This window comes from Schistocerca serialis, chromosome 2 (genome assembly GCF_023864345.2).
Source record: "Schistocerca serialis cubense isolate TAMUIC-IGC-003099 chromosome 2, iqSchSeri2.2, whole genome shotgun sequence".
Taxonomy (NCBI): Eukaryota; Metazoa; Arthropoda; class Insecta; order Orthoptera; family Acrididae; genus Schistocerca; species Schistocerca serialis.
The window spans coordinates 494,759,079-495,047,436 of NC_064639.1; the positions used below are offsets into that span (position 1 = coordinate 494,759,079).

Sequence of the window (288,358 nt, forward strand, 5' to 3'; positions counted from 1 at the left end):
ATTGCTCCTGGGAGAAGCTGATGGCAAATTGTGCCACAAATTGTTGAAGAATTTACTGTTGTCATGACTAAGAATGCTGGACGCAGTGTGGGATCTTCAAGCACTGCATGAGCTGTGTCATGACAGCTGAACATTCCATAGTCCACGGTTTGTTGTTTCTCTTCCCCATGTCCTTGTATGTGTTTCCACAAAGTATCATTTTGCTATTGTCACTGATCATTCGTGAGGGGCCTGTCAGGTAGCAAAGGTTTAGTTTTAACCACCTATTTATTTCTCTGTATTTGTGTAGTGTTTTCTCCTCTGATAAGATTATAGCAATTTTGCTTGCTTTTGGCATACAGAACAATATTTTGTAATTGGATAGATAAAAAAATCTATTCACCAAGCGGCGGCAGGCAAACGCAAACATGTAAAAAAAAAGGTTTTACATATGCAAGGTTTTTAAGTCTGTGGCTCCTTCTTCTGGCAGAAGGGGTGAAGAAAAAGACCGGAGAGGTTTAGGGAAAAGACAAGAGTTAGGAAAAGTCACCCAGAACCCTGGGTCAGGGGAGTTTACCGGACGGGATGAGAGGGAAAGACACTCAGAGACTGGTCGTGTGTGTGGGGGGGGGGAGGTCTATTTTTTATGAATGCCTTGTTGGCTGAAAGCTTATTTTGTGACAGTCTTTTTGTTGCACCGATCTGCAATTCAGCATCTCTGCTATATGGTGAGTAGCAACCTTTTTTGTGTGTTTTCTCTTGCTGTCATTTGGTGAGTAGATTTTTTTATCTATCCAGTTACATTATAGTGTGAAAAATTGATTACGTTCATCACTATATTAAAACAGTATTTTGTTTTGATGCATCACAATCCTTTGTGTTTGTGGGAAGCAATTTTATTGCATTATGAAGTTGCACAGGACAGTATAGAACACCCTCCAAAACAATGAGATATGACAGAACCAGTCATGTTATTAATTATTCACACCAGGTGCTCTCATCTTCTAATAGAAAATTGCAATAATTACCATTAAATATGAAAATTCCAATCTTGCCTCTGGTCACAACTGACAGTATCAGTTCATTATCAGTGGTGCCACAGCAAACGTGTCCTATTTCATACTACATCAAAATATAAAATAATAAATGTTTTGTGTATCATACATAATGCTGCTGAAATATATTTTTGATGAAAATTAGTTTAGGAAAATAATTTAACAGCATTATAACCTTTTTAAACAATAATGAAATGTTTCATAATTGTTTTAGGAACACCCAGTGTCAAAATGTATTCCAGATCTCAACATGTTGTAAATGCTGAAGGGAAAGGGTGCACTTTGACTAATGCTTCAGCTGGTGCCAGCAGTGAAGAAACAGAAAGCCCCAATCCCATGGGAACTCAGAGTACAAATAAAGAGTCATTTGTCCCTTCTGATCCCTGTAAGGAAGAAGCTTCCTCTGCATTCCATGATAATTTATCCAGGTGGATGTACTGTTTATTTATTTACATTATTACTTTTAAAATACTAATTTATTTCTGATTCAAGTAATTGTTTAATTATGTAATGTTTACTAAACCTGGTATTTTTGTGAACTCCTCTTTGCATGAGAATAGTTTTACTATATATTTATTATCACAGCTCTCACTTAAGATATTCTGATGTTAGTTTACCACAAACAGCCTCTGACCTTTTGCCTACATCTGCACACAACAATTTTCTTCATAAGGCCATTGTGAACTGTAATAGAGGTAGAGTAGAGCAACAGACACTTTTCAAGATAGCACACCTGATAGATCAGTTGAGTAGTACAGGGTCTGTACAGTTGTGGAACCTGGTCGCAAGTGGGCACTGCAAGTCTGTGAGCTGCCGCATCCATGGCAGCATCCGTGATGTCATCACCAACTATGGCTCAGCTGAGTGGGGTCACTGATTGGAGTACTGGATCTAGTAAATAATCAAAGATCATAGCAACAGTATATTCGTCAGGACTGTCTTTCCAATACAGTTCACACCTATGGCAATTTTAACAACACGAAGGTGTCCAAAGGGTTTAGTGTTGTATTGTCTGCAGTATTGTCACATGCCTGATCTAGCAGTGGCCTGGGCAAACTCTATGACATTACATTTCACCAGCCATATTTCTGGGTAAGGTATTCCATCACATTTGCTGAATTTGGGCTGTGTCACAAATTGTACGAACCGTAAATCCTTGTACTGCACATGCTTCTATTCTGCACTTCTTGCAGTGGCATTCCAGCTTACAAGGGGACTATACAGCAATATGAGTTACATAATTCTTTGTATTTGTGGTACATGAAGTTCAGAACTCAAATATAGCTCTCCCACAGCAATTAAATGCAACTCTCAAAAATACTTCAGAAAATCAACGTTGAAATTTTCTCACCATATTAAATATGCTAAACTAAAATGGTGTTCTTTGGACAAGCAGTGTGGCTGTGTGCTAGAGAGGTTGCCTGATGACACGTCAGTAGCCGGCATCAAATCCTGGCAAAATCAAATTTTTAACCAAAGGTCCATGGTCTATGATCATTTTACATGACATGTGAAATGCAAAAAGACAGGAGAAAAGCAATTGGTAATTTTTTAATTGAACAGTCTTTGTTAAGGATCTTTTATTAAAGATCAATAATTAAGAATTGCAGTTGTCATTAAAAATGACAATTTACTATGTTATTAGCATATATTTAATGAATTTTATATTTAAATGGCATAGGTATTGGAACTGAATTTTAAAAAAAATATTGAAATGAGACTTGATTTAGTAATCACTAGTCCACATGCTTCGTATATCCTATGCTTCACAGAAATGTTCATAGGACAAGCACTTTTGTTAAAAAATGTGGTTACATGTGGAGCTGAACCAAGACCACCCACGCAGTGAGCGATCACTCTACCAGAGAACCACACAACTTGCTGAAAAGTATGTACTTTGTTTTTGCATATTAAACATAGCTGGAAAAACTTCAAAAATCAATTTTCTTGAGCATTTTTGGGAGTTGAGTTGAACTACATTGTGACAAGTGTATTTCATTTCCGAACTTCATGTACCATAAATATTAAAAAAATTACAGAAATCAGACTGCCATGTGGTCCCCTTGCTAGACCATGGAAAGCATATGGTAAGAGTAGCTGGTCTATGCTCCACATCAGTCAAACAAATTGTTGTGCAATGTTGATCTTGAGACCCTACTCATTCCCTCTCAGAGTTAGTCATCACACATGACCAAACACTCAGTTATTATTCAGACTAAAAATTATTACATCTAGACAGACCATACATTGTCAGTGTTGGAGTCCTCGCGACACACCAGCAAGTAAATGCTGAAATGTGGATGGTGAACTTTTTTAAACTGGAGGGCATATGGCAATGGCAATGTTAATATTGCTCTGTGAGAATTATAATTATTATATATGCCTTTATTCTATGTCACTACTAGTTGGTGTATCCATTCCATTGATGTATGGTACTGAAATGCTTGTACTCCTTGTCACACACTGTAAGTTATCTTGGGATGTATAGATGTACTGCAGCCAGTGTCTGTCAAATAATCAATGGTCTTCTTCTCTGAAAACCGCTGTTAGCTGTTACAGGAACTGAATGTTCGATGCTGCGTAGGTTGTTAAAAGTCTCTTTTTTTGGTTTTGTAAGCTGTGATGACCATTTATTGCTTGTATATTTATTTACAGTCCCTTCTGGTTTTTTCCATCATATTATCTGATGAAATGAAATCATAAATCGATGGAAAAATCCAAAAGGGGGAGGGGGGGGGGGGAATCTGTGATAGGTTAACCTACAAAAAGTAGTGACTTCAGTTTGAATTGATGGTTGCATATTTAAGGCTTCTATGGAAGCCATATAAATTTAAATAACCCACTTAGGATGACATCATTAATTTTAACTATTGTAAATTGTGCTTTTTTACCCCCAGTATCACGAGTGTCAGCTCAAAACATTCATCTCGGAGATTAATGACAAATGTATCATCAGCAGAAGGAATGACTCAGGGAGATAGTCATTCTGCATTGAAGTGTCTGTTACCTCATCTGTCAGAATGGCAGCTAGTGCCAGACTCACTATACACTGAAAAGCCTGTTATGCCTTCACTTATCTATGGTGCTGTCCATTTAGCACGATTGTTAGGTAAGATGCATGTAACTATTTAATAATTCTTGTAAATAATATTGCTAGAAATTATCATTTTTTATTACTAAACAGTAAGTATTTCAAATTATTTCTAAAAAGGTAATTTGTTTCCTATTTTCCAGTGATACTTCCAAGTCATCTTCTGAACACAAATATTCCAGCAAAGAAACATAAAATAGTATTGCAGCATTTACAAATGATTCTGAGGTATGCTTATACTTCTTAACATCTCTGATAATTAAATTACACAAACATTTTGTGTGTTGTTTGTTACTTAAATTATAAAAAAATCTATTAAGAATTACTTAATCTGACACCACGTAAAAAATATTACTGCATACAAAAATCAAACAATGGGAAGTCTAGGATGGAATGTAACAATACTATGAAAAGGAAAGTTACTACTCGCCGTATAGCGGAGATGCTGAGTTGCAGATACGGACAACGAAAAGACTGTCACAAATAAAGTTTTTGGCCAATAAGGCGCACGCGCGCGCGCGCACACACACACACACACACACACACACACACACACACACACACACACACACACACGAGACTGCAGTCTCAGGCAGCTGAAACAACACTGCGAGCAGTAGCACCAGTGCGTGATGGGTGTGGCGACTGGGTGGGGGTTGCTGAGCACACTGCCCGACATGACACCCTTCATTTCAATGACTGCTTCACAGCCTGTGCCATATGGATCCTTCCCACCAACACCAGCTTTTCTGAATTGCACAGATGGGAACTTCTGCTGCAGTACATCCTACATTCCCGAATCATCCTGGCCTCAGCCTTTGTTAGTCACTGTCCTCACCCATCCAGCCCCTTCCCTAGTCCCATTTGAGTACTACACAGCCCTCATTCCACCATCACACCCAGTCTTTTTACTGCTCTCCTTTTCCGCTACCCTCCCCCCCCCCCCCCCCCTCTCTTCTCCCCTCCGTTTAACCTGGAGCACTTCACTGCCAGCCACCCCTATCCTACTATCCCTCCCCCTCCCTGCCGCAGCCTCCTCCTTACCCCTACTCAGTTGCCACTCCCATCATGCACTGGTGCTACTGCTCACAGTGTGGTTTCAGTTCCCTGAGACTGCAGTTGTGTGTGTGTGAGCTGCATTTGCGTGTGTGTGAATGTGTGTTGTCTATTTTTGCCAAAGGTCTTACTGGCTGAAAGCTTTATTTGTGACAGTCTTTTTGTTGCGCCTATCTGTGACTCAGCATCTCTGCTGTATGGTGAGTAGCAACTTTGCTTTTCATAATATTGTTACTGCCAACAAAGTTTGATTATTTGCAGTTGTTAATCTTCATTGCCATAGGAGAGTATGCCTAATCATTGTAAAGCTTCAGAGCTTCCTGAATAAAATTGTTTGTTGGCTTTGTTTCTTCATTTAATTCTTTCATCTGCAATGCACAATGGGCACTTTGAATGTTTTAAGATTTACTAGGCTTTGGTCCATTATCTAATCTGTTCTAACAAATTTCATCAGTGAGGCACTATTAAAAGTGTTGAGTCGCTCTGTTGTTTTCCTCCATTGTAACCAAAGGAGTTGAAACAGAAAAACTGTCGTGTGATTGTATTTAATAATTTTAAAATGGGTTTGAATCCATTGACTCTTTGTATATGCCATTTGGAAAGTAGTCTTCTTTGTTGGGTTAATAAATATTAATAAGAAATAAATTTGAAGCCTGCACCAATCTTACTCTCATGTGACTTGTGGACCTGGTATTTAAATATAAAAAAGGAGAACATAGTAATGTGACATGAAGTAAATTAGAAAGATTAGATATTATGTACATTAAATAGTGATACGATTACAATGGCGGAAGTTTTACATTTAATGATATTGACAGATTGAGCTGGCCTGTCAAAATATTTGTGTGGAAAAGAGAAAATTATAGTGAAAATATTTAAGAAAAAAATTATAGACACAGCTATGTGGTTAACAGCGACTGGCACCAAAAATGAATATAATTTTGGATGGTTTCATAAAATGCTCATATGGACAATGTGTTTATAACAGGGTTCTGAAAGGTATACTTTCTATACATAAAAAACTTCCTTGAAAGAACTCTTTCCCAGTATGTGTTTGGGAAAGCAGTGTTTAAGTAGAGTATACAGGTACATTGTCATATTGTTAAAGTAAATAACAGAGTATACTTAAAAGCAGGAGAAAAATTTCTGTAATTAGAATCCAGTAGTAAGATGGCCATACTGAGTGAGCAACAATTTTTGTTATTTTCAGTCTTTATTTTTTAGACAAAGCACTACATCATCTTAATCTACATGCTTTGTCAGTTTGCAACATAGTCTCAAATTCTTTGCACACTTTTTCATTCTGCGAGTTTGAAAATATCCTCACAATAGAACTCTTTTTCTCCATCTTCCCAAATATGAGGGTGAGTCAAATGAAAACCTTCAATATTTTTTTAAATATTATTTATTGTGCAGAATTGGTACAGAGCTGTATCTCTTTTGAACATAATCTCCCCCATGCTCAATGCAAGATCTCCAGCACTTACAAAGTGCATAAAGTCCTTTAGTAAAAAATTCTTTTGGTAGTCAGTGCAACCGCTCATGCACCGCATGGCATACCTCTTTATCAGAACGGAACTTCTTTCCTAACGGAACTTCTTTCCTCCCATTGCGTCTTTGAGTGGTCCAAACATCTGGAAATCACTTGGGGCAAGGTCTGGTGAGTATGGTGGATGAAGAAGACATTCAAAATGCACGTATGTGATTTTTCCAACTGTTGTATGGGCAGTATGGGGCCTTGCATTGTCATGTTGCAAAAGGACACCTGCTGACAGCAATCCACGTCGCTTTGATTTGATTGCAGGCCACAGATGATTTTTTTTAGGAGATCTGTGTATGATGCACTAGTGACAGTGGTTCTTCTAGGCATGTAATGCTCCAAATTGACGCCTTTTTCATCCCAAAACTTCTTTGGTTTTGGTGATGAATGGCATCATTCCTTGCTCGCTCTCTTCGTTTCCGGTTGGTGGAAGTGAACCCTGGTTTCATCCCCAGTAACGATTCTTGCAAGGAAGCCATCACCTTCTCATTCAAAGCTCCAAAGAAGTTCTTCAGAAGCATCAACACGTTGTTCTCTCATTTCAGGAGTCAGCTGTCGTGGCACCCATCTTGCAGACACTTCGTGAAACTGGAGCACATCATGCACAATGTGGTGTGCTGACCCATGACTAATCTGTAAATATGATGGCGATTTTCCTTCACTATGGCTTCAACTGCTACAATGTTCTGTGGAGTCACAACTCATTGTGCCTGACCTGGACGAGGAGCATCTTCCACCGAAGTCACACCATTTGCGAACTTCCTACTCCATTCATAGACTTGCTGCTGTGACAAACATGCATCACCCTACTGAACCTTCATTTGTCGATGAATTTCAATAGGTTTCACACCTTCACTACGCAAAAACCAAATAACAGAATGCTGTTCTTCCTTGGTGTAAGTCGCAGGTGGGGCGGCCATCTTTATACTGATACTGAGACAGTATGCGTGCATCTGCACTATGCTGCCACCTACAGGCCATTCTGCACGCTGTTTGTAGAATGCTTACAACTTGCAGGATAATGGCGCGAAATTTCGATTTGTTATTACAAATTTAAGGTTTTCATGTTACTCACCCTCGTACCAAGATGCACTATTTGCTGAAAATCCTCCACCATCACATAGCATTGGTCTCACATCAGTTTCATAACAGAACTGAAAAGATGGTTGTCAGAGGTTGCCTAGTAGGGTCTATGGGGAGCCTTTGGGTGATGGTTTCCCTCTGAAGTTTGTGATCTTCACCCCTTCAATCAATAAACTTGAGATCCAATGGGCATAAAATTTTTAATAAGACGTGTTTTGAATCATATCTTGCACTGCTCTGTACCATAATGCACTGTGCTATGGCTGTTTCCTCTAATGAACTCAATACTTCCCTTCTTGGTTTCCACAGAGGCAGTTAGAAGGCCACCTGTATTTGGCTTATCTCAGTTACTCGTGTTCCATCTTTGAAATGTTTCACCCTTCTCCTAACACTGCTGGCACCCGTGCAGACATGTACATAGGCCCTTTATGGATGAGGTGAATTTCAATAGCAAAAAGAAACATTGCTAGTGCCCATTTTGAAAGTACCATCTGTGGTTATGTAATAGACAGTAGTGACATCAAAATATGTCAACGTGTGTTGTAAATTCTGCAGTTTCCAATCCTGGAGTGGTTTCTGTTATGTTGTTGGAATTGTAATTTTAACAATAAGTCACTCAAGACTTTTAAGTACGGCTCTTGTAATATAATATACCTTGGAGATAAACTGACACTAGTGTTAATCCTTGGCATTCCTGTGTGAAAGTTGTCACAGAATCGGCTAATTAAAAAATCAATGCAATTGGCATGTTTGTTTATATGTGAACCTGAATACAGAATTTTCAGAGATTGCATTTGCCAGATTCATATGCCGATGTGAGATTCTAGATTTGCATATTTTACTGTTCATGTTGCTTCTGTGCATAACTTTTCATTGATTGCATCAGTACTCATTTGTATTGTGAGACATTGTGATGTTTTGAACATTTGTGAGTGCCACAACAAAGTCGTACTGTCGTAAAATTTTCAGACCAAAAGTATAAATTAGAAAATTTTTGGAAGTTAGGTGTGTTGTAGTAACTCAGTGTTGGTGATTCATATTTACTGCCAAAAAATAGATCACTCTGAATTTCAGTGTATATCAGTGCAAGTAAATGGAATTTTTTTAGAAGTTATCCGGGAGAAAACTGGGAATATTTTAGAATTCCGGGAATCTGTTATTTTAGTTTTCAGTTAAATTTTTGTGATTTTGACTGGTAAGAATCAATACTCCAACAAAGGATATTACTGCATCCCGCTTCTGCAGAATAATACTGCAGCAACAAAACACGAACGAGGGGAAAAAGTGAACGAAAATAAAACTTAAGACTCAAAGGAAATGCGCCATATACAACAGCAAAACATGGTGCTCATACAAGCATCTGCCAACAGCTAAGTGTGTCAAATGCTTCAGGAAGACTATGCATTGCTTCCTAACAACAAAGTGTCTCCGATGAGCGTGCCGTCACAGCTGTTTACATTAGATTCGTTTGAGCAGTTGCGGGCGCGTTCTTGCGCATACGCAGTTGAGTCGCGTATGAGTAATACCTTCTCCCGCTTCTGCCTACGGATGTGTGTCTGGGCGCCACTACCTAATATTGCCCCGGTTCGGAAACGTCGTAGATCCGGGGCTGATGCTCAGAGCAGTTTGAGCTGTAGTGGGGAGGTTCGAATCCTGCCTTCCCATAGTGCTCAGAGCCTTTTTTTTTGGGTGGGGGGGGGGGGGGGGGGGGGAGGTGGGTAGTCTCCACGTGACCCGTGTTTACGTTTAGTGATTTTGCTGTTTCCTCTTCATTTATTGCTCTCACATTAAATGAAAACGAAACGGATTTCTGTGGCCGGGAGCTATCAAATGAATTAAAATACGTTCGCATGTTTACGGAACGCTAAAATTTTTTCCACTTTTCTGACAGTCAAGCATTAATCGCCTAATGAAGTTATTTTTGTGGGTTTGCTAAAGAGATTTGACTTTTATTAATCTTTAGCAATGAGGCAGTCAATTTATTTGAAACGAAGTGTTTAATTTCGCACTTTTGGTTAGTTTCAACTGTTCGCTGCATTTCAAGTGCACGTTTTCCATTTTCTAGCTCGCATGGCATTATGCCATAATAAAGAACCAAACATGAGACAATACAGTAGTGGTACTCAGGAAAATTTACATCCGAATCTGGACATACGAATGTGCACTTTAAGCCGAATTATGCATTTTAGTATGGTTCACGAAATTCCGATACTCTTGAAGTATCCTCTGATGTCTTGATTCTTTTGTGACATAGCGCAAAATCTTTTAATGTTTTACACGTACGAACATACAAGCTTCCTGCGTCGTAGCTGCGCAAGAGCAGGGGCGCCTGTTATCTGGCGCTCTCTGACAACTGCTGAAACAAATCAATTTCTCACACATCACGGGAAAATATTGCAAATGGTGGTTTGAAAAACGTTCCTTTTTAAAAGTAAATTTCCTTTTACACAAGATGAACTATGTGCGAGAATGTATGATGAGTCCGCAGCTCGTGGTCGTGCGGTAGCGTTCTCGCTTCCCGCGCCCGGATTCCCGGGTTCGATTCCCGGCGGGGTCAGGGATGTTACCTGCCTCGTGATGACTGAGTGTTGTGTAATGTCCTTAGGTTAGTTAGGTTTAAGTAGTTCTAAGTTCTAGGGGACTGATGACCATAGATGTTAAGTCCCATAGTGCTCAGAGCCATGTACGATGAATTTCTTAAATCACAGAGCGTTTGACTCTCAATTAAAAATCAACTCTTTGAGGACAATCATCTAGAAGAATTTCGAGCCCAGAAGATCAGAAATTTACGTCGTTATTAAACATTTTACTGGCACATTTGTGTGATACATCTCAAAGTGTAACAGCGCTAAAAAGATCAACATTATATGTGGAAGCTTAGCTTCTGTTGCAGCTTATTAATCTTAGAGACCACGATTATATGTGAAAGCTTTGTTTTTCTTGTAGCAACACTATGTATATTAATTTAAACCATTAACTTTTCCTATTTGTATTTTCGCACTACTTATGAGTGATCTTGCTATAGGCTGACTACATCACGTGTTCTATGCTGTCTTCAGCTGGCGAGATCACGTGACATGAGCTATGATACTGGCTTACAAAAGCGCGTCGCAGTCTCGATTTCAATGCTTTGGAAAGTAACATGCGGTGTTTGGTGGAATTCGAAGTTACACCTTCACAACACGAAACTATGCAGCGTACATGTTGCTGCTGCACATCCAAGATCTTTCCAAAACGTGTTCCCCCCCACCCCCCCTTAGTTTAGTTTTCTAAAGTGCCGGGAAATTCTACGTCGCCGTATAAAACCATAAACATTCAAAGTACTGATAGATTTTACAGTGGCAAGGAAAAGTGTATTTTCAACCGGGAAATTTTTTTCCTTGTCCATGTATACACCCTGAATATGTAGCTAGTTGGTGTTTGCGATTTAAAAACAGTAGCATATATTTTACTAACATATGTGTTACATCTAGTTTTCCATTTCAAGGGGATATACTATCTAGTTATCATAAATTTATTTTATTTTAGAGTTCGTTAGTGAATGTAATAACAAAAAAATTTAGGAAATTATTAATTTTTACCACAGATTTTTCTGTTGCCTGACTGTGTTACACTGATCTCCCTCACCAAAATGTATGAAGTACTGTCTTCACTGAAACTAAAACTGAGCCAGTGTGAGGATTTCTGGCAGCAAGTATCGTGGATGGAGAGTCATAGACAGATATAGAAGTAAATTCGGGTGTGCCCCAGGGAAGTGTGTTGGGACCTTTACTATTTATGTTGAATATTAATTACTTTGCGTGCAGTGTTAATAGTGACCTCAGACTTTCAATCATTTGTAGTGAAGCTCTGTGTGAAAGAAGTGGAATAAATATTCGTTCAGATGACAGCAGTTTGGAGGCAGTCTGGCTGTGGGCTTGTAGACAGGTGTGAATGCACACCAATGCAATCGTGATGGATAATGGTGACACCTGGAAGGTGATAATCCAGTTAAATGAACTGGGTGTCGGCTCTCGCTGCTTCTCCTTATTTTGAGCTGAATTATTTCTACAGGCTCTGCAGATGACACTGCTTCTTCCATTATAAAGCTAGTACTGCTTCATGCTCTATTGGGTGATAAGCCCTTGGAAGCTTTTCGTAGAAAATATCATCTAGTTTTGCAGGAAGTGTAGAATCATGTTTCGCAAGGAAACACCACTAACTTGACCTCATATTTTCAGGGGGAAAAAACGTATATGTAAGACACCAGCCTCAGCATTTGATACCGTGTGAAAATCTGGGCCACAATTCTGACAGTGCACAGCTATGATCCTGTGAAATTACAGATTTTAAACGTTCATATGCAGTGGTTGTTTGTAACTTGATCTACTCCACTGCAGTCACATAATGCCCAAGCACAAAGTACTGTACAGCAGAGGGACAACCATCCTATTCATGGGATAGTAAAGATGAGGGGCAAGGTGAAAACATCTGCCCAACATGTTTCAAAATCATATTCTGCAGCACATGTTATTAAACATGATTTATAGTAAGAAATACATGTATTTAATATGTCAAACTCGCACGTGTATCTTCAGTATCGTTTTAACAATATTCTCTTATTGGTATTCTGCAGCTATATGTGTGCCTCAGAGTCAAAATTAATAAACCTAAGCAACTGAAAATTGTTAGCTCTGAAGTATTGGAAGTAACTATTCTTTGAAACAGGACATTTGCAATAGCTATCACCACACCTTCTGCTTGTGTTGCCCAGCAAACATTACGTTACCGTCTTAGCAAAAATAATAGTAATCGTCATTAGAAGTCCCTGGAACCCAACATGACCCAGGAGCATTAGGAAGACATACCACAACCCCAAGGAGGGTCAATGTTAACATGTCTGTAACACAAGTACATAAAATGAATGGAAAAAATAGGTTTTTATAGTTGGATAAATATCAATCACAACGTCTCAGTTTCACTAGGTTGAACTGGTCTGCAGTGTCACACTTATCTTCAAAGAGAGGTGAATTGGAAATAATTTAAACTGACCAGTCTTCCCTATTCTGATGTAAGGTGGTGGTGGTTTTCTATATGCTCTTCATGGTCTAACCATAAATAAAAAAACAAAGATGATGTAACTTACCAAACGAAAGCGTTGGTATGTTGATAGACACACACACACACACACACACACACACACACACACACACACACAAAATTCAAGCTTTCGCAACAAACGGTTGCTTCATCAGGAAAGAGGGAAAGACGAAAAGATGTGGGTTTTAAGGGAGAGGGTAAGGAGTCATTCCAATCCCAGGAGTGGAAAGACTTACCTTAGGGGGAAAAGTATACACTCGCGCACGCACACACACACACACACACACACACACACACACACACACACACACACATATCCATCCGCACATACACAGACACGAGCAGACATTACATTTAAGGGAGAGGGTAAGGAGTCATTCCAATCCCAGGAGCGGAAAGACTTACCTTAGGGGGGAAAAAAAGGACTGCTTGTGTCTGTGTATGTGCGGATGGATATGTGTGTGTGTGTGAGTGTATACCTGTCCTTTTTTTCCCCCCTAAGGTAAGTCTTTCCGCTCCCGGGATTGGAATGACTCCTTACCCTCTCCCTTAAAACCCACATTCTTTTGTCTTTCCCTCTCCTTCCCTATTTCCTTGCCGGCCGCGGTGGTCTAGCGGTTCTGGCGCTGCAGTCCGGAACCGCGGGACTGCTACGGTCGCAGGTTCGAATCCTGCCTCGGGCATGGGTGTGTGTGATGTCCTTAGGTTAGTTAGGTTTAAGTAGTTCTAAGTTCTAGGGGACTTATGACCTAAGATGTTGAGTCCCATAGTGCTCAGAGCCATTTGAACCATTTGAACCCTATTTCCTGATGAAGCAACCGTTTGTTGCGAAAGCTTGAATTTTGTGTGTATGTTTGTGTTTGTGTGTCTATCGACCTGCCAGCACTTTCGTTTGGTAAGTCACATCATCTTTGTTTTTAGATATATTTTTCCCACGTGGAATGTTTCCCTCGTGGGTGAGGAAAAAACTGAAATTTCTTCTAGCAAATACAAAACTAAACTGCTGCTGCCTACATCAGATAATGTAAATGAACATGGTCAGTACAAGTGTCATGCTATTCATTATAAGATTGAGACTGAGGCAGGCTTTTATTTTATCCATCATTTAACCAACGTTTCTCATATTTACTCTTGGCTCCTTTTTCTTTGCATTTCCTATTTGGTTTGAATAAAGAATCCGGTTTGGTTTTATTTCCTAGTGGTAACATAAGGAGTATGTAATTTTGCAGTTACTAATCATACTAACAGTAAAGGAAGACACATAACAAAACCTCGTCGTTTCTAGCAATTCGCTCTGTAAACTACTAACATCCATTCTTCATAATCAGTATGGCTAAGTGTTAACCATATGAAGTAAACATATTTTCGTGTTATAGTTGCCTGACCAAAACTAGAACACAAAATATGAACAGTCCTGTACCAGGAATTATAAACTTTTAACAACTTGAACACAAAATATGAACACTCATGTACCAGGAATAATAAACTTTTAACACACAAAAGTACGACAATATTATGAAAAGAACAGATTGCTACTCACCATTGGTGTGCATTTATGTTTTCAGTCAAAATGCCTTCTTCTGATGTAGGAACACACACACACACACACACACACACACACACACACACACACACACACACACAGAAACCTAGCAGCACAGCAGCCGTATCCTGTCCACACTGCATTCCTGCTTGTGCCCAGAAGCAGCACTACTCCTTCCCCCGTCCCTGCCCTCTCATGCCTCTCCCTTCTTGCCCCATGCCACCTCCTTACCCATGCCAGATTTCAGCTCCCATCAAGTGCAATTGGTATCCACAGTCTGGCTGCACTGTGTCAAGAGTTCGTGCTCGTCTTTTGATTAATGAATATGGGCTGATGTATAGCAATGATTGGACACTGTTTGTAACATAACATGCAAGTGAGTTTGCAAGTCGTAATGCTCACAGGTAGGTGCCATTCCATGCCTTGATGCTTGACGAGGGTGAATGCATGTGATATTTTCCATCAGGTGATGATTGACGTCTGATTGGTCGTGGTCAGGTAATTGCATGGAACTGGAGTCAATGAACTTGCCAGTCATTCGAAGTGCCTTGCAATACACAAGCTCTGTGAGCAATGATTCAAAGTCCAGGTCGTCTGTGGTGCAAAGTCAAAGCAAAATCATGGGTAGGGCAGTTGTCCAGCTAGTATCATGACACATCAGTGCAGCCTTTCAAGAATGGTGCCAATATTCTATCATGCCATTGCTCACTATGATTGAGAGTGTAACAATATTTACTAAGTTGTGTAAATAACTCAGACCCAAATTGCCAGCTGTGGTCTTTGATGATGTGCAGCAGCAGACTACCAAATCATGAAATCCTGTTTGACACAAAGGCAAAGGCCAGCATTTCTATCAATATGTTCTCGACTGACATAATTTCTGGCCAAAGAGGAATCAATGAATTGCAGTTAATAAATAATGCTGACCATTTTATGGAGAGAGTGGCCTACTATGTCGATCTGTATGTGTGCAAAGCATGCTATTGCATCTGGAAAATCTCCAACTGGTTCATGCATCTGACAGAATACCATACTGCACTGACACTGAAGGCAAACACATGCAAGCCCACTTGTGACAATCCTTTTGCATAATTTTCTGTTAATTTGGTGGGAAGAAATAAAACAAATTGTCACTAGAAATGACAAAATTCCATTCACCAACTCTGAAACATTGGAAAGATTTCAGGATCCACGAGGCTATTATGAAGAAGTGACATCGAGAACATTACAACCAAGGACATTGGCATTGCAAGGAATGAAATAAAATAATGAAGAAAAAAAAAAAGAAAACCACAGTAGCAGCTCGGATCAAACCAGAGTTATCAAGTCAAGAGTCAGTGGGCTTAATCTCTGTGCCATGCCACAGACAAGACAGTTGTTGCTCAAAACTTACTCATGTCTACATGTAAATGCTTAGAGAGCGTTTTCTCTTTACTTATAGACCACTCAGGCAAGATATTCAAGGAACTTAAAAGGGTCATATCTACCTGCTTCTGGTCGCGCAGTTGAGCCCAATCAGTGAGACCCTTTCCGCGCACTGCCCTTGTTAATTGTAGGTCCCAAGAAGTGCTCCAGTCAACAGTTCTTGCAAGTCAGCACTCTCAAGAAACAGCATAAGTCTTTGCTGGTGTCTGGCTGTGGAATTTTCATAACGGCTTCTACTGTCTAGTGGCAATCCCCCTTCTGATAAAATTAAGTGACAGAAGGAAATATTTGTTGACTGTGAAAAACCTTTTGACAATGTTGACAGGAAAAATTTCTTTCAAATTCTAAAGGTGGCAGGGGTAAAAGACAGGGAGTGAAAGGCTATTTACAATTTCTACAGAAACCAAATGGCAGTTATAAGAGTTGAGGGTCATGAAAGGGAAGCAGTGATTGAGAGAGAGCAAGACAGGGTTATAGTCTATACCTGATGTAATTCAGTCTGCATATTGAGCAAGCAATAGAGGAAACAAAAAAAATTGGAGTAAGGATTAAAGTCCAAAAAACTTTGAAGTTTGCTGATGATGTAATTCTCTCAGAGACAGCAAAGGACTTGGAAAATCAGTTGAATAGAATGGACAGTGTCTTAGAAAGGAAAATATAAGATGAACATCAACAAAAGCAAAATGATGATAATAGAATGTAGTAGAGATAAATCAGGTGACGCTGAGGGAATTAGACTGGCAATGGCAAGAAAAGCTTTTGTGAAGAGAATTTGGTTAACATTGAGTATAGATTTAAGTGTACGGAAGTCTTTTCTGAAAGTATTTGTGTGGAGTGCAGCCACACATGGAAGTGAAACAAGGGCAGTAAACAGTTTACACAAGGAGAGAATAGAAGCTTTTGAAATGTGCTGCTATAGAAGAATGCTGAAGATTAGATGGGTAGATCACATAACTAATGAGGAGGTACTGAATATAATTGGGGAGAACATGAAATAGTGGTATAACCTGACTAGAGGAAGGGATAAATTAATAGAACACATTCTGGGGCATCAAGGGATCACCAGTTTAGTATTGAAGGGAAGCATGGGGGATAAAAATCAGATAGGGAGACCAAAAGATGAATACAGTAAGCAGATTCAGAAGGATGTACGTTGCAGTAGTTGCTCGGAGATGAAGAAGCTTGCACAGGATAGAGTAGCATAGGATGGAGAGCTGCATCAAACCAGTCTTTGGACTCAAGACGATGAAAACAACAACAACAACAACAACAACAAAGTAATCTGTGGCTTACCAAAAACACACAAGCTGTTCTGTTACAAGCGTTTAAAAATTTTGATCAAATGTTGCTGGTACTGTACTGCAATGGCTGAAAAAATGAAGATGTCATGCAAGTATGCAAAACAGAATGACAGCCCTTGCAGCCTGGAGTCAGCATTGGACTGCACTATGGAATTTCAGAGTCCATCTCAATACATTGTGTACCATAAGTCGCTATAGGTGAATTATCTGTGGCAGAAAGACAGAACAAAGTTGATGGCCAACAGTTGTAATGTCCATGGATACATGCAAAAGCCTGAGCCAGTGCCTACAAGAAATTTTCGTAGTCTTCTGATCACTGAAAAAGAGATGCTGAGAGCTTGACCAGCAATCGGAGGCAAATGTCAGAGTTCCGCTGTCATTTGGATAAGTGGAAATTGAGGTGCACTTGTGAGCCTTATCTCCAAATTTCTGGTGATACTGACATACAGTAGGTAGCTGCTCTGCACCACTAGAGGACTGACGAGTTCATTGTTCTCGACATGGCACAGAACACAGCAACCTCCTCTTGCACACTGTCCTTCCCCCTCGCCCCACTTCGGGACGCCAATGGATACAATGTAATGAGTAGTAGACAACATAGAATACATCACACTCTAATACTAAATCTAAGGCTGTCTCATTGAGATAAAGTTAGCAACATACGGGGCACTGTCCATAAAAACCTCTTTGCGCTTAAATCTACATTTGTGCAATTTCTTTCCATTGCTTGGCTTGCACTTTGTTTTCCCTCCCTTCTGTTTATTTTTATGTCTCTTTTCCTCTTCAAGCTCAGTATTTTCTTTTTTGTTGTTGTTGTTTATTCATTTGCTTCATTGTGAAGTGGAGGCAGACACATCCTTTGCTAGTGTGTTGATTTCATTCTTAACATTCTCTACCCTAGAGTTCCTATTCCAGTATCATTCTGACTTCAGATGTTGGATGTGCACTCTTTCTCATATGTTGGATATACGCCTGAATTGAAGAAAACATCTTAACTTGTGATATTGATCTGAAGTTGAACAACACAAAGAAAAAGAATTGCATCCAAGCATGTCAGACAATTTAAATTTATGTTAAACTGAACTCAGAATATCTATTCAGAGAAGGCACCTTCAATGACGTACTGACCCTCTTATCAGCAGCAGAAAAAAGTTCCATTAAACATTACCTATGGAGCTGACTTTTGTTGTTTGTTCTGAGCTGCCATCATCCACTTCAATGTACTCAACACTGAAGAATAATGTAACACTTTTACTCAAATAAAACCGCTATAAAGCAAATGAAGGATACAAGGGAAAAACAATTGTAGTCCAGTTTCTAATATTTTGCAGTAATTTAATTTGAAGTTAAAAAACTGCGCAGATAAAATGTATCAGACATACAGAAAACCTATTTAGAATAATTCTCAAGGTGTTTCTCTAATAGACCCTTAAATTAGTGTCATGTGGTATAGGGATTTGTTTATTAACAATGAAAAGTGAAGGTACACATCTTTACAATCAAAAACAATCATAGACCACTTACTTTCTAGAATGGGTTGCATTATATGTAACTGTTTGTCTTAAAAAAAATGTAAACAATTAATACTTATAAAACATCAATGAAATTAATTTTTCAATGTTTGCACCAAATTAGTCATTGTTGACTGGGTAATCTTGGGGAAAAAAGCGCATTTTCAAACAGAATTTCTTCAGGTATTGCAGGTTGGAGAGTGGAATTAAACTTAAATATGAAGGTTTTGGCTTGTTTTGAATTTGTGCATGGCAACAACACAGGACTCATTGGACGTCATTGGACATTTATTTCTGTGTTCTTTACTGAGAAATGAAGAACACGATTAGAACTTTTCTTGGCCACACTTGATGACGTTGAAGGGAATAGTTTCTGTGGCATCTTGTGACGTGCTCATTCCAATCGCTGATTGTTTCAGTGTGGGCTTTTTGATTTAATAAATATGTAACTTTGTCACATTCTATGTAACTGCCCTGTAATAGGAAAGGTTACTTTGATTGATTCAAATCTGTTGCATGGATAGCTGAATAATGACATATGGAAAATCCAGGATGGAATGTCCCCAGGGCAAGAATCACAAAAAAGTGCAAATAAAGTACTGAAGAATGATAAAAGCAAAGGTGTAATAACTTTGTTCCAACGTCATCAACTCCTTTTTGGCTGTGGTCCTGTTGTAGGTATGAAAGTATCCTTCTCCTGAAGTAAAAACATATGCAGTAAACATGTAAAAGGACAGCTGTCACTTGTAGTATACATCATTAGCGCTAACATTAGGCGCTGTAAGATTTTTCATGTATCTATGCCTATTGCCCTATGTTCATGACTTCACGTAACTTTAATTTTTGCTCCACATTTTCACTGACAGATGACTTCAGCATCCTTCTTACATAGTAAATTAAGAGTTTCTAGCTGCTTAATTTCTTTATCTACTTCTTCTGCTCTACTGCTATCATTTAATTTTGCTGCAAGAAGAGAGAACTTTTTGCTTTAGATTCATTGCTTGCAGAGCAAGTATCTGACATTGGGTACCCAAAAGTAGTACTAAATTTCATCTGAATTATGTTCCAATAACATTCATAAGAAACGGGAGAACTCTAGAAATGTCTCTGTATACATCTGATGCAATATTTTAAGGTTTAATTTTTCAGGTAGATAAATCTTAAATGTACCTTGAAGGCTATAGTGAGAAGAACAGTCTTGAAGGGAATTTGTATGTTTCATTAAATTAGCAACAGCCTTGGCTGTCTTTTTCATGGGTCTAGTAGAATGAGTACCTCAGCTGTTAGTAAGAGCAAGAGCAGTGGTGCAAAGAGATTATTGATTGTTAACATATTCTGGCTTGTTATACCATGCAAACTCATAACGGCCTTGTAACAAACAGGAATTTCAATAAATTTTCTGTCCCTGTGTACACGTACCTCATAGCAGTAATAGTGGTCTCTTAGATTGCCATTTTCTTGTGGTTTCCATGGTCTTCTTTTCTCACAGGCAAAACTGAAATTAGTGAAAACGAGCATGCAAGTGTGCACTCTGTAAATTCTTGTTTTCAAGTAAATTGAACTCCCAGACTAGTATATCATGTTCATGTTTTGAAATTTTCATGAAATGCTGTTTCCTGCATTCGCTATATTCACAAGGAACATGGCTTGTCACACTTTTGTTCATTCGCAACTCGTCACACTTATGTTCACTCACATCTAGAAGTATACCATGTTTAGGTCTTTCCTTTGCTCTTCTCTGATGAACAGCTGTAATATTCTCATTGCTTGATTTTCTGCCGAAATGCAAACTGCCTTTCTGCACATCAGAAAATTAGATGCCATTCAACAACAGTATAGTAGCTGACCAGCTTTTAAAACAATAAACTCTGGTAATATTTTCATTTAAAATGTACATGGACTCTGATTCTCCCTCATCTCCCTCCATTTCACAGGGGACTTCATTTTTCCCTGGGGCACTTTTCTTCTATACTGACTTTTTATGGACTGTGAATGGTTTTCTCTGTGTATGAAGCTGTTAGACTGTAGTGCAACAAACAGAATCCATTAGTACTAGAATCTCAATTTTCACCAAAAGTGAGCTTTGAATCTCTTTTTCCCTGTACCCTTCAGATGTTAGTGACTAATTCTTTAACAGTGGGTTTTGAATAAAACTGAATACTTCTTTGACCTAATAGCAATGCATTGTTAATTATGTAGCCATGTGACTGTGTGGAATTTAGTGGGTAGTAAAAACTAAAATTAAGCCAACATGACAGTAACAGACTGTGGAACTGTGTGCCATCTCAGTATACACAGAACGGTGTACGCAGAGAGAGCCTTCTGCCCATAATGTAGGAGATGGATTGACAAAAGCACGTGTTACATACATCCCACAACCTACAGATTACTTATATTTATCCATTTTAACCCCAAGTGTACAAAATTATCAAGGATAAAATATTGAATATAAACTACCATCTTTTGCTCAAATATAGAAGTTAACATTCCTTGTAAGAAAGCGATAATGTCTCATTTTTTACCCGTTTGTGGACGTCTACTTTTCTGTTCAAAGAAAAAAGTATTGTGACATGGCTGACATTTCTATGTTCAATTCATTCTTCTCTGTTTTAATTAAAATTGTTTTCTCATTTTGTAGATACTTGGAGAAAAATAGAGACTGGTTTGAAGAAAATGTGTACGAAGATAATTGCTCTCCACTTAAACAAAATGACTGATTTGCTGTATTTATGCATAGCTTCATATTTTATATTCTGTAAATAGTTTATAGAAATTGCTATTTTTAAAAACATTTGTTGAATGTTAAGTTATAAAAATGCATGTCACTGTAGATTTTGATCTGGTGTTTCCAGTTCAGTTGGTATTTTTCATGTTATCTCCTGTACCCTACAAAATATTGTCTCTGTTATCATCAGCCATGTATTTGATAAAAATGGTTAGTGCAAACTTCACTATTTGCCATTTATATAGTATGCTTCTGGGACCAAAGATGTGTAGATAACAAAATACGCAGACATGAATATTGGAGAGTGATTAATTCTCTGCTTCTTTGATAATTATGACTTGCTTCTCAGTGGAAGTAACCAGATCCTTTAACTATGAAAGCTCAGGTTACTTTAGTTTAAGTTCCTAAGTTATTTTATTCAAGAACTATTGTGCTGTTACCGATACCTCAGACTTGCTGATTGTCAATAATAACTGTAATGTTTTTCCTTTCTGAAGCTGGAAGATTTTGACACAGTGTTTTGTGTCTTATAAGTTTGTGACAGCTGATTGTATGTACAAAAAGCCAAATTATCAGTAGCGTGCTATGTTGCTGGTGAAAGTGGATGAATCAGTAAAATACAGAATTTTACGTAAAACTGGTACTCTGAATTTCTTTTTCATACAATTTCAATGGCAGTACTACTATTATAGTGACAAAAACTGGATACAGGTATCCAGCTGTTAAGAAAGTTTACGTAAGTGGTGCCTGTCAGTCACTTATTCAGCACAAAGATTTAATCTGTTACGGCTGGAACACACACTGAATGCACGTTGGAGAGATCACATACCCACCTTTGTTTCAATCTTCATGTCTTTCATAGATGTAAAAGACTGCAGTGGGAAGATACTGTTAACTGGTCATAAAAATGTATTTTCCCTTATTGTTAAGCCATTCTTCTACAATAAATGATATTCCAAGAATGTGATTTTCTAAAAGGACTGCCTTTAATATGGTGGTTTTTTTTTTACTGTTGCTCCACTTGCAGTGACAAAAAATGTATTGAGTGTTTTTCAATTTTTTCTGTTTTGATTTAAGTGGTGGACTAGTTGCTGTACAGTCACCACTGAGATACAGCTGCTGTTTGTGTATGTATGAATATCGATATAGCACATAATTTGCCAAAAGAAAATTTTGAATTTTAGTGACTGCTATACTTCCAGAGGAGATAGTCATTTCAACTCTGGCAGTACCTCCTATGTACCAAAACTGCAAAACTTCACCATATTTCCAGCATTCTACAATTGTAATGATCCTGAAGAATAGTCGAACTGCATGTTCTTAAATTGAGATAGGGGAACAGTTACACCTGTGTCCATGCCGAGGCATCATTATGCATGGGTGTCGTTTGCAGAACCATCTTCCAGCATATTACAGGAGCAGGTACTGAGAATATTATTTTAACACATATAAAAATCAGTTATCAGCTGCACAAAAATTCATTGGATTCACTTTTAACAGATTAAGCTGTCATCTTCAGAAGTTTGAAATAGATAAGCCAGTGTCAAATTAGAATCAGATGGTAGCATCCTTTGTCACATCACAGATGAATATGTAATATATGCAATGTGTAGCAAGCAACAGACATATAAATCATACATAAACTGACTAGCCAGAACATTGTAATCTCTCATTCACTATCAATATAAACCCGTACAGACGATAGCAGCGTCACCTGATGAGGAATGACTGCCCCAACTGGACAACTTGCCAGGTTTTTGAGGAATGCTGTAAAACACATCCAGGCATCATGGGGTTGGGCAGCCACCCGTCATTACAGGTGTCGGACATCGTAGGCTAGGCAGACTGGTAAAACAGGACAGGTGGTGAACTGCGGTGAAACAAATATGAGACTTCAGTGCTGGGTAGAGTACAAGTGTATCTGAACACACAGTGCACCGAACACTCCTAACAATGGGCCTCCACAGCCAACGGTCCATGCATGCACCAGTGTTAAAATCATGACACTGGTGGCTATGACTGAAATGGGCACATGACCACCAGCACTGGACATTGGCACAGAGCACTGCATGGTCTGATGAATTCTGATACCTTTTCATAATGCCGATAGGAGGGCACCAATCAGTCGTCTTCAAGGAACAGCTCCTTGACACCTGTGTTGCATGACGGAGACAAGCTAGCGACAACTCCATTATGCTATGGGGAACATTAACGTGGGCATCCATGGGTCCAGTGGAAGTTGTGCAATTCACCATGATGGCCAAGGAGTATCATACACTGGTTGCGGACCACATGCGTCCCTTCATGACAATCATATTTACTGATGGCAGTGGCAGGATTTATGGCTGTCTGATCTTGTCTCTCCATTTCCATTTTCAAAACTATTCCAAACGAAATTCGCTAGATAAAGAAACAATGAACACTACGCATATAACACTGCCTACAGTGAAATATCTCTTGTAAAAAATGTCGCATAATGGGTGACAATCTGCTAGAAACAATCTCATAAAGCTATATATTCTAAGAGCTCCACACCGTTTTATCTTTACCATTATATCCAGTGCTGAAGTTCACATGTCATAATGAATTTTGAACTGAAACATTCTGACTATTATCTATACATGAAATTTTGAAATGCTATTACTCTGTGCAGAAACAAAGCTCATAATAAAAGAAACTATCTGACTTGTAACTTTTCTGCCAGTGGAAGTTACGTTTGTCATGTCCAGGATTAGATTTTTTCTTTTTAGCACATCCTCAGCTTGCTTCCTTCCTCTTTTTTCAACCATTTTGTTGTAATTATGTGTTTCCATTGTGCATGAAAAAGAAAACAATACATGTATTAAAGATACAATAAATTTTACAAAGAATTTTCTACAGAGTTTGTTATGAAATTATTTTTACTTCATTAAGATGTCGGCTGAAGCTTCCTATAAAAATCCATGCATATTATAAAAATGGATGTAAGTGTTTATGTATGTCCCACATTTCCTCTTAAACCACTGGACCTATTTCAACCAAACTTGATACATATATCACTTACTGTATGAAAATAATCGCTTTGGAAATAAGACACATGCACCTATCAAAGGTGTGGAGGTGGGGATGGAAAGGAAGTATAGGCCATGACATGCGAATTGTCAGAATTAATTCATGTAGTATTTGAGAATGAGAACACTTGTTGTTGTTGTTGTTGTTGTTGTTGTTGTTGTTGTTGTTGTCTTCAGTCCTGAGACTGGTTTGATGCAGCTCTCCATGGTACTCTATCCTGTGCAAGCTTCTTCATCTCCCAGTACCTACTGCAACCTACATCCTTCTGAATCTGCTTAGTGTATTCATCTCTTGGTCTCCCTCTAAGATTTTTACCCTCCACGCTGCCCTCCAATGCTAAATTTGTGATCTCTTGATGCCTCAAAACATGTCCTACCAACCGATCCCTTCTTCTAGTCAAGTTGTGCCACAAACTTCTCTTCTCCCCAATCCTATTCAATACCTCCTCATTAGTTACGTGATCTACCCACCTTATCTTCAGCATTCTTCTGTAGCACCACATTTCGAAAGCTTCTATTCTCTTCTTGTCCAAACTGGTTATCGTCCATGTTTCACTTCCATACATGGCTACACTCCATACAAATACTTTCAGAAACGACTTCCTGACACTTAAATCTATACTCGATGTTAACAAATTTATCTTCTTCAGAAACGATTTCCTTGCCATTGCCAGTCTACATTTTATATCCTCTCTACTTCGACCATCATCAGTTATTTTACTCCCTAAATAGCAAAACTCCTTTACTACTTTAAGTGTCTCATTTCCTAATCTAATCCCCTCAGCATCACCCGATTTAATTTGACTACATTCCATTATCCTCGTTTTGCTTTTGTTGATGTTCATCTTATATCCTCCTTTCAAGACACTGTCCATTCCGTTCAACTGCTCTTCCAAGTCCTTTCCTGTCTCTGACAGAATTACAATGTCATCAGCGAACCTCAAAGTTTTTACTTCTTCTCCATGAATTTTAATACCTACTCTGAATTTTTCTTTGGTTTCCTTTACTGCTTGCTCAATATACAGATTGAATAACATCGGGGAGAGGCTACAACCCTGTCTCACTCCTTTCCCAACCACTGCTTCCCTTTCATGCCCCTCGACTCTTATAACTGCCATCTGGTTTCTGTACAAATTGTAAATAGCCTTTCGCTCCCTGTATTTTACCCCTGCCACCTTCAGAATTTGAAAGAGAGTATTCCAGTTAATGTTGTCAAAAGCTTTCTCTAAGTCTACAAATGCTAGAAACATAGGTTTGCCTTTCCTTAATCTTTCTTCTAAGATAAGTCATAAGGTTAGTATTGCCTCACGTGTTCCAACATTTCTACGGAATCCAAACTGATCTTCCCCGAGGTCCGCTTCTACCAGTTTTTCCATTCGTCTGTAAATAATTCGTGTTAGTATTTTGCAGCTGTGACTTATTAAACTGATAGTTCGGTAATTTTCACATCTGTCAACACCTGCTTTCTTTGGGATTGGAATTATTATATTCTTCTTGAAGTCTGTGGGTATTTCGCCTGTCTCATACATCTTGCTCACCAGATGGTAGAGTTTTGTCATGACTGGCTCTCCCAAGGCCATCAGTAGTTCTAATGGAATGTTGTCTTCTCCCGGGGCCTTGTTTCGACTCAGGTCTTTCAGTGCTCTGTCAAACTCTTCACGCAGTATCTTATCTCCCATTTCATCTTCATCTACATCCTCTTCCATTTCCATAATATTGTCCTCAAGTACATCGCCCTTGTATAGACCCTCTATATACTCCTTCCACCTTTCTGCCTTCCCTTCTTTGCTTAGAACTGGGTTGCCATCTGAGCTCTTGATATTCATACAAGTGGTTCTCTTCTCTCCAAAGGTCTCTTTAATTTTCCTGTAGGCAGTATCTATCTTACCCCTAGTGAGACAAGCCTCTACATCCTTACATTTGTCCTCTAGCCATCCCTGCTTAGCCGTTTTGCACTTCCTGTCAATCACATTTTTGAGACGTTTGTATTCCTTTTTGCCTGCTTCATTTACTGCATTTTTATATTTTCTCCTTTCATCAATTAAATTCAATATTTCTTCTGTTACCCAAGGATTTCTATTAGCCCTCGTCTTTTTACCTACTTGATCCTCTGCTGCCTTCACTACTTCATCCCTCAGAGCTACCCATTCTTCTTCTAGTGTATTTCTTTCCCCCATTCCTGTCAATTGTTCCCTTATGCTCTCCATGAAACTCTGTACAACCTCTGGTTCTTTCAGTTTATCCAGGTCCCATCTCCTTAAATTCCCGTCTTTTTGCAGTTTCTTCAGTTTCAATCTGCAGTTCATAACCAATAGATTGTGGTCAGAATCCACATCTGCCCCTGGAAATGTCTTACAACTTAAAACCTGGTTCCTCTGATTCTTGAACCAAGTGTTAGCTATGATTAAGTTTTGCTCTGTGCAAAATTCTACAAGGCGGCTTCCTCTTTCATTTCTTCCGCCCAATCCATATTCACCTACTATGTTTCCTTCTCTCCCTTTTCCTACTGACGAATTCCAGTCACCCATGACTATTAAATTTTCGTCTCCCTTCACTACCTGAATAATTTCTTTTATCTCGTCTTACATTTCATCAATTTCTTCATCATCTGCAGAGCTAGTTGGCATATAAACTTGTACTACTGTAGTAGGCATGGGCTTTGTGTCTAACTTGGCCACAATAATGCGTTCACTATGCTGTTTGTAGTAGCTAACCCGCACTCCTATTTCTTTATTCATTATTAAACCTACTCCTGCATTACCCCTATTTGATTTTGTATTTACAACCCTGTAATCACCTGACCAAAAGTCTTGTTCCTCCTGCCACCGAACTTCACTAATTCCCACTATATCTAACTTCAACCTATCCATTTCCCTTTTTAAATTTTCTAACCTACCTGCCCGATTAAGGGATCTGACATTCCACGCTCCGATCCGTAGACTGCCAGTTTTCTTTCTCCTGATAACGACGTACTCTTGAGTAGTCCCCGCCCGGAGATCCGAATGGGGGACTATTTTACCTCCGGAATATTTTACCCAAGAGGACGCCATCATCATTTAATCATACAGTAAAGCTGCATGTCCTCAGGAGAAATTACAGCTGTAGTTTCCCCTTGTTTTCAGCCGTTTGCAGTACCAGCACAGCAAGACCGTTTTGGTTAATGTTACAAGGCCAGATCAGTCAATCATCCAGACTGTTGCCCCTGCAACTACTGAAAAGGCTGCTGCCCCTCTTCAGGAACCACATGTTTGTCTGGCCTCTCAACAGATACCCCTCCGTTGTGGTTGCACCTACGGTACGGCCATCTGTATCGCTGAGGCACGCAAGCCTCCCCACCAACGGCAAGGTCCATGGTTCATGGGGGGGGATGAGAACACTTAGAGACTTTCAAAAAACTGTACATTTAATTTTGAACCTTTATTAAAAATATTTATTACTGACAGCTGCCACAACATGGCGAAAGGAAAAGTTTTATGCTTACTATTACGGAAGATCGAAAAGTAATATGCAATCATTTTACTATCAAAAAGTTTAATAGGTAACAAAACAAAAAAATCTCAAATGAACTTCATCTTTTATCCAATTTTTTACGTAGTCACCAAAGTTCTCAATATATTTCTCCCATTGCGGTACCAGTTTCTGTATGCCCTGTTTGTAGAAGTCCATTTTATTGGAGTATGACCATCTGCAGACTGCTGATTTCACTTCTGCATCTGTCACAAAGAAGTAGCCAGCCAGGAATTTCTTCATGGAAACAGACAAAAGTCCAACAGTACAAGATCCAGCTGTATGGTGAATGCTGGAGCACCTCCCACCTAAATTTGAGGATTTTCTCACCAACAGGAGCAGTGACATCGGGGTGAACATTGTCTTTAAGTCTGACACTGTCAGTATTAGTGTTGTAACATCAGTCACAAAGGGCACAACCCTGCTTGACCAAAGTTTTAATGTAGGCTGCACCATTCACAGTTGTCCCGTGTTCAGCCAAGTTCATCAATAACACACCCCATATATCCCAGAACACTGTCGCAAGCACTTTCTGGCAGACTGAGTCATTTGAATATTTTTCGTACTGGGGAACCAGCATGTTTCCACTCCATAGAGGCTTGCTTGCTTTTGGTGTGCAGTGATATGCACACAACTCACCACCAGCGATAACTCCTTTCAGAAAGTCATGCCCTTCTGTGGTGTAACACATTAAGTTATGCAAGCTTGTTCTCATTTGCAGACCCTTGTGGTTGTCTGTCAGGTTCTTAGGCATCCATTGAGAACTAACCTTACGAAATTTCAACATATCATGAACAGTATTGTAGACTGCACCACAGGAAATGTTGAACTGCTGTGAAAATGTTTGAAGTAGTGCATGCCAGTCATTCATAATTGCTGCTTCAGTGGCTCCTGCATTCTACGGTGTTGCAGCTGTTACCAGCTGCCTGGAGGGTGCCAAATCACTAAGGTTCACACGGCCTTCTTCAAAGAATGCGCACCACTTATGCCCTTTGGCCCAAAATTGCACTTCGCTGTTCTTCACAGGTTGACAACAGTAACATGCTGCACATTTTTGTTTCATAGTTCAGGCTTCTATCACTATAGCTGCACATGAAAACAAAATACCCTCTTTAATGCAAACTTCAATCTATATCATCATGAAAATTCAACATTCCAGCTGCAGTACTAGGGGTGAAAAAAAAAATTGTGCATTACTTTCTAATCCTTCCTTGTATATTTTCACTTTTCATGTAGTAAAGCTGTTGCTTCAAGCATGACGTTTTAATGTATTCCTTGTTGACTACTAACTACACTCACAACACTGTAAAACGTCTCTTGCAACAGCATAGGACATCAGTGGTAAGGGACGGCATGTAAAATTTGTTTCCTGTTATAAAGACTTGAAAGATACTTATTAAGAATAATGAGTTATCTGTGAATCTCTACAAATAAGTAAATTATGGATTATATTTCACCTTAGATGTATTGTATGGATATTGTTCACTATGGGTAAGACAAGTTCCTCAAATCAGCAGGCCAACAGAATATAAATGCATTAATGTGTGCGACTATGGTAGTGGCCAAAATTTGCATTCAGCTCACTAACACATCCAGACAAGATGACGACTTTTGGAAGAGAGAGAAAATCAAAGTGGATATACCAAACACTGTGTGGCAGATTTACACCAGAGATTTAACATCACTTTTTAAAAGTAGAAAACTTTTTTCAACAGAAATCGATTGATCAAGCTAAAATTATACAAATTTATTTTGAAATAGTGATGGATACTACTACACTATGGAGGAATGGTAGCCCATTCCTCCTCAAGAGCAAAAACAAGAGAAGTTACTGATATTGCACACAGGTGTCTAGAACGAAGTCAGTGTTCTAACTCATTCCAAAAGTCTTTCATTGGGTTCAAATCAAGACTCTGGATAGGCCATTCCATTTCAGGAATATTATCCACAAACCATTGCTTTACAGATGTTGTTTTATGATAGGGTGCATTGTCATGCTAATATAATCAGTCATCATCTTCAAACTGTTCATCTACTGTAAGCAGTATACATGCTACAAAATGTGTTCGTATCCTTCCGCATTTAGCATTTCCTTAAGAGCAGTAAGGGGATCGCACCTTAATCATGAAAAACACCTCTGTACTATAACACCATGTGGTCCATGCTTCACTGTTGGCACTACACATGATGGCAGGTAACATTCTTCAGGAACTCAACAAACCAACACCCTGCCATTTGGCTGCCATAGGGTAAAGTGTGATCCTTCACTCCAAATCATTCATTTGCAGTCATCCACAGTCCAGTGGTGTTGCAAATTACACCGCCTCAAACGTATTTTACCACTGACTACAGAAATGTTTGGCTTATGAGGAGCTGCTCAACCATGGAAACCCATTCTTTTTAACTCACTGTGCATCATCATTGGTCTAGCTAGACTGCAGGTAGCACTTTTAACTCTCAAATGATTGCATCCACTGATTTTGTGCAATTTTTTACAACAGCCCTCTGCAAAGCTCAACGGTTCCTATTCGTCAGTTCATGAGTTTTGACTGGTCTTGCTCTAGCTGTGGTCGCTCCTTTGCATTTCCACTTCACAGTCACATTACTAACAGTCCGCTTGGGCAGCTTTAGAAGAGTTGAAATGCACTTGCTGCATTTGTTACTCAGGTGTCATCCAACGACTAGTACTCATTCAATGTCACCGAGCACTCCTGCCCGGCCCATTCTAATGTTACTGCTTCTCCACTGACAACACAATACTCCCAGGCTCCTATATACTGACAGGTCTGGCTCTCATGACAGCTAGTGGTCATTCCACATTACATAGGGGTGTACAGAAACTTTTGATCAGCTAGGGTCTGTGTCTCGTATAAAATTGTAGTCTTATTTCTATTATATACTGTCCAGTCACATTAATGTGATCAACAGCCAAAAGGTTGAATAACCACCTTTTGCAGCACAAACCATTGTGAGACATACAGGAAGAGAATCAATGAGGTTCTGGGAGATACTGACAGGGTTATGGAGCCATGCCTACTCCCTACCATGACCAACTGCATTAGGGTTCTTGGTTGAGGACCCATGGTGATCAAGGTGGTCCCATAGATTCTCGATTTGGTTTAAATCTGAGGACTTTGGTGGTCCAGGGAGTAAAGTAATCTTGTCCTGGTGTTCCTTGGCCCACACATGTGCACTGCGAGCTGTGTGACACATTGTGTTGTCTTACTGGTTGATGCCATCGTGCGGATAAAAAACAAACTGCATGTAGGGGTGGACATGGCACCATGACTAGACACATACTTATATTGAACCATTAGGCCTTCCAGAATGACAAGATCACCCAGGGAATGCAAAGAAAACAGTCTCCAGACCATATCGCCCTTTCCTCCATCCTGGACTACTACAACAATTGTTGCAGAGGCCCATATACAGCATAATTCCCTGAAAATTTATTGAGGAGACACTGCTGGTAGTGCCTTGTTCCATTTGGCTGATCATTTGCTCATTAGTTGCATGTCTGTTCACTCATACACATCTCCACAGTCGTCATTCCATGCTGTCACTATGGGTCATGTGCAACACTGTTGCCTCAGCACAAGCTTTTGGTATTACCATTTTGCCATGCATGGTATACTTTAACCATGGTGACACATGAACAGTTTACAAACTTAGCTGTTCTGGAAATGCTTCCACTCTTTGCCCAAAAGCCAATGATCGTCCCTTTAGGACATCAGATAAATCGCTCTGTTTCCACATTACGACAATGACTACTCTGTTTCTTGCGTCCCCTCTACGCACTTTATATACTGTCTACTGCAAGTCTTTCCATGTGCTGTCTGTGAGTGGTTATTGCATGTTGATGTTGAACAAAGGCGGTGGTCATATTAATCTGACTGGACTGTGTATACAGTTCGTTATTTGATATAGTGAAAATCAGAGAAACATACATTACAAGTTTTTATAATTGCATTAAACCATTTCACAAGAGAAGTCAAAGAGTATCTAAGTAACATGCAAACACAGTGCATTTAATTATAGCCGCAGTTAAACTGATTCTGTAGTATATCACACTGACAAGTCACGTAAATAGTGCAGTAGTGACTTTTGACTTATTTGCTTGCCTTCAGTTATTCTTGCTTTCAAATTTTCAGTGACAGAAAGCAGGCATGATGATTCACTTACTGCTGATATTTCATTGTGTGAGATGGCTTTGGCCAAATTAATTTCATCCGGTGCCAAGTTTTAGTAAAACAGGTGTATGGTGTATTTAATGTATTAATTTTGTTATGAGTATTTATCACAATACTTCAGAAGTTTTTAATAAATTATGAACTTATGATTACATGAGTCTCTTTGGACTTTATGACTGACTGACCAATCCTCAAATCTGACAGTAAGGTTCTTGTCAAACCCGAAATTGTGATAAAGTGACTGAATCTGCCAGCACAAATGTATATTGAAAGAAATGGAGAGATGCTACAGTGTGTGGAAATTTTTCATAAATATTGCTGCAAATGAATTGTGAGGTATCACAAGTATTTTGATAGTTATAACATTGCACAATGTGTGCTTATAGAAATTAAATTTAATGTCAACAGGGATGCTGAGAAGATGGAGAGGCTTTTTGTCAGGATAGTTTGGCTACATAATGAGCAACAGAGAAACTGGCATGAGAAGAGCTTAGGTCACAACAGCAGCACATGATGCATGTGTCACAACGCATGAGCCTGTATAAGCAGCATGACCAGCATTGTTCTATGGTATAAATGGAATAGCATATGAGTGGTTTAAGTCATACCTACATAACAGGAAGCAAAAAGTTTCTTTTTATGGGTCAAGTAATTTAAATAAGTTTGCCACTTCATCTAACTGGGGTGAAATTACATTAGGTGTTCCATAGGGTTCAATCATGGGTCCCCTCCTGTTCTTGGTACACTCCTGGAAATTGAAATAAGAACACCGTGAATTCATTGTCCCAGGAAGGGGAAACTTTATTGACACATTCCTGGGGTCAGATACATCACATGATCACACTGACAGAACCACAGGCACATAGACACAGGCAACAGAGCATGCACAATGTCGGCACTAGTACAGTGTATATCCACCTTTCGCAGCAATGCAGGCTGCTATTCTCCCATGGAGACGATCGTAGAGATGCTGGATGTAGTCCTGTGGAACAGCTTGCCATGCCATTTCCACCTGGCGCCTCAGTTGGACCAGCGTTCGTGCTGGACGTGCAGACCGCGTGAGACGACGCTTCATCCAGTCCCAAACATGCTCAATGGGGGACAGATCCGGAGATCTTGCTGGCCAGGGTAGTTGACTTACACCTTCTAGAGCACGTTGGGTGGCACGGGATACATGCGGACGTGCATTGTCCTGTTGGAACAGCAAGTTCCCTTGCCGGTCTAGGAATGGTAGAACGATGGGTTCGATGACGGTTTGGATGTACCGTGCACTATTCAGTGTCCCCTCGACGATCACCAGTGGTGTACGGCCAGTGTAGGAGATCGCTCCCCACACCATGATGCCGGGTGTTGGCCCTGTGTGCCTCGGTCGTATGCAGTCCTGATTGTGGCGCTCACCTGCACGGCGCCAAACATGCATACGACCATCATTGGCACCAAGGCAGAAGCGACTCTCATCGCTGAAGACGACACGTCTCCATTCGTCCCTCCATTCACGCCTGTCGCGACACCACTGGAGGCGGGCTGCACGATGTTGGGGCGTGAGCGGAAGACGGCCTAACGGTGTGCGGGACCGTAGCCCAGCTTCATGGAGACGGTTGCGAATGGTCCTCGCCGATACCCCAGGAGCAACAGTGTCCCTAATTTGCTGGGAAGTGGCGGTGCGGTCCCCTACGGCACTGCGTAGGATCCTACAGTCTTGGCGTGCATCCGTGCGTCGCTGCGGTCCGGTCCCAGGTCGACGGGCACGTGCACCTTCCGCCGACCACTGGCGACAACATCGATGTACTGTGGAGACCTCACGCCCCACGTGTTGAGCAATTCGGCGGTACGTCCACCCGGCCTCCCGCATGCCCACTATACGCCCTCGCTCAAAGTCCGTCAACTGCACATACGGTTCACGTCCACGCTGTCGCGGCATGCTACCAGTGTTAAAGACTGCGATGGAGCTCCGTATGCCACGGCAAACTGGCTGACACTGACGGCGGCGGTGCACAAATGCTGCGCAGCTAGCGCCATTCGACGGCCAACACCGCGGTTCCTGGTGTGTCCGCTGTGCCGTGCGTGTGATCATTGCTTGTACAGCCCTCTCGCAGTGTCCGGAGCAAGTATGGTGGGTCTGACACACCGGTGTCAATGTGTTCTTTTTTCCATTTCCAGGAGTATATATGAGAATGACCTCCCTTTCTATCTGAAACAGGAAACTGAACTGACACTGTGTGCTGATGATAAAAGCATCATTATTAATCTGGTGAAAGAAAATCCAATTGAAAATGATACAAATAAGGTCTTTGGTAAAGTCATTAATTTGTTTTCTGCAAATGGGCTTGCTCTAAACCTTGAAAAAACACAGTACATCCAATTTTGTGCTGCAAAAAGTACAGTTCCTTCAACAAATATAACACATCAACAGAAGTCAGTAGACAGGGTAGAGCATACTAAGTTTTTGGGTGTACACGTAGATGAGAAGCTTAATTGGAAAATTCGTATTTTGGATCTTCTAAAGGGACTAGTTTCAGCAACTTTTGCAGTCAGAATAATTGCCAATTTTGAGGATATAGAAATTAGTAAGCTAACATACTTTGCATACTTTCACTCTCTGATCCCATACGGAATAATATTTTGGGGTAAATCAACAGTTAGACAAAAAGTATTCACTGCTCAAAAGAAAGTAGTTAGAATAATGTGTGGGGTTCATAGTCACACATCTTGCAGGCATCTTTTTAAAAGATTGGGAAATCTTATAACAGCCTCACAGTACATTTACCCACTAATGAAATTTGTTCTCAACAACATGGACCATTTAAAAGCAACAGTGACATTCATGATTATAATACTAGAAAAAAGAAAGATGTACACTATCCTTTACTCACCTATCTTTGGCACAGAAAGGGGTAAAATATGCTGCTATAAAAATTTTCAACAAATTACCAGATGAAATAAAATGTCTGACAGACAGCAGTAATAGCTTCAAAAGTAAACTGAAATCATATCTCCTTGACAACTCCTTCTATACCATAGATGAATTCTTGAATAGGAATAAATAAATCTATAAATATAGTATATGCATTTTGTGCCATTTAAGGGAATTGGGTAAATAATAGAAATTTAAAAAATCTTGTTTCGTATGTGCATTTCTTGTGCACTTGACATGTTCCACATCATAACGGCTACTGTACCATGCGATTGATCAATGGAACACGCAACCAACTTATGATTCTGATAATAGCTTGCCTGAGACACTGGACCTGGATTATTCTGACTTCAGGGTGTGACTTAGTTTCATGTAGCACCTAGGTGCACAGGGTAGAGGAACAATTGCACTAAATGCATAGTGAGTGTATTAGTGCCTCATGAGCTTCAGTATCAGTTTTTTATGCTACCTAGTTGTAACATCTCTGTCATTTGTCGAAATTTCTTCTTCCTTATTACCAAATATTCCAGCTTGTAATTTCAGGCATCTGGATGATGATCAAGATGAGTACACTTCACAACTCACAGTGCCAGAGTATGAAGCACTCCTAAAAGACAATGAAGCTGACATAATACAATAATAGGAACAGAAAGCTGGTTAAAACCGGGAGACGGCAGTAGTGAGATTTTTGGAAAAAATTTAAATGCTACCACTGTTGCGAAATGGAGATGATGCATTCGTCACAGCAGACAAGAATCTCAAATCCACTGAGATAGAAATTGAAGCTGCATGCTAGATTGTTTGGGCAAGACTCAGTATCAAGGGTGGGCATAAAATTATAACTGGATCCTCTTATTGACCACCAGACTTACCTCCTGATGCAACTGCAAACTTTAGAGAAAACCTCAGTTCGCTTGTACCTAAGTTTCCTAATTGTACTGTAATCATTGCAGGAGACTTTTAACTATCGAACAGTCAATTGGTATATTTATAGTTTTTGTCAGTGATGGGCATGACAGAACATCCTGTGAAACATTACTAAATGCTATCCATGAAAACTGCCTTGAACAGATAGTTCAGCACTCCACTTATGACTGAAATATATTACATTATTGGCCATTCTGACCTCTTTGAGGATGCCTTCGTCGAAACGGTATCACTGACTGTGAGGTAGTTAGAGCAACAATGAATATGTGAGCACTAAAGCAAGTAGAAAGATCTGTATGTTCAGCAAACCAAACAAAGATTCAATAGTATCAAATCTTAATGAGTAACTTAAAACTCTTAGCTCAGGACAAGGGTATGTAGGAGAACTATAGCTTAAGTTAAAAAGAACAGTTGACCATGCACTGGATAAGTATGTACCTAGTAGAACAGTTTGCAATGAGAGGGCCCTTCATGGTATACAGTCACTGTAAAGAAGCTTGTAGAGAAACAGAGGCTATTGCATAAGCATAGGGCTATAGACAGAGAGATGCTGAATGAACTGCATTTGGCTGCCAAGAGAGCAATTTGTGAAGGCTTCAATGACTACTGCAACAAAGTTAGTGTCTAATCATTCACTGAAAAGGCAGGAACTGAAACTGGGCTTAGCATAGCAAAAGTGGATTGTTTAAGTCTGTTTGTAAATGCTCCTTTACAAATGAAAACCCAGGAGTATTGCCCCAGTTTAATTCTTGTACCACTGAAAAGATGAGTGAAATAGATATTAGTGTCAGTGGCTTTGAGAAACAGCTGAAATCATTAAAACTGAACAAAGTACAGGACCAAATGGAATCCCTATCATTATACAGGGTGATCCATTGATAGTGACCGCGCCAAATATCTCATGAAATAAGCATCAAATGAAGAAACTACAAAGAACGAAACTCATCTAGCTTGAAGGGGAAAACCAGATGGCACTATGGTTGTCCCACTAGATGGCGCTGCCATAGGTCAAACAGATATCAACTGCGTATTTTTAAATAGGAACCCCCATTTTTTATTACATATTCATGTAGTATGTAATGAAATATGAATGTTTTAGTGGGACCACTTTTTTCGCTTTGTGATAGATGGCACTGTAATAGTCACAAACGTATAAGTACATGGTATCACGTAACATTCCGCCAGTGCGGAGGGTATTTGCTTCGTGATACATTACCTGTGTTAAAATGGACCGTTTACTAATTGTGGAAAAGGTCGATATCTTGTTGATGTATGGCTATTGTGATCAAAATGCCCAACGGGCGTGTGCTATGTATGCTGCTCGGTATCCTGGACGACATCATCCAAGTGTCTGGACCATTCGCCAGACAGTTACGTTATTTAAGGAAACAGGAAGTGTTCAGCTACATGTGAAACATCAACCATGACTTGCAACAAATGATGATGCCCAAGTAGGTAGGTGTTTTAGCTGTTGTCGTGGCTAATCCGCACATCAGTAGCAGACAAACTGCGCGAGAATCAGGAATCTCAAAAATGTCAGTGTTGAGAATGCTACATCAACATCGATTGCACCCGTACCATATTTCTATGCACCAGGAATTGCATGGTGATGACTTTGAACGTCATGTACAGTTCTGCCACTGGGCACAAGAGAAATTACAGGACGATGACAGATTTTCTGCACATGTTCTATTTAGCGACAAAGCGTCATTCACCAGCAATGGTAACATAAACCAGCATAATATGCACTATTGGGCAACGCAAAATCCATGATGGCTGCAACAAGTGGAACATCATCGACCTTGGTGCGTTAATGTATGATGCGGCATTATGGGACGAAGGATAATTGGCCCCCATTTTATTGATGGCAATCTAAATGGTGCAATGTATGCTGATTTCCTACGTAATGTTCTACCGATGTTACTACAAGATGTTTCACTGCATGACAGAATGGCGATGTACTTCCAACATGATGGATGTCCGGCACATAGCTCGCTTGCGGTTGAAGCAGTATTGAATAGCACATTTCATGACAAGTGGATTGGTCATCGAAGCACCAAACCATGGCCCACACGTTCACCAGATCTGACATCCCCGGATTTCTTTCTGTGAGGAAAGTTGAAGAATATTTGCTATCGTGATCCACCAACAACACCTGACAACATGCGTCAGCACATTGTCAGTGCATGTGCGAGCAATACGGAAGGCGAACTACTCACTGTTCAGAGGAATGCCATTACGTATTGCCAAATGCATTGACATTGACGGACATCATTTTGAGGATTCATTGCATTAATGTTGTATTTACAGGTAAACAAGCTGTAACAGCATGCGTTCTCAGAAATGACAAGTTCATAAAGGTACATGTATCACATTGGAACAACCGAAATAAAATGTTCAAACTTACCTACGTTCTGTATTTTAATTTAAAAAACCTACCTGTTACCAACTGTTTGTCTAAAATTGTGAGCCATATGTTTGTGACTATTACAGCACCATCTACCACAAAGCGAAAAAAGTGGTCCAACTAAAACATTCATATTTCTTTACATACTACATGAATATGTAATAAAAAATGCTGGTTCCTATTTTTTTTTTTAAACACAGTTGATATCCGTTTGACCTACGGCAGTGCCATCTAGTGGGCCAACCACAGCGCCATCTAGTTTCCCCCTTTCAGCTAGACAAGTTTAGTTTTTTGTAGTTTTTTCGTTTGACACTTATTTCGTGAGATATTTGGCCCTGTCACGATCAGTGGACCACCCTGTATACCCAACTCTGTTAGCCCCTCTGTTAACCACAAACCATCTTGAATTCCTCAGACAAAACATCATGCCCAGTTGTTGGACAAACCTAGGGTCACATTTGTGTATAAGAAGGGTAGCAGAAGAAATCCAAAAAACTACTGTCCAGTGTACTGGACATCTGTTTATCGTAGATTCTTAGAATGTGTTCTGAGCTCAAACATACTTCAGTATCTCAAACATAATGGCCTTCTCCATGCCAAACAGCACAGATTTTGAAAACATCACTCATGTGAAACGCAACTCACACTTTTCGGTATCTCAGACTTTTTGCAGATGATGCAGTGTACTACACTGAAATATAGTCAGAAAGAAGTGGTAAAAATATTCAGTGAGATCTTGATAACATTTCAAAGTGGTTCAAAGATTGTAAACCTGCTTCAAATGTTCAGAAATGTGAAACTGTGCACTTCACAAAATGAAAAAATGTAATATTCTATGACTATAATGCCAGTGAGATACAAATGAATCTGTAAACTCAGTCAAATAACTGGGTGCATCACTGTGCATGGACATGAAATGGAACGATTACATAGGTTCAGTCATGGTTAAGCAGATAGAAGACTGTTTGTTGGTAGAATATTAGCAAAAGGCAGTTAGCCAAAAAAGGAGATTGCTTACAAATCATTTATGTGACTCATCCTACAATATTTCGGAAGTGTTTGAAACTCATATCAGATGGGGCTAATTGTGTATATTGAACACGTGCAGAGAAAATCAGCATGAATGGTCACAGGTTTTTTGGTATGCAATAAAGTGTCACAGAGATGTTGAAATAATTGGATTGGCAGACCCTTGAAGATAGATGTAAACTATCCTGAGAAAGTCTACCTACAATTTTTCTTGGACCAGCATTGAATTATGATTCTAAAAAAAAAATACCACAACCCACTGCATGTTGCTCCCATAGGGATCCTGAGGACAAGCATGCACAGAGGCATTTAAACGGTCATTCTTCCCACACTCTGTATGTGAATGGAATGGGAGAAAGTCCTAATAACTGGTACAATGGGACTTACCCTCTACCATGCACTTCACAGTGGTTTGCAGAGTATGGATGTAGATGTTGATAAATGTGAATTTTTGAATAAAGAAGTTACATTTGATCCAAAGAGGGTTGAGGCATTGAGACAGTATCCCCAGTAGAAGACACTATGCGATTTAAAGTGGCTTTGGCTTAAATAGATACTATCATCTTTTTGAAACTACAGTCAAGTTGTGAAACACCTTTATGAATTGCTATGAAGGATAGTCATACAAATGTACAATGGAAGAGGATGATGCATTACAGCAGTTAAAGGAAAATCGGCTAAACCCTCAAATACAACAGTATCCAGACTTTAGCCAAGAGTTTATTGTCACAGCAGGTGTGAGTCGGAGGTCAATAGGAGCTGTGCTGAGTCAGAGGAAAATTGGCAGGGCCTTACCTGTCAAATACACACTGAGAATGTTAAATAAAAATAGAGCACTCATACAGCACATTCAAAAGGGAAATACTGGCCATATGCTGGGAAGTAAAACATTTCCAGCCATATCTGTTCAGATGAAAATGCACATTGTGCATGGATCACAAACCACTAACTTCGAGTAATAGTATTTCAGATATACCACTGAGATTGCTAAAATTTAGTTTAATGCTGGAATAATATGATTACCAAATTTTATATAAAAGCAGTTAAAGAAATCATTTGCAGATGGCCTCTCTACAATACAAAAACCTAGGTATAGCTGATAGTGAACCAGAAAACAATAGAATGGACATGAAGGACAGAGACTCAAGTGAAATGAGTGGACGGAGTGGAAGTTTGGAGACCCTCCAGAGGTCATAGGTGATGGTGACAATGAGCGAACTGAAAAGAAGGAAATAAACAGAGTGAGTCCCCCCTCCCAGACTATGTGGATGATAATAACATACAAGCCATGAAAGAAGGCAAAGCTGTGTGAGGATCAACTGCCAACTTGTAACTTGAGTTCAGAAGATCTCTAGAGCAGTTTACGATTCACCAATTGGTTTCCATCAAGTAATAAGAAGAGCATATAATCGAATAAAGAGATATTATGCATGGGAAGGTGTGAAAGAAGGCATAAAACAGTACATTTGACATTGCAAAATCTGTCAGAAAAATAAAATTGCTCAGTATAAAATTAAGATACCAACAGAGTTAACAAAGATCTCAGAACATTTTTTCGAAAGATGTGTTGTTGACATCATGGGTCCTCTTAGCCAAACAGAAAATGATAATAAGTATACTGTTAACTTTCAAGATGCATGAATGAGTTTTCTAATTGTAGACTCTATTGAGAAGCAAACTAGAGCAACAGACACTAGCAAGAGTGCTGGTGCAAAAGATTGTTTTAAATCATTGCATATAGAGAAAATTCAAATCACTAGCTATCATCTGCAGACTAGTGGAGCACTAGCAAGAATGCATTGAACTTTAACTGAAATGCTCAGGCACTATACAGGGTGAGTCACTTAGACGTAACACCCCTTCTGTTTCATGACTATTTACACATACTGAAACACAGTTTTCAGCAAATGTAAAGAGTGTCAAGCAACACATATGTTTTTTATTGGTTAATGTTTTTGGCGCTCGTATCAATGGAGATATTGAAGTAAATATGCTTTTTTTTTTTTTTTTTTTTTTTTTTAAATGGAACCATATACTTTTTATAACTGCATTCGATTTCTCTTGAGAATAAATTACAATGATATAGTGTATGCTAATATTGATGTTGAAACCCGCCATAAAAGAATTCGAGAAATATCCTAGAATGTGGGAGCACGGTGGTCGGAAATGGCATTCGCAATGTGAATGCTGCCATTGCCAAGCAGGCATCTCGGACCAGGCTCCATAGTTGTATACCATAAAGTAGACCTGCCTGTGAGAATAAAACTTTATTTCCCCTTGAACACTTTATGTCCTAGATGCAGGTTCACCTACAGATACAGAATAGGACATAGGCTAGAGTCTAGCATATCACAAAGGGCTTAAGAAAACTGTTTCACATTTGTGTATCCTCCCAGCTTTATGTGAGCTGAAACAGAGAAATCAACTGTTCATTCTTCTTAAATTAAGAGGTCTCATACATTGCAAAAAGCAACTATTGTATTAAATATCTAAATGTTAGAAGGACGATTTGGCCTATCTTTTCCTGTATGTGGCAGTTTGTTTATTAGAGGTAAAATACATGCCATCAGACAACTGTCACAACCTACACTGCTGTAAATTATATCATATGGGATACATTCATTGAACTAAACATTTTTAATAAACACTTGGATGGCCATCTGCACACCACAAAAATATTCTGCTTAATGAAACGTTGCTTCATGTTGAATATAAGTGCATAATGACAGTTTTCTGAGCTACGTGCAATACACACTGTCGACTTGTTTGATATTGCAATACAATTTTGTATGCACATAAGTGAAATTTACAATTTAATAGCACTGATTTGGTAACCACCCATAACACGTAACATAAATTTTGTCTTCCAGAAAAATAATTTTATCCTTTATTTAAGCATGTATTCAAACAGTTGACCATGGACTGAGCCACATATTGGCAGTCATCATTTGAAAGAATGATTAACAGATGCAATTACAATGGATAATATGGTAGAGCATGCACTGGTGATTCAATGGCACATATTGTCTGGCATAATTGAGCCTTTGTCATAGACTGCACCTTTGAGTGCTCCACAAGAAAAGACATCAACAGGAGCCTCAAGGGCTATTTGACAACAGAATTTTGTCCTATCCAACATCAAGGAAAGTTCTCATTCAGTATTTGCGTTGCAGCACAGGATGAGTGAGCTGGACAACCATCATGTTGCAGCCATACACACTGTTGAATATACAATGGTACCTCTTCTAGAGGAATCATCAGAATGTGTGTGTTATAACGTCAAGTTGAACACTTGTATTTCAAAAGACGACACAATACATGTAAGTCACAGAGCGAGTAGATCACGTAAGCATGTGTACACAGTAACGGTCAAATCTGCACTGAGTCCAAGTCTAGTGAACGCTGGCCGGCCGGGCACTTAGGCGGCGTGGCTGCTGCATGGCTGTATGTAGAGTATGCACATAATTGCGCGACAGCACTTTGAATGATTGGCGCGTCACAACACTTCTCACCCCTTTGAAATTTTTGCACTGGTTTTGATGGAGGTGGCCTGTAGATGGCTAATGTCCGTAGGCGTTGTTTGACTGGCCATGAAGTCTCAAGGAGGAGGCTTCCCGTACAGACGGAAGTGTCCCCGATGATAACGGGTCGAGATGACAGGAGACGTAGGGGTCGAATCTGCCGGGGCCCGTGCACCAATCTGCCCGTTGCGGCAAGTCCGGTTGATATAACAGGAGACATGGGCAATGTGTCGGCATCTGTAGGAGAAGGAGGTGAGTAGAGTTGCTCCGACAGAGGATGGTCATCTGGTTCCTGCATGGGCACATCTCCTGGTGGCGTCCGTTCTTGTGCTGGCACCGAGATGACGGTGAGAGGGCTGTGTTGTGAGTAATGAGAGATGCCAAGATCCCGAACGTCAGGTAGAGCCAAAGGTGGTGTAGTGTCATCCGGAACAGGCATTGCCTACACCCGAGGCCGAAGCTGGTCCGAATGACGCTCTGCAACACCCGTGTCCGTCTGGATTTCATACAGGCGTCGGCCACGGTGTCATAAGATGCGGCCTGGGCTCCATTATGGCCGCCTGCCATATCCCCGTACCCATACAAGGTCGCCAGCGGTGAACCGGCCAAGCGAAGGCACCAGTGGCCGTGAGGTGGAAGGCCGCAGAAGATGAAGTAGTCTGCGGGGCTGTCGGCCATGTAAGAGCTCAGCCAGGCTGAGGTCGCCCATGGGGGTGAAATGGTAAGAAGCCAGAAATTGGAGAAGTGCACCATCAGCAGCAGAAGTCAGGAGTTTCCTCATCTGAGCCTTAAATGTGTAGACCAGTCGTTCAGCCTCACCGTTAGATTGCGGATAGAATGGAGGGGCCGTGACATGCATGACGCCGTGACGAGCACAAAAATCCGCAAATTCGGAAGAGGCAAATTGTGGACCATTATCAGTAACAAGAGTAGAGGGAAGGCCTTCCAAAGAAAAAATGCGGGCGAGAGCACTTGTTGTTGCCACGGTGGTAGGCGACGTGCAACAGACAATGAAAGGAAAGTTAGAGTAGGCTTCAATTATGAGTAACCAATAAGTACCTAACAAAGGTCCCGCGAAGTCAGCATGAATGTGCTCCCAGGGCTTCTCAGGCGAAGGCCACGGTGACAAAGATGACTTCGGTGCGGCGGCCTGTGACGCACAAGGGCCGCAGGCAGTGACCATGTCTGCGATTTCAGAGTCGATGCCAGGCCAGTACACATGACGGCGCGCCACAGATTTTGTGCGAGAGACACCCCAGTGCCCTTGGTGAAGGAGGCGCAAGACCAAAGCACGCAAAGACGCAGGTACCACAACATGCGGCAACGCATTGTCGGTGGAAAGGAGGATAACACCACCCCCAGCCGTGAGGCGGTAGCGCAAAGCGTAGTAGTTCTGCAACGGATCAGAAGTTTTAGCGCACAGACGATCTGGCCAACCCTTTTGAATACAGTGTAAAACCCGGGAGAGGGTAGGGTCAGAACCCGTAGCAGCTGCCAGCCGGTCCCCGGTGATGGGGAATCCGTCCACAACCCGCTGCTCAGCAACATCCAGGTGGAAACACAAAAGTTTGTCCCTATCGAATGCCAGGTCAGGACCCGTGGGAAGGTGATACAGTGCATCAGCTTTCGCATGTTGAGCCATCGGCCGGAAATGAATCTCATAATTGAAATGAGACAAGTAAAGAGCCCAACGCTGGATGTGGTGTGCAGACTTGTCGGGAAGAGACGATAGATGAAACAAGGAAACAAGTGGTTTGTGGTCCATAACAAGATGAAATTTGTATCCATAAAGAAAAACACCAAACTTATGAAGAGCATAAATAATGGCCAAAGCTTCTTTTTCAATTTGAGAATATTTTCGTTGGGCATCCGTGAGCGTTTTGGAAGCATAAGCAATGGATTGTTCAGAACCGTCAGAAAAACGGTGCGCAAGGGCTGCACCAATCCATATTGAGAGGTGTCCATGGCAAGAATGAGATGTTGGCCAGGTCTATAAATCGCTAAGCACGGGGCCTGTTTCATCATAGTCTTCACTTTCTGGAAAGCCGCATCGCATGACGTGGACCAGTGAAAAGGCACGTTTTTATGCAACAGCTGAGCCACCGAAGCCGCAGATGGTAAAAACCTGTGATAGTATGCTATTTTCCCCAAGAAGGCCTGTAGTTCCTTAACAGATGTAGGGCGAGGAAGGGCATCGATCATGGCGACAGTTTGCTGAAGTGGACAAATACCATCCCAAGAGAGTTGAAACCCCAAGTACGTGATAGATGCCTGAAAAAAATTGTGATTTCTGAAGATTACACTCAAGACCGGCGGTCTGTAAGACATGAAAAAGTGTGCGGAGATTCTGAAGATGTTCTTCAGTGGTGGAGCCAGTGACAACAATGTCATCCATGTATTTGATACACCCATGGACAGGGAGCAATAATTGTTCCAAGAAATGCTGAAAGAGAGCAGGAGCACTAGCAACCCTGAATGGCAATCGTTGGTATTGATAGAGGCCGAAAGGCGTGTTAAGGACCAGAAACTGCCGGGAAGCAGCGTCGAGAGGAAGTTGATGATAAGCTTCTGACAGGTCAATTTTAGTGAACAGTTCTTCAGGTCGGGGCATAGGGTAAGTGTCGATGAGGCATTGAGCATTTACAGTGGCTTTGAAATCGCCACAGAGACAAATATCACCATTTGGATTAGCAACGACGACGACAGGAGAGGACCACTCACTGGAAAAGCAGTGAGATGATCCAGCTCCCGTTTTACCCGATCACGAAGGGCCACAGGAATGGGCCAAGCCCAAAAAAACTTAGGGCGAGCGGTGGGTTTGAGCGTGATATGAGCTTCAAAATCGTTTGCACGGCCTAACCCAGGAGAAAAAAGGGACGAAAATGTCGTCAACAACGAATCCAATTGAGCATGAGGAATGGCATCAGAGACGATATTGACAGTGTCATCTATGGAGAACCCAAAAACGCGAAAGGCATCGAAACCAAAAAGATTTTCCGCATTACTATGGTCGACCACAAATATGGGAACAGTGCGAACGACGGGTTTGTAAGATACCTCAGCATCAAATTGTCCCAAGAGAGAAATCTTTGCCGGCCAGTGTGGCTGTGCGGTTCTAGGCGCTACAGTCTGGAGCCGAGTGACTGCTACGGTCGCAGTTTCGAATCCTGCCTCGGGTATGGATGTGTGTGATGTCCTTAGGTTAGTTAGGTTTAAGTAGTTCTAAGTTCTAGGCAACTGATGGCCTCAGACGTTAAGTCACATAGTGCTCAGATCCATTTGAACCATTTTTGAGCCAAATCTTCTGTTTATTGTACGTCCGTAATTGCCTAGTGACAGGGGTTGGAGAACCCAACTGAAGATACGTCTAAGAATTGATGATAGTGGCGGCAGAACCAGTATCCACCTGCATGCAAACATCTCGACCAAGCATTTGGACCGTGAGGAATAACTTCCCTGAAAGGGAAGAAGTACAATTGACAGACAACACAGAATCAGAATCAGCGTCATGTTCATGAGCATCATGTATGCGGTCAGATTTGCAAACGGATGACACATAACCCTTATTTTTGCAGTTGTGACACACGGCCCAACGTTGGGGACAATCCTCCCGTGAATGTTTCGTAAAACACCACGGACATGAAGGAAGTTGCCAGGGGTTTTGCTGCAGTTTCTTAGAGGTTTGTTTACAGTTAGGCCAAGGCTGCCCTTGGGAGTGTACTGCGGCCACCGGTGGGGATACGCCACACGCTTCGTCAACAGCGCACAGAGGTTGTATTTCCCCGACGTCACCCCACGCCTCTATTTGCGCTCCAGCGGCGCGAGAAATTTCAAAAGACTGCACAATGGATAGGACTTCATCAAGAGTCGGATTTGCCAACTGAAGGGCACGTTGCCTCATTTCTTTGTCGGGTACTGACCGGATAGTAGCATCCCGTACCATGGAATCGGCATAGGATTCTTTGTGAACGTCAGTAACAAATTGACACTTTCTACTGAGGCCATGAAGTTCAGCAGCCCAAGCACGATAGGATTGATTCAGTTGTTTTTGGCAACAATAAAAGGCAGCACGAGAGGCTACCACATGCATTTTCTTATGAAAATATACAGACAGAAGTGAGCACATTTCATCAAAAGACAAAGATGCTGGATCTTTCAAAGGAGCCAATTGTGACAACAATCGATACATTTGAGGTGAAATCCATGAAAGGAACAGAGACTTACATGTTTGTTCATCCGTGACATGAAATGCCTAGAAGTGCTGTCGAAGACGTTTTTCGTAATCAGACCAGTCTTCCGCCGTCTCGTCGTAAGGAGGAAAAGGAGGTATAGACAATGACGAGAAACGCCCCGCATTGGATGCCACGGCAAAATCGTGAATCGCCGATATGAGAAGCATTTGCTGTTCAATGAGACCTTGCAATAGTTGCTCTAAAGTGGCCATGAAACTTGTGGGTCAATGATGAAAAGGAAAAATCCACTACCTCGTCACCAGTTGTTATAACGTCAAGTTGAACACTTGTATTTCAAAAGACGACACAATACATGTAAGTCACAGAGCAAGTAGACCACATATGGCAGGTGTACACAGTAACGGTCAAATCTACACTGAGTCCAAGTCTAGCAAATGCTGGCCAGCTGGCGGTTTAGGTGACGCGGCTGCCGCATGGCTGGCAGACAGCGCCGCATGTAGAGGACGCGCGTAATTGCGTGGCGGCACTTTGAATGATCGGCGCGTGACAACAGTGTGTGTATGAATGTTCATTTAGAATGTGTGAGATGAAGTAAGTTCCCAAAACGTAATTTCCTATGGTCCTACACCATACATTTACACTCCATGGCCATTGATGCTGAAGCTGTTGAAGGGTGGTTAGTAAATATTACTTCAGCAGTAAAGAGCACATACTGGAAAACCCTAGTCAGCTTTCAGTTGCTGAAGGGAAAACCAACAAAATTCTGTACAACATTCAAAATCACAGTTGAGTGCCTGATGTAGTGACAGATGATAGGGATGGAAATTCTGCCAACACAGGATGTGAATGACACTTGTCTGGCTGATTCCACATTCCTTGGCAAGTTGTTCATACCACTAAGTGGATTCATTAGCATCATAGCCAGAACAGCTTCTTTGTATTCTCTGTCAGTTGTGCTCTTCTTTCTTGTCCATTTTCTGACAATCAGGCATCCTGTCTGCACTTGCACCTTCATAATTCATGCAATTACCTGGAGCATCGGGCATTGGAGATCTGGGTAAATAGCCATATAACGCTGTACTTGTTTTACAGCATTTCTTTTACGTTCACCATATAAAGGTAGTATATCCAACATCTCCTTATATGTGTACATGTCTGTACACAATGAATGTTGAAGCAGAAATGAGTGACCTGCAGTGCAGACAATCAAACAGGTAAGTATGTTGACATTCTGACATTGCGTAGCACGAGGGCTCTGCTTGGTGGTGTCTGAATCACTAATGCCGATTCCAGCCACCATGGCCTCAAATTCTAGAACATTTCTCAAATTTTTTCCTGACAGATTTCAACATCAACATTAACAAATGCTGTATCACTGTAATCGTCTTCTAAAGAGCTATTGAATGCAGTTATGAAAAGTATATGATTCCACTTAAAAACATACTTGCTTCAGTATCTCTGCTGATATGAGCACTGAAACATTAAACAAACAAAAAAACACATGTCCTTCGATGCTCTAACATTTGTTGAAAACCGTATTTTGATATGTGTAACCACTCACAAAATAAAAAGGGTCTTACGTGACTCATCCTATATAAACCAAGCAGGTAGTGTATGGAGTATTTGGGTACTGTATGTGGTATTTGTATTTAACACATACCTACATGGAACAAATGGATACACACCTTGTGAGTTATTCTTACAGAGATTGTGTAACATACCAGGAATTTTACAAAAGAAGCCAGCAGAAGTGTTTATAATTACGATGATTACATGCTCAAACTGAAGTAATGAATTAGCTATATGTAACAATGTAAAAGAACTTTTGATGCCTAATTTAAATTAAAGAATAAAAAGTATTACAAGTAGACCCAGTAAATGAAAGAGTTCCACCCAAGAAAAAAAGTACTTTTATTTGTTGCGAGTGTATCCCATGGAAGGTCAAAGAAATTATACAGTCAGTGACAAGGCCCATATATTGTGAATGCTAAAGGACCCAATGTAGTAATTCATTTAATATGGAATAAGTATCTTGCATGCCAGTCACCTGAAATAGTTTTATTACAGGATGGTGGCAGTACATCTTGTAATGGGAATCACTGTAACAGCATACAGAATTACTCCTGTCCAAACAGTGTGCATCATCTGGGCCCACAACTCATGAAACTCTAGTCATCTCCAGGATTCTATGAGAGTACTGATAAGTAATTCCTCCAATCTTTTATGTGGAAATTCTTAAGGCTTTTAAATAAAACATGTGTTATTAACATTGTATGAGTACATCTTTATTCTTCATGTCTATACATTTGCAGCCCTCTGCAGCATGTAACATGGCAGTGTTTAATGTAAATATGTCTGTGCATGAGAAACAGCATGCTATAATTGAGTTTCAAATTTGAAGAGTTTGTCCACACATGGAGCATCCTCTCCTTCAATGTGACGGTATCAGACCAAACACGACACTGCACCTTTAGCAACAATCCAGCACTCTGGAATCACTGCCATCAATTATCCTCCATACAGTCCTGACTTGGCCCCACCTGACTTTCATATGAAATGGTGCAAGCAGAGTTGAGATAGTGGCCCATCAACAAAGTGAAATATTCAACATTGATGGTACCGACAAATTGGTCTTTCATTGTGAGAAGAAATTTGTTCCTTGCCAAGGTGACTGTTTTAAGAAAGAAATATGGAGACATGAAGAATAAAGATAGAATGTTAATAAGGTTTATTTTATTTAAAAAGCTTTAAGAGTTTTCACATGAAAAATATGGAGGTGTCCCTTTTCAGGGCCTGTCTATGGTAACCCTCTTGAATATCACCTAGATGTCAGGAATCAGCTGACATCTCTAACGTTGGCCATTGTCGAACGACTGGCATATACGATGTGACAGTCACTGCATCCACTATTGTGAAGCACAGCCACCAGGAGGAGACATCAAGGTCAGCATCTGTGCATGATGGCTGTGCAGGTGCCTACCAGTACCACCTGTAAAGTGCTGTCTATGTATGCAATAGGTGCCTGACTGTCTCACTCACTCTACTCTCACTCATCTTGCTAGTGCACTAGCTAGAACTGTACTGTACTTGTCTTACCATGTTACTATAGCATATGTTGTATCTGTTGCGAACTATTGTCCTGTGAGGTTGTAAATACACTTATTCTAGAGGTGTCGTTTTGTGTTTTTTATGTTGTGAGTTACAATGATTGTAGGCATTTTTCATGTTCTTAATATAACCATGACCCTGCATAACAGGCTACCTTACTGGGTGTGTCAATGGAAGTCATGCTACAGCAATTTCCACAACAGCAATTAGACGGACAGAAACGTCAGGAAGCCTTATTATCTGTGTTGCTCTCCCAGCAGCCGGCTGCAGATCCACCATCATCCTACCTTATGATGAAATGGCAGAAGAGTGAGAAGCACTTTCCTGCATTCCAGGTAATGGATCCAGCTGTTGTAAAATCACTTTCCTGTCATGGATCTTGTCCAGTACATACCAGTTTTTGTGCAAACTAACACCCCTCATGGAACTGGCGCACTTGACCTTTGATGAAATATGTGCTCTATTAACTACATACTTTCACTGACACTGCTATGTCATTGCATCCTATGTAGAATTTCATCATACTGCCTATAAGTGGCAAAAGCTGCAGGGACCCAGTATGAAATGTAAGGGATCATATGCAGAGGTGATGATTAGGGATGCAATAATTTGGGTGGCTCTGGATATGGCGGTGCACTAGAAAGCTCTACAATTTGAGGACCCTACTTTGGGGTCCAACATTTAAAATTCTGGAGCAAGCTGAATGCTGTTGCACCTGATCTGGAAGAAGGATCCAACTTTGCCAAGACAGCAAAAGCAGCAGCAATAGAGCGCACATACCACCACACTTCAACTCCACCTTGTAAACACAGAAAGACAACTCTGCCCATCTGACTGGTGCTTGTTTTAATTGTGGTTGGGCTGTTTTCAAACAAATGTCAGAGAAGCCCACCCAGCAGATGGGCACAGTGTAAGGCATGCCGGAAAGAAGGACATCTGAAATTTGATTGCACACTCCAGACACAAAACACCCACCTCGGCAGTAACCAATGGACATTAAAGTGATTTTGTCAGAGTCTCACAATACTGTGGTGCCACCTAAGAAAGTGTTCATCATGCTTAATTTGTGCAATAAGCAAGTTCAGTATAGGTAGACACTGATACCTCTGTGGCCTTGTTGAACTCTCAAATGTATTTCCAGCTGAGAGCACTGACCCTTCAGTCCACAGCTTGGTGCTTGGTGGCATATAGCAAACAACACATTCCATTCAAAGGACAAATCACAATTGCAGCAATATCCAAAGTACTGTATGACACTTCACCTTGCTTGTGATTCACAGCACATATATGGAGAATCTATTTGGCCTTGATGCTTTTTCAGCCTTTGGCTTTGTTATCAATGACTCAGTCCACCTGGTCTTGGAGAAGTACCGTATCAGGAAATGAAAACCCTTAGTAAGAAGCACCCTTATATTTTCTCTGAGGATCCAGGAAAATCAAAGAATTTTATAGCACTCCCTCCGTTCTTCTGTAGATGGACAGTGCCCCTCACTCAGGACACCATCACAAATGAGCTATATACATTGACACCCTGGTATGTCATCAAACTTGTGACTGTAAGTGAAAAAACTGAATTCTCAGTCTGAGATTGATAAGTGTCCCATCCTGAAACCAGATGAGCCCTTTTCTTCACTTAGTGGAGGTAAGTATTTTTTGGAGGTCACCTCTCTGAAGTTTACTTACAGCTACCTCTGGATGAGGAATCACAGAAAGTCCTGGCAGTCAACATGCCACATGGGTTATGTAAGTGCAACACTTAGTCTGGCCAGTGCCCCAACAATCTTTCAGATATTCCTTGAGCAACTGCTGAAGGATGTCTCAAGCTGCATAAATTATCTACACAACATTGTGTTGGTGTAGGCCACACTGGAAGAACACTTAGGAAACATGTGGCAGCTATTCCACACTCTCCAGTCCACAGGCCGCAAATGCCATCTTGAAAAATCTCTCTTTTTTTATCTGTCAGTGGAATACCTACAAAACATCATCTGTCATGAAAGTATTAAGCCCACACAGAAGCTGATCAAAGCTGTCAGCATGCTTTCTCATCCAGAAATTTAAAGGAGTTCCAGTCCTCCTTTGGAAATGTAATGTATTACAGAAAATTAACCTTAGTGTGGCACTGGTTGTGCACCCTCTCAACAATCAGTGAAAGAAGAGCATGCCTTTTGATGGTCAGAGGCATGTGAACAGATGTTCAAGATCCTAAGGCAGGCCCTCCTATTGCCACATTTCAACCAGGCAAACAGCTAGTGGTGGTGACATATGTCTCTGAACGGGGTGTGGGGCCCATCCTGGCACTTAGAGACATGGATGGCTCTGAACATCCAAGCACATTTCTGTCAAAGACGCTCAATGCCGCACAGAAGAGGTATTTGCAAATAAAAAAAAAGGCCCTCACAATCATCTTTGCACTAAAATAATTCGATGTATTCCTATACGGCACAAAGTTTCAGCCCATTATTGGTCATAAGCTGTTGATCTCTCTCTTTGGTCCTGTACTAAAGATACCTGAGTGGAATGCTCAATGACTCCAGTGCTGGGCACTATTTCTCAGCACCAACAATCACAAAGTTCACTTCCGCAATACCACTTAACATGCCAATGGAGATGCCTTTTTCCATCCCTTATCCCTTGATGGGCCTCGACCCACAGTTTGGGAGTTCAGCCAAGATGAGATCTTGTCCTTCCAGTTGGATGAAGAGACTCAACAGGTGGTGGATGCTACCCCACCATGGAGGACCATGAGGCCGCGGCCATATTACAACAGGTACAGTGGTACATACAACAGGTCAGGCTAGACTGCATTTTCCATCGCAACTCCAACATGTTTTGGCATTACTCCCACCTGTGCCATTGGCTCATCCTGGTGGATTGTGTTATCTTAATGAATTACCATGAATTAACATACGCCCTGGGTAGTCATGCTGAAACCTCTGTGTCCAACAATTTCAAGGCTCTTGCACCAAAGTCAAGGGGTCCCATTTCATGAACTAAACTGCTCACCCAACACCAAGTGTACATCCCGGGCATCTTGTCCACAACTGTCATTAGTGACAACAGCAGCAGGCGACTCCCTGTCAAATGTTCTCACCGTGGCCAACACCCTCACACCCATGGGGGTAAGTTTATGTCGACTTCATGAGCCCTTCCCTGGATACTACTGGCTGATTGTCCTTGATACATACTCCAACTTTCCATATGTAGTAACTGTCAATCCATAAGGACAGAGCCTACAATTACAGTGTTCAGCACAATTTTCACTGTTGAAGGACTTCCCCTTACGTTGGTGTCAGACAGTGGACTACAATTATGTTTCCAGGTGTTCAGTCAGTTCTGCTGCAGAAATAGTGTTCAACACTAGTTGTCTCTGTCTTTCCACCCCCAATGAAAGGGTGAAGCCTTAAGCAGACTTTTAAAACACAGATGGAGAAATATGTGGCCAACACTTCTACAGATGAGATGCTAATACTTTTTTTTGAGTTCTTGCAGGTTGACAACAAAAGAGGAGAAGCAAGTGAACTTCTCCATTGCCGTCAGTCCTGCATGCTTGTCCATCTCATGCTGCCAATGCCTCTGGGTCCATCCGCAGTGCTGTGTCCACACTTCCAGACAGACACCTGTATGATTGCATGGTGCTTTGGAGGGCAGGACAAGTGGATTCTAGCATCGTTCAACAGCAGAGAGGATGCTGCAATTTCATTCCAGGCATGGGGAACTGGATAGTGACATACCATCAAAACCAGCTCCACCTGCACTGCATCTGGACCCTACAGCAGGCACACATCGTGGTGACACGATCTTTTGTTTCTCTTCCATTGGACCATCTACTAGCTCTCTTCCTGCTTCAAACTTGTTCCTGCCCTCTGATTCTCAGCCCTGTTTATCAATCCCAGCCACACTCTCATCTCCCTCTGTTTACAGGCTGTCCGAGACAGGCCATATGTTGGTAGAAGATCAGACTGTGTTACTTGTGCCATTTGTGCTATTCCCCACTACTGCAGCTCTTTTCCATGCCAGGAACCAATGTGGACATGGGGTGGCCTCCATTGCCTTCACTGAAGCCACCAAGACTCTGACTGTGGAGACAGGAGTGACCTTCTCGCCATACATTCCCATCTGTGCGAATCAAGAACTGGGAAAACAGAGGAGAAGTCCAGTGCTTTTGAAGATACCAGCCTGGTTCAGAGCACAGCCTGGGCACCCAGGTAGATGGGTGGTGGTCAGCTCACTAAGATGTAGTTTGCTGGTTTCTGATGGAAGGTGGAATGTGATAATCCACAAAGTTACTACCTAGATGTCGGCACAAGCCAATGTCTCCGACATCAGCTGTCACACGACTGGCACATACAATGTGACAGTCACTCCACATCCACTATTGTGAAGGGTAGCCATGAGGGGGAGACACCATGGCTGAAGGACCATGCATGACAGCTGCACAGGTGCCTCCCACTGTCACCTGCAACATTCTGTCTACGTATTTGATCAGTGCCTGCATGCAAAGTCTAACTTGACAATTAGCCTGACATGAGTGAAGGATAAGAAAATGGGGAGTACTTAATTTCATTGGGGACTTAAGTAAAATACTATTTTGAACCCTAGATGAAGATGTCATATCTTTTTTTTTTTAAAAGATTGATGTGTCAGAGATGGAACAATAACAGTTGTTGGGACTGACTAAGGAGCTGGTCCTGATATTAAAAATCACATCAGTAAGTTTCAATCAGACAGTAAGCTCTACAAACAGAAGTGAACAGATAATCACACAAGGGATGAAAAGCCCCAGTCAACATACACACATCAAAAAAGTTTTGCATCATCCTGGTTCCCAGAACTCCTGAAGACAGATGTTGACCGGATATTGTATCACAGACACAGTCCCTTTGACTGTTCAGAGATGTCACTAAACCCACCCAAACATGTAAACAACAATGCATGAGCAGTGCCTATTAGATGGAGGGGGTCCGACAGCTGATCAGTTCCAGTCATTCCACGAGGAAGGAGGAACATGGCTCGTGTTGTCTGTAGTTCAATTATGCCTAGACGGTTAACACCACGGTTTGATCATGATTGCATTGTTACTCTGCATCAGGAAGGGCTCTCAACAAGGAAAATGTCCAGGCATCTTGGAGTGAACCAAAGCGATGTTGTTCAGACATGGAGGAGATACAGAGAGACAGGAACTGTCAATGACATGCCTCACTCAGGTCACCCAAGGGCTACTACTGGATTGGAAGACCGCTACCTATGGATTATGGCTCGGAGGAACCCTGACAGCAACACCACCATGTTGAATAATGCTTTTCATGCAGACACAGGACATCATGTTATGACTCAAACTGTGCGCAATAGGCTGCATGATGCTCAACATCACTCCCTTCGTCCATGGCGAGGTTCATCTTTGCAAACATGACACTATGCACCACAGTACAGATGGCCCAAAAACATCCGAATGTACCTCTCAAGATTGGCATCACATTCTCTTCACTGATGAGTGTTGCATCTGCCTTCAATCAGACAATCGTTGGAGAAGTGTTTGGAGGCAACCTGGTCAGGCTGAATACCTTTGACACATTGTCCAGCAAGTGCAGTGAGGTAGAGGTTCCTTGCTGTTTTGGGATGGCATTATGTGGGGTCGACGTATGCCGCTGGTGGTCGTGGAAGGTGCCAAACAGCTGTATGATATGTGAATGCCATCCTCCGACTGACAGTGCAACCATATCAGCAGCATGTTGGTGAGGCATTTGTCGTTATGGACAACAATTCCTGCCCCTGTTGTGCGCATCTTGTGAATGACTTCCTTCAGGATAATGACATCGCTCGACTGGAGTGGCCAGCATGTTCTCCAGGCAAGAACACTATCAACAATGCCTGGGATAGATTGAAATGGGCTGCTTATGGACAACGTGACCCACCAACCACTCTGAGGGATCTATGCCGAATCGCTGTTGAGGAGTAGGACAATCCGGACCAACAGTAACTTGATGGACTTGTGGATAGTATGCCATGATGAATACAGACATGCATCAATGCAAGAGGATGTGCTACGGGGTATTAGAGATACTGGTGTGTACAGCAGTCTGGACCACCACCTTTGAAGGTCTCGCTGTATGGTGGTACAACATGCAATGTGTGGTTTTCATGTGTAGTAACAAAGGCAAAATTGGTGTTTATGTTGATCTCTATTCCAGTTTTCTGTACAGGTTCCAGAACTCTCGGAACCAAGGTGATGCAGAACTTTTAGGATGTGTGTATAACACAATTTGAAAATAGCTGCAGGAAGTTGTATTGATAACCATTAATGAATAACTAATTCAGCTGATATTCATCTTTAATGAACTGGAGTGTGAATATGCTTGCTAATTACAGCAATTGAAGTGCACAAGAACAAGTTTAGAACCACATTTAGTTGATGCTGTGCAAATAGTGAAATATTTGGAGTTGATAAATGATGGCAGTAAAGGCAAACAGTTCTAAATATTACTTACAGAGGACACCAGTTATCAGTTGCTTAAATTAATCAATGTTGATGCTATTATTACTGGCAGGCTTCTAAATTACATATTAAATAATTCCCTGATAGACTGCAGCGTATTAAATTTAGACAAAATTGGGCCATTTCCCATTTAAGAAGATGCTAAGACGCAGTTATCTGCATACATAACTCCAAGCGGGATTCAGGAAGGGAAGAGGCTGTATAGAACAGATATTTATCCTGAAGCAACTGATAGAACATAGGGCCTTGAAAAACAAAAAGACCGTAATAACCTTCGTGGACTTCACAAAGGCATATGACTCCATCAACAGACAGACTCTTGTTAGGATCCTGAAGAACAGAGGACTTGATGGAATTACACAAGAACTCATAAAAGAAATTCTGACAGACACAAAAGCAAGACTGCTGTTAAACAATTTCACTGACATCGATTTGTTGTAGAATAATGGAACACATTTTGTATTCAGACTCTGAGAAGCTCATCTGCAGAAACCAGCACAGTTTTAGGAAACAGCAGTCACGTGAGACACAGCTGGCCCTCTTTGCACATGATATACAACAGGCTCTAGATACTGGCTCCCAGATTGATGCCATATTCCTTGACTTTTGAACGGTGTTTGACTCAGTTCCACACTGTTGCTTGCTCCAAAAAGTGCACGCTTACAGTCTATCCGATGACAATACAGTTGGATAGAAAGTTTTCTAAAAGACAGAGAGCAGTATGTCATCCTGAATGGGGAGACTTCAACAGAAACAAGCATAACATGAGGTGTGCCCCAGGGCAGCATAATAGATCCGTTGATCTCAAATTCTTTTGACAGTGCTCCTCTAAATCTCACCAGAGAGTGCTCTCATCTGTGACGTAATCCAAGATGGCGACACCTAGTGTATCCACTATGAGGTCTGGACTCCAACTGACTTAGTACACAGCGCCACCGCTAGAGGACTCCACCGTGACGTCAGATCATGACGTAAGTATCCTTACTCAAGATGGCTGTACCCTGTGTAAGAATGTACACTTGGCTTACCTCCACTAGCCTAACCCCCTCCCCAATAAAAATCGCGCGAAGTTCAAATTCCAACATGATACGATAATGGCGGGAAAAACGGACTTCTCTTTATTATTATTTAAACAATATTATGCAGGTGTGTTCGCCACGAGGCCCGGACTCCAACTGGCTTAGTTTAAATTCTCGTCAGCAGAGGGTGCCACCCTTACCTCAGAACACGACGCATGTACCATTATTCAAGATGGCTGCACCCACTGTGTCCACCATGATCTCTAGAGCTCAAGTGGCTTAATTCATATTGTGACCACCAGAGGACACTATCGTGATGACCCAAGATCATCTGCCATCTCCCTCTCGCGCATGCATTATAACTGGACACGCGCCGTGCCGCCGGCCCATGAGTGTCCGACCCCTTACGTCACACACCCTCCGCTGCCACCTCCGTACACGAGCCGGACATTGTCTTCTGTAAATATGCTAACACCCAAATCGCACACATCTAACCTATCAGTTACCTAAGTACTTAATTGCATTTCAATTTTAAAAATATTAATTAATTCAATTTACAATTTTGTATAGGTATGAAAAGGTGTTCAACTATCTAATTTCAACTACTTTTCAAGATCCAGACCACCACTTCTTCCTAGGAACCGGCGCCGAGTTTGAATTCTGGCAGTAAAGAAAGGTCACTTGCGCTTTTGCTACCAATCTAATAAATTTGGGCAGAAAGAAAGGACACTTGTACTAACCTCATCCACCCAACCGCCACATCCTCCTAGGATCCTGTGTCAAGTGTGAAATCTGCCAGCAAACAAAGCTCACTTGCGTTTTTGCTACCAGCGCAAGAAAATTGCTGCAAACGAAGCTCACCACCACCACTAACCTAAGCCGCCAGACCGCCACCTCTTCCTAGGGGCCGGTAGTAAAATGACTCAGCCCACACTAGGCTGATGGAGGGAGGAAGGAGGGTACTTTATTTATTTGTGAGCAATTTATTTAGGGATGGATTATATGTATCACAGAACACACGCTCTGACATGTCCCACAGCATACAGACCTGCCACTACTCCTACATAACTCATGTATAAAGATCTACACACACTCTTGCTAATCGTAAATCATCAAAAATAACACATTGCACAACCTATTGACATGCCAACCACTCATAAACACTGCACTGCATTTACGTCCAGATAACCAAACAACTCATAAATTGTCAAAATAATATTCCATGTAAAATACTCTGCTTGCAAATCGTCAACTGTCCAAATCATACACCAGTCTTTATTCACAGAATTGGAGGCAGCAACACCACCAAGTGTATTCGCCACTGACGCCATAGCAGCTTAGTGGTGGGCAGGAAATCGCGTGTTAGAAATCACAGTGACTGAGAAGTCACAGATATCACAGTAGCAACTTTACAGAATCTAACTGCGATTTAAATCACAGTTAGCAGTCGCAAGTAGTATTTCACATTCAAAGACGTGAGCCATCTATTGGTCGAATTTAGCACTGCTTTCTGCGATTTCAGTGACAAGTCGCAACTAAGAGTCGCAAGTAGCAACTAAAAAGCGCGGTTAACAGTGGCATCTGTTGGCCAAAGTTCGTACTACGTCATCTCTGCGGTACGCTATGGAGTCCAACTGCGATTTCCGTGACAAGTCGCAACTAGTCGCAAGTAGCAACTAAAAAGCGCAGTTAACAGTGCCATCTGTTGGCCAAAGTTCGTACTACGTCCATCTCTGCGATTCGGTATCGAGTCTAACTGCGATTTCCGTGACAAGTCGCAACTAAGAGTCGCAAGTAGCAACTAAAAAGCGCAGTTAGCACTGCCATCTGTTGAGCAAAGTTCATACTACGCTATTCGCTATCGAGTCAAACTGCGATTTCTGTGACAAATCGCAACTAAGAGTCGCAAGTAGCAACTAAAAAGCGCAGTTAACATACTTTTCCTAGTGTCATCTGTTGACCGACGTACGTACTTCGTTATGGGAGCCTTGTGCCTCACGAGATCGGTGGGCTGTGTGTGCATATGAAGGGCTTATTTCAATAGTGGTACAAGTCCATTTTTGTTCATTTTGAGATACAGAGTCGTAAAGTTAAATGAGCGCTGAAAAATCTGCAGTTGAGATACCAGAAATATTCAAGCATATGGCTTCTTGCTAGAGATGAACCTTTATTTAAGTTTGTTTGGATCACTAATTTCAGAAGTAGTGATGGGCTAAACTGCGATTTTCCGATATCAGTGATTTCTGTGAATGCTACTTTTCAGTATCTGTTATTCTTAACTGTGATTTGTCGCAGTTAAGAGTCGCAGTTAAGGAACCTAAGTCGCGTATCCCTCCGCCACTGCTATTTCTGCTACTTCCGCGATTTCTGCGACTTCTGCTACTTCTGCGACTTCTGCGATTTCTGCTACTTCTGCGATTTCTGTGACTTCTGCTACTTCTGCGATTTCTGTGACTCCTGCGATTTCTGCGACGTACCACCGTATGAAAAAGTTACATCTGTCCACCCAGAAAATTGCATCTCAATAAACCTGTCATTGGTAAGTATGTTTTACGTTTATTCTTCCGTTGGCTTTAATTTGGTATTAAAGAAACAACAGTGAAAATATTAATAGTGTAATTAACATGTAAGTAGCCGCACAGTACCGTAATAGTTCGTGTTTAGAAAATGAATTCTAACATATTGTTATGTTCATAGGTACCTGAACTACATTCCAGTCACTCAGTAAAGTGATAATTCAAAATATCATTGTCAACAGAGCTGAAGAAATTGCCAGTCTTTAGACCGTTTTCGTCAGACGAGAGGTTAGTGTCTAAGCGTTTTGATGGACTTAATTACTTCAGTGAGATCGTTCTTGCGAATGTGATATAGCAAATATTAGCAATCTACTCTGTCAATTATATTGCTAGTAAAGTGACAGCAAAAATTGTTTAATAATCCTTGTGTTTTTGCAGACGCAGTTCTGACTGATTACTGGTTGCTGTACATATCTATCCACATCAAGGCTGTTGAGAGAGACTCGTGAAGATTCAAGACAGCTCTTAGAGGATTTGCAGTTTAAAAGTGAAATAATTATGAAATAAGTGTGTGACTGATTAAAGTGTTTTATTGAAGTTGTTGTGCGATTTTAAAGGAATAATAAATGTTAAATACATTGAGTGAATAATAAAAATCTCATTTTCCACATGTTAAGCCGTCCTATACCCGTAATTTTCCGCCACTTATTTATTGGTAAACACTTGTTGGATACCGAGGTGCCGCCCCCCCCCCCCCCTTTCTCCACAATCTTGGTGTGACACTGACCTGTAACATATCCCGTAGTCTACAATATGCATTTTGAGGCTGTTGATATGAAAGTGGGAAGTACAGATCTTCCAGTTAAATCAGGAATAGCTTAAGTGCATTACTTGAAAGTGCCACAGGAAAAGCTTACTTATGTAGGTGGTAGTAGTGTCGGCAAAAAGTTCTTGTGTGTGAAGTTGCCTTGTAGAACACCAGGTGTAAAACTTTTCTCCCGAGTCTTGAACTGTGTCGGAACAAAAGTGAGGCATTCATATGACTGTTTTCATTTCTCTACAGTCATACAGATGTCTGAGTTCTGCTGTGTTAACATTGCAAAGTCCTGTAGGCATGTGGAGTATTAACCAAAACTGTCATATTGGAAGCAAAATCAAACACATTTGTTACGTTACTTGATATTTTCAGGAGAAAAAGGCAATGTTGCTTCTTATTAATATAATACATTCAGAGTCACAGCAGTATTTGACCAACCATAACTGATGCTGAATGTGCATGTCGTCATATAATATGAAGGGCTTATTTCAATAGTGGTACAAGTCCATTACCTACACTTTTCTGTCTATAATGCTTCTGAAATTAGTGATCCAAACAAACATAAATAAAGGTTCATCTCTAGCAAGAAGCCATATGCTTTAATATTTCTGGTATCTCAATTGCAGATTTTTCAGCACTCATTTAACTTTACGACTCTATATCTCAAAATTAACAAAAATGGACTTGTACCACTATTGAAATAAGCCCTTCATATGCACACACAGCACAACGATCTCGTGAGGCACAAGGCTCTCATAACGAAGTACGTACGTCGGTCAACAGATGACACTAGGAAAAGTATGTTAACTGCGCTTTTTAGTTGCTACTTGCGACTCTTAGTTGCGATTTGTCACAGAAATCGCAGTTTGACTCGGTAGCGAATAGCGTAGTATGAACTTTGCTCAACAGATGGCAGTGCTAACTGCGCTTTTTAGTTGCTACTTGCGACTCTTAGTTGCGACTTGTCACGGAAATCGCAGTTAGACTCCATAGCGTACCGCAGAGATGGGCGTAGTACGAACTTTGACCCACAGATGGCACTGTTAACCGCGCTTTCTAGTTGCTACTTGCGACTCTTAGTTGCGACTTGTCACTGAAATCGCAGAAAGCAGTGCTAAATTCGACCAATAGATGGCTCACGTCTTTGAATGTGAAATACTACTTGCGACTGCTAACTGTGACTGAAATCGCAGTTAGATTCTGTAAAGTTGCTACTGTGATATCTGTGACTTCTCAGTCACTGCGATTTCTAACAGATACGCGATTTCCTGCCCACCACTATTCAGAAGCATTATAGACAGAAAAGTGGAGGTAATGGACTTGTACCACTATTGAAATAAGCCCTTCATATTATATGACGACATGCACATTCAGCATCAGTTATGGTTGGTCAAATACTGCTGTGACTCTGAATGTATTATATTAATAAGAAGCAACATTGCCTTTTTCTCCTGAAAATATCAAGTAACGTAACAAATGTGTTTGATTCTGCTTCCAATATGACAGTTTTGGTTAATACTCCACATGCCTACAGGACTTTGCAATGTTAACACAGCAGAACTCAGACATCTGTATAAGTGTAGAGAAATGAAAACAGTCATATGAATGCCTCACTTTTGTTCCGACACAGTTCAAGACTCGGGAGAAAAGTTTTACACCTGGTGTTCTACATGGCAACTTCACACACAAGAACTTTTTGCCGACACTACTACCACCTACATAAGTAAGCTTTTCCTGTGTTACTTTCAAGTAATGCACTTAAGCTATTCCTGATTTAACTGGAAGATCTGTACTTCCCACTTTCATATCAACAGCCTCAAAATGCATATTGTAGACTTCGGGATATGTTACAGGTCAGTGTCACACCAAGATTGTGGAGAAAGGGGGGGGGGGGGGGGGGAGCGGCATGTCACTCTCCAACAAGTGTTTACCAATAAGTAAGTGGCGGAAAATTATGGGTATAGGACGGCTTAAACATGTGGAAAATGAGATTTTTATTATTCACTCACTGTATTTGACATTTATTATTCCTTTAAAATCGCACAACAACTTCAATAAAACACAGTTTAATCATTCACACACTTATTTCACAATTATTTCACTTTTAAACTGCAAATCCTCTAAGAGCTGTCTTGAATCTTCACTAGTCTCTCTCAACAGCCTTGGTGTGGATAGATACGTACAGCAACCAGTAATCAGAGTCAGAACTGTGTCTGCAAACACACAAGGATTATTAAACAATTTTTGCTGTCATTAATTACTAGCAATATAATTGACAGAGTAGATTGCTAATATTTGCTATAGTGAATATCACATTTGCAAGAACGATCTCACTGAAGTAATTAAGTCCATCGAAACGCTTAGAAACTAACTTCTCGTCTGACGAAAACTGTCTAAAGACGCAGTGGCAATTTCTTCAGATCTGTTGACAATGATGTTTTGAGTTATCACTTTACTGAGTGACTGAAATGTAGTTCAGGTACCTGTGAACATAACAATATGTTAGAATTCATTTTCTAAATACGAACTATTACGGTACTGTACGGCTACTTACATATTAATTACACTATTAATATTTTCACAGTTGTTTCTTTAATACAAAATTAAAGCCAACGGAAGAAAAAACGTAAAACATACTTGCCAATGACAGGTTTGTTGAGATGCAATTTTCTGTGTTGACAGATGTAACTTTTTCATACGGTGGTAAGTCGCAGAAATCGCAGGAATCACAGAAATCGCAGACTCAGCAGAAGTCACAGAAATCGCAGAAGTAGCAGAAACCGTGGAAGTAGCAGAAATAGCAGTGGCGGAGGGATACACGACCTATGTTCCTTAACTGCGACAAATCACAGTTAAGAATAACAGATACTGAAAAGTAGCATTCACAGAAATCACTGATATCGGAAAATTGCAGTTTAGCCCATCACTACCATAGCTCAACTGACTTAGTTCATATTGATGCCACTAGAGGGCGCTGTAGTGACGCAAGTACCATAATCTAAGATGGCGCCACCTAGTGCGCTCACCACAAGCTCCAGACCAACTGTCTTAGTACATTTAGTCACCGCCAGAGGATGCCACCATGACACCAACTGATGACGCAAGTACAGTTATCGATGATGGCGGCAAACAGTGTGTTCTCCACGAGTTCTAGTACTCAGTACCACCAGCAGAGAACGCTGCCATCCTTATCCTGACGTATACCAAGATGGTTAGGGAAAACTACTCAGCCTGCGCTGGGCTGCTGGGGAGAATAAGGAATGACTGCTCTCTATTTTCGAACATTTTATTTAGGTATGTATTATATTTATCACACTGATACAAAACATCCACCCTCAAGTGCCTGGGGTCATGTTGCACAGTCCACAGACATGCAACCAACTCGTAAGTTCAGTACACAACAGCAAACTGCTTCTAAATAATTCAGTACAGTCGTGTGTAGACATGCTCAGTACTCGTAAACTGTCCAAATAACACGTGGCACAGCCTACAGGGCCGCTCGCAAAATAATGCAACAGACGTGTGCAACTACTCACCACCACACCCTGTCCCCCGCCAAGTCACACGTCCGACAGCCGTCAAACTGCGCATGGGTCCTTGCTCGGCTTCTGCAAACATGAAGTGGCGACAGCCTCATTCATACTCCACACTCGTGAAATTCCTATCCAAATACGTGTTCATCTAGACGCCGACGATGATGCGAGCGAAGCTGGTCCATGCGTGTCACATCCCTCGTGAAGTGAGGTGGCCGCAGCTCGGGCCTTGAGTCGCCGTCGTTGAACACCGGTGAAAGTTGCATTCCAAGCAGCGCTCACACCAGTCTCATATGCATACACACATGTTTAACCATACTTCACTACCCAGCACAGCTCTCGCCTAACCATGAAACGTCTGCAGGACGACTCGCCATCTAAAATGTTCTCAATGTTATTCTTACCTCACATCGCTCTTTAAAAAAATAACACCCAAGTCAACCTCTCATAAATTGTATATTGTACCATAAATAGTTAACACTCGCTTTCTAGATGTCTGAGGTTGTGTGCACAGAAATTCTTCCCATAACAGAACCTGTTTACGAAAATAACATCGAATCCACTCTTCCCAACGCTCCTAACTTGGTACCCTTCCAGCTCTCAACATACGCAAACGTTCCCTCGTATATCCCACCACAATCAATCGAGCATTTTGATTTGCTCATATTGCATTTACCCGCCGAATTAGTGATGCAGCCGGTATCGAAGAACAGCCCACTTTTTCTTTCCGAGGCTTTCTGTGCTTATTTGCACAGATCACTAAATTGCACTGACAGTTAAACACGCAAAATCGCCTACACATTATCAAATACATATCATATTTACAATAATGTTGGAAGAGAGGAAGGCAATTATCAGTGTAACTAACTCTGGACAATGTACAGTTAATGTCTCCACTTGACAACTGTGCCTCACTATCTACAGCGCATATAATTTTCCACATAAAAAATCTCTCACCCTTATCCATGTACTCAATCTATACGTCCCTCACGACAGGACACACAGTCATCCTCTCTAGGCATCCCATAACATAAACAATAGTAACTTTACAGTGCAGTATATACACAGTTCACATAGTGTAAGCCACACTAACTTTAAAATACAATAAATGCACATTCTACACAAACAGCGCAGTTATCTTTTATATCTGTGCAGCACCCCAAAAATTTATCTTATGTCCACACTCACACTGCCTACATGTCACGACGCTCCCCCAGTCCTAGGGAAGCACTGTCATCCTGTTCTTTCTTTCTACAGACGCTACACTCAACAGTAATAAACTATTTTACACTGATCACCATTTTACACTGACAACTAAACATCGCAATGTTGTCTACAGGTCATCAAATACATACCAGACTCGAAGGAATATTGGAACGTCAAACCGATCTCCAACCAGGGACTATATCAACGAGTACCATCTCGATCTAGTAAACATGCAATTCATATCCCTCACCATACCAAATCTACCAAATCATCCCTTTTACATCAGCGAACCAAAGTCACTCTCAGGACTGATGTGCATGGAGAGGGGTGTCTCCCCGTACCGCGTCAGGGTTTCCGCTTTCTTGCTCGCATTTCTACAGACATCTCCAGACTAGTTGATTACAAGAACACCCATATTGTCTCTAGAATATTACACCAGAATTAGCTGTACTTCTCGATATCAAGCACCAGGCACCATCCTACCGATCACTCATGCAACATAATTCTGAACGTATAGACTGGGAATTATTTCTTTGCAAACACGAAACTTCAGCTAAGTGGATCCTGCTCTAGACAGCTCAATAACTAGAAACAAACAGGCAATCCAAACTCGTGATAAAATCGCTGAATTTTGAAAGTCATTCGGCTAAGCAACGCAGTTTGTGACCGGTGTTTGCAACCCCCTCACACCGCTAGATATTTATCCAGTATGTGTAACGTATTCTGTCTAGATACCATGTCAGAGGCTCCATTATATATCCACTGAGTTAAAGGCGATGGCTGATTGAGAAGTATCACAAACAGTAGTAAATCGTATGCTTATTGAGGTCGTAGGAAACGTACACTAGCTTTTCACACCTCTAGTGTTACGCTGTCCATTAGAAACGATGTCTATGATTTGGAATGAGGTCCTCCCATTCAGTCATATACCTGCGCCTGATGATAGCCACAAGTGAATCATATCTCTGGCGCTCTCATATCTCGAAACAAGTCACCTTTCTCGAACCTATCTGCTACAGTAAAAATCCAACATGATCTTAGTCAGTCCCTACACATCTCGCAACTGCTTCCATTTCTACAGCTTTGTGCATGTGATCATGCCATTTTAAGTCGGAACTGAGCAGAAGTCGGACAAAGCCATATCCACCCACCTTCTTCAGCCCGTCTAGAAACAGAGCGCACTAAGTTACTGCGACACGACTGTGTTTTAACCATTCGGCGGAAATGCGTGCACTGTGGTGCGTTCCCAAACTACATACAAGTACTACCGATCCACGATGTCGTCACAGTGGCGCTCTCTGGTGGCGATGATATGAACTAAGCCAGTTGGGCTGTAGAGCTCATGGCAAACACACATGCTTGAAAGTGGTTACATAATAAAGACAAGTCCCTTTTTCCCATCATTTTTCTTGGTGTGACACATTATCATGTTGGAATTTGAGCTTTGTGCCATTTTTCTGGGGGACAGGGCGTGGCATTTTCCCACCAAAATTCAAACTTCCCGCCCAAATCCACCATATTGAATGACGTCACGGCCGCCGTCTTGGATGACGTCATGGCAGCTAACTTGGATTACGTCATCGCCGCCATCTTGGATAACGGTACTTTGTTCCAGAACACAGGTAGTCCCAATACTAGCGTCATTCCACACAATCCAAGTCTTACGTTGGCCACTCAGCTTCGTCTACATCTCGCTGGGTTTTCACTGGATGATGTTCTAAGTCTTAAGGGGCTTGAGCAACAGCCATCAAGAGGAGGGCCGCATTCGTGATTTCACACAGCTTCTCAGCATCTTCAAGGGATCCAAGATTATGGGCATGTGTACTAGCTATGTGCCTAGCCCAGTTTTGCTGAGCCAGCGTTCTGTCGCCCTTGCGTCGTTGCTTGGTGTGAGCTAATTGCATGGTCAGGCACTTTTCTGAGTTATCCACAGCTGCCTATGGTCGACATCATCGAGTCATTCCCTTCAGATACTGTGTCAGCGTCTCCATAAATAGAGAATGATGTTGTTAACACAGCATATCTAACCCCATAAAAGCTGAGCAGCTGATGGTACACACCCAACATCCTACACACTCTCCTGAGGCATATAATAGTGGCTGCACCCCTGGCACTTTTACATCTGAGGTCAGGAGTAAGCCAGGGGCATCGAGGACCATCATAGGTCAGTATGAAGCATCGTTGTTGCAGTATTTTGAGTGAGAACCAAATGTTTTTTACTGCTTTCCATTCGTGAGATTTGTAGTTGCAGAACATGTAGATGGGAGATTTGTTTGAAAGTTTGTGACAGTGGAGTCAGGTATTTATCTGGGCTAGTTTAGGGGTAATACGAGAGAAACATCCCGGTATGCACCCAGTTGCTGGGCCATGATGTCCCATCTGCTCAGTTCTCACAAATGATTAGCAGAACTCTTGGGCATTACGCCAGTGAACGAGTGTGCACGGTTGTCGCTCAGGCACAGTGTGCGATTTGCAGGGGGGATGGGGGGGATTTCCCCCCCCCCCCCCCCCTCTGCATCAGACCATCCCCTCCTCTGGCTTTAGTTTATACATCCCAACCTGGGATGTTTATTTCCCAGGCACTGGAGTAAAACTTTACATATAATTTAAATTTGTGAAGCCGAACACTGAAAGTTTTTAATACAGTCTTACTGTTAATATGTTTGCTTATTAATTTTGAAAAAGTGTTATGTAATAGTTAAGCATTTCAAAACACCGTTCTCATGTTGTCATTGTTGCTTTCGTCTAAGGTGCGTCATCCGTTTACTTTCGAGCTTGCGAGGGAAGTAGTGTGGCAGTCATACCGCAGAGTTGGGTGAACCGGGGGCTGAAATTCCCACCCCGGGCCCTGACACAGGGTGGTGACCGACCCGGTACCTGTGCGAACATTTATCGTTAGGTCACCTTTTGGCAACGGGATGGCGCGGTCTAACGCGCCTGGGAGGAAAGCACACATTACTAAATAACGCACTTCTGCTTCTAGTTTTCTGGATAGTATTTCGTCGACCTTCTTTAAATACTCTTTTCTTCACCCATCGTTTTCTTTTCCTTTGGTTTTCATTTCCGTTGTTGTACAAGTACCAAGTACCAATAAGGCCGCCGCTGCGATACTTTATCGTCCTTTATACTGTAAGCCCGACACACGTGTGGCACAAATTCTGTGGCTTTGGTATAAATTAACCTGCCGTATGCAACATACGCCGCAAGATGTTGCCTGTTGTAGCATGCTACAAGACGACGCACGCCACATTTCCGTAGCATGCCACAATGTTGCAAGACGTCGCCCCAGCGTAAACGAGGCTTTAGAGCCAGGTCTGTATTGTATGGTGGATGTGATGTGTTGCGTACGAAACTAAAACCTGCAATCAGATCCAAACGTCGTGGAAAACTGTGAAGAGGCGTCATCCTGCAGCAAGATAACTCTCGCCCACATTCTGCCAAACGAACAGCCGACGCAATAAAGGAGTTGAGATTCGAGGTGCTGCAACGTCCACCATACAGTCCAGACCTGGCTCCAAGCAATTTTCACATGTTTGAACCCTTAACGGAAGCACTACACGGAAGAAGATTTGAAAGTGATGAAGACGTCATTGTTGCGGTGCAAAATTGGTTACAGATGCGACCGAAAAACGTATTTTCTGATGAAATAAAAAAAACAAAAAAACTCGTAAAACGTTGGGAAAACTGCATTGAAGTCCAGGGAGGTTACGTAGAAAAATAACGCATGTTTCAGTTTTCTGTCATCAGAATAAGTGCAGCTTTTCACAAATATGCCTTTTACTTTTTGAATTCCCGTCGTATACCTGTATGTAGATGATTTTGTAAATAGGCTTTACCTATAATGTACTTTTAAAGATATAACAAGGGATGGCTTTTCTGATAGTGCATACGTGTGAATAGTGAGTTTCGGCATTAGCATCTATTTATAAATAAATGTTTAACCATGGGTAACGCCACGGTCCAAGCTAGTAACATATGTAATTATACTAACCCCCTAAGACATCCCCCCCCCCCCCCCCCACTGGTAAAAGCACAAATCGCACACTGCTCAGGCATAAGTAATAAGGAGTGTTTGTAGGCAAGAGTGTAACATGATAGCACTATTAAGTTTTTCTATAATTGTGCTATTATTATTTCACTATTGTTATAGACACAGGGCTTCCAATGAACAAACCAGTGGAATCACGGATTATCACTATAGAGGCTGTTAAATCCTTGACAGGACAAGTGGCTCAAATGAGGGTCGATAACATGGATTGCATAGGCACCTGGATGCATTAAAATAGCACAGAGCCTCATCCATTGTATCAGTACCCATTCCTGATGCTAGTGCCACTACCCTAGTTTCTCCTTTTTCAGGTAAAGTAGGAATGGATGTGTCAGCATTTGTGAACAACCTGTTACCAGGCACAAAACTAAGTTGTTGGTCAGAAGGACAGTTGTTATTACGGCTAAATTACGTTTAGTAGACCCCTCAAAAATATATGTAAGCATCATGAGGATTTAAGAAATTCTCAGACATTTGATGTGCTGAGGAAAGCCTTATTGCAGCGTTCTAGGAGGCAAAATAGTTTTGTTATCGGGGCAGTTAAATTGTGTGTAACAAAAACAGAGCAAATCGACTGAAAATTTCGTGGATAGAATAAGGAAACTCAGTGTCAGTACATACTATTTCATGCAGAGTTATGAAACAGGTAAGGTCGTTCTGCAAGAAGCAGAGTGAAGAGCATTAGATGCGTTTTTGGCGTGTCAAGGAAGGCGCAGGCAGAATTTCCTAAAGATCTGACTGAAGCTGTAAGAACAGCAACAGCTTTAGAGGATATACGAAGTGTGACTGGAAAGTTTTAAGAATGGACTTGTAATTGGTGGTGGTGGTTAGTGTTTAGCGTCCCGTCGACAACGAGGTCATTAGAGACGGAGCTCACGCTCGGGTTAGGGAAGGATTGGGAAGGAAATCGGCCGTGCCCTTTCAAAGGAACCATCCTGGCATTTGCCTGAAGCGATTTAGGGAAATCACGGAAAACCTAAATCAGGATGGCTGGAGACGGGATTGAACCGAATGCGAGTCCAGTGTGCTAACAACTGCGCCACCTCGCTCGGTGGACTTGTAATTGTACAATGGTAGAACCACAATGCTCATATCGTAGTTGCAGTGGTTTCTTACACCTGCTTTCCCGCTCTTACTTGCTGTGACGTAAATATTCCCTACTACCCTTTGCTAGATCACACATACAAGAAACAACTTTAGGAGCCAGAGCACCTCCAACTTCTCGCAGCACAGTAAATAACTTTCCAGCCAATTTACCATTCAGATTAAGAGTCGGCATAATTGTACATAAATGTGTTAAGGCATTGACTTTAGTTAATCTTGATACAACTCTCTTGGTATCTGTAATTTCCACGGTTCCTTTGACATACGTGTCCTCTTTGAATACAGAATGGTCGGAGTTGAAAAGAAATTCCTTACGTTTATTTATCCCATCTACAAATTTTCGGGTTGATTCCTCAGTTTACTGTGCATGGTCAATTTGACGCTTTGTTTGAAATTTAGCTATCTTACGTCTTCCAATTTTGTAGCACTGTTTGAGAATAAGCAGCCATCCACTGCTTCTCTTGAAATCATTATAATCTATGTCATGGCGCAATTTGATGTGCATAATGTAGTATGTCACTATCATTCTCATTCTGTAAATTGTATGGAGCATCCTTGAAAAGTGCGGTTTTTGAAATAAGTGTGCCTTGTCCTCCATTGAATAGCCATAGTTTTTTTTATGCAGTACATGGCCATATTTCTGTGGACTTATTCAAAATCTGTTCATAATTCTTTTTACTATGGTTTTCCACGTAAACAAATATGTTTAGTTTCTAGAATGAGATTTTCACTCTGCAGCGGAGTGTGCGCTGATATGAAACTTCCTGGCAGATTAAAACTGTGTGCCCGACCGAGACTCGAACTCGGGACCTTTGCCTTTCGCGGGCAAGTGCTCTACCAACTGAGCTACCGAAGCACGAGGTGAGACGAGGTACTGGCAGAAGTAAAGCTGTCAGTACCGGGCGTGAGTCGTGCTTCGGTAGCTCAGTTGGTAGAGCACTTGCCCGCGAAAGGCAAAGGTCCCGAGTTCGAGTCTCGGTCGGGCACACAGTTTTAATCTGCCAGGAAGTTTCATGTTTAGTTTCTGTTCCTTGGACAATGATTATCCATTACTACATTTCACAGGAAACTGGATTTGTGAACTCCTTGTCCGACAAAGAGGAAGAACTATGTGGTTCAACACCTGTTTCAGTGTCACTTTCACCTGTTAAGCACCTATCGCTATCATTGTACTTCTCATGTACATCGCCCACACACTCGATCGTATATGGTACCACACAGTCCACTGACTGAAACACTTTCAGAAAAACTTATATTTCATCTGCCATTTCTTTCTCACTCTGCAAAATTGCTTGGATTCCTTTGTGACGAATGTCGTCTCTGGCAATTCTTGTAGATATAATGAAATATTTTCATTGTTTATCATTGCCACTGCACTGCTTTGCATCAACACCACTAGCACTGTATCACTATTGTGAGTTACTCGTTAACTCTGTTCAACTGTGCTCTGTAGCCTCATGCTGTGCAGGTGGTTGGATACCACCATTCCATCCCCCTGTCGTCATTAGCGGCCAGTATTGTGGTTGCATAGTAGGCAATATGTGGGTTGTCATATATCATAAACATCATTGGCCTTTTGCGACCTTGCACTCAAGATGTTCCTTGTAAGGTCTTGATTTATGATGCAGACTAAGCACAAGGCACTGTTCCTCCTGATCCTCTTGAAGTTTCTGTCATGTGGCCTCTCTTTTTCTTGTCCTTTTTGTTAGGCAGTCCCATGTCCCTAAGTACCGTGAATGGTACTTTTGGAGCATGTTGGGCGTCATGTCATCTGTCTGAAGTGAACGTGGTCCCAAAGATTGTGACAAGGCTGAACGATCCGGCTTTTCTTATGAGTGTAAATCATTAAGCTTTTTCACCTATTTTTTATTTTCTGAAATAAGGCACATACAGTTTGGACATACTATTGTAAGTACCTTACATTATGTTTATACATAATCTACACATCATACCAGGCATTTCTCTAAATGCAACACTAAATTTGAGATGCCTCTGTGGTAGAATTACTCTGTCCAACTGTGGAACCGCGATCAGACTGTTGGCTTGGCATCATCATTGCAAGTGACTTACTGTCGTGCCAGGAACTTCTTCAGCGGACTCAACATTACTTTCTCAACAGACGGCTCTGAACGTAATTGAACGTAATTTATATGCAACAGGTGAACTTGTATGTTTCCACACTACTCTCTGCTGCTTCGATTCTGGCGTGAAATGCAGTATCCATGTTTCATCGCCAATAAGAGTGCGATACAGGAAACTGTCACCTTCTTTGGCATACCATTGCAGTTGATTCGGTGAAACACTCGTTCGCTTGCCTTTCATCATTCATCCAACTAATTAGGCATGTGCCAACATGGAAGTTTTTGGTACCCTAAGGTCCTTTGAACGATCTCATAAACACTCCCAGACAGAATGCGAAGCTCCTGAGAAATGTCCCTGAGGTGCACACACAACGATCCACCTTCAGCATTGCAGCCACATGGGAAATGTCGTCGTTAGTCAGAGACAAATGTGGCCTTCCTGAACGCTCATTGACATGCAAGTCCTCACAGCCTTTAGCGAACTCACTGTACCACCTCCATCTCCTCCACCTCCGCCTCCACGTCTGCCTCCTCCTCCTACTACTTGTCAAAGCAAGACACTTTTCCTCAAATGTGGGCTGCATTTACCTGTGGATTTTGCTGGGCGTTTGTCCCTTGCTCCACAGAAAACGAAACACAATCCACTGCTCATACAACATGGAATATGAAGCACAAAATCTTCCACAATTGATAGCAGCGCCGTGCTGTACAATTACTGGCATTTAAAGCCATAATTTGGCTAAAAATAGAGACAATGACTTTCTGATTCGTCCTTCTAATACAGATGCACAATCCATCTGATCCAATCTCTAAGGTTCAAGATGCCACACTCTTCACAGAGCTGCGGTATGGAGTAGTAATGAGGAAAGTGCTAATGAGCTGATTGTCGCACCCTGGTGTACGTATTTCCTACGTTTTCCCATACTACTGCAGTATTCCCTAGCACTGGTCTGATGAGAGCCGATCAGCGTGTGTTGCCACAGCATAGCGACAGAGTGAATACATGCTTCAAGATGGGGAAGAGAGCTACATTCGCATCCTGCCTCTGATATGTGTCTTCCACATGAGTCGTTTATGAATCATGACCCTATGATATTTTACCTTCCTCTTGTGTGGGATGTGACCTTCCATAACCCATACTGCTTGGAGATTTATTGGGAATTCTCTTCTAGCAAGGAAACACGACTAATTTTGATAACGCTGTATTTTAGGCGTCATTTGGTGGTCCATTTGCCAAGGACATTGCAGGCTGTCTGTGAATAGGGGCATGTCTGTCCTCATTAGCAATGTGATACTGATGAATGGGACGAACACATAGACAGAATAGACAAACATAAGATTGTGAAAATCGTAAGAAATAAGCTACCAGTTGGTGAAAGAAATACTGACCATCCAAGGAGAAGATAGAATGACAATCTCAGAATAGACTGAGCGGTACTGAAGGAAACAGTCTTCAGTCTAGGAAGAAAGGAAGAAGAATAAGTCCATTTTCAGCATATCTGGTTTAAAATAATATACAAAACATAATCATATAAAATACAATGCTAAAAACCTTTCAACTCTTGGAAATACATTGAAACGAGCTGATATCTGAAATCAATAGTTAACAGTCAACTTTACATCTCTGAAAGTATCTTGCTATATTTCATGATGATACTGTTGGACAGACAGTAATCAAATTATTACAATTTGGGATCAACTAGTTATGTACCTGGCATAAAAGTAAAAAACAACCACTTCAAATACAATACACAGAAAGGTTTCCAATAAAAATGGTGATAAGACAAAAAGTAACAAAAGACTATGTGTCAATCAGAAGCAACAAAGATATAACACATTAGATGCACTAAAAAAAATATTCTCCACCTGCACACAGACATCACAAGATAATCAGCACAACGAGCCATACTTCATAACACTCTCACTAATGTTGGCTGATTTTAAGGAACAGTATTGGTAATGATCTACAGTTAGTTTGTAGCTTTTCTTTGATAAGTGCTTTTGTAAACATAGCTGCCAACTGATGTTCTGACTTGACATCAGATACAAGAATAGACTCGTCATTTAACTTTGCATGAGTGTAATGAAACTTTATGTCCAAATGTTTAATCCTTTTGTGATGTTTATTAGTTTTTATCACTTGCATTACACTCTGATTGTCCACAAGGAGTTGAGATTGTGGTTCCATGATGATACCAAGCTCCTGCAAGAACATAAAAAGCAACTTTATTTCTGCAGTTGTAGTGGATACTGCAATGTACTCACTTCTGATGAAGATGTAGCAACACATTTTTGCCTGAAAGATGTTTAGGTAACAGGTCCACTTAGTAATATACTGACATAACCCATTATTGAGCGATGAGTATCATTATCTGCAGCCAAAACTAAAATAACAGACATTGATTTGTACCTAACAACAGGTAAAATGTTTCTCCACATTCAATTTCGTGTTTCTAGGACTATCCTTTTGCACATAATCTAGCGTTTATATCTTTATATTACCATTTAATTTATTTTTAATTTTGTAAATCACTTTACAACTGATAGCCTGAAAATTTGGAGGCAGATACACTAAGCCTCAGGTATCATTAACGAACTCTGTCCCATTGTCAGTTCTGATAACTTTAAGTCTATTCACTGTCTGCCTTTACAACAACAGTTTAAGTTCTAAGAATACAAAAGTAACATCGCTTTTGTTCTTAACAAAATTTGCAGACCTATGTGAAGTACATTCATCTTTAAAAACAAGAAAATAATTGGCTCCACCTAATGATGAGTGGCATCTTTTTACATACATCAGCATGAACTCTCCTAGATTACAGGGACAAGTTGGTAAATCTGATCTAAATCCCTTCTTATGTTGTTTACCATACTGATATTATCCACAAGAAATGGTTAAAGCATTTCATTTTAAATTTGGAATCAATCCACTATCAACAATTTTCTTCTAGTTCTCGAAGTTAATATGCTCTAGTCTTTTGTGGCACAACAGAGGTAATAGTATGAAGGCTTTCATGACCGGATGACATATCTTATGGTAAACCTTCCGGGATGTAAGGTCGTGGTCCATGAAACTCTTCAGCTTCTAACGTTTCGTCCAGAGCTGCGCTGGATATCTTCAGAGGGGTGTTTCTCCTCTGGTGAGTCTTGCTGACTGACGGGTCGGACGTCTGAGAGCGACTTATATATCGTAGAAAGTGGGCGTGACCAGAGTTATACGTGATATGTAGAGATAATCTTTGTCAGAGATAAAACTTAACTATCGATCGTAATCTCGTCACGGATAAAACCGTCTAGCAATTCTGTAGTGCTACTGTCCAAATATCACTAAGATACATCGGCTGTAGCAGAACACGCTTTTCAGTCAGGAAATCATCAAGTGAAGTTTTCCGAAACAAAAATTTTATCTACGACGACAAACTATTACCCACGGCTTTGTAGAGAAGCAATTGAAATATATAAACATAGCGATAATTTTAATCGGAAAGAAGAGATCATGAAACTTAGTGATATTTGGAAAGTAGCATACAGAATTGCTAGACAGTTTTATCCGTGACGAGATTACGATCGATAGTTAGGTTTTATCTCTGACAAAGATTATCTCTACATATCACGTGTAACTCTGGTCACGCCCACTTTCTACGATATATAAGTCGCTCTCAGACGTCCGACCCGTCAGTCGGCAAGACTCACCGGAGGAGAAACACCCCTCTGAAGATGTCCAGCGCAGCTCCGAACGAAACGTTAGGAGCTGAACAGTTTCATGGACCACGACCTTACGTCCCGGAAGGTTTACCAGAAGATACAACAGAGGTAAGTCAGATAAAGCACAATTATCTTGTATTATCTTGTTCAACAATTTCCACAGCAAACAACATTCTGTAACACTGATTAAACGTCTACAATATTAGAGAAGGAAAGTTGCTACTCACTATATAGCGGAGATGCTAAGTTGCGATAGGCGCAACAAAAAATTCACACAATTACAGTTTTCGGCTATTAAGGCCTTACCAACTTTCCTTCTCTAATATTGTTACATTCCATCCTGGATTTTCGATTGTTTGATTAAACGTCTGTATCTACACCCACATGATTACTCTGCAATTCACAATTAAGTGCCTGCAAACAGTTCACTGAACGACATTCAAGCTACTTTTCTACCATTCCGCTCACGAACAGTGTGTGGATATAACGAACACTTACATCTTTCTGTGCTAGCTCTGATCTCTCTTATTTTATTGTCATGATCATGTGGTGAGGGTATGTGCCAACAAAATATTTTCACACACTGAGGAGAAAGTTGGTGATCGAAATTTCATGAGAAAGTCCTGCCACAGTGAAAAACACCTTTGTTTTAATGACTCCCACCTCAGTTCATGTATTATATCCATGGCCCCTGTTCCAAGGTAATACAAAACGAGCTGCTCTTCTTTTAACTTTTCTGATATCTTCCGTCAATCCTTTCATCTTCAGATCCCACAGTATGCAGCAGTACTGTAGAAGAGGGCGGACAAGAGTAGTATAAGCAGTCTATTTAGTAGATTTGCTACATTTTCTAAGTGTTCCGCCAGTAAATCGTAGTCTTTTGTTTTCTTTCCCCACAATATTGTCTATGTGATCTTTTCCAATTTTACTTGTTTGTAACTGTAATTCTACATCTACATGGTTATTATGAAAATCATATTTAAGTACCTGGCAGAGGGTTCATTGAACCATCTTCACAATTCTCTATTATTTCCATCTCGTATAGCGCGCGGAAAGAATATCTTTCCGTAGGAGCTCTTATTTCCCTTATTTTATCGTGGTGATCATTCCTCCCTATGTAGGCCGGTGTGAACAAAATACATCTACATCTACATCGACATCTACATCTACATGATTACTTTGCAATTCACATTTAAGTGCTTAGCAGAGGGTTCATCTAACCACAATCATACTATCTCTCTACCATTCCACTCCCGAACAGCGTGCGGGAAAAACGAACACCTAAACCTTTCTGTTCGAGCTCTAATTTCTTTTATTTTATTTTGATGATCATTCCTACCTATGTATGTTGGGCTCAACAAAATATATTCGCATTCGGAAGAAAAACGTCTTTGCTTTAATGACTTCCATCCCAACTCGATTATCATATCTGCCACACTCTCTCCCCTATTACGTGATAATACAAAACGAGCTGCCTTTTTTGCATCCTTTCGATGTCCTCCATCAATCCCACCTGGTAAGGATCCCACACTGCACAGCAATATTCTAACAGAGGACGAACGAGTGTACTGTAAGCTGTCTCTTTAGTGGACTTGTCGCATCTTCTAAGTGTCCTGCCAATGAAACGCAACCTTTGGCTCCCCTTCCCCACAATATTATCTATGTGGTCTTTCGAACTGAAGTTGTTTATAATTTTAACACCCAGATACTTAGTTGAATTGGCAGCCTTGAGAATTGTACTATTTATCGAGTAATCTAATTCCAACGGATTTCTTTTGGAACTCATGTGGATCACCTCATACTTTTCGTTATTTAGCTGCCACACCATACAGCAATCTTTTCTAAATCGTTTGGCAACTGATACTGGTCTTCGGATGACCTTACTAGATGGTAAATTACAGCATCATCTACGAACAACCAAAGAGAACTGCTCGTATTGTCACCCAGGTCATTTATATACACTCCTGGAAATGGAAAAAAGAACACATTGACACCGGTGTGTCAGACCCACCATACTTGCTCCGGACACTGCGAGAGGGCTGTACAAGCAATGATCACAAGCACGGCACAGCGGACACACCAGGAACCGCGGTGTTGGCCGTCGAATGGCGCTAGCTGCGCAGCATTTGTGCACCGCCGCCGTCAGTGTCAGCCAGTTTGCCGTGGCATACGGAGCTCCATCGCAGTCTTTAACACTGGTAGCATGCCGCGACAGCGTGGACGTGAACCGTATGTGCAGTTGACGGACTTTGAGCGAGGGTGTATAGTGGGCATGCGGGAGGCCGGGTGGACGTACCGCCGAATTGCTCAACACGTGGGGCGTGAGGTCTCCACAGTACATCGATGTTGTCGCCAGTGGTCGGCGGAAGGTGCACGTGCCCGTCGACCTGGGACCGGACCGCAGCGACGCACGGATGCACGCCAAGACCGTAGGATCCTACGCAGTGCCGTAGGGGACCGCACCGCCACTTCCCAGCAAATTAGGGACACTGTTGCTCCTGGGGTATCGGCTAGGACCATTCGCAACCATCTCCATGAAGCTGGGCTACGGTCCCGCACACCGTTAGGCCGTCTTCCGCTCACGCCCCAACATCGTGCAGCCCGCCTCCAGTGGTGTCGCGACAGGCGTGAATGGAGGGACGAATGGAGACGTGTCGTCTTCAGCGATGAGAGTCGCTTCTGCCTTGGTGCCAATGATGGTCATATGCGTGTTTGGCGCTGTGCAGGTGAGCGCCACAATCAGGACTGCATACGACCGAGGCACACAGGGCCAACACCCGGCATCATGGTGTGGGGAGCGATCTCCTACACTGGCCGTACACCACTGGTGATCGTCGAGGGGACACTGAATAGTGCACGGTACATCCAAACCGTCATCGAACCCATCGTTCTACCATTCCTAGACCGGCAAGGGAACTTGCTGTTCCAACAGGACAATGCACGTCCGCATGTATCCCGTGCCACCCAACGTGCTCTAGAAGGTGTAAGTCAACTACCCTGGCCAGCAAGATCTCCGGATCTGTCCCCCACTGAGCATGTTTGGGACTGGATGAAGCGTCGTCTCACGCGGTCTGCACGTCCAGCACGAACGCTGGTCCAACTGAGGCGCCAGGTGGAAATGGCATGGCAAGCCGTTCCACAGGACTACATCCAGCATCTCTACGATCGTCTCCATGGGAGAATAGCAGCCTGCATTGCTGCGAAAGGTGGATATACACTGTACTAGTGCCGACATTGTGCATGCTCTGTTGCCTGTGTCTATGTGCCTGTGGTTCTGTCAGTGTGATCATGTGATGTATCTGACCCCAGGAATGTGTCAATAAAGTTTCCCCTTCCAGGGACAATGACTTCACGGTGTTCTTATTTCAATTTCCAGGAGTGTAGATCAGGAACAGCAGAGGTCCCAGGACGCTTCCCTGGGGAACACCTGATATCACTTCAGTTTTACTCGATGATTTGCCGTCTATTACTACGAACTGCGACCTTCCTGACAGGAAATCACGAATCCAGTCGCACAACTGAGACGATACCCCATAGGCCCGCAGCTTGATTAGAAGTCGCTTGTGAGGAACGGTGTCAGAAGCTTTCCGGAAATCTAGAAATACGGAATCAACTTGAGATCCCCTGTCGATAGCGGCCATTACTTCGTGCGAATAAAGAGCTAGCTGCGATGCACAAGAACGATGTTTTCTGAAACCATGCTGATTGCGTATCACTAGATCGTTCCCTTCGAGGTGATTCATAATGTTTGACTCCAGTATATGCTCCAAAACCCTACTGCAAACCGACGTAAATGATATAGGTCTGTAATTCGATGGATTACTGGTGCGACCTGCGCAATTTTCCAATCTGTAGGTACAGATCTGTCGGTGAGCGAGCGGTTGTATATGATTGCTAAGTAGGGAGCTATTGTATCAGCGTAATCTGAAAGGAACCTAATCGGTATACAATCTGGACCTGAAGACTTGCCGTATCAGCAATTTGAGTTGCTTCGCAACCCCTAAGGTATCTACTTCTAAGAAACTCATGCTAACAGCTGTTCGTGTTTCAAATTCTGTAATATTCCATTCGTCTTCCCTGGTGAAGGAATTTCGGAAAACTGCGCTCAATATCTCCGCTTTAGCGGCACAGTCGTCGGTAACGGTACCATCGGCACTGTGCAGTGAAGGTATTGACTGTATCTTGCCACTTGTGTACTTTACATACGACCAGAATTTCTTCGGATTTTCTACCAAATTTCGAGACAATGTTTCGTTGTGGAACCTATTAAAGGCATCTCGCATTGAAGTCTGTGCCAAATTTCGTGCTTCTGTAAATTTTAGCCAAGCTTCGGGATTTCGGGTTCTTCTGAACTTCGCATGCTTTTTCCGTAGCCTCTGCAACAGCGTTCGGACCTGTTTTGTGTACCATGGGGGATCAGTTCCATCTCTTATCAATTTATGAGGTATGAATCTCTCCATTGCTGTTGCTACTATATCTTTGAATCTGAGCCACAGCTCGTCTACATTTGCATAGTCAGTTGGAAAGGAATGGAGATTGTCTCTTAGGAAGGCTTCTAGTGACACTTTATCCGCTTTTTTAAATAAAATTATTTTGCGTTTGTTTCTGGTGGATTTGGAAGAAATGGTATTGAGCCTAGCTACAACGACCTTGTGATCGCTAATCCCTGTATCAGTCATGATGCTCTCTATTGGCTCTGGATTGTTTGTAGCTAAGAGGTCAAGTGTGTTTTCACAACCATTTACAATTCGCGTGGGTTTGTGGGCTAACTGCTCGAAATAATTTTCGGAGAAAACATTTAGGACAATCTCGGAAGATGTTTTCTTCCTACCACCGGTTTTGAACAAGTATTTTTGCCAACATATTGAGGGAAGGTTGAAGTCCCCACAAACTATAACCGTATGAGTAGGGTATTTATTTGTTACGAGACTCAAATTTTCTCTGAACTGTTCAGCAACTATATCATCGGAGTCTTGGGGTCGGTAGAAGGAGCCAATTATTAACTTAGTTCGGCTGTTAAGTATAACCTCCACCTATACCAATTCCCACCGAGTATCTACTTCGACTTCACTACAAGATAAACCACTACTGACAGACACAAACACTCCAGCACCAATTCTGCCTAATCCAGGTTGTTTCAGCTCGGCGGCTCCGTTGTGAGCCGCGGAGTGCTCCCTGCTCCAGGGAGCCGTGTCGCTCGCTGTGACCATTCAAGCGGGCCGGCACGCCGGCACGTGGCACGGCTGGCTGAGGCAGGCGGCACGGCAAGCGTTTTGATGTGCCAGCTGCGTCTTACAAGATCGATAACCTCATACTATTAGCTGCTAAGACGTGGTGACATGCTACACCAGGAAATACGATGTTCAGGAAATAAATGAGAAACAACTATTTTACAAGAAATTGCATACTAACTTTATTGGGTCTCTGTAGCTTGACATTTTCTTTTCATTACAAGATCGGAAATATCAGGCGTCAAAGTATTCGCAGCGTTAATGTGGAGGATGGCCTTTGTTGTTGCATCCTGAAGAAACGATCATTCCTTACTTTTTACTCTTTTCGTTACTGAGAAAAGCTGCTCACAACAATACGTAGATCCAAACATGCACATGATCTGAGCGGCATTGTTGTGAAGCTTGGGAAATGTTTTTTGCTGTAATGAACGATACCATCGTGACAAATCCAACCTCTCTTTCAACAAAGTTGAATTTTGCAAATCAATTATCTCAAATTGAAGTGACAGTGACAAGTCATCGGGGGAAACTGAAAAAGGAGTGCTGAACACCTTAAGTTCTATTTCCAAACTAGTGAGGTCTCAGAATCGTGTTTCAAACGACGTGATGAGCTGCTTTAACTTTGCTTGGTAATCACCGAAAGTAGTACCTTCAGGTAGTTTTAAAGAAGCAAGACGACTGAAGAACGTTAAATGTCCATTACTCATCTGCCTCTCAAATAAACGTAACTTTTCCATGAACCCTTTGATCTGGTCGTGCATGTCAACGATTAGCTGCCCTTTGCCCTACAGTGACAGATTTAAATTATTCAGATGCATAGTTATATCAACTAGGAACGCCAGGTCTGATATCCATTTTATATCTTTCAGACAACACATTTCTTCCCCTTTCATTTCGAGAAAGAGGGATATTTCCTCACGAATGGCAAAGAAAACATCAAGAACTTTTCACCAACTCAGCCAACGAACTGTACTGTGGTAAGGTATATCCCCATACTCCGCTTCCGTATGTTTCAGGAATCCTTTGAATTGGCTATGATTCATACCGTGACGCCGCACAAAATTCACACACTTCACGACATCTTTCATTACGCCACCTAGCTCTACTGTTTCAGCACACAGTGCCTCTTGGTGAATAAAACAATGAAGAGTCAAAATGTCTTTCCCGAATTCGTCCCTGAGTTTATTTTTCAAACGAGAAGCAAAACCTTGGTGACGCCTGATCATTTGTGGTGCGCCGTCTGTCGCTACAGAATGGAGCTTATCCCATGGCAAATTCATATTGTCCACTGATTCACAAACAGCTTCAAAAATGTCATGTCCTGTTGCGGTGTAATCGAGTGGTACTACATCCAAGAGTTCTTCAGTTACTTGCAGCTCCATGTCGACACCACGCACAAAGACTGCAAGTTGAGCACAGTCCGATATGCCGGTGCTTTCGTCAAACGCTAGCGAAAATGCAACAAAGCTCTCCGCCTTTTTCCTGAGCTGTGTCTCTAAATCCGCTGCCATGTCCATGATTCGACGAGACGTTGTTTGCTTCGACAGCCAAACCCCTTCAATTGCCTGCACCTACAATGGAAACAAACATTCTGCAACTGCTACCATGCACGATTTTACGAGTGGTCCCACCGAAATGATGTGAGTGACCCTGTAGCTTGCTCGAATTGCAGATTCAGTAGTGTTTTCTCCACTCTCATTCACCTGAAAATTATAAACGCATTACAGAACACGAACTATGTTGCATGTTTTGATATCCTCCATATTACGAAACTGTTTTTGAACTTACGTCTCCTGCTATGTCGTTCTTAAGCCTGGCTACCGGTTCTCTGCATGCTACGCCTTCTACCTGATCGTAGTGCGCTGCGTGAAGACGTGTATAATGTCGTTGTATATTGTACCTCTTCGCTGAATTGAATACTTTATGACATACAAGACATTGCGGACGACCATCCCTCTCAATGAATAGAAAGGTATCCTCCAATAGAGGTACAGGGCTCCCGCGGCTAGTCGTAGCTGTCATTTAACACGGGTAATTGCGTCAGTTGCGGCTGCATGCGGCAAGGGGGCAGTGAGTTCGCTTTCCCCCTCCACGCGGGCTCCGAGCTGCTGCAGTGAGCGCTCCGGAGTGCTCCGGCTCCCTGGAGCTCGGTTGGAACAGCTTGGCTAATCTATCTTTCCTGAACACCGCCTGAGACTTCATACAAATTTCTGCAGAACTTATTTCAGGCTTTAGCCAGCTTTCTGTACCTATAACGATTTCAGCTTATGTGCTTTCTATTAGCGCTTGAAGCTCAGGGACTTTCCCAGCACAACTACAACAATTTACAACTACAATGCCGACTGTTCCTTGATCCAAGCACGTCCTGTATTTGCCATGCACCCTTTGAGATTGCAGCCCACCCCGTACTTTCCCGAGGCCTTCTAACCTAAAAAACCGCCCAGTCCTCGCATTCGGAGGAAAAAGTTGGTGACTGGAATTTCGTGAGAAGATTCCGTCGCAACAAAAAACGCCTTTTTTTTAACGATTTCCAGCCCAAATCCTGTATCATTTCTGTGACACTCTCTCCCATATTTTGTGATAATACAAAAGGTGCTGCCTTTCTTTGAACTTTTACGATATACTCTGTCAGTCTATCTGGCAAGGATTTCACAATGCACAGCAGTATTACCGAGTGAGGTGGCGCAGTGGTTAGCACACTGGACTCGCATTCGGGAGGACGACGGTTCAATCCCGTCTCCGGCCATCCAGATTTAGGTTTTCCGTGATTTCCCTAAATCGCTTCAGGCAAATGCCGGAATGGTTCCTTTGAAAGGGCACGGCCGATTTCCTTCCCCATCCTTCCCTCACCCGAGCTTGCGCTCCGTCTCTAATGACCTCGTTGTCGACGGGATGTTAAACACTAATCTCCTCCTCCTCCACAGCAGTATTCTAAAAGAGGACGGACAAGCATAGTGTAGGCAGTCTCCTTAGTAGGTCTGTTACATTTTCTAAGTGTCCTGCCAATAAAACGCAGTCTTTGGTTAGCCTTCCCCACAACATTTTCTATGTGTTCCTTCCAATTTAAGTTGATTGTAATTGTAATATCTAGGTATTTACTTGAATTTACAGCTTTTAGATTACACAGATTTATCATGTAACCGAAATTTAATGAGTTCCTTTTAGCACTCATGTGGATGACCTCACACTTTTCGTTATTCAAGGTCAACTGCCTTTTTTGCACCATTCAGATATTTTTTCTAAATCGTTTTGCAGTTTGTTTTGATCTTCTGATGACTTTATTAGTCGATAAACGACAGCGTCATCTGCAAACAACCGAAGACTGCTGCTCAGATTGTCTCCCAAATCATTTATATAGATAAGGAACAGCAAAGGGCCTATAAAACTGCCTTGGGGAACGCCACAAATCACTTCTGTTTTACGCGATGACTTTTCGTCAACTACTACGAACTGTGACCTCTCTGACAGGAAATCACAAATCCAGTCACATAACTGAGACGATATTCCATAAGCACGGAATTTCAATACGAGCCACTTGCGTGGTACAGTGTCAAAAGCCTTCTGGAAATCCAGAAGTACGGAATCGATCTGAAATGCCTTGTCAATAGCACTCAACACTTCATGTGAATAAAGAGCTAGTTGTGTTTCACAGGAACGATGTTTTCTAAACCCATGTTGACTGTGTGTCAATACACCATTTTCTTCGAGGTAATTCATAATGTTCGAACATAACATATTTTCCACAATCCTGCTACATATCGACGTTAACGATATGGGCCTGGTATTTAGTGGATTACTCATACCACCTTTCTTGAATATTGGTGTGACCTGTGCAACTTTCCAGTCTTTGGGTACAGATTCATTTGGGTTTAGTTGAATGTACAGCCTTTAGATTTGTGTGTATATTATGTAACCGAAATTTAGGGATTACTTTTTATACTCATGTGGAAGACTTCATATTTTTCATTATTTATAGTCAATTGCCAATATTTACACCATACAGATATGTTGTTTAAGTCATTTTGCAATTCGTTTTGATCATGTGATTATAAACGACAGCATCATTTGCAAACAGCCTAGGAGATTTCCTCTCAAATCGTTTATGTAGATCAGGAACAGAAGAGGGCTTATAAGACTTCCCTTGGGAACACCAGATATTACTTCTACTTTATGCGACGACTTTCTGTCATTTACTACGGACTGTGATCGTGCTGACAGGAAATTACGAATCCAGTCACACAAATGAGACGATACCCCACAGGCATGCAATTTCATTAGAAGTCACTTGTGAGGAACAGTGCCAAAAGCCTTCTGAAAATCTAAAAATGTGGAATCAACGTGACGTCCTGTGGCGATAGCACTCGTTATTTTGTGAGAATAAAGAGCTAGCTGTACTTCACAAAAACGATATTTTCTGCAACTATTGTTGGCTAATTGTAAATAAATCGTTTTCTTTCAGGTAAGTCAGAATGTTCAAGCTCTGTATATATTCCAATAACCTGCTGCAAATAAATTTTATTGATATGAGTCTGAAATTCAGTAGATTACTCCTATTTCCTTTCTTGGGTATTAGTGCGACTTGGGCAGCTTCCCAGTATTTGCGTATGGATCTTTCTACAAGTACGCAATCGTTGTTGTTGTTGTCGTGGTCTTCAGTCCTGAGACTGGTTTGATGCAGCTCTCCATGCAACTCTATCCTGTGCAAGCTTCCTCATCTCCCTGTAACTACTGCAACCTACATCCTTCTGAATCTGCTTAGTGTATTCATCTCTCGGTCTCCCTCTACGATTTTTACCCTCCACGCTGCCCTCCAATACTAAATTGGTGATCCCTTGATGCCTCAGAACATGTCCTACCATCCGATCCCTTCTTCTGGTCAAGTTGTGCCACAAATTTCTCTTCTCCCCAATCCTATTCAATACCTCCTCATTAGTTATGTGATCTACCCATCTAACCTTCAGCATTCTTCTGTAGCACCACATTTCAAAAGCTTCTATTCTCTTCTTGCCTAAACTATTTATCGTCCATGTATCACTTCCATACATGTCTACACTCCATACAAATACTTTCAGAAATCACTTCCTGACACTTAAATCTGTACTCGATATTAGCAAATTTCTTTTCTTCAGAAACGCTTTCCTTGCCATTGCCAGTCTACATTTGATATCTTCTCTACTTCGACCATCATCAGTTATTTTGCTCTCCAAATAGCAAAACTCCTTTATTACGTTAAGTGTCTCATTTCCTAATCTAATTCCCTCAGCACTTAATTCGACTACATTCCATTATCCTCGTTTTGTTTTTGTTGATGTTCATCCAATACCCTCCTTTCAAGACACTATCCATTCCGTTCAACTGTTCTTCAAAGTCCTTTGCTGTCTCTGACAGAATTACAATGTCACCGGCGAACCTCAAAGTTTTTATTTCTTCTCCATGGATTTTAATACCTACTCCAAATTTTTCTTTTGTTTCCTTCACTGCTTGCTCAATATACAGATTGAATAACATTGTGGAGAGGCTACAACCCTGTCTCATTCCCTTCCCAACCACTGCTCCCCTTTCATGTCCCTCGACTCTTATAACTGCCATCTGGTTTCTGTACAAGTTGTAACTAGCATTTCGCTTCCTGTATTTTACCCCTGCCACCTTCAGAATTTGAAAGAGAGTATTCCAGTCAACATTGTCAAAAGCTTTCTCTAAGTCTGCAAATTCTAGAAACGTAGGCTTGCCTTTCCTTAATCTAGCTTCTAAGATAAGTCGTAGGGTCAGTATTGCCTCACGTGTTCCAATATTTCTACAGAATCCAAACTGATCTTCCCCGACGCCGGCTTCTACTAGTTTTTCCATTCGTCTGTAAAGAATTCGCGTTAGTATTTTGCAGCTGTGACTTATTAAACTGATAGTTCGGTAATTTTCACATCTGTCAACAACTGCTTTCTTTGGGATTGGAATTATTATATTCTTCTTGAAGTCTGAGGGTATTTCGCCTGTCTCATACATCTTGCTCACCAGATGGTAGAGTTTTGACAGGGCTGGCTCTCCCAAGGCTGTCAGTAGTTCTAATGGCATGTTGTCTACTCCTGGGGCCTTGTTTCGACTCAGGTCTTTCAGTGCTCTGTCAAACTCTTCACACAGTATCATACCTCCCATTTCATCTTCACCTACATCTTCTTTCATTTCCATAATATTGTCCTCAAGTACATCGCCCTTGTATAGACCCTCTATATACTCCTTCCACCTTTCTGATTTCCCTTCTTTGCTTAGAAGTGGGTTTCCATCTGAGCTCTTGATATTCAGACAAATGGTTCTCTTTTCTCCAAAGGTCTCTTTAATTTTCCTGTAGGCAGTATCTATCTTACCCCTCGTGGGATAAGACTCTACATCCTTACATTTGTCCTCTAGCCATCCCTGCTTAACTATTTTGCACTTCCTGTTGATCTCATTTTTCAGACGTTTGTATTCTTTTTTGCCTGCTTCATTTACTGCATTTTGGTATTTTCTCCTATAATCAATTAAATTCATTATCTCTTTTGTTACCCAAGGATTTCTACTAGCCCTCGTCTTTTTACCTACTTGATCCTCTGCTGCCTTCACTACTTCATCCCTCAAAGCTACCCATTCTTCTTCCACTGTATTTCTTTCCCCCAGTCCTGTCAATTGTTCCCCTATGCTCTCCTTGAAACTCTGTACAACCTCTGGTTCTTTCAGTTTATCCAGGTCCCATCTCCTTAAATTCCCACCTTCTCGCAGTTTCTTCAGTTTTAATCTACAGTTCATAACCAATAGATTGTGGTCAGAGTCCACATCTGCCACTGGAAGTGTCTTACAATTTAAAATCTGGTTCCTAAATCTCTGTCTTACTATTATATAATCTATCTGACACCTTTTAGTATCTTTGGGATTCTTCCATGTATACAACCTTCTTTTATGATTCTTGAACCAAATGTTAGCTATGATTAAGTTATGCTCTGTGCAAAATTCTACGAGACGGCTTCCTCTTTCATTTCTTACCCTAATCCATATTCACCTACTATGTTTCCTTCTCTCCCTTTTCCTACTCTCGAATTCCAATCACCCATGACTATTAAATTTTCGTCCCCCTTCACTACCTGAATAATTTCTTTTATCTCATCATACATTTCATCAATTTTCTTCATCATCTGCAGAGCTAGTTGCATATAAACTTGCACTACTGTAGTAGGCATGGGCTTCGTGTCTATCTTGGCCACAATAATGAGTTCACTATGCTGTTTGTAGTAGCTTACCTGCACTCCTATTTTTTTATTCATTATTAAACCTAGTCCTGCATTACCCCTATTTGATTTCGTATTTATAACCCTGTATTCACCTGCCCAAAAGTCTTGTTCCTCCTGCCACCGAACTTCACTAATTCCCACTATATCTAACTTTAACCTATCCATTTCCCTTTTTAAATTTTCTAACCTACCTGCCCGATTAAGGGATCTGACATTCCACGCTCCAATCCATAGAACACCAGTTTTCTTTCTCCTGATAACTACGTCCTCCTGAGTAGTCCCCACCCGGAGATCTGGATGGGGGACTATTTTACCTCTGGAATATTTTACCCAAGAGGACGCCATCATCATTTAACTAAACAGTAAAGCTACATGCCCTTGGGAAAAATTACGGCTGTAGTTTCCCCTTGCTTTCATCCGTTCGCAGTACCAGCACAGCAGGGCTGTTTTGGTTAGTGTTACAAGGCCAGATCAGTCAATCATCCAGACTGTTGCCCCTGCAACTACAGAAATGGCTGCTGGCCCTCTTCTGGAACCACACGTTTGTCTGGCCTCTCAACAGATACCCCTCCATTGTGGTTGCGCCTACGGTACGGCTATCTGTATCGCTGAGGCACGCAAGGCCCCCCACCGACGGCAAGGTCCATGGTTCATTGTGATTGGTAAGTATGGAGCTATTGTATAAGCATACTCTGGAAAGAACCTGACTGGTATACAATTTGGACAAGATCCTTTGCGTTTATTAAGTGTTTTAAACTGCTACACTACACTGAGAATATCTACTTCTAACTTACCCATGTTGGTATTTTTTCTTGATTTGAATTCTTTCTCTTCTTTTGTGAAGGAATTTCGGTAAACTGTGTTCAGTAACCCTGCTTTAGTGGCACTATCATTAATAACATCATCATCATTGTTAGTGTGCAGTGAAGGTATTGACTGCATCGTGTCACTGGTGTACTTTACATATCACCACAATCTCTTTGGGTTTTCTGCCAGGTATCAAGAGGGAATTTCGTTGTGTAAACTATTGAAAGCATCTTTCATTGAAGTTCATACTGAATTTCGACCACTGTAAAACTTTTCCAGTCTTGTGGACCTGTATTCTTTTAAATTTGGCATGCTTTTTTCGTTGCTTCTCCCACAGTATTCTGGCATGTTTTGTGTACCATGGGTTATCAGTACCAGCCATTCCTTATTAATGTATTTGGCATACAGGGTGTTTACATTAGAGTGTATAAAAATTTAACAGAATATAGAGGATGCTCCACTGAACAATTTGAGGTTGGGAACCTGGGGTCGGAAAAGCCGGCTTAAGGAGATAATGGGCATAAAATTTATTTTATTTACATTAGTTAACTGCAAATACCACCATTGACACAATGAACTTACCATTTGTACAGTATCTTACAATATGTACTGACACTGACGGCCATCAACCTCAATGAAAGCATGACATTGAGCATCAGGATTGTGATGCACCCTGACAAATATCCCTGGTGTGTTTCGAATCAGATCATAGGTAGCTACAATTCTGGAAACAAAGTCCATCTCCATATCCACTGGGGTTTCGTACACAAGTGACTTTATATCCACCTATAGGAAATAATCAAGGGTATTCATGTCAGGTGACATTAGAAGCCTTGGAACAAGACATCCCCTTTCAATCCAGAGCTCAGCAAATACTGTACTCGTACTGCTCCATCTTATTCTACTGTACATCTCTGAATATCAAGGAGTAATGAATGGATCTGTCGTTAATTCTTAGCACGTTCTGTCATGGGGCAATGTAAATATGATACAACAGAGTCGTCTTATGGACGAGTTAAGTAAATAAAACCTGCATCATGACTTCCTGGTAATCGGGATAGTCCTCCTTATTTTCTTCCAGCAAATAAAGAATGTACATGTAAATAAACACCATAGTATGCTTAAACTTGCACACATGTTAGTTGTAAATAAGGCACTTCAGTCTGGATCCGCGTGACCGCTACAGTCGCAGGTTCGAATCCTGCCTCGGGCATGGATGTGTGTGATGTCCTTAGGTTAGTTAGGTTTAAGTAGTTCTAAGTTCTAGGGGACTGATGACCACAGATGTTAAGTCCCATAGTGCTGAGGGTTATTTGAACCATTTTTTGTTGTAAATAAGCTGGAAAACAGTAGTACTAGACAAAGCGGTAAACAAGTTTACTTCCATATCTCATTAAGCTGGCTTCTTCGACCCCAGGATCCCTATCTCACATTGTTTAGTGAAGCATTATCTATGTCCTATTACATTTTTGCAAGCTCTTACGGAAACACCCTGTATGTATCTCTCAGTTACCATCAATACTGTTTCTTTGAATTTAAACCATATCTAATTTTCAGCTGTTGTACCAGTTGCTACTGGCCTCTCACTATGTACCTCAATATTATTGTTGAAGATGATTTTTAAACTTTTACTAGCTTTAGCTCCCATGGAAACAAATTTTTCTTCAAACCATGTACAGTATGGGGTTTCCATAAACTGTCTGCTGTTGCAATTAACATGACACATCTAATACTTTCATCGTAGATGACTGATTTATCTCGTATCTGGGTAGGAACTTCTCTACTAGTTCAAATGATTTGCAGGATTCAGTGAGTTTTGTCATATATTTTGATGCAGCACAATCAGCAAGCCAAATATTACCGGGATTAGTGGACAAAATGTTTCCAGCTCTTGCACTCAGAGCTTGATATTTAGCTTATAGACTATTTTAACGGTCTTTCTTTGCACTCAGCCTAGTAATTACATTCCTTGTGACAATAATAGCGCTCAATATTCTTCTTGTCCACGGAATTTTTGCTTAAATACCTTTCTGGACGATGACTTATATCATTTTGTGATAAACCTTAAGAGGGGCGAATGCAGTTGCTTTTCTTCAGTCTGTGACTATCATTGCTCTTCTTTCAATAACCTGAAAGTTAAATCATCGAAAGTCTGCCTGCTTTCAGCACAGGAGTGCCAAGCGGTAACGACGAACCATATTTCACCTGCAACCCACCTAAAATTTTAGCAACCTTGTATACGTCTCCCACTGGTCCACCAACATCTGCAAAAGACTCTCCTGATGTTTCAACTTTACTAATTGTTGCGCAATATCACGGTGCGATATTTTATAATTGAAGAATTGATGTTTCAGTGTACCTTTTTTATTGCAGATCGCAGTTCAGCAATGATCTTAACATGATTCCATACACCACATGACGTAATACTTCATAGCTGGTCAAATTCCATACTAGATGAAAAATAGAACAGTTTTCACCACAAAAGATAATTTCAATTGATATTTCCCCTGCTGAAAGTTACCTCCATCAAATTTCTGGATACGCGACTGAAATACTTTTTCGATGCGTCTTTTACCTTTTCACTTTCCAAGTGGAAATACCTTCGATGTAACTGAACCTTCCTGAGAGACTTGAGTAACATGAAGAACAAAAACAAGACGCTACCCCATATAATGAATATTTATCACCGGGCCCATAACCTGTTGGACAGACGGTAATCAGGTTATTACAGTTTGTGATGAATAAGTCTTATTAGTTGCATAAAAAGCAAAGATAGCACTTCAAACATAAGACACAGAACAGTTTCCATTAACATTGATATAAAATCATCTTGTCTACCTGCTTACAGATTTCACAAGATAAAAGCACAACAAACCATTATACGTAAACAGATGCACTAAACGTGCGAGGTTAAACTGGAAATTTGTTGTTGCTGAAAACACATTAGTAAAACTGATGTAACATCATTAAACACTACCGAGCGAGATGGCGCAGTGCTCATCATACTGGACTCACATTTTGGAGAGTGACGGTTCAAATCTGCGTCCGGCCATCCTGATCTGGGTTTTCCCTGATTTCCCTAAACCGCTTCAGGCAAATGGCGGGGTGGTTCCTTTGAAAGGGTACAGCCGATGTCCTTCTACGTCCTTCCCTAATCCAATCTTATGTCGCCTCCCCCAAATCAACCAACCATTAAAAATGTTGTTCCACTGAAAAGATTAAAATTAACAAAAAGTTGTACATACTCCTACAAGCAACACTTCTCATTAACTGAACCAGGTAATTAGGACTGAGGTCTAAAAGCAAGCGAATGTCACGCCATATGTTGCATCTAAACTTGTCGACGGCATGGGCACATTGTGACTAAATTCGTCTTTACAACTATTAAAAATGTTAATTTATTTTACCTTACGTATGTCGTTTCAGTCATGTAAAATGTCGTTATCAGTAGAATTTTCTCTTAATTTATGCTTACACCTATAAGTGTCTCAGCACAAAGATTTTTCTGGTATAACTACGTTTGGCACTGGTGTTTTCGGCCTGGTTTTATTTTGATTTGCAATACTTCACCTGGCGTGAAGCATATTGCACCACTAATATTTATGTTCCTCTCACTAAATGTTTGTCAGTCGTTCAGGTTTCCAATTTTCATCTCTCATAAGAAGAAGCTTACATTAAAAAGTTTATGAGATCAGATATAATGGTAAGAAGAAGACTGGCCTTTTGCACAAAGAAACGTTTTACTGACTGGTCTGCTTCGTACATCCATGCCTTCTTGTTGTAGATGTTGACATCGTGTTAAAGCTATGAAATAACTTTATCAACAAGCAGATTTCACACAACCTGCTTTAGCACTATGCAGAACAATTTATTTATAATTCTGAGAATTATGAACTCTCACAAGTCCGTGTGAAGCATTCTCAGGCATCAGCAATTTGCATTTAAGTTTCTTGACTTGAAGCGCTAGAAAGTAATACTCATATTGATTACAGTTTGCTATGTTTGCGTCTGTAAGATAGTTAATTCTCACAGAATTTAATTTCGGTGACAAATGTAATAGTTTATTCTTAGTTGGTACAGTGCAAAATGTAACAGCCAACAAGAAAACTAATTTTCGTTCTATCGAATTCATCTATCGACACATACAAATATCGCTGCAACAAATGCTGATCGAGAGTGTACTACTGTGAGATTGGAACAACGCTAGAAAAAGTGAAGAGTAGTAATGTCATAACATGTGTTTTAGTAAAGTCAGTGCGTGGCTGTACGTATCAGGGATCTAAAATAGCTCTCCATTTGTTGCTTCAGTTAAGCCGATGGTTTCATCTTGGCAAAGATGTTCAAATGCGAACATACGGTGGTCCCGAAAACAGTTTGAACGAGGTTATGGCGGGGTTTTTCACCTAGCGCTATTAATGCTAAAGAATGGTGCCTATGCGCGGCTCGAAGTTCAAATTTGAGGAGGGAGAAAAAGTGTTGTGCTATGAACCAGATCCAACAAAGGCGAGGGTGTTGTACGATTCCAAGGTAATTCCTACATTAAACACTAGCAGTCAACAGCAAGTTGTTGTTGACATAAAAAATGGCATTGCATTAGTTCACCAGTAAAAAGGTATGTAGATTTTCGTTAAGTGATGTCACTTTAGCTGGAATTAAAACTTTTTAGCAATTAACGCTTCGTAATGCAGAGCTTGGATGACCTTCAGAAGACCATATTTGACAGTCCTGCGAAAAGGCAAACTGTGCGGAAGAAATATGTTTTTATATGGCTTATTGAGGATATTTGTGAAGTTTTTTTACTGAAACTTGTACTTAATTTTAACCGTTTTGACAGCTACGTACATCGTTTTAAAATAAGTTGTGTTGAATCAGTTAACTGGTAAAGTAATTTTATGGTTTACCCGGAAAAGGGCTACCGTGCTTTTTATGCATCCTTTAATTTTTTTGTTAACAGCTATGAAGTTTAGTTTGTGTGACACACAGTATTTCTGAATTTATATAGATTTGTGATACGCACATCAGCGAAGATGACACGTCAATTTTGACGTACACTGACGTACTCGGCGTCATTCCGTCGATCTAGAGTAATGTATAAATTAATGTTTAATAAGCTGTAATGTAGTCGTAATGTTCATGATCAGACGGAGACAGCCGTGTGAGCGCCACTGTCGACAAGCGGACATAGCTAGGTACCTGGGAATGCGGTGGAGGTAAAGCCCCCACGGACTTCAGTGTTACGAGGATAGGCGGAAGGAATATATTTCGTCGGCGCAGTTTGGTCAGTGTTCACATTTCTCCGTGTTGTATTTTCTTGGCTTATATATATATTTATTTTTTTCTCAAGTGTGTATCGGACAATGTTGACGTAAGCGAATTATTCTTTGAAATTCTATGTGAAGTTAAATACTGGTGGTATACTAAGGCGAACTGAAGTGAATTGGGAGTGATTACCTTCGTTTTACGATAATACTTGCAGTTCTTATTACAAAGTTATGTGCGGGGGGCTGCAAAGCGGAAATGGCAGCAGCTTCAGAATTGGATTCTCGTATGACACTTCTGTCGCGAGTGATTGTAGAATGGAAGACTCAGAGTTTGGCGTTAATGATTAAGCATTAAGGATACAATTTTCACGGGAAGCATATTTCATTGTTTTTCACAATCCTTTAGGTGGCAGATGGAACTCCAGTTCGACAAAAATGTTGATGCATTTGTTTCCTGGTATCGCACCGATTTCGAGATAGAAAATAACGGGAAGTGTATCCGTGATCAGTGTTACCATGCATTCGTAAAATCGAAACTCAAAAGTTGAGAGTAATTCTCACAATCACAGTAAAGGCACAATAATTGTAATTTCATCGAAGTACCATGTGATGGACACGATGTCTATGATTAACACGATATTGCTGCGTTGGCTAAGCACAGCATCAGAATAATACGACTCTTAATTTATAGTGTTGTTTCAGTCACGGTTCTGTGTGGAAGCATATGCTGACTACTCGTTATTTCCGAAAGACTTTGGTTTTTGAAGTTGAATAATACAGTAGGTGCATTGCGATGTTTCATATATGAAATTTAGATGTCATTAAAAATAGAATTGGGGCTATTGGAAATCCTGAATATGCAAAAATTTTACGTATCATTTAACTGTGACTTGATAAGTAACAAACAAAGAATATGAAGAGAAGCAAATGTGCGACTGTAACTTGGAGCTATAGTTAGAGTAAATAAATTGATAGTGCATCATTAATACCAGATTTGCTCATGTGTGAACCCTTACATTGTGTGGGTGCTTCAAAATATAGATTCAGAAATTATTTTCTGCATGTAGGAGATGGTATTAATTTTTTTCTTTTAATTTTCATGCAATATCTTGAATTGGCCAGTAGAATTTTTTAATGTGTTTGATAAGGGTATATCTGAAGTCAATGTAGATAAAAATGGGAATTCATTTTGTAAAAGCATTCTTTGTCATTAGTGTCTAACAGATTTTTTTTCCCTCCTGGAATGTAGTTAATCATTCCACCAGTGTATCTCAATGTAGTTTCCAAACATGGTTAGTTGAGAGCCACTGTTTGTCACCACGAGCATTGATTTAGCTGCATAAATAATTGCATCAACATGTTTGTTGTTGTGGTCTTCAGTCCTGAGACTGGTTTGATGCAGCTCTCCATGCTACTCTATCCTGTGCAAGCTTCATCATCTCCCAGTACCTACTGCAGCCTACATCCTTCTCAATCTGTTTAGTGTATTCATCTCTTGGTCTCCATCTACGATTTTTACCCTCAACACTGCCCTCCAATACTAAATTGGTAATCCCTCGATGCCTCAGAACATGTCCTACCAACCAATCCCTTCTTCTGGTCAAGTCGTGCCACAAACTTCTCTTCTCCCCAATCCTATTCAATACTTCCTCATTAGTTATGTGATCTACCCATCTAACCTTCAGCATTCTTCTGTAGCACCACATTTCAAAAGCTTCTATTCTCTTCTTGCCTAAACTATTTATCGTCCATGTATCACTTCCATACATGTCTACACTCCATACAAATACTTTCAGAAATCACTTCCTGACACTTAAATCTATACTCGATATTAGCAAATTTCTTTTCTTCAGAAACGCTTTCCTTGCCATTGCCAGTCTACATTTGATATCTTCTCTACTTCGACCATCATCAGTTATTTTGCTCTCCAAATAGCAAAACTCCTTTATTACGTTAAGTGTCTCATTTCCTAATCTAATTCCCTCAGCACTTAATTCGACTACATTCCATTATCCTCGTTTTGTTTTTGTTGATGTTCATCCAATACCCTCCTTTCAAGACACTATCCATTCCGTTCAACTGTTCTTCAAAGTCCTTTGCTGTCTCTGACAGAATTACAATGTCACCGGCGAACCTCAAAGTTTTTATTTCTTCTCCATGGATTTTAATACCTACTCCAAATTTTTCTTTTGTTTCCTTCACTGCTTGCTCAATATACAGATTGAATAACATTGTGGAGAGGCTACAACCCTGTCTCATTCCCTTCCCAACCACTGCTCCCCTTTCATGTCCCTCGACTCTTATAACTGCCATCTGGTTTCTGTACAAGTTGTAACTAGCATTTCGCTTCCTGTATTTTACCCCTGCCACCTTCAGAATTTGAAAGAGAGTATTCCAGTCAACATTGTCAAAAGCTTTCTCTTAAGTCTACAAGTGCTAGAAACATAGGTTTGCCCTTCCTTAATCTAGCTTCTAAGATAAGTCGTAGGGTCAGTATTGCCTCACGTGTTCCAACATTTCTACGGAATCCAAACTGATCTTCCCCGAGGTCAGCTTCTACTAGGTTTTCCGTTCGTCTGTAAAGAATTCGCGTTAGTATTTTGCAGCTGTGACTTATTAAACTGATAGCTCAGTAATTTTCATATCTGTCAACACCTGCTTTCTTTGGGATTGGAATTATTATATTCTTCTTGAAGTCTGAGGGTATTTCGCCTGTTTCATACATATAAACACAGTTTCAGTAAGAGGTATATAAGATACCCTATAAGTGTTGACTGCAGTAACAGTTTACAGGATGATGTCCTTGCTCCCTTCGGCAATTTCTTGATTGGTCATGACATCCTGAACCCAGAAAGCACTGGTACAGAGGAAACTCTATTTTATTGGGATAACATTATTTAACATTCTGTTGTTAACACAAACACAAAATTTACTTTGTTAAATCATTAAAGTAAAACATTGATGTTCCTGTATTTCTTGCTTTCAGGTGCTTGAAGTTAATGTGAACAGGGATAAAAAAGGACGTAAAGCTGTGGAATATCTTATTCATTTTCAGGTTAGTTCGCAGTAATGTCAGCTCACACTAGTATAGAGCAAATAGAAGGTTCTTAAAGGTTAATCATTTGAGAATCAAACAGACCTTTTTTCCACTTGTACCTTGATTTCTTATATTGTGATGTGTTCAAATATCAAATGTTTCTTTCAACTACTGAAAATGCACGTGCAATTTTTTTGTGTAAAGTAATGCATAGCTGTAATCTCAGTAGTTGTTAACTTGTAAAGAGCAGCAATAAAATCATATTTGTGATTCGATCAACTTTGAAGTCCTGTCAGATGTTAATGCATATCTGGGAGTGTGATGTATGCGTATAAATTGGGTTCATACTAAGTTTTGATATTTGATGACCATGAAAAGTCACATGATGGAACGAGACCAAAGTGTAGTAAATGCAGAAAATAATGTTTGAAGGGGGCAGAGTTGTGAAGTTAGTTTTGTGGCTGTTACAGTAATATACCGACAGTAGAGTTATTTCATCTCCTATCAAATGAAACAAGCTTTTCCCAACCTATCCCTTATTCCTGGCTCAAGATGGCATTGTTATTAGTTGGCCACTGAAAGATTAGGTTGCATTTTTTTCTACATAATTTGTATGTATTAACAGAGCTAAGATATTGGCCACTTGAAGGAAAGTGCTGGATAGGCATTGTCTGCTTCCAATTTTAATTTTTTTCCATTAAAACTTCCATTCATTTAAAAGTTGTGTTAATTACATTACTCGGACACTATATGTTTTTCCTATTAGTTTTGGAATATGACTGTTCCATGAATGATTGTTTCAAAGTAATTTAATTGCTTCAGTGTAATTGTGGTAATATTCTGTAACCTCATAGCTCAAGGCCACACCTCTGCTCCTTCCCCTACCCTCCTCCTTTCCCCACTTTTCCCTTTCCTCTCCCATCCCTTCCCTGTCTTCAGTAGTGTTTTTTTTTCTTTTTTTAAAAAAGTAGAAATGGTTGTGATTTCAATTTAGTTTGCTCGTATCAGAACAAGTAAAATTTTATTTTACCTCAATTGTTGAAGTACAACCCTATGTTGTTTCTTAAGAGGCACAGAGTTGTATTAGATATGAACCACGTTGAAAAAATAAACTGCACCAAAATTAATTTTTAATTCTTCAATATTTGGAGGGCACCACACCTTTTTGGTATAGTTTGAAGCTATAAGGCAAATCGAAGGGAAAAAAAGCTTTGCCATTTAGCACTTAAGTTTTACCATTTGTATCATAAGCAGTCAGTTTCCAAATTACAGCCCAATATGGACAACAAGTGTTACACACTTAATATTCAAAGTAGGGATATGTTTTTTCGTTCAGTAGTTTTGGCTGATAGGTGTCCACAGTATTTGGCTTCTTCACAAATTTACTATGTTTATTGAGAAGAATGTCACTATGAAGATGCTGGAGGAAATTTCATTGAGAAGAAAAATTATTTATCCAGTTCGAACACCTCCAGGTGTATATATTAGAGAAAATGAACCAAAATCTCAACTGTTGCCATTTAGAATATAAATGGAAGACTGCAAAATTATACTACATATTACAGCATATTGGAACCCTGACACACTTGATCTGAAATATCATTCAGGTTGGCATATAGGAAAACAGTCTGATAATACAGGTTGTATCAAAAAGAATCATCAGATTTTAAAAATCATATCTATTATGTTATTTTAGATGTGTGTGAACAACATACTGTTGGAAAGAGCAAACTAGAGTTTTACATTGTTCCTGCTAGGTAGCAGCAGTGTGCACCCACTGGTGTCAGGACAACAGAAAGCATTTTGTGTTCTACGTTTCACACAGTTCTGGTCAGTAATAACTGTTAGTATGACATTTGTACTAGGGATGGTGTGTATCCTCCTGCAGCACAGAGCATTAGGCATTGGCATGAACAATTCCGAGAAACAGGTTGTTTGTGTAAATACAAATCCCCAGGCCGTCCCCAAATGTCCAACACAGACTTCAGAATGCCTGCACCATAGTTTCACAAGAAGTACATAGAAATCAGTTTGCCGTGCAGCTCGACAGCTCAAGGTGCTCCTCCCCCCACACCATGTCTGTGTGACGTGTGTGTCGACGTTTACAAAAGAAACCATACGAAAGTCAGCCACTGCATGCTCTTCGTGAAAGTGCAACCAGCAACGTGTGGGGTTCTGTAATTTCTTTCTTTCTTGGGAAGATGAAGGATGAAAGTTTTCTTCTACACTTAGTGTTTAGTGACGAGGCAACATTCCATTTAAATGGAAAGGTGAACTGTCATGTGAGGCTATGGGGTACAGAACGATGACATAAAGTTGTAAATCATAAAAACAAAATTCATTGTATATGTTTGTTAGTTTCAGAAATACAGATGTGCCAAATTGAAGGATTCTTTTTGATACACCCAGTATATTGTTTCTCTGTAAGTGATAATCTTATTCAATTTCTTGAAAGGGTAGGGACATTTAAAAATGTGTGTAGAATCCGTGCATATGTGTGTTTTGTTCTTAATTTTACTGAAAATCCAAAGCTAAATAAGAACCATTACTGTTATACAATGTACAGGCCTAATGATGTATCTTTTTCAAGGGCTGGAATTCCTCTTGGGATCGCTATGTTAGTGAGGATCATATTTTGAAGCACACGGAAGAGAACTGGAAGCTTCAGAAAGAACTTGCAGAGAAAGCGCAGCTAAGGCCGTAAGAATTTTCTAATAATGTAATATAGTGCTAAAGTAATTAGTCTGCAGCAAATTTCTGAATTTATGTGGAACAATTTTTGTAATTCACCAGATATTGCACAGCCATCTAGATTTACTGAAAGTGCAGACATAATATAATACAAATTTTATTGTACAGAAGTAAACTTGTCATAAATTAGTGTCGTAAAAATGTGCTGACAAAATGTACAGAAAGTTTTGCCCATGGGATCTATCACAATACCTTTTATTATGATATTCCAGATAATGCGGTGAAATGGGCCATTTATTTATGACACTGCTTTATGTACTATTGTGCTTTAATTCATAGAAAAATTTTGGCGTGATGATCTGTTCAAAATCTTCATTCCAGTATAATAGATCCTAGTGACAGTTTGTTGACTCACACTATCCAGTATATTTTGAAACATACTCTTAGAAAATTCAGCCTTTCCCAATAAGTAGTAATGTGTCTTTCGAAAACAAATGTATGAGGGTGGTTTGACAAGACTGGTAACTTTCCATGAAAAAATGAAACATTTTTGTTGTAACTTCATGGTTGGTAAGCTTGGTTATTCCAAGGATCATATAAAAAATTTCAACAATGTACAGTTCATTGTTGACAGTTGCCGGAGTTAAGTGTGTCAATGGCGTGGTGTGTGTTGTTAATAAACATTTTCATTTGAAGGGTTTGGCTGCTGCACAAATCAAAACTGAGTTGTATGAAGTTTTTGTCTGTTCATCCTTTTGACTGGAGGTTCACTTTTCTAAGAAAATGAGTCTACAGCTGTCCTTTTGGTCTTACTTATAGTGTAGCTACCAGTTTAGTTGCTTCAATGCACCATTTTCAGGCCGTAGTTGATGCTGAAGGGGTTAACACCACCTTCAGCATCAACGAAGGCTTGATGATGTCATGTGGACTCGCACCATCATTGAAAACAGTTTACCTTTGGATAAATAATTGAAACATGGTTGGACAAGCATTGAAGATGAAGTGTACTACGGCCATCCAGTTGAGGCCACCTAGAAGGAAACCATTGACAAAATCTCTCAACTGAGTTAGTGCATAATATCCTGCAACAAAAATTGCCCATGAAGTTGCTGTGTGTGATTTGGGTGCTGAGGCTGCTCAGTCAACCTAAAGCGTATCGGGCACAACATTTCAACACCATGGGTGGCAGTGTTTAAGTGCGATCTTCGACTTTTGTGCCAATTTGTGACTGTTGATGGAACCTGGGTTTGGTTTTACCTAAACACCAGTTAAAACGGCAGTCAGAACAAGTGCACCGAAGAAGGCAGAGACCATTTTTATCAGCTGGTAAGTTGATGGCCAATGTTTCTTGATTCCCAAGGAATAATCCTCATAGATTACTTTGGAAAAGGAAGTGCCGTAACTGAACCGTATTATGCTTCATTGGTGGATTGTTTGAAAATGAGAAAAGACCAAGGTTGGCATGGAAAAAAGTGCTCTTTCACCTCCCACACATCAGTGATAGCAATGCCAAAAGTGCATGAAAGGGATGTTTACTTGCTTCCTCATCTGCCCATCCACCCAAGTGACATCTTTCTGTTCCATAACTTGAAACTTTGGCTTGCTGGGAAGAACTTTTTGTCGGATCACACATGATAGTTGTGGTCACAAAGTATTTCATAGTGTTTGACAGAACCTATTTTTCTTATAGGAGATTCTAGAGATATAAGGTAAATTGTTATGGAACAAACATTTTTTCTTTGCTTTTTTACCAGACTTACCAAACCACCCTCATAGTAATGTATTGTAACTGAAGTGATGCAGTGGTAGTTAGTTGGGAGCTCCAACGTTAGGTGCGTAATGGGGCCCCTTAGGAACATGGCTACCAAGGAAGGGAAGAAGCCACACTCCATGTGGATACCAGGGAGAATCATTCCGGGTGTGGAAAGGGTGCTTCCGGATGACGTGAAGGGTACAGGGTGCAGCCAAGTGCAGGTGGTGACTCATGTCGGTACCAGTGACGTATGTCGCTTTGGATTGGAGGAGATCATCTCTGGTTTCGGATGGCAAATGGAAATGGTAAAGGCTGCCAGTCTTGCTTCAGAGATTAAGGCAGAGCTCACCAGCTGCAGCATCATCGACAGAACATCGGTGCAGAGCAGAGTCGAGGTTTCTGAATCAGAGGCTCAGGTAATCCTCAGACTGTGTAGAGTGCAGATTCCTTGACTTGCGCCATTGGGTCGTGGGTTTCCATGTTCCGCTTAATAGGTCAGGAGTCCACGGTGCACAGGAGGTGGTAAAATGGGTAGCGGGGACTGTATGGAAGGGACTGGACGGGTTTTTAGGTTAGAGGGTCTCAGGGAACCACAGAAAGAGCATCTGTCTAAAGGGGGCAGGTAAAAACACAGTAAGGTAGTTGTAGAAGTGATCAGTATTGTAGTTGTAAATTGTTGTAGCTGTTTTGGTTAGAACCAGAGCTCCAACCGTGCTCTAATAGAAAGCACTGAAGCTCAAATAGTTATAGGTACAGAAAGCTGTCTAAAGCTGGAAATAAGTTCAGCTGAAGTTTTTTCAACAGTTTTCTAACAGTGTTCAGAAAGCATAGATTAAATAGTATTCATTACTGTCAGAAGTAGTTTGCCTTGTAGTGAAATTGAAGTAGATAGTTCCTGTGAGATATTATGGGCAGAGTTTGTACCTGACAATTGGACTAAACTAGTAATTGGATCATTTTACTGCCTCCCTTGGGTCTAATTTCAAATAAGTACCCCACTCATCTAATTATAGTCAGTGGTGACTTCAGTCTACCCTTGATATGCTGGAAAAATTAAATGTTTAAAGCAGGTGTAAAACGTCATACAAAATTGTACGGAATGCTTCTGCAGAAAATTATTTTGAACAATTACAGGGTGTATTCGACCCGGGACATACGGGAGATCTGGGAAAATCCCGGGAATTTTTTCGTCCAGGAGAAAACCGGGAAAAACCTGGGAATATTTTAGAATTCCGGGAATTTTTCATTGTTTTAGTTGCCAGTTAAATTTTTGTGATATTGACTGGTAAGAACCAATACTCTAACGAAGGATATTACTGTATCCCGCTTTTACAGAATAATACTGCAGCAACAAAACGTGAACGAGAGGGAAAAAAAAGAAAATAAAACTTAAGTCCCAAAGGAAATCCGCCATATACAACAACAAAACACTGTGCTCATACAAGTGTCTGCCAACCAACGTGTGTCAAAGGTTTTAGGAAGAATATGCAGGATTCATAACAACAAATTGCCTCCGATGAGCGTGACGTGACAGCTGTTTACATTAGATTAATTTGAGCAGTTGCGGGCGGGCTCTTGCGTGTGCGCAGTTGAGTCGTGTGTGAGTAGTACCTTCGCCTGCTTCTAGCTAAATTGCTCCGGTTCGTTGGATTGTTTGGGGGAAGAGACCAACCAGCGAGGTCATCGGTCTCATCGGATTAGGGAAGGCCGGGGAAGGAAGTCGGCCATGCCCTTTCAAAGGAATCATCCCGGCATTTGCCTGGAGTCATTGAGGGGAAATCACGGAAAACCTAAATCAGGATGGCTGGACGTGGGATTGAACCGTCGTCCTCCCGAATGCGAGTCCAGTGTGCTAACCACTGGCTCCGGTTCGGAAATGTCGTAAATCCGGGGCTGATGCACAGAGCAGTCTGAGTTGCAGTGGGCAGGTGGGTAGTCTCCACGTGACCTGGGTTTATGTTCAGTGGTTTTGCTGTTTCCTCTTCGGTTATTGCTCTCACATTAAATGAAAACAAAATGGATTTCTGTGGCCGGAGCTACCAAATGAATTAAAATACGTTCGCATAGTTACGGAAACCTAAACTATCTTGTTAGTTTCAGGTTTTATTTCCACCTCTGACAGTCAAGCACTAATCATTGTGCAGAACAATGGAGTTACTTTTCTCTGTTTGCTGAAGAGATTTGGCTTTTTATTTATCTTTTGCGCTGAAGCAGTCAATTTATTTGAAACGAAGTGTTTAATTTCACACTGTTGGCTAGTTTCAACTCTTTGCCGCATTTCAAGTGCACATTTTCCATCTTTTTGCTCGTATGGCATAATGCCATAATAAAGAACCAAACATGAGATAATTTAGTACTGGTACTCAAGAAAATTTACATCCGAATCTGGACATACGATTGTGCACTTAAAGCCGAATTATGCATTTTAGTATGGTTCACGAAATTATTCTTGAAGTATCCAAAAAATGTTAAGATGTGTGTGAAATCTTATGGGACATTACTGCTAAGATCATCAGTCCCTAAGCTTACACACTACTTAACTTAAAGTATCCTGAGGACAAACACGCACACACCCATGCCCGAGGGAAGACTCGAACCTCCGCCAGGACCAGCCGCATAGTCCACGACTGCAGCGCCTTACTCGGCTAATCCCGCGCGTTTTGAAGTATCCTTTGTGTTTTGAAGTATTCTTTGTTGTAAGGTTTCTTTTATGACATAATGCAAGATCTTTTGATGTTTTACACGTACAAACATGCGGGTTTCCTGTGTCATCGTAGCTGTGCTGGCACTCTGGCAACTGCTGAAACGAACCAATTTCTAGCATCTCACGGGAAAATATTGCGAATGGTGGTTTGAAAAGTGTTACTTTCAAAGTAAATTTCCTTTTATGCAAATGAACTATGTGCGAGAATGTAAGGTGAATTTCTTAAATCACAGAGCGTTTGACTCTCATTTTAAAATCAACTCTTTGAGGACGACCATCTAGAAGAATTTCGAGCCCAGAAGATCAGACATTTACGTCGTTATTAAAAATTTTACTGCCACTTTCGTGTGATGTATTTTAAAGTGTAACACGTGCAAAAAGATCAATATTATATGTGGAAGCTTAGCTTCTCTTGCAGCGTATTAATCTGAGACCAATATTATTTGTGAAAGCTTTGTTTTTCTTGTAGCAACACTATGTATATGAATTTCAACCATTAACTTTTCCTTTTTGTGTGTTTGCACTACTTACGATTGATCTTGCAATTGGTTGACTACATCACGTGTCGTATGCTGTCATCAGCTGGCGAGATCACGCGACATGAGCTATGGCTGGCTTACAAAAGCGCGTCGCAATCTCGATTTCATTGCTTCAGAAAGTAACATGCAGTGTTCGGTGGAATTCGAATTTATACCTCCGTAACACGAAAAAATGCAGTGTACGTGTTGCTGCACATCAGATCTTTCCAAAACGTGTTCCCCCCCCCCCTTGGGTTTCATTTTCTAAAGTGCCGGCAAATTCTACGTCTGTGTAGAAAACCATAAACGTTCTAAGGATTGATAAGTTTTACAGTGTCGAGGAAAAGTATACTGTCACTTAACACGGAAAAAGTGTATTCTCACCCAGGAGAAAGTGTATTTTCAACCGGGAAATCCGGGAAAAATCCGGGAATTTTTTTTCCTTGTCCATGTATACACCCTGAATTAGTTTGAGCCCACTCGAAACGTAAATGGTTGCGAAAACATACTTGACCTCTTAGCACCAAACAATCTTGGAGAGATAATGCAATGAAAGTGTATTAAAGTCATGGTATGAGCCTAGACAAAGATGATCACCACTAGTTGATTTCAACACGGTCTTATTCAGACTTCATTGTCACTACTATCTACTCTACATCTACTTCTATACTCTGTAAACCACCGTGAGGTGCATGACAAAGGGTATGTCTCATTGTACCAGTATTTGTTTCTTCCCGCTCCATTCCCACATACGGAATGTGGGAAGAATGATTATTTGAATGCCCCCGAGCATGCAGTCATTATTCTAATCTTGTCCTAAAGATACCTATGTGAGCAATATGTAGGGGTTTGTAGTATATCCTTAGAGTAATCATTTAAAGCTGGTTCTTGAAATGTTAATAAACTTTCTCGGAATAGTTTGTCTACCTTAAAGACTCTTACAGTTCTTTTCCTTGAGTACCTCTGTGACACTTTCCCCACAGATTAAACAAACCAGTGACCATTCATACTACCATTCTCTGTATGTGTTCAATATTTGCTGTTAGTCCTATCTGGTATGGGTCCCACACACTCCAATAATATTCTAGAAACGGTCGCACAAGTGATTTGTAGGCAGTCTACTTTGCAGACTGACTGCACTTCCCCAGTATTCTACCAATAAACTGGAGTCTACCACCTGCTTTACCCATGACTAAATCTTTGTGATCATTCCATTTCATATCCCTACAAAGTGTTACACCCAGGTATTTGTATGGGTTGGCAGATTCCAACAGTGACTTATAGATATTATGGTCGTAAGATACATTTTTTCATTTTATGAACATTTATTTCTGAACATTTAGAGCAGAGTTGCCAGTCTCTGCCCCATGTTGAAATCGTATCTATATCTGAGTGTATATTTATGCAGCTTCTTTCAGATAGTACTTTATTGCAGGTAAGTGCATCATGTGCAAAAAAAGCCAGATTTCACTGTTAATACTGTCTGCAAGTTCATTAATATAAAACATGAACAGCCACGGTCCCAACACACTTCCTGGGGCACACCCTAAGTTACTTCTACATCTGATGATGACTTTCATCCAAGACAACATGCTGTGTCATCCCTGTTTGAGAGTCCTCAATCCAGTCACAAATTTCACTTCATACCCCCATATGATCATACTTTTGACAAAAAGCGTAGGTCCGGTACTGAATCAAATGCTGTTTGGAAATCAAGAAATATTGCATCTACCTGGTTGCATTGATCCAATCGAGTGAGAAAAGAGAGTTGGGTTTAACATGTTAGATGTTTCTGAAATCCATGCTGGTTGGCATTGAGGAAGTTGTTCTGTTAAAGAGACATCATTATGTTTGAGCTCAGAATATGTTGTAAGATTCAACAACAAATTGACGTTAAGGATATTGAACAGTAGTTTTGTGGGTTGCTTCTACTACCCTTCTTGTAGATGGATGCCACCTGTGCCTTTTTCAAAGAATTGGGCACGGTTTTTTGTTAAAGACATCTACGATAGATTATAGTTAGAAGAGGGGTTAATTTGGCCACAAAGTCAGTATAGAATCTGACAGGGGTTCCATTGGGGTGTGGAGCTTTGTTTGATTTTAACGGTTTCAACTGTTTCTGAACACCACTGACAACATTACTTATTTCGTCCATCTTTTCAGTGGTGCAATGGTTATATTGAGGCAATTTTTGTGCGTTCTCCTTTGTAAAGAAACGTTTGAAAACGGAGTTAAGCATTTCAGCTTTTGCTTTTTTACCATCAGTTTCATTTCCTGTCATTTCCTGTCATTTGCTAAGGACTGGACAGTAACTTTGGTACCACTAACAGCCTTTACATATAACCAGAATGTCTTTGGGTTTTGTGAAAGATCATTTGACAATATTCTGCTGCATTAGTGATTGAAGGCATCGCGCTGCCCTCTCTTGACAGCCATACAATTTTCGTTTAAGCATGTCTCTATGTATAGCACTACCCTTTGTTTTACCCGTGCTATACAGTAATTTCTGTTTCTTTAGAAGTTTCTTTACAGTGACTGTATACCATGGAGGTTCCCTCCCATTATGAACTCTGCTGGTTACACATCTAGCCATTGCATGGTCAACTATTCTTTTAAACTTGAGCTAAAGTTCCTCTGCATGCTCCTGCCCTGTGCTGAAAGTTTGAAGTCCTTCACTGAGATATGACAGTACTGATTTTTTTTATCTAGTTTTCAGAACATACATGTCTTTCTGCTTGTTTTAGTTGTCCTTTGTACATTGGTAATTGTTGCTACAACTGTGTCATGGTCACTGATACCAGTTTCAATGTGGACATCTCCAGAGAGGTCAGGTTTATTTGTGGCCATTAAATCCAGTGTATTTCGATCATGCATGGGGTTTCTATCTGTGCTAGGTAGTTTCCAGAGAAGGCATTTTGTAATGTTTCTCAATATGTCTTATCACACCAACTGCTAACAAAATTGCAATTTTCCCAATTAATTGTCAGATGCTTGAAGTCTCCACTGATGATTACAGTATGAAACTTATGTACAAGTGAACTGTGGTTTACTCTAAAGCTTTTGGTTATATCAGGAGATAAGTTTAGTGGGTGATAGAAGAATGCAATTATCATTTTATGCCCTCCCCTGATACTGAGCCTTGCCCAAACAGTCTCAGATGCAGCTTCAGTTTCAATCTTGGTTGATTGGAGGTTCTTGTCTAATGTGACAAAGATGCCAATCCATTTCCCATTTATTTTGATGTACACTTTAGTTTTCCCCAAAAATCTCACTGGTACCAATTTCAGGTTTCAACCAGCCTTCACTGCCTAGTATTATGTGAGCATCACTGCTTTTCATGAGCACTTCAAACTTTGTAGTTAATCCTTCGGCAGTTTACCATTAGGATTTTAATACTCTCATCTGTTGGTGTTTTTTGTTTTCTCTTTTTGTTCTCTCAAATGTTACACAGATACTTCGGAGTTTCTTACAGCATCATTATATGGATTGGACGGAGAGTCGTCTAATCTAGAAAACCCTTGTATGCACTTTCACATGGTCAGCTACCTGAGTAGCAGCCTCTGCTGATGCTTAGTGCACATCTGAGATATTTAGGGGAACCCTATAGTTCTGAGCCCTATGGTACAAGTCCAGGAAGTTGCACCCTAGCTTGTTGCAGAATCTTTGAAGTCTGTGGTTCGGTCCTTCCACTTGACGTATAACTGAAGGGCCACACTCAGTTCTGGGGACAATGCTGCAAATTGTGAACTTTGTTGAAACCCCGTGCTGGTCTTCTCAACCTTCTTTGCCAGTCACTAGAATGACCTCGAGGCCAGAGGAAGGGCATCATGTGTTCCAAAATGCACCACAATCTGCAGTTGGTTGCACCGTGTTCCCTCAATGACTGCCGGAATAGTCTCTTCTAAATGCTGAATGAGGCCTCCAGGCAGACACACTGAATGCATCTTGTGTCCTTTCCTGTCCTTTGCTGCCATTTCCCGAAGGTGTACCATCATTCACCATACATTTGAGCTGCTGACTATTAATAGACCCCCTAACATTTTGTGTGTGCTGCCTCCTGGCACTGGAGAAAATGGGTTTCCCCAAGTGAGTCACTCTAATTCTGTTTTTCAGTGAAAGACAGCACCTCAAACTTGTTTTTTTAAGGGGACTGGTATAACACCCCAAGTCCTTGGTCCCAGTCCATCCTGTATAGGACACCTAGATCTACCATTAACATGCCACTCACAATGAGGTGGATGAGTAAAGACATATCCTGTACTTTCTGCAAAGGAGACAGCATCCAAAGGAGAGGATAGTTCTTTACTCTGGTATAGGTATCACAGGTACGTGACTCTTGGGAGCTCTTCCAACACACTGATTCACAGGAGCTGCCAAGCATTTGATGGTAGTCAGGGCGATTTACGAATGTCAACCAGCTCATCCCGTAAATACTGTTCGTTGGACATTCTCTTCAGGTTCACATTATGCACCACAAATTGCAACTTCATAAAACCTCTTTCCACTTCTCCAAAGTGCAATGGAAATTTTGTTTGTGGCTGTCTAAGTTTTGTCTCAATCTTCCCTGATGTTGTTGGCTTCTGGGCAGCAGTGTGATCATGACAAATGAATAACTGAGCCCTCTGTCCTATCAGTGTGTTACTTCGATGAGTCTTGTACTTTGGCTACTGCAGTGGTTGATAAGGGTATGTCTATTCCAAACATTTTGAAGTTTGGTGGCCCTTACCTATTACTACCCGTGCATACCAGGCTGATAATTCAGCATAATGTGTGTCTGCCTTTTCCACTTAACAATAACATTGATAGGAACTGTGAAATTTGTGATGAGATGCGAGCTTTTGGGCCTGGACAGTTGTGACTCATTGAAATTTAGTCAATTCCTCCATTGACTTACTCATACAGAAAGCACATCCACAAACAGGCACATTATGCTTGATCTTATTATCCACTCAGATGTACATTATATCATGACATCATATGTAGAGCTCGTATAGGGTATCCGGAGTTTCCATAGACCCAGTTGCTACAGTAGAGCGAAATAGTTTCATTCTTACACATACACACATTCCATCTGGTGCCTGTCAACTAAATTAGAGAATAAATTTTATTTAAGTAACTGAGAAAGAAAAGAGAGATAAAAATTGAACATTGTTATGGTTTTTTTGGTAGTAAATGTTTCTGGTTCTTATTCTGGTGTGAATGTGACACTTCCACTTTAACTTAGTTTTTCTTTGTGATAGTGTTTGGTTATTTTAACAATTCATTTTGTTGTGCAGTGGTGCAAATGTGAAAGTGATTCAGATAGGAAGTGAAAAGCAATTCATTTGTATTTAGATTACTATTTCTTCCGTAATTAAAAAAAAAAATTTCTGTTTCATGAAGAACTGCATACCTGTATCGGCGAGATAACAAGGGGCCGAAAGGTAACGAGGTATCCATCAAGAGAAATAACAAATCGGAACGTAGCACTGGTCATCGCACAGCATCTGCTACAACCTCCCGGGAAGGTAGCCCTGATTCTTGCAGTACTAACGACACTTCTTTGGACAAAGATGAAAGTAATAGGAGGAAACGTGTTACTGATCACAGAAAAAAGAGAGAAAAGAGTGTGATGGAAGATGAACACTTAGGCAATGCTTATGAAGATGACGATAGTGATGACTATGGTGTAAAACATGAAAGTGATAGTGATGATAGCAGAGAAGCACACAGTGATGATGAAGTGGATGATCATAATCAGTGTGGTGACGGTGATCTCGCTTGTGATCAAGACTCGGAAGATTTTGTTGATCATAACAACTCTGATAACAGTGAGTGTACCACTGAAGATGAAGCCAGTGGAGAAGATGCAGAGCATATTAGCCAGTCAGATGAAGGCGCTCAAGACACTGCAGAAGAAAACTTCCCATTGGAATTTACTGCTGTTATGAGAGACATACTGGATTTGGATAATGAACTTATTAAAAATACAAATAAGGTAAGATAGCTACATTCTACATGAACTTCAGTTTTTTAAACATAAATTCTTGCTTTTCTGATTCAGATAGGAAAACATTTGATGTAGTTACATTTGCACACATTTGTTGATATAAATTTGTGTGGTGTTAACTTCTTTCTTGTCTGCTAGTTGATTTATAGGTGTTAATTACATTTTTCACATGGCAGTGTTTACTGCTGCACCAGCTTTTGTCATTTGTAATGAATTTCGGTATCATTATGTTCTTATTCAAAGATGGAGTACACACACAATTCTAGTCTTGACAGTGAGGGACTAAGTGAGGTCATCAGGTTCACACACATGGTCCATTATAATGCTATATTAATGTTACGAAATGCTGCAAATTGAGGTTTAATGCTGGTATTTTGTTATTATTACGGAAAGTCATTTGTATACTTCCATGTAATAAATCACTACAAACATTCTAATGTTTCATCCAAGTTTCTCTGAGGTTTCCTCTGCTAGCACAGGCATGATGAAGTTCAAAACAAAGTTGATGGTGTAAAAAGCATTGACATGTAAAAATTGCTTACTACACTCCATACAAACGGATAGTCAGATTTGTGAAATAGCAATAAGAAAAGTCACATGTTGTAGTAATTACAGAATTAGAAACACATCTGGACAGCAATCTTCCCACGTTCCCCAAATTTCAACTCTCGCCCTAAATATGGCAGATGTTCTGAAAGGGTCCTGACAGTATCCACTCACAACATGGGTCTGTTGCAGTGTAATTTGAATGTTTATTAGCCTACTGAGGGTGTATACACCCCAGGACAACTGGAAAATCTGGAGAAAATCCTGTAATTTTTTTTCTCTGAGAAAAACTGTGTAATTTTAGAATAACGTAAATTTTTCATGGTTCCAGTTTTCAGTTAAATTTTTGTGATTTTTGACTGGTGAGAACCAATATTCTAACAAAGAATTTTACTTTAGCCCACTACTGCAGAATAGTACTGCAGAAATGACTCATAAATAAGAGACTAACATGAAAATAAAATTCTTGTTTCAAAGAAAATGTACCCTTTACAGCAACAAAACAAAGTGCACACAAAAGTGTCTGCCGACAACAAAATGTGTCGAAGGCTGTGCAATGTTTTGTAACTACAAACTTCTTTAGATGCACCTTTCTCATGCACCTCATTTTGATCAGCGTGAAGTCTCAACTGTTGACATTTCTAATAGGTCGCAGGGCAAATGTTGCGAATAGTGGTTTGGGAAGCGTTACTTTTGAAGTAAATTTTCTTTTACGCAAGTTGAATTATCTTATGTGTGATGATGTGCAGTGAATTTCTTAAATTGCGATGTGTTTGACTTTCAATCAAAACTTAACACTTCGAGGATCAGCCACTTCGAAAAACTTTGGGCCCAGAAGACCATCCATTTATGCCATTATTTAAAATTTTACTGGCACATTTGTGTTTGGTATATCTTGAGTAACACACATTAAAGGAAGACAGTTTCAGGGCAATTTTTATTTTAGTTCTTCCATAGATTACAAATTAAGCAATAACAATGGCATAAAGTATGAGTATCCTTCAAAAAAAAAAAAAAAAAAAATTGCAAAGTGAGGTCTTGAGCAATTGGCTTTCCTATGGAAAAGTCGAAGTTCTTGATGGAATGCTTGATGCACAGCAGTGACATTTAGAATTGCTTTTGTTAGAAATATTCAGCTGCCACTGCAATTTAAGCTGCTCTCTTAGGACTCTGCTTAACTACACCCAAAAAATTTTTTTGATGACTAATATTATACGTGAAAGCATAGCTTTTCTTGCAGCTGTACTGTACGTATATTAATTTAAACTATTAACTTCACCTATTTGTTTGTTCACACTACTGAACAACGGTGTTGCTATTGGTCGACTAAATCATGGGTCTTGTGCTCTGAATATCTGCTGTCATTGGCTGGCGAGATCACCTGACATGAGCTGTGACTGGGTGACAAAAGTGCATAACCAAACAATGGAAAATCCAGTATAAAATGTAACTACGAGAGAAGGAAAGTTGCTACTCACCATATAGCAGAGATGATGAGTCACGATAGGCTTTATCTTTCCAGTCTCCCACCACCTCCGAAAGTCCACAAGTCTGGACCCTCATAACTCAGTACCATCTGGGACTGGAGCAACTGAATTACATTCTCCGCCAGGATTTCGATTACCTCTTGTTGTGCCCTGAAATGAGAAATGCCCTACCCACTATCCTTCCCACCCCTCCTGCTGTGGTATTCCACCGTCCACCTAACCTACACAATATACTCGTCCATCCTTACACAACCTGTGCTCCCAATCCCTTACCTCATGGCTCATACCCCTGTAATAGACCTAGATGCAAGACCTGTCCCATACATCCTCCTAAGACCACCTACTTCAGTCCGGTCACTGACATCACCTATCCCATCAAAGGCAGGGCTACCTGTGGAACCAGTCATGTGATTTACAAGCTAAGCTGCAACCACTGTGCTGCATTCTATGTAGGCATGACAACCAACAAGCTGTCTGTCCGCATGAACGGCCACCGACAAAGTGTGGCCAAATAACAAGTGGACCACCCTGTAGCTGAACACGCTGCCAAACATGATACTCCCTCATCTCAGTGACTACTTCACAGCATGTGCCATATGGATCCTTCCCACCAACACCAGCTTTTCTGAATTGCACAGGTGAGAACTTTCGCTGCAAAACATCCTACGATCTCGTAAGCCTCCTGGCCTCAACCTCCGTTGTCACTGTCCTCACCCATCCAGCCCCCTCCCAGTTCCCATTCCAGCACTACACAGCCGTCATTTCACCGCCACACCCAGTCTTTTAATTTATTTTTATTTCTCTCCTTTCTGCTACTTACCCCCTCCTCCCTCGGCACCTTCTCTCCTACCCTCTGTCTAAACTGAAACAGTTCGCTGTCCGCCACTCCCACCATACTATCCCTCCCTGCTCCAGCCTCCTCCTTACCTGCATCCAGTCGCCACTCCCATTATGCACTGGTGCTGCTGCCTGCAGTGTAGTTTCAGCTCTCTGAGTCTGCAGACGTGTGTGAAAGTTGCGCTTGTGTGTGTGTGTGTGTGTGTGTGTGTGTGTGTGTGTGTGTGTGTGTGTGTGCTGACAAAGGCTTTAATGGCTGAAAGCTATGATTTGGGTGAATCTTTTTATTGTGCCTATTGCGACTCAGCATCTCCGCTATATGGTGAGTAGCAGCTTTCCTTCTCTCGTATTGTTAAAGTGCATAACTGTCTAGATTTCAGTGCTTCGGAAACTACCATGGTGTATTTGGTGGAATTCCTGTTTATACTTTCATAATATGGAAATGTGCTGATTACAAAAAAGTTCATAAAATGGGCATCTGCAGCTGAGTCAAACCTCTCTTGTGACTGCTTCACATCTTCCACTACATCTACACACATATTCAACAAAGTCATGTTAAAGTACATGGCAGAGGGTACTTAGAATTTCCTACATTCCAATCACATATTACGTGTGGGAAGAATGATCACCTAAATGCCGCTGTGCACACTACGTTTATTCTAGTCTTGTCTTAGTGGTTCCTACAGGAGCCATATTGAAGGGGCTCAAGAATATCCCTAGATATTCTTGGGTCAATCTATATTGGATGAACCGAAGGTGTGGACTTAAATGCATCAAATACTCGTTAGTTTTTTTTGATTGCATGTATCCAGAGGATAAACAAAGTACACACATGCATACTATTTCGAAAGCAAAAGGCATGTGATTATCAAATTTCAAGAAAAAATTCATTTTTCTGAGAGTGCTATGAAGCAAGAGTGTTAAACTTCAGTAGGAAGCTGAAACTGATCTTATTGAAAAGATTTTGGCCTAGGCTTTAATCTATAGCCTACTCATATATATAAAGACAAGATGTTTTGTAATGTTTTTGCAAAAAATACTAGAAATTTTCTTGACTGATTGACGTCCAGTTTTTACACAATACTGGAAGAAACAGACATAGCTATACATTTTTCAAACAACAGTGTAAGTTTTCTATTAAGGAGACTGCGAGAAAGAAAATGCTATCTTGTGAAAATCTGTGGTTTAGTTTCTTTCTTGCAGTTACTTTTAAATATGATCGGATGTTTCAGCCATCAGACAAATTGTGCCTTCCATGCAAATTCATTCTCCTTACCTATAACTGTAAACAGAAATAATATACCCAACAGTGTGCTATTTCCTCAGTAAGCCTGGCAGAAAATAGGAAAGTTGTTTTTATGGCATATCGGTTTGAAATACTTTCGGAATCTGGATCATCCAAAACCTTGTAAACCTACCTGTTCACAGAACAAAACTGAAATACTGTCATTGAAGCTACTATTCTCACATATCCAACAGGCAGTCCATTTCAATACAGGCAGGCTAGATAAAGATCTTACCTTCATAGTCTCGGATGTTATTGAATTTAGCACATGTTAAAATGAAAGACTAAGTAAGGAAAACATATTTTTTTTAGTTTTCTCCAAAAAATTCCTGATCAGAGATGCAGCCCTTCAAAGATGACACTCGGGGCGTATACGACCTGGGACAACTGGGAGATCCGGGAAAAACCCGGGAATTTTTTAGAATTCCGGGAATTTTTCTTTGTTTTAGTTTCCAGTTAAATTTTTGTAATCTTGACTGGTAAGAACTGATACTCTAACAAAGAATATTACTGTATCCTGCTACTGCAGAATAATACTGCAGCATTAAAACATGAACGAGAGGGAAAAAAAACAAAAATAAAACTTAAATTGCAAAGGAAATGCGCTGTATGAAATAACACAGTGCTCATACAAGCGTCTGCGAACAGCAGAATGTGTTAAAGGCTTTAGGAAGACTATGCAGTGCTTCAAAACAACAAATTGCCTCCGATGAGTGTGACGTCACAACTGTTTACATTAGACTCATTTAATCAGTTACGAGTGGGCTCATGCACACGCGCAGTTGAGTCGTGTATGAATAGTGTCTTCTCCCGCTTCTGGCTACAGAAATGTGGCTGTTGGCAGTGTAAGCAGCAGTTGCAGCAACCAGCCACATGGTACTGGGAAAAATGTAACTGGTTCGCCCAAGCCACCAGATTCACGCGTGCGCAGCAGGCCCGGATGTAGTGGGGGCTGACCACAAACCGGGGTAACTGAACCGGGCGGCAATTTCGGTGGCAGGGGGCAAATTCATATTCTTGAGGCAAAAACCTTGTTTCACTAAGCACCTAGCATACAGTGCATTCGGTCTATCGATTATTCATATGATTTTGAAACGCACCCCTGCTGATTTTTGGACACTTTCTAACTTGACTTATGATTGAATTATAAGTTGATTTTTGAATGCGTGCATAGTGCACGTGATGGCTCTGCCAGGGGGAATCCCCGTCAAACTTTTCTGCAGACATGGGACGGGGCTATGTGAGCTGAGCGGAATAAAGCCGAACCGATGAATGCCAACTGCTTCTTGTTTATGTGGCTGATTCGGTTTGCGAATGCTAAGCGTTGTTATAATTACTAGCGAAATCCATAGATTCAGAGTACTACAGTGGAGATAAACGACTAGTAGGAATAACAGGTAAGAAAGATTACATATTATCTTCTTGGTGTATCCAAGAAAGTGGAATTTTGACAGAAAATATTTGGCCAGATCACTACACTAGACACGGCCAGTTCTAGTCCCCGGCTAGCAGCCGCTCAAGTTCCATTCTGAGAGTAGTGCGGAAAACACATTGTACGAACACGAAGTTAACTGGAGAATGAGTTTTGATAGTGGTAGAAATAGTTACAAAATTAGTGATGACAAGACTTTGTTAGGACGAAGAAGACGAAACGGGGACATTACACACATTATGGAAGAATATTCCAAATTTATACAAAAATTCCGTCCTACTACTTTTCGGCCTCGTGCATGAGAAACTGGAGCGTATGAATGAAATGTGAAACTGTTTCCTAACGTAAAGCCTTTTGCTTGTAGTAGGCCAAACAGGTATTTCGTACTGGTAATAAGTGAATTATATTCTGTCGTATTATAAAAAATTATCCTTATTGCCAAAACAGTCCCACTTATTTGGTGTGTGTTGCAATTGGTGCAGTATTAGAAAGGCTTATTTTGTTTTATCCAGTACAAATCCTTATGCTGAAAGGAATGCACACCATGTAAAGCTGTAGCAAGATAGAGAGAAAAATCGCTAGAACCAAAGGATTGAAGAAATGTGTACTTTCTTGCATTTCTCTTGTCTTTAGGTATCCTATATTTAATTTTGTCGCACAGAAGAGTAAGTTATTAGTTAATAAACAATAAAGAGTCTAGTTTTTCTGACGAGTTCTTGTCCTCCTGGTGACAAATAATTCTATCCAGCATTAATTGCAGGTTTTTATTTTTTAAAAAAAAGAGGGCAGATTGTCAAACCGGCCGACTCGGAGCAGGAGAGGCACTACAGGAAATTTTAATTTCTAATGTCCTGAAATAGTTTGATGACATCCGTTACAAAATATACACTTGTGAGTTCCACAGAGCGAAACACAGTGACATACGGTATAAGAATGTTGTTTGAAGAGGTGTGGCACTGCACTGCACACTTAAGACAAAATAACGTGTCTTACATTTACTCGAAGATATGTTTTATGTATCAGACTCTACATAAAGATGTGTGCTACAAAATGAACTTATTTTTTTGAAAAGTTATTTTTTTTTACGTTCTGATGCGCAGAGCAGTCTGAGTTATAGTGGTGGGGTGGGGGTGGTCTCCACGTGACCCGTGTTTACGTTTAGTGATTTTTCTGTTTCCTCTTCCTGTACTGCTCTCACGTCAAATGAAAACAAGACGGATTTCTGAGGCTGGGATCTATCAAGTGAATTAAAATACATTCACTTAATTACGGAAGGCTAAAATAGATTACTAGTTTTAATTTTATTTACACCTTTCTGACAGTTGAGCAGTAATCACCTTGCAGAACACTGAGGTTATTTTTGTCGGTTTACTGAAGAAATTTGGCTTTCTGTAAGCTTTCCTGCTGAGGCACTCAATTTATTTGGAACAAAGTGTTTAATTCCACACTATTGGTTAGTTCCAACTGTTTGCTGCATTTCAAGTGCACGTTTTCATCTTCTAGCATGTATGGCATTATGCCATAATAAAGAACAAAACATGAGATAATACAGTACTGGCACTCCAAGAAAATTTACATCCCGAAAACCACACTGAAATGCTTCATATCGGGGCGAGGCCAACATCATTGGGAATCTGGACATACAAATGTGCACTGTAAGGTGAACTATGCATTTTAGTATGGTTCACGAAATTCTGACGTCCTTGTAGTATCCTCTGATGTCTTGTTTCTTTTATGACATAATGTAAGGTCTTTTAAGGTTTTACACGTACGAACATACGGGCTTCCTATGTCACCGTAGTTGCACAAGCGCAGTGACACCTCTTATCTGGCGCTCTCTGGCAGCTGCTGAAATGAATCTATTTCTAACAGGTCGGGAAAATATTGCGAATTGTTGTTCGAATTCAAAGTAAATTTGCCTTTTACGCAAGATGAACTATGCGCGAGAATGTACGATGAATTTCTTAAACCACAGAGTGTTTTCTCTCTTTTAAAAATAAACTATTTGATGACGAATTTCGAGCCCAGAAGATCAGAGATTTCTGTCGGTATTAAAAATTTTACTGTCGTATTTGTGTGATGTATCTTAAAGTGTAACATGAGTTAAGCAGATCAACATTATATGTGAAAGCTTAGCTTCTCTTGTAGCTTATTAATCTTCAAGACAAATATTATATGCGAAAGCTTTTCTTTTCTTGTAGCAACAGTATGCATATTAATTTAAACCATTAACTTTTCCTGTTGGTGGAATTCGAATTTATACTTTCGTAATACGAAAATATGCAGCGTACATGTTGCTGCACATCAAAGATCTTTCGAAAATGTGTTTTTTTTCCCCCCCCTTGAGTTTCATTTTCTAAAGTGCCGGGAAATTCTACGCTGCTGTATAAAAGCATGACCATTCAAAGGATAATTTTTACAGTTCCGAGAGAAAGTATACTGTCACTTAACACGGAAAATGTATTTTTAACCGGGAGATCCGGGGAAAATCTGGGAATCTTTTTCCTTGTCTACTTATACACCCTGACACTGTGCATACCATTTTGAAGATGCAAATTTTGGAAATTTTACAATGCTGTATCTCTGGAACAGTTTTTGATATTTTGTTGGGATTTTTAAATTTGAAAGATAATTGCTAAGATTACAACAAAATCCTCCCTTTGGCCTTACCTGTCAAAGTTCTTTTATTATAGCATTCTGAACTTTCGTATAATTTGTGGAATTTTTTTTTCAAAAATACCAATCCATAAAGTTTTCTGTTGATTAGTATCATGAAATTCTACATTCCCTGAAAAGGAGAACTTCCACTTTTAGGTAGAACAGGTTTTATAAACAATTGAAATATTTGCCGTACATAAAACCTGTTTTATTACCATGTTACTGCATACCAGACTCACAAAAATCAAACTCTAGCCTTATTTAACATAATTTTATTTCTGAATGATGAGTAAGAGACTCATTTTGTTAAGCATTTTAAATGGTTTCAAAATGTGTGTGAAAGGTCCAAAGACTTAAAAGGTTTCAATTTATACAACTTCTGTGCACTCTGTTTTGTACTGAAAGTAGCCAGTCAGTGAATTGAAATGTTTCACTGCTTCAGTATCTTCTTTTGATGTAGAGTAATGCCTTCCTGTTGAACCAGTAGGAACTGGAGCTTTTATAATCTTCGAAACATTGTAAACAGGAAGTGATCACTGATGGTGTTGTTGCTGTCCTTCAGCTGGAAACCTATATCCAGCTGCTGGTCCATGTGGTAGCATAAAGTTCACTACAGTTTCGTTTAACTCATAACTGGTGTCTATAATCTGTGCAGTCCACCAGTCAGTCATACACACATGCCACAAACATCCCCCTTCTCAGGCTGTGAATCTGAATATTATGCTGCTGTTTCTGAGGTGTTGGCCGAACAAATGAAATTTCTTCTTTCTTGCTGCTCTTTAAAGTGTTTGCAATGCGAGTTCGCTCATCACTTAGTCCAAAAATGTCTTCTGAATTCCTTTCACAGTAGTAGTTTGTTTGGACCATTATTTCTTTTGTGGTCATGGAATTCTTTGATTTCCTCTTTGGACAAAAGACCGAGGGCTGTGGATGTGTAAGATTTCACGACTCTCATAAAATACTCAGCATTCTGAATCTCAGCTGTATTTGGTCTGGGAAGAGTGTTTTGTAGCATTGTGCTTCAGCAGGCTGCGTACACCATCACAAGGCTCCTTCCTGTGAACAGTAGCACTGTATACCCAGTCAGCTGGCACAAGCGACGTACTCCATTCAAACAGCTAGTAATGAATTTTAAAATAGCTAGGAACACCATCAGAAATAAAGATCTTTTCTGCCCCCTGTTCACAGTTGCAGAATTTTGCACATTGCTTATAACTAGAGGCACCAGTTTTTCGCAAAGTGCGAAATCGCGAAATTTTCACGAAATTTTACACATTTTGCTGAAAATGCGGAACTATTTACTTTTAAACCAAATCGTGAAATAATTGATGAAACTTTGCAAAATCTCGTCATTTGAACTTTACTGCGGAAATTCGATTGGAGTTATGGTAATACTATGTGGATACATTTCGATATATATAATATATCGAGTATTCCCAAGACATTCTGCAATGTTCTCGCGGTGTATTCAGTATTGCGTATTGGAAATCGTTGTGGATCGCCGGTGCACTGAGTGTGGTGTTTTGTTTTCGTACTACAGATAATTAATATGGTAGTGACAGTTTTCAACCGAGAAAAGGTATTTTCGTCAGAAGGATTTTATGTTTTCGACAAAAGTGGGGAGATACCCATGTGCAAATACTGCAATATGCTTATTGAGTGGCAGAGGAAAGACACGTGCCTGAAACACATTAATAACAGTTCTTCGCATAAGAAGAACAAGGAGAAGGTGCTAACAACTACTGGTATAAAAAGACAAGCTACACTCACGGAAGTCACTGCAGCGACAAAAACGAGCGAAAAATGATAAAGAAGAATTCATTTTATTGACTACTCGAGCTTTCATTGAGGCTAACATTCCGATGGAAAAAGTTGATCATCCGAAGCTGAGAGAATGGATGAACAAATACATACCAGGTTTGTGTAATAATTAATTTACCATCTGCTAATCGCGGCAAAGATTACCTAATCTCGATAGCCAGTAATTTTTGTTGGTCAGAATAGGCCTATATTAAAAATAATTTTTCCTCGAGCACTCGCTTGGTCTTATAATTGGGTAATGTGGTAATTTAATTCGATACATAGTAATCTAATAGCAGGTCTGTTGACATTTTTAAGGTGCTGGAGACTTACCCTCAGCTGGAAGACTACGGGAAGGTTACATACCTCGAATCATCAAAGAAGAAGAGGAAAGATTAAAAGGAGCCGTGAAAGGCGAAAGAATTTCAATTCTTTGTGATGAAACGACAGACAGAAAAGGGCAGTGCGTGTTCGTGGTTCTGATAAAAGTACTTAGTTGTGGTGATAGTGTAGTTCAGAAATTGTCGGGGGGAGTGAAAGTTATTGAAAATGCAAATGCTACAGAATGTGCACAAGCAATTATGAGTGTAATACAGAAACTTGAAATTCAGTACAGAAATGTAGTTTCTATAACTTCAGATTCAGCCCGTTATATGGGCAAGTGTATAAAAGCAGTTAGGGTTTTAGTTTCAGAAGGGTTAGTACACACACAATGCCGGGCTCATAAATTAAATTTGGTTGGCAATGTGTGGGCTGTGGAAATTTGTGATTTGAACCATTGTGTTTTGCAGACAAAACACATCTTCCTTAATACCTGAAAGAGAAAGCATGCATACATTCAGTTCTTAGCTCAGAAATATGTAGGTGTACACACAAAAGCCAAACTTTTCCCTATTCCTGTCATCACCAGGTGGAACTTGTGGTTTCAAAGTGTCAAGTACCTTGGAGAAATCTGTGATACAGTAGAATTTGTTGAAACTGTTGAAGATGAGAGTGTAGCTGTCAATTATTTTAAAGCTTTGACTTCTGCTGAAGCAAAAAAAATTCAATGCCTAGCTATTTTTTTTCTTGAGCACTGCTCAAAATGTTGCAATTTGCTGCTGACATTAGAGGGCTCCAAGATCCCGTTAATTCATCTTCCGCAGTCTAAGCTTGATGACCTTGCAAAGAGCTTTAAGTTACTAGAGGATGGATTTTTTTTCGAGACAACCTCAGAAAAACTTCATAACCTGCCAGAGCATATGCAATTACAGTTAACATCACTCTTCCAGTCTGTAGGTAGAGAAGTCTTACAAAACTTGAACCACTTGATGAAGTGTGATACAGGAAAAATTATCATTTCTTCTACAGGTAAATTGTTTGATCTGAGAAACATAATAAAAGGCAATTTAGACAGCGCTGAAATCTCTCAGCTGATAAAGAAAATTCCCATTCTACAAGAACTTCCAACGACAGAATTTCTTGTACCATACACATTGTTTAGGTATTTAGTAGCCAGTTCTTGTAGAGAAGGTAAAGATGTTGATGTGATTGGTATTCTTCTTTCCCTGAATGCAGAGTATGGACTTTTTGTGGAAGCTGCAGTGAAGGCTTTGTGGATCCCAGTCAGTAATCTTGATAGTGAGAGATCATTTTGTAGATATTGCAATATAATGTCTGACAGGAGAACAGCTCTGACTCCCAGTAATATGGAAGTCATGGTATCCTTGTCTTTCTCAGACTGACTTGTGTGTTGTGTACATAGACTGGGACAGGATAAATGTTTTCCAAACTTTCACGATTTGGTATTTGTGTTTTAATAAGATTTATTGTAATTCTGTCAGAGACAGCAAAGGACTTGGAAGAGCAGTTGAACGGAATGAATGGTGTCTTGAAGGGAGGATATAAGATGAACATCAACAAAAGCAAAACAAGGATAATGGAATGTAGTCAAATTAAGTCGGGTGATGTTGAGGGTATTAGATTAGGAAATGACACTTAAAGTAGTAAAGGAGTTTTGCTACTTGGGGAGCAAAATAACTAATGATGGTCGAAGTAGAGAGGATATAAAACGTAGACTGGCAATGGCAAGGAAAGCGTTTCTGAAGAGAAATTTGTTAACATCGAGTATTGATTTAAGTGTCAGGAAGTCATTTCTGAAAGTATTTGTATGGAGTTTAGCCATGTATGGAAGTGAAACATGGACGGTAAATAGTTTGGACAAGAAGAGAATAGAAGCTTTCGAAATGTGGTGCTACAGAAGAATGCTGAAGATTAGATGGGTAGATCACATAACTAATGAGGAAATATTGAATAGGATTGGGGAGAAGAGAAGTTTGTGGCACAACTTGACCAGAAGAAGGGATCGGTTGGTAGGACATGTTCTGAGGCATCAAGGGATCACCAATTTAGTATTGGAGGGCAGCGTGGAGGGTAAAAATCGTAGGGGGAGACCAAGAGATGAATACACTAAGCAGATTCAGAAGGATGTAGGTTGCAGTAGGTACTGGGAGATGATTAATCTTGCACAGGATAGAGTAGCGTGGAGAGCTGCATCAAACCAGTCTCAGGACTGAAGACGACAACAACAACAATTTTTATGCTTTCTCAATTTATGTAAAATAAGATTTTTCACTGCAAATGTGCCATAAACGTATTTCCTGTACCTTTTCCTGCTGAAAAGTGGAAATAAAATTTGCGAAATTGACGAAATGGAAAAAAACTAGTGAAAAATATACCGAAATAACTTGTTAAAAATGACGAAATCGGGCAAAAATTTTCACCACAAACAGGTGCCTCTACTTATAACTGCAACACTTGTGGTCGTGTTTTGAAAATATGTCATGCCTGTAAAATTTTAAACCTGCCCATTACTCCAGTGATACTCTTGTACTTCTCGTGGGAGAATTACAGATGAGTTTTGAGCAAAATCACAGTGAAGCACTTTCAGCCTGTACACACCCTTTCACTTCTCCAATGTGTTGTTGTTGCAATTTCTTCAGATGCTGGTGTATTACTGCTTTCACTGAGCATTTACCAAGTTCACCAATGAAACTGTCAAAGGCAACAGTTTTCTGAATTAGTTTATTTTCCTCCCCTGTCGCATATGTAATTTCTGCAGAGTTATCTGCTACGTCTTCCAGGCCAAGTGTCTGTAAAGACAGTTCTACAGAATAAAAAATACCGTTTTGCTTTTTTGATGTATTCATGTTTCTGTTTACAAAATAGTGATTTACATTTATTTGAGGAAAAAATAATGTTATAATTAAAAAACTTTTTACAAAAAAGCTACACAATTTTAGTAACAAACTGTGAAGTCTGCAGTTTTCTTGAGAAAGCACACTGTGGTATTAGGATTCTTAAAAACTGAATTACAAATCCATTAATTCTGTAGTGCAAAACAGAGGACATTTTTAAGAAGTAAAACTTACCTAAAAAAGCCTGTAATTAATGGGTAAATCTTTGGAGAGTATGCATACTTCATGTACCATTCAGTACACACACTCGAATGAGAGTGCAGAAGGGGTGCTTAACATTTCCGGAATTACTAGATGTGGACAGTAACTGTATTTCATTTTGCTTGCATTTCTTGCTTTACACAGACGTTGTCGTTAAATGAGAGGAAATGTAATAAAATATTTCTTTTTATTTTGTTGTCCTAATGTGGTGGGCTCTTCTCAAAATAATTGATAATTTTGGTTTTGATTTCTGAATTTAAATCAAATTGCTTTTTGTAAAATTGGTTGTTAAATAAAAGTTAGTTCTGCGCAAAATTATTAATCATACTAATAACTGTAACACACTGATATTGAAACACGTTAAATTTAAGTTGAAAAATGAAATAAACTTTTCTATATTTTTGCCTCGGCTAAACTTTTCTGCTCAAGCATTATTTCTTACCACTTTTTTATAATGCATTGTAGTAGAGTCTGGATCTCGGACGTTGAACTGAAAATGAAAATCTTACAACTGTCTTCTGCTGCCATGTTTGTCGGCTGTGGAAAAAAATGCTCATTATAATTTATGCGGGCGAATTCTTTGCTTCCGCTAATTTTACAAATTAAGATTGCCACATAATGGCGTCTATGGCCACAGCGGCAGCTGCAATTGTGGCGCTGAATATTACTTGAAATACAGGTATTTAAAGAAAGTTGACATGAGATAGGGCGCACCTCTTACAAATAAAAATGAATAGGCTATTAACATGAAACTATTATATTATCAAATTAAGATTACAATTGATCTTACATTCAACAGCACTTGCCAATATGTCAGACTTCTCGCAGCGAAGATGAGAGAGAGAGAGAGAGAGAGAGAGAGAGAGAGAGAGAGAGAGAGAGAGAGAGAGAGAGAGAGAAAAGAAGACAATTGAACAGTCCTTTTTCATCTACATTGTCCATTATTGTCAGAGTGCATCTTTTTTATTCCTTGCACTCAAAAGTCTCTAACAGAATTTTAAGTGATGATGATTGAGAAAAATTATCTACCACCTGAGGGGTCAGTATTCACGCACAATATAATATTTAAATTCGAGATAAAATCTCTCGTCCATTTTATTTGTTTTTTTAAATATTTCATTAGTTTTTTTGCAATATCTCCACTGGAGACTGCACACGTTATGTTGTTGTACATAATTAAAAATGGATTCCAGGAGTGGTTTCTTGAGTAAGAGCGGACTGCCCGTGAGATGTCACATTTTCAATTTCATATGGCTTTTGTAAACTTGCTGTTATGGGAGGACATTCGCAAAATGGAAATACTTTAAAGAAAAGAAAAGCAGTATAAAGTTTAAAGATTTCAGGACAATGTAGGCTAACTAACTTTGGCACAGTTGTTAAGTTTTATGTCTATACTAAGGTTTACATGCTTATTGATTATATACATTTTTAATTATAAACAATAGAACTTTTTCAACAAGGTGAGTGCATATATTCATTTTTGAAAATCTACGAGAACAAAATAAATGCATTGATGCATTTTTTATATGTCGCTATTGCAAATATCTGTTGAACAGAATTTTGATCTTTTGCTCAATTTTTGCAACTCTCCAAATATTTGTGAAAAAATGTACTAAATTTTTAGGGTTTTCTGTTACGTAAATGCCTTAGTACTGCATTAAATGAAAACTCCTTCCACGAAATATTTCACTATACTTCTGACTAGTTGCACAGCCAGTAGTTTGTGAGGAAGAGGTAAATAAAGTTTCCAGAAGGTATGCTACGGGAAACCTGAATCAAAGATTTGATAGTGTTTGTACAAAGCCTTACCTTCTGTCAGTGAACCATTGCAAATGATACACATCCTCTTCATCCTCGAGCAGTGTTTGCTTAGCTTGACCTCTGTAGTTAACCTGATTTACAAACTGAGTAGCGATAATGCCAAGTGCAGCAATTCTCCTATGATAGACTTCCTCCAATAATGACAGTATGGAAGGGGGATCAAATCCTAACCTTGGCAGAGTTTGTAGACTGCCTAAATTATTAGAGGGTAGTAATTACACATCACTGGAAAGAGGCATGCTGCAGATTGTAATAATAGGTCTGCATACAACTTCAATAAACTTCACTCCCTTGTAACCACTTGCAAACAAACATAATAAATGAAAATCAGTTATCATTTTTATCACACTTCGAAGTGGAACTGAATGTAATGTTCAGGAATTGAAATTTTAGTACCATGTAGTGAATGAAGAGCCAACAAAATTTTTTTCACAATTTTGGTCGCTCTCACGTGTCCCCCTGCCCGTCCTCCCTCCCTCCCTCCCTCCCTCCCTCCGCTTAAATCATGTCTGACAGTGTTCCCAAGTACATTGCAAGTATTTTTACCATGTGCTGTTGCAAAATGTCATTCTGTATCAATATTGTAATCACTCCCATGATGCCATGTGCCAAAATACTTGTGTAGCAGTGCCATATAAAATAGAACTTCTCTCTTATACTAGACAACTTTTTCCTTTGGTACTCTTATCAGCTTTGAATGAAAAGCATTAAATGCCACAGAATTGTACTGAGCAGCTGGAAATAGACAATTCAGGTTTTTTTCATTGTTACACTCTTAGTAACACAGCAAAGGGCTACAGTGTGGCTTGGTTGGTGATGCAACTCTAGTTCATCCAGAAGCATGATAGAGCAGTTTCAGCAAAATCATGGTTTGTTAGTTATTTGATGTAATAAAAAGACAGACGCATTTCACTTTGTACACCAAATATGAACTAAAAGCAGAAGCTGGGGATATAAACAGGTGTCTGTATAATTGTAGCCCTCTAACAAGGCATGGCACACACTGTTGGTGCCAGAGCTTAAAAGTTCATTTACCTGCTGGAGTCAGGGGCATGGAATTCCAAGCAGTGCCAGGCAGGTGCTGTTGGGGTTGTGCCAATGGGGATAGCTCTGTGGTGAATGATCCACAATGAAGGGAATCAGGCTTTTGTCATTGGCCCTAAAATCATTTTATCCAATAATAGGTATTGCCCTTCAGAAAGCTCTTCTCCTTTTGTCCATGCTTTTACACTCCGTAATTACTTTTCTTATTTCAGAACCAGACTCATCTTGAAAGAACATCAGGTGGTGTCTGTAGATTGGTTCTTGTGGACATTTTTTGTGATAAAGTACACTCATTGCACCATTAGCACCTGTAGTAGTTCATATATGGACAGCTATAGATTTTACCCTCTGTAACGTCTAGGGGTAGCATCTTTGATTAGTAATCAAAACATCCTCGGTCCCGGGTTCAAATCCCACCACTGCTTAAATTTCGATTAATAATCAGCATTGGTGGCCAAGGACATTCATTCTGCCAATGGCCTTGTCAAGAGGACGGAGGAGTGGACAGAGGTTCAGGGCACTCTTGCCCTACGGATGGGGAAACTGCCCCTAAAGGTGGAAGAATCAGCAGTGATCAGTGGCATGAGAATGAGAATGCAGAAGGCAATGGAAACTACTGCATTAAAGACACATAACGTGTATCAACAGGACATGTGGCCTGTAATTGAAAAACTGTCATGATGATCTCCCCATTGGCAAAAGATTCTGGAATAGTCTCATATTCGGATCTCTCAGAGGGCACTGCCAAGGGGGGGGGGGGGGAGGGGGGGGGGGGTGTCCATGAGTAGAAGATTGAATAATCAACGAAAGGATAATGTTCTCCGAATTGGGCTGTGGAATGTCAGAAACTTGAACATGGTAGAGATGCTAGAAAATTTGAAAAGGGAAATACAAAGGCTGTATCTAGATACAGTATGGGTAAGTGAAGTGAAATGGGCAGAAGACAAGGACTTCTTGTCAGATGAGTGTAGGTAATATCAACAACAGAAGATAGTGTAATGGGAGTAGGATTTGTTATTGATAGGAAGGTAGAGTAGAGCGTGTGTTACTACGAACAGTTCAGTGATAGTTATTCTTATCAGAATCAACAGTAAACCAACACTGAGAATGGTAGCTCAGGTATAGTGCCAACATTGCAAGCTGAAGAAGAAAAGATAAAGTATGAGGATATTGAAAAGGTAATACAGTATTTAAAGGGAAATGAAAATCAGTCATGGGAGACAGGAATGCAGTTGTAGGGGAAGGAGTAGAAGAAAAGTTCACAGGAGAATATGGGCTTGGGACAAGGAATGAGAGAGGACAATGACTAAGTTCTGTAACAAATTTCAGTGAGTAATAATGAATCCTCTACTCAAGAATCACAAGAGGGAATGGTATACTTGGAAAAGGCCAGGTGGAACAGGAAGATTTCACTTAGATTACATCATGATCAGACAGAAATTCTGAAATCAGATCCTGGATTGTAAGGTGTACTCAGGAGCAGATACAGAGCCATGTCATAACATGTAATGTGTAATGTTATGTGTTTTACTTATCTCATAACTTACACAATTTCAGAACATATGCCTGATATACAAAAGACATGTCAAGGTTGCAATTTGCTTATTTAAAATATTGTCACACTTACAATAATACTTTGTGGAGCATTTACTTACATGCCATTTGTCAAACTTACAGTATTTGCACCTACTATAACAATAATAAATTTTTATTCCATTTTAGGGATCCAGCTCAAAGTATCACTTCGCCCTTCATGAAATCTACCACAGAATAGTAGTAGCATCATTCAATTAGAAAATCATGTAATTTGCTTTTTAAAATATTTATCTTCATATTCATCATGTTGCACCCTTTTATTGTGTTGTGAATTTTTGTGGCGATATACTGAGGAGCCTGAGCGCACAGTTTTAAGTGACGAGAGGTGAGTATAAAGTTCTGTGTCTTGTCATATAAGTGTTCAAAATTATTTCTTTTTGAATAGATCAGCTCTGCTGCATAGGGAAAGAACCACCTCAAAGATGTATAAAGAGGGGACAGTTAATATATTTAGGTCTTTAAATAATGGTCGACATGATGCCCTCTGCTGTGCAGACCACAAGTTGCGAATGATTCTCTTTTTTGCAACTTTAAAACTGTGTAACATTCCCAGAGTTTCCCCAAAAAATTATTCCATAGCGAATAACCAATTCAAAGTAGCTATAATATGCTATTTCCCTGGTGGCCTTATCAGTGGCACAGGCTAAAATTTCCATTGCAAATGCAAGACTGTTTAATTTATTTGCTAGATATTCTATATGAGAATTCCAACTCAGTTCAAGTTTATTCCCAGGAACCTGACTGAGTAAAGTTCTTCCATTTTATGATTGTTGTGAGTGACATATTTCTTCAGTTTTTGAATGTTTGGTTTTATAACTCATCATGTGCGTTTATGAAATGTTTAGCCTTAAGCCATTTTGACTGAACCATGTTTCCAGGTTACTTAATGTATTCATGAAACTCTGTGGTATATTGTCAGAATCTTCATTTTCAATTAGGGCAGAAGTATCATCTGCAAACAAAGTTAAACGAGTATTTATATTGAGAGGCAAGTCATTTACATAGAACAGGAATAAAATGGGTCCAAGGATTGAGCTTTGAGGAACACCTTGTGACTGTTTTCCACTCAGAAGTGATCTGCTCCATTTGATGTGATTACTACCCTTTGTTTCCTCTCCAAGAGATAAGATTCAAACCATTTCAAAGCACCATCCCTTTTTCCACACCTGTTGCGTTTGAAAAGCATCAGGGCATGGTTTACAGAGTCTAATGCTTTTGTAAGATCACAGAATATTCCTGCGACCTTAGCTTTCCTATATAGTGATGAAGTAATTTTTTCGATAAACTCATTTATCGCATCTACTGTGTTTTTGCCTTGTTGGAAGCAAAACTGATTATGTGAAATGATACCATTCTGGGTGATGAAGCTTTGTTTCTGTAAAGCAGCAATTTTTTCAAATATTTTTGATATGACAGGGAGTATAGAGATGGGGTGATAATTCCCCATATCATCTTTTGAACCTTTCTTAAACAATAGTTTTACTTCCGCGTATTTCAAGAGATCAGAGAAGTAACCTTCTTAAAAGGATTTGTTTATTATGAGAGAGAGAGAGAGAGAGAGAGAGAGAGAGCGCATTTTGCTGAGACCGTGTTGAATTTTTTGAGACGTTAACTGGTATTGCCTTTTAACCCAAAACTGTTTACTTTCTGCTCATAATTTGCTATATCTAAATCAGATTTTACTACATTTATGAAGTACTCAGTGAAGCACATAGTAGTGATGAAGAGTAAGCTGGAGTGTAAATGATTAGTCAGGAAGAATCAGTAGGCAAAGAAGTGGGATGCAGAGGTACTAAGGAATGGAGAGATGTGCTTGAAGTTCTCTAAGGCTATAATACAGCAATAACTAATAGCTCAGTAGGCAGTACAGTTGAAGAGTGAACATATCTTAAAAGGGATGTCACAGAAGTTGAAGAGAGAAACTAGGTACAAAGAAGGTAACGGCAAGGAAACCATGAGTAACAGAAGAATTACTTCAGTTGATCATGTGGAACTTAGGAATACAGAAATAAGTTGCTGAGAACTGAAATAAACAGGAAGTGCAGGGAAGCTAAGATGAAATGGCTGCTTGAAAAATGTGAAGAAATCAAAATAGAAATGATGGTCAGAAGGACATTCTCAACATACGGCAAAGTCAGAACAACCTTCTGTGGCATTAAAAGCAAGGGTGGAAATATTAAGAGTGCAATGGGAGTTCAACTGCTAAATGCAAAGGAGAGAGCAGATAGGTGGAAAGAATACATCGAAAGCCTCTATGAAGGGGAAGATTTGTCTGATGTGATAGAAGAAGAAACAGGAGTCAGTTTAGAAGAGATGGGGATCCAGTATTAGGTTCAGTACTTAAAAGAACTTCGGAGGACTTAAAATCGAATAAGGCAGAAGGGACACACAACATTCCATTAGAATTTCTAAAATCATTGCACGAAGTGGCAACAAAATGACTATTGATGTTGGTGTGTAGAATGTAAGCGTATGCCAGCATGCCATCTGACGTTCGGAAAAATGTCATCCACACCGTTCTGAAGACTGCACGAGCTGACAAGCGTGAGAATTAGCACACAATCAGCTTATCAGCTCATGCATCCAAGTTGCTGACAAGAATGATATACAGAAGAACGGGAAAGAAAACTGAGAATTTGTTGTATGATGACTGGTTTGGCTTCAGGAGAGGTAAAGCCACCAGAGAGGCAATTGTGATGTTGGGGTTGATAATAGAAGCAAGACTAAAGAAAAATAAAAACTTGTCCATAGGATTTGTCAACCTGGAAAAAGCATTCGACAATGTAATATGGTGCAACATTTTCGAAATTCTGAGAAAAATAGAGGTAAGCTATAGGGAGAGAGACAAGTAATGTGCACTATGTGCAAGAACTGAGAGGGAATAACAAGAATGGACAAACAGGAACAAAGTGCTTGGATTAAAAGGGGTGTAAGACGGGGATGCAGTCTGTAGCCCCTACCGTTCAATCTGTACATTGAAGAAGCAATGATTGAAATAAAAGAAAGGTTCAGTGGGCCGTGAGCATTGTCAGCCACAGACAACTGAGGCACTGTAGAGCAACTATTGCTGATATTGATCTGTGTTTCATTGAACCGTGACACTTCATTTCATTTTAGTGTGTCCCATGGAACCAGTTCAGTCATTGATTTTTCAGTCTGTAGCTCCAGTGTCCTTCCCTCAAGCCAGTGGAGGTGATTTGCCCTCTTTGAGTGTGATCATTCCCTGACTAATTGTTGCAGTCCTCCTACACAATTACTTGACAGCTCGCAAGGCAATAGACCCCTGTGATAGCCGATTGGTGTGCTTTCCACATGATCCTATTGATTGATAATATAATACTCCACAAATGAATATTCATACCTTAGTGAAAGATACATGGGGATGCAGGAAATGGCCAAGGCAATCAAAAGATTGAAAGTGGTCGTGTCAGTGACATAAGCATCATATGACAGTCCATATGGCAGGTTGTAGCAAAGGTAGTAGTTGCTTCAGTTGGTTGTTATTAGTTGGAACTGATTTATCTATATTGAAAGAGGAAATATCAAAAAGGGCTCCAGTCTCAAAGGGTACAGGGCAAAGAAACGAGAATCAACCAAGCAACAGTCGGTATTGTAGTTCTAAATTGTCGTAGCTGTGTTGGAAAAGTACCAGAGCTTAAAGCACTGATAGAAAGCACTTGTAATGGTACCTGAATTACATAACCATTACGGCACCTCACCTCAACCTCTCGATACCAGCAATATTCTACTGTTTTTCTGTAAAATAGTTAACATATTTCTGTGACAACATTCAGATTTGATTTAATTAATGTAGAGGTACTTTGATACATCGATATGTATATATTGCAATGATATTATTCTTATGTGTATTCTTTCTTTTGTCACTATGATCTTTGACGTACTTGTAACTCTGATTTTTGGGCGCGTAAGTGTTTACTAGAGAGTCAAGCTTTGGTCGTCATGTGAAAACGATGCAAATTGTAGTCAGTTAATGAAATGTGAACTTTAACAGTGAGGAAAATATTTTCAAGTATGTTTTATATTGTGAAGTGATGTTTTGGAACGAGTTAAATGATATTGCAACAAAAGTAATAAAAAAGAAGTAACTTAAATTCGGAGTGCTGATTACTTTTTTACATCACCATTGTCCTAACCTGCAAAAGTTTAATCTTCAAGAATGGTTTATGAAACACATCTATAAAACTTTTGAATATCGCAGAATAACACCTAGGCCTCTTTGCATCTGAGCTTGGAATCATCACTACCTAGATTCTCGACGATTGAGCCATGAGTTCACAACTAGACCAGCGTGGGAAACACGAAAAGATGAGTGCCTAGTTTATCCATTATTTCAAGAAATGACTTTATTAACTGTGCTCTAATGACACCAACCACATAATATAACTTTGTTGTTGCCCAAAAATGCAGTATTTAGCAGTGTGAGCAACACTACAATCATAATTAATTTTTGACCTTTGTTGTGGTAGGATTGTTTGACACTGAAGCTGTAATAGTTACAGTAACAGAAAGCTCGCTAAAGCTGGAGATAAATTCTGCCGAACTTCTTACACAGGTGCAAACAGTGTTCAGAAAGGACAGATTAAAAAATGTAGGTGGTGGTGTGTTTGTGTCTTTTGGTAGTAGTTTATCTTGTAGTGAAGTTGAAATAGATAGTTCCTCCGAATTACTATGAGTAGAGGTTGGACTCAACAGCCGTACCAAAATAATAATTGGCCCCTTCTACCGATCCCCCGACTTTGATGATATAATAGCTGAACAGTTCAAAGAAAACTTTAATCTCATTACAAATAAGTACCCCACTCATAGAGTTAAAATTGGTGGAGACTTCAATCTACACGTGATTTGTTGGCGAAAATACATGTTCAAAGCTGGTGGAAGAGAGAAAACATCTTCCAAAATTGTGCTAAATGCTTTCTCTGAGAATTACTTTGAACAATTAGTTCATGGGCCCACAGGAATTGTAAATAGTTGTAAAAATGTTCTTGTCCTCTTGGCCACAAATAATCCTGATCTAATAGAGCCTCATGACGGATACAGGGATTAGTGAAACAAGGTCATTGTAGTGTGGCTCAAAACCATATCTACCAAAACCACTAACAATAAACGCAAAATATAGGGCTATTACAAATGATTGAAGCGATTTCATTAATTCACTGTAGCTCCATTCATTGACATATGGTCACGACACACTACAGATACGTAGAAAAACTCATAAAGTTTTGTTCGGCTGAAGCCGCACTTCAGATTTCTGCCGCCAGAGCGCTCGAGAGCGCAGTGAGACAAAATGGCGACAGGAGCCGAGAAAGCGTATGTCGTGCTTGACATGCACTCACATCAGTCAGTCATAACAGTGCAACGACACTTCAGGACGAAGTTCAACAAAGATCCACCAACTGCTAACCCCATTAGGTGATGGTATGCGCAGTTTAAAGCTTCTGGATGCCTCTGTGAGGGGAAATCAACGGGTCGGCCTGCAGTGAGCGAAGAAACGGTTGAGCGCGTGCGGGCAAGTTTCACGCGTAGCTCGCGGAAGTCGACGAATAAAGCAAGCAGGGAGCTAAACGTACCACAGCCAACGGTTTGGAAAATCTTACAGAAAAGGCTAAAGCAGAAGCCTTACCGTTTACAATTGCTACAAGCCCTGACACCCGATGACAAAGTCAAATGCTTCGAATTTTCGGCACGGTTGCAACAGCCCATGGAAGAGGATGCATTCAGTGCAAAACTTGTTTTCACTGAATGCATCCTCTTCCATGGGCTGCAAATTCGCAATTCACCAAAAGTTAACGTGTTTTGTGCAATCTCATGGTTTAAGTTTACGGCCCCTTTTTCTTCTGCGAAAAAAACTTTACAGGACATGTGTATCTGGACATGCTGGAAAATTGGCTCATGCCACAACTGGAGACCGACAGCGCCGACTTCATCTTTCAACAGGATGGTGCTCCACCACACTTCCATCATGATGTTCGGCATTTCTTAAACAGGAGATTGGAAAACCGATGGATCGGTCGTGGTGGAGATCAGGATCAGCAATTCATGTCATGGCCTCCACGCTCTCCCGACTTAACCCCATGCAATTTCTTTCTGTGGGGTTATGTGAAAGATTCAGTGTTTAAACCTCCTCTACCAAGAAACGTGCCAGAACTGCGAGCTCGCATCAACGATGCTTTCGAACTCATTGATGGGGACATGCTTCGCCGAGTGTGGAAGGAACTTGATTATCGGCTTGATGTCTGCCGAATCACTAAAGGGGCACATATCGAACATTTGTGAATGCCTAAAAAACTTTTTGAGTTTTTGTATGTGTGTGCAAAGCATTGTGAAAATATCTCAAATAATAGTTATTGTAGAGCTGTGAAATCGCTTCAATCATTTGTAATAACCCTGTACATCTATTTAAAACTACAGTGTAAGTGTAGACCAGATATGGCTCAAAATCAAAGACAGCAATATCAACAGCAATAGATAGATTCATACTGCATAAGTTAATAAGAGACAGGACTGATCCACCAAGGTACACAAAACTCATCAGAACACTGTTGCAGAAGCAACGAAAAAAGCATGCCGAATTTAGAAGAATGCAAAATCCCCAAGACTGTCTTAAGTTTAATGGAAGCTCGAAATTCAGCGCGAATGTGAATGAATGCGAGATGCTTTTAATAGTTTCCACAATGAAACGGTGTCTCAAAATATGGTAGAAAATGCAAATAGATTCTGGTAGTATGTAAAGTACACCAGTGGCAAAAAAACAGTCAATGCCGTCACTGTGCGATAGCGGTGGAAATATTACAGATGATGGTGCCACTAAAGCGGAGTTACTACATTCAGTTTTCCACAATTCCTTCACGAAAGAAGACAAAGTAAATATTTCAGAATTTGAAACTAGAACAGCTGTTAGCATGAGTGACATAAAAGTAGGTGATGCAAAACAATTAAAGTCACTTACGAAAGGCAAGTTTTCCGGTCCAGATGGTATACTTATCGGGTTCCTTTCAGAGTATGCACACACAATAGTGCCTTTCTTAGCAATCATATACAACCACTCACTTGATGAAAGGTCTGTTCCTAAAGACCGAAAGTAGCACAGGTCACACCAATAATTAAGAACGGAAATAGGAGTAACCCATTGAATTACAGACCCATACCACTGACCTCTCAGGAAGTCGTTTCTGAAAGTATTTGTATGAAGTGTAGCCATGTATGGAAGTGAAACATGGACGATAACTAGTTTGGACAAGAAGAGAATAGAAGCTTTCGAAATGTGGTTCTACAGAAGAATGCTGAAGATAAGGTGGGTAGATCACGTAACTAATGAGGAGGTATTGAATAGGATTGGGGAGAAGAGAAGTTTGTGGCACAACTTGACTAGAAGAAGGGATCGGTTGGTAGGGCATATTCTGAGGCATCAAGGGATCACAAATTTAGCATTGGAGGGCAGCGTGGAGGGTAAAAATCGTAGAGGGAGACCAAGAGATCAATACACTAAGCAGATTCAGAAGGATGTAGGTTGCAGTAGGTACTGGGAGATGAAGAAGCTTGCACAGGATAGAGTAGCATGGAGAGCTGCATCAAACCAGTCTCGGGACTGAAGACCACAACAACAACAACAACAACAACAACAACCACTGACCTCAATTTGCAGTAGGAGTTTGGAGCATATACTTTACTCGAACATTATGAATCACCTTGAAGAAAATGACTTATTGATACATAACTAACACTGATTCAGAAAACATCGTTCTTGTGCAACACTGCTAGTTCTTTATTCCCATGAAGTAATGAGTGCTTTCGACAAGGGATTTCAGACCGATTCCACATTCCTAGATTTCCAGAAGGCTTTTGACACTGTTCCTCACAAGCGACTGTTAATCATATTGTGTGCATATGGAGTATCGTCTCAGTTGTGTGACTGGATTCGCAATTTCCTCTCGGAGAGGTCATAGTTCGTAGTGAGACGGTAAAACATCGAGTAGAACAGAAGTGATATCTGGATTCTGCAAGGTAGTGTCATGGGCCCTCTGCTGTTCCTGATTTACATAAATGATCTAGGTGATAATCTGAGCAGCCCCCTTAGATTTTTTGCAGATGACACTAATTTACTGTCTAGTACAATCAACAGACCATCAAGTCCAGTTACAAAATGATCTAGAGAAAATTTCTGTATGGTGCGAAAAGTGTCAATTGGCACTAAACAAAGAAAAGTTTGATGTCATCCAAATGAGCACTAAAAGAAATCTGATAAATTTTGGGTATACGATTAATCACACAAATCTAAGGGCTGTCAATTCGACTAAATACGTAGGAATTAAAATTATGAGCAACTTAAATTGGAAAGACCACATGGATAATATTGTGGGGAAGGCGAAACAAAGACTGCACTTTGTTGGCCGAACACCTAGAAGATGTGACAATCCCACTAATGAGACAGCCTACAATACACTAGTTCGTCCTCTGCTGGAATATTGCTGCATGCTATGGGATCCTTACCAAGTAGGATTGTCGGAGGACATTGAAAAAACGCAAAGAAGGGCAGCCCGTTTTGTGTTATTGCGCAATAGGGGTGAGAGTGTCACTGATATGATACGCGAATTGAGGTGGCAGTCACTGAAACAAATGCAGTTTTCTTTGCGGCGAGATCTAGTTATGAAATTTAAGTCACAAACTTTCTCTTCCGAATGTGAAAATATTTTGTTGACACCCACCTACGTAGGGAGAAATGATCATATTAATAAAATAAGAGAAATTGGAGCTCGAACGGAAAGATTTAGGTGTTCCTTTTTCCCACGCACCATTAGTGTGTGGAATGGTAGAGTAGTATGAAAATGGTTCGATGAACCTTCTGCCAGGCACTTAAGTGTGAATTGCGTAGTAACCATGTAGATGTAGACATAGAGGAAAAGAAATTCCTGATAATATGAAGTTCTCGCACAGTAACAGTGAAACTTGGTGCACCACCACCACCACCACCACCACCACCACCACCACCATCACCACCACCAGCTCCTAAGTGATAATGTTCTTTCACAAGCAATTTACACATCTCATTTGCATGTGCGTCATGTTTGGAATTCAAGGCATCATCAGAACAAACAGTCCTGGGAAGTCACATTTTCAGAAGTCTGTGATAATACTTAATTCTTCTGGAACAATACCGTTTTCAGCAGGAACTGATATACCAAATGTAGCTTTTGTGAAACAATCTAGCAGTCTGTTGTTTTACAGAATTCCAGACATTAACAAACATTCGCAGAGTGTGTGGAATGCAGTCTCGTGTCCTCCTCCTCAAGGAATGAGATTCATTTCTGCCCAACTATTACTTCATATTTGACTTCAACAGAGATCATTATGTCCATGTTCAAATGCTGCAGAAAGATACACAATGTTTACATTTCTCTGACAAACAGGCTTCAGGCACCATCTGTCCCTGATAGCAACCCTGAAACAGATGTTGTCACTTGTCCTATTTGAAAGGAAGAGGGTGGAATTAAACTGGAGTTCCAATCTACTCCAGTGTTAGCACACCTAATTAGGCTCATTAAGGATATCTCAGCCACAGAGGGGAAGAAACCCAGTATCCACTTGGTGTGCCTACTGGGAGTCATTCCAGAAGTCGAAAGGGTGCTTCAGGACACCATGAAGGGCACAGGGTGCAGCCAACTGCAGGTTGCGGCTAATGTCCATACCAATGATGAGTGTTCTTCTAGAACAGAAGAGATTCTCTGCATTTGGCCAGCTATTTGAAGTGGCAGAGACTGCCAGACATGCACAGGAGCTGAAGGCAAAGCTCACCATCTGTAGCATCACCAAGGGGTGATTGATGGTCCTCAGTTACAGAACCGAGTGGAGGATCTAAGTCAGAGGCTGACGGTTCTGCAACCATGTGGGGTGCAAATTCCTTTACTTGCACAATAGGGTGATGGGTTATTGGGTTCCATTGAATTGGTCAGGTATTTTAATTCAACAGCAGATAGTTATACAGGTAATGGGGAATTGTGGTGTTGACTGGGCAGTTTGTTAGAGGGTCCTGGAAAAGTACAGAAATGGCTTCTGTCTCGAAGGGTGTAGAGAAAACACAGGACAAGGGTAGACACAGCAACAATTGGTATTTTAGTTGTAAATTGTTGTAGCTGTTTTGGGAAAGAACCAAGACTCGAAGTGCTAAGAGATAGCACTGAAGTTGAAATTGTTGTTGGTACTAAAAACTGTCTGTCATAGGTAAGTTCAGCCAAAAAAACTTCATAAAGGACATAAATGTTCAGAAAAAATAGATTAAATACGTTTTGTAGTAGCATGTTTGTTGCTGTTTGCAGTAGTTTGTCTTGTAGTGAAACTGAAGTGGGTAGTGTGAATTAGTTTGGATAGAGGTTATACTTGACAGTTGGGTTAAGTTAATGACTCAGATGACAAACTTGCTGAGCAGTTCAAAGAAAACGTGAACCTCATTTCAAGTAGGTACTTAATTTATGCAATTAGAGGTGGTGTTGACTTAAACTACCCTCAATATGTGGGTGAAAATACATGTTTGAAGATGATAGTAGGCACAAAACGCCATCCGAAATTGTACTGAATGCTGTCTCAGAAAATTATTTTGAACAGTTGCTTCAGGAACCCATTCTAAGCATAATTGGCTGGGCGGAAACATATTTGATCTCTTAGCAACAAATAATCCAAAGCAAATAGAGCATCACAGCAGATATTACACACAGCAGATATTACAATTAGTGACTGCAAGGTTGTTGATGAGAGAATGAAAGCGTAACATCCAAATCCATCGCCGGTAAACAAAAAAAATCGCTGTTTACAAAAAGCAGGTAAAAATGCACTTGAAGTCTTCCTGAGAGGCAGTCTTCACTTCTTCCAATCTGGGTGTTGAAGTGTAATCAGAGGTGGTTTAAATTCAAAGAAGTACCATTATCAATGGCAGTTCAGATATTCACATGTAATAAATTAATGAATTGGAGCTGATCCTCCTCCCCCTATTACACAAAATAGGTTAGAAAACTGTTGCAGAAACAACAAAAAGCATGCCAATTTTAAATGAACCCAAAATCCCAGAGATAGGCAATGTTTTACTGGCACTTGAAAGTTGGTGTTGACTTCAATGAGAGATGCTTCCAAAAGTAGATGTCCCACTGGAAAGAGGCCCCACAAACATATATTTGCTAAAATTATGCTTAAAGGCTTTGCATAAAAATCAGGAAAGGAAATGAAATGAAATGATCATGTCATACCTTATCCATGGGGAAATAAAGGTGAATCATGAAATGAAATGTGCTCGAACTGACTGCCTTCGCCTTGTAAACACAATTGAACATGATGCTGCAGATTCTCAAATGTTGCTCCCAGAACCTCTGGTGTATTGCCTGAATTTCGTGGGTAATGTTGTCTCGTAAATCTTCCAAGTTGTGTGGATTGTTGCTGTAGACCTTGCCTTTTAGGCCTCCTTGGAGGAAAAAGTCAGGTGGTGTTAAATCGAGTGACCTTGGGGGCCACTGTCCTTTCGAAACCACTCTGCCAGAGAAAAATGATTAGACCTCAGCCATGGTCACTCGAGACATGTGGCGCCATCCTGTTGGTCCCAGCTGAGGGTAAGTTTGTCCATCAGATTTACAAACTCCCGAAACATTTAAACGTAAACGGCACTTGTCACAGTAAATTCGCAAAAATTGGTCCGCTGATGCGATGCGATGCAGAGCTATGATATTGCACAGAACATGCCAATCTTTTGTGAAGGCAGGGGTTGCTTGACCAGTGCATGTGGAATTTCATTACACGACAAACATGTATTCTGAGAGTCTACATAGCCAGGGTGGTGGAACCATGCCTCATCACTGAACCACATATTGCAATATTTCTGGCCACTGAGTAATAAACTGCTGAAACCAGTTGCAAGATGTAATGTGCTTGCCTTTGTAATTGACATTCAGTTCCTGAACAACTGTCAACATGTATCAATACATGTTGGCTTTCTTCGCTGCTCTGTGACGTGCTCCATTACATCCCACATTCCTGAGACAAAAATCACTGACTTATCAGGCTGAAGGTGAAATAGATGTGTGAATGGCATATAGCACACCAGTCAGTCCCCTTCTCATTTATTAGTTGCCATAAAAGGGCACATAATGTGCCGTGCTACTGTATGTAATATTTCAAACAATGGAAACTCCAGGTAGGAATATCAGTAATGTAGGAAAAGACAGATGTTTACTGACCATACAGAAGAGATATCAAGTTGCAGACAGGCACAGTTAAGACTTTATAACCACAGCCTTCATCCGTAAATGTTTATCAACCAACTAATGAAACCCTGCATAGAGCAGATCCCTCTTACCACAACTCCTTCAGCCCTTCTTGTTACTGTAAAATTGTAATTCAAATAGCGTGCGATGGAATCTATGGTCATGAGCAACAGAAGTTGAAACATTGAAACAGCATCATCAAGCTAATGCAGAAAAACCAGAGTACTTCGTTAGCTGTCGTTCTTTACTATGTCTTCGTCTTGCCTGATCTTGGCCTGTTCTAAAAAGAAGCAATTCTTGTTCGACCCTATAACTGCGGACGATTTGTAACTAGGAATTTCAAATATTATATATGCTGACAAAAAGAAATTTATCTTGTCAGTTAGTGAACTTAAAATACTGTGACAGAAGACATTCGTATCTGTAACATAAGAGTTACTGAAAGTGGTTAGAGGTCACACAACCACATAGTGTCACAACTGCCTCAAAGAAAGAGCCTTCAGTGTGATAATCTTGTGATAATGTGTTAAAGAACTACATTTGGAGGCAGCACACATTTGATCTGTTGTTATGCAGAGCAGTCAGTGTTAGTTTGCAGTTACCTAAAATTTGCATTTGTTAGGCCTTTTACTTTGACAGTGGCATAATTCTTAGTAGCTTGATGTTTTTGCATCATTATTCAGCATGTAAAATTGCTATAGTTTTTTAATTTGAGATACTCACATGCATATTCTGTAATTGACAAAGAAAGAGTTTGACTCTTTCCTTTTCCACCAACAGCTTCTTGGTCAGTAATGAACATAAATTTTCACAAAATCCATTTCAGCTGCATATTTTTAAATAGTTGTAGTAGGGATATGGTCAAAGATATGATCAGTCAAATACGAGAATTTCATGAGCACAAATTACTTTGAACTGTTTGTACAGGCATTGATCTTTGACTTCCTGTGTTACTAAATGACATCAGCTCTATTTTATGGGAATTCAAGCCTTCACATTATGCAAAACTACTACTATTTTTAGTATCTAGAAATATTTTGTCATCTTTGTGCTGTGAAATATGGTATCCCAGCTATTACGCAAGTTGAAAATATGGTCACTATTTTTTATAAACTTAAATTTGCCATATTTCGTGACAGTACCTTTTCCATTAGACGTTTGCAAGCAAATATAAGTCTTGGCTTCAGTTGTCTAAGTATGATTCCACAATGCATCGTTGTCGGCTGCAGAAAATGACGTGGTTCAGCGTGTTTCTCTCATTTTGGTGTTTCAAATACAGTTTCTTCCAATGTAGTTTCTTCTTTTCAGATAATACAAAAATAATACTAACATAATTCATAATTGTTTATGACTTCGACCTTCAAATTGTTCTTCCATCAACACACACCAAGAGTTAGCTTCCGACTCGGACTGACTATAGTCAAAGACTACTCCAACGTCTAAGATATTTTACACAATCAGTTTCTTTGCTATTCTTCGATACATTTTCTAATATTAATCAATATGCTTTTACTCTCAAAAACAGAAGTAAATTAACATATAATAAGACAAATTATAATAAATTGAACCATGGACCATGGACCTTGCCGTTGGTGGGGAGGCTTGCGTGCCTCAGCGATACAGATAGCCGTACCGTAGGTGCAACCACAACGGCGGGGTATCTGTTGAGAGGCCAGACAAACGTGTGGTTCCTGAAGAGGGGCAGCAGCCTTTTCAGTAGTTGCAAGGGCAGCAGTGTGGATGATTGACTGATCTGGCCTTGTAACAATAACCAAAACGGCCTTGCTGTGCTGGTACTGCGAACGGCTGAAAGCAAGGGGAAACTACAGCCGTAATTTTTCCCGAGGGCATGCAGCTTTACTGTATGATTACATGATGATGGCGTCCTCTTGGGTAAAATATTCCGGAGTTAAAATAGTCGCCCATTCAGATCTCCGGGCGGGGACTACTCAAGAGGATGTCGTTATAAGGAGAAAGAAAACTGGCGTTCTACGGATCGGAGCGTGGAATGTCAGATCCCTTAATCGGGCAGGTAGGTTAGAAAATTTAAAAAGGGAAATGGATAGGTTGAAGTTAGATATAGTGGGAATTAGTGAAGTTCGGTGGCAGGAGGAACAAGACTTCTGGTCAGGTGACTACAGGGTTATAAACACAAAATCAAATAGGGGTAATGCAGGAGTAGGTTTAATAATGAATAGGAAAATAGGAATGCGGGTAAGCTACTACAAACAGCATAGTGAACGCATTATTGTGGCCAAGATAGATACGAAGCCCACGCCTACTACAGTAATACAAGTTTATATGCCAACTAGCTCTGCAGATGACGAAGAAATTGAAGAAATGTATGATGAAATAAAAGAAATTATTCAGATTGTGAAGGGAGACGAAAATTTAATAGTCATGGGTGACTGGAATTCGAGTGTAGGAAAAGGGAGAGAAGGAAACATAGTAGGTGAATATGGATTGGGGGACAGAAATGAAAGAGGAAGCCGCCTGGTCGAATTTTGCACAGAGCACAACATAATCATAACTAACACTTGGTTTAAGAATCATGAAAGAAGGTTGTATACATGGAAGAACCCTGGAGATACTAAAAGTTATCAGATAGATTATATAATGGTAAGACAGAGATTTAGGAACCAAGTTTTAAATTGTAAGACATTTCCAGGGGCAGATGTGGACTCTGACCACAATCTATTGGTTATGACCTGTAGATTAAAACTGAAGAAACTGCAAAAAGGTGGGAATTTAAGGAGATGGGACCTGGATAAACTAAAAGAACCAGAGGTTGTACAGAGATTCAGGGAGAGCATAAGGGAGCAATTGACAGGAATGGGGGAAATAAATACAGTGGAAGAAGAATGGGTAGCTTTGAGGGATGAAGTAGTGAAGGCAGCAGAGGATCAAGTAGGTAAAAAGACGAGGGCTAGTAGAAATCCTTGGGTAACAGAAGAAATATTGAATTTAATTGATGAAGGGAGAAAATATAAAAATGCAGTAAGTGAAACAGACAAAAATGAATACAAATGCCTCAAAAATGAGATCGACAGGAAGTGCAAAATGGCTAAGCAGGGATGGCTAGAGGACAAATGTAAGGATGTAGAGGCCTATCTCACTAGGGGTAAGATAGATACCGCCTACAGGAAAATTAAAGAGACCTTTGGAGATAAGAGAACGACTTGTATGAATATCAAGAGCTCAGATGGAAACCCAGTTCTAAGCAAAGAAGGGAAAGCAGAAAGGTGGAAGGAGTATATAGAGGGTCTATACAAGGGCGATGTACTTGAGGACAATATTATGGAAATGGAAGAGGATGTAGATGAAGATGAAATGGGAGATATGATACTGCGTGAAGAGTTTGACAGAGCACTGAAAGACCTGAGTCGAAACAAGGCCCCCGGAGTAGACAATATTCCGTTGGAACTACTGACGGCCGTGGGAGAGCCAGTCCTGACAAAACTCTACCATCTGGTGAGCAAGATGTATGAAACAGGCGAAATACCCTCAGACTTCAAGAAGAATATAATAATTCCAAAGAAAGCAGGTGTTGACAGATGTGAAAATTACCGAACTATCAGCTTAATAAGTCACAGCTGCAAAATACTAACACGAATTCTTTACAGGCGAATGGAAAAACTAGTAGAAGCCAACCTCGGGGAAGATCAGTTTGGATTCCGTAGAAACACTGGAACACGTGAGGCAATCCTGACCTTACGACTTATCTTAGAAGAAAGATTAAGGAAAGGCAAACCTACGTTTCTAGCATTTGTAGACTTAGAGAAAGCTTTTGACAATGTTGACTGGAATACTCTCTTTCAAATTCTAAAGGTGGCAGGGGTAAAATACAGGGAGCGAAAGGCTATTTACAATTTGTACAGAAACCAGATGGCAGTTATAAGAGTCGAGGGACATGAAAGGGAAGCAGTGGTTGGGAAGGGAGTAAGACAGGGTTGTAGCCTCTCCCCGATGTTGTTCAATCTGTATATTGAGCAAGCAGTAAAGGAAACAAAAGAAAAATTCGGAGTAGGTATTAAAATTCATGGAGAAGAAATAAAAACTTTGAGGTTCGCCGATGACATTGTAATTTTGTCAGAGACAGCAAAGGACTTGGAAGAGCAGTTGAATGGAATGGACAGTGTCTTGAGAGGAGGGTATAAGATGAACATCAACAAAAGCAAAACAAGGATAATGGAATGTAGTCTAATTAAGTCGGGTGATGCTGAGGGAATTAGATTAGGAAATGAGGCACTTAAAGTAGTAAAGGAGTTTTGCTATTTGGGGAGCAAAATAACTGATGATGGTCGAAGTAGAGAGGATATAAAATGTAGGCTGGCAATGGCAAGGAAAGCGTTTCTGAAGAAGAGAAATTTGTTAACATCCAGTATTGATTTAAGTGTCAGGAAGTCATTTCTGAAAGTATTCGTATGGAGTGTAGCCATGTATGGAAGTGAAACATGGACGATAAATAGTTTGGACAAGAAGAGAATAGAAGCTTTCGAAATGTGGTGCTACAGAAGAATGCTGAAGATTAGATGGGTAGATCACATAACTGATGAGGAAGTATTGAATAGGATTGGGGAGAAGAGAAGTTTGTGGCACAACTTGACCAGAAGAAGGGATCGGTTGGTAGGACATGTTCTGAGGCATCAAGGGATCACCAATTTAGTATTGGAGGGCAGCGTGGAGGGTAAAAATCGTAGAGGGAGGTCAAGAGATGAATACACTAAGCAGATTCAGAAGGATGTAGGTTGCAGTAGGTACTGGGAGATGAAAAAGCTTGCACAGGATAGAGCAGCATGGAGAGCTGCATCAAACCAGTCTCAGGACTGAAGACCACAACAACAACAACAACGTAATAAATTCTGACAAAAATATAAGAAAATATTTTCAATTCATTATCGACAAAGACGGTAAAAAAAAAAAAAAAAACATCTCCCAGATCCATTACAACTGCTCCCCAGGGCTTTTGTTGTTATGGACATATACAACAAAATCCCGACCACACTCAGTGATGGATCTGTATTACACAATTAGTACATTAATGATGCAGTCTGATAACCTCTTCCAAATTTGGACTCTCTGAATCTGTGGACTTGTTACTGGCTGTTGTTGCAATGATAGTTCCCCATCAATCCCATACACAAAAATTTCAAGTAAAGAAATTATTTAACATAACAAATATACATGGTATAAAACATACATGAGAAATATTCTAACATACAGCATACAGATTGAAAATAATAGAAAGGTAAAACTCATTTCCTAGAATAAGATTTAATTAATTTTTTTTATATTAATGTTAATTTCATTATGCTTACATATTGTAACAGTAAAAATGATACTGGACATATATAGTGTAATGTGTTTTTCTCTATATTTGCCTTTTATATATATATATATATATATATTTTAACTTCTGATTTTTTAATTTTTTATATTTTTTTTGCTTATGATTTTCGTTTTAAATTTTTTTTACTCATGTTTCTTTTTTATTTTGTATTTTTTTAATGATTTTCTTCCTTTAGTACAGCTAAAGATACATCAGTATTATCTAAATTTTTTGCAATTATTTATGTACACTTTCCTCTCTACTACAATATTACTACAAGTCACATTCTTGTGAAGAGTACTTTTGCTCCCCACAACATCAGTACAAACAACAATAAACTGCTGATATATCATGAGACTTTATCTAAAATTGGTTTTGAAACTTATACCTTTGCATGCATGTCCTCACATGCATGCCTTCACCCACAGGGAAGACTTAGCTTCCAAAATTAGAAAAATTCAGAAATGCTCACTAGGGAGACTTTTTTTGTAAAAAAGTAAAATATAAATCTTTCTCTCATTCTTTGTTACATCAGTGTTTTTTCATCAGTTTCAATTAACATGTGACTTCAAATTATTAATTTATACATGCAAATATACATACTTGGTTGTACTGGTAGTTTTGTTCTAACAATCATATTCCAGTGGAGGACTTTTGTTTTAGATGATAATAGATTATTTAAATTTTGAAATTATGATTTCTGTTTATACAGTTTTAAAGAGACAACATTCCTGAGACCAAATAATTTCTTTGACTTAGGATACACCAAACGATAAGCATTAGGGTGTGGATTTTCTATGACTTCAAAAGGCCCAATATAGATATCAAAGAATTTTTTTAATTTCTGAAATTAACATTTTTGATTTTTCATGAGATTTGACCAGAACAAGATCCCCAATTTTAAAAGTGGTTAATCTTACCCTATTGTTATGTCTTTTATTCCTCTTTTCCCCTTGTTTCCTCATAGTTTCCCTGACAATATCTTCTCTCTCTTGCATAGTTAAAGGTGTACATTTAGGAAATTCAATAAGTTCTGATATAAGATTTGGAGGTCTAATATTAAACATAATCTCATATGGTGAAAGTCCTGTGGAACTATGTTGTAGGCTATTCATAATATCTTCAAAATTTCGAATGTGCTCAAACCAAGTTGGATGTTTATGGCTACAATAGGTTCTACAAAGTCTCCCAATTTCCCTCATATATCTTTCTGCAGGATTGGTCGACGGAGAATAAACAGATATAAGTATATGCTTCAATTTTGATCTTTCAATAAACTTTTTCCAAATTTTTGAGGTGAACTGTGAACCATTATCTGATAATATAGCTTTTGGTTTACCCACCTGTGCGAAATAATCTCTTTCAATTTTTATTATAATTTCATGGCTAGTAGCGTTTTTCACTGGATATAGTTTAATTAATTTTGAAAATACATCTACCATAACAAATATGTAACAGTGACCACCTTTACTCTTTGGTAACATTCCATATAAGTCCACTGCGATAAGATCTAAAGGTTTTTCCGGAATAATGTTTTGCATATCTCCACCACGTCTTTGATTGCTCACTTTAACTCTCTGACATTTGTCACAGGTTGCCAATTCTTTTCTTACCTTCTTTCCAATATTGTAAAAATAAACATTTTCTTGTATCTTTTGAATGCACTTCTGTATCCCACAATGACCAAAACTTTCGTGTATGTAAATGATCAGCTTTTCAGCATCTGCCTCTGGCCAACACAGTTTCCAATTATCAGAATCTACATCTGTTCTCCGAAATAAAATCCCCTTATGTAATTTGTAAAATTTATGAAGTTTCTCATACCCCTTCTTGCCTAAACATTCTTTGATTAATTTCCAACTCTGATCCAAATTTTGATTTTTTCTAATTTTGTTACACATAGCTCTAATTGTTTTCTCATTTTCCACCCCTTTCAAGTATCTAATTTTAAATTGCTTTTCCTCCTCTTGTTCAAAAATCTCCTTTTCTCCCCCACTTGGTAACCTTGAAAGTGAATCAGCTACTACATTCTCAGAACCTTTTATGTGTTTGATTTCAAAGTCAAACTGTTGCAGAAAAATTGCCCATCTGGTCAATCTACTGTGGTATAATTTGCACTCTTGTAAGTAACTCAAAACTTTGTGATCCGAAAATACTATGGTTTTATGTCCAATAAGGTAAATTCTAAATTTTGTAAAAGCCCAATGAATTGCCAAAAGTTTCTTCTCTGTGACTGTATAATTTTTCTCATGCTTGAGCAACATTCTGCTTGCAAATGCTATGGTACAATGTATCTTAACTCCATTCTCTACTCTTTCTTGAAATAACTCTGCTCCAAGCCCATAATTACTGCTATCAGTGTTCAAACAAAATGGTAAATTAAAATCAGATCTGTGTAATAAGTGTTGATTCCTCAACTCTTGCTTAATTTTATCAAACTCTTCCTGACAACTTTTATCCCAAACCCAAACAGTGTTTTTCTTAAGTAACTGACTTAAACATGGTGCATTCAGACTCTGATCACTTGTATGTTTTCGGTAATAACCGCATAACCCAAAGAACGACTTTAATTGTTTTTTAGTCTTAGGAATAGGAATTTCTGAAATTGCTTTAGTTTTTTCTGGATCTGCCAAAATTCCCTTGTCTGTGACAACATGACCCAAGAATTTTAATTCAGAAACTGCAAATTTACATTTCTCTAATTTCAATGTCATCCCCCCTTTTCTAAGTTTTTCACAAACTGACTTCAAAATCAAAAAATGTTCCTCCCAATTTTTCCCTGTAACCAAAATGTCATCTACATAGATTGTCAGTTTAGACGCAAGTTCTTGCCCCAGTACATGATCCAAAGCTCTTATAAATTCGGAAACAGAAGAATTTAACCCAAATGGCACAACACAATATTGGTAACTCTTACCATTGTACAAGAAAGCAGTATATTTTCTAGAATTAACCGAAAGTGGTACTTGATGAAAACCCGAAGTTAGATCCAAACTTGACACATATTTTATATCTGTAAATTTATAGAGTAACTCATCAATATTTTCAGGATGGTCTGTCTGTCTGAACAAAATTTTGTTTAAGTGTCTAGAGTCCAAAACCAATCTTACTCCACCATCTTTTTTCGAAACTACTACTAGAGGATTATTATATGCACTGATACTCCTTTCTATTATATTACATCCTTCCATCTTTTTCAGCTCTTTCTCAACAGCAGGTCTTTTTGATATTGCAATAGTGTATGGTTTTATGAAAAATGGTTCATGAGGTTTTACCTGAAGCTCACACTGGTAACCCTTTACCCTACCAGGTATGTCACTAAAAACATCACTGTATTCCCACAGCAGATTTTCTAACTGTTGTTTTTGCTCCCCAGATAAATTTTGTGTTTCTGAAATTTTCAAATTTACTAAATTCCCAAATTCAACTTCATCAGTATCAAATCTATGAATTTCAATATTCTCCAATCTATTTTCTTTTAGTAAATTAATACTGTCAAAATTTCCATTACTCTGATCACCAAGTGTGTTCACAAAATTTGTCTGAATGTATTCCCTTTCACTAGTTTCTATCAAAAGTTTTCTTCCAACCCAATCAAATGCTGTATTTACTTTTACTATCCAATTCATACCCAAAAGAAAATCCTCATTAAATTCCTGAATTACAAAACATCCATGTGTGAACAACTTGCCTTCAATTAAAAATGTCACTAAAGCCTGGCTTTTTACCAATTTACTGCTCTTCCCAGTAGCACCTTTTATCTTTACCCCAACAACTGGCAGTTCAACATAATCTTTCCCCACTTTCAATTTCTTGCTTAACCTTTCAGATATTCCCGAGATCTCACTTCCTGTATCGATTAAACATTTACCAATCCATGACCCAATTTGAACTTTTATATAAGGACTGCAAAATTGATCACTTTTCTCAGAACCTGTATCCTCATGTAATAAATCACTTTCAATTTCCCCAAACCTATACTTATCAGAATCATATGGTATACCATTATATGTATTATTTGTCACAGTTATAAAATTTGCACAAGATACAAAATTGTCATTAGTACTCTCTATTATCTCAAATAGCCAAGAATTTTCATCCAAATCACATTGTATACTATTGAAGTACTTATCCTTCAGCTTTTCAAAAATAAAATATCTCATCTTTTTCCACCACCCAGGACATACAGTTTCACATACATTAATAAGCATCTTTCTAAAGTTCTTGTCAAAAGAAATAGTTTCACTGTTCAGCCATATATTCATAAGAAATGTGTGTGTATCATTAGTATCTATAAAAGTTTCACTTAGGTAAGAAGTTATACATGTGTCATCGTTATTTGTGTAGTCAGATTCTTCACCAGCAACATCTAAATTCACACTTTTACATACACCCAGATTGCGAGTATTATTCATCCTGGTAACATCCCTGGGAATTTCTATAATATTCTCACTATTTAATCCATTTTCAACCATGTGTATACCCAACTCCCTATTTAAACTAATGAAATACCTTTCCTCAACATCATCATCAATACCATTACCATCATTATCAACTTTATCAACAACATCATTATCATTACACATATTCAGGTCATACACATTCAAATTATTCCCCAAAATATTATTTCCCCTTTCTAAAGTTACCAGATCCCTTTCACCAACATTTTCATTCTCACAGCATGCATTCTCTCTTTCATTCACACACATCTCTGAACTACTGCAAATTACATCATCCGACAAAGTGTTTTTCTTTTCTGCCCAAGTGTAAAACTCTGTTAAATTAAATGAATCACAATTACTTTTATCTACTGTATGTTCTTGTGTATTGAAAATGTTATCTTTATCATTGTTATTTTCCTCTTGAAATTTCTTCAATAAGTAACAACTAATGACCTCATGTGATAGCTTAGGTTTGGAACTGACCTGTTTGGGTTTATGATAGTCACATCAATTGGTCCTTTCATCATGCTCACCTTCTGCCTCAACCTTGCGGACCTTCAAGGGGGCGTCTACTCGTTTTTTATTTCCGGTTCCTGTTTGAACTGCTGATTATGGTTCTGCCAATGTCTCTGATCAACATTTCTGATCCCATTCCTATGCCAAACATTACCTGATTGTTGGTAGTTTCTATTGTACTGACCTCTATCAAAATTTCTGTGATTTTGATCCCTAAAGTGTTCTCTATTTTGTTGATTATTAACACGAAAATGTTGTTCTTGTTCTGGATAAAAATTATGGTCCTTCTTTTCAAAATTGCTATATCCCCCTGAATTTTGACTGACACCATGATAATTGTTTTGTTCCCTTTTTTGAAAGTTGTCATTTCCCCAATTTTGACCATTACCTTTCTGAGTAAACCCACTGTGTGTTCTTGTTGTTACCCTATCCAACTTTTCAATATAATTGAGAAACTGCTCTACATTACTATCAGGACAATGAACTAAACTCAACTGCATTGCTGATGGCAATCTTCTCTTTAAGGTATCAATTTTGATCAAGTCATCCAAAGGTTTTGTTAAATGAATAAGTTTTTGAAGTTCACTTTTGCAAAATTGTTTCGTGTTCCCATCTGATTCCCTATAGTTTCGCCCATTCAAAAATTCACTTTTGATTCTAGTTTGTTTAAGATCATCCCAAAATTTTTCCAAAAATTATGATTCAAATTCTGAAAAGGTCATCCCCAAAGTTACAATCGGGTTTGCCGAAGTCAAAGCTTCCCCTTCCAAGAATTTTTTCACAAATTTAATTTTTATTTCATCTGGTGAGTGATGTAAAAAACAATCCTTACAATACTGCATAAAATCAACGGGATGTAAGGGTCCATCTACCGAAAAGTGCTTCACTGGAATATTAGATATAAGATTACACGTGTTGACATTGTAATTTTTGCTTTGAAATTCAATGTCAAAACTTTCAATTTTTTCGCTAAGTTCTTTGACAGATTTTTTGTTTTCCAAATCATTGCATTCTACTTTTTCTTCTAGAGTAACTAAACGATTGTCAGTTTCTTGTTGTACATTTTTAACTAAAACTTTTGTATTCTCATCCAAATTTTTAATTTCCCCTTTTATCTCATTAAAATCAATTAAATTTCTTTCCCTATCTACCAGTAACTCATTTTTTACAGTATTAATTTCACCGCTCAATTTAACATCAATTTCATTTACTTTTGCTTCCACAGATTCAATTTTTTCCTCAACACTGCCAACTCTATTCGAAAGCTCACTCACTTGGGTATTGACTGTTTGGACTTGCAAAAAAATGTTATCAATTTTTTCATCCCAGTAAGTCTTATTGTCGTCAAATGATTGTTTAATTTCTTTCGTGAAATTTACAAGAAAACTTTTTAAATCAAATTGATCGGTTCTTTCTCTTTTATTTGACCTGTCCTGATGTTCGAAGTCTATTAAATTACTACTTTCTACTTTAGGCACAATACTCTCGAAAATCTCATAAGTCATTGTGAAGAACAAAAATTTATACACAACAATACAAAACAAGATAAAAATATTGTTTTAACAAAATACGAGGGTTTCGTGACTTATCTGGAACACTCTTCTACTGTTGCAAAACCACATTTTCCATCCATGTGATTGTTGACCAAAATTCTTGAAGTATTTTCTTCTGTCGAAAATTATATTTTTTGCCGAAACATTTCTTCTCCAAAACTTTTACTTCCCGATGAACACAAACACTGTAACACACATTCTGAAGAAACTGGTAGTAACACACAAAAATTTTCTTCCTCGTAGCACTGTTGAAGATCTTGTGAACACAATATCCCGGCTACAGTCCCCAGTTGAAATATGGTATCCCGGCTATTACACAAGTTGAAAATATGGTCACTATTTTTTATAAACTTAAATTTGCCATATTTCGTGACAGTACCTTTTCGATTAGACGTTTGCAAGCGAATATAAGTCTTGGCTTCAGTTGTCTAAGTGTGATTCCACAATGCATCGTTGTCGGCTGCAGAAAATGACGTGGTTCAGCGTGTTTCTCTCATTTTGGTGTTTCAAATACAGTTTCTTCCAATGTAGTTTCTTCTTTTCAGATAATACAAAAATAATACTAACATAATTCATAATTGTTTATGACTTCGACCTTCACATTGTTCTTCCATCAACACACACCAAGAGTTAGCTTCCGACTCGGACTGACTATAGGCAAAGACTACTCCAACGTCAAAGATATTTTACACAATCAGTTTCTTTGCTATTCTTCGATACATTTTCTAATAGTAATCAATATGCTTTTACTCTCAAAAACAGAAGTAAATTAACATATAATAAGACAAATTATAATAAATTCTGACAAAAATATAAGAAAACATTTTCAATTCAGTATCGACAAATACGGTATAAAAAAATAACTTCTCCCAGATCCATTACAGCTGTCAGCAGTGGATGCTTTCATTCGGGTTATATGCCCTAGATCGTTAGGTTCTGTAGGGCTTTCTTTACCTTATTGAGCTTGCCATAGTCAGTAACACCAACTCCTACAGACTTCGCTGGAATGGAGTGGTTTGCACACCTTGGTGCTGCAGGTAGCTGTACCAAAGGTGCAACTACTGTGAAGCAAAATCTGTGGAGGGAACAGACAAACTTGTGATTCTTGAAGAGGGACAGCAAATTCTTCAGTAGTTGAAGGGGCAACTAGCTAGATAACAGACATGGCGTTGTAACATTTAGATAACAGGGCTTGGGTTTGGTGGTACTGTTAAAAGCTGAGAGCCAGGAGAAACTAAAGTGGGTTTCCACGGGCCGGAGTAGAATGTTAGATCTCTTTAAGTGGTAGGCAGGGTAGAGAATTTAAGAATGGAAATTGGTGGGTTGAAGTTGCATGTAGTTGGAGCTAATGAAGTGTGATGGCAGGAAGAACAGGACTTCTGTTCAGGTGAGTACAGGCTTGTAAATGCAAAATCAAATAGAGGTAATGCAGGAGTAGGTCGAATAATAGGGAGGAAATTTGAATGAGAGTAAACTGCTGTAAATAACACAGTGAAGACATTATAGTAGTCAAGGTAAACATGACGCTCATGTCCATTGTAGTAATTACAACTACATGGCTGCTAGCTCTGCAATTGATAAGATTGAAACAATCTCTCAAGAAACACAAGACGTAACTGAGGTAGCTACGGGAGACAAAAAATTTATGATCGTCCACTGTAATTGGATAGTAAAAAAGGAAGAAAGGGAAGCTGATTTTGAGAACACGGGGTGGGGGAGGGAATGAAAGGAGAAGCAGCCTGCCAGAATTTTGTGCAGAGCATAATTTAATCATTGCGAACACTGTGATAATCGTGAAAGAAGTTTGTACACATGGAAGAGACCTGCAAATACCAGAAGGAAAATATAAAAGGTAATGGTAAGACAGACTTCAGAAGCAGGTTTTAAACAGCAAAATATATCCTAGAGCAGATACAGATTCTGTCCATAATTTGTTTATAAAATGTTGATCAAAACTTGATGAATTGCAGAGAGTAGGATATTAAGTGTGAATAAATTGAAAGAACCAAAAGATGTCTAGTTTCAGAGGGAGACTCGGGCAATGATTGACTGAAAAAAGGAAAAAGAACAAGATAACAAAGGAGTAGCCTTGAGAGATGAAACAGTGCAGGTGCTGGAGGCTCAAATAAAGAAAGACAAGTCTCATCAGAAATCCTTGGATAGCAAGGGAGATGTTGAATTTAATTGGTGAAAAGATAAAATATAAAAATGCAGCAAATGAGGCAGACAAAGGGAATAGACATAAAAAAACATGAGATTGACAAAGTGGGAAATAACTGAGCTGATATGGCTGTGGGAGAAATTAAATGCAGGAGAAGCATTCATGACGAGGGGAAAGGATTAATGCCAACTGTAGTAAAATTAGAGAGCTTTGGAGCAGAGAAAAGCAGCTCCATGAATATGAGAAGTCAGATGGCAGACCAGTATTGAGAATGGAAAGTTGAAAGCTGGAAGCAACACTGGTATATAATACAAGGGAAACAAACAAACTTGAAGACAATATCAGAGAAGCAGAAGAGGTAACTGAAGAGGATATTGGAGAAAATATATTGTGGAAAGAATTTGAGAGAACTGAAAGGTCAAAGCTGAAAAATGGCCCTGGAGTAGGAAACATTCCCTGAGAACTGCTTCTGTCTTTGGAAGGGCGAACAATGTAAAAACTATTTCACCTGGTATGCAAGATATTATACTTGTTACATACCCATGAACTTAAAGAAGAATTTAATGATTCCATAAAAGGCTGGTGCTGATAGGTGTTGATATTACCAGAGTATCAGTTCAGCAAGTCATGCACGGAAAAACTGACATGAATTATTTACAGAATAAAAGAAAAACTGATAGATGCTGCTCTTGGGAAGTTCAGTTTGGGTTCTGGAAAAATGTTGGAACATGCAAACCAGTACTGATATTTAAGGCTTATCTTTGAAGGTTGACTGTGGCTTTAGGGAGGGCTTTTGACAATGTTGACTGGAATACTCTTTGAAATTCTGAAGGTAGGTAGAAATAAAATACAGAGAATAAAAGGTAATCCACAGCTAGTGCAGAAACCAAACAGGTTGTAAGAGTTGAAGGACATGGAAGGAAAGCAATAGTTTGAAAGGCAGTGAGAGTTGTAGTGAACCATCTATATTATTCATTGTGTACCTTGAGCAAGCAGTAGATGAAACCAAGGAGAAGTTTAAAATTGTTGTTGTTGTTGTTGTTGTTGTTGTTGTGGTCTTCAGTCCTGAGACTGGTTTGATGCAGCTCTCCATGCTACTCTATCCTGTGCAAGCTTTTTCATCTCCCAGTACCTACTGCAACCTACATCCTTCTGAATCTGCTTAGTGTATTCATCTCTTGGTCTCCCTCTACGATTTTTACCCTCCACACTGCCATCCAATACTAAATTGGTGATCCCTTGATGCCTCAGAACATGTCCTACCAACCGATCCCTTCTTCTGGTCAAGTTGTGCCACAAACTTCTCTTCTCCCCAATCCTATTCAATACTTCCTCATTAGTTATATGATCTACCCATCTAATCCTCAGCATTCTTCTGTAGCGCCACATTTCAAAAGCTTCTGTTCTCTTCTTGTCCAGACTATTTATCGTCCATGTTTCACTTCCATACATGGCTACACTCCATACGAATACTTTCAGAAATGACTTCCTGACACTTAAATCAATACTGGATGTTAACAAATTTCTCTTCTTCAGAAACGCTTTCCTTGCCATTGCCAGCCTACATTTTATATCCTCCCTACTTCGACCATCATCAGTTATTTTGCTCCCCAAATAGCAAAACTCCTTTACTACTTTAAGTGCATCATTTCCTAATCTAATTCCCTCAGCATCACCTGACTTAATTAGACTACATTCCATTATCCTTGTTTTGCTTTTGTTGATGTTCATCTTATATCCTCCTTTCAAGACACTGTCCATTCCATTCAACTGCTCTTGCAAGTCCTTTGCTGTCTCTGACAGAATTACAATGTCATCGGCGAACCTCAAATTTTTTATTTCTTCTCCATGAATTTTAATACCTACTCCGAATTTTTCTTTTGTTTCCTTTACTGCTTGCTCAATATACAGATTGAACTACATCGGGGAGAGGCTACAACCCTGTCTTACTCCCTTCCCAACCACTGCTTCCCTTTCATGTCCCTCGACTCTTATAACTGCCATCTGGATTCTGTACAAATTGTAAATAGCCTTTCGCTCCCTGTATTTTACCCCTGCCACCTTTAGAATTTGAAAGAGAGTATTCCAGTCACACCCCCCCCCCCCCCCCCCCCCCCCCCCCCCCATGAACCATGGGCCTTGCCGTTGGTGGGGAGGCTTGCGTGCCTCAGCGATACAGATAGCCGTACCGTAGGTGCAACCACAACGGAGGGGTATCTGTTGAGAGGCCAGACAAACATGTGGTTCCTGAAGAGGGGCAGCAGCCTTTTCAGTAGTTGCAAGGGCAGCAGTCTGGATGATTGACTGATCTGGCCATGTAACAATAACCAAAACGGCCTTGCTGTGCTGGTACTGCGAACGGCTGAAAGCAAGGGGAAACTACAGCCGTAATTTTTCCCGAGGGCATGCAGCTTTACTGTATGATTACATGATGATGGCGTCCTCTTGGGTAAAATATTCCGGAGGTAAAATAGTCCCCCATTCGGATCTCCGGGCGGGGACTACTCAAGAGGACGTCGTTATCAGGAGAAAGAAAACTGGCGTTCTACGGATCGGAGCGTGGAATGTCAGATCCCTTAATCGGGCAGGTAGGTTAGAAAATTTAAAAAGGGAAATGGATAGGTTGAAGTTAGATATAGTGGGAATTAGTGAAGTTCGGTGGCAGGAGGAACAAGACTTCTGGTCAGGTGACTACAGGGTTATAAACACAAAATCAAATAGGGGTAATGCAGGAGTAGGTTTAATAATGAATAGGAAAATAGGAATGCGGGTAAGCTACTACAAACAGCATAGTGAACGCATTATTGTTGCCAAGATAGATACGAAGCCCACGCCTACTACAGTAGTACAAGTTTATATGCCAACTAGCTCTGCAGATGACGAAGAAATTGAAGAAATGTATGATGAAATAAAAGAAATTATTCAGATTGTGAAGGGAGACGAAAATTTAATAGTCATGGGTGACTGGAATTCGAGTGTAGGAAAAGGGAGAGAAGGAAACATAGTAGGTGAATATGGATTGGGGGACAGAAATGAAAGAGGAAGCCGCCTGGTCGAATTTTGCACAGAGCACAACATAATCATAACTAACACTTGGTTTAAGAATCATGAAAGAAGGTTGTATACATGGAAGAACCCTGGAGATACTAAGAGTTATCAGATAGATTATATAATGGTAAGACAGAGATTTAGGAACCAGGTTTTAAATTGTAAGACATTTCCAGGGGCAGATGTGGACTCTGACCACAATCTATTGGTTATGACCTGTAGATAAAACTGAAGAAACTGCAAAAAGGTGGGAATTTAAGGAGATGGGACCTGGATAAACTAAAAGAACCAGAGGTTGTACAGAGATTCAGGGAGAGCATAAGGGAGCAATTGACAGGAATGGGGGAAATAAATACAGTAGAAGAAGAATGGGTAGCTTTAAGGGATGAAGTAGTGAAGGCAGCAGAGGATCAAGTAGGTAAAAAGACGAGGGCTAGTAGAAATCCTTGGGTAACAGAAGAAATATTGAATTTAATTGATGAAAGGAGAAAATATAAAAATGCAGTAAGTGAAACAGGCAAAAAGGAATACAAACGTCTCAAAAATGAGATCGACAGGAAGTGCAAAATGGCTAAGCAGGGATGGCTAGAGGACAAATGTAAGAATGTAGAGGCCTATCTCACTAGGGGTAAGATAGATACCGCCTACAGGAAAATTAAAGAGACCTTTGGAGATAAGAGAACGACTTGTATGAATATCAAGAGCTCAGATGGAAACCCAGTTCTAAGCAAAGAAGGGAAAGCAGAAAGGTGGAAGGAGTATATAGAGGGTCTATACAAGGGCGATGTACTTGAGGACAATATTATGGAAATGGAAGAGGATGTAGATGAAGATGAAATGGGAGATATGATACTGCGTGAAGAGTTTGACAGAGCACTGAAAGACCTGAGTCAAAACAAGGCCCCCGGAGTAGACAATATTCCATTGGAACTACTGACGGCCGTGGGAGAGCCAGTCCTGACTAAACTCTACCATCTGGTGAGCAAGATGTATGAAACAGGCGAAATACCCTCAGACTTCAAGAAGAATATAATAATTCCAATCCCAAAGAAAGCAGGTGTTGACAGATGTGAAAATTACCGAACTATCAGCTTAATAAGTCACAGCTGCAAAATACTAACACGAATTCTTTACAGACGAATGGAAAAACTAGTAGAAGCCAACCTCGGGGAAGATCAGTTTGGATTCCGTAGAAACACTGGTACACGTGAGGCAATCCTGACCTTACGACTTATCTTAGAAGAAAGGTTAAGGAAAGGCAAACCTACGTTTCTAGCATTTGTAGACTTAGAGAAAGCTTTTGACAATGTTGACTGGAATACTCTCTTTCAAATTTTAAAGGTGGCAGGGGTAAAATACATGGAGCGAAAGGCTATTTACAATTTGTACAGAAACCAGATGGCAGTTATAAGAGTCGAGGGACATGAAAGGGAAGCAGTGGTTGGGAAGGGAGTAAGACAGGGTTGTAGCCTCTCCCCGATGTTGTTCAATCTGTATATTGAGCAAGCAGTAAAGGAAACAAAAGAAAAATTCGGAGTAGGTATTAAAATTCATGGAGAAGAGATAAAAACTTTGAGGTTCGCCGATGACATTGTAATTCTGTCAGAGACAGCAAAGGACTTGCAAGAGCAGTTGAATGGAATGGACAGTGTCTTGAAAGGAGGATATAAGATGAACATCAACAAAAGCAAAACAAGGATAATGGAATGTAGTCTAATTAAGTCGGGTGATGCTGAGGGAATTAGATTAGGAAATGAGGCACTTAAAGTAGTAAAGGAGTTTTGCTATTTGGGGAGCAAAATAACTGATGATGGTCGAAGTAGAGAGGATATAAAATGTAGGCTGGCAATGGCAAGGAAAGCGTTTCTGAAGAAGATAAATTTGTTAACATCCAGTATTGATTTAAGTGTCAGGAAGTCATTTCTGAAAGTATTCGTATGGAGTGTAGCCATGTATGGAAGTGAAACATGGACGATAAATAGTTTGGACAAGAAGAGAATAGAAGCTTTCGAAATGTGGTGCTACAGAAGAATGCTGAAGATCAGATGGGTAGATCACATAACTAATGAGGAAGTATTGAATAGGATTGGGGAGAAGAGAAGTTTGTGGCACAACTTGACCAGAAGAAGGGATCGGTTGGTAGGACATGTTCTGAGGCATCAAGGGATCACCAATTTAGTATTGGAGGGCAGCGTGGAGGGTAAAAATCGTAGAGGGAGACCAAGAGATGAATACGCTAAGCAGATTCAGAAGGATGTAGGTTGCAGTAGGTACTGGGAGATGAAAAAGCTTGCACAGGATAGAGTAGCATGGAGAGCTGCATCAAACCAGTCTCAGGACTGAAGACCACAACAACAACAACATATTCCAGTCAACATTGTCAATAGCTTTCTCTAAGTCTACAAATGCTAGAAACGTAGGTTTGCCTTTCCTTAATCTTTCTTCTAAGATAAGTCGTAAGGTCAGTATTGCCTCACGTGTTCCAGTGTTTCTACGGAATCCAAACTGATCTTCCCCGAGGTTGGCTTCTACTAGTTTTTCCATTCGCCTGTAAAGAATTCGTGTTAGTATTTTGCAGCTGTGACTTATTAAGCTGATAGTTCGGTAATTTTCACGTCTGTCAACACCTGCTTTCTTTGGGATTGGAATTATTATATTCTTCTTGAAGTCTGAGGGTATTTCGCCTGTTTCATACATCTTGCTCACCAGATGGTAGAGTTTAGTCAGGACTGGCTCTCCCACGGCCGTCAGTAGTTCCAACGGAATATTGTCTACTCCGGGGGCCTTGTTTCGACTCGGGTCTTTCAGTGCTCTGTCAAACTCTTCACGCAGTATCATATCCTCCCATTTCATCTTCATCTACATCCTCTTCCATTTCCATAATATTGTCCTCAAGTACATCGCCCTTGTATAGACCCTCTATATACTCCTTCCACCTTTCTGCTTTCCCTTCTTTGCTTAGAACTGGGTTTCCATCTGAGCTCTTGATATTCATACAAGTCATTCTCTTATCTCCAAAGGTCTCTTTAATTTCCCTGTAGGCGGTATCTATCTTACCCCTAGTGAGATAGGCCTCTACATCCTTACATTTGTCCTCTAGCCATCCCTGCTTAGCCATTTTGCACTTCCTGTCGATCTCATTTTTGAGACGTTTGTATTCCTTTTTGCCTGTTTCACTTACTGCATTTTTATATTTTCTCCTTTCATCAATTAAATTCAGTATTTCTTCTGTTACCCAAGGATTTCTACTAGCCCTCGTCTTTTTACCTACTTGATCGTCTGCTGCCTTCACTACTTCATCCCTCAAAGCTACCCATTCTTCTTCCACTGTATTTATTTCCCCCATTCCTGTCAATTGCTCCGTTATGCTCTCCCTGAATCTCTGTACAACCTCTGGTTCTTTTAGTTTATCCAGGTCCCATCTCCTTAAATTCCCACCTTTTTGCAGTTTCTTCAGTTTTAATCTACAGGTCATAACCAATAGATTGTGGTCAGAGTCCACATCTGCCCCTGGAAATGTCTTACAATTTAAAACCTGGTTCCTAAATCTCTGTCTTACCATTATATAATCTATCTGATACCTTTTAGTATCTCCAGGGTTCTTCCATGTATACAACCTTCTTTCATGATTCTTAAACCAAGTGTTAGTTATGATTATGTTGTGCTCTGTGCAAAATTCTACAAGGCGGCTTCCTCTTTCATTTCTGTCCCCCAATCCATATTCACCTACTATGTTTCCTTCTCTCCCTTTTCCTACACTCGAATTCCAGTCACCCATGACTATTAAATTTTCGTCTCCCTTCACAATCTGTATAATTTCTTTTATTTCATCATACATTTCTTCAATTTCTTCATCATCTGCAGAGCTAGTTGGCATATAAACTTGTACTACTGTAGTAGGTGTGGGCTTCGTATCTATCTTGGCCACAATAATGCGTTCACTATGCTGTTTGTAGTAGCTTACCCGCGTTCCTATTTTCCTATTCATTATTAAACCTACTCCTGCATTACCCCTATTTGATTGTGTGTTTATAACCCTGTAGTCACCTGACCAGAAGTCTTGTTACTCCTGCCACCGAACTTCACTAATTCCCACTATATCTAACTTCAACCTATCCATTTCTCTTTTTAAATTTTCTAACCTACCTGCCCGATTAAGGGATCTGACATTCCACGCTCCGATCCGTAGAACGCCAGTTTTCTTTCTCCTTATAACGACATCCTCTTGAGTAGTCCTCGCCCGGAGATCCGAATGGGGGACTATTTTACCTCCGGAATATTTTACCCAAGAGGACGCCATCATCATGTAATCATACAGTAAAGCTGCATGCCCTCGGGAAAAATTACGGCTGTAGTTTCCCCTTGCTTTCAGCCGTTCGCAGTACCAGCACAGCAAGGCCATTTTGGTTATTGTTACATGGCCAGATCAGTCAATCATCCAGACTGCTGCCCTTGCAACTACTGAAAAGGCTGCTGCCCCTCTTCAGGAACCACACGTTTGTCTGGCCTCTCAACAGATACCCCTCCGTTGTGGTTGCACCTACGGTACGGCTATCTGTATCATTGAGGCACGCAAGCCTCCCCACCAACGGCAAGGTCCATGGTTCATGCGGGGGGAAGTTTAAAATAGGATGTTCAAAAGAAGAAATAAAAATTTTTTGAGCTTTCTCATCTCTGACAATTAAAACGTCATCAACAAGATATTTGGCAGGGCAATTGAGTAGAAGGGATAATGTCTTGGAAAGAGGTTATAAGGTGAAGGAAAAAAGGTAGAGCAATGGTAATAGAATGTAGTTGAATTAAATTGGGTTATGCTGAGGATGTTAGGTAAGGAAATGGAACTTGATAGAAGTAGACGAATTTCACTATTTTAGGCAGCAACATAAATGATGTCTGAAATAGAGGACATAATATGTAAACTGGCAATTGCAAGGAATGCAGTTCTGAAGAAGAGAAATTTAATATCCACTAAAATTGTTAATAAGTATTTCCTCTACATTTTTATGGAGTGTAGCCTCGTACAAAAATGAAAGGCGGATGATAAGCAGCTTGAACTAGAAGTTTTGAAATGTGGTACTACAGACAAATGCTGAAGGTGAAATAACTGAAGAGGAAGTAGCTAATTGAATTTGGGAAAAATTAATTATAAATGTGACTAAAAGAGACATCCTGAGGCACAAAGGAATAGTCAGTTTAGTAAATGGAGGTGGGGGGGATGAAAGTAGAACAGGAAGACTAAGACTGGGAACACAGTAACCAATACAGCGTGGCCACCTGTGGCAGACGCGTTTGCAGTGATGACTCCCTTGCCCAGAATGCTGAAGGCCTCACAAAGGCCTTTGCAGACAGGCGATACCCCCCAACCTGGAATGACTGAACCACGTCCTTCGTCAGGGCTTTATCTATCATCATGCCCTGAAATGAGGGACATCCTACCCAAGATACTTCCATTCCTTCCCAGAGTGGTGTTTCGCCACTCACCCAACCTCCATAACATCCTAGTCCATCCCTATGCCACTTACACCCTCGGTCCCCTACCACATGGATCATACTTTGTGGAAGACCCAGTGCAAGACCTGCCCTATCCATCCACCCAGCACCTCCTACTCCAGTCCTGTCACTGGCTTATCCTACCTGACCAGTGGCCAGACCACCTGTGAAAGCAGCCATGTTTATATACCAGCTCTACTGCAACCACTTCACAGCATTTTACATTGCTATGATAACCAGCCAGCTGTCATCCAGAATGAATGGCAACGTCAAACTGGGCCAAAAACTAGGTGGCACAACATACAGCAAAGCACAAGAGAGATTTCGATGGCTGCTTAACTGATGCCATCTGGATCCTTACCCTTAACCCCCCCCCCCCCCCCCCCCCCCCACCCACACACACACACACACACACACACACACACACACACACACACACACACACACACACACACCACTGCGCCCCAGACAGAGAGTGAGTGTGTACACTTTCCCATTACCCCTACCCAATATGTGTCAGCTAGTTGTGTGCTGCCATTTCACGCCCTAATCTGTAAAATCGTGTGCTCAACCGTCTGCAACCTGCCCACTCTACCTGCACCCCCAGCTTGCCCACGGTCAGCTCCCCACTCTCCCACGAGCCACTAGATGCTTCCTCCCAGTCCCTTCCCTGCCTACTGCCTCTCTCCATCTCCCGTCCCACCTCAACTCACCCCATCCCACGTATGTTTGTCCTGCTGCTTGATAAAGGAATTCCATTCTGAAAGCTAGCAAATCAAAGCTCTGTATTTCTTGTTTTTGTATCTGTCGACAACGTAGTGTTTCTGCCTTTCTTTGTGTCATCTCTCCATTCCGAAATAATTAGTTAATAATATAGAATAACCTAGAGAGCTGCATCAAACTAGTCTTTGGACTGAAAGCAGCAGCGTGATGTGTGACCTCACATGCATGCTCATCTGTGGTAAGAAGACCAGGGTGTGTACAGCCCAAGACAACCGGGAAAAACCCGGGAATTTTTCATTGTTTTAGTTTTCAGTTACATTTTTGTAATTTGGACTGGTAAGAACTGATACTGTAACAAGGAATTTTACTTTAGCCCGCTACTGCAAAATAATACTGCAGCAATAAAACATAAATGAGGGACAGAAAACCAAAATAAACTTTAGTTGCAAAGGAAATGCGCCATTTCCAACAACAAAACGGAGTGCACACACAAGCGTCTGCCAACTTGCAACAAGCAGCCAAACGCTAGCCGGAAAAATTCTTCCGGTGAGCCCAAGCTGACAGATTCGTGCATGCTCAAAGTAGTGTAAGTTGCAGTGGCGAGGGTGGTAGTTTCAACATGACCCGTGTTTTGCTGTTGCTTGATGTCAGGTTGGGTCTTACTTGTTTGTGAATCTGCACATACGGATGTGCACTTTCAGCCGAATTATGCATTTTAGTCTGGTTTAGGAAATTCCAATGCTCTTGGAGTACCCTCTGACGTTCTGTTTCGTTTATGACATAATGTAACATCTCTTAATGCTAACATGTGTTCTTCCTATGTCGTCATAGCTGTGCACGCACAGTAACCATTTTTTGAGGCTCTCTGACAACTGCTGAAACAAATTCTAACAGGTCGCAGGAAAATATTGCGAATGGTGGTTGAAAAGGGAGGGAGGGGAAGGCGGGGCATTCATTTTCTAAAGTGCTGGGAAGTTCTATGCTGGTGTATAAAACCTTACTCATTCAAAGGATTGACAAGGTTTATGGTTCCAAGAGAAAGTTTTCACTTAACACGGAAAAAGTGTATTTTTACCTGGGAAAAAGTGTATTTTTAACCGGGACATTCGAGAATTTTTCTTCCTTGTCCACATATAAACCCTGAAGACACAAACATGGTTCATGTTTTTGATGTACCACTCTCACAAGTTACAGCAGCTCTGTGTTGTATTTGTAGGTCATTAATCAATAACTTAAGCTGTTATTTGAGAAGAGTCATTTACCTATGACCTGTATATTACAGCTATGTACATATGCTGAGATTTACTGATTGAGAATATTTATATAGGGCTCTCATTATTTGTGATGTGTTTCACTATGCTGTAGGTTATCTGAGGCTGTTGGTTCTGGAAGAAACACTGATATACTTGAAATCTGCATCACGTCTTGTCTACATGTTTCTGTATAGTTGTAAAATATTTTTCAGTTGCAAATCAAGTGCAAATTTTATTTCAGCTTGTGATATTGCCAGCAAAGCCAAATGTTGTGACAATTCTGGAATCTTACGTCAGAGAATATGCCATTAATCAGATCTGTGGTACTCCAGATAACTTACGCCGAAAGTACAGGCGGCGTCACAATCACCAGAATGGACCACTTGATATAGAACGAATAAACAGAAGGTATGATTTTGTCCATATTATACACTCCTGTTATATTCTATTGTATGTAAATGAAATGAAATGCGCAGTTCTAAGTGTCTTCCCAGTGAGACCAGTGGAATGTAATTATTACAGTATAATGTTAAACACGGGAAATAAATGTGTAAAAGTGTGCCCACAAGAATTGGAAAATTTTAATGAACAGAACAACAGTTGTGGAGAGAGCCCTTGATGAACTCATGTGGAACAGATTTCCTTTAGTAAGATTTATATGTAGAGTGATTGTAGAAATGGCTATCTTTTTGCCAGGTAGTCATTGTTGCTAGACAGCTTCTTTGAATTTTGAAATAGAAAAGTGTTGCAGTCTGTGAGCAGTTTTTGTCACTTCAGGTGGTGTCTCAATGAAAACTTTTCAGTGTACGCACCTCCACTATGTTGCCTTTTGTAATCAACAGTGGACAGTGATAACTTTTCTCTACAACACTGGACTGTGATGATAGTTCTATTCAGGGATAAATTTTATTCATTCTGCATCAACACTTTGTAGCATGGCAACATGGAACAACCCTCTCCACCTCACCAATGAAAGCAGTTTCCACTCCCACTATGCTTAAAGTAGACTAAAACAATCTCCCTCTTTGCTAATGTTGCTTTATTTTTCTGGGCATGTGTGCTACCTGCAGACGTCAGCATCTCTTGTATGAAATATTGTTTACCAATTGAAGAAATTTTCAGTAGGGCGATTTCATCTCAATTCATACAGGTAAAGAGTGAATGTGTCTCATCACTATTTCAAACTTTGCTGAAAAAAAAAATTATGTTGAAGTTCCGCATGACACCTCTCTAAAACTACCAATATTGGGATTTTGTGGTTTGCTAAAACTCTACAGACCTCTCCAAATGAGAGCATTTGTGAAAATGTTGTAATGAAAAGGAAAATTGAAAATTTGTAATAAAGAAACCAAAATGATAAAGACCAGAATTTATTTCCAATAAATACTTTGTTCCCAATACTAAGATACATGATTAATATACGGGGTGAGGCAGCTAAGTCATAACACCCATTGTATCTCCCCGCCTGTAATAGATACGAAGATGCTGTTTGGACAGTGAATTGCAGGGACAGGGGCTACTTGAATAAATCACATTTCATGTTTGTGCTATTTTTTATTAAGAGAGATGAGGCCATCTTTGGTTTTTTCAATAAAACCGTATGTAAAATTTTAGCGTAACATGATGGGCTTAAAAAGATGGTTTCAAATATGTGTATATCACAATATTTAGGCGAATAGTTTTTGAGACAAAGATATGGTCTTGTATTGTGTTCATCCTTCGAAGTGATATTGTCTAATGTGACCTTTCCCGTCTACCACTGAGAAACTTATAAGGGAAGGCATTGTTTTCCTGCTTCTTGATAACGCCACCAGGTGACGCACGAGGTAGCTGGAGAGAAGGGTACAAATGTGCTGCTGGGGTAATGATATATCGCATCTCCTTCACAATTTCTTGGAGCCGACATGTACACCAACGAAGAAAAGTTAAATATACTTCTAGTGTATGGTGAAAGCAGGAGAAATGCTGTTAGAGCAGGTCTTCTCAACCTTTTCAGCTGGCGGACCCCTTCTTCAGTCGAAAATCCATGGCGGACCCCTAGTCAGTCAAGAGCACAGTAACTTAAAATTTGAGTGAAACCCATGGGAACTGAAAGTTTCTTAATGGAAGTGCCATGTTCCCAATGACCCCCCCCCCCCCCCCCTCCAAAGTACCAATAGTCTCTGGTTTAGAGATGAATGAAAACAACTTGAAATTAACGACCCAATTTGAATTCCCACTGTACCCAGACACTTACTAGTGGATTTACTCCCTTTGTTCAACACACTGTAGCCTGATTAAAATTACTTGGTAATTGAAATTGAAATTTCACACGATGGAGCTGTCTTCCTCCAAGAGCAATCAACGTCACGTCCAAACTTTTCGTTGTGGACAAGCTGCTACTTATGGTCTGTTTACTTCCACTATTTGTCTACTGTTGTGTAAGGAGCATGCATATTTCATAACAGTCGTGTGTGTGTGGGGGGGGGGGGGGGGGGGGGGGAGGGGGGGGGGGTGGTTCGTGAAATCCGAAGAAAAATGTTCAAATGTATGTAAAGTTTTCCTTTGGTTGTCCTCCCTCCTCATTCATTTCAACTGGAAACTTTCCTTGTTGTGAAGGCGATGGAGAAACTGCACCCTTCTTCAATGATCCCGACTTCAGCCACTGATCCATGTTAGAAGTAATAAACTGGTCAAAAATCGACTTATGAAATAGGTAGTGCACTGACAAAGCAAGTTCAACATTTAATGATGCCTGGGGCTGTATACGTGCCAGCGAGCGCTGGGATTGGTCAACAAAGCTGGCTCCGTGCATGCGTAAAAGGTTTCAACGCATCTAGCGCCGTGAGCCGGGGCACAAACGATCCCCGTATTGTTGCTAAACAGTTGATCAGAGAAGCCACATTCTCCGGCACTAAACTGCGTATACGTTCTCACTTAGGAACCGCAAAGGCTGCTTGGGGATACAACTTGAAGTAAAAGTACACATGTTTCTCACACGAAAAAAAATAGTGATGAATTTGATTTTCACATTTGTATTCAATAATTTTACTCATTATTTTACATGATTTGGTGAAAGGTGGGTGCGGACCCCCTAGAAAGAGCCAGCGGACCCCTAAGGGGTCTGCGGACCACAGGTTGGGAAGCCCTGTGTTAGAGCATTAAAGCGATATAGAGAGCTGTATCCTGATCATGAGCATCCTATGTGTCAGCTTCTTGCACGTATTTGCAAGAAACTACTTGAATAGGGATCATGGAACGCCATACAGATAACAGGACAGAAAATTGCAACTGGAGAGATACATGAAGAGGGCGTTCTAGCGTTGGCGCGTAATGACCCTACTGATTCGTCGTGACCTATTGGCTCGGAATGTGGTATAAGTCAGACAAGTGTTCTACGCATTTTGCACCGGCATAGATTTCACCCGTTTCACCTCTCATTACATCAGGCCTTCTCTGGTGTGGATTTCGAACGGCGCCAAGAATTTTGCCGGTTTGCTCTGCAGTGCCTAAAAGATGATCCAATATTTTTTTCAACGGATGATTTTTACTGATGAAGCAACTTTCACCAACCACGGTAATGTGAATTTGCATACTATGAATAGAGAATCCTCATTGGCTTCGACAGGTATAGCATCAGCAACAGTGGAGTGTTAACATGTGGTGCGGCATCGTCAGAAATGTCATTGTGGGTCCATACGTCAGTCTGGGAATACTAAATGGCAATAATTATGTACAGTTCCTGCGAAACGTTCTGCCCATTTTGCTGGAAGAGGTACCACTTACTACAAATCGGTGCATGTGGTTCCAACATGACGGCTGTCCTGCTCACTCTTCCGATGTGGCTACAGAGCTGTTACATGAAAAGTTCCGAGATTGTCGGATAGGACGACATGCTGAAGTGAAGTGGCCAGCCTGGTCTCCTGATTTGACCCCTCCTGATTATTTTATATATACACCCTCGCAGCCATTCACAAATCATTCGAACGGCAACTACAAATGTGCATTGCAGCAGAGGGGAAGCATGTTTAGCCCATGCTACAGTAAAGTTTTGTATCATGTACAGTATGTATTTCACATCTTTGTGTGTATTTGCTTCATATTGTGATCAATAGTAAATATTTTCAAATAAAAAAAATACATACGAAATAATTGTGACCAATAAGGGCCTCTCTATTTACATTTGTTTTTCTGTTACTTAGAATGTATTAACATCTTTTAGTATTTTAATACTGTATGTTGTATACTATTTTGGTGTCACAGTTGTCAAATGACTGAATAATATTTGCGTGACATCATCAGTTAAGTATTGTACAAAATATTGCAGTATGTATTACTGTTGTCGGGTAAATGGACATGTTTGTGTAAGGACGGACTCGTGGCGTTTACCATGTACTCTACACAGCAGGAAAGGTCGCATTGGATGCTGCCGCTTCTAAGGATGAACACAATATGAGAGCATATGTCTCTCAAAAACTATTCGCCTAAATATTATGATGAACACACATTTGAAACAGGTTTTTTTTTTTTTTTTTTTTTTTTTTTTAAGCCCATCATGTTGCGCTAAAATTTAACATAGGGTTAAAAAAAAAAAACTTATCTCTGTCTCTGTAGTAAAAAAATAGTACAAACATGAAATGTGATTTATTCAAGTAGCCCCTGTCCCTGCAATTCACTGTCCAAAGGGCATCCTTGTATCTATTACGGTTGGGGAGATACAAGGGGTGCTGTCTCACCCTGTATACACACTTCTGAGGGGGTGTTTTTTTTTTTTTTTTTTTTTTTTTTTTTTATAAATAAACTATGAAAATTTGTAACTATTTTAAATTTCAAATTTAAGTTTTGAAAATATGAATAGAATGTTAACTGTCTTACAAAATGATAAAGTTGAAGGACTGCTAACTGTCAGCTATGATACAAATGCATGAAATTCTTGAACTGTCAAAATATTGGTACATAAAGATAAAAGAATCTGAAACTTTTTGGTTCCTTACAAATTATTTTCTCCAAAACCCTCATCCTAAATTTTCTAAACATTTAATAGTATGTTAATTGGTCATAGTACTTGGGGACTGTACATTCAGAGTGGGCAATACTTGTCTGTACAAAATGTGAGATATTTTTTACGTAGACGTAGCTCTACTCTCGAGGTCAGAAAATCGTGGACACTTAAATATTTTAAATTGATCTCTGATTTTTAAGTAAATGTCATGCTAAACTGGTATTTTTGAATCAAAATAATTACTTAGAGCATTATAAGGGAGTGGGAAAACAATTTATAATGTTGTTCAAAAGCATTTTACAACAAAAATGAGATATATAATATTTATTTTTTATGATATTATTCACATATTATTACGGTCTTCTGTCACGATTTTACTACTTCGTGACTTTCCGTGAATTAGTTGCCTACAATGTAATGATCAACACCGCACATTTGAAAGGAGTTTTTTTTGCATCTACTTCTCATTGAACTTGTATAGCCAAGCTGAATTTGCACACAGACAAGGATGATCCAAGAAGAGCAGTTCTTGGGAAATGGGAACTGCAGACTGATCTTCTGATGATGGCCATTTGAAAGCATTAGCAGGAACTTGGGGCGTCATAAAGGAGACAGTTATATCTTGCAGCTCATGAGACACATTATCTGTCCCATCCACCACTGTTTGTCATACACGCAAGAAATCAAGTGGCTCATTACAAAGTCGTTCAATGTGTACTGTGGTCTCTGCGTTTCATACACAGTAACAGGCTGCATTTTGTGGAAAACTGTTCTTGCAATGTGTATGCCACTCCAGGATGCAACCCAATAGTGACTTGATTCCTACCATAGGCTTCATAGCAGAACACTCTCCTCGTTTTTTAAATGGAATTCCCTTAAGATACTTTAATTCAGAATTCCATTACTAATGTTGATATGGTGTGCACAAATCCAGTAGCATCTCTTGTAACATCAACAACTTCATGCTGGAGGTTAAATCTTGTTGCAAAATGTTTACGGAGACGTCCTACCCCATCACATGCCCCTTTTCCAGGACCTGTTGGTGAAAATACCTTCTTTGTGTCGTAATTCCTGTACTACAGTGTTGACCACGCAAAGCTGAAAGCAATTTCTAAAATGAGACGCTGCACCATCTGTCACATACATACGTTTAGGAAATGCATGGCCTCTAGATGCTATGTCATCAATCATCATGTTGACAGCATAGCACGCATGTGCACTGTCGTGAATGAGATCATCACTGACATCAGCAAAACAGTGTGATGTTCCAAGGAAGTGAGCTACACGTGCAAATGTTGATACTTGCGATGTGTGCCAGTGGTAACTTTGAATTTGATTGTAGAAAGCAACAGACCAGTTCTCAGCAAATTTGAAATGGAACTAATGTGTCAGTATTATGTGATGTGACCGATTTTACTTCTGCTGTGGCCTGTCTTTGAATCCCCGGGATATGATGGTGAGCTATTGCTTTTATGACACAATGCCGAACTTCTATTGCTCTACTGTCTTCTTCACCAACTCTCCTCCCTCCCACAATGTGTAAGTTACGTCACTGTCAGTATCCTGAAGATGTTAGGCTTAAACAGTCACCCCTTCAGCACCAGGACACATTGCACACGCCTGCAACCAACATTTATCGTGCAGCTCTTGACATGTATACACAAAAGCACCAGGTCCATCTCTGTGTACTTCTTTTCTGTGACGCTGCCGAAACAAACAAGTTTCAAATTAATCCAGTAAATACATGTGCTTACTTCCTCCACTGGTTGGCATTTTACCCATTTTGGTCATAAGGAGTAGAATTTTGGGACCAATTTTTATACTCGGGTTCTCCTTTTTCATTAGGAGATATGCTTTTCTTATTGATCTTGTCATATATCTTTTACCTTTTTCATCATTTTCACTAACAGAGATTACATCAGCCTAGTTAGGACTTTGCCTGCTGCAATGTTTGCCATCACATAGGTAATATTCCATAGCAATAGTAAACGTATCATCTTGCAATAGATGCCCACAGTAAGGATCTGGGCACGTCCAAATACTTTGCTCATTCTTTATTTTACGAGATTTTGAAATCAAACAATTTGAGGAAGTAGGTTTGTATTTCTGTATCTGCTGCTTAGAGTAGCTACCTGGTATCAGTGTCAGTAACTGTAACTTCTCAGTATAAGTGGGTGCTGAGATAGCCGTATTTAGATTTTGAAACGATGCGTTACATGTTGTGGATGTGTTGCTACCATCAGGTTCTGCACAAAGTGCATCTACATTATCCACTTCACAAAGTTTTGAAGATGTTGCTTGTGCAAAACTTGTTTCAATTTCTTCCACTTTCCTTTTTGCATACTGTTTTCTTCTTGTGCTTTTTACCTTTCCTGGATGTTTAAAAGGGGGATATAGTAGGGGCTACAGCAGAAATGCTAACATTCAATGCATCAACAAATTTACACCCAGGGATATAAACACCTCACTTACTTCTGTGTTTTCACATTCCGGTGATGGTGATTGTTCAGGTGGTTTGTCACTAAATTTCTCCTTGCAGTGAGTGTAGCAATTTGTGCGCAGTGGGTGTGATGTTAATGCTGTTACTTGGGGACCAGGATATTTCTCTGAGATACCTCTGACAGATTTCAAACAACTGTGTTTTTCACTTTTCTTCAAAGTCACATAAATTTTGTCTCTTTTTCATGGTCCACACACCTCACTCTTCCACAGCTGTATTTCCTCACTGACACTGTATCTAACAAACAGTTCAAACTGAACACACAACTCGATGTAGAATGGTTTATGTGCAAGTTCTCACTTGTTTGTTATAAACTGAAGAGTGCTGGAAACAGTGTTGCCAACATGCATATTTTACGCGAGAAATTCAGTGATGATGCGAAAAAACTTCAAATTTTCATCTTAAATTTTATAAGTTAAAGGAAGCACGTAAGTGTGTGGTTGTAAATTAAATTTCAACAAGCTTCATGCGAAACATCTGCCAGGTCTCCAGTACTTTTGGTTTAGTAGTTACGCTTGTTTGTTCTCTGCTGTTTTAAGAGTTACTTACAAAAAATATATATTTTTCAAAGGGCTGTACCATTTACAAAAATTAAGATGAAATGAAAATGCTTTATGGTGTACAGGTGTAATGTTATTTTTTTTCCAGAGGAAGTCGTGACCCCAAGTTGATATGACCTGTAAGCTTTGAGATGAAATCGTCCAGTAATTAAATGTGTTTTGCCCTCTTTCTTGCAGTATAAATATATGCAAAGAAGTTGCAGATGGTGTAAGAATTTATTTTGACTTCACTCTGAGTGGCCTGTTATTGTACAATGAAGAAAAAGACCAATATGAACAAACTCGGAATATGAATATTAAAAGGGAGACCGATCTGGGGTAAGTTGTGTTTGGTGTTCAAAGCATAGTAAAGTATTAAACACCTGCTTCAGTGATCTGATAATGTCCTTAAATGTTAAAAACTGGAATTTGCTAACAATGGTTTTTGCATGCTGTAAAAAGTAACTATTACTAACTTTGATTTGAGGGAAAATTGAGGGCAGAAAGATCACTGCTAATAGTAGTGACTCTGTGATACATGTTACTCTGTGATTGTGGGCTCCAACATGCTGACTACATTTGCCTGCAAATCAATTGCTAGAATGCAGTGGATGCTCATAGTTTACTTTTCATGCTGAAACGGTTGCACTGAAACAATTCAAATCTTCCAGAATGTAAAAAAGGAAAACAAAGCAGGTACATTACAGCATTAAATGAAGTTTCTCTCTGTTCCAATTCGCGGGATAATTGTCTACTTAATTGCTGTGTAGTTGGTTCCTCAGACCGTCTGTACAGACTATCGAAGAGAGATTTATTGTTGAGGTAACATTTTTCTCTTTCTTTTTGTGTGTCAACTATTTCTGTCATCACAATTCTACAAAACAAGGGAAGTTAAATTGTGATCACCATGTGAGAGATTTGTAGGCAATGGGAACAATCCATCCTTGAAGGATGGTGGGGGATTTCGTCTTAATTCTCAGGGATGTCTGACTTCTAAAGTACCAGAGGTTTACAAAAATATTCCATGGAGATATGTTATTTATTCATTGATGTTGATCAGTCAAGCTGTTGGTAACTGTGTGTAATGGTTACTTCAGTAGGTGACATCAGTTGCAAAATATCCCTCCTCAGGCCTGTGAACTGTTGTGGATTTAATTAAGAATTTGATGGTATGCACTGATACAGAGTCCTGAAACAGTCATTCTTCATTCTCTTGATTCTGTCTGCATGTGTTCAGGTTTCTGTTCACACTTAATCAAATAATCACTTGAAAAAGGAATTTCATACAGACTTCATAATTTGTTGTCTACATCAAAACGTGCATTATGCTTGCATAGTTGTGGTGTGAGTATTGTTAATGCACTGTGTGTCAAAGACAGCAAGGGTGCAGTTTTAATAAGCAGCAGTGTAAAGGCTTAATGTGTTTCCAGCATGAGATTTCACTCTGCAGTGGAGTGTGCACTTACGTGAAACTTCCTGGCAGATTAAAACTGTGTGCCAGACCAAGAGTCTAACTCGGGACCTATGCCTTTCTGTGAGGACAAGTTGTGAGTCATGCTTAAGTAGCTCAGTCAGTGAGCACATGCCTGCGATAGGCAAAGGTCCCGACCTGAAGTCTCGGTCTGGCACACAGTTTTACTCCGGGAGGAAGTTTCAGATCAATGTGTTGTCCTGTTTTTCGTTTTAGCGCTTAGGATATAAAATTGTTGGTTTAAGCTTTCTGTTCTGCTCTCACAGCAAGCATTTATTTTAATTTGAAATGGCTTTTTGAATTTAATCCAAAGAAAATAGGTGGATGCAGAACACCTTCCATTTAGTCTTTTAGCATTTTGTTATATGGAACACTAACTTAATGTACTCTGGGTGGGTTAACATTTTTTGTGTTGGATGAATGTTAAGTGATCACAGATAACATTTGAATGTTGGTAGGAGTGCTACAGGTCATAGTGTTTCTTGCAAATCAACCCTCTGCATTTTCATATTGACTGCGTAGCAGTAGTTAATTTATTGTTAATGTGTAGTTGTCAGTTCTGTTTGTCTTTGTATGCAGCATCATCCCTGATGATGATAAAATTGTGTGTATGCATGTAGTTTTTTCCAATACTTACAGTTGTGTGCATACTTAGTAATTACCATGGTCAGAACTGTAAGTACAGTGGATGTACCTTTGGTGAGACTTTGCATGGTTTTACTTTGGAATGAAAATATACTAGTAACTATTGCCAAAACTGTCACCACTCAGTGGATTTTGAATTCTGTCTACCGATAGGTATGAAAATAAGATTATTGAGTTTCTATATTATTCAAGCTGAAGCTTGCCAGATATTGCAATTTGTCGACAACTGTCAAAGAAATTTAGCCATGAAGGTGAAGACTTCAGCAACACACTATACTCGACCAGCTGAATATTTCATTACTGTTGCTGAGGCAAGAATAGATCATTTAAATGCACCAACAAGAGATTATTGACTTCCAGTAACATGAATGAATGGGCCGCTTATCAGAACAAGCAGCCAGTTTATTTGCGAAATAAGTTCTTCCAAGTTCTATTAGATATCCTGACTCCCATTAGTTGCGCACTTGGAAAAAACCACATTCTCAGAAATTTGTTACATAAAAATCTTGTTTGCCATTTCCTATGAAATGTTATACAGCATGTGCAATTTCCTTATACAATATGTATGCTTCTTCATCCTGAAATTTTAAATTTTGAAATTCAGATTCAGTCAGCTGAAATGGTCTTTGTTTGATTTTAAAAAAAAGGAAGCTTTGCACTACTGTCATTAAAAACTCTGTTTTCACCTTGACATGTACTATCAAAATGGTGATAATCAGACATTTCGTTTAGGTGCCAATTTGTGGGTAGGAGGAGGCTATGTAGCCAAAAATATTAGAATGTTAAACCAAAAAGTGAAGTTTATTTTCCTAAAACGAACAATGTTGGAGTGATTGGCTTTCGAACTATTACATTGAATGATTGTTGTGATAGAGCTGATATTTAGTGTAGATTGGAAACAATGAAGTGTGTCTGAATAATTATGTTTCCAATATAATAGAAGGAAACATTCCACGTGGGAAAAATTATATATAAAAACAAAGATGAGGTGACTTACCGAACAAAAGCGCTGGCAGGTCGATAGACACACAAACAAACACAAACATACACACAAAATTCAAGCTTTCGCAACAAACTAAAGCTTGAATTTTGTGTGTATGTTTGTGTTTGTTTGTGTGTCTATCGACCTGCCAGCGCTTTTGTTCGGTAAGTCACCTCATCTTTGTTTTTATATATAATTATATTTCCATGTTATTGAACTGGCACTTTAATGTTATATGTATGAATCTGTTGCATGTGCACAAAATCTGTCCTCCTAAGTGGCATGTGTAATTTTCTGATGCAGTATATGGCTCTTAACTTTGTAATTGTTTCTCATCTGTAGAATTTGAATTCTTGAATTCCATTACTATTGCGTAATCAAAACAGCTTCAATGAAATTTGTAGCTTTCACACCATCAGCATACATTTAAGTCATACCTGGTACAATATGTGGTTTATAGATGGAGTTTTCTGTTAATTGTATAGCCCAGTTTTCCATTTAAAGAAACATTTGAAGTTTGTAGCTCTGCCTCTTTTTCCTCTCTCTAGCAGAAGTTATTTATTGTACTTTCGCAAAAGATAAAAGCTTTGCTCCTAAATACTAATAACCATAACTTAACATAATTATTTTGCAGAACTAAGTGAATAAAGAAACAGATGATAGATTTAAAGTTAGTTGAGAAACTGAATAATAAAAATAATATTCTTCCAGAATGGGATAGTTATGGACCAGGCAGGGTATGCCTGTTCATAGCCCAAGTTCTGTGTGCATGATGTGTTTGATCTTAACTCTTGGAAGGGGGCATCAGTCACTTAAGGGTGAATTCTTCTGCAATGGAGAGAAAAACGATAGCAGTGATGCATAATTTGTTAGAAAACCTTAGCCCTTCTGCATAAAAATTCTTGTATCAAAATTTGAACAAATTGTAATATCTTACACAGTTGTGTATTTATTAGGATATATGCTGCAGTTGATAAAGATGGAGAGAATGCCAAGTTCCGTCAGAGTAATGTCAGTCATTTGAGTGAACCAAGCACCAGCCATTTGGATGAAGTTTCATATGATAACAAATGTGGTTAGTATGTACTTCAGAATAATCACTTTCCCATCATGTGTATGATCAGGATGTGTATACTAGTGTCATCGGAAATAAATAATTATGTTATAAGAAGTTAATAGCTCCAGATTTCATTGGAATGGTATTTCATCAGTACAGAAAAATAAGTTCTGCTGCTTATAGTTCAGTACTAATGTAATCATGAAAACATTCCATCTGCTGTTGGGTTAAACTTCAGCTCCTCATGTTTTCAATGATGGAAAGAATTAATGTGCGCACAAAAATCTATTTCATAAGTGCAGACTTCTGATTATCGAGGTGATGCCATTTCAGCTTTAAACTTATTATTGTCAGGTGTCTTTCTCACGTTTCAGCAGAATCACTTGATTTTGCACTTGCCAGAATTTTGTATCAATGATGTGGAGTAACCGTTGAAGCAGGATATTTTTTCAGTAAAATTAAAACAATAGGCTATTTTTCTGTGTTAAACATATGGTTTATTCTGGTTGATTGTAACATCTAAATAGCATTTATTGTCAATATTCTCACAAAATGTTATTTTTATGTAATTGAAGCTGAAAAATCTTTAAATATCAAGATCTGGTCACATTATCGAAAACCCTCTGTTACTGGCTGATGCTCTGGTGATGTCACAGGCTATGAATAAGACGAAGCTATACTTGGGTTATAGTAGCGTTAGCTGAAGTTAGGGGGTTTTAACATACTTTTACTGCAAGCAGTTTATCTGTTTAGTGGTGGAAAATGCCGTTATAACTTTAAAGTAACAATAGAAATGAATTTTGTGAGCACTGATTGTGGAAACCTTGCCAAAGTTGATGTGTTTGTGCTCCACCCATTTAGAGCGGTGATATGTGCAACAATGGACCTTCACCTGCTTCCTGCAACATTATTAAACTTGCTCAAAACTAAGGAATTGTAGAAGTTCTGCAAAAGGATCCATATATTGTAACTAGATTGTTAAGTATAAGTCATGAGTTATGACCCAAAGCACAGCAGAATTATTCTTGGCAATATTTAGTGCTGATTTCCTGTATAGAAGATACTCAGATGAGTACTGCACATGTCACACATTGCATAGCACAACACATAGCATGTTTGACTCCAGTGTAAGAGGTCATATGTTCGAAACCTGGGAGGATCATATATTTCTAAAAGTTTATACACAATACAAAAATAACATTAGCAAGAACTGGTTGTAGCAGCTGTTTAGGTCGTAGGCCGTATTATATATGGCTTTGCATTAGTCTGTCTGAGAAATGGGCAATAGAGGATAAATGCATTTACTTTATAAGAAAACAGTTCACTTCTTTGGAAAGCATTGCTGGTAGAGTGACGATATCACTATATGTCCACAGTACAACAAGGTAGACTACGAGGTCGAGGTGACACAGACGTAACGGCTCTGATGTTTGTGAGTGTAAACTAATGTTAGCATCTGAAAAAGACTTACTTCATCTTTATGTAAGATAATGAAACTGCAATGAAACTGCTGAAGTTTAAACAGTAAGGATCATAGCTAGACAGTTTGAAGATGCAAACGTTGTTTCTAATAAAGTAAAAAGTGTGTGGTCACCTTGACTAAAAAATATCTTTTTGAACTTGCCTTGAGTGAACAGCTGTTGAAAATGTGAGCACATGTAAATAGCAAGGAGAACACAATAATATTCTGTTGTGTGTGGTGAAGTTTAATTGTGATTTGGTTTTCATATGAAGGGACATTTTACAAATAAGTTAAAATGTTCTTTCGTGTTACATTCAAACCAGTGAGTGATCTATGGACATTGTCTTATAAAATTCGATGGTTTACCTCTCTTAACAACTGAGCTACCGAATGACTGCAGTGTCATTAGTTAAAACGTCAATTTTCACTAAGTTTAATTTCCTTGAATGATGCTGTTCTTTGTTGTAACAGTGGGAGAGCATATCTTGGAGATAAGTCAACATTAACTTCACAGCGCAAGACATTTTTAATTAAATTAGTGAACTTCTGTGTCAACATGGTGGCAATTTGCCAGTACAGTGCAACCACATGTTATGCATCTTCTCATTCTATGGAACAATCGAAAACAACTTTTCAGGGATTCTTGTAGTTGTATTTTTACAGTATGGTACTGAACACCATTTGTAACGTAAATTCCAAAACAAGACATCACTGTTAATTACCATTATGACATTAGGAGCAGTGATCTAGCCAGTGACGTCCCAGGCATCACATGATTCGAATGGAGTGTTTTAGTGGGTGTGTTAATTATTTTAATTTCATTTCCGTTTTTATAAAAGATAGTGAAATGCAAGAGGAAAAAACGGCATGTTGAGAGCATAAAATGACATAATCAGTCACGTAAGACAATTTTCAGAAAAGTCAAATTCTGTATTACACCATAAAGAAATTCTTTATCTGTAAGTTAAGGAATTGGGGATGAAATTATAACATACATATTTCAAACAGCTGTTCATTTAATAATACAGCTGACATACAGTAAAAATTACTATAAAAAATCCCAATGTAAGAAAGTTTTGGGGGTACAAGACCAAATGGATGCAGACTGGAATTGAGCTGTAAACTGTAGAAGAATGGTAACAGGACAGAGATACGTGTAACAGTTAAGTGTACTGTGTAGGGTAGTGAATTCACTGTCTCAAACAATGGAAACTCCAGTATGGAATATCAGCAATATTAGGTATAGGATAGATTGCTACTCATCATAAAGATGACCCCTTAAGCTGCAGATGGACACAATAAAAAATCTTAACACATGCAGCTATCAGCCGAAGCCTTCCTCATCAACGAAAACATACACACATTCACACAAGCAAACACACCTCAGACACACTTGGCCACCACGAGAGAGAGAGGGGGGAGGGGGGGGGGGCTATAGGTGTGCTTGCTTATGGGAATGCACGTATGTTTTCTATGCTGAGGAAGGCTGTGTCCAATACCTACATCATGTGTAACAGTCTTATCATGGTGCTTGCCTGCAACTCAGTTGGTCATCTTTATGGTGAGTAGCGATTTATACTATTCCTGATATTGTTGAATTCGTTATATGTTACCCACCTCAGAGTAGTGGCTTACATAGACTGCAGCACTTAGCAGCATTATGCTTGGTTACCGTGAGTACAAGTGCAGGTTTTTAGCAGCATAAAAGTTTTCAAACTGTGTTGCTCTGTTCACCAGTTGAAATTTATCATATTTTTTATTTCACAGACAGCAACCCTAGTACACAGAGACAGTGCACCCTCGAAAGATTGATTTTTCCCCCATTTTTGAAAGGAAATTTCCAAGGAAATCAGTGGTGAGCTAGGTGGCTTGTTTGGATACAATGGTCACTCAAATACTATTTGAACTGGTGATTATTTAGTGGATGGACGTCCCGAAATTGATGATAGTGATAACCATATCCATGACATTTTTATTTTAATTTACTTAGCACATAAACTGTGTTGCTGGATAATGCAGTGAATAATTGTTAAATTGGCTTTCTCAGTATTCAATAAAATCTTTTCATGAAATGACCATTGCAGGTGCTGCATCAGAACAAACTCCAGCAAGTTGTCTCCATTGCCGATCTAACATTTCGATGATTTCTTTCACTTCTTTGAAAATATCTTCACCAATAGTAGTTCCTTTTAGTTGTGAGGCTAATAATTCTTCCATTATTTTAGCTTCACATTTGCACCCTGAACAAAAATTGCTAATTGAGTTGTCTCACAAATGTCACATAGTGCAAAGTCATCACAAACTTTTTGCAATGTCATTTGCCATCATAACAATTCTATGAAGGAATTTTCGTCTCAATAAACTTACTTGTTGGATTTTCTTTTTATTTATTTATTGGTACATTTTGTGTCTAGAATGTCAAAGGGGCCCTCAGTATAAAACGAGCTTTAACTAAACTGTCCCACTGTGTCCAAATCTGGGAAACATTTGTTGTTGCTTTCCAAATTGGAAATTAATATTTTGATATTGTCTTTCTGCAATTGTACTGTAAGCTGTTGTTGAACAGTGTGTTTCATAGAAAAGTGCCTCTTCACATTATATTGCTTCAAAACGGTTAGTGATTCATGAGACACAACAAGCAAACTGATTTATGTTTGTACATGTAAAGAAATAATGCTCTCTACATTTCCCTTGAAAGTGACAAGACTCAGTATTTACTTTTCTCTTGTTAATACTAGACATTTTGCGAATAAACTCAGCAAAAGTGCACAAAAGCACTTATACAAAATTAACAAACTAGCACTTGCTTTAATGCATGAACTGACAGCAGATAACTAGTTTGGTCACCAAATTATGGGCCCTGCTACCATTGTTCCAGTTGGCACATTTCATGAGTAGTCAGTAATTTTCTGTGCTTTGTTGCCTACTACCAACATTTAGTGATGTATCAATGTGTAGCACAGATGCAGGCAACAAGCTGTATGTTGTTAGCACTGATCCAGAGGTTAAAATGTCTCCAAGCACCCACTTCAATGTAGTGAACTATCTCCCCCCCCCCCCCCCCCCCCCCCAACCTCCGCATGCACGTGTCAACCCATCGACCATAACTTTGCACACAGACTGGAAATTGTTTCTCCTTGTTATAATCCCACATAGGTGAAATGGCATTGCGCATGCTTGGAGTAAGCAAAACGATCATTTCATTGTTTCAAGTCAGGATCTGCAAAACTGCGGCTACTTGAGCGTTAGCAGAAATAATACAAAAATGGGGTACAATGCAAGTCTCCTCCCATCTCCCGGACTGAAACCAATCACAGCCCAAGTCTGCCCCCGTACTTGGTTGTTTTTTATGTGAGAACGGAATCTTCTGTTGTCTCAAAGAATGACACAAATTGAAGTACTGAAGCCATTTCTGTCTTTGTGTAACCTGTTAAGAATCAGAACTGTTGTCTGAATCTCACTGTAGGTTGGTGTAAGTGGTATAAGGGGCAGTCAAATGAAAATGAGACAAATGGAAAAAAGTGAACGGTTCAGTATTTCAAAATAATCACCATGACTGTTAATAATTTAACCCACTATGAAACAAGATGATCAATGTCTTCATGGAACTGTGATTGTACCCAGGCAATCACCTCTTTGTTCGAAGCAAATTGATGGCTACGAATGTCTTTCTTCAGGGCATCAAATATAAGGAAATCGCAAGGAGAGAAATTGGGCCACTGGAGGATTTGCAAGGGCTTACCAGCAAAATTTGAGCAGCTTATTGTGGACGGACACTACCCTGAAACAGAATGATACTGTCCATCAACATTCTTGGGCATTTGGACTTGATTGTTTTCTTTTGATTTTTGCAAAGTGTCCACATGAAGCGTATCATTCTCTTCGGACTCCCAATCTCTCCCCATGTGACTTCCACGTTTTTGAAGCCATGAGGAAAGACGTATATGGCTGTTGATTCGCTTTAGACAAAGAGGTGCACACCTAGCTACAATCATGGTCCTATAGGCAACAACAAATATTCTTGTATGAAGGCATAGATGGTTTTGTCTTACAGTTGGATAAATGTGTGAACAGTTATGGTGGTTACTTTTGAAATAATAAAAAGTTTACTTATGTTTCCTTCTATTTAATTTTAATTTCACTGCCGCTTACACTCCTATCACTCTTTGTGTGCAGTACTTCAGAGGATGCAAAATGATGGTGGATCACGGTTCCAGTATATAAACAGTTTGAAAGAGGTTGTAGCATTTTTCAATTACTATACAAGGGTGAGCCGGCCATTGTGAGGATGAGGAGGATGACGAAAATTATAAATTTGCCAATTTGGGACAATGGCCAGATGTTAGTTTAGTTATGCCTATGTGATGTTTATATTTCTAGTTTCTTATATTACAAATCTCAGTGAATGAAATAATCTTAATTGCAGTACTCACATTTAAGCACTTGATCAAAACAGTAGCTGTTATGATGCACATTTCAGCCAGATCTTACATCATAATTGTCAGAAGATGAGATCACACCTTGTCCTCATCACAGAAAACCCACATTCATCAGCAGAAATATTTTAACTGAGGAATATCACATGTTAATATAATACAACTAGTTCTAATATTCTTCTAATATGAAAACACACACACACACACACACACACACACACACACACACACACACACACACTCTTTATCTTTAAATTTTCATTTTCAGAATTTATTCTCAGCACTAGTAATTGTGTACTTTTCCATAATTTCAGTAGGTGCCAACAGTTTGAAAAGACATTCACGGAGCCATTGTCATACAGACATTGAGGCAAAAGATTTCATAACCACAGGTAGCACATCTAAGGTGGACGACAAAGAGTCAGAGAAACCTCTTATGAGAAACCCTGACTGTAGTGCCAATAATGGCAGTCTTTTTGTTCTGGTTGTACCAAAGAAAGAACCATTGCCGGAAGAACATGATAAATTGCCCAGGTAACTTTCTCAGTTTATGGTAATCTGATGTAGAAAGTTTTTGTCTTCCAGTTGTAATTTCATTGGAATCTTGATGCATGATATTTATTGTTCTTTCATGCCTGAATTTGCGGTGAATTTATCAGATTACTTCAAGTTTTAGTAGTACTCAGTAGAAAAGACCTCTTGTAAAGATGTTATATCCTAACATTTAGAACAACTTGGACTCGAGACCTTATGTTCACACCGAGCGAGGTGGCGCAGTGGTTAGACACTGGACTCGCATTCGGGAGGACGACGATTCAATCCCGCGTCCGGCCATCCTGATTTAGGTTTTCCGTGATTTCCCTAAATCACTCCAGGTAAATGCCGGGATGGTTCCTCTGAAAGGGCACGGCCGACTTCCTTCCCCATCCTTCCCTAATCCGATGAGACCGATGACCTCGCTGTCTGGTCTGCTTCCCCAAAGCAACCAACCAACCAACCTTATGTTCAAATCTTTCACTCCTTAGCCTCAACTTCACTATCTCACCAACCACTTAACTAAAGCAAAATTCACTTTTGGTGTTTACACTGTTACATTGAGGTGTCGAAAAGTGTGGCATCTATGTGTGACCAAATTGGTTTTATTAACTACGAGGGCTATCCACAAAGTACAGTACGTTTTGGAATTAAAAATAAATAAAGTATTGGAATTTTTTTTTATTATAAACAGATGAAAGCCACACTTAAATACTACTTTTCTACATAGTTGCTATTTAAATTAAGGCACTTATCGTAGCGATGGACGAGCTTGGAAATTCCTTCGTCGTAAAATTTGGCCGCCTGCGCCTTCAACCACGTGGTTACCTCTTCTTGAAGCTGTGCGTCGTCATCAAAACGCTGCATAGCCAACCATTTCTTCATTGCTGGGAATAAGTGGAAGTCGCTCGGTGCCAGGTCAGGACTGTACGGCAGATGAGGAAACAACTCCCACTTAAAAGATTCGAGAACTTCACGAGTGGCATTTGCCGTGTGGGCCCGGGCGTTGTCGTGAATCAGCAAGATCTTTGAGCCCAACTTTCCCTGCGCCTGTTTTGTATTGCTCTTCTGAGGTTGTGCAGAGTTTGGCAATAGATTTGAGAGTTTATTGTAGTGCCTCTTTCCAGGAAATCCACAAAAATCGCACAGTTTCTGTCCCAAAAGACAGTCATCACATGGTTGAAGGCGCAGGCGGCTGAATTTTATGACGAAGGAATTTCCAAGCTTGTCCATTGCTACGATAAGTGCCTTAATTTAAATGGCAACTATGTAGAAAAGTAGTATTTAAGTGTGGCTTTCATCTGTATATAATAAAAAAAATTCCAATACTTTATTTATTTTTAATTCCAAAACGTAATGTACTTTGTGGATAGCCCTTGTACTACCGTATCGTCAGCTTTTCTGATGGAAGAAATAAAACTGAGATATTAGGTGTAAATATTTTAAATATGCATTTTTATTGCCCAAAAGGAAGTATTGCACATTTCAGCAAAAAATTCTGTATGGTTACACATATTATGTGTAACAGTGAAGTAAACAGGTTAACCTTTCCTGATTTTGAATAACGTGCTTTACTAGATTTGGTCCTGTTGGAGGCAATGTGCTGTTGCCTGCCTTAGACTTTTGAACTATCTTGTGCTGTCAGACATACAGGTTTAAAACTGGTTAATGTGATGATTCCACCATTGTGTGACATTTGCAAGCAATGCAGAAGGCTCACAAATAGTGTAAGGTACAGCATGCTCAAAGCCAAAGTAACAAAAATCAGCAAGTGGCCATACGTGCATCTCTCCTTGCTCATCAGCTGGCTTGTGAACACCGACCATTCCTATTGTATACCGTTATTGGTGATGAGAAATAATTTTTTTATGCTAACATAAGAAAAAGAAAGGAATGGTCGAGCCCAAACATAGCAGCAACTCCCCGTACGGAGACGTGCGTACATCAACAAATGATCATGTTACTTGTCTGGTGAAACGGCGACAGAGTCGTGTATTATGAACTGCTTTCCTGAGATGTAACCATCACTGCTGACTTACACTCAGGGACTGAGGACTCTTGCAGACGCAGTCCAAGAACAATGATCAAACACCTGCCTGCTCGCATTGTGCTGAACTGACAAAAGATTTTATACATGAGTTGGAAAGTCACTCTGCACCCACGTTATTCACCTTATCTTGCACTCTCAGATCCAAACACAGCTTGACGAGTTCATTGCCCCAAAACCATATGATTTCTACAGTCACGGAATTGAAAAATTACCCTAGCATTGGCAGACTGTTGTAAATAGTGAATGAGAATATATCATTGATAACTAAAGTATCTTATGTGTCTGTGTTTGTTAAACTTTTGGAAAATGCTACAAACTTAGGCACCAACCCAATATTTAAGAAATTCTGGAGGGAACTGATTAACTGATAAGTAGAGCAAGGAGATTCTAAATTCTGTAAACACAGTTACTTCCATATTAAACTTCCTGGCAGTTAAAATAGTGTGCCAGAGTGGGACTTAAACCCAGTACTTGAGCATTTCGCTGACAAGTGCGCTAATGACTGAGATGTCAAAGCATGACTTAAAGCAGAGTGGAAGGAGGGGGGAATAATTGCATGTCTCTTCAAGAAGGGAAGCTGAAGGGACTTAAAAACTATTGCAAACATTTTTGAGAAGGTTCTGGAGAACAGTGGAAGCATCTGAGAGAACAGAATGGCTTTGGGCCAGGACAACTCACAATAGATCATCTATTTGTTGTGAGGCAGCTACAGGAATTCAACTACGAAGTGAAAATAGCGTAAGAGTTGGAAGTAGGAGAATGGGTAGGCAGAATGCAGAGAAATTGTCAGTAACAAGGAAGTTCACTCTCTGTTATTTTTCATGGTGTTGAGGGATGACAAGTGACGAGAGAGATGATTTGATTGGGTACAGGAATGAGATGGAAGTACAGAAACAATTAAATGTTTGGAAAGAAAACATGACACAGTTGAGGAGCAGTTGGAAACTGTGAAAAGTTTCACATATGTGAGAAGTCGTATGAGAGCAGTAATAAGGAACAAAGTTACTAAGAAAAATAAGAATGTGACACACTAGTCACATTACATAGCAATTATGTTGAATGTTGCAGAAATCTGGATCATGTATAAAAGGAAAAATAAGGTGCAAGCATGTTTTTGAGAAGTTAGATAGGTATAAAAAACAGGGAAAGGATGAGAGAGGTAACACATGAGGTACCCACGCTAGATAAAAGAATAAATATCAAAATGTTAGAGCCATTTCAAAAGTGGATGAAAAGAGGAAGCCAAAGGAGGTAAACGAGATGAAGATTGAAAGCAGGAGATCTAAGGAACCCCAAGGGGAAAGCAATTAAAAGGAGTAGAAGAAAGCATGTGCGAAAGAGGAGGCTAGGTTAGAGTAGTGAGAGAGGTGATGGGAGGACTGGACAAAAGACTTGGATTCCAATCACTCTGCCAGTCTTGGGAAACTGTAAAAGATCGTGATGGTGAAAGGCAGTGTAACAGCTTGAGACATTTATAAATTGACACGCTTGTCTTAAAAATGTCTTATTCTTGTCAACAAAAAAGGGCATTCTAGACATGTGCCTATCACTGACATTCCTCTTGTGGAATTTAAGAGTGACTACTTAAAGCAGCAAATAGAAATTGAATGTGCAGTTCTATTCACTACTTAAAGATTATGCAGATAAAAAGATATTATTGTTGAGTACACAACACATACTGTACACAAGAGTTAAGCACCACACCTGAGGGGAGTTTCCCTTGTTTCTAACATACAGCCTATTATTCAGTCTGGCAAATATTTTTCACATAGAGCCCTCACACAAAGTAGATCTTTGAGGATTTTAGCAATCCACACATGGAACATTATTTCTCAGCTTTTTGAATGGAATGTTTGTTTTTAAAACTTCAACAGTTCTTTCCCTGAAATGGTAGTATCTTGTTTGCTTCTTTCAGCACTGGTTAAGCTTTCAACAATTTAAGATTGTGTGTTGAGAAGCAGCAGCTGTTTCTTGTAAGTGAAGATAATGCATATCGGATTTGAGGTGGTTTTTTACATTATCTTTTTCTGGCTTAGACTATTAAAAAAGGGTACTGAAAACAATTTTAAACTGTGGCAAATAGTTTCTGAATAGTTCTCTCATATACATAAATTCATAATGTTACGACCCATGCCAACCACCACAACAGATGAAACTGAAGGTTGCACATTTGTTGTTCCTACAGCAGAATTCTATTATGTCATATGTGGTGTATATACTGTAGAGATCTCTCACCTGAAAGACATAGATAGTAGCATCAGAGTGAAACTTAAAAGCACACTAATGTGTCATTTACTTCGTGCAGAGGTGCATCCCTTTTTTACAAAGTTTTCTTACATAACGAATAACCCCATGGTGTAGGGGTGCCTCTTTGATTAGCAATCAGAATTTTATTGGTCCAGGGTTCAAAACGTGCCACCGCTTAAATTTTGATCAATAATCCGTATTGATGGCTGATAACTTCAGGCATAAGAAGTCTCACTCAGTCTGCCAACAGCCTTGTCAGAGGGCAGAGGAGCGGATGGAAGTTCGGGGCACTCTCTTGTCCTTGGGGTGGGATGATGGTGATGGTGATGAAGTCCCATACTCCGTGACGAGTGTAGTGGAACGATGCAGGAGACTCGCACTTCCATGCTAGGCAAGGTCCTAGTGGAGATGGTTTGCAATTCATTGCGTTCCTCCGACGGTAAAGGGGATGGGTGGTGGTGGTGGTGGTGGTGGTGGTGGTGGTGGTGGTGGTGGTGGTGGTGGTGGTGGTGGTGATGAAGACAACACAATAATACCCAATCATCTCAAGGCAGGGAAAATCCCTGACCCCACTGGAAATTGAACCCGGGACCCTGTGCTCAGGAAGCGAGAACATGACCATGAGTAGCGGACTTGGGGTGGGAAACTGCCCCTAAAGGTGGAAGAATCAGCAATGATTAGTGGCATGAGTGTGCAGAAGGCAGCGGAAACCACTGCATTAAAGACAGATAACATGTGTATCTACAAGACATGTTGCCTGTAAGTGAAAGTGTCATGATGATCTTCCCATTGGTAAAAGATTCCGGAATAGTCCCCCATTTTAATCTCTGGGAGGATACTGTCAAGGGGGAGATGACCATGAGATAAAGATACAATAACCAACAAAAAGATAATGTTCGAAGAATCAGGATGTAAAATGTCAGAAGCCTGAACGTGGTAGGTAGTTAGAAAATTTGAAAAGGGGAATGAAAGGCTCAAGCTAGATATAGTAGGGCCAGTGAAGTGAAATGGAAAGACATGGGTTTCTGGTCAGATGAATATAGTGTAATATCAACAGCAGCAGAAACTGGTATAACAGGAGTAGGATTTGTTATGAATAGGAAGTTAGGGCAGTGTGAGTGTTAAATGTGAACAGTTCAGTGATAGGGTTCTTCTTATCACAATCAACAGCAAACCAACACTGGCAATGATAGTTCAGGTGTATATGCCGACAGACATCGCAAGCTGAAGATTAGGAGGTAGAGAAAGTATATGAGGGTATTGAAAGGGTAATGCAGTATGCAAAGGAAGATGGAAATCAAATAGTCATGAGGGACTGGATGCAGTTGAAGGGGAAGGAGTAGAAGAAAAGGTTACAGTAGAATATGGGCTTGGGACAAGGAATGAGAGAGGAGAAAGACTAATTGAGTTCTGTAATAAATTTTAGCTAATAATAGTGAATACTCTGTTCAAGAATCAAAAGAGGAAGAGGTATACTTGGAAAAGGCTGCGTGATACGGGAAGAGTTCGGTTAGATTACGTCATGGTCAGACAGAGATTCCGAAATCAGATACTGGATTGTAAGGAGCAGATAGACTTAGATCTTACTGTAGTAGTGATGAAGAGTAGGCAGACGTTTAAGACGTTAGTCAGGAAGAATCAATGTGCAAAGAAGTGGGGTGCAGAAGTACTAAGGAATGATGAGATATGCTTGAAGTTCTCCTACGGCTATAGATACAGCAATAAGGAATAGTTCAGCAGCCAGTACAGTTGAAGAGGAATGTACATCTCTAGAAAGAGCAATCTCAGAGGTTCAAAAGAAAAATATAGATACAAAGAAGGTAACTGCAAGGAAACCATGGATAACAGAAGAAATACTTCAGCTGACCATATGAAACTTGGGAATACAGAAATAAAAATCGCTGAGGAATGAAATAGATAGGAAGTACAGGGAAGCTAAGACAAAATGGCTGCTTGAGAAATGTGAAGAAATCGAAAAAGAAATGATTTTCGGAAGAAGGACTAACTCGGCATATAGGAAAGTCAAAACAACCTTCATTGAAATTAAAAGCAAGGGTAGTAACATTAAGAGAGCAACAGGAATTCCACTGTTAAATGTAGAGGAGAGAGCAGATGGGTGGAAAGAATACATTGAAAGCCTGATGTGATAGGAGAAGAAAGAAGAGTCAATTTAAAAAAAAGATGGGGATCCAGTATTAGAATCGGAATTTATGAGAGCTGTGGAGGACTTAAATCAAATAAGGCAGAAGGGATAGATAATCTTGCATCAGAATTTGTAACATCATTCGGGGAAGTGGCAACAAACTGATGGTTAACATTGGTATGTAGAGTGTATGAGTCTGGTGACATACCATCAGATTTTCGAAAAAATAACACCACAATTCTGAAGACTGCAAGAGCTGACAAGTGCGAGAATTATTGCACAATCAGCTTAACAGCTCATGCATCCAAGTTCCTGACAAAAATAATATACAGAAGAATGGAAAAGAAAATTGAGGATGTGTTACATGACAGTCAGTTTGGCTTCAGGAAAGGTGAAGGCACCAGAGACACAATTATGACATTGCAGTTGATAATGGAAGCAAGACTAAAGAAAAATCAAGGCATGTTGATAGGATTTGTCGACCTGGAAAAAGCACTCGACAATGTAAAATGGTGCAGGATGTTCAAAATTCTGAGAAAAATAGGGGTAAACTATAGTGAGATACAGGTCATATACAATATGTACAACAGTCAAGAGGGAGTAATAAGACTGGACAGCAAGAACGAAATGCTTGGATTAAAAAGGGTGTAAGACAGGGATGCAGTTGTTTGCCCCTACTGTTCAATCTGTACATTGAAGAAACAGTGATAGAAATAGAAGGTTCAGGAGTGGAATTAAAAGTCAAGGTGAAGGGATGTTAATGGCAAGATTCACTGATGCCATTGCTGTCCTGAGTGAAAGTGAAGAGGAATTAAAATATATGCTGAATGGAATGAACAGTCTAATGAGTACAGAATATGGGTTGAGAACAAATTGAAGAAACATGAAAGTAATGAGAAGTAGCACAAATGGGAACAGCGAGAAAGTTAACATCAGGATTGACGGTCATGAGGTAGATGAAATAAGGGAATTCTGCTATCTGGCCAGCAAGATAACCAATGATGGACAGAGCAAGGACAACATCAAAAACAGACTAGCACTGGCAAAAAGGGCATTTCTGGCGAAAGGAATTCTGCTAGTATCAGACACAGGCCTTAATTTGAGGAAGAAGTTTGAGAATATATGTCTGGAGTACAGCATTGTATGGAAGTGAAACATGACTGTGGGAAAACCAGAATATAAGAGAATGGAAGCATTTGAGATGTGGGACAGACTAATGTTGAAAATTAGGTGGACTGGTAAGGTAAGGAATGAGAAGTTTATGCGCAGAATCGGAGAGGAAAGGATTATGTGGAAAACACTGACAAGAAGAAGGGATAGGATGATAGGACATCTGTTAAGACAGGGGTCTTCAAACTTTCCAGTCCGCGGGCCACATTGACTCCTCCACAAAGTCATAAGGGCCAAGATCTACCTAGTGGGATTAAAGCACCCTAGTACTCCATGATCACCGTAATGTAAGGCTAAAGGAAAGATGAAATCGCAAAAATTTAAGGTTGTGGGAATAGCTAGCACTGAAACAAACTACGATTTTTATTTAATTACATAATTTTGATTGGTGAACGTACCTGACCGAAATTCTGGAGTATTTTATTCTGGCGAATTTCACCGACAAAAAAGTATGTCACTGCACATTCTTCATGAAAGCGTCCTGCAAAGTTAACGAAATCTCAGAATCATTGTTAGCAACACTATTACTGCAAGACGTAACAGAGGTAGAGTATGTCAACGCATTGTTATTTCAAGCTGCTCAACAATAAGTTGTCTTGTAGTCGTGTGGCGAGTAGCAGAGTTAGAGCATATATTTGATAGTTCTGTTGCGTGATTGTGTCTATGTTGTGAGTGTTTCCTGAGTTTTTTTAGTGTTTTATGCGCTGTACTAGTAGGTGAGACGACGAAATGTGGGACAATTCAAAGTTTGAATTTGACGAGACAAGGAAAATCTTAAAATCGAAATACGTGTAGCACGACTTGAGTATTTTTTCACTGTATTTTTTAGTGGAACTACAGTGAAATTGTGAGTATTTAATTTAGTAATTAAAGTACCTTAAAAATAAATTCATTGCATTTTGTATAGGCAGATTACTCACTAGTTTTATTAGTATTAAATAGCACAATTTTATTTTCAGGTTACAATCTTTTGTGAAGTTCTGTACAAATATGGAAAAGAAACGAAAGGTTGACAGTGAATTTAGAATTTTTAAAGAGCAATGGGGATGTCAATATTTCGTGGGGGAGACAAGCAACAAACAAATGTGTATTATTTGCAATGAAGCCATATCAGTCTCCAAAGAATACAATATAAAACGTCATTATGAGACTAAGCACTCTCATAATTACTTCAAGTTTAAAGTATGTGAACAATTAGAAATGTATGAGTCTCTGAAACGCCAGCTAAAAACCCAGCAGTCGCTGTTTAAGAAAGTAAATGCTGAACAACATGCAGCAACTCGTGCTAGTTTTCGTGTGGCTCATTTAGTAGCGAAACAGTGTAAGCCATTTACTGACGGTGAATTAATTAAGAACTGCATTATTGCAACAGCAGAAGAAATGTGTCCAGAAAAAGTTAATTTATTTAAAAACATAAGTTTTTCGGCAAACACTGTGGCTCGAAGAATAGATGACATTGCACAAAATATATCAGCAGAACTGCGTGACAAAAATCAAGACTTAGACTGGTTATCTTTGGCCGTGGATGAGTCAACAGATGTATCAGATACTGCTCAAGTACTACTTTTTATTCGAGGGATTGACAAAAATTATGAAGTGTATGAAGAGCTCCTTGATGTTGACAGTATTCACGGGACGACCACTGGCGAAGATATTTTTAAAGGAGTTGAAAGGGCAGTTCAGAAAAACAATCTTCAGTGGAAGAAATTAAAATGTATTACAACTGATGGTGGAAAAAACGTGTGGGGAAAAAATAAAGTGTTGTTGCTCTCCTTTCTGAGGCCGTAGAAAATGACGGTGGCTCAAAACCATTAATAGTGCATTGTATTATTCACCAACAGTCTTTGTGTGGAAAACGTTTAGATATGTCAGAAGTTTTGAAGCCAGTTATTTCAGTTGTTAATTATATCAGATCCCATGCACTCAGTCATCGCCAGTTCCGCGAGTTTCTTGAACATATTGAGGAAAGCAACTTGCCATACTATACTGCAGTGCACTGGCTTAGCTGCGGTAAAGTTCTGACCCGGTTTTTTGAACTCCAAACAGTAATTGAAATTTTTTTGAACGAAAGGAATCGCCCTCTGGCTGAGTTACGGAACAGTGAGTGGTTGTGGAAGCTAGCATTTTATACAGACTTAACTAAACATATGGATGACCTTAATTTAAAATTGCAAGATGAAAACCAGCTTCTGCCTGATTTATACACGCATGTAAAGTCCTTTCGTTAAGATTGTTTTGTTTCAATTTCAGTTGAACAAAGTATGCTTCTCACATTTTAATACATGCCAAACATTCAGTTGCCAAACATTCAGTCAGCAAACTGAGATTCCGTTTCCTGTAACTTTCGCAGTTGAAGCTTTGGGCATTTTAAAAATTAATTTTGAATCACGTTTTTCAGATATCGATGCAAATTCAAACGATATCAAGATATTTCAAAATCCCTTCGACGTCGATATAGAAGCGTTACCCGCAGGTCTTCAGTTTGTAATTATTGATTTAGCAATGTAGCAACTTTTTTAAAGAAAAACATTCAAAGTCAACATTACTGAAATTTTATAAGTGCCTTCCATCGACACAGTTTCCAAATTTAAATAAATTTGCCCGTGACATTTTTCCGCTTTTGGCACTATTATTTGTGTGAAAAAACTTTCTCCAAAATGAAACATGCAAAAAGTATTTACAGATCAAAATTAAGTGACGAGCATTTAAAGTCGCTGATGATTATCTCTACCAGTAAACTTGATCCACAACTGGAGGTAATTACGAAAGGAAAGTTACATCTACATAAAAGTCACTAATTATCTCTAAGATGTTAAATTTCTTTACGTGAATACTCTTAACACTGTGAGTTTTCAAGATATAAATTAATTAGTTATTTTTATACATCAGTTAAAACTAAAATATCCAATATCATTATGTACACCAGGTATTGTATTTTCTTTAAATTGTCTTTAAATAAAAATATTTTATACGATTTACGTGCTATGTGTATTTTACAACTTAATCAAAAGAAAGTGAAACCTCGCTTAAGAAGCATCTTCCATAATTATTGATTACTAACGCTAGTCGCCGAAGTGGCGTCCATTTGAAAGACTTGCACCAGACTCGTGAGTAGAATAAAATGCAAATAATTTTTTTACTTAAAATGTTTTCGCCGAACTAGTCTGTTAACCATTCCTTTTTTTCACTATCACACGGAGAATGGTCTGTCTGTTAATTGTGGATAGCCACAAGTTTAACCATGACCTTCCACTTTGTAAAGATAGAACTCTGACAATGTTGTGGTGTATTGGTCGCGATAGGCCTCGAAACTCAATTGTTGGCAGTATAGGTACCACCTCAAATATTTGGTGGGCCGGATACCGAGGATGTCCGGCCAGCTAACGCGGGCCGGTTTGCCGATCCTCGCGGGCCGTAGTTTGGAGACCCCTGTGTTAAGACATCACGGAATGACCTCCATGGTACTAGAGAGAGCTATTGATGGCAAAAATTGGAGTGGAAGACAGAAACTGGAAGACATCCAGCAAATAATTTAGGACGTAAGTTGCAAGTGCTAGGCAGAGGTGAAGAGGTTGACACAGGAGAGGAATTTGTGATGGGCTACATCAAAGCAGTCAGAAGACAGATGGGTCAAAAAGAAAAATGAGTAAATGTGTTGTCGATACATTATTTATGTTCAGCAAATAAAACTGTTTGAAACTAGTAATGGTTCATCTGGAGACAATTCAATACAAAGTAAGTTACTAGGCAATTGGTTTTTTACTTTTATGTGTGAAAATTGTAACTCTATTAACGTTTGTAGCAAAGGCAAATTTTTAATACAGAAAACCAATCGAAGACTTCAGTTTTAACCTCACAAGATACTTGCTCTTTGTTTTTGATAGTTCAGAAGAGGGCTGCTGCATTCAAGTATGGCCATGCAGTCATTAAATATGAACACACTGTACATCAAAGATTATATACAAATGATGAGTCATGATAAAAATTTAGAATTCTGTGCTCACTGATACCTGTAAGCATATGAGCTCATTGCTATTTCAAGATCTTTATGCTCAAATGAATTGTTGCATAAGAATGTTTAGATTTGTTTGAAATATGCAGTTTTACTGACTTTATCAGCTGTTTTATAACAATAGCAGAAATGTGGACTCTAAATTGCATGCAAGAGACAGCAATTAAAACATGGGATTTGACACTTGTCATTTGACAAATTGAAAGAAACATTTTAGGCCAGCACTTCAGTACGGTGCAAGTTGGCAGGAACACAATTATTATGGTGGGGTGTCCCAAACTACCTTTCTGTTTTCTACGTTTTGGTGAATTGTTTTGGTGAATATATATTTTCAGGGTTTCCTGTTGCTCAATACTTTTCTTGGAAGTACACTTCATGGAAATTTGATTGTTAAACAGTGCATGATTTAAAACATTAGGACAAGTAAAACAACAAATTTGCTTTAGATTTTTAATTTATGAATTACTAAAATAACAGTAGGTAGTTACTTCTCTGTATTTTATCAGTAATAGCTGCAGTTGAACTCTGTTACTGTTCCTTTGAGGTGTAGAATAATAACCACTACCAGTGACAACAGAAGGTGCTGTTTAAACATTCATGTATATGTTAGCATACTCAGTGTTTGGTGTAGCCTTATCGTTTCCATATTACATTTCCTTTTACAAGTTTTTTTTTTACTCTTTATTAGTCACCATGCTAATTATTGGTGCTTCCATGTTATGTTTTTGATAAAGTAGTGGCACTTCAGATGTTCGTAACTTCAGAGGCACATCCACTCACAAAATCCAGTGTTTCATCTCTATTCATTCACGGATCATCATGATGAAGATAATGTAGATTTTCAACTGAATTACATATAAAAATATGTTTCAGTTATAAGAAATTGTATATGAAATAAACTTTGAGTTCACTACTCATAGTTTCAGTGTAGAGCAACTACTTCTCTCCACAATTCTATGGAGGGAGAAACTTTGCCGTATTTTAATTTTAAAAGATGTGTTAGAAAGTAATGGTGTTCTTATGAAGCCCTGAATCAAATTTTAACCACATTCAGCCTGCTTGCATCTCGAGCAGACCTTGCTAGAGCACTCCAAACTAACTGGAACTGTTGACATGGATATCTCATTTTTCTCTTCAGACAAAGAGGACAAAAGGCACATGTATTTAGTTCTTCATACAGTTCTTTCCATGTTTGGCATGTGTTCTTCTGATGCTGTCACTCAGCTCCTATTACAGACTCTCGCTAGAGTCTTCATGAAGATACATCTCACCAATACTTTCGCCACTGGGTAAGCTTGATGCCACACAAAAGAATTCACAGCACAAACAACGTCCACTGACTTATGAATAAGTTGCATGCATTTGGTTGAGACATACCATACCATCTTTTATTGTATTATATAACATGATGATCTCTGGTTTACGTGAGTCATGCTCATTGTTTACAGAGTGGCACACAGGAGAGACCAGTATTGCAGCTATAGACTTCTTGGGTGCAAAGAAAACCAGTGTCATGTCTGCAGTAAAATCATGAAGAGGTGTCTTCACGACTTGATTCTTATTGGGTAGAAATCGCTGTGGAATCTCTCTTTGCAGCATACTGGCTTATGAGAGATGGTGTCTTAGGTTCATTGACTACTTTTAATGACTAGTAGCAGTTTCACCACCGAGCGAGGTGGCGCAGTGGTTAGCACACTGGACTCGCATTCGGGAGGACGACGGTTCAATCCCGTCTCCGGCCATCCTGATTTAGGTTTTCCGTGATTTCCCTAAATCGCTTCAGGCAAATGCCGGGATGGTTCCTTTGAAAGGGCACGGCCGATTTCCTTCCCCATCCTTCCCTCACCCGAGCTTGCGCTCCGTCTCTAATGACCTCGTTGTCGACGGGACGTTAAACACTAATATGCTCCTCCTCCAGTTTCACTGTGTATTTTTCTGTGTGTATTCACTATCTTATGTCAACTGTAAAAGAGCATGTGTAATAACACTGACTTTTCTTATGGTTTGAGAGGGTGTGACCATTGCTGCGTTTCGTGGAATAAATGTATGCATTATACAAGTAATCTGTACATTCATCAGCCAGGCACTGAATTTCAAGACTTTTTTTTCAAGACTTTTTTTGCCAGTTTGTCATATACATTCTAAACCCACACACTCTGTGGAAAGGTATAAGCATTTTATTGACACATGTTGCACCTACAGGGTAGCAAAGTTGATTCATTTCAGTGTGATTCAGAAATATCTGTGAAGTTGCTGGTGATTTATATACTGTCTTCCCTCGCAGTTATCTAGATTGTAAAATAATAATCCAAATAATAGAAATAAAACTTACTGTCTTGCCCAAAATACTAAGCATTTCACAGGTAAAATCAGCGTGTCCACTTTACACTGATGGCTGGTGGGTTGCCTATTTAGGATACTGACTAATTTGAAAAACCGTAAACGTTGTGCTACATCCTGTAGATGCCTCACAATGTGGAAACATTACATTTCCAGGCGGGAGATTACTCTCAAAAATGACTTGTTTGCCATCAAGCACAACGTAGTAAGAGTTTTCGATGTTCTAGTGATGCAGCTTGTGCTTAGTGTTCTGGTCTACTGAGCCATCAAAGTGCGAGTCATGGCATACCCTAACTGCTCCACTTCTGTTAGCACATTGCCTCATACTTTTCAAACGTAACAGAACCTTTTGTATGCCTTTCTTGACTAATGCTCGGTGATGAAAGGATATTGCAACAAAATGGCTTGGCAACACCTGCTAGGAAGAAATGTTGTGAAGGCAGCTTGGGACTTAAGTCTGTATAGCTCAGCTGGTAATGGGTATTCACTTTTGCCAACATTCTTTGCAAGAGATGCCACAACTGAGTTGACATTTAAAATTTATTGTTTACATAGATCTGAAGATGATAGATGTTGGTTGTAACCTGTCATGCCATAAAACAAATGTGTAACTGATATGGCCAAATGCATGATCAGTTGTACATGGTTAAACTGTTATCTGGGAAAGATGACGTTCCTGTTTTGGGTCCCAATTCGGTATACAATTGATCTGCCAGAAATTCCACTGTTAGTAATATTTCTTGCTTAGTTCTTAAGTATGTAATTTTTCTTCAAAACAATGTAGTTATGTTTAGTGTGTCTATTGATTCCAATACTGATGACAGGTACCAGGCATGTTGTTGTTGTTGTTGTTGTTGTGGTCTTCAGTCCTGAGACTGGTTTGATGCAGCTCTCCATGCTACTCCATCCTGTGCAAGCTTCATCATCTCCCAGTACCTACTGCAGCCTACATCCTTCTGAATCTGCTTAGTGTATTCATCTCTTGGTCCCCCTCTATGATTTTTACCCTCCACGCTGCCCTCCAGTAGTAAATTGGTGATCCCTTGATGCCTCAGAACATGTCCTACCAACTGATCCCTTCTTCTAGTCAAGTTGTGCCACAAACTCATCTTCTCCCCAATTCTATTCAATACCTCCTCATTAGTTATGTGATCTACCCATCTAATCTTCAGCATCCTTCTGTAGCACCACTTTTCGAAAGCTTCTATTCTCTTCTTGTCTAAACTATTTATCGTCCACGTTTCACTTCCATACATGGCTACACTCCTTACAAATACTTTCAGAAACGACTTCCTGACACTTAAATCAATACTCGATGTTAACAAATTTCTCTTCTTCAGAAACGCTTTCCTTGCCATTGCCAGTCTACAGTTTATATCCTCTCTACTTCGACCATCATTAGTTATTTTGATCCCCAAATAGCAAAACTCCTTTACTACTTTAAGTGTCATTTCCTAATCTGATACGCTCAACATCACCCGACTTAATTCGACTACATTCCATTATCCTCGTTTTGCTTTTGTTGATGTTCATCTAATACCCTCCTTTCAAAGACACTGTCCATTCCGTTCAACTGTTCTTCCAAGTCCTTTGCTGTCTCTGACAGAATTACAATGTCACCGGCGAACCTCAAAGTTTTTATTTCTTCTCCATGGATTTTAATTCCTACTCCGCATATGAACCTGTTAAAACTCTGAAAACTACAAAAGTCTTGTATGTAAAATAACAAGTGCAGCTCTTTAGCTTGTGCTCAGACACCATCCGGTTCCTATCACAAGTGATCAGACACAGATAAAATTAAAACTGCTGTGGAATATGAATTTTATTCAGGTGGTACAGACAGTGTAAGGATTAGGATTGCAAGGCTTCTGTTTGCAGATTTTGAAAGTGAAAGTAAACTTCCATGGAACTGTGAAGATGAATAATGTGCAAGTCAGAAACCTTTGTTTCTATTTGTAATGTGTAAAAAATACTGATGTCTGTTGTAGATTATCAATCTAAACTTAGTTACTGTTTCAGAAGCGCTGTCTCGAGTGGTATTAAAGAACAAATATTGTTTTAAGAAAACAAACTGCACTGTCCAAAGTGTTGTTAGTAACAAACAGCAAATGACAAAATAGTCCACAGGGCTTTCCAGAAAAGTCGTGGTGTTTGTCAGGTGTTGATAGCTGCATACTAAGATGTATTATGAAGGAATTTTCTTGAGGAGGGAGGATCGGATTATCAGTGGATGAGTGCAGTGGTTCAGATTTGGAGTTACCATAGGTCATTAATCTGTGGTGATTTGCAAACACAGAAGTATCACTTAGTTTGTCATGCAGTTTCGCTGGACTAAAACCGATAAACATTGCTAACCCACTGAGTTTACCATTGATACGCTAATAATTATCAACAACTCGTGATCCAGAGATACTGCACTGCCTGTTAGCATCTGCATGCTAAAATTTCAGAACTTTGAATCGATTGTAGAATTCTAATTGCAGTTGGTGCTATCAAATTTCTGATATTGTCCAGAAAGTTGTATAGTTAAACTGATTACAGATGCATCTACAGAACATCATTTATTTATGTTTTGTTACTGTTATATGTTAAATTTGAATGTAGCAGAAAGACGTGAGGTTTTTATGTGCTGAAGATACTCTTGAATATATTATTTGCCTTAAAATAGTTTTAACAAGTAATGCATGTGTGCATATGTGAGCATGAGCATGTGCTAAAGTTAAAACATTCTGTTCTTTATTGTACACTAAACCCTTGTGGTAATAAAAGTAGTTGCTAATTACATTGTGAAGAACCATATCAGTGCCATAGCATATGTAGATTTAAGTGCATGTATTTAGGATAAATGTTTTTAAATCACAATTAAGTATACAAGAGTTCTTTCTTGTAGAAGGCTATTTTCAGTTTCTTTCTTATCCCTTCATCAACCTCAGTCACTGCTCAGTCTGTAATGTCGCTTTGTCAGTACTTTGGGTAGAAAATAAATCCTGTGATAGATGCTATGATGTTACATTTGGTGGATTTAGGAAATTTACTTCCCTTTTGGAGTAGTGTATATGTAGTTGTGGCAGATTGGCTTCTCCCTCAACTTTCTTCAAGTATTGGAGGTAGTCATTAAATCTATATCAGACTCGATATCATTGAGGATTTTGCATAATAACTGTATTAACTCCAGATTAAGTGCAAATGCACTTGTGTACAAAAATATTTCTATTTCCATGAAACATTGACACACCTTTGCAGCATAGACAAGTTGATTTTATTATGAAATACTCTTATCAGTCTTGACAAAGAAATAAAACGTAGGAAAATCATGGGCAAAATAATGGTATAAATTAGGGTAGATTGCTACAGATCACATAAAGGAAGCATTGTGCAGCGGCCATCTACATCAAAAGTAGATAGTGACACACACACACACACACACACACACACACACACACACACACACACACAGGGAGGGAGATAGGGGGGAGAGGCAGAGACTGGCTGACTGTTATCTCTGGGCACCGTGGCCCAATTGGAGGGAGAGGTGATTTCAGTTGGGGGCAGAGGGTTCCAGAAGATGTGGGGAGTGGGAAGGAGGAGGGATAGCAGGATAGGTGTGGGGGAAGATGCTGTGGTGGTGTCTGGGAGCATGTGGGACCATGACAGGGACAGGACGATGGGCTGTTCATTGCAGTTGGTGGAGTGGGGAAAGGAGATGAGGGTAGGGGGGGGGGGGGGAAGCACTATAGAGGTGCACTGGAGGGATAAAATGTATGTGTGGGGGTGAAGTGGGAGAAGTGGGAGCACAGAAAGAGATATGGGCAGGTAAATGACATGTGCTAGCAAGTGAAGCTGCACAGTTGGTATTCTACATCCATACTTTGCAACCCACCTGACAGTGTGTGGTAGACTGTACTTCTAGTGCCACTCTCTAATGCCCCCATCTTCCCTATTCAATTTGTGAATGGCACTTAAGAAGAATTATTGGCACTAAATCTCCGTATTAACTCTGTTTCTCGGACTTCCTTGTTATGGTCATTTCGTGAGATGTGTCAGAAGGAAATAATACTTTATCCAACTCTTCGTGGAATGTATTCTCTTGGAATTTCAGTATTAAACCTCTGTGATGCACAACACCACTCTTTTTGCCTCTGCCAGTAGTTTGCTTAGCATCTCCATAATGCTCCCTTTTAAACTAAGTGATCTAGTGACGTAATGCATTGCTGTTCATTGCACCTTGTCTATGTGTTCTGTTAATCCAAACTGGTAATGATCTTGAGTTAATGAGCATTGTTCAAGAACTAGCCAAACAAGTGTTCTGTAAGCCAGATCTTACATGGAGGAACTAAATTTTTGTTCTGTAGTAGTGGAATGGTGGAATGTAGGGCCATTTAAGGTCCTCCACCATGTGTTGTCTTTTAGAGCCTTTATGCTTGCATTGCAAAACCCAACCTAGATTTTAGGGGTTTAGAACATGGTCTTTCTAACAGAAATAGTTAAAAGAGTTTGCAGAGGACTTGTTTGTGGAAGTTGGTTAAATATATCAATTTTTGACAAAGTTACAAAAAATGTCAACTTTGCCCTCAGTATGTAAACTATTGGAAAGCAGGAGGAGAATGGAACTTTATATTGTAAGCCTTCTTATTGGTAAACTTCGTATTGGTAAATTATCTGCAAAGTTTCAGGCTTATCCCACAATTACTTCTGGAGATATAGAAAAGCTAAACTTCACATTTTTTTCTAGTGTCTATTTTTTGACAGGATTTGCTTCAGATTATCCATAGGAAAATTGCCAGAAATTTTCTTTTTTTTTTTTTTTCTCAAAAAATGGTTCAAATGGCTCTGAGCACTATGGGACTTAACATCTGAGGTCATCAGTCCCCTAGACTTAGAACTACTTAAACCTAACTAACCTAAGGACATCACACACATCCATGCCCGAGGCAGGATTCGAACCTGCGACCGTAGTGAATCTTTTTTTATTATTTCACTAAAGTGAGCACAAAATGTTGTACAAGGTACCATAATTTTGTTTCTTTCAAGAAAATATTGCCGGAGATGATATGCTTCAAATTTGTAGACAACTCATGGATGCACTGTTCATAGCTGCACTACGGGGTCAAACAAATGATTATATCTACGGAAGTATTGAATTAGTGATTATGAAACTTTATCAATGTTTATTGGGAACATGTGCAAATGTTCATGCAAAATTTCATCGAAATCTTTGATAGTCATGTGGGAATTTCCCCTGAAATTAAATTATTGGCATGGAATGGCCTGTGTACAGTATGTGCAATATTTTATGTATATTTGCTTTCAGAGTCAACTGCCAGTGCCTCCACAATTTGTCAGTCCTGTGTAGGTTGTCTTGCAGTTTGCTACAATCTTCTAACATAGCTACCGTCTTAAAGACAACTGCTTCATCTGCAGACAGCCTCATGGAACTTCTAATGTCGTCCACTAGATTTTATAGTAAGCCTATCATACTTCCTTGGAGTACTTCCAAAATTACCTTAACATTTGTCAGTTTTGTTCTGTTAAGAGTGGAGTGTTGAATTCTGTCTGCAAGGATGTCTTGAATCCAATCAGAAATGTCGTCCAATGCCCGGTAAGTTCCTAGTTTCCTCACAGACACTGTGGAATTGTATGAAACGCGTTTATGAAATCTTGAAACGTGGCATCAACCTGAGGACAAATATCTATGGCACTCCGGATCTCAGGGATGAACAGAGCAAGCTGAGTTTTGCTCCAAGAATGACTTACGTGAGCATAAACATTTTCAAAAATTCTAAAACAGATTGACATCAATGATAACGACAAATTATTATGTGCAGCTGTTGTACAGTGCTTCTTGAGAATGGGTAAATCTTGTATTTTCTTTGTTCCCAGTTAACTAGATCGGTAACCTTCCTTGCCCCAGTGACATACGATTGGTAGACGATGTTTCCTCCAGTTGCTCTACATATTTTAAAGCAGTTTCTAAGACCTTGTGTCCTTCATTGTGAGAAATCTTGGGCGCAATTTCCTCATCTACATCTGCTTCTTCGTCGTCTTCTTTTTCGTTTACCATGTTGACTTTCATCTGTCACTTCAAATTCTTCATCTTGGGCAATCCTTTCATTTATGTCATCTTCTGTGGCGTCAGCACATCCTGGAACTTTTCGTAACAATGAAAGCAGGGTAGTATTTTCTGGTTCGGTCTGCTGCTGTAGATTTTCATCATCTGGAGAATTTTCTTGATTTTCCTGTAGCAAAATTTTCCAGGATTTTGCAGTTATATTTGCTCCAACACTCTCCCAAGATTGGGCCAAGTCATAAGTTACATCTTTCAGATTAATATGGCGCAACTGCTCTAGCATGACTTCTCCCCTGTCCATAGCCTTAATTAAAGAGGAAAGCAAGTTTCTGCGGTAGTTTCTCTTCAGTGTCTCAAAGGTCCGTTGGTCCATAGACTGACATAAGGATGTGACATTTGGAGGCAAAAACATGGCCTTTATATCTTGATCTTGAAGTTTATCTTCATTAGGATGACAAGTGGCATTGTCTAGAAGCAACAGTACTTTGTGGGGCAAGTTGTTGGCTTTCAAAAACTTTTCAGTTTGTGGCACAAACTCATTAAAAACCATTCTTTAAAAATGTCTGAGCTCATCCAAGCATTTTTTTGGTTGTAATATTTCACTGGTAAAGCATTTTTAGATACATTTTTAAATGCTCTCGTTTTTTTGGCTTACCTATCATAGACAGTTTCATTTTCAAATTTGCTGTGGCGTTACTGCATGCAAGAATTGTGACTCTTTCTTTGCTACGTTTGTTGCCTGGAGCTGCCTTTTCGGCCGTTGATGCTAATGTTTTTTTTCCGGTAACATTTTGTAATTGAGACCAGTCTCGTCACAGTTAAAAATTTGATTGCTTGTTAAGTTTTCCTTGTCCAGTAACTTGTGAAGTTTATGCTAAACAATTGAACAGCTTCAGAATATGCTGAAAGCTTTTAACCATAGACAATAAGTTGCCAAATTCCATATCTTTTCTTCCACCTATCGAGCCAACCTACACTAGCTGTGAGAAAAGGTTCACCTTCATTTAGTTCATTACGAAACTTTAAGGCTCTTTCCTGCAAAATAGGTCCCGACATGGGTACACCTTTATCTCTATGTTAAGTAAACCATAGGAACAAAGCTTCACTTAGTTTTTCATAATCACATTTTTTCATGGTTTTCTGATCTTCCAAAACAGCCGAGGTTGCTCGCTGAGAACACCACTTCCTAATTTCAATGCGGTTCCTTTTCCAGTCTCCAACTGTTGTTTTCGCGACATTATAATCTTGCGCCACTTTTAATAAAGTTCCACCATTGCTGTTATTTTTAAAGATTTAAGTTTTTGTTCCTTTGAAACGACCACCTTTTTCCGTTTTGAAGCCATCACCACAAATTTTTACAATAAACAAAGTGCAACACGTTCACTCGACTACAGATCTAAGGTAGCACTGAGGAGTGAGGAGTAGCAGACGGCGACAATGAACTGAGCATGAACAAACAACACGTTAGCCAATGACCTGTCGTTGGCTGGGGCACGACCGGCGTGGTGAAAAGGACGGATAACATAGGTCAGATAACCAAAGATCGGATAATCGAGACTCTACTATAAATGGCCGCTACAAGGATAGCAGTTTCTTTCGCATAATCTCTGTTATCTTACATTTTACTAATCTACTCCAGATGGATTTCCACTGCTAAGCAATCACACTTAAGTTTCTGTTCCATGATCACTCATCTCAATATCTGTCATTCCAGCATTGGTGCAGTAATTGAAATGAGAGACCATACTGCGATCTTCCAAGGTGAAACCGTTCGGAAGACTGAATTCAGTATTTTGGCCTTCTTCCATCTTCTTCCATTCCAGTGACTAAATGGTCACTGAGTACTGAATAGATAATGTTCATCTCCTTACTGACTTTACATAAGAGCAAAAGTACTTAGTTTTTGGTCAGATTGATTGGCAAGATTTACTTTGTGTCATTAAGTGCTGCTGTCATTGTTCTCCTTAAGCTGATTCTCACTTTGTTTATCTTTTGTCACTAAGGTTTCGACTTCTCTTAGGAAGAATCGAGATATCTCTCTCTCTCTCTCTCTCTCTCTCTCTCTCTCTCTCTCTCTCTCTCTCTCTCTCTCGCGTGTGTGTGTGTGTGTGTGTGTGTGTGTGTGTGTGTGTGTGTGTGTGTGTGTGTGTGTGTGTGTGCGTGTGCATGCACGCGCGTGTGCGTGTGCACGCGCGTGTGCGTGTCCGTTGTCAGATGGCTAAATAGCAGTCTTTCAAAAATGTCTTCCCTTTGCTTAATATCTAATCTATGTGGTCAGTAGCAATCTGTCATTATACACTCCTGGAAATGGAAAAAAGAACACATTGACACCGGTGTGTCAGACCCACCATACTTGCTCCGGACACTGCGAGAGGGCTGTACAAGCAATGATCACACGCACGGCACAGCGGACACACCAGGAACCGCGGTGTTGGCCGTCGAATGGCGCTAACTGCGCAGCATTTGTGCACCGCCGCCGTCAGTGTCAGCCAGTTTGCCGTGGCATACGGAGCTCCATCGCAGTCTTTAACACTGGTAGCATGCCGCGACAGCGTGGACGTGAAGCGTATGTGCAGTTGACGGACTTTGAGCGAGGGCGTATAGTGGGCATGCGGGAGGCCGGGTGGACGTACCGCCGAATTGCTCAACACGTGGGGCGTGAGGTCTCCACAGTACATCGATGTTGTCGCCAGTGGTCGGCGGAAGGTGCACGTGCCCGTCGACCTGGGACCGGACCGCAGCGACGCACGGATGCACGCCAAGACCGTAGGATCCTACGCAGTGCCGTAGGGGACCGCACTGCCACTTCCCAGCAAATTAGGGACACTGTTGCTCCTGGGGTATCGGCGAGGACCATTCGCAACCGTCTCCATGAAGCTGGGCTACGGTCCCGCACACCGTTAGGCCGTCTTCCGCTCACGCCCCAACATCGTGCAGCCCGCCTCCAGTGGTGTCGCGACAGGCGTGAATGGAGGGACGAATGGAGACGTGTCGTCTTCAGCGATGAGAGTCGCTTCTGCCTTGGTGCCAATGATGGTCGTATGCGTGTTTGGCGCCGTGCAGGTGAGCGCCACAATCAGGACTGCATACGACCGAGGCACACAGGGCCAACACCCGGCATCATGGTGTGGGGAGCGATCTCCTACACTGGCCGTACACCACTGGTGATCGTCGAGGGGACACTGAATAGTGCACGGTACATCCAAACCGTCATCGAACCCATCGTTCTACCATTCCTAGACCGGCAAGGGAACTTGCTGTTCCAACAGGACAATGCACGTCCGCATGTATCCTGTGCCACCCAACGTGCTCTAGAAGGTGTAAGTCAACTACCCTGGCCAGCAAGATCTCCGGATCTGTCCCCCATTGAGCATGTTTGGGACTGGATGAAGCGTCGTCTCACGCGGTCTGCACGTCCAGCACGAACGCTGGTCCATCTGAAGTGCCAGGTGGAAATGGCATGACAAGCCGTTCCACAGAACTACATCCAGCATCTCTACGATCGTCTCCATGGGAGAATAGCAGCCTGCATTGCTGCGAAAGGTGGATATACACTGTACTAGTGCCGACATTGTGCATGCTCTGTTGCCTGTGTCTATGTGCCTGTGGTTCTGTCAGTGTGATCATGTGATGTATCTGACCCCAGGAATATGTCAATAAAGTTTCCCCTTCCTGGGACAATGAATTCACGGTGTTCTTATTTCAATTTCCAGGAGTGTACGTATTAACAAAGAAATGATTTCAGCAAAAGAGTCATCTTTCATACATGGTGTAAAACTGCTTCCGCGCCCCCCCCCCCCCCCCCCCCCCCCACACACACACACACACACACACATTTGAGGCTTTAATGAAACAAATGTGTTACACATGTATCAAAGTATTTTCCATCACTGGCCAGTACTTTCGCCCAGCTTTCATGCAGTGTACGAATGCCGCCTCACAAAGTTGTTCATCTTTTGAAGCGATCCACGAATCGATCCAATTTGTGACTTCTAATGAGATTGGAAGTGTTGGTCAGCCAGGCCGTGTACCATTGATCTAAACAGGTGATAGTCAGAGGGAGCAATGTCTGGAGAATACGGTGGATGGGGTAGGACTTCCATTTTAATGCTTCCAAATACATTTTGACCTCTTTTTGCAACATGGGGTTGAGTGTTGTCATGCTGCAAAATCACTTTATCATGCCTCTCGCTGTATTGCGGCCGTTTGTCTTTTAATGCTCTGCTCAGACACATTAATTGCATTCGTTAACGAGCATCTGTGATTGTTTCACGTGGTTTTAACACTTCATAGTACACGACGCTGAGCTGGTCCCACCAAATGCAGAGCATGATCTTGGAGCTGTGAATGTTCGGTTTGGCCATAGACGTGGGAGCATGGCTGGGATATCCCCATGATTTTTTGCATTTATGGTTATCGTAATGAATCTATTTTTCATCCCTGGTCACAGTGCAATGCAGAAATCCCTTCCGTTTTTGCCTCTGAAGCAACTGTTCACAAACACGCAAACACCGTTCAACGTCTCTTGGTTTCAGCTCACACAGGACCCAAGTTCCTTCTTTCAGAATCCTACCCATAGCCTTGAGATGTTTTGAAATGGCTTGCTGTGTCACTCCCACTAGTCGTGTTAACTCTTCTAGAGTTTGATGCGAGTCTTCACTCAGCAATGTCTCCAATTCTGCATCTACGAAAACACTCTCTCTTCCACCGCTATGCTGGTCTAAGATGTTAAAATCACCATTCTTGAAGCGTTGGAACCACTTCAGACACGTTCTTTCACTAACAGTGTCCTTACCATATGTACTTAATAGCATTCAATGAGACTCTGCCACTGTTTTCTTCATATTGAAACAAAACAGTAACACCTTCCGCAAATGATGAGAATTAGGCTCATAAACAGACATTTTCAATCAAGAACAACTTTATGATGAAGACGCAAATCGACTAGTGTTTGAATGATGTTATGTTGACCGAGGTCCAAGCCAACTGCCTGACGTCTGCTATCTGTGTCTTTTGACTGCTACTTACAGTTGTCGCCACCTAGGGGCAAACGGCAGAAGCAAAGTTTACACCTTGTAGTTTAAGTACATTAGCCATTTATCTGAGGGCCTTTCAAATGCCAGGCAATCCCTGGCAGACAAAGACTACCACTTGTGTGAAAATTTAAGGCATCCACTGCCGCCTCCACTCACACATATTGTACCATTGAAGAATCTGAAAAAAGTAATTACCATATATTAGTAAACCAACTGCTCTAATACTGTTGAACTCTGTGAAGACTTGATTTTATACGATTGAGGCCTCCTATAATAGCATTTGTTGTTTGTGCCTTGTGGGCTTTCCTACACATTTCACTGTTTGCAAATTTCTCCCCTCACTTTCTCAGTTCTTCAATAGGCTTCTTTCATTTTTTGTTTCTTCCTCTTCATCTTCCTTTTTTTCCCTTGGCTTCGCAGATTTTATATGAACGGTTTTTATATTCTGAAGATCTAATGTTCTCTGATTTCTTGCTTTCAGCACCATAAACAGCTCCTTGAAATGTAAAACTTCTGGTTCGGTGCCAAGTGTATCATCTGTAGAAGATATGTTACGCTCCAGGGGTTGTCCACCTGCAGCTCTGAAGTTTCTTTCATCACAAGTTTTGGAGTGGCATTTAGTTCCCGAGTCAATGTATACAGAGAAACCATCACCACCTTCTCTTGTTTATGGAGCAGTGCATTTGGCAAGATTATTTGGTAAGTTATAATGGGCAAACATTCAGAATGAAGGTATGTCATTATATTTATATCAATCGTTTGACAGATTATATGAAGTGAATTATTTTCCAGTTAAATTACCAGGCCTCCTCCATAATACAGACATGCAGGCAAGAAAACTTAAGCTTGTGTTGAGACACTTGCAGCTAATTCTAAAGTAAGTACTTAATTCTTTTTTCTTTATTAATCGCATCTTGAGACATTATAGCATCAGACCCCCAAGTGGTAATGAAAAAGCTTCATTTATGGGTCTGTAAAGAAATAATGAAATGCAATATTTAAGCCTGTTAGTAAAATTTTCACTGTAAATTTTTAAACCGCAGCTATTGATTTCCTTTAGTTTAACTATAGCCTGATTAAAATTACTTGTGGATTGACACTTAAAACACTGGAGCAGGTTTCCTCCAATCAGAACACTTAACATGATGACCAAACTGTTTGCTGTTGTCAAACTGCCACAACAATTGGCCAGTTCATGTGAGCTTCCTTGACTGGATTTCTTTCTTGATGTGCTTGGAATTTTGGACCCCAATTCCAGGGCCTGCCCCTTTTACTTGGGATTTCATCAGATGTGGTAACACCCAAAAAATGCTAATGAAAAATGCACCTTAGTGGATCCTTTCACACAAGACGCGATTCAGTGTCACATATATTACTCAGTTGACAAAGTCTTCAACTCAAAGGAATTATCCAACTGGGACAGAAATTGGTAGATGTGGTGTACATGTACAGAGTACCAGATGATGACAATGTCAGAAAAAAAATGGATGATTTATTGAAGAGAAAGAGCTTCACAAACTGATGAAGCCGGTAATGCGTTGAGTCACCTCTAGCCCTTTTGCAAGCAGTCACTTGGTATGGCATTGATTGAAACAGTTGTTGGATATCCAGATTCTATCCAATTGACACATTTGATCATCCAAATCTTGATCTGGTTGGAGGGCGCATCCCATAATGTCTATAATGTTCTCAGCTGGGGATAGATCTGGTGATCTTGCTGGCCAATGTAGGGCTGAAGCTCTTAAGACCCGCTGTAGAAACTCCCACCATGTACGGGTGGGCATTATCTTGCTGAAATATAAGCCCAGGTGACTTGCCATGGAGGGCAACAAAACACAGCATAGATTTTCATTGACATATCACTGAACTCTAAGGGGTCCTGCTATGAAAAGAAATGGCATCCCAGGGCCATAACTCCTGCCTGTTGGGCCATATAGTGGGCAACAGTCAGTTGGTATGCCACCAATGTCAGGGGCATCTCCAGACGTGTCTTTGGCCTGGAATCTCTTTGACTGGAGTAAAATTGTCTTCGGTGATAAGCCTCACTTCAAATTTAACCCCAATGACCAATGAAGACGTGTCTAGACTCTCCCCAGACATTGGTGAAATAAACAGGTGACTGAGCAACCTACCTGTCACCTGACATATGGCCCGAAGTGTTAGGCAAAGCATTTCTGGAAAGCTAGCACTCTCTCTCTCTCTCTCTCTCTCTCCCCCACAGTGCTTATACAAGAGTCTGCTAACAAGGAAGTGTGTCACAGGCTTTAGAAAGAATATGCAATGCTTCATAACAACAAACCGCCTCCGATGAGCGTGACGTCACAACTGTTTACATTAAGCCTAGTTTACACAACAACATTGGGTTGCGCCACTCGTTGTGTGGAAGGAGTTGTACGCAAATAGTTTCATATTTGACTGTAGACATGGCAAAACCAGTATTCACTTAAGTTTCTTCGTTTTGTGGGTTCCTTAGTCGTGTCTGAAATGAAAGTTTTGGCAGCTGCACGTCGCATGAGTTGTGACAGAGTTAAAGCTTGTTGCGTGGAATCGCTGCATAATAAAAAAAAATAGGAAACGTCTTTAGATTCGTGACCTGATGAAGGAAACACGTCAATCGGTTGCTCAGCATACTTGCTGAAATAATTTATATTGGAAGACCCAAAAAGTTCTTTCAATTATCTTAGAATGTCACCAGAACTGTTCACGGTTCTTCTAGAGTTCATTATGCGATCAGGAATAATGGTACTGTAATGCATAAAGCACTGTCGCCAGAACTGAAATTATATATCACATTGCGTGCATTACGATCGAGAACACTCGGCGTGCTATATGATGCTGTTTTAGTTGGTGATGACGCTTTGTCATTAACACCAATAAGTATTTACATTAACAGTAATAATTATTAACATTAACAGCAGTAATTATTCGAAGGGGACCGCGTTAACTAGAGAATGGTTTGCAGACTAATCTCTTGAAGATAGATCTGTACACTGGCAATATTTCAAAATTTAAACGTGTGAATGGAGAAGACTGCTGCAACGTTTTAAATAGGTGAATATTGAATAAAGAATGCAGCTTCTTGATTTTTGCAGCCTTCCCTCCTGTCAACAATATTCCTTAGAAAAAAAAGTCTGCCAACTCAAACGGTGGGATTTTTAGTCTTGTAGACAAAAGCATTTCCACAGCTAGAATTACATTTGCTTGTATTTTTCTTAATTGAGTTGTATATGTGCTAATAATTCATTAAATTTTGCCCTGCAGCTCAGGTATTGTCAAACTATCTGTTCTGATGGCACATGACGGTCTCGGGAGTAACAATATATTACTTATTGTTGTAGGCAGTATCACTGAAATCCCACAAACACCTACACAAAGCATAGATACCCAAAAAGTCAACATTATTCTCCGTTTGTCACTGCATATTTCAGTTTGTCTACACTCTACGAACACACACAACCTCAAAACTCTTGCAACTAGTGTCGCCAAAGTGTTTAGTTTCACTGACGATTTGCGCAAACGCGCGGCGCACATGCGCAGTGGTCGGTAGCGCAGTTGCCTGCAACCTAGTGTTGTCGTGTAAACTAGGCTAAATTCATTTGAATAGTTGCGGGTGGGCTCTTGCGCATTCGCAGTTGAGTCGCATATGAGGAGTACGTTCTCCTGCGTCTGGCTACAGATGTGTGGCTTGGCGCCACTGTCTAGTATTGTCCCAGTTCTGAAATATCGTATATCCGGGGCTGATGTACAGAGCAGTCTGAGTTGTAGTGGGGAGGTGGGTAGTCTCCATGTGACGTGTGTTTAATGATTTTGCTGTTCCCTCATTCATCGCTCTCACACCAAATGAAAACAAAACGGATTTCTGTGGCCGGGAGCTATCAAATGAATTCAGATACCTTCGCATGATTATGGAAGGCTACAATATGTTATTAGTTTCAGATTTTATTTCCACTTTTCTGACAGTTAAGCATTAATCACCTTGCAGAACAATGAAGTTATTTTTGTTGGTTTGCTAAAGAGATTTGGCTATTATCAATCTTTTCTGCTGAGGCAGTCAATTTACTTGAAACGAATTGTTTAATTTCACACTATTGGCTAGTTTAAACTGTTCTCTGCATTTAAAGTGCACGTTTTCCATCTTCTAGCATGTATGGTATTATGTTATAATAAAGAACCAAACATGAGATATTACAGTACTGGTACTCCAAGAAAATTTACATCCGAATCTGGACATACGAATCTGTGCTTCAAGCCGAATTATGCATTTTAGTATGGTTCACTAAATTCCAATGTTTTTAAAGTATCCTCGGAGGTCTTGTTCAAAGGACATAATGTAAGATCTTTTAATGTTTTACACGTACGAACATACGGGCTTCCTGCGTCATCGTAGCTGCGCAAGCGCGGTGACGCCTGTTATCTGGCACTCTCTGGCAACTGCTGGAAGAAACATGTTTCTGACAGGTCGTGGGAAAATATTGCAAATGGTGATTTGAAGAGTGGTACTTTCAAAGTAAATATCCTTTTCCGCAAGATGAACTATGTGCGAGAATTTACGATGAATTTCTTAAATTACAGAGCGTTTAACTCGCATTTAAAAGTCAACTCTTTCAGGACGACCATTTAGAAGAATTTCGAGCGCAGATGATCAGACATTTGTGTTGTTATTAAGAATTTTACTGGCACGTTTGTGTGATGTATCGTAAAGTGTAACATGCGCAAGAAAGATCAACATTATTTGTGGAAGCTTAGCTTATCTTGCAGCTTATTAATCATAGAGACCAGTATTATGTGTGGGAGCTTTGCTTCTCTTGTAGCATCACTATGTATATTAATTTAAACCATTAACTTCTTTTATTTGTGTGTTCGTGTTACTCAAGAATGATTTTGCTATTGGTTGACTTCATCACGTATCCTATGCCGTCATCAGCTGGCGAGATCACATGACATGAGCTATGACTGGCGTACAAAAGCACATCACAATCTTGATTTCAATGCTTTGGAAAGTAGCAAGTGGTGTTTGGTGGAATTCGAATTTATTCCTTCGTAGCACGAAAATATGCAGTGTACATGTTGCTACACATCAAAGATCTTTCCAAAACAGGTTATTTCCCCTGAGTTTCACTTACTAAAGTGCCGGGAAATTCTATGTTGGTGTATAAAACCATAAACATTTAAAGGATTGACAAGCTTTACAGTGCCAAGGGAAAGTATACTGTCTCTTAACAAGGAAAAAGTGTATTTTCACCCAGGAGAAAGTGTGTTTTTATCCGGGAAAAAGCCGAGAATATTTTTTCCTTGTCTATGTATACACCCTGCTACAGTTCACTAATAACTTGCAAAGAAATGTGTTTGTTTATTTGGCTGCTATGAATCGACACTAATTTAAGGATATTTGCAGAAATAGAAGCTATGAGGTACAGGTACAATAATCAAAAACCAATTTAGAGAGAATATAAAATGTGGTGTGAAAAAGTATCAAAAATGTATTTCTACACTCATTGTCTTTGATACTGGAGTTCCTGTGAAGAAAGAGAAGCATGTCAATATTCTGCAGGTGACACAGACAGTCATGCAGTTAGAATGAGACCTGCAGTGCTAAAATTTCTCTCTGTTGCAGAGCTTAATGTGACTATATGTACAAAATTTTTCTGGGGCCCAATAAGAAGCCATATTTTGGACTGGTGTGTAATTCTGTTTTAGGTACCTATTTAACTCATCTGTGGGTGTCAGATTGTGAACTTCATCTACCCACAAAGCAAGCTTTAGTACTTCTGTTGGTGATGATACTTGTTGATGATCTGTTGAGTAAATAGTTTCTTCCGTTTTGCACTTACCTCTTCCACTGTAAGGTTTTTTGCCTGTTGGTCTGAGAGGAGGAGGAGGAGGAGGAGGAGGAGGGGGGGGGGGGGGAAGACTTTTAATATACCAAATGTAAAAGTACCACTAAAAACAAAAGCAAATGTTCCATTCTTAAAAATATTTAAATTATTTACCAGCATTTAGGACATAGCCAGCGTCACTCTCATATTCTACCTGGACAATCTGACACACAGTTCACTTGTATTTCGCTATTATTTAGGCGAGAATATACCTGAGGTGACCATCATTCCTGCAACCGAATTTAGTTTTCTGTGGTAGACTGCAGTTGAGGAGGCCGTGTCCTATTGTGACTGGTCACTCGAAATTATCTGTGTAGTAGGTAGTGGATTGTGCGTGTTTACCTCTCCCATGACTTCACGCCTCTGAGATAGACACCATTGTAAGGTAGTGAAATGATGCCCACACGAAAGTAGCTAGCCCCTGAATAACTAACTTTCATCCATAAACTTTTTCAGGTGGATTTGCAAAAGGTTTATATCGTAGACTTTTCTGTCTTGAGGTTCTTCGCTTGAGTGTTTAAATGAGCATCATCTTCCGTTGTAACAGGGGCTGCAGTGTAGGTGATTTCTTTGTTTCTAGTTTTTTAGACCTTGAAGGGCTGTAAGAAAAAACCCTGCTTTAAAATTCCTGAACTAAATTACTTGCTTACATATAACAATAGCATACTTACCGTCAGAAGAGAAATCAGTCCGTCAAAGTGATGTCAATACCTTCTATTCTGTCTTCTACCTTTCTCAGAAAGCTTTTCACACAATGCCTAGTACTGCCTTTTGATTCATTCAAGTGTGGTCAATTGTTTGTTCCAGTGAGTTTCATTGGACGACTCCAGTGTTCTATCAAGACTATGAGTAAGACAACTTTGTTTTAAACGTCACAAGCTCCTTCACCACAGTCAGAACAGAATGAGGCTGGAGACAAAATGAGGACATGTACTGTAGATTAAATGCATTTCTTGGTGCTGCGTTCAGTCTATGACAGGAAGTGGCAGTGATAATTTTGGCACCTTGATCAGTCATAAAAGGCTCAGCTTTGGGACTATTCTTGCGAATACCAAGAAAATTAAATCTTCTCAACAATTCCTTTGCTGTCTATAGTGGCGAGGTCAAATGGCAAGAGTTAAGATTGGCTGACAAAAGCGCATTGCAATCTTGATGTCAGTGCTTCAGAAGCTGCTGTGCCGTAGCATATTTGCTGGAATTTGTGTTTATAGTTTTTTTATTATGAAAGTATTCATTGTTAAGTTGGTATGCATTGAGGATCTTTCCAGAAACATTTTTTTTTTTCTTCCAGGGTTCAGTTTCCTAAAGTGCCAGGAAGTTCTGTGCTGGTGTATAAAACATTCATTATTCAATGAATTAATAAAGTGATCTACTCTAAGGGAAAGTATGTCATTCAACAGGGGGAAAACGTGCTTTCCCCAGGGGTACAGTTTTTTTTTACTATGAAAAAAGTATTTCTCACCTAGGAAAAGATTTTTCACCCAGGGAAAAAAGTGTATTTTTAACCTGAAATAGGAGATAAGTCTGCGATTATCCCCCCCCCCCCCCCCCCTTCATATACACCCTGTTGTAGAGATGTGCAGTGTATGCCCTCTTCTGTAGTGTGTGGAGCAGCCCATCCTGCATGGTGACATCGTGGATTAGTTTAGCTGGAGATTACTGAAACTTGGTGCAGAGCAGTGCAGTGCCCGCCCATCAGATGGTCTGCTTTGCAGTTATCTGCGTAGATACAGCTCTTCAGTTACAGCATGTAACTTCATCAGAAGCCCTTGAGCTCTGTTAATACTCCTGTGATCAATAGTTTGTGATTATTGACAGACTTCCCTGTGGATGTAGGCTGGATGATCTACCATTGTTCCAGAACAAGCCTCTCAGAAAGAATGCAGTATGTTGCATAATTATTAAAAAGTTAAATGAAAGAATATGCAATGGGTTTGTAGGAATCAGCTTCTGTCACTATGTGTAATAATGGAAATTATTTTGAGTGTGAAAAACTTAGCTTGTGCTAAAGCCCATTGTTGAAATATACAGATACATAACATGGATAGAGAAAGTCGTACCATCCACAAGCAAATAAGAAACTTCCAGTTAAATTTTTATGTTTTTGTGAAAGCGAACAGCAATCATTGTAGTGAGTGGCAGTAGGTAGTGGACTATCACTCTAGCCCAGTTAGTATACAGGAATAAATAACTGATAAGTGATGGACCTAAAAAAATTACAAATACTGCTATCATTTTTATGACACTTAATAATAACTTGAAAATTTTAATTTTACAGGTACCTTGAACAAAATAAAAGCTGGTTCGGCGAAGAGTTCTATGAAAGTAGTTTGGTACAGAAAATGGAATGACACACATGAGTGTTTCACATAAAGTTGGTACTTTGTTACCCTAGTACAAAAATTATTCTGTAATTTTTAAAGGACAAAAACATTTACATTTTTATCAAACTAACATTGTTCAGCAAACGAGACAGCATGTCTAAGGTTATTTGTATTATACTGCTAAGAAGTTTTCATTTACTCAAAATTTTGATAAGAGCATGATACTTTTTGCCGTTACAGAGAACATTGCAACGAAGGATTTGTGTCGGAAACTTGCTAAGTTTTTCTACCTGGGCATTGTTAGTGGTGTTCAGTGCAGTGCTTCATATCTCAAGCCTGTGCAGTGTATGCTTTGTAAAACATAATTGTATTTATTTTATGTTTGATATTTTTTTTCTTGTTCCTTGAGTGCAGAAAAGGAATGAAAAACACGGAATACCCTGGTGGTATGTACACTTGTGTTTTTATTCAGATTTATTTCAAAATTAGCCTCTTTTGAACCTGAGGTGGTTGTTTTTTGTATGCTTTCTATCTGTTATAAACATTAACTGAAATAAATTATGAAAACTGAGATGTACTACCCTTCATTACAGTGTGACAAATTACTGCTTAGTGTGTAGCTTTATGGCAAATTCAACACAAAGGTAAGATTTTGATAGGTGTTCCTTTGACCGTAGAATCAGTTACTGGAGATTGCACAAAAAAGTAAAACTGCCAATTATACTGAGTGCTGTATATTATGCAGAATGCCTTTGGGGTTCCCTCAGTGCGCTTTGGCATTAAAATCCAGCTTAGACACTGATAAGCAGGATGAGCTACGGTTATTTTGCTTAATTACGTAATTATCACTATCATGCAAACCTGCAAGGGCAGTTAACCAAAAAACAAGGAACTTACAAAAAAAAAAAAAAAACTAATTATGCTAAGAGACAAAGATGCTGCTGTTGGTTGTATTGTTCATTGCTATAGACCTATTTCAGCATGATCACCATCTTCAGGTTATATTGGGTGGTCTTGATATCCACATGACATTGACATCTCAGTATGCTATCACATTACAGTAGAAGTTAGTACTTTTGATGTTGTTGGAGCTGTAGTATGTGTTTAACCACCACTGACTCAACTGTTAGTACAGCTGGCATGTAACATCATTATGAAATAAACTTTCGTAATTCGTCAACTTCACAATGAACTGCTCCAGTGAAAGTTGAACACCTACTATAGCTCTGCCAACATAAAAGGAGCAAACTTATATAGTAGGGTGACAGCAGTGAGACATCAATGTCATATGGATATCAATACCAGCAGGTACAACCTGAAGATGGCAGTCTTGCCCAAATAGGCCTTGTTTAATTAACAATGCAGTTGAACACGGTAGCGCCATGGTCTTGCAGCATAATGTGTAATGTTCTTATGATGTATACAATACAAGGGCAGGAGAGTACAAGTAAAATATTTGCTTTTAAACTGCTCTCAATTATACCTTTGTCCAATCAGTGAGTCCATTGTTGGAAATACTTGTAATCAATGTCATTTCACGATGTCTGTCTTCATGGGTGGAAACAAGATGAAATTACATGGAGATAGATCAGACCAGTAAACACTCGATTCTTAAAAGTATCAAATTCTCATTTATAAGCATTTGATTACTTTACAAATTAATTAATACATTAAATATTTGACTTTAAGAGTGTACGAGATGTGTTCAAAAAATTCTGGAACTTTGTCCACAAAATTTTTCTACGCTTACCTTTTACTTGTTGTGCATGGTCTCCTTTGAAATACTCTACTCCACAATTTATACACCACTCTCAATGCTGTTTCCACTTCTGGAAGAAGTCTTTGGCATGACTCTTGCTAGATCATTTGAAGCGATGTCTGCGAATTTTCTTTTACCTCATCTATTGTTGCAAATCTTTGTCCGTTCAGCAAGGATTTCAGCTTAAAAGAAGTCCAAAGGGGCCAGGTCTGGAGAGCAGGGAGGATGAGGCAGCACAGTGATTTTGTTGTTCGCGCAATAGTTAAGCCCCAACAGAGATGAATAAGCGGTTGCATTATTGTGATGCAAGAGCTATAGATTGTATCACCATATTTCAGGCCACTTTCTTCTCACATTTTCTCGCAGATGTTGCAACACATCCCAGTAGTATCATTGGTTAATAGTTTGTTCCTGTGGCATGAATTCATGAACTAATTCTTCAAAGTCAAAGAGAGGAGTCGTGAATGAGGGTCACCTTTAACTTCTGTCTGGCCATTTTTAAACCATGTGAATCATCGGTAACAGAGTACGGTTTACGCACACATGACCAAAGGCTTCTTACATCATTTGGTGCGTGCATACGTGCAAAGGTTTTATGTAGTTTCGTGCAAAATGTAATTCAGAGGTGTTGCTCCTCTAACTGTGCCACAGTGACAGACAACAATGAAGCCTGCAGCAGTTACACATTAAAAAGAGGTATGTACAGGGATTCCAACCACATTTCCCTCCAACACACCATTGGCCTGAAATTACGAATGTTCCAGAATTTTTTGAGCATACCTCATATGTGAGAAAAAGTTTAGGAAAGGTTAGAAATTACGCTTAAAATTTGTTGGAAATCGCATGTGCTCTGTTTCAGATAATAAATGAAATATAGTTCAGCTGTTTGTGCACCCTGTGTTACACTCTTGAGTTGTGTACAGTTTCTGTTATACAGAGTCTACCAGAAAAATGTGTAGTACACACTTTAAGGAATAAAATATTACTTGTTTGTTTATTCTACATTTAATGATTGATCATACGTGTTGTACAACCTTCAGTTTAGCACATGGTTATTTTAAATGTTCAGAATGTTCACCATTGGCAGCTATACACATAACAGGACAAGAAGCTGTCACAGTAACTATGTCAGTCAACGTTGCAGTGGAGATCGCTGCACATGTTGCTGTAATCTCCTGGCGAAGTTCCACCAGTGTGCAGGTGCATGGCTTACTTCGATAGACATTATCTTTCACAGTTCCCCACTAGTAAAAGTCCATAATGTTAGATCTGGCGACGATGGAGGGAACTCAATGGGCCCTCTTTGTCCAATCCAATGCCCCAGCAAATTGTCATCCTGGAAAGCTCGTACGACTAGGTAGGTGATAGTGTGGTGGCGTCACATCCTGTTGGTAGAAGATCTCTGCATCAACTCCATAAAGTGCACGTATACCTGGCAAAATTGATGTGTGTAACATTTACAGGTACACTTCTCCAGTGACAGTAGCATTAAAGAAATTGTGTCCTACTAAACCCCTAGATGATTGCCCACACCACACATGGCCCCCTGGTAGATCAACTGCTTTATCCACAAACATGCAGATTTTCTGGTGCCCAGTACACACTGTTACTACACTGATTTATGGTTCCATTAATTTTAAATTGTATCTCGTCACTTCACACTACCTTCGTCACAAATTGTTCATTACCATTTGCTGATACCATATGCAAAATTGCATTCTGCGATCAGTATCGTCATTATTAATTGTGTGCAGTAATCGTGGAATGTAAACTTCCACTTTTCACTTTGCAGCTTTCAGAATTCTTTGTACACTTGTACTGCTAATCCCCACTTCATGTGCACATTGCATAGCAGGCTTCTGTGGAGAATTAACAAACGTTTCCAACACGAGAGCTGATGAAGCAGGACTTGTAGCTGTACACTGACTTCCTGATCTTCCTTTGTGAATGTCACAAACCATTCCATGCAATTCAAACTTGTCAATGATGTGTTTAATTGTTAGGCGGGTTGGTGGTTCTGTCTCAAACTTCTGCCTCCAGTGATGTTGCACTTCAATGGCATTATCAAACTTGAAAAACCACTCCACAATACATTTCGTTGCTCGAATGTCAAGCTTGCTCCAGCCATCTTGTTTTCTCAATACCTAGATGAAAGTACTAACATCTGTTGAGCCAAAGACCATACTACAACACACTCGTAACTCAAATTGAATGACATCTTGATAGAGCCTGACAAAGAGTGTGTATATTTTTCTGGCGGACTCTGTACTTGTCTACTTACTGAAATTTTAATGTAAGATTATAACTCTTAATGAGTCAATTATACAGCATTTTAAATTTTTAAATTGTCAATAATTGTGGAAGATATTGGAAATCAAACTTTTGTTGCCTCTGGAATCAGTTGGATGGGCAGCCTACAACTATAATCTGCTTCGAGGACAGCAGTTCAGTAATACAGATAGTGGGATAAGGGAAATGGCCACTTTTGGCTAAAAATTGACACTCTGAGCTGGCTATGTAAGCAGCAGCAGCAGCAGCAGCAATACTGTCGTGTCTTGGGGACTCTGTATGTGATACAGCAGCTGCAGTTCAAAAATATTTGTCAGACCCATTTTGGGCATGTAGCTGATTACCAGTGGCATTTGATGAAGAGGCTAAGTAAACAAATATATGCTCATTGATATTGGTAACACAAAACTTTTTCAGTATACACTATAGTCCGATCCATGAATGATGTGTATGTTTGTGCAGTTTGAGAAACAGGCGGGGACTGCATTGTTGCCAGTTCAAAGTATGGCAGTTGCAGTAAGTGCATAAAAGTGCTTTGCACCTGATGGCAGTGTGCATTCTGCAAATTGTCTCTCACATCCTTGTGTAGAAATTGTCACTTACCATCATCATCAGCCGTGACAACTCACAACAGATGGAATAAAAATTCACTAAACTTGCTACGGTCATGCATAATGCTCGCCTTGTGTACAATATTCACATCAGAGCCCTCAGAGCACTACTGAATGGTCCTTGGCTGTTGAAGAATGAGTTACATAGGTGTGCAAAAAGAGCCTAAACTCGCTGTCATTCGTGACTTCAGCTATAGTAGAAACATAATATTACTTACGTATTGTGCACATCTTCTCTACATCCGTTGATGGGCTACTCAGGTACAAAATCTTTTTGCTGGTTAAAAATGATTTGTATCAAGAAACAAGAATCCTGGTAATGTTTAAAATGTAATTATAACCCTGAACATAACCACGTCTACATGACCATTGTAGGGTTAATTATTTCTGTGGACACAATTGTCGTGTGTACACGTCACTGTGAAATGCTAAATGGCCAAACTTCCTAATCATATCAGACAATATTGTTGTAGTAAGAATACTTGAAACAAGTGGCCAGGGAAAACTGTCCCTCATTACAGGACACTTTACCTCTGATGACTATATCTAGAGAGATGTTGCCTATATGCACTATGTACAGTGTGACAATTATTGAACTGTATGAAAAAAATTCATAAATTAATTACAAAGTATGGTGTGAACACACTATTCAACATGTAAACGTCACTGTAGGTATTCGGATTTAGGTTGACATGTTTGATATGCCTGCCACCATTGGCGATGATGGGATGCAGACGAATAGCAAAATTCTGCAGGACATCTGAATGGCTGTTTCCAGTTCGGCAATGGTTTTTTGGGTTATTGCTGTACATCTTGTCTTTAATACACAAAAAGGAGTCACGTGTTCTGATCGAGAGAATATGGAAGCTAGTCGAGGCCCCTGGCCAGTGGCCTGTGGCTATTCCAGATTGCAGTCCCCAAATTGCACCTCCAGGACATGAAACATTCTCCTCCTTTGATGGGGTCGAGTTCCGTCATACATGAACCACATCTTGCTGAAATCAGGGTCACTTTGGATAATGGGGCTGAAATCATTTTTCCAAGACATTCATGTACCACTCTGTAGTCACCGTGCTATCAAGGAATAGCGTACCTATTATTCCACGACTGGACATTGCACATCACACAATCACCCGTGAAGAGACTTCTCAATCGCGAAATGCGTTTTCTTAGTCCCCAAAATGCACCAATTTAGCTTATTGATGAACCCATACAAATGAAAGTGGCCTTCATCGCTAAACCAAATCATATTCACATCAAAGTTCTGTTTGTCAATTCTGTGGGCAGTAGCATTGGTGGTCCCAGTTGATTCCCACCTGTTTCGCTGCTCGTTTGATTGATTCCTGTGGTTGGTTTGAAACACAGTGTGTGTCTTCTCGATGTTTCAGGCATCTTCACACTTTCTGGATGACCGACATTGCCAGTGCTGTCATTACAAACACTACCCATTCTCTCAAACTTGCAAATCAAATTCTCGATTGTTAGCACACTTGGACTGATTATCTTCGGCATGGACTCGGACACAAATTTCCCTTGAGCTGCAGTTGGGCTGTTATTGCTTGCATAATGTGCCTTCACAAGTGCTATATGCTCAGGCATTGTGACGTTTTCATGTGCAACTGGCTTACAACAACAACAACGTGCATGCACATGCACGTACTAATTCTCCTCATGCCCCACGGCCAACTGTGCAGTTTGGATGTCCTAACGCAAATCGTTCAGAAGTTACGACACTTTTATTTCATATAGTTCAATATTTGTCACCCTGTATATTGATTACTGTGAATGCAGATCAACAAACAGTGGTCTTGCTCTCTTCCAAGCATCACAGCACGACAATTCATTATGACTAAATATTTAATCACTTTTCCACAATGCCAATCGATAAACACTTGCTGAAGCCAAAGACTGGCAGCTGCTTTGCATTTGATTGTTTGCATGATATCAATAAATATTTGGACTGAAGTTGAACAGTGAAAATTGTGTCCTTATTGAATGGATACAGAAGGCCTCCTATACAAAATCCTGCACATTTTCAGTAACATGACTTTTCAACAAAATGCCGGTTTCTATGACACATTTTACTTTTTAGTTCACTTCTTCTTAAAGTGAAAGCTGCAAATCGAAGATGTACACCTACTCAGTCACTTTTGTAAGCTATGACTGGCAAGATTAATATTAATAGTGTACTAGGTATCTCAACGACTCAATAAAGTAAATCACTTAAGTAATCTTGAACCCCCCCCCCCACTTCAGTGGCCAAGGATGAGCAAAAAGCATCTTACCACAGACATTTTTGAAGTCCAGTGAAAAGTGCTATGTGAATGTTGGGATGGGGAATAAGTGCAGTCTCAAGACACTCAAGGCATCTCTTTCATGTCACAATTCCACATTCTGATGCACCCGTCAGGCTCAGAGTTGCTGAACAGGCAGTCATAAACAGTCCAGAAGATCTGGGTGAAGGAAAAAGCACCCTACCCTTCTGCTCGCAAGATTTTGGCTAGTCGAAAGCCCTACGTTTTACCATCAACCACTTATAGTACCATTCTTGGTAGTGGTATGTCTCGCTCCATGAAGGACATGACCATGCAGACTTGAGACCTCAATTGCCCATTATCATGGTAGCATCCCTGTCTCCTTTTCCTACAGCTGTGCAACAAGCCACCAAATCCCCTCCCCCCTCCCGCAAAATCACAGGAATACTCCTGCGAAGACTTTTTACATCTCTCCAGGCAAGAAACATCTGAGTCAGTCTTCATCTGCCAATCGCAAAGGCTGTAAGAAATCGAACAAAGGCAAAGGGTAATCTCCATCTTTTTCAATGGTGTCGCTGCATGCTATCCCCAACTGGCTGACCTATATTTCGCTGGTGCACATTGCGTACAATTTTTTTGTCCTGGAATCCCCATGCTGACCCAGGGAGAATGCAGACACCTCCGCAGATTTCATGGAACAGGATCCTCTACCCTCTGTACCCTGTAGCAGTGAGGCTCCTGAGGATGGCACTCCAGTTGCCTAGGTGTCTTCCATTCATTTATTCCGTCCTCCGGTTGTTTTCTGCCTGCAAGAAACAAAAAAGGTCTCGTGACCATTTTGACCTTCAGCGTTTCCTTCCTGTCCACTTTACCCCCCCCCTCCCCACCCTCTGCCAAGGATTGTATTCCATCTCATGGGGGAGTCATTCTGCTCCTCTGGGAGGACATCCAGAGCAAAACCATCCCATTGAACATACACCTGCAAACTGTTGCATTCACATGTTTCTTCCTCGTTTCAGCTTTTCTCTTTGTAACATCTACATTCTTCCATCATTCTCTGTCACCAGGGCTGACTTACTCGAGCTTACTGTTCAGCTCACTCCATGCATACCTGTTCCTATTTGGACCTCTCGTTCTGCACTTCCAAGCTTGCCTTTCTTCTTGAGTGGTCTGTTCTCTCTGATATGTACTCAAGTGACCATTTCGATTGTGCTGTCCGTTTGCTGACTTCTACCCCACTTGCATGTAAAGCCAGCTGACAGCTTTCTAAGGCCAACTGGAGGCATTACTCATCACTGTCAACCTTCGACGAACAACATTTCCCGCCTGTAATGACCAGGTGGAGTATATAGCCATCTTTATTCACATAGTGAACAGTACAGAAAAGTAGGTTAAGTACGGTTTGGGTTTACAAATTCACATATAATATAAATAAGACAAGGACAAGAAAGAAATACCCTATGAACGACGGAATTATGCCTGAAAAGAGTGCCAGGCGGGAGCGCAACACAAAGATGGGAGAATCCACCCAGTGCCAGTCCAGGGCTTTGTGCTACAAGCAGTCATTGTCTCAAGTTGCCTCGCTGCCATCAGGGTGCCCAGGAGGACATGGGTCGCCACATTGCCAATTGGGCCTTGCTGAAGCCCAATACCCGAAGAGCCGTAGCAGATTTGGTGGCTGAAGTTGTGATGATCTGCTGAATGGTGGTGATGGATGTTTGCAGCTCCTTATGGACAGCCTCCCTGTCATAGAGTGTGACTTTCTTCCAGTAACACTGGTCGAGATTTTTTGGTCGCCGACAACTTGGTCACTGACGACACCTGCAGTGCAGCTGTGGACCACAATGATAACCGGCTTCCGGAGTCCTTCGGTTGTTCAGAGGTGTGGCTCTCTATAGACTTCAAACCCTCTTCACTTCAAGCCCTGTGCCACATACTCAGCCAAGGCATCATGCCTTCTGATGTGGACCTCATGACTCCGGAAGCATACCTGTACCACATGATTGGTGCAGCATTGCAAATTGCCTGTCACCTTATGTCATCATTGCGCCTGTGCTGAGTCCTCGCCCCAGTAGGGAGGGCATTGATGCAGACACACAGGAAGTTGATGTAGCCACGGTCACTAACAAATGATTGGTTGTTAGACACCCAGTCATGCTGCCCTGGTGTAAGGGCCAATGCCTTCAAGGCAGCACCGTCCACAGATACATGGAGCTGCTCTGTCCAGCAGTGCCTCTGCTGGTGATTGTTCTTGATAATCCTGTCACCATCCCACTGCAACTGTCCGCTGAAGACTGTTGTGTGCGAACTCATCACCTGTCACACCAAGTGCTTGGAGGCCCACTAGGTGCCTTTTACACAGAAGAGGACCCAGCCAGCGGGTTGGCACCATGTTATCCTTACTGCTCCAGAACATTCCGTATGTCACAGTATTTTGCAGTGCTGTTTCCTTGTTCCCTGGTGGACTGAGGCATGCCGCAACATGATTCGTGCATGGAGAGGTGCTCTCCTTCTTTTTAACTGTCATCCTACGATGGCGAACTATGTTTATTATAAACAGGTGCATGCACAACATCTTTGCTTTCTTTAAGATGGCAAAAAAGCTAGCTGAAATTCATTTACTAGTTCTTTCAACAGTTTCACACCCTCTTCCGTTGTGTGGGACAACCTCAGTCATCTCTCTGGGACCAAAGTCTAATTGCCAATTTATGGCCTGACCGTAGCAGTTGATGTCATCATTGACACTATTGCTGCATTAACCACCTCGGTCCACTATTTTATAGAAATTTCGAGCTCCCCCACTACCACCTTGCCTTCCTCCCCCAGAAACAAGTGCATGCGGTTCGGGTGATTTCCTTTTCCTCTCGGAATCATGAATACTACAATGCCGCCTTTATTATGAGGGAGCTTGACCATGCTCTTACCTCATCCCAATCTTCTACCCCAGGGCCAGACGATGTTAACATTCAGATGTTGCAGCACCTTTCCTTGCGGGCGAGCACTTTCTCCTTCACATGTAAAATCGCATTTGGGCAGCTGGCACACTTCCCAGATGCCGGCATGATGCCACTGTCATACACATACCTAAGCTTGGTGAGGACAAATATGTTCCTTGTAGCTACCATCCCATTTCTCTCACCAACTATGTTTGCAAAGTGACGGAACGTATGATTCCTAGCCGGTTAGTATAGTGGCTAGAGTCTTGCAAACTACTAACCACTGCACAATGTGAATTACGAGCATGCCTTTCTGCAGTTGACCATCTTGTCACTTTTCCAGCTCGAGCCATGAATGGTTTTTTGTGGAAATACCAGACTGTGGCCGTGTTTTTTAATATGGAGAAAGGCTACAACACGTGTTTGTGGGCTAGTATCCTCAGAACTGTATACATGTGGTGCTTCTGAGGCGGCCTCCCAATTTCCTTTAGGGATTTTTTAAAGACAGAGTTTTCGAGGTACATGTTAGTTCAGCCTTGTCGGATACCTTTATCCAGGAGAACAGGCTGCCTCAAGTCTCCATCCTTAGCATTGTCCTCTTTGCTGTTACCGTTAATCTTATTATGGACTGTCTCCGGCCCCATTTCCATCGACGACTTTGTAATTAATTGCAGTTCTCTATGGACTTGTCTAAATTAGCAGCATCTTCTGCAATGTCTCGATCATCTTTACTCATGGAACATCAACAGTGGCTATTGCTTTTCCACTGTCAAAACTGTTCGTATGAATTTCTGGTAGCGCAATGGGTTTCTTCCATTGTCTTTATATCTGGGGTCTGTTGCTGTTCCATTCGCCGAAACTACGAAATTCCTGGGGTTCATGCTTGATAGAGAACTTTCTTGGTCCTACCACATGTATTACTTGCCCCTCAGTGTTGTACATGTCCTAAGCAATAATTCCTGGGAAGTGAATCGGACCACCCTCCTCCATCTTATGCCATCTAAACACAATCCACCATCGTGAATACGTTTATCCACTCGCGTCTTTTATACTAGCCTGATTGAGTCTCTCTATGTGGAAGCTGCCGAACTACCACTGTCATACTGGCATGATGTCCTCCTCAGTAGACACACATGCTGTTGGTCTGCCATGCCTGGCCACCCAAACTATGATCTTTTTTGGTGACTCCCTTGACTGCCAGTGTGGTATGTGCCCATCTTCTGTTACCTTCCGGAGTTCTCTTTCGACTACTGCTCTGGCAGCTTAACTTCATGCTACCTACTTGCCACTTTCCCGGTGGGTGTGAACCCTTCACCACCTTGGCTTTGTGTGACAGTCTGTTCATCTTGGACTTTATTCGCTTCCTGAAGACAGTACTCCAGATTCGATCTATTGCTGCAAGTTTCTCGATCTACCCACCCATCTTAGCGATAGCACCTCCATGTATACTGATGGCCTTAAGACAAACTATGGTATTGAGTGTGCCTTCGTCATTGGCACTGACCATTTACAGTGTTAGCTTCCACAACTCTGCTCGACTTTTATAACAGAGCTCTTCAGCCTTTATCAGACTATCCAATACACCTGGCGACATAGGCTTTTTGATTGTGTCACATGCTCCGATCCTCTCAGTGCTCTTCAGAGCCTCTGTGGCTCTAGGCAGTTCACCCCTTAGTGCAATGGGTCCAAGAAAGCTTCCAGTTGATCTCTGTTGAGGGAGCGACCGTGATGGTTCAAATGGCTCTGAGCACTATGGGACTTAACATCTATGGTCATCAGTCCCCTAGAACTTAGAACTACTTAAACCTAACTAACCTAAGGACATCACACAACACCCAGTCATCACGAGGCAGAGAAATTCCCTGACCCTGCTGGGAATCGAACCTGGGAACCCGGGTGTGGAACCATGATGTTCGTGTGGGTTCCTGGTCTCTTGCTCTTCCATTCCTTTGGATGATCTCCATGTTACCTCTGTTGGCAGGTGGGTCACTTTGGCTTAACCACTGGTCTTATCTTCATGGGAACACGCTCTGGGGAATTAAACCACTTCCAATGGCTTAGCCGACCTCCTCTCTGCCCTCTCGTCACGAGATCATTTTAGCCATTTTGTGCTCATTGTCATCAATCTTCGACAGTTCGCCATTTGCTGGTCCTACGCCTTTCTTTTAACCAGTTACATTCCATTGTAGCTTGCTGTCTGAGTTATGTGACATTTTAGCAAATGACGCACATGCTATCGACTGCATTTTACTTTTTCCTTCCGTCAATTGGGCTTAACAAATAGTCGCTTTTAACTTCTTTCACTTCTTGATGTTCTAAGACTATGGCATGGGCACTTATGACTTCAGCTGTTTTTGCGTCCTAAAACAAAACAAAAAAGCAGTTTACAATTAGTGCTATTACGCCAATTAGTATCGAGTAGACAATATTAAGTTCACTAGACCATACCCTATTAGGTCTGCAGGGGTTACAAACATGAAGTTTTTTGAAGTATATTTCATTCTAAATCTACGTACTTGGTACACAAGAGATAGTCAGTTGTTTTTACAGTGTTGTCAGGATGACTGCTAGGGCTGAGTAGAGGACAAGTAGCCAGAAGATAACAGGCAACGTGGATCTGCAGCAACAGGGATTTTGCGCGTTGGAAGAAGTGCCACACCCAAAGTTTTGTTCCAAACCTGTTGGGTTCATCCTTGTCCTGTCTCTCACCTTGGCGGTTTATTTTTGCGTGTATATTTATATAGTATAAATCGTGACTCGATAGGACTGATAGGCATCAGAGAAAGAACACAGCAAGCTACTATTGCGAACAACTAATAGGGTATATTAAAGACTTGGGGAGTCGGTTGAGAATTTTGTGGATCACATCCGCAAGATTAGTATTGCTACTTACAAACCCATGGAAAATGAGGGCAATTTGGCTACCTTACAGGAAGCCGAGCAAAGTGCTCATGATGTATTCTTTTGAGGCTTACAGCCTGAAATGAAATGTCAAGGAAGGTGCGAATAGAGTTTCTGCTGGTGTTTTGCTAAGCGATGGAAATCGCTTGGGGAAAAAAAGAGTTAAAAGCACCAACCGATGTTGGTGAGGGTAGTGTGAGGCCACTCGGATTAGGGATGTTGAATTTCTGAGTGGGAGAAGTTAACTTCCAGGTTAATGCAGAAATTCTTTCAATAGTTGACAGTAGCTACAGTGTCATTCTCGAATTAGATTTCCAGGTTGCAAATAACGCCAAAGTTGACTTGGAACGGCGAACGATGGAACTAGATGGAACATAGTTTCATCTATGCTCTATGGCTGGAATACCATTGCTGTTGCAGGATTCATCCGTAAACCTGGGAAAAATGGCTAAACAGCATACAGTGTCCCTTAAAGTCAACTCGCGGGATTTTGTACTGAAAGGTGCGAGGAAAATAATCTGGGCTGATGAGGGCACTGATCTACCAATAAATTCTGTATGTGTCGCCAAACCATTGTCTGAGAACGAAAAACTGGATGCAGTCAAATGTTTTGTGTGGTGTAATGTGTTCTGTGTTCATGACATTTTGGCTCCAAAGAGTACAAGTTATCACTGGGTAACCTGAGAGCAAGTTTATTAAGTTCAGAGAAGGAGGAGATGGTCAGCCATTTTACACTTAGTTACACAACGCTGGGAGTCTTAACTGGATTGCACTAAAAGATAAGGTAGCGTTTCTGCAGGGTCAAAACAGGGAGGCAATGGAGAAGCTTTTGGAAGAGTACTTTGAGTTGTTTAATCCTTCAGGTGTGTTGCCTGCTATGCCACTAGTACATCACCATATTCCCAATGGGAATGAAGCTCCATCTATAAGAAACCGTATGGAGACCTACAATATTTACAGCTGGTTATGTAGGATTTTTATCAATCAGCAGTTTTGGGACGGAATAATAGTAACAAGTAATAGTCTGTGGCCAGCCCCGGTAGTTGTTGTGGAGGAAAAGTGTATTGGTTTTGTTGTGACTACGACTTGAACCAGCAGCCGGTGTTGGATGCATACCCAATGCCAAACCGTACAGAAACGTTAGATAATCTTGGTCAGTGGCATTTTAAGACTGTAGATTTGTGAAGTGGTTACCATCAGTTATAAGTGATATCTGAAATCCATCCAAAAACTGTTTTCGACATCAACCAGGCATTTCCAATATTATTATATGTCCTTTTTGGCTTAAGAACGCCCACTGCAAATTTTTAGCATTTGTTGCATGGTGTATTGCGAGGGTTGAAGCTGAAGCAATGCATGGAATATCTGGATGATATAATCATGTATTGCAGGGATGTCCTGGAGCATATTGTACAGTTATATGAGGTTTTAGATCATGTAAGTGCTGCACAGTTAACGCTGAGGTAGGAGAAGTGCCATTTTGTGGTAAAAGAGGTCCAATACATGGGTCATGTTATAAGCTGAAAAGGTGTTTGCACTGACTTGCGGCTGGTAGATGATGTAAAAAAATTCCGACGCCCACTACATTGAAGTAGTTGCAGTAGTATTTGGGCCTCGAAAAGTTCTAGCGGCAGTACTTGCCTAAGTTCGCATAGATTTCAAGGCCTTGGGGTGAAGTTCCATTGGACGCCGGAATGCGAAGCAGTATTTGAAAAACTAAAAAGTGTGTTAACATCTAATCCGATTCGGGCTTTTCCAGAAACAGATCGCGTGACTCAAGGAACTTCGCATTAGGTGTATTGAGTCAAGAATTAGGTGGTAAGGAGCACACCACAGTTTATGCTTCAGGGTAACTGAATGGGGCAGAAAGAAATTGCTCAACGACAGAGAAGGAAACGTAAGCATTAATTTTCTTAATTTATTTCTGGTGTTACTTGTACAGTTGACGTTGTAAGATGATAACCGACCACGCAGCACTGAAATGGCAATTTGGACTTAAGACCGACAAATAGGATAATAAGGTGGGAGTGAATGCGAATCTGAAATAATATATCGGCTAGGAAGGTCACATGCAAACGCTGATGGGCTCAGGTGCAAGGCACGTGCTGTGGAATGTGCTGGTGTAGACAAGCATGATTGGAGGCAGCACAAATCACTGATTCGGATTGTCAATAGTTTTTACCAAGCAGCTGCAGTTGTGCACAATTTATGGAGCGTTTTATAGGACAACAAGAAATGGTCCACTCTCGGTAGTGCTGGAGAGGTTATGAAACAAGGTGTTGAGGCTGGCCCACGACTGTTTTGGCAGGATATTCAGTGTGAATGAGTGGAGAGTAGCACAAAATTACTGATGGATGACGCACAGACAGGATGTTGACCATTAAGTGAGGGACTGCATTTCATGCGCGCAGAGCAGAACTCGGCATCCAGAAAGTGATTGGATATTTTGATGCCCCTAGCACAAACGCCGGCAGGAACTGTTACGTGTTGACAATAATAGGTCATCTTTCGCCCTTCATTTCTATGACAGCGTCACTGGACCGACAGGCCACAACAGTGGCTCAGGCAATGGGGAAGTAATGGATACTCAGGTTTGGGACACAGGAGATCATAACAACAGAGCAAGTATCGAATTTTATGTCAGAGTTGATGCAGCAATTGTGTAAATTGTTGCATATTAAGAACTGCGAAAGAGTGCTCTGCATCTGCAGGTCAATGGTCAAAGTGAATGGGTTCACAGAATGATTGAGAAAATGTTGTTATATTAATTCCCAACACAAAAATTTGGAGATACTACTGGCTTGCATCACAGCCACTTATAATTAAAAATTCCTTAAAAACACAAGTTTGTACCCATACTATGTGATTTTTTATTGCAAAATGCCGTCACTATTTGAATTTTGTAAACTACTGCCTGAGGGTAACATTTCGTCAGTAAAGGACTTTGCCAGAATGCTGAAAACTACTTCTAGGCAAGTGGCGAAGATTGATAGGGGTGGCAAGATAGGACTCAAATAGTAAAGCAGTATTGCCTAAATATCATGTGGATCAGTGGTGGTGATGACCGATCCTTACATACCGAAGGGAAAAAAAGTTTCGCGATGTCATGGACCTTCCAGGTGATGAAAATGTCACTTGTTAATGTCAAGTTGCAGCACCCGAATCACCCAACAGTAATTCATGAGAGTCGAATTCAGCCATTTGAGAGTAATAGTGGAGAGATGCCTCCTGTTTCGGCAGAATCTTCGAAATGGGGGAGGGAAGAGACGGAGAAAGAAAGAAAAAAGAAAAACGTAAGGCAGAGGAAACAAGATAATTCTGTAGCTAGCATGAATAATTGTTATGCACTTAGACCTTCAGCAGGAATTAAAAACAGCAGGTTTTCCTTCTCCTGGGCACGAAATTCTACCCACTTTCTTAAGTATTGCCATGGACTCGACCCTAATGGCCTCGCAGCGTATCTGAATCACCAGGAACATCTTTTGACACACACACACACACACACACACACACACACACACACACACACACAAGGAATTACCAGCACGAACAGAAATAGCGAGAGATAGTCATTGGATGTTCTAGTCAAGAGAAAAGTCGCCTAAATCTCACACCTGCCGCCCTTCAACCTACTGATTCGGACCAGTAGAAACGGCACCAACCAAAAAGGCAATGAAAACAATGAGTAGAGCTCATAAGGAAGAGCCGAATGTTAGACTTAATACAGCCACATTGTACCCCGAGGCATGATGTATAAAGTGTACACTCCCTGTGGATTCGTGAAAAAATGTAGTGAAGAACATAGTACCATAATACAAGGATCATAAAAGTGAATAGCCTAGCAATTTTAGATAAAGGTAGTGGATCTTGTGCTTCCGGTAATAGTAGAATTCAGGAGCGAATTCTTGCATTAAGAGGAATAGTCATTAAATTGCTTAAAAACATTGAAAAGGTCTGAAGAAGTACTGTGACTTCTGTTAGCGGCTCAGGAGAACAAGGATGTGTTGTAAGTAAGCTGAGTAAGACAACAGGATGGTGAAATGAGGGCAACAATAAATGGGTTACAGGATGGTGAAACCAAGATGACAAGTGGGTTATATAACGGTCGTCGGCGTGCTTCACACCGAAGTGACGACATGGGTTCCATTAATTGTGCATCAATTACATCAGCCAGGCATTGGCCAATGCTAAAGCGTTCCATCTTTCTACTGACCAGAGGAAAACAGCAGACATCAGTAATGGAGCAGCGTATTTAGCGATTGCTGGCCAGCCCATGAACGAATGCAGCTGGGCAGTCGAGTGACTCACCATCTGTGTCATCCAGCGCAACCGCCAGACTCTGGCCTGTCCACCTACCAGACAATTATCATCGATGGGATGGTCGAGGGGGGGGGGGGGGGGAGGGGGGAGCACAGACCTGCTCATAGCCATCGACGTTATGCCTCGCTGAACTATGCTGGATACGATACCCGCGCCATGCCTCCAACACAGCCAGTGTCCACAAAAAGCCAATTCCCACTGCATCGCTGCCAGTGGAGCATACCACTGCTGCCATATAAGCAACACACAGCTGTTCTATGCTCCCCAGTGCCTATCGTTAGCTGCTGTTTCCACAGGTGTATTACGAGGAGATAAAACTTCATCCTGAGGGCCATACAGCAATTGCAATAACTTGTTACTAAAATAAAGGCTTTGTATTTGCTGTCAGGAGTTGCCTGCTGTCCACACCCTCCCACCTCTTGTCAGAGAGCCTGTGATCCCAACATTCACAATACACGCTGCCACCTTTTACAGTAAATCATTGACAGATTGTTTCTGAATATCATTTCATTGTTCAGTGGAACTCCTATAGACATTTCTGATGGACTGTGATTTCCCTATGCAATTCCTGTTAGGTCTGCTGGGAAAAGGAATTGGTTAACGCTAGATTTAAAGAAGGCAGCGTGATGGGTGTATTCTCTTCCAATGATATTTTGTGAGTCACAGAAAACAACAGAAACAAAAAAATTAAGTTGCTGCTGCTGCTTTGTCGCTGGCCGACACTTGGACAACCGAAAATTCGCAAATAGCACTGATTAGTTTTGAGTAGACAATATGTTCATCAGACCATAAGCTATTAAGTCTGTAGCAGCTACAAACATGAGGAAGTGTTTATGAATATTATTTCCTTCTAAATTACATACTGAACACACACAAGATGTTCAGTTCCTTTTCTGTCGTTTTGTCAGGAAGCAAGAAAACCAGGAGTATCTGAGAAGCCATTGTTTGCAAACTAAAATCTCTTTGAAAGAACTGGGAGCATGTAGTCTTCTGTTGGTGCCCACAGGGATTGCTACAATCGTTCTGTACAAAAGCTATCAATATGAGCTCGCATATCGTCAGACATCCCATCTAGTACTGCAAGTTGCTGTATTCACTATAAAGTCACTAGAGTCTGAAGTAATATGGGATGTACTAGTATCGACAGAAGATATTTGCAAATGGCTCAGGACACTTCTTGGATAAGAAATTCAATAAAGAGAACTGTTTTATACCCCCCGCCCCCAATCTGGTTTATTTTTGTTGAGATTGCAACACAGAACTTATTGCATTAAACACTTCTCTCCCAAAATCTGAAGTTCAGTCACTTGGGGGTAATACCACCCCCCCCCCTCTCTCTCTCTCTCTCTCTCTCTCTCTCTCTCCGTATGTTTTTGGATAGGGTCCACCTTTAGTAAAACAAAAGTTTGTTTATTAACCCAAACATGTTTCACTACAGTTGCAGCATCTTCAGTGGGCTTATATTTTTCATCTGTTAAAGATAAAGAATGTTTTTTTACTGTTTCTTGTATCCCGCTTGGAAGGCAGCCGTGGATCTACTCCTGCAAACTGATGGGTAGGCCGAATGAAGAAAGTGAGTAGGAGCAGGAGGGGACAAGCACTTTGGTACTGCGATTAAAATATTACATGTTTATTATAGGCAAAAACAAGTTGTGAAATGGTTACATAACTTTGTGTACATCCTGTCGTGAGAAGTACAATGTCTCAATAGCAAGTCAACACACACACACTAGTTTAAGCGATGTTCCAGGCCGTCTGCGCTCGATGAAATGGGGCTGAATCTGGAGCAGAGCTCGTAGATCTGGACAGCACCGACTAGAGGGCGCTGTCGTCTGTGTCTGTTGTAGTGCCAACCTAACAACTTTAATATGCCGTGGCATCATTGCTATCGATACCACATCCCTCCCCCCTGAAACGATGCACCGTCGTTGAGTACGGCTTCCGACAGCGGGTGGAGGGACCCAGGGGCGGTGCAGCTGAGGGGGCAGACAGTGGAACTGCCGGGGCACGCTGCCCACTCGCTACCCCGAATTGCTCGTGAGGGGGGGGGGGGGGGGGGCGAGGAAAACAGGAAAACGCCCTGTGGAAAACCTGGCCAGGCCGCGCACCGCCACTGGGTATGCTCGGATGAGGAGGCGGAGCAACGGCCTCCATGAGCGGCGGCGGTGTAAAAGCAGCCTCAGCGTCCATCGGTTCCGGCAGCACGGAGGAACATGGCGGCGGCGGCGGCCGTGGCGGCGACGAGAGGCGCCCGTCCGGTGCAGGTGACAGCACCGGCAGCGGCGGCGATGGCAGGCGCGGCCGCGGCGGTGGTGGAGGCGTGAGCGGCGGAGGCGCTATTGGTGTAGTCGTGAGCTGAGGCGGCGGAAGCCGCGAAGCCTCCAATTCTGCCGGAAAACAACCGGCGGCAGAAAACCGAGGACAGCGCAAATGGATCTGGTTCCAATGTTGCTTGACAGTGCCGGAGAGACCAGAAATGACAAATAAGGCGCGGCCAAGCTGGCGAAGAATGCGCCCCTGCTTCCAGTGCTGCCTGCCAGAGAAAACGCGGTGCAACACCAAAGCAGAACGAGGCGAAGCAGCGGGAGCACGCGGCGGCTGGTGCAATAGCTGCAGGAGCGACCGATGGGTGCAGCCATGTAGCAGTTCCGCTGGGGAACGGGTGCCGCGCGGCTGAGAGCGATAGGAAGCGAGGAAAGTCCAGAGCGCACACTCGCGAGAGTGCGTGGCACGGAACTTGCTCATGTGCGACTTAAATGTACGCACAAAGCATTCAGCCTCGCCGTTCGACTGGGGGTGGAACGGGGCTGAGGTCAGATGGCGAATGCCATTAGCAGCACAGAATGCTACAAACTCTGAGGACACAAATTGGGGGCCATCGTCGGATGCCCTCAGTGCAAAAAATAGACGTCAAAGCCTGAATAGTATTCGCAGATGTAGTAGAGGACATAGGTACAACAAAAGGGAAGTTGCTGTACGTATCAATAGCTATCAACCATCGGGTATCCCATATGCTGAACGCGCTGTCAAGGTGCAGTAGGAGTCGGCCACGCAAGGAAGCGCTGTCGGGGAGCAGATTGACGCTCCACGCAAGAGCGACAGTTAGCAAGCAAAGTCTCAATTTGTTTATCAATGCCAACTCAAGTGCAGTGACGACGCGCTAATTGCTTCATCCGCACATACCCCAATTACCAGCGCGGAGCAAGCGGAGAATTTCCGACTGCAACGAACGAGGTACAACCACACAAGACTGATCATTGTCAGTTCGTAACAAGATAACACTATGGTGTACAGACAAGTTGTGATGTTGCGCGAAGTAACGTTGAACGAGTGGATCACGAATCTGCGTAGCAGATGGAGGCCATTGAGTACAAATATACTGCAGAAGAATCTGCAAAGAAGCATTGGCGGTTGTCGCGGAAGCAATGCGACGAAAATCCACTGGAAAACCATCAGCTAATTCCTTATCTTGCGAATCAATAAACATGCAGGACAGTTCGGAAGAGTCAAACACTTCGTCAGGACCGACAGGCAGACGAGACAAAGCATCAGCATTGACATGCTGAGCCATAGGCCGAAACAAGATTTCGTAATTGTGTATAGACAAAAACAAAGACCAATGTTGCAACTTTTGTGCAGTATGGGCCGGAATGGGCTTTGACGGGTGGAACAAAGATGTCAAAGGCTTATGGTCGGTGACCAAATAGAAATTGCGACCGTACAAAAAAAATCATGAAACGTAGTCAATAGCTAAAGCTTCTTTCTCGATTTGAGAATAGTTTTGCTGGACAGAATTGAGCAACTTAGACGCAAACGAGATCGGGCGATCTACAGAATTAATGCGGTGCGAGAGAACCGCTCCGATGCCGTGAGAAGATGCATTGACAGCCAAAACAACTGATTTGGAGGGATCGAAAGGAATCAAACGGCGATCTCTCAACAAAGCAGATTTGAGCTTGTGGAAAGCAGCGTCACATTCTGAAGACCGAACAAAAGAAACATTCTTACGCGAAGGTGATGCAAAGACGCTGCAATCTGCGCTGCATTTGGTATAAACCGAATGTATATAAGTGATTTTGCCCAACACAGACTGAAGTTCTTTCAAGTTCCTGGGCGCTGGCTAGTCTCTAGTTGCACTGAGATGTGATGGCGAGGGGTGAATACCCTGTCCGTAAATCATATGTCCTAAATACTGAATCTCAGTTTGAAAAAAATTTCACTTGTCTCTGTTACACTTTAGTCCTGCACGCAAAAGTACAGTAAATAAGGCACGCAAATTCTGCAAATGTTCGTCAGTGGTGCGGCCGGATACAACTATATCGTCCAGATAATTGGAACAACCAGGGACAGTGGCACACAACTGCTGCAAGACTGAAAAATAGCAGGAGCTGAAGCGCAACCGAACGGAAGGCGGCGAAATTTGATCAATCCAAGGTGGGTGTTGATCACTAAATAGCGCTGCGACTGTTCGTCGGCGGAATCTGAAAGTATGCGCCCCGAAAGTCAGTCGTGGAAAAGAATTTTCCCGCACCAAGCTTATCAAAAATGTCTTAAGGACGCGGTAAGGGAAACCTAACTACCACTGTCTGGGGATTTACTGTAGACTTAAAGTCAGCACAAATGCGGAGACGACCGTTTGGTTTTTTCACACACACTATAGGCGAGGCCCATGGGGAAGAAGAAACAGGTTCAATGACACCAATGTCTTGCAAATGCTAAAGTTCAGAAGCTACGGCGTCGCGCAGTGCATGCGGTACTGGCCGTTCACGCCGGAAAACAGGTATCCCAGAAAGGACCCGCAAAGTCAATTCGAACGCGCTGTCAAGGTGCAGTAGGAGTCTTTAACTACAACATGCGCTACAAAGTCTGTGGCACAACCAAGGCCATCAGAAAAGAGTTCAGCAAAATCATCGCATAGTGCGGCAACACTGTCTGCATGGCAACTATCGTTGATGCTAAGTACATTGTCCTGAATTGAGAGGCCAAAAAGTTCAAATGCGTCCATGCCAAAAATGTTTGTAGCATCACTAGAGCGGAGCACATGGAAAGACATTGTACGGGACGTTGCACCATACGTGGCTTGCAAACTACACACGCCGAGCACTGAGATTTCCTGTCCAGTAAATGCAGTCAGCGTGGCATGCAAACGACGAAGCGGGGGCGAACCAAGCAAGTCATACGTTGATTTGTTCAGTAAAGAAACAGACGCACCACGCACCAGTGTCCAGCTGCATGCGAACAGAACGTCCACAAATGTTCAAAGTAACAAAAAGTTTCCTCGTATCGCGCTGAATGTGAGAGGAAGCGTCTGGCAAAACGTGATTCACACGACGAGCTGTAGAAGCACGTGAAGCTGAAGGCTGTGAATAAATGGCATTAGCATCCATAGGCTGATGTGAATCATGATCATGGCGGTTGCCGTTGCGGTGACGTCCACGCGAGTCACGCGAACGGGAGACAAGTTCGGATTTAGAGTTTCTCTTACTGCACACAGCTTGCACATGTCCTGTCTTATTACAAAAATAACACTGCTTGACGGGATGGGCAACTGTCCCGTGGGTGGGCACGAAAGCGGTTCGGACATGATTTCAGTTTCTTAGAGGGTGGCTGGTTTGAACCATGTTTACATGCGCGCGGCGAGGCTGTGCTGGCAGGCGGGAGGGAGGGCACGTGTTGTGCCGCGCTATAACAGTACATACACCCGGAGTCAAGTAACCATGTCTAATGTATCTTGTCTGTCTAGCAAGTCCACTACTTCCTGCAAAGACGGCTTTTTAAATCTGAGGATTTGTTCGTGGATGCGGTGATCCGCCACATTCTGCGCAATAGCGTCTGTAATCATTATATCCGCATATGAGCGTCCACATGAGCAATTAAAGTCACAATCAGATGTTAGTCCCTAAATGTCCGCTAACCAAGATTTATTCGACTGAGTAGGGCCATGCCGGAGACGAACGAATTTGTAGCGTGCAGCTACCACATTTACACTGTCACAGAAGTGGGAGTTCAAAGCATCAATCACTTCGACGTACGTTTTAGTTTCTGGGTGGGTGGTGGGAAACAACTTGACGATCACGCGGTATAACACAACACCTGTGTTGGCAATGAAAAAGGCAAGCCGCTCTGTACCTGGTATGTTGCAAGCTGTGAAGTGTGCCTCGAGCTGGACGATGTATTCTGGCCAGCGTTCAACGTCAGGGTTGAAGGCACGAAATGACAGGCGGTGGCGTCGGAGGCGTCAAAGTAGCTGCAGTTTGTAGGATAACCAGTCCATTTATGGCAGCAAGCAGCGGTGTCATTTGCTGAGCCTGAAAACGTACAAGATCGGACAGCGAAGCCTGTTCCTGTGGCGAAGCCATGGTTTACACAACTGAAACTCTTAAACTGAGGCTAGCACGGAAAGAAAGCAGTACCGAGCAAAAAAGGAAATGATAGGAGAGGAAAAAAATTAGCCTCGTCGCCGAAACTTCTTGTATCCTGCCTCGAAAGCGGCGCGTGGATCTGCTCCTGCAAACTGATGGGTAGGCCGAATGAAGAAAGCGAGTAGGAGCAGGAGGGGACAAGCACTTTGGTACTGCGATTAAAATATTAGATGTTTACTATAGGTAAAGTTGAGAAATGGCTACATAACTTTGCGTGCATCCCGTCATGAGTAGTACAACGTCTCAATAGCAAGTCAACATACACACTAGTTTAAGCGATGTTCCAGGCCGTCTGCTCTCGATGAAATGGGGCTGAATCTGGATCGGAGCACGTAGATCTGGACAGCACCGACTAGAGGGCGCTGTCGTCGATGTCTGTCGTAGTGCCAACCTAATAACTTTAATACGCCGTGGCATCGTTGCTATCGATACCACACTGTTTGTATACATGTAACTATTAGTTTTTAAATCGTAATTACAGATATGTGAAAAAACACACAAATTATGAATTCATACCTTTTTACCACATGGTGTGGTTTTTCTGATGTGTTGTGTTTCTACAGTGACTGCTTTGTTCCACAGTTTGTCATCTGCAACCACTTAGACCTTAAAGTAGATAAATCGTTTAAGCCAAAATTACGATTTGAAAATTATTTCTATGCCTGACGTTAATTAATTCTGAAATATTCAAAGCAACCGCCACGAACACCTTCAACTGTTCCACTGTCAGCCATGTTTGTTTTTATAGCTGGTGAACAGTGAAACATAGTGACAGTTGCAACTCAATGTAAAGTGTCTGACAGTGATGAAGATGAGGAAAAAGAAAGTGTAGTGAAACATAATGTAAATACACACACACACACACACACACACACACACACACACACACACAGAATTAATTAATTTCAGGCATAGAAATAACAATTTCCAAATCGTAATTTTGGCTTAAACAATTTATCTACTTTGAGGTGTAAGTGGTTGCAGATGACAACCTGTGGAACAAAACTGTCACCTACAGTGGGCCAGACAGCACAAAAACTGGAGTGTAGATAACCCACAACATGTAATGACGCCTGACGAGTCATGCATGTGCCTTCTTGAAAATTCTTGTATATTCTAGATCAAAGGAAAAGAGTACTCTGTTAGCCCTCCTCTCCCTCCAATATTTAATAACATTTGCTCTTTGGGATGTTAATTAACGTTAACAGTAATGCTCACATTAAATATTTTTTAATGTTCTGAATATTCAAGTAGTAAGGCACTGAGGGTTCTGGTAGAAAATGCTGACTCATTATCCGTCAGTAATTGCATGTCCTATTTCGCTAACATCAGCATCAGATCTTCCTTATCTCCGAAGTCATTCCAGGAACAGACATCCTGTGCCACATGCCAACGTTAAGGAGGAAAGGGCCTCCCCATCTCCTTGCACTTCTACAAATTTTTGCATAAATAACCTCCCACCCTTAGCGTCCTCCCGCATTCATGGGAGTGAGCCTCGACTGCAGTTCAGATCAATGCCATATTTCGCTGATGTCAACATCCGCACACTCTATGCTTCTGGAGATTTAGATGAAGCACCCCATGCCCCACATGACTCCACGCCTGTGTGTGAAGTGTAAACATGTAAGTATTGATCTATCTATAATTGTAATTACGTTTTGTTACTCATCAGGCTTTAGGCTTTTTTTAAAAATCGATTCATAACACACACTTGTTGCCTTTGCGTCTTGACAATGAGTGATGAAGATTTGTACGATGGTGATGGTTATGGTGGTGATGATCATAATAGAGATTGCAAAAAATGTGTTTACAGTGATTGGTAAATCGTTCCCCCACGTAAGAGAGATATGTCTAGGATAAGGATGTGGAGATGTACCATATCTGCAATTCCTGTTGTGAGGCAGTGTAATTATTAACGCGAATGCTGATGAAAAGAAAAAGCAAATATGCTTAATTAACTGCGTGTTTTCCTTCCAGGCATCGTGTATTCGTTGCAGCAGCAGGTACGTGATGTGAACATAATCAGTTTAGTTAAACCTACCATTTGAACACCAGTGGGTGTAATCATGTCAGTGTTCGTATGATGGCGCACAGGGAGTTCTACCTAGTGATAGTATTTGAAAACCCTCGATTTAGTGACGTCAAATTAATATTATCCATGGATGGATGATTTCGACTACGAAATGTGTCAATGCAGATTTCGGCTGTGTTCAATGGAAATGCTTCCTCTCCCTTGGTGATACTGGCTGAACATACAATCTCTGTATGCAACTTCCCTGATACAGTTAAAATATTTAACAGCAGAGAGTGCATACATGTGCAGGAGCCGACTTTTAAGAATTAAATGAGTTCTAGCTATGCCATACAGGATCAGCTACTGCATCACCCCCTATTGCTAAGGGGGGGTGCTGGTTAGTGTCAACAAAGTTGCGGTCATATGTCTACCAATTCTATGAGACATTGTGGAGTACTTCACTGGAGGCAGCTCGCCAAACACTCTGCTCATCGTAAGAAACTGGAGCTCAACTCTACGGTGCATGCTGCGCATTAGTGGAGGTGGATGTGTATGATTCAACATTACCATATGTGGGCACTGGACTACGATCTATTTTAAGTTCGTTTTAATACCCAGTTATATGTAAGAGTTTATAAAAGGGTCCACCCAATAAAAAATAAATTTTACGCCCACCTCCTTAGATTTTCATGAAATTTGGCTCAAATGGTCCAAATCCATCCTGACAACACCTGCAATTTTTTGTTGTTGTATCTCTTACAGTTTTTTTATAAATTTTTAAAGTTTTTATGTTTTTGCGTTTTCTGAACCTTCAGAAATTTGCTTATCATAAAAACTCTTTTAGATAACATCATGAATTTTTGCAGCAAGTTTATTTATTATACATATTTGAAGATAAAAATGATGCTATTAAAATATATTAATATTTTCTATAAAAATATATATATGTATTTTTTTCTTTTTTTTTAACAGATGTTTTGTTTTGTAAGAATTGCAATATCTAGAGTCTCAGACCTGATAGAATGCTCAAATTTGTTTTAATTTACTCTTAAACACACAGGCTACTTGATAAAACAAAAATAATGATGGCTTTTTAACATGTTTATTAACTATAGTAGATTACATTAGAATTATGTACAAAGATAGTTTACTTACGACACTTATGTATAACCCAACTGATTGCTTGAAACATTGAATTTTTTGAGTAATTTTGTCTTTTTAATAAACATTAATGCTGATTCAAACTGTTTTTCCACTTCATCCAAGAGCTTTCAGTTCTATTGATACAGTCTTTTTTGAAGTAATACATTCTCCTAGTGCCGCTTGATTGAGGTGCGTCTACTACACAGACTATGTGCTCGAAAGACACTATGCAGGAATCTTCTCTTTCAGGCCAATAAAATGATGCAGCGGGTCCTGAAGGATGTAGAAATAGAATTTCTGCATCTTCATCATCATTGAATATTGTTTTTACCAGTCCAAAGTACCAGTTACCATCATAATTTGCAGCCACATAGCTATTTATTGATGGTTCAACACGAACCCAATCAGAAGAAGAATGGAAAGAAAAGACTAAGGAGGGTTTTACACTATCTGTAGTCCTTCTAATTTTAAGATTGTTTGTTGGAAGTGGTTTGAAGTTATGAAAACTTCTTGTTCCAGGAATAGTTCGGGTTGCTGAAAAACGTTTCTCTAGTTTTAACCGTAGCAAATCAGCTTCTTTTTTGTCAATAAAGTGAAAATGAATGCTTTCAATATTTTTTTCACAAAACTTATACACATCGATTGCTGTCATTATTTGTTCTTTGTCTGAAAGCTATAGACTGGCTTTCCTTAAAATTCTTGTAATAGTTCCTCCTAGGCCATCACAAATTGACTTCCCATGACTTGTTGCAAAAAAAGAGTGTTGGGCCTTCAAATTAAAGTCTCTCAAGTGTTCAGTCAAATTTTTAAAACTGTTTCTATTTTTGTACTGCCCAGCACAACCATCTGTACAGTAGTGAACTGAGTCAATGTCAGTATGATGTAATGACAGCCATTTTGTAATTTCTTTTTGTAAAAAGTTAACAAAACCAGTGTCATGTTCTTCGTCATCACAAATAAAACAGTGGTTGGAAACAAAAACATTGTTTTCCTCATTTCTTAGAAAAACTCCAACTGGGTGTAGAGTACAACCACCTCTATTCCAGTGGTAACTTTGGATCTCATTTTGTATAACAAAGGAATAATTTTCACTGAAATCCATCACAATAATTGCTGTTTTGGGTGGTGGGTCTTCTTTCAATCTTTTAAAGGCTGCTGATTGGGATTTTGCTATAAACGAGTGCGGAGTGAGCTTTTCCAATGATCTAACCAATAAAGAAATGTAGTCTTCAACACTGATAGACTGTTTGATCATTTCTGCCCTGTCTGTGTTAACCCACTGACTGATTACAATTTCTTCTTCTAAATCATAATATTCACTTAGTTTTTCAGTTAAGCACTCTGTTAGTGCAGTATTTGCAGGACAGCTGTTGCAATGATGTAGCATGCAGTTTTCGTTTTCTGTGTTGCACACAAGCATCTTAATTAGGTCTTTATAAGATTCTTCAATTTTCACAGCATCCAGTAATAGTTTAACATTCTGGTGGATACTGCATACACATACCAGCAAGGATACACCAATTAGGTCTCAAGAAAAAAAATTTTGAAAATCCTACTTCTAACTCGGGATTCTCCCATTTGAAAGAATAATAGAGTTCTCTCAAGTTATACAAAATGAGTCTTTTTTGCATGTACACATTTTTTTGAACACTTACTTTGTCTTTTGTTCCAGGTCGCACTCTGGAACTTTCATCCTTTTCATAAAAATCTGTTACAAGTCTTACTGTATTTTCAGAAAGAGTTTTACATTTTTTTTGGACCAGGAGTTTCCAAAATACCCTTTTCAGATTTTAGCTTTCTAGCTTGCCGCACGATGTACTTACTTAAATTAAATTCTTTCATCACTTTATTTCGACTCCAAGAATCTGGAGCCAAGGTCAGAATCTGGATTTTTCTAGACCTCACAACAGATGAAATCTTCTCTTTCATAAGATAAATCATTACATCAAAATCCTTTGCTTTCTCAACCACACTTTTATCTTCTTCGTCATCATCAGAACTTGGTGCATCACATTTTAATGCTTTTGAAACTGCCTTTTTTGCAGTCTTTTCAATACTGCTAACCTTCCTTTTAAAATAAGACCCTTTACTTTGTTCTGACAAGCCATGAAGCTTTATCGGTGTTAAACCTAAATAATCAAGAGCAATGTTTGTTTGTACGAGGGATTCATTTCTGGATTCCAATGATTCTAATTCAACCATGACTTCATCATCTGTTTCACTTTCACTGACTCCAACTCTTAATTTCTTCCTCACAAAAGTTACGGCATGTTGAGCAAAGCTTTTGTCCAGGTTTTATGCTAATATTTTTTGTCAGTAATTGTTTAGAAAGCTCCAAGCCTACACCTCTCAAAGATTTTTTGATGGGCTTTTTGTGTTTCTTTAGTGGGTCTACACATGTTGTTTGATACTTTTCAAAAACATTTAAAAAGTAGTAGCTGTGGTGTGAACATATATTCTTAAATTCACACAGATTAATTCCAGATCGTAAGTGGATCAAATCTTTTTCTTCCTCACTCAATTCTGATACCAGTTGTAACTTTTTTGAAGGTGTGTAGGTTGTTTGGAAACAGTCAGATTTTTTAAATAACCCTACACTACAGGTTTGAATATCTGACATACTGATTTCACTTTTGGTCTGATTACTGTCCTGGTTACTTTTATAGGATATTGGAAAAGAATCTATGTAAACTAAGTAACAGTACTTACTGAGAGTTCGAATAAACTTAATAAAATACTATCCAAGCACTATTTATCACTGTAATAATTTTTTACTTCAAAACACAGGAGTAACAAAACAAAATCCAAGTGTACATTGTTACTCCAAGAAGACAAAAACTTATTTTCGGTGTCTAAGTCACTTGGTATTTTTTATTTTTAAAATATAATTAATATTATTTTAAAAATTAGATAACTATTAAACAGGTTAAAAAGCCAACATAATTTTTCTTTTATCTAATAGCCTATACAATTAAGAGTATTTTAAAACAAATTTGAGCTTTCTATCAGGTCTGAGACTCTAGATATTGCAGTTTTTGTAAAACTAAACATCCGTTAGCTAAAAAAAAAAAACTTGTAAATTTTTTTATTTGGAAGATTTTAATATATCTTTATGGTAATTTTTTTAACATTTAGATATAATACACAAACTTATTCCAAAATTTCATACTGATATCTTGAGTATTCTTTAATATACAAATTTTTTTAGTTGTGAGGACACATTTAAGTTACAATTTCCGACTGCTGAAACAACGCCAAATCTAAAAACTTTAAAAATTTATAAAAAAACTATAAGAGATAGAGCAAAAAAAATTTACAAGTGCTTTCAGGATGATAAAAGAAGTAATTGTACCAAGTTTCATCAAAATCTGACATGGTTGGTGTCAAGGGCTGGGTGACTTGACATGGAATGACCCAAAAGCCACTGTGGTACTATGTAAACAGTTAGGTACGATCACACATGGCTACTAATGAAAGGCTCTGAGGCAGAGACACTCCAAAATATTCATTAAAATAAATTTCTGAATGTGTTAAAGATTTACATCATCAGGACGCATTTCGTATATTTCCCACATGGATTCCAATAATGCCTCCCCACATAAATTTTGGAGACAGAAATAATAAATGGGAGCCTAGTGTAACCTCTCCACAGAAATTTTGGAGACAGAAATAATAAATGGGAGCCTAGTGTAACCTCCCTAGCAATTAAATTTAATGACAATAAAAATGAGAATCGCAATCTGACTCAAGGTGTAAGCTCTCACGAAAATAATGAAAAACAATTCAATGCTAATGAGACTTCAGTGACAATGTAAACTCAATTAAACCGAAATATCAGTCTTTGGCCCTGTGCAAAAAATCAGAATTAATTTCTTACCTCATTGAAACTGGATGTCAAAGTTCTGCTCTTATTGTTGGCCACGGCTTGGAGGAAATGCATTGCAAGTATTATTATTATTATTTTTTTATTTTTGAAATTTAACTGAAACTTTTCTTTAAAGGAAATGGAAGGAAATCGTTGGTTCAATTAAATGGTACTTTTGTAAAAAAATTGCTTTGAAATCAAAATTATTATTGGGGCACTTGTTGAAAATTAATTACAATAAATAAACTTTACATTATCTGATGTGCGCAATGCAGCTTGGTTACCTTAATTAACAATATACCTCATTCAGCATCTTGACCAGAGACCCATGTCGACGCCCGCGGACTGCGTCTCACTCGCGACTCTCTCGCAACTGTACTCGACTACTACTGCCGACTGACTGCAATTCGCAACTGAACTCGACTACTGCTACCGACAGACTACATCACACAACTGCACTGGGCTGCTACTACCGACAGACTACTGCTCGCTACTCTCGCGCGGTCAAGCGCAGACTAGCCACGATAAATAGCTCTCTGGTCAGAGACTCTGCAATGCCTCGCCATCGCCGCCACACAACATACGTGTTTCATAACCCTCCACTGGGGGGGGCAAAAATTTGGCAGCGATGGTGAGTCATTTGGACTTGCCATCGCAAGAATTTTTTTTTTTAACTAATTAACTTTACAGTTACAGTATATATACAGATATAGTACATGAATTAAATGTGGTGCACATGCACCAAGTACAAAACATTAGACAATGACAAAAAATGTATACAGAGCGTATCAGCAAATCAGAAAAATGTATATACAATATAAAAGACAAGAGTGCACATATACTGTACTTCAGAACAAATCTAAAAATGTCTTTAGCAGTTTCACAACAAATAAACATAATGGCAAAAAAATCATGTTGACAAGTGACATAAGTGTACTTGCATTGGAGTTCAGCAAATCGAAAAAAATGTATAGGCCATGAACATAAATGATGTTAGCAAAAAATGATCTTCACTATGTGACAAGAATTAGGATAGGAAAGGGAAGGATTGCATCATGGTTGTAGCACTTTAGGTTGCACATAGCTGCTCTGAAAGTCCATATCTTTCCACAGAAGTACAACACCAAGTGACACAATTTGAAGTTCTTTTTCCATTAGTATCTATCAGCGTAGCCAAGACACTGAAATGTCGTAGTAATCTTCCATGTTATCGTTTTGGCAGTACATCAGGTACACCAAACAGTGGGACCATAATAACGTCTCCATCGCTCACGGTTGTGGACAGCATGTCGTGTCAACACCACGCTCTTACAAGGCACACCAACGTAGAATTAGTGCAAAAACCAAATATAGTGCTCCATGATCAGGAGGATGTACAGGACAAATGGATATTGCAGTAATTCCAGGTAGTTAGGTCAGAAGGTGAAGGACATTAAGTCACAGACTAGTCTTGATTAGGAATTACATTAGTAGTTTGCGGCATTCATGGCCCAGTTATTGAACATTTCTGTACCATGTATTTAGTATTACAGAATAATGGTCATAAAATTAAATTATTGGCATCATGGGTAATTGTATTACAATAAACAGTGGCAGTCTTTGGCCAGTTACAAAGCATATTTAGTATGACAGAATAATGTTCATCAGAAGTCTTCATTGAAAAGGAGAGTCAATTATTGGCCTAGCATTAACATAATACATTGAGTGATACAAATTATTGGCACTCATTGGCCATTTACCAAAACATGAAAGGTCATCATTGAAAACAAGAGCTGATTCATTTAGTTACATTAATTATCGGCACTCAGTGGCCAGTTATAGAACATGAAAAGTCATAATTGAAGACAGGAGCTAATTAATGGCATAATTATTAACGTAATTCATTTAGTGACATTAATTATTGGCACTCAGTGGCCAGTTACCAAAACATGAAAAGTCATAATTGAAAACAGGAGCTAATTAATGGCATAATTATTAATATAATTCATTTAGTGACATTAATTATTGGCACTCATTGGCCAGTTACCAAAACATGAAAGGTCATAATTCATTTAATTAGATTAATTATTGGCACTCAGTGGCCAGTAAGTATTGAATAGTATAAAACATTTTTCATCATTCAGTATTATTCAGAACTCTCTTAAATGAGTAGCATTATTTGAAACTGGTGATACACACCATTAAGAAGTCATGATTAAAAATCAGTTAATTACAGTCATAGCATTAATAATCATGGGCATTATAAGTAGTCTCATTACAATAAACAGTGGCAGTTATTAGCCAGTTACAAAGCATTATTTGATATATTTTTTTTGTATCATTAAGAAGTCATTACTGAAGTGACATACTATTCAGAGCTGATCAGTATTATTCAGAATTCTCTTAAACTAGTAACATTATTTGGGACTGGTAATACTTTTTTTTGTTTCTGTGCTAGATATTTAGCAATGCATTGCTTTGGGTAATTATAAGGGAAAGCAAGAAGAGAAAAAGAAAAAAAAAATGCTTCTGGGTTGTTCCTGTAAATGAAAAATGTGTAACGTCATTCGTCATGAGTCAGCTGTAGCAAGGTTGTGACACAAGTGGGTAAAAAAAATGCAAGTACTAGTATAGGTTTAATAAGTAACAAGTTTAGTAAGTATCATGAAAGGCTTCTCCTGGAAAAAATACAAAATGGATTATTGAGCTGAAAGAAGAAACGCATACTATGCTGAAAAGTAGTGAACTTCGAATTAACAGGTAGTGAAATGTGTATAAAAAATGTGTTCCATAGCTGTCCTTTCCAAAACCTTCAGTCATTATACTATGCAATATAACACCTGCTGTCAAAACGAACTGCAACAATTACTTAAATAACTACATAGCATAAATATAACTTCAACATTATCCTCATCTGCAAAGAGAACTTCATTATCAATATCATCATAACTCCATTATCACCATCACCTGTAAAGAAAAACTTCATTATTCATAGTAGCATATCCTTCATCATTACTCTTCATCAGTATTCATTATCATCTGCAAAAAAATCACTTCATTACTCATTATACAACTATTCCTTATTTCTAGCATATTTCATCACTAAAACTAAGATGTGTAGTTCTGTCTGACAGCTTGCATCAATCGCCTTGTATTCTGAAAGAAAAAATTAGTTATGACTGCTATTCTACGATGAGTATAGTATATTCTTGTTAATGCTTGTTAATCCTCATCCATTTACTCTTCCTCATAAAGTTATTGCTTCTTCTTTCGTTTATTCCGTAGGTGAAATTCCCGTTTCTGTTTAATTTATTTCCTTTACACGTTATTTCTTTCTGAAAATGATGAACAAAGATTAATGCCTTGCATTTAAATCATATACCCATTAAATAATGACTGGTTAATGGTGACACAATTAAGCATACAGCATAACATGACAGAAAACGTAATATGTCAAAAGCATAGACAGTGTTCAAAGGCAAAAATGTACAGAGAATATCACACTGCAGCAGCAAAAAAATGTAAAACAGTCACGATTTTGAGATGTCATAGGGCAAAAAATGCTGTGTCAACTGGTGTGTGCTACATCTCAACTATCTCACAGTGCACACAAACAAAACATGAAAAAATCGTATATACATGAAAAAAGAAAAAAATGTGATGTTCGTTGTGTTCAGCTTGTATGTAGTGTAGTTAATAGAGGCGAGAATTGAAGACTTTAATGGAGAAAAAATGTAATGAAATTAACATGTCATTAGATAACATTGCATAATTATTCATAAAATACGTAAGTGTGTCTGGAAAAAAAAAATGTGCACAGTCTGATATATAACAAGAAAAGCGACCTGCTAACCTTACCTTGCCGGGCACTTGCCAAGAAAAATACGATAATCATCAGTAGTTAACTATGTAATTATAATTGCATAAGTGCTCATAAGATGTGTAAATTCATCTGGAAAATATGCACGGTCTGATATGTAACGACAAGAAAAGCGACCTGCTAACCTTACCTTGCCGGGCACTTGCCAAGAAAAAAATACGATAATCATCAGTAATTAGTCATGTGAATATAATTGCATAAGTGGTCATAAAGATTAGTAAATGGCATCATAGCATGTTACATCATAAAGTGGTTTCATTCAATAAACGGTTTAATGTTTGAGATATGGTGATTGCCTTTCGATTTTCTGGTTCTCAAAGTTTCGACGTGTACAACATTGGGGTGAGGGATGCTGCGAATCCGATATGGACCTGCGTATAGAAGTTCAAATTTACTGCACTTACCTTTTATTCTGCTGGATAAATAGTGTGTACGTACTAATATCTTCTGTCCAACGTGAAAGTCACGGCGTGTACAAACCTGTTTTTGCTGTCTTCTCCGGCGCTCTGCGGCACGTTTGATGTTGTTCAGTGCAATGTTAATTATTTCATGGTGTCGTAGGCGACGACTTGTAGGGAAGTTTACTAATTCTGTGATTTTGTTAGGTGGTTCAACATTTTTCAGTATAAGAGACGGGGATAGCATAGTGGACTCATTTGGAATCGAATTAATTACATCTTGAAATTACTTTCAACACATGCCCTACATGAAATATAAAATGTTTTACAAATGCTTTCGAAACAGTTTTAGCTGTAGCTTTGCGTAACGGAGTGAAAGTAACAAATTTTGAAGTGAGTTCAACAGCGACAAAGATGTAGCAAAAACCTCTATTAGTTCTCGGAATCGGACCAAAAATATCTACAGCGGCCATATGTTTTAATTTAACAGGTACAATGGGATATAAAGGAGGAATATGTGAAGTGGTGTCTGACTTAGCTTTCTGGCAAATTCTACATGACGCTAAAACTCGTCGTACACGTTTCTCCATGTTGGTAAAATAACAGTTCTGTCTCAGTATAAGAAAACATTTTCTTGCTCCGTAATGTGCGTAACTTAAATGAGTGTATCAAATTAATTTGTTAACCAGTTCGTCAGGAATGCATAATAACCAGTTGTTGCTGTCAGGATGAGAGCGGCGAAACAGAATGTCATTGCGTACAGTGTAATAGTTTCTAATCGTAACATTATTCCTATCTTGCCAAAGGTGTTTAATTTCTTTCCACACGTTGTCTTTATTTTGCTCTTTTGCTATGTCCTGTAATGACGACGAAATAAAATTTTCAAATGCAACTTGCTGAATGTACATGACACTGAAATTTGCTTTGCAGAAGTTAGTTGCTACGTCTTGCTGATTGTTGCTGAGAGAACGCGATAGTGCGTCTGCTATAACATTTTGTGTGCCGGGAATGTGAACAATCGTAAAATTAAATTCCTGTAAATATAGCTTCCATCTACTTAATCTATCGTGTGTGAATTTAGCCGAAAGTAAAAATTGTATCGCTCTGTGATCTGTGTAGACAGTGGTATGTCTTCCATAAAGAAAATGCCAAAATCTCGTAAAAGCCCAAACAACACATAATGTTTCAAGTTCTGTAACAGAATAATTTCGCTCAGCAGGTGACAGAATGCGACTTGCAAATGCGATGTTTTTAATTACTGTTGAACCATCTTCTTCAATTTCCCGGAAAATGTGTACGCCTAAAGCGGTGTTGGAACTGTCGGTGACAATGGAAAAATTTCTGGTAAGATCTGGTTGCGATAAAAGTGGAGCATTCAACAAAGCATGTTTCAGGTTCACGAATTCATAATGTGCTTGCTTATCCCAAGACCAAATACTGTTTTTACCTGTTAATTGGCATAATCTAGGCGTGTCTAAAGCAGAGTGATGAATAAATTTACGAAAAAAGTTAATCAGACCCAAAAAACTGCGTAATTGCTTCTTCGTCGTAGGAATAGTAATGTCACGTAGAGCTTGAAGTTTTTCCGGATCAGGCGCAATGCCTTCTGCTGAAATTATGTGTCCAAGAAATTTTATAGATGTTTTACCAAAATGCGATTTACTGAGATTAACTGTGAGTCCTTGTGCACGAAAAGTTTGCAACAGATGTTCAAGAATCATATTGTGTTCAGACCAGTTAGCTTCTGCAATAAGAATGTCGTCTACGTACGTTGTAATTCTGTCTTTAAGTTCTGTCGGAAGTATTGTGTTCAAACCGCGAATAAAAGCAGCAGAAGAAATTGTTAAGCCGAACGGTAATTTACAAAATTGATAACAGTCGCCAAAACAGAGAAAAGCTGTGTATTTTCTGCAATTCGGATGAAGTTGAATTTGCCAAAATCCCGATTTCAAATCTAGTGTGGAATAAATAGCCGTACCATGAAATTTTGTAGAAGTTCTTCTAGTGTCTGTGGTCGATCTGTTTCATTAATAATAATGTCATTAATGTGACGTGAATCAAGTACAAGGCGAAGTGAGCCATCTTTTTTCTTAACAATATGTAGCGGGTTTATGTACGGGCTAACTGCCGGTTCAATAATTCCTTGGTCAAGCATATCCTGCAATTCCTTTTTAACTTGTTCTCTATGAATATATGGAATGGGATAATGCTTAGCTTTAAATGTATCGTGCTGTTTGACTTGAAATTCATACATAAAGCCGGACATAGTACCAGGAATGTTGTCGAAAACTGGAGCTTGCTGTAAAAGAATTTTGTGTAATTGCGTTCGTTCGTCGTCTGTATTTGCACTGCTCTCTTTAACCTTATCAGAAATCATTTGCATTACGTCGTAATCAGCTTCGTCTGGAGTATTATAGTTACGTACGTACGTATCCGTGAACAATGTGGGATTACAGTCTATGTTACGAGATACGGAAATGACCTCTGTGCGGTTAATTGTTTGCTCTTCCGCAGATAAAGAGTGCTGAAATTCTAAAGCCAATTGTACATTTTCGTCCTTCAACATTAAATAAGAATTTTGAAAATCAATGACTGCGTCGTGTTGTACCAGAAAATTCGTACCTAAAATAACGTCTGTCGTCAATAAAGGAACAATCCAAAAATTTGAATGAAAAGTATGACCTGCAATGCAAAATGATAAATGTGTCTGTAATTTAACGTCTACTCCTTTACTCGATACTGCTCCTTTCACTTTTGTTCTGCCTAATGGTAATGTCGGATAGGTATTCTCTTTGTTACACTCGTTAAAAGTTTCTTCATTTATTACTGATATAGGTGATCCGGAATCGATTACTGCTGAAAATTTCGATGAACCAATTTTAATTTCGATGACAGGATGTGAAATAGTTTTCTGAACAAATGGTCTTTCCTGCAAGAGAGTGTCTCTGATATCGTCAAAAGTAATTACATTTTCGTGAACAACATTTTGCGTGTCAAAATTTTTGCTTGTGTTACTGGAAGATGCGACCTGTACAGTATCTAGTCAAATTCTATCTGACGTATTATTATTGTCAGGACGATTCTGTGGCATTTCTACTATTTGAACTGTTCTACTATTTCTTCCAGACGTATTACGCTCTGGATGGTACCTACTGTCTGGTTCATTCATAAGAATATGTTCTTGTTGATTATTTTGTTGCTGGTAAGACCGGCTGTTATTAAATGTACGCTGAAAATTGTCCTCATTACTTTTACGTCTGTCGTAATAGTCATTCCTATACGGTGCATTGCGATAGGAATTGAAATACTGTCCTATTTGTACGTAGTTGTTTCCTTGCTGCCGTGCGTTACTATTTGTTGAATCTGGGACTATACGTGCACGCGGCGAAACATTAAAGCCTGGTTGAACTTGTTCATTCCATTGTCGGTTAGGTATACTAACCGGCTGGTTTTGATGTTGTTGTTGTGAAACACCTCTATTGTTACTAAAGTGTGGTTCCTGTTGCTGAAAATTTTGACGATATTGATAATTAGAATTCTGTCTGTTATTAAAGTTCTGGTAGTTATCGTTCCTAAAGCGTCTGTTACTTTTACTATTGAAATTACGTGGCTGATCGTAATTGCTGTGCGTTTGTTGGCCTTGGTTGTTATATGTAAAATTTTTGTTCACAAAAGAATAATCAGATTGCTGTACTTCCAAGAGCTGTAACAGATCTCTGAATGCTGAAATATTTTCCTTTTGTTGACCCATTAGAAGTGACACTCTTAATGACCGTGGTAATTTAGAAATGCATAATTGTATCAGTGCAGATTCGCTATATGGTTCACTCAGGTACTGGTTTTGTTGGACCATGTGCTCAAAAAATTGCGTCACACTGGGAAATTTTGAGTTCTCGTAATTTGGCAAACTAATTAACTGATCTTTAATTCCGCGCTGTGTCGTCTTCGACCAATACGCTGACAGAAAAGCATTCTGGAATTCTTCTACCGAGTAACATTGTCTCGCGATCGGTCTCATACGAGTTGCCGGTTCGCCTTCCAAAAAACTGCAAATAAATTCTAGTTTATGTGTAACGGGCCAAGTCGGCAGAAAAGCAAAGCTAAACTGTTGTATCCAATCAAGCGGATGAATCTGTGTTCTGTCATTTCTAAACACTTTAAATTTCCTCACAGATAGAAAATGTTTGTAATCGAAATTATCCTCTCTGTACGACGGAACAGGTTCTGTATTGCAAGAAAATCTATTTGTCTGTGTCCGTTCTGACTCTAAGTCCCGTACTCTTTGTAGATTGCCCAAATTATACGCGGTGCGTAAGTCTGACAAATGTTCGCAAAGTGGCGTCTGCTGTGTTGAGTTATTAACTGAAATATTTTTCATATCTGTTACCTCTTGCTGTAAACTTGACAATTTTCTACGCAAGGTGTTATTAGCTGAATCGATCTCATTGACTGTCTGTTGTAGATTTTGGAATTCCGGTGTTTGATTGAATGAAACCGGTGAAGTATCGTCTGATTTGTTGTCATTATTACTTTCTATAACGTCAATACGACTGGCCAATTCATCACATTTTTCAGTCAGTATTGTTACCTGCTCATCAGTTTTAGTGTCAGAGGTATTAATCTGTTTTTGCAATTTACGTGTAGTTTCGTTCAGTTTTTTAACGTCAGCTTTGACGACATCTGAATCCTGTGTTAGTTCTAATTGTTCGAGTCTGTCGGTCACTGTTTGAAAATCGGTTGTGTATGTGTCTGTTTTCGATTTAAGATCCGAAATTTCGTCACGTAATTCTGTGTTCGACTGTTTGATGGAATTAATTTCATCGGACACTGTAGCAATATTGTTGTCTACATATGTCTTCGCTTTCGCGAACAATTTACGTTTGTCTTCTTGTCTCTGTGCTGTGATTGTTTCCATTACTTGTCGTTTTACTTTGTTTTGATCCTGAATAAATTTACGGAAACGCGTGTCACTGTTCTGTATGTGAAGATTAAAACGTTCGTCAATTTGAGTGTTCTGCTGGTCGAATTTCGCGTCAGTCTTTTCATCCATTGTGCGCGAAAGTTGTGCTGTCATTGCTTTAAACTCGTCGCGTAATTGTGTAGCTTTTTCAGAGTATTGTTTAGCGACTCCGCTAATTTCCTCTCTAAGTGTTTCTGTTGCGGCTGTTTGCATTTCCCTTAATTCCTGAGCAACAGACCTAATTTCTTCGCTACTTTTTTTTGAACAAGCCTCAATTTCCACGCGCAACTGTTCCTTAGTGTCATGACACTGTGCGGCAACGGCTCTAATTTGTTCACTAAGCTGTCTGGAATTGTCGTCTAATTTTTCATTAAAGTATTGTTTGAGTTTTTCGTTATCTTGTTTGTTGTCTACACTCTGCTGTCTGACCTGTTCACTAAGTTGTTTGAGATTTACACTCTGTTGTTTGGACTCTTCCTTATTTTGTAGCAATATTGCCATAATTTGACCCAATGTAACATTATCTACCCCATTCACTGTGCTGTTTAATGGTGGATCTGGAATTGTCGCATTTTGTGTGACCATTTGGTCATTCTGAGATTTACAAAAAGGTTTGTCAGCCGGATGTACACTGTCAGACATTATTTCGGAATTATATAAATCCGTCGTACTTTGTGTATCCTGTTCATTTTCGACAAATTTGTGTGTTCGTCACGTGAATTTAGTAAACCGGTTGTGTTAAGCTGGGCAGCGCTCATTACAATAGAGCGTCCCGCGTCATCGATTGTCGTCAAATCAACAGACGACATAACCGAGTTCGTTTGTTCATCATTAAGACAAAAATCATCATGAGTGATTGGAACGCATTGATTGCCAGTGAACGCACGATTGTCATCATTACATTGCGTGTCACTAGTACTATTGGTGAAATTATTTAATTCGCTTCTTTCGTTCATAATACCTCGCGATACACTATTCACAGTCTTTCGAGGCATTTTCACAATAGTCACAATTATTCAAAAAAGAAATAAGCACAATGCAACAGCAACAAACAAAAACACAACAGAGCAAAGAATTGCCGATGATCTGAGGAGAGAAATTCACAAATTAGTAAAAGCGTTGCGCCAAATGCTAATTATATTTAAGCAAATAAGAGCAGATATCTGACTGTTTTTCAAAAGTTTCTCAACGAAATACGATCCTGGACTGGGTGTCGCCAAGTGTAACCTCCCCACAGAAATTTTGGAGACAGAAATAATAAATGGGAGCCTAGTGTAACCTCCCTAGCAATTAAATTTAATGACAATAAAAATGAGAATCGCAATCTGACTCAAGGTGTAAGCTCTCACGAAAATAATGAAAAACAATTCAATGCTAATGAGACTTCAGTGACAATGTAAACTCAATTAAACCGAAATATCAGTCTTTGGCCCTGTGCAAAAAATCAGAATTAATTTCTTACCTCATTGAAACTGCATGTCAAAGTTCTGCTCTTATTGTTGGCCACGGCTTGGAGGAAATGCATTGCAAGTATTATTATTATTATTTTTTTATTTTTGAAATTTAACTGAAACTTTTCTTTAAAGGAAATGGAAGGAAATCGTTGGTTCAATTAAATGGTTCTTTTGTAAAAAAATTGCTTTGAAATCAAAATTATTATTGGGGCAATTGTTGAAAATTAATTACAATAAATAAACTTTACATTATCTGATTTGTGCAATGCAGCTTGGTTACCTTAATTAACAGTATACCTCATTCAGCATCTTGACCAGAGACCCATGTCGACGCCCGCGGACTGCGTCTCACTCGCGACTCTCTCGCAACTGTACTCGACTACTACTGCCGACTGACTGCCATTCGCAACTGAACTCGACTACTGCTACCGACAGACTACATCACACAACTGCACTGGGCTGCTACTACCGACAGACTACTGCTCGCAACTCTCGCGCGGTCAAGCGCAGACTAGCCATGATAAATAGCTCTCTGGTCAGAGACTCTGCAATGCCTCGCCATCGCCGCCACAGAACATACGTGTTTCAGTCTGCAGTGCGGCACCGAGTCAAACGCTTTCCGCAAGTCAAAGAATATGGCATCCGTCTGAAACCCTTCATCCATGGTTCGCAAGATATCATGTGAAAAAAGGGCGAGTTGCGTTTCGCAGGAGCGATGCTTTCTAAAGCCGTGCTGATGCAAGGGCAGCAACTTCTCTGTCTCAAGGAAATTCATTATATTTGAACTAAGAATATGTTCGAGAATCCTGCAACAAACCGATGTTAAGGATATTGGTCTTTAATTTTGAGGATCCGTCCTTCTACCCTTCTTATATACAGGTATCACCTGCGCTTTTTTCCAGTCGCTCGGGACTTTGCGTTGGGCAAGAGATTCGCGATAAATGCAAGCTAAGTAAGGAGCCAATGCAGTAGAGTACTCTCTGTAAAACCGAATTGGAATCCCATCAGGACCTGGCGACTTATTTACTTTCAACCCATTCAGCTGCTTCACAACCCCAGGGATGTCTATCACTATGTCCTCCATACGGGAATCTGTACGAGACTCAAACGGCGGTATGTTTGTACGATCCTTCTGCTTAAAAGATTTCACAAATGCTAAATTTAAAATTTCAGCTTTCGTTTTGCTGTCTTCCGTTGCCAGGCCAGACTGATCAGTGAGTGTCTGGATGGAAGACTTCGACCCACTTACCGATTTCACTGGAATTTCCTTGGGTTTTCAGCAAGATCTTTTGCTAAGGTATGACGGTGGTAGTGGTTGAATGCTTCGCGCATCGCTCTTTTTACAGCAGCACGAATCTCTACTAACTTTTGCCTATCCTCATTCTCCCGATCTTTCTTGTACCGCGAGTGCAACTGTCTTTGCTTCCTGAGCATTCTCCGAATTGCGCTGTTAAACCACCGTGGGTCTTTTCCGTCCATAACCCACTTTTTCGGCACATACTTTTCCAATGTGTGATTTACAATGTGTTTAAAATTTGCCCATAATTCTTCCACGTCCATCGTACCGGAAGTAAATGAAGTCGATTCATTTACTAAGTGGGATGCTAACAACTACTTATCTGCTCTTTCTAGTAAGAATACTCTCCTAGCCTTGACTAACTTTTTAACTTTCGTAACCATAGTCGTAATGACAACATCATTATCACTAATCCATATCGCAACACTGACACCGTCGATGAGGTCTGGTCCGTTCGTGGCTACCGGATTTAAAATATTTCCATTACGCGTTGGCTGTCGATTTAGCTGCTCGAGACAGTTTTCGGATAATGTGTTCAAAAGTAATTCACACGACGGCTTGTCTGTACCACCTGTAATGAATCCATAGACATCCCAGTCTATACTAGGTAGGTTGAAGTCACCTCCGACTAATATAGCATGATCCAGGTACTTCTGCGATACAGAGTGTAGACTCCCTTTGAATGATTCTAGAACTGTCACGGTGGAACCTGGTGGCTGGTAATAACACCCAACAATTAACTTTATTTTTCCTAGCCCTGTTACACGTGTCCAGATAACTTCACAATTACACTCTACTTCGACCTCAGTAGACACAATATTTTTGTCAACTGCAATGAAGACACCACCTCCTACGGTGTCTAATCTGTCTTTCCGATACATGTTCCAACCCTCACTAAATAATTCAGAACTTCCTATCTCAGGGTTCAGCCATGTCTCAGTTCCGAGAAAAGAAAGCGCGCCACACGCTTCCTGGAGGGCAGTAAATTCAGGAACTTTATTCTGAACACTCTGAAAATTTACTGCTAATATCTTGATAGCTGAAGTTTCTGTACACTGAGCGCATCCTGATTTCCCTGCCTGCATGTCGACTGGTGAGTGCTCATCAGGACACCTCGCACTACTGCCTAGCCTAAAAAAGCCCCATGTGCACCCCACAAGTACTCTGCTACCTGAGTAGCCGCTTCCTTTGTGTAGTGCACTCCTGGCCTATCTAGGGGCGTCCTACAATTCCCCACCCAATAGCGCAAGTCTAGAAATCTGCAGCCAAGACCGTCACAGAGTCGACGAAGCCTCTGGTTGAGACCCTCCATTCGGCTCCAAACCAAAGGACCACGATCCACTCTGTGAACGATGCTGTAAATAGAGAGTTCTGCTCGCACCCCACGTGCGAGGCCAGCGGTCTTCACTAAATCCGACAGCCGCCTGTACGAACTGAGGATCGCCGCAGAACCCAAGCGACCGGCATCATTGGTGCCGACACGAGCAACTACTTGCAGACGACTTCACTCCGTACGCTCGATAGCCGCAGGCAAGGCCGCCTCCACATCTTGGATGAGGCCTCCCGGCAGACAAACCGAGTGCACGTTGGAATTCTTTCCAGCCCTGTACGCTATTTCCCTAAGGGGCTCCATCATCCGCCTAACGTTGGACTTCCCAATAACCAGCAAGCCTTTGCCCCCGTATGCCTACGCGGACCCTGCTGAAGGAGCGGCCACCTGCCCACTGACAGGATGAACGGGCGAGGCCAGCCGGACAGCCTCGAGCGACACGAACGCGTTGCAGTCCGCCACTCACCCTGAGGTGAGGGCGGCCCCAACGCGCCTGGTGCACTAGAAGGCGCCTCGGCGGCTGAGTCAGCGGACGCAGCAAGCGACACAAGGGGTGTCTCAAGCGAAACCCATCTTCATTTATCGTACGGCTTCTTGTGCTAAATGTCAAATATTCCGACACTTTACCACAAGAAACTCTACTAAAAATTACACGTTTGAGAGAGATCTTTCGTGCTCTAGATCACTTAAAATGCATACATTCGTAATGTACAAATATAAATAGTACGACAAATGCGGTATGTAAATTAACATGGTGCTTTCCCGTAACAGCCTGTCACAGCACAATATCCGTGACGTCACGGGAACGTCACTGTTTCGTCACGCGAACTCAAACGCCGCAGTTTGAGCACACTAAACGTCCAAAGTTTAGAAATGGAAATACCAGAAACGTTAAGCGTACAGAAAGCTAACGTATACCGCATGAAAGATCTCTCCAAAACGCGTCTTTTAATACGATTTGTTGTGGTGAACAGTGGGGAAATACAAAGTCGGGGATAAATAAGCTACCTATAGATTTTATCTTGGAGTTAGCTTTTGATGGTATTTAGTTGCTGATTATAAAACGGAAGGAAGATACAACATGTAAACGTTTGGCTGGAGTGTGATATTCCCCCCCCCCCTACACTCCTACCCCCCCTCCCCCGTAATCTTGATTGTGATGACATGCAGATCTGTAGCGTAGCTCGAGGTCTACGTTAGTTCCGATCGATTAATGTCGCAACCTTTCGCACTATGGAAACCACGAGCCGCATCAGGTTATGACTATGACTGATTGGACGAAACCACCTCACTACAAGGGTCTTGTAGTAAGTGACTGGTGTTACAGTGGTGTATCTGGAAACCAGAAGATTAAGATGAATGGGTCATTACTTCCTGATATTATACATGCTTTGGTTATCGGTCCTGGGAAAATTAATCTTCTTGTAGGAGATTTTGCGCGGCATTGAGGGAATAACATAGCAGGTGTTAAACGAGAGCAGTGATATTCAACCGTTTGCAAAAGTAACGCCAAAAAGCATATTCATATTTGTCTATGTTGCAGTGGAAAATCACGATGATATCCGCAGATATTTTACTTGAGCCAGATATTTTCAAAGATCCCAAAGAACTTAGTCGGAGATAATGTGAATCTTGTTATTTTTAAACAGGATAATCTGAATTTGAAGCTTGTTTACCAAACACGCACGGAAACTTAATGTCATTGAATGACTTCGTTATCATATGTGGGGATTGCTGGAATAACTCTTAAAAGTGTGACTTTCTGATTATAAACAAAACTAGGAAACTGAATGAGAGCCGATACCAGCGAAACTATTCAATGAGATTCTGCATAAAAAGAAGTGTATCAAAATGTGACTGTATGAGTATTCTGCAGTGTGTGGGCAAATTTGCACTTTGTTGCACACTCGCTCTGGGGCCACTTGGCACATGTGTGTATTTGATGGCAAAACTGTGGCAATCAGTGCTCAACTAATGGAACTATACAGCAATGTAAACTATACGCCAATGAGAAAATTGAAGAAGTCAACGAAAACTAACTGATATGCATAGATACGTCAAAGTGATAGCTAAGAAACTTGACTTCTGTCATTACTATTAGTCCCAAAGTATATGTAAGTTCTAAACTATCCCAAAAACAGCTTAATATACAACAGCATGTCGTCAAGGAAGCATATATTTGTTGAGGTGCAGAAGGCAATGAGATCAGCATCTCTCGGAAACGTTTAATCCAGTAACCCACAGTGTGAAAGAGCTGTCATGCACTATGGAAGGAGGCAGAAGAAGAAGAAGAAGAAGAAGAAGAAGAAGAAGAAGAAGAAGAAGATGATGATGATGATGATGATGATGATGATGATGATGGAGTAAGTGCAATTACTGCCATCGTTAATCATTACTGTAATGCGGAGATAGAACATATGGGGTCAGCAGGATGAAACTATATATGACAGGTAAACAACTAATGTCAAACATCAAAAAAGTGTACCCCAAAAGATATGAAAGCATGGCCAGTGCACATGGAACCCCAAAAGAACAAATAAAAGTCTCAAAGACTGACAAATACATGAATATAATTGAAACATCAGTAGCAGCTGCACATAGTGTGAATAAGGGGTTGAAGTGCAGCATAAAAGACTCAACAATCTACCTCCAGAATAAGTATATTACAACGACCTGAATGAAATCATAGGTTATGACTACTTACAGTGTCAGCTGCCGCAGGGAATGCAGGTCACACGAAAGAGAGATTGTCGATCATATCTGAACTTCGAGAAAGGCACATCATCCAGTAATTATGTAGACAGTTGTTCATGAGCTTCATTGACCTGCATGCAGAACATTTCTGCACAGACATATGATAATACAAGGATTGGGTGATTTATGGCAGGCTGATCACATAGATATGCGAGACTGGTCACAATCGAGTAACAGTTTGAAGTATAATCTAATGGTCGTGGATATATATATTCCTACCCGTGAGGGTGAAGATGAGGATGTAGGTTTCGGAGGTCCTCGAACAATTGTTGCAGACCGAAACGAAATGGTGTCCCAGCAACTTTCACAACAACTATGGAGGTGAATTTGAGGCACTTAGAGCATAAGTGAACTAATCCCGGTGAAGTCATTATGGAGGAAACAGGCCTAATAATAAGGGCTCACAAAGAATGTTCTTCCGTGTTGCATTTCAGCCTTTTAACATGCATACGATGTAACTGTGGTTTTATTGAATAATATTCTGACATAGATACATTACAAACGCTAATTATATAGTAGAATATTAGCAGTTTTCTTGTTGGCTTAGTTCATTTTCGCTCTGAGTAGTTGAACATTCTCAATGACAGGTCCGCTAGTACGCTGATTATTCATGCTGTTCATTGCACAAAGTCCATCATAGACTGCATGTGATAATAGTATACCCTACTATTATACATTGTACGGATTACTTGTAACATTTTACATTGGTTTCTATAATTTTAAGCAATATGTTGCATTTCAAAATCATCCACAGGCAATGATTCTACAGCATTTGAAGGCATTTTTAAATTTTTGTAGAAATCATGATGAAGTGGGAGTACATACGGAAGAAAACTGACAAGGGAACCTCCCCATCGCACCTCCCCCTCAGATTTAGTTATAAGTTGGCACAGTGGATAGGCCTTGAAAAACTGAACACAGATCAGTCGAGAAAACAGGAAAAAGTTGTGTGGAACTATGAAAAAAATAAGCAAAATATGCAAACTGAGTAGTCCATGTGCAAGATAGGTAACATCAAGGATAGCGTCAGCTTAGGAGAGCCGTGGTCCTGTGGTTAGCGTGAGCAGCTGCCGAACGAGAGGTCCTTGGTTCAAGTCTTCCCGCGAGTGAAAAGTTAAACTTTTTTATTTTCAGACAATTGTTATATGTCCGTCAGTCCGTCCGTCCGATGCGATGTAACTGCGCCGTAGTATGGGGACGCTACACCTAAACAAACATCGAAACACACGACGTCAGTCGACTACAGCGCACGGAAGAGGCAGTATTCCTGCTAACGAGGCTCCCTGGCTGGCAGTTGATTGTTCGCTACTTTGGACGAGAGTGCATTAAATACGTGAGATGTATTCCGTGGGCAATATGAATCCAGCAAATGTTTTCGGTTCCCAATGGAGAGGCACGTCGTTTCGTTTACTAATCGCACGGTTTTGCGGTGCGGTCGCAAAACACAGACACTAAATTTATTACAGTTAACAGAGGCATCAATGAACGAACGGACAGATCATAACTTTTCGAAAATTAAGAAAGTAAACTTTTCACTCGAGGGAAGACTTGAACCAAGGACCTCTGGCTCCGCAGTTGCTCACGCTAACCACGGGACCACGGCGCTACTAGCCTGACATAATATAATCCTTGATGTTGCCTATCTTGCGCATGGACTTCTCAGTTTGTATATTTTGCTTATTTTTTTCATGGTTCCACACAACTTCTTCCTGTTTTCTCGATTGATCTGTGTTCAGTTTTTCAAGACCTATCCACTGTGCCAGCTTATAACTAAATCTGAGGGGGGTCCGATGGGGAGGTTCCCTTTTGAGCAGATCCTTCTCTTTTGCCTCTGTAATTACATGTCCATTAGGATAAAGCAGTTCGAATTGCTGATGATGCATATGGATGTTCGTTTGGCCACATTAGTTTCCTGAAATGGCTCTTGGCTTTGGTTCGAGTATTTGTATCATATTTTGAATCCATTGGTTGCTTCAAATTGCAGCCACTGTGTGTTAAACCACTGTACTTTATAATTTTCGATTCATGATGTTTCTTTCGAGCTGCTTTGTTGAAAAGAAACATTCCGCATTCATATTGTTTACCTTGACCGAATTCATTTTTTTGGTACTCATTACCACATCATTCCACCGTTCAGGAAGGTAAATATTAGAAAAATACTTTTTTCGTTTCTGAACCAAGCCAAAATTCTGATCACAGGGCAGGTACGAGAGTCCGCTAACTAATAATTTATGGTCTATTTCCTTCACAGCGAACTCTGAGCTGCTTACAATGTATTGCCACAGTACAGCAACTTTTGTGTTACTATTCTGACCTCCACACTGGTCAGAGTACATAATTAATTTTTCAGTCCAGACAAAATTGCGTATGAGATACAGCGAACAAGAACCAATTTTTGTGGCCCACTCGCCGCAATGGATTCATTCCACAGAAACATGTATGCATCATCATTATGCATATTGTGGATGCCAAAGCAATGTGTCCACAACAGACGTTTGTAATAGCAAACTCCAGTTGAGATGACCGGTGTAGGCAAAGTTTCCATGAAATCAAATGTTATCACTGTAACGTTACCATCTGATTCACTCTGTAAAACAGCCCGTGCATACTCAGCTTTTTGCTGATGGAATTCACGTTCTGCAATTAACTCCATTCCCTTCTTATCATTTTCCCTGCAAAGCGTCGCACTTTCGACAAGAGTCAGACACTGGTGGATGAAATGGGCATTTGCTCCTCTACACAGTACAGTGAATATACATACATCAAAAAAAGTTTTGCATCACTTCAGTTCCAAGAGTTCCGGAACCTGTACAGAAAATTGGAATAGAGATCAACATAAACATCATTGACGCACTTTTTACTGCTCATGAAACCACACATTGCATGGTGTACCACCATACAGCGAGATCTTGAGAGGTGGTGGTCCACATTGCTGTACACACTGGTACATTTAATACCCAGTCGCATGTCCTCTTGCATTGATGCATTCTTGTATTCGTCGTGGCATACTATCTACAAGTTCATCAAGGCACTGTTGGTCCAGATTGTCCCACTCCTGACCGGCGATTCGGCTTAGATCCCTCAAGGTGGCTGGTGGGTCACGTCGTTCATAAACAGCCCTTTTCAATCTATCCCAGGCATTGCCGATAGGGTTCATATCTGTAGAACATTCTGGCCACTCTAGTCGAGCGATGTCGTTATCCTGAAGGAAGTAATTGACAAGATGTGCACAATGGGGGCGCGAATTGTCGTCCATGAAGACGAATGCCTCGCCAATTTGCAGCCGATATGGTGGCACTATCGGTCAGAGGATGGCATTCACGTATCGTACAGCCGTTATGGCGCCTTCCATTACCACCAGCGGCGAACGTCGGCCCCACATAATGCTACCCCAAAACAGCAGGGAACCTTCACCTTCCTGCACTCGCTGGACAGTGTGTCTAAGGCGTTCAGCCTGACTGGGTTGCCTCCAAACACGTCTCTGTCTACTGTCTGGTTGAAGGCATATGCGACACTTCATCGGTGAAGAGAACGTGAGGCCCATCCTGAGCGGTCCATTTGGCATGTTGTTTGGTCCATATGTACCGCCCTGCATGGTGTTGTGGTTGCAAAGATGGACCTTGCCAAGGACGTCGGAGTGAAGTCGCGCATCATGCAGCCTGTTGCACACAGTTTGATTCGTAGCACGACGACATGGGGCTGGACGAAAAGCATTATTCAACATGGTGGCGTTGCTGTCAATGATCCGCCGAGCCATAATCCATAGGTAGCGGTCATCCACTGCAGTAGTAGCCCTTGGGCGGCCTGAGCGAGGCATGTCATTTACAGTTCCTGCCTCTCTGTATCTCCTCCATGTCCGAACAACATCGCTTTAGTTCACTCCGAGATGCCTGGACACTTCCCTTGTTGAGAGCCCTTTCTGGCACAAAGTACTGCGGACGTGATCAAAACACGGTATTGACCGTCTAGGCATGGTTGAACTACAGACAACACGGCCTTCGTTCGCCGACGTCACGCGCGGTGACAGTGAACGGAGAGCACAGAGCACAAATGGACTATGACGCATAGTCCACTCCTGCTCTTAACGGTATCAATTGGCGATTGAGTGCAACAGCAATTTGTACGTTGCTAAATGAGACAAACCTTCAGATAAACGAACAGATCAACAGGCATTGCATAATAATCGTATATTGTTATCACATCATGTCAGTACTGTACTTCAAATGCACACAAACTGCCTCATTTTACAACAGACATTTCAAAGTGGTAAGGGAATGATATGGGATAAATCACTACTCAACATTCTCCCATTTGAAAGCTAGTAGAGTTGGAAGATTCAACAGGATGACCAAAAACTGGGTGTTTAAGTAATTTAAATATTCAAGGGACGTACAAATGGCTAAACATCCTACCACTAATCGTTGATGAGTGTAATTGTGTTACTCACAGTACAATTAAGAAGAGACCCATTGACGTTCATGATAATGGACTACTAAATACAGTATACAACCATGTTAAGATGATGGAGCCACACAAGCACAAGTTTAAAAAAGATGATTTCGTATGTATTTCGAAATACAAAACTGTTTTTGAGAAGTCATACGTACTGAACAGGTCATCAGAGATATTTACAGTTTCTAAAGAGCGGCACGCACACCTGGGAACGTACATCTTAAAAGACAGGCAGTTTCTACACAGACGAATTACAGAAAAGATCTGAACTGAACATGCTCCTCGTAGAGCGGGTCCTAAGATGTCGAGGGAACATGGCACTGGTGAAGTAGATCGGCTTCCCATCAAAGCACAAAAGCTGGGTGAATTCTCACAATTTTCTACATAAAAGGAAAAGTAAACCTCAAGTCATGCAGTGGTGTGACATAAGTGCCAGGAAATGTATCAACAGAGGTGGAGGCAGTATTCTCGAGAATCTATCATTCAAACTCTATATCCTTCGATACAATTCTTGTGGATCTGGAACAAAATTGAAACAGCGCATAGCCCATAGTGATTAAGGAATTAATATCCTAGAAGCGTATGCAAAGAGCAAGATATTGCTTGTGCTACAGTTGAAAATCGTCACCTTGCAGACCAAATATGAGCTTGTAAGTGTAGATGGTTATATCGAAGAACGGATATTGATACAGGACAATGTATTGCTGCATTTGTGGTCAATAAGGCAATGCATGCCAAACATAAATTGGGAATAAACTACAAGCAAATAATGAATGCAGCTTATCGCACAATAAAGAAGGAAAAAACCTATGGGATGTCTAAAAAGGACCATTGAATCAATGCAGAAAGTGAGGAAAGGCGCTTTGAGTGAGAAGGGAGGAAGGAAAAGACCTGTTAGAACACCTAGGGTCCTAGCAGTACCAAAGGTACCTGCCGGAATAATTCTATTTCTAATAACTGTATTTGCTGGGCTATTAGCCATTGGTTTGTAACTGGGAGAGCTGCTGCCATAACTCAAGCAGTAAAGAATGCCTGGAATGTTGATAAGCAATTAAAATAAGCTCAAATACATAACATATTATGGAGGCCATCCCCATCAGTTAAAATCATACAGGAAAGGGGTTGTGTTGTCAATAAAGAAAAAAAAAAGCTCATAGCGATGCTACCAGACAGCTAACTTACAAACACAGATCTGCTTAAACTCGTCAGAAAACTCAAAATCCTGAGATTTCACGATTTGCTTATGTGGGATACATTGCGCGAGGCAATGTGGAAATCCAGAGAGTGAGAGATTGTCAATATAGATGTTGTTGGAGGGTATAGAACTCACTGCGTTGCCTATGTTTGAAAATAAAACTGGAATACCATCTATTACTTTGACAATATTTTGAAAAGCGTAGTTCTACTCACCGTATAGGGGAGATGAAGAGTCGCAGATAGGCACAACAAAAAGACTGTCAGACATAACTTTCAGCCAAACAGGCCTTCATCATAATAGACAACATACAAACAAACACAACTGACACACATATGACAACAGTCTCTGGCAGCTGAAGCTAGACTGCGAGCAGCAGTGCAAGATGGGAGAGGCAACCAGGTGGTGGGGGTAAGGAGGAGGCCGGGGTGGGGAGGGGGAGGGATAGCATCCATACTGATTTTCCATTGTTTGATCTATTATTTTGACTCATTTGGCGACGTAAGACCACCTAAAGAATTGTGGCATTACTTCACTGACGGGAACTAGGTATTGTACAACTATCGATGCCAGCAAAAATCAGTCCAGATCTCTGTGGATATTTCTGCCCAATATTTCTCCTAACAACTGCACAAAAGTGAACAGCATCATTTGAAGTTGGGATGCGATGTCATTCATTCTAACTTTGAAAGAACGTTCGTCAAAATTAAAAGTGAACAACTTTTCTGAGCAAGGGGGGGGGGGGGTGTTAAGTATAGCATTAATCAATCAGTTTGGAAACATACAACAGTATAGCTAATGTCACTGAGGTAAGTAATAAACTGCATGTAGGTAGTGGAGAAGTTGCAGTGAGCAGGAGGGGGGGGGGGGGGAGTGAAGTATAGCATTGATCAGTTTGGAAACATACAAAAGTATAGCTAATGTCAGTGAGGTAAGTAATAAACTGCATGTAGGTAGTGGGGAAGTTGTGTGACACCTCCTGGCTGCTACGACACTGGCAATTTTAGTCGGTATATAAAACTACTTGTAAAAGGATTTGAGTACATGCAAACGTTAATATTTTAAAACAGAGATAAAAACAACAGAAGAGACAGAGGACTTTAGTCAAGAAAGTTCAATAGAATCGCTACTAGGTTACTCAGGAGGAGGGAGGGGACACAAGTGCAGAAACATAGTACTGATAAAATTTATAAGTTGAATAAGCCAGTGGACATATTCCCATTCAGTATGATTTGCGTAGAGTGTAATATCATGACGAAATCATACCTTAACGACAGACTGGGACATACTATGTATATAAGCATTCTTTCCTACATTGGGATCCAGTCATAAAATTGCACAGATTCGCAGTAGCCATGTGACTATTCAGACATTAGAGCAACTCAGGCTGAATATCGTAGATTACAAGGTGAATCTAGTAGATTTTTGCAGTGTGGAAATTATAGCACGTTTTCATCCGATGCAAAATGTTTGTGAACCGAAACATTTTCGCGTGTTGAGAGACGCTCTGGCAGCGTATCGACCGTGAGAAACAAATGAAAGTGCGTAGTACAACGTGCGTGTGATGAACCCTAAATACAAGTGTCACAATGCGATTCAGTTGTGAAGCCAAAAGAAACCCGTTATCACGCTAAAACATCCTGTGCAGACCAGTGAAACGACGGCTTACTGAACAATAAACACTTCTAACCAAGTTGCATTTTCTTCCACAGCTAATAATCTGTACCCTTAAAGACAGTACACCGTTGTGGAATATTTGTTTCATGCGTTGTGACGGGGAGCCATGCGGAGAAGCAGAGACGGGTGCCGTGCCGCCCGCCAGCCGGTCGCGGTAAACAACTGCAACACGTCGACATTGGTGAATGGTTCGGCGCAGTTCGCGACTGCGCGGGCGCCACCCCAACACGCCGTCGCTGTTACGCTACGCAACAATTGCTTCGTCCTGCCAGCTCCGTACGACATTGTCGACATTCAACCGAACATTACTAACTACGCTGTTAATGTACTAACATGAAAATGATTTATTGGACACGAAATTACGTGACAAACATTTTTTATTTAGTTTACTGTTTATAAACTCAAAATATTATTTTGTTAGATGTTATATGTTTTTGTCATATTAGTGAAGCAAACTGACACGAATGCCATACCATGGTAGAACATTTGTCGTCAATAATTATAATGACAAGTCATTACACTACTGTAAAACTATTTAATGATCGACTTTCAGTGTGACACGGAACACAAACTCAAACATTCCCATGGATGTGAAAGAGTGTAGAAGGTACATTTTCAACAAGGGGACTAAAAGTTTAACATTTTGTCATAAATAACCTTTAAAATCTGTGAATATTTGATAAATGCCAACATTTTTTGATGAACAATCAGATTGCGTTTTACTAGAAAACCAGGCGAGATTACCATGGCTCCGGCGCAGTTTTCCCAGGTTTCCTGACCGCACATAGCCCGAATTGGGGAATGGTAATGAACCTGGGACTAGGTTAACGGCCACCTCGCGAAGTGTGAGAACACCATAAAGAGTGTAATTAAAACTATAGTGCAAAAGAGCAAACAAGTGAATAGCGAATATTCCAAATAAGGTGACAAACAATGACGAAACGGACGTTAGTGGCAGCATATTGCCGAACATTCTTAACGTTAGTCAATTGCTGCCAGGGGGCATTGTAACGTCTCTGAGAAAAACACGTATTATATGTGATTAAAAAAAAAGGGAGAAAAGAATAATTGAACTAGATAATTGTAATTGTGTGGACAACGATTGTGTGAACTTTATGTAATAAAGAGAAAGCATGATGTGTCATGTATTGTTCTTGTATAAAATTATGTACTGATTGATGTTTTTAAAGATGATATCTGTGTCGGTGAGTACTGAAACCGCCACAGACGATACTTATTAAATATCAAACAAAGATGAGAATATGTGACAAGTATAAATAGTAGTGGCCGAACATTAATTTCTCTGTCGTCTTCTTGGAGTTACGTGAGTAGGAAGAGCCTGTGACGTTATATTGTACGCTTGCGTAGCATTCTTTTGTCAAGATTGAGAGATGTACGCCATTAGGTACCCATTGTAAAGGTGTGTAATAATTTAATCTGTTTAAATGTTTTGAATAGAGTTACTTAGTGAAAACTTGCATTATGATTTGTAGTAAGCTTGCCTGGTATTTTATCCCACCCTTTTAAGACGTTTTCAGCTATTTAAATATTATTCGCGGTGCAGAGCTGCGCTACGAACGAACGAACCGCTGCCACAGCGCATTCAAACTGCATTAAATGAAACCAATCATACCGCAAAGAAGCGGACAGATAATAGTAAACTAAAATTATTTCTTTCAGCTTTCGGAATTGCAGAGCAGAGCAGCAGATTTTATGATGTTTTACAGGTTGTTGTGAGCTGCGGATGAAATATTATTAATAGTGCAAAAAGATAATTTACCTTCATAACATAAAAGAAATCTTGCTGTGCGTAGTTCTGGTCCGTCGAGCGATGTTTGTTGGAATCGACTCCGAACGGATCTCTAACTATCGTTTTTACACACAGTAAATGCATTGTTCGTTGAACACTGCACTGTGACAGTTAGTCACTCAACACTCGACTTATTCCGACGTATATACTGGTGCAGATACAACAGTCATTTTCTGTCCCTGCTACACACAATATTCCGTCCTTTCCTAGATTGTTTATGCACACAGTTTATTTTTAATGCGTATCAACTGTTCTTATCATAATCACTCTCATCTATATTGAGTCCATTGTGTTTACCATGTCCTTACACACTTTTAGTATTGTTACAAGGCATATATGGCTTTTTTTGTAATTATTTAAAGTGTGTGATTTTTGGTACATAGTTTTATTTCCTTTTTCGGTGTAGCTTGCCACGTTATCACCCATCTAGCAAACATATTTTACCATGTGCATGACAACTGTACTTGGGCATATTGCTCAATAAATACTTCATTTAGTATTAGTATGTTTTTAAAATGATCTGTCCTACAGAACTACAGAGTAGTTCCGCGTAGATTGATTTGATTCGCGTACCGTGTAATTAATATTCAAGGACGTGTACCAAGTACACGGGCTTCAATTGAAGCATTGATACATTCAAAGTGTAGGTTACATGGGACGGGTTTGTCTTTGATTGAATTCTGCTCCAGTGTCGTTCTCAGATCACTGTTGGCAGTAACATTATATCACATAATTGTTTTGTACTACAAAGTCATTTTTTGTCCAGTAGAGACTCTCTCTCAGGGTTCCTTAATTCTAACACAATTACACCTGTTACATTACTATATGAAATCTCATCATTAATTGTACGTACTTATTACAAATGAAAAATGATTCAAGAAATTATTCATTACTTTGTCACCAAAAAGATTGTTCATTGCTTGATGAGCATATAGTACTTTAATGACACTAATTGTCTGTAAAAAAATCTTCAATTTGCATGCTATTGCCTAGTTTGTTGATTCTACTTTCATGCTATGCTTACTTATTTATGTCTTGCTTTCTCAAAATTTTAAATACACACAAATTCTTTCTTAAAGCTAACATACTTATACTCTAAAACACAATTGAAATCTTCTTACTGCTACTATTTACATCTGACAGGTCATTGAATAAATAACTTTCCATCCTTACGTTGATACAATCCTTTTATTTTCCCCTTCTGGGGGTGTGCTAACAAATAGCTACATTCGTGTGGCACCTTTATTACTTCAAAGGGCCCTGAATATACGAGATGCATTCAAGTTCTAAGGCTTCCGATTTTTTTTTCTAATTAACTACTAACCCGAAATCGGTGAAACTGGCGTTACTTCTCGACGTAACCGCCCTGCAGACGTACACATTTTTCACAACGCTGACGCCATGATTCCATGGCAGCGGCAATGGAAAATCGCTGAGGCAATAGCAGAACGGCTGGTGAATGTGCGGCCACGGAGAGTGTCTTTCATTGTTGGAAAAAGCCAAAAGTCATAGGAGCCAGGTCAGGTGAGTAGGGAGCATGAAGTATCACTTCAAAGTTGTTATCACGAAGAAACTGTTGCGTAACGTTAGCTCGATGTGCGGGTGCGTTGTCTTGGTGAAACAGCACACGCGCAGCCCTTCCCAGACGTTTTTGTTGCAGTGCAGGATGGAATTTGTTCTTCAAAACATTTTCGTAGGATGTACCTGTTACCGTAGTGCCCTTTGGAAGGCAATGGGTAAGGATTACGCCCTCGCTGTCCCAGGACATGGACACCATCAGTTTTTCAGCACTGGTGGTTACCCGAAATTTTTTCGGTGGCGGTGAATCTGTGTGCTTCCATTGAGCTGACTGGCGCTTTGTTTCTGGATTGAAAAATGGCATCCACATCTCATCCATTGTCACAACCGGCGAAAAGAAAGTCCCATTCATGCTGTCGTTGTGCGTCAACATTGCTTGGCAACATGCCACACGGGCATGTTGCCAACTCTGGAGGCGATCTGTTCAACAGTCATTCGGCGATCCCCCAAAACAATTCTCTCCACTGTCTCGATCATGTCGTCAGACCAGCTTGTGCGAGCCCGAGGTTGTTTCAGTTTGTTGTCACACGATGTTCTGCCTTCATTAAACTGTCGCACCCACGAACGCACTTTCGACACATCCATAACTCCATCACCACATGTCTCCTTCAACTGTCGATGAATTTCAATTGGTTTCACACCACGCAAATTCAGAAAACGAATGATTGCACGCTGTTCAAGTAAGGAAAACGTCGCCATTTTAAGTATTTAAATCAGTTCTCATTCTCGCCGCTGGCGGTAAAATTCCATCTGCCGTACAGTGCTGCCATCTCTGGGACGTATTGACAATGAACGCGGCCTCATTTTAAAACAATGGGCGTGTTTCTATCTCTTTCCAGTCCTGAGAAAAAAAATCGGAAGCCTTAGAACTTGAATGCACCTCGTATTAATTGCCACTTACTATTTTGCTTTAGGGTGGCTGAGGATTTGGGGTGATTATGAATAAGCACCATGTCCCCTACATTGTATTTCTGTTTGTTAGTTACACCTCAGTCGTACTTCTTTTTTCTCTTTGTGGCACAACTGGTTAAGTTGTCCCATACCTTTTTTATCTTTTCCTCTCTTGTTTCTGCCCTGGCTGGTAGTCTCGGGAGAGGCATGAGCCATTCACTCTGTGTGTCATCAACCCCTTTCAATATCTCTACCGGTCATTACCTTGCCGTTCTGGGCTTGGTCGCTGACTCAGATTCCAATTGGGATTACTGTCGCTGTAATTGCTACGCCACTGACCTCGCGCATTTTTCCAGCGGTTGGTCCCAGGCGGTCCGGTATCGTACCGGTCGTCAAATCGACGCTTTTTATTATCGGATGGCTGCCCATACCCGTTCTGACTTCTACCATTATTACCATTTTGCGAGTGCTCTTGCCGCTTGTTACCGCCCCCACCATTTCCATGGTTGTGGTTTTGTGCACTATTATTTCTGTCATGTTTACACCCTGATCCATTGTTCCGTGAGTGATCACACATTGCTTTTGCGTCTTCCTGGATTAAGTCTATTGAATCGAGAACAGACAGGAAATGTTCCATGTCATTCTCTGGTACGTGTATTAGTTTCTCTTTGATATGAATGGGTAAATGTGATTTTAGGAGTCTTATTATGTCTCTTGGTGAGATAGCCTCATCCCAGTAGCGCATCTTGTATATATACTTCTCGAAATACAGTCTCAGATTCCCAAGACGGGGTGAGTACGGTTCGGGATTGTATACTTCTTTTCTTAGCCGCTCATGCATATAAGGCGACCAGTATTTCGACAAAAAGGTCCTTTCGAACTGTTCAAACGTCATGCAGCTGTCTGCTACTTCCGTAGCCCACAACGCTGCATCACTCTGAATGTATGACATTACGAATTAAATTTTCTGTGCTTCGTTCCACACACTAGGCAAGATATTTTTAAACCTTTTTATGAATACTACTGGGTGTACTGACTTCCGTTCAGTAGTAAACGTTTGAAACTGCCTATTTTTGATCAAACTTTCTTCAACCAATATTTTTGGACTATACTGGTTTGCTCCTGGGACATAGGCTGTGTGCTCCAAACCAAAGCTACAGCTCTTCGCATTATCGCCTAAAGATTCACCATTGTTGTGTCATGCATAAGTTTGTGCGTTGCCAAAAACATTGGCTGTGGGCGACATAGTTTCATGTTCAAGATGTTTGCTGCTCTGTGCTAAACCATTTTCCAAGTCGGATATCTGTTTGGTAATATTCACTTGCCACTGCGGAATATCCTCACTGAGTACTTGTTTGTTGATTTGCACATCGTTCTGTACTTGACTATTTACTGCGTTATTGAACGATTCGGAATCTCTATCTGCCATGGCTGCTTGTACCTTAGAATTAATATTTTTGTCGATCTCGCTCTCCTTTGCTTCTAGCCATGAGTTGAATTCGGTTTAAATTTTAGTCGCTTGTTCATACCACTTCTGCTCTGCAAGCTGTGTGGAATCTATTTTTACCTTTTCTAATCGGTCGACCAAGATACCTATCTCGTCTACAATGTTAGTGTTTGCTATTTGCAGGTTGTTGACCTGTACAGTCAACTCCTGCACGGCCTTAGGTATCAACTCATAATTCTGTTTCATACAAGCAATCTCTCTTTTCATAATTTCTAACGATTGCACAAGTTTCTGGTCACGCTTAGCATGCTGGCGATCCCGCTCAGCTTGCTGGCGATCCCGCTCAGCCTGCTGGGCAAGAAACTTTTCATCTAGCTGGCGATCTCGCTCAGCTTGCTGTGCGAGAAAGCTCTCAATTTTTTCGTCCTTTTCAGCTTGTTGTTGCGCAAATTTTGACTGGTAATCCAGCACGCGCTCTAATATTGCCTGAAGTGAATACCCACCAGGCAGATTACCACTCTCTGGTTCCTGCTTTTCTGGGGGTGGCACAATTTCTTTATCTGCATCTCCTTGAGCACTGGTGGGCGGTGGCACCATTTCCTGTGCCTCTGCCTCCACATTTTCGCATGGTATATTCTCAAAGAGAGTACTTGTACTGCTTAATGCACCCATTTCTACATTTCCTGCACTAATGGCTGTCCCTCAGTATCCTTATTGCTTGGACGTTGACTACGCAATTTAACCATATTCATAAATTACCTACTCGAACACAGGATCTGACAGTTTTGCCACTTGCACATAAAATATGCTAATTTATCTACAATACACTGCACACTAAAAATTACTATCTACACTCAGCTTTGCCCTGTCATAAATACTAACGCCAAACTACGCACACCACTAGCGATATGAGATCACTTCACTGGAGTTAAGCTTCAACAAACACTGTAGAGATATGGTGCCATCACATCAAGCGTCTGCCCATAAAGACAGCTTAGTGTGTCACAGTCTGTGAGAAGAGTTTCTGGTTTCATGAAATTTATAAATATAAGTATGTCCAGGATCTGGAGACAGAACCATGTCTCGCCCTCAAGCAATTGAAGAAGATGAGATATGGATAACAAGGGTTTATGAACGCTTCCGAAAATGTACAACTATTATTCAACTGGCTTATTAATAAACAAATTGTTTCATAAAAACATTGCGTTTATTTATTCACTTTCTAATTTCCGCCTCCTCACTTACAGGCTTAGGTAAGAATTTAAGTTCTACCTGTTGCTGCGCTTCTCTTAAGAAGCGGGCCCTTGCAAGGAAGGAGCTGTGTGGCAACTGTACTGATAAGCAGGCATCAACAGGCAGCAGCTGATTGTGCGACCTTGCTTACATTATGCTGGAGTATTTTTGCGGGACCATGTACGCACCACCTGTGGGGACATTGGAATACAGGTATCGCGAATATGTACATTGCAGTGTTGGATTTTATGTACGTACATATGTGGACTACAGCTAACTCCCACGCCTACGAAAAGCACAAACATCACCGCTGTGAATGCAGATGTCTGCTTCTCCCAGTAGATGTGTACCTGTGCCCAAGGTGCGTGCCACCTGTATATAAATCAACGCTGAAGAGCTTCTCCTCAGCCATGAAGTGCTCTGCACAAGATGACGAAGGTGCTGGTAGGTGCGCCCATTTGTCACATTATGTAGGCTTGGTTCCAAGTGTAACATCTACTTTTCAATGATGAGACAAAGGCATTTCTCATTAATGATTTGCGTGAAAGCAAACATAACAATTATTTCTATATAAGCGTGTAATTTGTTTTTCTCGTTTGCATATGATACTTACGCATTCCTTTATTTTTTCTGCTGTAGGTGAACAGATCGATACTGATTGTCACAGCAAGAGCCAACGACGCCACTTTGCTCTCAGAGCTCATGGCGGATGACACCAGTCGTTGAGAGGGAGAAACATGAGTAGTAGTATCATTACTTCTTCTTTTAATAATAATAACTGTTTTCTATGGCTGCATACAATGTTTTTCCCTAGGTTTACTTGATGCTGATAATACAGGGGAAGTAGAAATGGAACTAAGCCGAAAATTTCCAGAATGAGATTTTCATTCTGCAGTGGAGTGTGAACTGATATGAAACTTCCTGGAAGATTAAAACTGTGTGCCAAACTGAGACTCGAACTCGGTACCTTTGCCTTTCGTGGGCAAGTACTCTACCAACAGAGCTACCCAAGGACGACTCACACCCCATCCTCACAGCTTTACTTCTGCCAGTACCTCATCTCCTACCTTCCAAACTTTACAGAAGCTCTCCTGTGAATCTTGCAGAACTAGCGCTCTTGAAAGAAAGGATATTGCGGAGACATGGTTTAGCCACAGCTTGGGGAATATTTCCAGAATGAGATTTTCACTCTGCAGCAGAGTGTGCGCTGATCTGAAACTTCCTGGCAGATTGAAACCGTGTGCCTGACTGAGACTCGAACTCGGGACCTTTGGCTTTCATGGGCAAGTGTTCTATGAACTGAGCTAATAGATCCATTTAGTATGTTCTTGGACACTAGGATGAGTTTATAAAAAATAAAAAAACGCTCGTGACTGCATCAATCACCATTTTCATATTTTTATAAAGTTGTCCTATTCCCTAGAACATACAAAATGGATATACTTTATCTTTTACCTAGTAATAATATAATAATAAGTATAATGAAAAATCATTTATTTTACATGCATTTCCCATAGGTGAATGTAATGTAATTAAATAAATTAGAGAATGAATTATTATTTTAAAACAATTTCTTAAAAAAGCATTTTTTATAACTTTTTCTTAGCCCCAAATATTATCCGATCTTTGACTTCCGTGAAAAATGTGTTTTTTAAAATTATTTTCAAAACAAATTTAAAAAAAGCATTTTTATAACTTTTTCTTAGCCCCAAAAATTGTCCTATTTTTGACTTTTGTGAAAAACAGTTTTTAAAAAGAAGGAGTATAAAAAAGCATTTTTTACAACTTTTTCATAGCCCCAAAAATTGTCCTATTTTTGACTTTTGTGAAAAACGTGTTAAAATTACTGGGAAAAATATTTTTTTAAAAATTTCACATCATGAACTCTATATAATGAAATTCATTATTTCTATTTTTAAGTCTCTTCATTCCTTTAAATTTCAGTTTCATTTGTCCTTTTTTAATTGCTTCAAGTTCCCAAGGATCAATTAATTTGTAATATCTGTTTGGTAAAATATCTTTAAAATCATTATTCAGTTCCATACAAATTTTTTCTCCATATCTAGTATTTAAATATTCACAGTCAGCAAATTTTATATAAAACATTAATCTCTAGTTGTTATTTTTTTAAATTTCTCTCAACACACTAACATCATTGAACTTCTTGTTATAGTTTCCATTTAATAGAAAAAATTTATTAGATTTATATATAATAATTATTTATTAGATTTTCAACAATGAGTAATGACCATATGGTAATGTATCTATTTTATTTTCCAATACATATATTTATTATCATGGGGTCTTTGTGCTTTTTGTTTACTTGAATTGTACATATTTCATGTATTTCACTTTAAATTAAATTAAATTTTCTATATTGTTCTTTATTGTTAAATAAACAATCTTTATAATCTTCTAAACTTCTTTTGTTTCTAACAATGAATTTTTTAAATTCCTTTAGATTTCTTTTCTATTTTGTTACCAACTTTATATGCATACATCTTCGCCCTTAAACCGCAAAATCCTTCCATTATTTTTCCATTACATTCAGCTTTCATTTTACCAACAATGTTCTTATTTACTTGTGGAATACCATATATATTATCTGTTAGATAATCACTTGTATCAAAATAATCAATCATTGATGTCATATCTTCATAGAAATCTTCGCTTATAACATTGTAAATACAACTATCAGTATCTTGATAACATAATTAAATATTTTCTCCATATTTCAGTTTCATAACTCTATAATGAAAATCATACATTAATTCTTTAGATAAACCAAGTATACTTAATCCAACATAAATATGTTTATAAAATATTAGATAGTTTTATTCATATGAATAGCAGCTAGATTTTCATTAAATATAGTTCTATGTTTAAAGTTTGGTTTAGCTACAAGTTTATCGCAAATTTTACTATTTGAAACTAATTTCATATCTTGGCTATATCTTGTATTCTCCATTGTTTTGCCAAATACAGAATTATTCATTAATTTACAGAAATCTTTTTCAAAATCATTTGTAGCTTTAGTTCTTAACTGTGTGTTTAGATCTATATACTTCTTTAACCAATCATATTGTTTTAATTTAAAAATTTATGTATTTTTGTAAGTTTCATTCCTGAAGATAAATATTGTTTAAGATTTCTATAATGTACTACATAATTACACTTTTTATCTAAAGTAGTTATTAATTTACTTTCATTTGTACCTGGAACAAGTTTTCCTTCAAGAGCTAATGGCAAATCTTTATGTAAATCATGTAATTTTTTGGATATTTTAGATATACTTGAAATGTATATCCAGCTTGATATTGTCTGACATTTCACTTAGTATAACCATATAAATTATTTGCATCTAGATACATTATATAATTTGATATTTCATTTTTATGAAAATCTTTTAAATATTTATTATTTACTTTTACATCTCTTTTACAACATTGTGAAATTCCTCTTATTCCTTTTTCAACCATTAGAAGCATATTATAGACCATGTAATAATTCAAGATTTCGATTAGTAATTTTTAACATTGCACTCCAAGATAAACTTGGCGCTGTAAAATATCAAGATGGATCTAAATTGTATGTATTTATACATGTTTTCTCATATTTTTCAAGAACATCACTTAACAATAATACATCAGTTTTAAGATAGAAATCATGTTATTCACCAAGATTTTAAATATTGAGTTTTTCCAAACTAATTTCGCATGTTCATAATCTTTGTCACTTATGTCACTATCATTTAATTCACTATAAAATTTACCTTTTGTTGGTAATTCCGTTGCTTCAAATTTTTTCCAAGAATCCATGTAATCATATGGATAAACACATTTTATAATTACCAAGTTAACTAATTCTCGAGAAACTTACTTTTAAATACTTTTTAATTAATTTTTCTTTAAATTTGATGAAACTTTATCAAGTTAAGAAGCCATGAATCTAAATGTATCAACAAATCTCATTTTAATTTTTTCGAATATTTACTAAAACTAAGGTATTTATTTTCATTATTTGGTATTAATTCTATTTCTTTATTATTATAACCAAGTTCTTTTACAAAAATATGTGAATCATAACCAGATAAATTATGTAGATGAATAGGTACAAAATCAGATTGTTGTATTTGAAATTACAATTATTATGTAATGGAGGAATATATTTTCCAGTTAAATGATCATGATGACGAACGTTTTTACTATTTTTTTATAGTTATATTATGTACAAAATCTAGAATTATTATGTATTTTATTTTCTTTATTTGTAAGTGGTTTCATGTCTTCAATTTCAGAATATATTCTTCCAATTTCTTCAACTTCTTGTTTTATACATTCTATAAAATTTTATTACAATTTGGTCCTCTATAAGCAACAGGATATTTATAATTTTCATATATATATTTAATATAATAACAAAATCCACTTGGCTCGTGTTTTTGATATTTCATTGTATATGGTGTTTCTGAATTTGGTTCACAATTATCCATTTTTAAAAGTAAACTTTCTAACCTTTTGTGTTAATTGATAATTTTTAAAATATACAGATTCTCCTGGTATTTCAACTTTCAATGGTTTATTAGTTAAACAATTTTGTGTGTGGTCCACTAATTTTTCTTTTCTTTTAAAGAGTAGTAAACATAAATCACAAATAGATTTTGCTTCAGTTTGTTTAGTCATTTGACTTGATATATGTCTAGAAAAATGTTTTATACAAAAATGATGTGAATTATTATCTTTCTTGAAATAAAGTAGATTTACATGTTTTTCCTTGTAGGATTTTGTTATTTTTAATGGATACACTGGATAATTTTCATCTTCATCACCAAATGAATAAACATTAGTAGATACATTACTTATATTTTGTATTTGTGGAATATGATCAACTAGTACAGGAAATTCAATTTTTGCAAGTTTTTTTTCATCGAGATCAAGACCAACATTTTAATATTTAGTTATTCTTTCTGGATATCCATATACAGGAAAGAGAGCTGCTTTTATAGACCATAAAAACACTTTTGATCATTGTTTTTTACATTTACACATGCTTTCTTAATATTAATTTTATCTGGTAACTCAATATAAGATGATCCTCTTAGTGGAACATATTTATTAATTGCTAGTTGTAAATTCTATTTAATGACCATCCTGAACCATGTCCTTGAAAATTAGATTTTTTTTCTAAAATATGTCTTTTACAATATTTGAATTTTTTTATTAAAATCTTTTTCTGTTAAAATAGTATAGTTTGGTGTTTGTTGTTCAAATTATTGAACTTTTTCATTTATTTCATCCATTTATAGTTTATATTCACAATATAAATTAAAATTTATCTTTACACCATGATGATCTTTCAAATAGTCTTTAACAATTTAAAAATTTTTGTTTTTACTGCATTTAATAAATAATTAGTATCATTTATAGTGATACTATTTTCAAAATTTGTAGTTTGTAATTTGTCTGCAAATGCTTTTTCAACTAAGTAATGTTTCATTGTTTTTCTATCTTTTGGTTTTACAAATATATTTGTAGAAAATGAAAATATTCTTTTTAGTGGTTATGTTCTTTAGTTAGATCATAATACCATAAATATCATAATATGGTAACCTTTTCCAAAGATTTTCACTAACTTTATTATTTTTAACTATATTTGTTTGAATATCACTTACGTCTTCAGGAATATAAAAATTAACAATATTTTTATAATCTTTGCTTACTTTTGTTATATACTTTTTATGATTTTCACTTATTTTAAGCTTATTTTTTAACAATATTTGTCTTATTTTCATATATAATATTTTCACTTACTAGAGGTGTAATATTTCTAACATTATTTCATCATTACAAATAATAATTGAATGATTATTAACAATAAATCTAATTAATTCAACTTTATATATATTTGAATATCTTCGTAAATTATTTTCCTTACAAAAATCACAAAGTCTTGCAACAGCGTATCTTTGTAGTCGATAAGCAATTTCTTTTAGTGGAACAGCAGTGTATCTTTCGCTTTTGCTCTTCTATTTATCACAAAAAATTTAATAGATTTGTAAAAAATATCTTTATTAATAAAATGATAACTATTTAGTAGATAGATAAGGATTATTATTTAATAAATAATTAATCAAAAAGAAAATTAGTGTAACAGTCAACTAGTTTATTATTTAGTTTTCAAACACTTAGTTTTTAACAATTAGTATTTAGTAGAATTTGTTTATTATTTAGTTTAACAATCAATTAGTTTGCCCATCTGTTTATTACAAAAGAATTAATTAGGTTCGTAAAAATTATTTGTATTAATAAAATGATAATTATTTAATTGATTCATAGAGAATGAATTATAAAGGATTATTATTTAAAGTTAAAGCTTCCTTATTCTTAATATATTCTACGTTACATTTCTTATTATATTTATCTTTATGTGATGGATTTATATAAAACCATTTTAAATCTTTAATTACTTGACAAATTTTACATTCCTTTGTTTGTTTAGTTGTAACTTCTTCTCTATTGGATTTCGTCTTAAATGTTCTTTAACTTAATATTTAGCTACAAATTCGATTTTAATTGTAATTTTCTACATGATTTTAATTTAATCATATCCTACATATAGTTCTATAACCTTTTTTTGTGTATTTGAGTAAAGTAAAATTATCAATTGAATTCTCTGTATTACAACATTTAAAAAATTTAGTTTTCCCAGAACAATCTCGTTGAACTTGAACGTGCCCCAATTATATAGAAAAAAATTATTAGAATTATAAAAAACTAAAATTTAATAATTTTTATAATCTTTTAAATTTTTATTTTTAGTTAAACATCTATAATATTTTAAGAATGAGAATTATCAGAATCATAAGAAGGATCATTAGATTCATAGTCCTGATTTCTAAATCGTCGATTTCTGTCAAATATAGGACCAAAAGAGCATGTAGTTACTGGTTAAGAATAAAAAAATTGATCAAAAAATCTAATTATATTTACTGGTAAGGAATCAAGTGTTGTCACTATGTTAACTGATGTTGGTTCTTTATTTTTAATAATACTTCTACAAAATGGGTAATTTTCTTTTTCCCTTAACCATCTGGCAATACATTCTTGATGAAAAATATGCTTGAAATTTTTTAAAAAAATTGATTATTATTCTCATCGTTTAAACAAGTAGGACAATCAATATCTTTTTCACATACGTCAAGTAGTACATACGTTTCCTTTAGTTTAGATCGCATTTTGTTTTGGTTCTCCATTTGTAAGGAATAATTTTTATTAAAGTTATAAAATAGTAAAATTCTCTAATTTTATACTGTGTCTTTCAATACTTTTATTACTTTATTGACTAATTGAGATGTTTTATGACAATCAATACCAAATAAAGATAAATCGGTTGTTCCTGCTCTAACTCCATTTTTTGTAAATTCGCTATATTGATAGAATGTATCATCTTTGAAAAAATACAACAAACCATTTGTGTATCTAAACGCAAATTTCATTTTTGGTGGTAATGCTGGAAATTCTCTAGTTATAGTTCCCAGTGTTCTATATGTATAAGTACATTCATCTAACTATACATAGTAATATTCGTTAAAGAATAAAAGTGTTCCACCTGAATAAGTGTTTAATATACTATTCAATAAATTTTTTTACATAATCCTGTAACAGTTATTGACTTTGGATACCCTGAAAGTGATTGTAATATGTGTTAATCTACCATATGAAACGTATTGTAAACAATTATTACAATTTCACCACTTTGTCTTTGATATCTCTGTCTATTTTTTGTAAATCTTTTGGTAAAAATGTTAACCAATTAGTTATTAATTGTGATTTATTCTCATTTATTGAAACCCACTTATTATGAAAAATATACAAAATTCCATTTGGAAAAAAGTAGGTGATCAAATTTCTTGAGTTCACATAATGATTCAAATGCTTCAATTGGTATACATAACATGGTAGTTCTTGTTGTTGCTGTAGTTGCTTTTGTTATTGTTGTTTGTGTTCCATATAAACTTTGAATAGCATCAATATCATATTGAGATAATTCTAAATGTGAACCATTATAGTAAGGATACATTATTGGTTCGAAATCATCTGAATGTTCTAAACTTAATGCATGACCGATTTCATGTACTATAACTACAAATAGATTTGTTTGATATTTCAGCGTGTTTTTACCAATTTCCAAATACCAGTTTTCATCTTTATCCATATGCATTTCTAATGGATCGTTATTCCTATTAGGGAAAAAAGCGTGACCTAATACATTTCGTTTTCCATCTAACTCTTTTGGACAGCATTGACCATTAACTACATATGAATGTATTCGCCGTTTACCTTTAATTAAAATATCACGATCATTGACATCGTGAATAAACTGAATATCACTATATTTCTGCCATAAACTTAAAGCTGCATTTGATAATTCTAATACCCTTTTATTAGCTCCTTTATAATTCCATTTTATATCCCTTTATTGCATTTGTACATACTAGTTCTGTAAATATCAAGTGAATCTTTTACATCACATCTAGGTTTGTTCAACAAATGTAATGTTTTTTCACTTAATTCACCAGGAACCTCAACAGTGTGTGTTAGTTGAAATAACATTAAGGATTCTCTTAATAGTTAATCACTAACTTGGGTTACTTCAGTTTTTGGTGAAATATTTAAGTAACCAAAATAAATATTATCTACCTTATTCTTCTGTAGTTCTGAGCCCAGTGCAGCTACTATTAATTTCACAAACAGCAATAACAGAAATATCTTCATTTAAATAGAATTAAAATAATATAATTCATAAAGATTTTTTCATTTACAATTCAATTTAATAATAAATACAAGTACTATTTATTTTTTGCAAAACTAATAAAAAATATTTCTCTTGAGTGGAATCGATTGTAGATCTGT

At 39.7% G+C, this 288,358-nt stretch overlaps 2 protein-coding genes across 4 annotated transcripts in view; both read left to right on the plus strand.

Moving 5' to 3' along the window:
* LOC126457429 (male-specific lethal 3 homolog) overlaps positions 1-22,302 on the plus strand; it is a 149,215-nt gene extending 126,913 nt beyond the window's left edge. The window contains exons 8-11 of one of the 2 annotated variants that reach the window (XM_050093699.1): positions 1,249-1,468; positions 3,932-4,143; positions 4,269-4,353; positions 21,302-22,302. In XM_050093699.1, coding sequence (XP_049949656.1) covers positions 1,249-1,468; positions 3,932-4,143; positions 4,269-4,353; positions 21,302-21,380 — 596 coding nt within the window. In that variant the 3' untranslated portion in view covers positions 21,381-22,302. The remainder of the gene's footprint in view (positions 1-1,248; positions 1,469-3,931; positions 4,144-4,268; positions 4,354-21,301) is intronic. The other variant, XM_050093700.1, reaches the window with a different exon arrangement.
* Positions 22,303-94,226: 71,924 nt separating this feature from the next.
* On the plus strand, positions 94,227-219,167 carry LOC126457430 (male-specific lethal 3 homolog). 2 transcript variants are annotated; one of them, XM_050093701.1, is made up of 11 exons: positions 94,227-94,580; positions 98,301-98,369; positions 100,942-101,051; positions 111,400-111,994; positions 166,966-167,132; positions 174,943-175,083; positions 178,799-178,917; positions 185,112-185,331; positions 210,878-211,095; positions 211,189-211,273; positions 218,551-219,167. In XM_050093701.1, exons 1-11 carry the CDS (start codon positions 94,479-94,481, stop codon positions 218,621-218,623), a joined length of 1,899 nt encoding a protein of 632 aa, XP_049949658.1. In that variant the 5' UTR covers positions 94,227-94,478; the 3' UTR covers positions 218,624-219,167. The 2 variants fall into 2 exon arrangements, with proteins under 2 accessions (XP_049949658.1, XP_049949659.1); XM_050093702.1 differs by lacking the exons at positions 178,799-178,917; positions 185,112-185,331.
* Positions 219,168-288,358: the final 69,191 nt, after the last annotated feature.

Coding starts and splice junctions, on each gene's coding strand:
- LOC126457430 (XM_050093701.1), top strand. CDS start 94,479: ATGGTGCCTATGCGCGGCTCGAAGTTCAAATTTGAGGAGGGAGAAAAA. Junction 98,370..100,941: donor AATATCTTATTCATTTTCAG/GTTAGTTCGCAG, acceptor ATCTTTTTCAAG/GGCTGGAATTCCTCTTGGGA. Junction 167,133..174,942: donor ATAGAACGAATAAACAGAAG/GTATGATTTTGT, acceptor TCTTTCTTGCAG/TATAAATATATGCAAAGAAG.